The sequence below is a fragment of the Taudactylus pleione genome, unplaced genomic scaffold (assembly GCF_031769625.1).
Source record: "Taudactylus pleione unplaced genomic scaffold, aTauple2 ptg000861l, whole genome shotgun sequence".
NCBI lineage: Eukaryota > Metazoa > Chordata > Amphibia > Anura > Myobatrachidae > Taudactylus > Taudactylus pleione.
In genome coordinates, this window is record NW_028285263.1 from 455,001 (window position 1) to 722,500 (window position 267,500).

Sequence of the window (267,500 nt, forward strand, 5' to 3'; positions counted from 1 at the left end):
CATTTCATTCTGCCACAGGCCACGCCCCTAGTCTGACTCACCCTGACCTCATTTCATTCTGCCACAGGCCACGCCCCTAATCTGACTCACCCTGACCTCATGTCATTCTCCCACAGACCACGCCCCTAATCTGACTCACCCTGACTTCATTTCATTCTGCCACAGGCCACGCCCCTAATCTGACTCACCCTGACCTCATTTCATTCAGCCACAGACCACGCCCCTAGTCTGACTCACCCTGACCTCATTTCATTCTGCCACAGGCCACGACCCTAGTCTGACTCACCCTGACCTCATTTCATTCTGCCACAGACCACGCCCCTAGTCTGACTCACCCTGACCTCATTTCATTCTGCCACAGACCACGCCCCTAGTCTGACTCACCCTGACTTCATTTCATTCTGCCACAGGCCACGCCCCTATTCTGACTCACCCTGACCTCATTTAATTCTGCCACAGGCCATGCCCCTAGTCTGACTCACCCTGACCTCATTTGATTCTGCCACAGGCCACGCCCCTAATCTGACTCCCCTTAACCTCATTTCATTCTGCCACAGGCCACGCCCCTAGTCTGACTCACCCTGACTTCATTTCATTCTGCCGCAGGCCACGCCCCCTAGACTGACTCCCCCTGACCTCATGTCATTCTGCCACAGGCCACGCCCTTAGTCTGACTCACCCTGACCTCATTTCATTCTGCCACAGGCCACGCCCCTAGTCTGACTCACCCTGACCTCATGTCATTCTGCCGCAGGTCACGCCCCTAGTCTGACTCCCCCTGACCTCATGTCATTCTGCCGCAGGTCACGCCCCTAGTCTGACTCCCCCTGACCTCATGTCATTCTACCACAGACCACGCCCCTAGTCTGACTACCCCTGACCTCATTTCATTCTGCCACAGGCCATGCCCCCTAGTCTGACTCCCCCTGACCTCATGTCATTCTGCCACAGGCCACGCCCCTAGTCTGACTCAACCTGACCTCATTTCATTCTGCCACAGACCACGCCCCTAGTCTGACTCACCCTGACTTCATTTCATTCTGCCACAGACCACGCCCCTATTCTGACTCACCCTGACCTCATTTCATTCTGCCACAGGCCACGCCCCTAATCTGACTCACCCTGACCTCATTTCATTCTGCCACAGGCCACGCCCCTAATCTGACTCCCCCTAACCTCATTTCATTCTGTCACAGGCCACGCCCCTAGTCTGACTCACCCTGACCTTATGTCATTCTGACACAGGCCACGCCCCTATTCTGACTCACCTGACCTCATTTCATTCTGCCACAGGCCACGCCCCCTAGTCTAACTCCCCCTGACCTCATGTCGTTCTCCCACAGACCACGCCCCTTGTCTGACTCACCCTGACCTCATTTCATTCTGCCACAGGCCACGCCCCTAGTCTGACTCACCCTGACCTCATTTCATTCTGCCACAGGCCACGCCCCTAATCTGACTCACCCTGACCTCATGTCATTCTCCCACAGACCACGCCCCTAATCTGACTCACCCTGACCTCATTTCATTCTGCCACAGGCCACGCCCCTAATCTGACTCACCCTGACCTCATTTCATTCAGCCACAGACCACGCCCCTAGTCTGACTCACCCTGACCTCATTTCATTCTGCCACAGGCCACGCCCCTAGTCTGACTCACCCTGACCTCATTTCATTCTGCCACAGACCACGCCCCTAGTCTGACTCACCCTGACCTCATTTCATTCTGCCACAGACCACGCCCCTAGTCTGACTCACCCTGACTTCATTTCATTCTGCCACAGGCCACGCCCCTATTCTGACTCACCCTGACCTCATTTAATTCTGCCACAGGCCATGCCCCTAGTCTGACTCACCCTGACCTCATTTGATTCTGCCACAGGCCACGCCCCTAATCTGACTCCCCTTAACCTCATTTAATTCTGCCACAGGCCACGCCCCTAGTCTGATTCACCCTGACTTCATTTCATTCTGCCACAGACCATGCCCCTTGTCTGACTCACCCTGACCTCATTTCATTCTGCCACAGGCCACACCCCTAGTCTGACTCACCCTAACCTCATTTCATTCTCCCACAGGCCACGCCCCTAATCTGACTCACCCTGACCTCATTTCATTCTGCCACAGGCCACGCCCCTAGTCTGACTCACCCTGACCTCATTTCATTCTGCCACAGACCACGCCCCTAGTCTGACTCACCCTGACTTCATTTCATTCTGCCACAGGTCACGCCCCTATTCTGACTCACCCTGACCTCATTTCATTCTGCCACAGGCCACGCCCCTAGTCTGACTCACCCTGACCTCATTTGATTCTGCCACAGGCCACGCCCCTAATCTGACTCCCCCTAACCTCATTTAATTCTGCCACAGGCCACGCCCCTAGTCTGATTCACCCTGACCTCATTTCATTCTGCCACAGACCATGCCCCTTGTCTGACTCACCCTGACCTCATTTAATTCTGCCACAGGCCATGCCCCTAGTCTGACTCACCCTAACCTCATTTCATTCTGCCACAGGCCACGCCCCTAATCTGACTCACCCTGACCTCATGTCATTCTCCCACAGACCACGCCCCTAATCTGACTCACCCTGACCTCATTTCATTCTGCCACAGGCCACGCCCCTAGTCTGACTCACCCTGACCTCATTTCATTCTGCCACAGGCCACGCCCCTAGTCTGACTCACCCTGACCTCATTTCATTCTGCCACAGACCACGCCCCTAGTCTGACTCACCCTGACCTCATTTCATTCTGCCACAGACCACGCCCCTAGTCTGACTCACCCTGACTTCATTTCATTCTGCCACAGGCCACGCCCCTAATCTGACTCCCCCTAACCTCATTTCATTCTATCACAGGCCACACCCCTAGTCTGACTCACCCTGACCTCATTTCATTCTGCCACAGGCCACGCCCCTAGTCTGACTCACCCTGACCTCATGTCATTCTGCCACAGGCCACGCCCCTAGTCTGACTCACCCTGACCTCATGTCATTCTGCCACAGGCCACGCCCCTAGTCTGACTCACCCTGACCTCATGTCATTCTGCCACAGGCCATGACCCATTTTCCTGGTGTATTAGATATTGGAAAATTAGCAGAGTAGCCGCAGTAACATTGGCGTAAATATTTGTGGTTAACCCCCAAAAACTGATGTTTTCGGGGATTATAACTCAAATATACATTGATATACTTATCCTTGCCTTTATTACTGTTAATTATCACTACTTTACATTCAAACAATCCACCATCATTAGAATCAATACCACTCTCACTACCATTTACCTTAACACACTAATTATTATCTATTTATTTTTGCTATGTTATCTATATATTAGTTTTCTCTGTTGTTTACTACTACGTAGCGCCTCTGACCTCAGTGTTACATCTACCTATATATATATACACACACATATATATTAGGGATGTGCGCCGGACCATTTTTGCCGGATTTGGATTTGGATTTGGTTCTAATTCGTCGTCCGGCTTTGGATTTGGATTTGCCAAACTGCGGTGACTGGTTTTGGATTTGGATTTGGATTTGGATTTGGATTTTTTTACAAAAATTGACAAAAAAAGCTAAAATCACATAAATTGGTCTTTTTTTTCTTCCTAGAGTATTATTAACCTCAATAACATTAATTTCCAGTCAATTTAGACCATATCACAGCTTATAATATTGTTTTCAACATTATTGGCCAAAGGTTGCAGTGAGCTGACTGGTTACTAAGCGACAAAGCAGCGGCACAACGACACAGACACCACAGTATAAAGCACATCTATGACACATTGCCACACAGCAGTGGCAGAAATGAAAAGTAGTACACCCACCCAGTGGGGTACGGCCAGCAGAGTCACAGTACTTGTTTACAAAGTGGGCTACGGCCCTAGGAGTCACAGTGCACAATCTTATTAGCATTACACCGCACATAGGGCCTGATTCACATTACACCATAAAGTAGTGTCTCTTATTTATGTTACGACACACAGTAGTGCCCCTTTTACACAATGCCCACAGTAGTGACCCTTTTACACAATGCCCACAGTAGCGGTGTCCCTTACACAATGTCCCCCAGCAGTGGTGCCCCCTATGCAGTCCCCTTAGTAGTAGGGTCCACTATGCAGTGCCCCCAGTAGAATGCCCCCCAGTAGTATGCCCCCCATTAGCAGGCCCCCCCCAGTAGTATGCCCCCCATTAGCAGGCCCCCCCAGTAGTATGCCCCCCATTAGCATGCCACCCAGTAGTATGCCCCCCCAGTAGTATGGCTCCCCCAGTAGTAGGCTGCCCCAGTAGCAGGCCCCCCCAGTAGTAGGCTGCCCCAGTAATAGCCCCCCTGTAGTATGGGCCCCCCTGTAGTATGGCCCCCCCTGCAGTAGGCTGCCCCAGTAGCAGCCCCCCCCCAGTAGTAGTAAGCCCCCCCAGTAGTATGGCCCCCCCCAGTAGCAGGCCCCTCAGTAGTATGGCCCCCCCAGTAGCAGACCCCCCCCAGTAGTATAGGCCCCCCCCAGTAGCAGGCCCCTCTGTAGTATGGCCCCCCCAGTAGTATAGCCCCGCCCAGTAGCAGACCCCCCCCAGTAGTGCAGACCCCCCCAGTAGTATAGCCCCCCCCCCAGTAGCAGGCCCCTCTGTAGTATGGCCCCCCAATAGTGCAGATCCCCCCCAGTAGTATGGCCCCCCCAGTAGCAGACCCCCCCCCAGTAGTATAGCCCCCCCCAATAGCAGGCCCCTCTGTAGTATGGCCCCCCCAGTAGTATAGCCCCCCCCAGTAGCAGACCCCCCCAGTAGTGCAGACCCCCCCCAGTAGCGCCCCCAGACCTTTGACAAGTAAAAAAATAAAAAAAATAAAACTTACCTGTATCCCCGCTCCCGCGCCGTCCGCTCTGTCACACGCTGAGGAGGGAGCCGGAAGACGGAGCTCATGTGTGAGCTCCAGCCGGCTCCCTCCGTGCAGCAGCCAATGAGAGTCTGTGTGACTCTCATTGGCTGCTGTAACAAACACACAGCTGGCGGCTGTGTGTCTGTGTAGGGCAGAGCGCTATCACTGCGCTCTGCCCTACACGCGAGGAGACCTGATGTCGGATTCTCTAGTGAGAATCCGACATCAGGCGGCCGGCGTTCGGCCCCGAACGGGGATCCGAGTCAGGCGGTGAACACCCGAACAGGGTTCGGGTGGACTCGGATCCCCAATGTTCGGAGCGGTTCGGATTCCACAGAATCCGAACCGCTCATCTCTAATATATATACACACACACATATATATACACACACATGCCCTCTTTGTTAGTAATTCCAATCCCAATTTATCTATATACACACGACTATAACCAGCAGATTCCCCATCCCCCCCCTTCTTAAATCCTGATTATTACCTTATCACTCAGACTTTTTCTCTACAATTAATTTTCAACGTTTACGTCTCTTCCATACCAGTCTTAGGGCCTGATTGTGACTGTCACGTTATGGAGATGTTCACATAAACTGGTGATTTTTCGCTACAACGCCAGCGCAAAAAATTCCTAAAATTTCACACAGCGCACGCAATCCCTGGTGTAATCCCTGGTGCAATCCCTGGTGCAATCCCTGGTGCAATCCCTGGTGTAATCCCTGGTGCAATCCCTGGTGCAATCCCTGGTGTGCGCGCACAGCGTTGCAGGACCGATAGAGACGTATTGGGCATTCCTGGGCGCTGGCTGGGAGGCGGCTATTCAGATGCACAGATATGTAGTCAGGGCTGGCGCTAAGCTTTTCAGAGCCCAGCGCCCGACCTGTGCTGCTGCCCTTTCCCTCCCCCGCTCCCTCCTCTGTGCGTATATGAATAACGCCAGCGGGTGGGAGGCGGCCCTGGTTTTCAGGAGCCGACCGGCCACGGTGGTGAGTAATGTTCAGGCACCATGCAGCAGGGCTACACCTATCAGGGTATAGTGCTCCGGGTGACGGCCCTGCTAGCCGGTGCCTTGAGCCGCCGCTGTGTACAGTCTTATGGGCGGGTTATGAGAGTGTCGCGAGCGCGAGTGAGTGAGAACTCAGGGGGTCATGTATCAAGTAGTGGAAAGAGTGGGAAGTGAACCAGTGGAGAAGTTGCCCGTAGCAACCAATCAGGATCTACCTATTATTTTATAGAATGTACTTGATAAATGCTTCCTAAGCTGATTGGTTGCTATGGGCAACTTCTCCAATCTTTTCACTGCTTGATACATAAACCCATCAGACACTTAATAGCTCATCATTGGGGGCCACACTCTGACGGAGAAGCTGCCCCTAGCACGGGGCGGGTGCATGTGTGATGGTGCCTCCATGGTTGCGACTGCAGGAACTCAGAGTGGGCGTCCCAGCCCGTACGCATTCATACGCCCAGCTGTGCACCAAAGGAAGGGCCTATACTAGTATTAGCATAAAGTCTCAGGAACGCCTATGGCAACAGGCGCTAATGTAGTCGCAACTTACAATCGGAGCCTTTGTGGTTGTATCTGGTCTTCTCACGGCTCCAGCTCACCGTGTCTGCCCACACATCATATTATTTCTCCTATAGATTGTAAGCTTGCGAGCAGGGCCTTCCTACCTATATATCTGTCTGTTATGACCCAGTTTTGTTCTATTAATGTTTACAATTGTAAAGCGCAACGGAATATGTTGCGCTATATAAGAAACTGTTAATAAATAATAAATAAATAAATTTATGTTACACCGCAGCTCTCTCCTTATCTCCCATCACGTGACTCATCCAAATTCCAGCCTCCCCTGGGCTACTACTGGAGAAGAGGCCTGACCTCCTTCAGGGACTAGCTAAGTCTGTAGAGTGAGTGAGTGTGTGTGAGTGCGTGCGGGTGAGTGAGTGTGGGTGAGTGAGTGTGGGTTTGTGAGTGAGGTGGGTGAGTGAGTAATAAAGAGATACAATATTCGGTGTATGAGTCCTGTGATTTGTTTAATATTTGTTTTCACAGTAGGGATACAGGTGCCAATGGTCTGCCAAAGGGCAGGCTGGCTGGTACCTGTAGTTCCACTATGAATAACAATATTATTAGATGGAATTACTTATTACCTCTGCATCCACCACCACCAGGGGTGCACTAGAGGGACTGGGTTGACCAGTTTGGGGCTGGTTAATGCTAAGCTGTGTGTCCTCCTGCCAAATTATTACCACCCCACCTGAACCAGCCACCCCTGGTTCAGCCTGGTGTTATAGGGTTTTTCCCCCCCATTTTCCAGGACCAAACCAGGATAAAAGTACCAGGGCTGTATGGAATTAGGGGGAGAACCCTACACCGTTTTTTTTTTCTTTTGTTTAACCCTTCTCAACCCTTAAGAAGCCTGCACAGATCATAGTTATCATGGTGATCTGTGCATGCTTCTTTTAACATGATTTAACCTCTGTTTCTTTAGTTCTATTTGTATTCGATTTGGAATGGAACTCAAAACCGAATGTCTGTACGTGAGTGTTTTGGAGAGTGCATTATAGAGTCTATTTTGAGCCGATTTAAATAGACACAAAAATCGACCCAAAATCTACACTCTTGTAAATTTACCCCTGAATCTCCGTAAATGGGCTATAGAATATGGTTGTAGTTTAATGGAAGATGGAAGTGTGCCCAGCTAGGGAGAGAGAAGTGATGTGAGCTCCGCCAGGACGGGCGGCTGGTGTGTAGGCACGGTGGTGTTACCTGGGAGGACTCTGCGGCCATCTGTTTCTGTTTCTCCTCGATCTTCTGTCTTAGTGTATGGAGCACCAGCTCCACCACCCCCGGGGAGCACTGGATAATCTTACGGATCACATCGTCCGGAACAGAGAAGTTAATTTTGCTCAGAACTTTCCTAAGAAGAATAAAACACCTGTGTCATTCAGAGAAGGCACCAGCCTGGCAGAAATACATGCTGTAATTACTAGATCCTTTCTAATGTCACAACCCCAGATTCAGCCAGGAGACCGTCTGTCTACACGTCATTATATCTACGTGGATAAGTATAAAGCTGCACATGCCGGGTGTGTATGATGTCACAGCCAGGGAGGCCAATCAATGACTTGATCAATGAATAAACAGAGGGGAATAAAATCAAAGTGACCCGTTTGTCCGCAGAGTGCAGGGAGAGCTGCGGCTGATCGCTGGCGAGGTCCGGAGGAGGGCTGGCACACATGACAGCAGCTGTAGCTGCCGGGTGACAGTGTGACGTCACTACTGTGCGTCCTGCCACTGGAGACCAACGGACTGGGCGTTCGGTTGAGCTTATTTCCCCTTCAAGCTAGCTGACTTGGAAGTGACGTGAGTGAGGGCGGAAGTGCAGTTCCATGCCCATTAAGGCCACCTAAAGAAGAAAATTGTCCCCTCGCAGGCTCACTGCGCTCACCACAAGGTTATATTCCCCCTCTATGCCCACTTGGATGGCAGGGAATGACGTTGGACAATAACTGATGATGTCAGGGTCCTCTCCGTGAAGGGGATTTAGACATTACCCTGGGCGTTCGGGTGGATAAATTTTTGCTGCCTGGCTGATGGATTGAACATGCGCGTCGTGATCCCAGAAATCCCGGGATTGGAGGCACCAATCACAGGATTCAAATCCCGGCATTTTTGGGCCAGAATCCCGACACCCCGCCCCGGATTAGCCTCCCCAGTCACAGGGCAGTGCCACACTCCAAGCCCGTCACTGACACTGGGGAGCAGAGGTGCCGACATCCTCTTTCTCCTTCTCTCTTGCTAGCTGAACCGGGGAGAAGAGAGCAGCACACGTGGGGAGGGGTTCTGCGGGTGGCACAGTGGGCACCTTATAACTGGCCCTAGGTGAGCTTGCACAAACTGAGGTGTACAAAGAGGATGATGGATCCTGGGGCAAAGGGATCAGTCAGAGGTGGAGAATCGATGCAGAGTCCTTTATTCAGAGAGCAGTTTTTGCATCTAACAGCGTGAACCTGTAAGGAATAATTTAGCCAGTCCCTTCTGAAGGGGATCTTCCACAATTTAGGATTCTGATTTGAGTTTGGGGCAACCAGCCACCCCAGTGTTACCTCCCAAGAACGCCCACCAAAATTGTGTCTCTCTCTGCGACAAAATTCATTCTGCTTCCCCCAGGCGGGAACCATCGGGGACGCATGCGTAGAGCTACTCGGACACACGCGTGCTACCAAAACATCAGCACTGCGCCCAGCTCTGATGAAGGTCCTGTGTCACTTGTTGTTCTGCTGCCCAGGGTGGCACCTCGGGAATACAATCTAATAATAATATCCACTGAGTACAGACCACCCGTCCATTATAACAAGGACGGGAGGGGGACTTTCCCTACACGCAGATCATATATGTGCAGTGCATGTGTGCTTGGATCTCCGCGTACTGGAAGAGAAGGAAACGATTTTGTCTTTCAGTGATTCTAAGCCAGAGATTGACTCTAATTTTAGAAGCAGCAATATTTAGCCGAATCCCAGCTGGCGCGACACATCATTTCCTCACCTGGTGACAGACGTGACATCAGCTTATGTGGGAGACAAACTGTCACAAGACAGGACTAAAGAAAGCCGTCATTATTATTACCTTAGTAACAGACACAGGCAGGTCTCAATGTGATCTCTCCGCGGCTACACTAACACGCACAGACCCCCTGCTTCTGACTGCCATGGGCTCGCAGTTCACAATAGTGGTGACCATCAATGACTCCGCCTTCAGTGATCGATGTTTGTAAACCATCGGTATTACCCATCGATGGTGAGCCATGGATGGTTTGTGTTTTGCGCATGGGCAGTTGGTGCTCATGCATGCACAGAACATATTTTTGTTTCACCATCAGGTGCAGCCATCGATATACCATTGGTAATGGTTGATGACCAACCCTAGTTTACAAATCTTTGCAAATTAGGGCAATCCACCAGTCCACATGGATAAATGAGCCATTCCTCTGGGTCAAACACCCAAAACTAGGCCTTGCCTCGTATGGTCATGGGTCCTAATTCAGAGGTGTACCCTATTGCCCAGTAGCTGTGTCTTTAAACGCAGCTACTGTGCAATAATGTGGCAATGCGGCAGGAGGCATTAGATGCCCCTTGTGAACCACAGCTGCGTCCGAGGATGTAGCATCAGATCACTCTGCGTGACCATCGGTCATCTGGTATTTACCGGTCAGTCTAGTCCACTTACTGAACTTCTGGAAGAGGAAAAAAGACTACATTTGGGATAGAGGTTGAGTGAAGGATGGGGAGGTATTTACCAGTTAGTATGGTCCACTTACTGAACTTGTGCTGTGTGAGAAACAGGATTAGTGTGGAGGTAGAGGTTGAGTAAAGGGGAGGAGGGGGGCTCGGAACTCCTCGATTCAGTATGGTCCAGTTACTGAACTTGTGCTGGGTGAGAAGGATGAGGGTTGGTGAGAAGGATGACAGTGGGAGAAAGGGTTTGAGAGAAGTACACAGTGGTGGGGGGGGGGTACTTACCGATTCAGTATGGTCCAGTTACTGAACTTCTGCTGGGTGGAATTTGCTGGTACATAGTTGTGCATCTCCACCAGTTTTGGAAAATGAAATTTGACGAGTTCGGCGGTCAGCACTGGACGGGCAGAGAAAGGTTACATGGTTAGAAGTGTTACCTCTCATTTATCATCACCACAACTGATCACCTTCTATATGCACTACCCAGAATCCTCAGCACTGACACGCTGGGGGTGGACTTCATACTGTGAATGCCCCCCATAAATTCACACCCCCTACACTCCCTTTATCTCTCTAACTTAGCCTTCTCCCAAATGAAGATGTCTCATTTTTGCGGATGAGTAAGCAACTCCCCAGGCGCACACTCAGCAAGAAAAATCCCAATCCGTTGTACTAAAAGGATGATCACAGATAGGAATGATCAGGATGATTGCATGCAGTTCACCTCCAAGACACTAGATGGCAGTGGGCCTGATTCACCAAGGATCACAACTGCTAATATGCACGCAATCGGCCGATTGTTGCGTACTGCGCGTGCGTATTCCTGAGTAAGGTCAGAGCTTGTACAAATGTGCGTGAGGCTGCGATGGTACTCGATGTTACCGATGGTTTTGCAGTCTTGCCAAACTTTACGGATGTGTGTAAGGTAAAGTGGGCGTCCTTATGTTGTGCTGTGGCGGCATAGCGATCGCAATGGATTTGCATACTAACGCAGTGAGACTGTGTGCGTAATCGCTATTGCGATTGTTAGTGAATCAGGCCCAGTATTTTTAACTTAATTCCAAGTTTTACAAACTAAAAAAACACATTGAACATCAAATTATATGTAAGTGACACCCCCTAAGTAACTTATAATATCCTTATAGTTTGCAGTAAAAAGTGCATTATCCCATATTTATTATATATCAAACTATGGGTCTGATTCAGACCCACTCGCGAGCGGCTGTCCGCTCGCAAGTGGGTCGATGTTCTGGACTGAGCATGCGCACGACGGAGGGAGCTCCGTCGTGCGCATGCGCCAGACGCGACGAGCGAAGGAAAGTCCTTCGCTCGTTGTGTCTGATCAAAGGGGGCGTGCTGTCGATGTTGATTGACAGCACGCCCCCTTTGGTAGGCGTGCCGGGGGCGTGCCTCCCTGACGGGGGCGTTCCCACGGGAACGCCTCCCGTCAAAAGCCGGCCCACTGACATCACTAGTGATGTCAGTGGGAGTGATTTTGGCTCTGATAGAGCCAAAATCACTCCGGAGCTTGCGGTTGAAAACCTCAACCGCAGGCTCCGGCTCGCAGTTTCGATGGTCGCGATGGTCACGACCATCGCGGCCATCAAAATGCACGCTCGTATAGCCTGTGGGTGGTGACCCACAGCTATACGAGCGTCCAGGAGGACGCTCCATTTTCATGGAGACCGGCCCTCATTCAGAGCGTGCGCTCTGCTCAGAGCGTACGGCTCTGAATGAGGGCCTATATGCACATATAACATTGCATAGGGTGTACATTGTAGTAATCTATTCTGTTTTGTAAATTGTATAAAAATCAATTTAAATTTATGTGGGATGATCACGTTTTAAACGCATATGTGTATACCTGGGACTGTGTTCTATATGTTACCTGTAGGAAGATGGTTATATCTTTTTTTTATGAGGGAAAAACAGTATGCTACACTGGAATATGGGACCACGATAAGTGTCCATCACCCCGCAGCCTGGGAATCGTGTCAGTGGCTGGAAGAGATGGCGTTTGGGTCATTGAATTGCATGGAGCGCCCCTTGTCTTAAGGTGGTTTTATTCTGAAAGGCATAATAAAGGCTGCAGCCATATTCTCTCCCCTGCAGGTAGAGAGGTGTATGTGTGTGTGTGTGCGTGCATGTGTGTATGTATGTGTGTGTGTATGTGTATATGTGTATGTGTGTGTGTCTGTATGTATGTGTGTGTGTCTATATGTGTATGTGTATGTGTGTGTGTATATGTGTGTGTATGTGTGTATGGGTATGTGTGTGTGTGTGTGTATATGTGTGTGCATGTATGTGTGTGTGTGTGTGCATGTATGTGTGTGTGTTGGGGGGGCCTTGGACAAAGAGGGGCAGGAAATTCCTCTATATATGATCATATATCCTTTATGTACGATATTAAAATGCACATGGGCCTATTATATGCACTGTGTGGGGACGGTGAGAGAAGTATGCCCCCCCGGAAAGTACAATCAGGGGGGTGTAGTGAGCAGTATAACATAGAATAATTGATGCCTCTTGCACAGAAGGAACCAGCAGCCTTAGGCTTTCTGTTTAGATCCTGTATAAACCTGTGTAGTAATTCATCGGCATAAGCTCCAGCCTTCTACACCTACTATAGAACTGGTAATTAGAGTGTGCAGCACTAATTACAGGAATAACAGCTATATTACAGACACCGCTCATCCTGCCATCAGACCGCAGACTGAGGGGGCAGAGCACAGCCCACTATCAGAGGGTAATCACAGAGCTGCTCCTTCTGACATGAGATGTGCCCCATACAGACTGGAGCTGATCTCAGGCAGAGGGAAGCTGTCTCCTGTCCATGTATTGTGCCGGAATCACCTTCTCCCTCTGTATAATATCCCTCAGACATGAGATGTGCCCCATACAGACTGGAGCTGATCACAGGCAGAGGGAAGCTGTCTCCTGTCCATGTATTGTGCCGGAATCACCTTCTCCCTCTGTATAATATCCCTCAGACATGAGATGTGCCCCATACAGACTGCAGCTGATCACAGGCAGAGGGAAGCTGTCTCCTGTCCATGTATTGTGCCGGAATCACCTTCTCCCTCTGTATAATATCCCTCAGACATGAGATGTGCCCCATACAGGCTGCAGCTGATCACAGGCAGAGGGAAGCTGTCTCCTGTCCATGTATTGTGCCGGAATCACCTTCTCCCTCTGTATAATATCCCTCAGACATGAGATGTGCCCCATACAGACTGGAGCTGATCACAGGCAGAGGGAAGCTGTCTCCTGTCCATGTATTGTGCCGGAATCACCTTCTCCCTCTGTATAATATCCCTCAGACATGAGATGTGCCACATACAGGCTGGAGCTGATCTCAGGCAGAGGGAAGCTGCCTCCTATCCATGTATTGTGCCGGAATCACCTTCTCCCTCTGTATACTATCCCTCAGAAATGAGATGTGCCCCATACAGACTGGAGCTGATCACAGGCAGGGGGAAGCTGTCTCCTGTCCATGTATTGTGCCGGAATCACCTTCTCCCTCTGTATAATATCCCTCAGACATGAGATGTGCCCCATACAGGCTGGAGCTGATCACAGGCAGAGGGAAGCTGTCTCCTGTCCATGTATTGTGCCGGAATCACCTTCTCCCTCTATATAATATCCCTCAGACATGAGATGTGCCCCATACAGACTGGAGCTGATCTCAGGCAGAGGGAAGCTGCCTCCTGTCCATGTATTGTGCCGGAATCACTTTCTCCCTCTGTATAATATCCCTCAGACATGAGATGTGCCCCATACAGGCTGGAGCTGATCACAGGCAGAGGGAAGCTGTCTCCTGTCCATGTATTGTGCCGGAATCACCTTCTCCCTCTATATAATATCCCTCAGACATGAGATGTGCTCCATACAGACTGGAGCTGATCTCAGGCAGAGGGAAGCTGCCTCCTGTCCATGTATTGTGCCGGAATCACCTTCTCCCTCTGTATAATATCCCTCAGACATGAGATGTGCCACATACAGACTGGAGCTGATCACAGGCAGAGGGAAGCTGCCTCTTGTCCATGTATTGTGCCGGAATCACCTTCTCTGTATAATATCCCTCAGACATGAGATGTGCCCCATACAGGCTGGAGCTAATCACAGGCAGAGGGAAGCTGTCTCCTATCCATGTATTGTGCCGAAATCACCTTCTCCCTCTGTATAATATCCCTCAGACATGAGATGTGCCCCATACAGGCTGGAGCTAATCACAGGCAGAGGGAAGCTGTCTCCTATCCATGTATTGTGCCGAAATCACCTTCTCCCTCTGTATAATATCCCTCAGACATGAGATGTGCCCCATACAGACTGGAGCTGATCACAGGCAGAGGGAAGCTGTCTCCTGTCCATGTATTGTGCCGGAATCACCTTCTTCCTCTGTATAATATCCCTCAGACATGATATGTGCCCCATACAGACTGGAGCTGATCACAGGCAGAGGGAAGCCGTCTCCTATCCATGTATTGTGCCGGAATCACCTTCTCCCTCTGTATAATATCCCTCAGACATGAGATGTGCCCCATACAGACTGGAGCTGATCACAGGCAGAGGGAAGCTGTCTCCTGTCCATGTATTGTGCCGGAATCACCTTCTTCCTCTGTATAATATCCCTCAGACATGAGATGTGCCCCATACAGACTGGAGCTGATCACAGGCAGAGGGAAGCTGCCTCTTGTCCATGTATTGTGCCGGAATCACCTTCTCTGTATAATATCCCTCAGACATGAGATGTGCCCCATACAGACTGGAGCTGATCACAGGCAGAGGGAAGCTGTCTCCTGTCCATGTATTGTGCCGGAATCACCTTCTCCCTCTGTATAATATCCCTCAGACATGAGATGTGCCCCATACAGGCTGGAGCTGATCACAGGCAGAGGGGAAGCTGTCTCCTGTCCATGTATTGTGCCGGAATCACCTTCTCCCTCTGTATAATATCCCTCAGACATGAGATGTGCCCCAGACAGGCTGGAGCTGATCACAGGCAGAGGGAAGCTGTCTCCTGTCCATGTATTGTGCCGGAATCACCTTCTCCCTCTGTATAATATCCCTCAGACATGAGATGTGCCCCATACAGGCTGGAGCTGATCACAGGCAGAGGGAAGCTGTCTCCTGTCCATGTATTGTGCCGGAATCACCTTCTCCCTCTGTATAATATCCCTCAGACATGAGATGTGCCCCATACAGACTGGAGCCGATCACAGGCAGAGGGAAGCTGCCTCCTATCCATGTATTGTGCCGGAATCACCTCCCTCTGTATAATATCCCTCAGACATGAGATGTGCCCCATACAGACTGGAGCTGATCACAGGCAGAGGGAAGCTGTCTCCTATCCATGTATTGTGCCGGAATCACCTTCTCCCTCTGTATAATATCCCTCAGACATGAGATGTGCCCCATACAGACTGGAGCTGATCACAGGCAGAAAGAAGCTGTCTCCTGTCCATGTATTGTGCCGGAATCACCTTCTCCCTCTGTATAATATCCCTCAGACATGAGATGTGCCCCATACAGACTGGAGCTGATCACAGGCAGGGGGAAGCTGTCTCCTGTCCATGTATTGTGCCGGAATCACCTTCTCCCTCTGTATAATATCCCTCAGACATAAGATGTGCCCCATACAGACTGGATCTGATCACAGGCAGAGGGAAGCTGTCTCCTGTCCATGTATTGTGCCGGAATCACCTTCTCCCTCTGTATACTATCCCTCAGAAATGAGATGTGCCCCATACAGACTGGAGCTGATCACAGGCAGGGGGAAGCTGTCTCCTGTCCATGTATTGTGCCGGAATCACCTTCTCCCTCTGTATAATATCCCTCAGACATGAGATGTGCCCCATACAGGCTGGAGCTGATCACAGGCAGAGGGAAGCTGTCTCCTGTCCATGTATTGTGCCGGAATCACCTTCTCCCTCTATATAATATCCCTCAGACATGAGATGTGCCCCATACAGACTGGAGCTGATCTCAGGCAGAGGGAAGCTGCCTCCTGTCCATGTATTGTGCCGGAATCACCTTCTCCCTCTGTATAATATCCCTCAGACATGAGATGTGCCCCATACAGGCTGGAGCTGATCACAGGCAGAGGGAAGCTGTCTCCTGTCCATGTATTGTGCCGGAATCACCTTCTCCCTCTATATAATATCCCTCAGACATGAGATGTGCTCCATACAGACTGGAGCTGATCTCAGGCAGAGGGAAGCTGCCTCCTGTCCATGTATTGTGCCGGAATCACCTTCTCCCTCTGTATAATATCCCTCAGACATGAGATGTGCCCCATACAGACTGGAGCTGATCACAGGCAGAGGGAAGCTGCCTCTTGTCCATGTATTGTGCCGGAATCACCTTCTCTGTATAATATCCCTCAGACATGAGATGTGCCCCATACAGGCTGGAGCTAATCACAGGCAGAGGGAAGCTGTCTCCTATCCATGTATTGTGCCGAAATCACCTTCTCCCTCTGTATAATATCCCTCAGACATGAGATGTGCCCCATACAGACTGGAGCTGATCACAGGCAGAGGGAAGCTGTCTCCTGTCCATGTATTGTGCCGGAATCACCTTCTTCCTCTGTATAATATCCCTCAGACATGATATGTGCCCCATACAGACTGGAGCTGATCACAGGCAGAGGGAAGCCGTCTCCTATCCATGTATTGTGCCGGAATCACCTTCTCCCTCTGTATAATATCCCTCAGACATGAGATGTGCCCCATACAGACTGGAGCTGATCACAGGCAGAGGGAAGCTGCCTCTTGTCCATGTATTGTGCCGGAATCACCTTCTCTGTATAATATCCCTCAGACATGAGATGTGCCCCATACAGGCTGGAGCTAATCACAGGCAGAGGGAAGCTGTCTCCTATCCCTGTATTGTGCCGAAATCACCTTCTCCCTCTGTATAATATCCCTCAGACATGAGATGTGCCCCATACAGACTGGAGCTGATCACAGGCAGAGGGAAGCTGTCTCCTGTCCATGTATTGTGCCGGAATCACCTTCTTCCTCTGTATAATATCCCTCAGACATGAGATGTGCCCCATACAGACTGGAGCTGATCACAGGCAGAGGGAAGCTGTCTCCTGTCCATGTATTGTGCCGGAATCACCTTCTTCCTCTGTATAATATCCCTCAGACATGAGATGTGCCCCATACAGACTGGAGCTGATCACAGGCAGAGGGAAGCTGTCTCCTGTCCATGTATTGTGCCGGAATCACATTCTCTCTCTGTATAATATCCCTCAGACATGAGATGTGCCCCATACAGACTGGAGCTGATCACAGGCAGAGGGAATCTGCCTCCTGTCCATGTACTGTGCTGGAATCACCTGCTCCCTCTGTATAATAGCCCTCTTTCCTGTCTGATGTACAGTATACATCTGTATGGCTATAGAAAGTGTCTGCTTAGCCCCTTTAGTTATAATTCCAGTCACCATGTATATTATATTTAGAGTCTATTGCACCTATTTATCACATACACAGTCACACCACTTTTTGCAATGAGAATTGGCCCCAGTAAATACTCTGCATGAACATTTGCACTGCATTGTGGGTCAAGGCTCCTGTATAATATACGTTATACTGTAGGAGTAATGTCATTGGTGTCACATGACTCTGTGTTCCACGATGTCACTGGTGTCACATGACTCTGTTACACGATGTCACTGGTGTCACATGACTCAGCATTCCGTGATGTCACTGGTGTCACATAACTCGGTGTTCCACGATGTTACTGGTGTCACATGGCTCAGCATTCCGTGATGTCACTGGTGTCACATAACTCTGAGTTCTGCGATGTCACTGGTATCACATGACTCTGTGTTGCGCGATGTCACTGGTATCACATGACTGTTCCGCGATGTCACTAGTATCACATAACTCTGTGTACCTCGATGTCACTGGTATCACATGACTGTGTTCCGCGATGTCTCTGGTGTCGCATGGCTCAGCATTCCGTGATGTCACTGGTGTCACATAACTCTGAGTTCTGCAGTGTCACATGACTCTGTGTTCCGCAATGTCACTGGTATCACATGACTGTGTTCCGCGATGTCACTGGTGTCCCATGGCTCAGCATTCCGTGATGTCACTGGTGTCACATAACTCTGAGTTCTGCAGTGTCACATGACTCTGTGTTCCGCAATGCCACTGGTATCACATGACTGTGTTCCGCGATGTCACTGGTGTCCCATGGCTCAGCATTCCGTGATGTCACTGGTGTCACATAACTCTGAGTTCTGCAGTGTCACATGACTCTGTGTTCCGCAATGTCACTGGTATCACATGACTGTGTTCCGCGATGTCACTGGTGTCCCATGGCTCAGCATTCCGTGATGTCACTGGTGTCACATAACTCTGAGTTCTGCAGTGTCACATGACTCTGTGTTCCGCAATGTCACTGGTATCACATGACTGTGTTCCGCGATGTCACTGGTGTCCCATGGCTCAGCATTCCGTGATGTCACTGGTGTCACATAACTCTGAGTTCTGCAGTGTCACATGACTCTGTGTTCCGCAATGTCACTGGTATCACATGACTGTGTTCCGCGATGTCACTGTCACATGACTCAGCATTCCCCAATAGCTCGTATAACTCAAAACACTCCAGCCTCATATAAGCTTCTCATGGACATAACTACCATAGGGGTGCAGCTGCTATAGGGCCCAGAGCTGACTGGGGCTCATCTTCCTTGTCACAGGTACATGCGTTATATAAATTTTTCACCATTGGGTGGTACATAGGGGCTCTTACCCACTTTTGCTATGGGGCCTTCAAATACCTGGTTACGCCCCTGAAGCTTCTTGTTTTATTTCATATTGTAACAATCATATTCTAGCTTAGTAACTGGTAAGTTATGGACCCTTTGTATGCCAGGTCCGCTCCTGGCCGGGCTGTTACTCTGTGTAATCTGCTATGGTCTGTCACGTCCCTCCACCCAACACGACAATGTGAGCCTTTGGTAGGAGTGCGCATTACCGCACCCGCTGTGATTGTCAGTCCCAGGGCAGACCATGGCGCATTAATACAATATATAGATAATGAGTGTTTATTGTAAGATAAAAAGGACACGTTCTGTGTGACCTGTATGAAAGTACTCCGCCTGCAGAATTGTGCTTTATTTGGTGAGAAAATGCTTGGTTGCTTCTAATAGCCTTATACAGTTGCAGGTACATTAATACCATTACCCACATATGTCCTTTATTTTCTGCATAGGTGCTGGAGTGACCCCTGGTGGTGGACTAAGGAGAAGGAAGAAATTACATCCTCTCTCCAATAAAAAACACGTTATATTGCCATCTGCCAGGTTACAGGTGCCCTTTTCATGTAGTGGCAGCGGAGACTAGTAAGGATGTTCCAAATATACCGTATATATATGAAAACAAATGTCCTGACTAACTCACTCACTGACACATCAATGTCCAGCCCAAACCCTTGGACCCAGAAACATGAAAATCGGGGAGTATATTCCTTCCATGACGTAGGTGCCCGCTAAGAAGGGATTGTTTGGAATTCAACTCCTAATGGGGTGAAAAGGGCTAAAATGTTTCCTGTGCAATGTCCTGCCTGACTGACTCATCATAGCTGCAGCGCAGTCCAATATTCATATAGGGGAGCCACACCAACTGTCACCCATAAATGCTGCCAAACCTCACTGGCAGTTGGTGTGACTCCCCTATTTGAATATTGGACTGCGCTGCAGCCACACCTCCGGAGCCTCCACTAGCCGTGTGATCCTGACGTGGCTTATGGGGCAGACAGCACTGCAGAGGGGTAAAATGTGCACTGATTCCTCAATAGCTCTTAGGCCACAGGTGAGGGAGGGGAATGTGTTACTACAGAGGTGAGAGAGGAAAATATGTTACAGCAGTGAGAGGTGAATGTGTTACTATAGAGGTGAGGGAGTGGAATGTGTTACCACACAGATAAGGGAAGGGAAATGTGTTACTACACAGGTGAGGGAGGAGAATGTGCTACTACACAGGTATGAGAGGTGAATGTGTTACAACACGGGTGAGGAAAGGGAATGTGTTACTATGTACGTGAGCCGGGTAATGTGTTACTACGGTGGTGAGGGAGGGGAATGTGTTACTCCAGAGGTGAGGGAGCAAAATAAGTTACTACAGGGGTGAATGAGGTTAATGTGTTACTACAAGTGCGAGGGAGGGATTGTATTTCTACATAGGTGAGGTAGGGTAATGTCTTACTATAGCAGTGAGGAAGGGGATGCATTACTATAGAAGTGAAGGATTAATGTGTTACTGGAGTTGCGAAATGGAAACAGTAAATATCTACCCTGGTGACACTGGGCACATCAACTAGTGTATGTATGTACTGTATATACACTGGTGGCCAAAATTGCCGACACATTTTGACATTTGAATGTTCTTCAACTTTGAATGCTTTTAAAAACTGTTTCACTTCACGCAGTGCAATGATTCATATATCAAATGAAAGGAAATTTAATGCTGAATTCAACACAATAAACAGAGGTGAAATATTTGCATTACAAGGGAAGTTATGCTCCTTTCAGTCAGACAAAGAAGCACAGATGCGTTAGATTCAAGAAGAGGATTGGAGTAACAGCTACTACCAGCCAATCGGAATCGTCGTTCTGAGGACTAATCAGCTGTCGTTTATGAGCAGATGCAAGGTCATGTTCAAAGGTGGGAAAGGTCAGTTTGGCTGTTTCATTTTGCAGAATAAAGTTGGTTACTGAAGTGCAATTACGGTTGGATGTTTGTGTGTATTGTTTAACGACGGTGTAAAAAATAAACACAACAATGTCGTCCAGGCAAAGTGGTGACCGGTCACCCAGGAAGAGATCCAGGATTGTGGTGTTACGTGAAAATGGTCTTTCGTATGCAGCAATTGCGAGAGAAGTTGGTGGGAATGTGACAACATCAGGAGTACGAAAGTTTTGTTTACACTATCAGGAAACACAATCTATACAAAACAAAGAAGGAAATGGTCAGAAAAAGTGCACAACAGCTGCTGATGATAGGAGAATAAAACGAATTTGCGTCAGGGACAGATGGATGTCATCTGCGGCCATTAGCAGTGACCTGAGTGCAACTGGTGTTTTGTCAGTGCAAGAACGGTACGGAGAAGACTAACGGAGGTTGGCCTAAAAGGTAGGATTCCCCGAAAAAAGCCATTGCTGAATAAAAAGCAGCGGCAGAAATGAATACAGTGGGCAAAAGAACACATTGCATGGACAGAAGGTCAGTGGAAACAAGTGATATGGAGTGACGAAACTAAGATATCTATATCAGGCAGTGATGGAAGAAAATATCGGAGACGTCGCATCGGGGAAGAGGTACATCCAGATTGCATTCAAGCGACAACAAAGTATCCTACAAGTGTTATGATCTGGGCATGTATGACAGCAGATGCTGTAGGCCGCCTTTATGTCATAGATGGCACACTGAACAGCAGAAAGTACATTGACACCATCCTACAACCAAAACTTCTACCTTTTATCAGGGTTCTTTTTACAGATAATGCCCCATTTTTTTCCCATCAGGATTCAGCTCCCTGCCACACTGCATGGCTATGCAAACAGTGGTTCACGGAGAATGACATACAGGTGCTGGGATGGCCAGGAAACAGCCCAGACCTGAACCTCATAGAACATTTGTGGTTCAGTTTGAAAAAACTGGTACATCTGAGGCATCCATCCAATAAAAGACAATTAATTGAGGCTATAATTGTCTCATGGCACCACATAATAAAGAAAGAATAGGTCCAAACACTGGTTGGCTCAATGCCACGTCGCTGTGCTGCTGTCTTGAAAAATAAAGGATACCCAACGAAATACTGATAGGACAGTAACATCATACGTACACAGGGATTTTCACCCTAAGTGTTGTTTTCACTGCATAACTTCCCTTGTAATGCAAATATTTGACCTCTGTTTATTGTGTTGAATTCAGCATAAAATTTCCTTTAATTTGATATATGAATTATTGCACTGCATGAAGTGTAACAGTTTTTATAAGCATTCGAAGTTGAAAAACATTAAATTTTCAAATAGTATCCGCAATTTTGGCCACCACTGTATATATCACAAAAATAAATATATAAATAAACATAATTAAAAGTTGACCGTTTAGGGGTCTGTCTGTTCATTTGGGCCAATCTCTTGAACCACTTGACAAATTTTGAGGGGGTTTTCACTATTCTATATAGCATTGGTCTAGAAAAATTTAGGTGTATGAACCATTCATGACAAAAGGGAGCCAAGCAGTGACAATTATAGTGAATCAGTCACAGAAAAAAAATCTTGCACCAAATTGCTGCAGAGGAGCTGCCCATTGTGCTGAAACAGCAAGACAGCATCTGAAACTGAGGTTTGGATTGAAGAAAGTCACAGAAAAAACTATTGTGCTTTGTGAGTGACTGACTTCTGCTGCAGGGGTGAGGGCTGCACTCTGATTGGCTCTCTGAGATAGTGAGAACCAATCAGAGCAAGCAGTCTGCCCAGTTGCTTAGTAACAGCCTAGAGAGGGGAGGGAGTCAGGTACTGATCAGGGTCACATCTGAGGCAGAGTGACAGATAGCTTCCAATGAACCTATGAAGTTGCCCTGATGCAGACACAGTAGCCAGGGAAGGCATAACTATCAGGAATTAATAAAAACAAACAGCCATCGAACCAGATCAAAAACGTTGATGGTTAGTCACCGTTGGATTACGATGTCCATCCTTACGCTAAACCTGCAGACGGACTCTGACCACCACTCCTCCACCATGAAGTGCTCCCTCTCCAACGTGATGTTCCCACACAGCCACACGTCCACGGTGAACAGAAGTCGCCTCCCATGGAAGTCATTGCTGTTCTCGGACAGGGGCACCATGGCGTGGAAGCCCAGGAATTGCAGGGTACATTGTGTTCATCGCCATGTTCAGTAACTAAGGAGGGGTGCGCCGGGAGGCTGCAGAAATATGCACAGGTGCCCCAGCCCAGGGACATGCTGCTGATAATGCTTACGGTAGCTGCAATACAAGGCTCTCATCCATGATCCTTCAGCCCTTCCCAGCACATCCCAGTGGCCGGGCCCCAGCCAGCTGCAGGGCAGCAGCAGTAGGGGTTGTGGTGACACCGGTGAGATGCAGGGAGCAGGAGTGAGAAGCAGGGGCCTGAGGTGAGATGCAATGAATGGTGATGAAATATAGCATAATGTGGTGAGATGCAGGGGGCAGGAGTAAGATGCAGGAGGCTGTTGCGGGATGCAGGGGGCAGGAGTAAGATGCAGAAGGCTGTGGTGAAATGCAGGGGGCAGTAGTAAGACGCAGGAGGCTGTGGTGAGATGCAGGGGGCAGTAGTAAGACGCAGGAGGCTGTGGTGAAATGCAGGGGGCAGTAGTAAGACGCAGGAGGCTGTGGTGAAATGCAGGGGGCAGGAGTAAGACGCAGGAGGCTGTGGTGAAATACAGGGGGCAGAAGTAAGAGGCAGGAGGCTGTTGTGTGATGCAGGGGGCAGGAGTGAGATGTAGGGGGCTGTGGTGACATGGTGTAGGTTATTATGAGATGCAGGGGCTGTGGTGATGGTGTAGGATGGTATGAGATGCAGGGGGCTGTGGTGATATGGTGTAGGATGGTATGAGATGCAGGGGACTGTGGTGACATGGTGTAGGATGGTATGAGATGCAGGGGACTGTGGTGACATGGTGTAGGTTGGTATGAGATGCAGGGACTGTGGTGACATGGTGTAGGTTGTTATGAGATGCAGGGGACTGTGGTGACATGGTGTAGGTTAGTTATAAGATGTAGGGGGCTGTGGTGACATGGTGTAGGATGTTATGAGATGCAGGGGGCTGTGGTGACATGGTGTAGGATGTTATGAGATGCAGGGGGCTGTGGTGACATGGTGTAGGTTGGTATGAGATGCAGGGGGCTGTGGTGACATGGTGTAGGTTGTAGGTTGTTATGAGATGCAGGGGACTGTGGTGACATGGTGTAGGTTAGTTATAAGATGTAGGGGGCTGTGGTGACATGGTGTAGGATGTTATGAGATGCAGGGGGCTGTGGTGACATGGTGTAGGTTGGTATGAGATGTAGGGGGCTGTGGTGACATGGTGTAGGTTGTTATGAGATGCAGGGGCTGTGGTGACATGGTGTAGGTTGGTATGAGATGTAGGGGGCTGTGGTGACATGGTGTAGGTTGGTATGAGATGCAGGGGGCTGTGGTGACATGGTGTAGGTTGTAGGTTGTTATGAGATGCAGGGGCTGTGGTGACATGGTGTAGGTTGGTATGAGATGTAGGGGGCTGTGGTGACATGGTGTAGGTTGGTATGAGATGCAGGGGGCTGTGGTGACATGGTGTAGGTTGTTATGAGATGCAAGGGCTGTGGTGACATGGTGTAGGTTGGTATGAGATGTAGGGGGCTGTGGTGACATGGTGTAGGTTGGTATGAGATGTAGGGGGCTGTGGTGACATGGTGTAGGATGTTATGAGATGCAGGGGGCTGTGGTGACATGGTGTAGGTTGGTATGAGATGCAGGGGGCTGTGGTGATGGTGTAGGATGGTATGAGATGCAGGGGGCTGTGGTGACATAGTGTAGGTTGGTATGAGATGCAGGGGACTGTGGTGATATGGTGTAGGTTGGTATGAGATGCAGGAGACTGTGGTGACATGGTGTAGGATGGTATGAGATGCAGGGGACTGTGGTGACATGGTGTAGGTTGGTATGAGATGCAGGAGACTGTGGTGACATGGTGTAGGATGGTATGAGATGTAGGGGGCTGTGGTGACATGGTGTAGGATGGTATGAGATGTAGGGGGCTGTGGTGACATGGTGTAGGTTGGTATGAGATGCAGGGACTGTGGTGACATGGTGTAGGTTGTTATGAGATGCAGGGGGCTGTGGTGACATGGTGTAGGTTGGTATGAGATGTAGGGGGCTGTGGTGACATGGTGTAGGTTGGTATGAGATGCAGGGACTGTGGTGACATGGTGTAGGTTGTTATGAGATGTAGGGGACTGTTGTGACATGGTGTAGTATGGTATGAGATGTAGGGGGCTGTGGTGACATGGTGTAGGATGTTATGAGATGCAGGGGGCTGTGGTGACATGGTGTAGGTTGGTATGAGATGCAGGGGGCTGTGGTGATGGTGTAGGATGGTATGAGATGCAGGGGGCTGTGGTGACATAGTGTAGGTTGGTATGAGATGCAGGGGACTGTGGTGATATGGTGTAGGTTGGTATGAGATGCAGGAGACTGTGGTGACATGGTGTAGGATGGTATGAGATGCAGGGGACTGTGGTGACATGGTGTAGGTTGGTATGAGATGCAGGAGACTGTGGTGACATGGTGTAGGATGGTATGAGATGTAGGGGGCTGTGGTGACATGGTGTAGGATGGTATGAGATGTAGGGGGCTGTGGTGACATGGTGTAGGTTGGTATGAGATGCAGGGACTGTGGTGACATGGTGTAGGTTGTTATGAGATGCAGGGGGCTGTGGTGACATGGTGTAGGTTGGTATGAGATGTAGGGGGCTGTGGTGACATGGTGTAGGTTGGTATGAGATGCAGGGACTGTGGTGACATGGTGTAGGTTGTTATGAGATGTAGGGGACTGTTGTGACATGGTGTAGTATGGTATGAGATGTAGGGGGCTGTGGTGAGATGTAGAGGACTGTGGGGACATGGTGTACTGTAGGTTGTTATGAGATGCACATATATCAGAAACATAACTTTATAACCATGGAGATACATACAGCTGTAGTCACCGTGCTTATCATCATGGCCATAATAACAAATTAACAGAAATTGGCCTAGATACAAAGTTGCATCTGAGAAATCTAAACTCACCTCCATCACTGAAGTCCCGGGTGATATTCTTCTTAGGTCTGGACAAAGGGATTTTATCCACCCAGGTGTACAAGTCATGTAAATTCTGCTCATCAAACTCTACAGCCATCGTGAGAGGCCCACAAGCTCCGCGTCCTGCTATAAATGCTGAATATCCCTCAGTGTCCTGCATTAAACGTGGTATATTCCTCAGTGTCCTGCATTGTACAATGTAAATTCCATGTCACACTAGCTCTCTGCCCTGGAACGTATATTCCACCATAGGTGTGTAAGCTCTCCACTCCCTGCTATGCACCTGCTCATCCAGGTATGCCGCCTGCATCCATATTGTTTACTGTAGCCATAGCAACAGCTGTAACAGGAGACCAGGAAGTCCCATGTGTGTCTGGGAGACTTGAGCTTACCAGCTGCACTTTTTCCACAACCAGCTTTATTGGCACATTGCTCGGCTGCTGTGCACGATACAGCGGAATGTGTGTGTGTGTGTGTGTGTGTGTGTGTGTGTGTGTGTGTGTGTGTGTGTGTGTGTGTGTGTGTGTGTGTGTGTGTGTTATGGGCAATATAGACTGTAAGCTCCACTGGTGCAGGGACTTATGTGAATGACCAAATATTCTGTAAAAGGCTGCGGAATATGTGTGCGCTATATAAATAACTGTAAATAAATAAAAATACTGAAATGTTATCTTTATAGTTGTCAGCATTTTACCACAGCTCCTGTCTGCTGGGCAGTGGCATCTATCATGGAACCCCCTATGTGTCAGCATCACTAATAATAGGAAAAATAAAATAATAATCTATCGCTAATAACCAATAAAAAGGGTGGTGGAATTATAAAAGCTTTTTTTCTGGCAAACTGCTGCTCCAAATAGGAGTTTATGGAAATTCCCCAAATGTAAGGAAAATGAAGCGCTATTTGTGAAAAAAAAAAAAAATGCATTTATTCACATACAAAAATAGCCCCAGGTTGAGTGACCCGGGAATCCGACCCTGGTAGCTTGCAGGATCGAAGCCGGGTAGATGCTTGGTGTGAACAGCATGACCCGGGTCACGATGACCCAGGTCTTGCCTCAGATCGGCTCTCATCTGTCTCTGCAGCCAGCCCCCACTGTCTCTCCAGCCACCCTCCTTCTATTTCTCCAGTCGGACTCCACTGTCTCTCCAGCCACCCCTCTTCTATTTCTCCAGTCAGCCCCCACTGTCTCTCCAGCCACTCCCCTTCTATTTCTCCAGTCAGCCTCCACTGTTTCTCCTGCCAGCCTTGCAATGTCTCTCCAGCTCCTGTGCCTGCATCCCTCCTTCTCCACTTACCTTCTCCTGGGTCTTCTGGCTGCACCTGCCTGCTCCTTTACATGCCGGAGTCCTCTGAACTGCCACGCCGCACATCTTCAGGCATCACCGGTGATTAGTGCAATAAAGTTTTTTTTTTGTTTATTGAGACATGCAATAAACAAAAGAAAACATTATTGCACCAGCTGGCCCGATGGTGCCTGAAGACAAAACTGTGGCTCCCCAGACCCCACAAATAGATCCACCTATAACCACCGCCTTCGCCGCTGGCAGAGGTTGTACAGTAGATGGATTTGTCTGTGTGCCCCTGGTGTCCCCCTGACAGCAAGAGCCCTGGTGGCCAGTGACTCCACTGCCTCCGAAGGTTCCGCCTCTGACTGTGCCAGCATAACGTAACCAAGTAGAGGCCAATGACATGTCTGTATAACATTTTAATGAATATAACATCTTTGTATGGTGCATTCAACTTTTTTACTCAATCTTCTAATTTAGCTGCTCATCTATTAAATATTCAGGCTGTAATGCAATAAGATCAGTGGCCTCAAATGCACTGCATGCTGGACAGTCTGGACTTCAATGTGAGGGATCCACCACCGGCTAGCCCACCAGCCCATGGGAATCCTTAATATTTGCAGCTATCCAGTAGTGTATCTATAATGGGTGCAGGGTGTGCGGTGCAGAGGGGTCCACACCGCACACCCTGCACCCATTTCTTCAATACTTACCTCTCCAGAGTCCCACATTGGCAGCGCCATAACTGCCCAAATCACAGGAAAAATGGAGAGGCATCCATTCTTCTGGTGTTTTGCACATATGCAGCAGAACAATCGCTGGGAAAATGGCCACCGTGCTGTTTACCCGAAGACCTGAGAATGGGCTGTAGACTCTGGCACAGCGCAAAAGTCTACTAGTGCTAATAAGTGCGCTGCAAGAGGCTGCAGTGTAGTGCCAGCCGCCAGATAGAGAGGAGGGGGGCTTACAGAAAGACTGCACACAGGTCCCCTCCTCTCTTAATACCCCTCTGCAGGTACCCCCCTGAAAACAGGTGTTTGGGGATATCCTGCAATTATTGTTAAATAAATATGCCGCTATATCACAGTGTTGTACAGTGTTATTAATATTTAGGGACTATTTATCTATGGATGAAGGGTCACAGATGATAGGGCTCATTATTGCATTGCTCTATAGATAAAAGAGGCTACCTACGGCAGTAACCAATAGCTGGTATTTTCTCATGCTGTCTGATTTTATCTGGATTCAAAAGTGCTCAATTTAATCCTGTGGGGGTCATTAATGCAATCTATAGTATATGGCGGTAACTTATGCTGTCTGTACCATATGCTGGTCACTGATGCTGACTGTATTATATGGTGGTCACTGATGCTGTCTGTATTAAATGGTGGTCACTGAAAACTGGCTGGAGTAGAAATTGGCTGCAGAGAAGGGTCAGTGTACTTACCTGTCACTGGCAGCCAGTCAGGCATGGAGAAAACCAGGCAAGGATGTCAGCCGTATATACTGCACCAGCAGCCAGGGAAAAGAAACCATGCTGATGGCATATTGAATATGGTTCGTCCGCGAGCCAATCACAGCTTGCGAACCGACAGCCAATCAGGAGCAGCCGCTGCTGATTGGCTGCTCGCAGACCGACAGCCAATCAGGTGCAGTCGCTGCAGATTGGCTGTCAATCTGCGAGTAGCCAATTAGGAGTGGCCGCTCCAGATTGGCAGCCGTTATGGGAGCTCTAATTGGCTCGTGGCTGGCAACTTATTTGGAATGCTGCTTCGCCGAGTCTTCTACCTGGCTGCCAGTATAATGATTTAGCCACACAGCTGACATATGGGCCCCCTCTCTCTCTGGGCCTGGGACTCCAGGCCCGGCAGTCCCTCCTTGATGGTGGCCCTGGTGGTCACTAGTGCTCTCTATAGTATATGGCATCACTAATGCTGTCTTTAGTAAAAAGTGGTCACTGATGCTGTCTGTAGTATATGGCAGTCACTGATGCTATGTTTAGTATATGGCAGTCACTAGTGTCTGTATTATATGGCTGTCACTGATGCTCTCTGTATTATATGGTGGTCGCAGTAGTTGTCTGTATTATATGGTGGTCACTGGTGCTCTCTATAGTATATGGTGGTCACTAATGCTGTCTATAATATATGATGGTCACTATTGCTGTCTGTAGTCTATGGGGTCACTGATGCTGTTTGTATTATATGATGGTCATTAATGTTATCTGTATTATATGGTGGTCATGAATGCCATATGTAGTGTGTGGTGGTCACTAATGCTGTCTGTAGTATATGGCGGTCACTGATGGTGTGTATAGTATATGGCGATCACTGCTGCTGTCTGTATTATATGGTGGTCACTAATGATATCTTTAGTAAATGGGTTCATTGATTCTATTTGTAGTATATGGTGGTGACAGATGCTGTCTATAACATATTGTGGTCACTATTGCTGTCTGTAGTATATGGGGGTTACTGATGCTGTTTGTAGTATATGGTAGTCATTAATGTTCTGTATAGTATATGGCGATCACTGCTGCTGTCCTTATTACAATGCGGTCACTAATGATATCTTTAGTAAATGGGTTCATTGATACTGTCTCTAGTATATGGCGGTCACTGCTGCTGTCTGTATTATATGGTGGTCACTAATGCTGTCTGTATTATATAGAGGTGACTAATGCTGTCTGTATTATATAGAGGTGACTAATGCTGTCTGTATTATATGGTGTCACTGTTGCTGTCTGTAGTATATGGTGGTCACTAATGCTGTCTAAAGTATATGGAAGTCATTGATGCTGCCTGGAGTATATGGCAGTCACCAAGGCTATCTATAATATATAGCAGTCACTAATGCTCTTTATAGGGAATCAGTATGAAATACCGACAACCGGGATCCTGGCGGTCAGAATCCTGATGCCGGCATCCCGGCAGGCTTAACATACTGAAACTTGTTGGTCAGTATGCTAACCCTCCCCCTCTCGCTACCCTAACCCTCCCTATTTGGTGCCTAATCCTAACCTCCCCTCTAGTGACTGAACCTAACCTCCCCCTCCCAGCACCCTAAACCTAACCCTCCCCCCTTAGTGCCTAACCCTAACCCTCATCCTAGTGCCTAACCCTAACCCTTAAACCTAACCCTTCCCCCAATCCTGTTAGGTACCAGGCTCCTATGTCTGCACCTGGAACCGCTTACTTCTGGGTATGAGTGTGGACATGCTGCTTCAGGACTTCCCGGATAGTGTCGGCTAACTTCCACTGGTCCATTACCATGGACCGATCTCTGCTGGTTAGCTGGCAGAGGGCTTTAGTTTGGAGACACTGGGCTCAAACCAGCCGGAGAACAGAATAGTGTTTTGCGCTATTCTAGTGGTCACAGGATACAAGCAGATGCGTCGCCCTAAGGCCAGATATTTATTGCTCAACATCTTAAAAAGACAATTTCCCTTGCTGAAAGTGCTCGGGGTAAATCACAGCATTCTGATGTCACAGAAGTACAGACCTCTCTGAGAGTCAGAGGATATCTACCTTCAGAGCTCACAGGCCCTATATTTATAGCAAGAGCACACACTACAAAACACTACAGCCCTGCCCCCCACCCCAACCTCTAGGGCACCTATATATAATAAATACATAAATCTTACATTTCACAGGAACTAATAAATTGCATTAATCCTTTCAAATATCTATGCATCAAACCAGTTTGGCTTTCCAAAACACCATCTGATTTATTTTACACCTTAAGGGGCACATCCACTAGGTGATATTAATGAGCGATTGAACGATAACGTCATCGTTATCGTTCAATCGCTCATTAAACGTGCACAGATCGTTTCCGACATCAAGCATCGCCTGAACATGCCGGTCAATCTGACGATAACGACAGATTGACCATGTTCATGGATGAGGGAGGGTGCCTACACTGAATGATATATCGTTCAGTGTTGGCACTGCACTGTTTAATGAATGACTGAACGATAACGATATCATTATCGTTCAACCCTTCACTAGTCGCCTAGTGGATGTGCTCCTTTAGAGATCTTTCGACAGCACAGGAATACCCCCTGGGGCACATTTTAAAAAAAGTTTGTTTACACAAAGGTTTGCTCATTTCATGTAACGCTAGACCTTTTCTAGGTCAGAATAATTACCATCTCATTTCCTAGAAGATGGCAATTCCTTATACATTCCTGTAAGAGCATTGGGCCTGATTCAGAGCCGCTCGTAAGCGGCCGCTCGTTCGTTCTGACCGATGTTCGCTCATCTGCGCATGCGTACGGATTGTAATACGCATGCGCGAACCAGTCAGTGCGGCGAAAATCGTTTGTTCGCTATATAGCGAATGCCTGCTACTTTGAGTGACAGGAGGAGGCGTATGTGGGTGGTAACAGGGGAAGGTGCTTGAAAACGGGGAGTGGAGATCAGAACGCAGGCGTGCTTAAAGGTCAAAACGGGCGTTTTATGGGTGTGCATAATTAATACATGTTAATATACATTATTAAACACATGGCGCCTGGCGTCGGTAAAACATTTTAAATTAGTGCTCCTCGGGAGTGTACATGCGGACACTCTCCATAGGAATGAATGGGGCCACGCTGATTGGTCAGAGGGAGCTGCCCCCTTAGCAGAAGCAACTTTACTCATAGAAACACAGAATGTGACGGCAGATAAGAACCACTTGGCCCATCTAGTCTGCCCTGTTTTACCTTATGGTTACCTCAACCCTATGTGATCCTCGGTTCTTTGTAAGGATATTCTTATGTCTATCCCTGACCCGGAAAACTCCAAAACAGACAAGAGAACAAATGTCCCTGGTGAAAGCCACCCGAAAAGCATCAGAGGCAACCTGATCCATAGGCGCCACCAAACAGCCCAAGACATGGTGATCAGTGGGTCGATGACCATCCACTCCTGTGGTGTGCTCCTATGCTGCCTAGCCTCACAAAATGAATGCATATGCACTCCCCACAGTGCCTCATCTCATAGTTCCAGTCTGTGCCTCTGCACTCTCCACAGTGCCTCATCTCACAGTTCCAGTCTGTGCCTCTGCACTCTCCACAGTGCCTCATCTCATAGTTCCAGTCTGTGCCTCTGCACTTTCCACAGTGCCTCATCTCACAGTTCTAGCCTGTGCCTCTGCACTCTCCACAGTGCCTCACCTCACAGTTCCAGTCTCACTACACACTCCCTGCAGTGCCTCACCTCACAGTTCCAGTCTCGTCTCACTACACACTCCCTGCAGTGTATCACCTCACTATTCCAGTCTGTGCCTCCACACTCTCCACAGTGCCTCATCTCATAGTTTCAGTCAGTGTCTCTGTACTCCCTGCAGTGCTCACCTCACAGTTCCAGTCTGTGCCACAGCACTTTCCGTAATGCCTTACCTCACAGTCCTGGTCAATGGAAAGTTACTCCCTGTGGTGCATCACCCCTCAGGTCCAGTCTGTACCTACACACTACCTGTGGTGCCTCACACCTCAAGCCTCACTTAGCCTCAAAACCAGTTAGTGAATTGCCATTCAGCAGCTCGTGTCATTCCGTGCTCATACATACTTTTGGAGCACCCATCTACTCTGTTTCCCACTTTGAGCTCACCCCCCCTCACTAGAGGATTGTAACCAGCCGGCTCCTGGCAGCAAAATCCAACCCACCTTCAGGTGGTTCTTAAAGAAGACCGGGGAGTCCAATAGACTTTGCACTGTTTAGCTATCAGTGCCAAACTGGAGTAGATTGGTTCATGATCACTAGCCCTAGTGCAACCATGACACAAAGAAGGCGCACGAAACAGCACAGGCCTTGGGCAAGCAGCAGCTAATATAGAAACCACTGTCCATGTGACCCTCCATGTAATTAAAGGAATCCGGGTGATGCAGCTACAAGCGAAAAACTTTGTTATGAGCCAGACCCAAAACCCCGAACCAACCGAAGGGCAGCACTGAGCGACTGGCGAACAACGCTACAAAATGCAGAGTTACAATGGTATCAATAGCCCACGTCACGGTGAGGTAATATAAGTGCTGTATCAGCTGATGCCTACCAGGCACCGAGAAATGAAAGGGCAGTATATACACCCCAGGCCATATATATACACCCCAGGCCATATATACACCCCAGGTCATGGGAAATCCCGGGCGGACTTGAGGTTGTCTTGCGAGAATAAACCAACACCTCCTACATAACGGGTAAATGAAACCTATCAGAGAACTCCTGAAGCAAAAATGCAGCATCCTCATGGAAGGAGTACACGCCCAACCAATGCCAGGGTCCTCTACTGAACCTCCTCAGGATGAGACAACAAATGGCACGATGCCCCCTGCAGAAACCGGCATCTATTGAAGGCCTGAGGCAATGTTAGGACAGCCGTGGCCGTGTGACTGCCAGGAGAAGCATCACCCACCACCCCACATTGCTGAGTCACTGGAAGCCCAACCGTCACGTCCCCAAAACCAAATTACATGAAGGGCCGACCATCCAGCTCGCATCAATTCTTCTCATTGTAGGCTCTCTACAAGCAGTGCCCCTATACAAAGAATTAATCAAATGCAAGTACTTCAATAAAGACCGAATGGGTCAAGATAGCCACCCAAACAAATGTACAAGCTGCTCAACCAGTAGGGGTAGCTAAGGAACGTCTCCTTCTCCATGCCCCCCTAAGGCTTAATCTCCGCCAATGCCATTTTCTGTGGTCTCAGTAATCACAGAGACATCAGTGAAGCCGGCCTTGATGAATACGTTCACAAATTCAAGGGTGTAACCCTGGGTAGATGCAAGAGCGGCAAGGAGTGGTTGCTAATGGTTCCAGCAGCCTCTGCTATTTATTTTGTGCAACCGCCAAAAGCCTAATGATGGTGCGTCTCGTGGCTCTATTGTCGCATTAATGCTATTATTTTGTGGTGTGTGTTTATTATATAAGATAAAAATGTGCGTCTTTCACCCAGTTATTGCTGAGGTGATTTATTTACCCAACGTAGCGGTACTGGGAAGGCCAGGGGCGACACATAAGGTTGGACTACGGATGGATCAGTCGTGTGGCATTAGATAAGCATCACACAGGTCTCCTCTCAGGTGTGAGGGACAGGTAACAAGTTGCACATTCGTCCTACAGGGCTGCTTTTTTTATATTTCAGCTGCAGATAGTGTCAATGTCTCTCTATCAGTAATATCTTTCCTCTGTAAAATGTGTAATTCAGCCATGTGAGGTGGGGATTTCTAGTTCACATTAAGGCATAAAGGTAAAGCACAAGTGAATTAAACCGTATAAAGATCTCCGGAGCCTCTGAAGAACTGGAGGCCCTGGGGACAAGTTTCAGAATCCTTTAGTGCCCAGGGGATGAGGTGCTGGGAGCTCATAATACTCTGTTGGTCATAACTTGTCTGTACCTGTCCCCTACTATGCTCATTCACAAAGCAACTACTGTACTTATACAGTCCATTCCCATCCCCGTGACACTGCAAACTCATCTGCCATCCCAGGGACAGTGCACACTCCTCTACCATCCCCAGGACAGTGCACACTCCTCCTCCATCCCAAGGACACTGCACACTCCTCTTCCATCCCTAGGACACTGCACACTCCTCTTCCATCCCTAGGACACTGCACACTCCTCTTCCATCCCTAGGACACTGCACACTCCTCTCCTCCATCCCCAGGACAGTGCACACTCCTCTACCATCCCCAGGACAGTGCACACTCCTCTACCATCCCTAGGACAGTGCACACTCCAGGACACTGCAAACTCTTCTGCCATTCCCAGGACAGTGCACATTGCTCTCCCATCCCTAGGACACCGCAAACTCCAGGACAGTGCAAACTCATCTGCCATCCCCAGGACAGTGCACACTCCTCTCCTCCATCCCCAGGACAGTGCACACTCCTCTACTCAATCCCCAGGACAGTGCACACTCCTCTCCTCCATCCCCAGGACAGTGCACACTCCTCTCCTCCATCCCCAGGACAGTGCACACTCCTCTCCTCCATCCCCAGGACAGTGCACACTCCTCTCCTCCATCCCCAGGACAGTGCACACTCCTCTCCTCCATCCCCAGGACAGTGCACACTCCTCTACCATCCCCAGGACAGTGCACACTGCTCTCCCCCATCCCCAGGACAGTGCACACTCCTCTCCCAACCCTAGGACACTGCACACTCCAGGACACTGCTAACTCATCTACCATCCCCAGGACAGTGCACACTCCTCTACCATCCCCAGGACAGTGCACACTCCTCTCCTCCACCCCCAGGACAGTGCACACTCCTCTCCTCCACCCCCAGGACAGTGCACACTCCTCTCCTCCATCCCCAGGACAGTGCACACTCCTCTCCTCCATCCCCAGGACAGTGCACACTCCTCTCCTCCATCCCCAGGACAGTGCACACTCCTCTCCTCCACCCCCAGGACAGTGCACACTCCTCTCCTCCATCCCCAGGACAGTGCACACTCCTCTCCTCCATCCCCAGGACAGTGCACACTCCTCTCCTCTATCCCCAGGACAGTGCACACTCCTCCATCTCTAGGACTGTCCACACTTCTTGTACAGGACATTGTCTGGATATAATGAGAATTATTCTGCAAACTCTGCTCCTCGTTTTGCTGCAGTATTTCTCTCCTGGGACGGACGGTAAGAGACAAGTGTCAGTGTTTGTGTTTGCAGTGGGGAGCGATTGTAACCTGTTCTCTGTGTATAGGAATAACCCCATTCAGGCAGTGAGTGGGGGTCACTGACAGCCCATTACCATATAACAGATGTCTAAGGCCGGGTACACATCAGATCAAAGGGCAATTGGCAATTGACCCAATTTCCCTTGAGCTCAGCACAAACGATATTGAGTGTATAACCTGTACAATCCTTCAAGCGAGGGATCGATTTAATGTATCAGTTGATCTTATACGATTTATCGTTGCTCCTGTACACATTAGAACAACTATCTTTAAAGAGGTGGCATCTTCAGAGACCAAATCGGAACCATATATCGCCTGGTCGACCGGTTGGCTATACACACTAGAGTACACAATGCGAGCCACATCGTTCACGATATCTTCTGTTTAACTGTGCAACATGGCCAACCAGAGGATGTCATATATAACATGCAGAAGTGCGCAATTGTGCATACACACTACACGATATACACGATCCGTCATTCCAATTTGACAAATCGTGCCAATATCATTCTAGTGTGTACCTGGCCTAACCGATCTGTCTTACATGAGGGATCCACAAACAACTAACAATTCATTCTGACGGGAGCTTCAGGTTACAAATTGTTCATAGTGTCGCCAAAGTATCTCATTCATATATTATTAGTTGCTTCCAAAATATATTCTTATTTCTTTCATTAATGTGACTCTGTGGACCTCATTCAGAGGCGGTCATTAGATGCAAGCGGTCTCTCTGAATGAGGGCGGCCGCTTGCATCTTGTAGTGCCGCCTCTTGGTCGAACGCTAAGCTGTGGGTTCCCACCCACAGCTCTAGCGACCGACCAGGGTGACGGTCGCGATGGTCAAGACCATCGCGACCATCGGGCTTGCGACAAGACCCTAAGGTTGGGCCTTGGTACTCGCAAGCCCCAGGGAGCTTCCTGCTCTGATCGAGCAGGAAGCTCCCCACTGACATCACTGCTGATGTCAGTGGGGCTGCCCCCAAACGGCAGGCGTTCCTTCGGGAACGCCTCCGTTTGGCCGGCCACGTCCCCTGTCCGCCTCCCAAACGGGGCGAGCTGTCACTCACCATCGACAGTTCGCCCCCTTTGGTGCGATACCCCTAGCGACAGAGCGCCCGTCGCTAGCCGGGTCTTGCGTATGCGCATGTCGGAGCCAGCTCCGACGTGCGCATGCCCAGTGGGGGAACATCGACCTGGTTGTGAGCTATCAACGCTTGCGACCGGGTCTGAATGACCCCCTGTATGTGCTGCATGCTGTTGTTGTTTGCAAGCTTTACCAGTCCTAAAATATATCATATTTACTTAACAGTTATTTCTCTGTAATACTTTGATACAAATAGAATAACATTTTTATGTCACTCTGTAAATAAGTTTGTTAAATCCCATTCATTAGATTTTATGAAGACATTTGCGTCTAATGGCTGCTCTATCCGGCAATCGGCTTTCTCTCGCTTAGCCCAATACAGCAAAGGGCTATCACCCGATTATACTTATTTTATTTACTTATTTATTTTGTTTTATAATAGTGGAACTAAAAACCCAACAGGTGTATTTACCACATGAGAAGATAACGCAGATTGTCTTGTGACAGGGATAGAAAATCTGTCTCAGCTATTTACCATTAATGTTCAGTGATATTCACAGTGGTAATAGGAGTCTTTAGGCCTCACCAGGCCGGCGTTGGGGCACATGCTCAGGCAGTGCCCGGGTGTGCCAGCTCACGTGTGCACAGATGGAATTAGAGGATGTGGATTGGGCTTCCAGTTCCACTGTGGGGGGAGGGGGCTATTGAAAGATTTATATTAAAAAAAAAACTAAGTGGTCTATGTACTAAGCCTTGGAGAGAGATAAAGTGGACGAAGATAAAGTACCAACCAATCAGCTCCTTACTGTCATTTTTCAAACACAGCCTGTGACATAACAGTTAGGAGCTGATTGGTTGGTACTTTATCTCCGTTCACTTTCTCTCTCTCCAAGGCTTGGTAGACAGACCCCTAACAATGAAAATGCTTTTGATATCTTTCACTTTTGGAAAAAAAAATTTATTTAAATACTACAGATGCTTCTCTCCTTATCCTTGTTAAAAAAAAAAAAATCTTCCCCATGCTTTGGCTTTGGCCATGGCCATGGGCATTGTCCACCCTGCCAGCACTTTCCTCTTACAGGGCAGGCCACAGGTGTAATGTGTCATTGGCATAGACAGGAGGTAAAGATACCCTCTCCCCTCCCCCAAAGCACGGACTAAGCAGTGTCCACTATCCATGGACTAGCACCGACCCCTGTGTAACGTTTCCTACACAGTCACATGGTATAGGGGCCCTGATTCAGAGCTGGACGCTCTGACCAGAGCGCTCGCTCTGAATCAGGGCCCTCCTCCATTAAAATGGAGCGTCCTCCTGGACGCTCTTATAGCTGTGGGTCACCACCCACAGCATATACGAGCGTCTAAAAAGATGGTCGCGATAGTCTTGCTCATCCATAACATGATAACACTGCCAATGTCTTTCAGCAATACATTATCATTGCATAGCATGACAGAATGGCTAATGTCTTTCAACAATCCACACTCATCCATAGCAAAACTTCCAATGTCTTTCAGCAAGTCTGTGCTCATCCATAGCACGAAAACACTGCCAATGTCATTCAGCAATGCCATGGTCATCCATAGCATGATAACATGGCAAATGTATTTCAGCAATGCTGTGTTCATCCATAGCATGATAACAATTGTCAATATCTTTCAGTAATGTATACTCATTTATAACATAATAACACGGACAAATTATTTAAGCATTTCTGTGCAATGCCTTTCAGCAATGCCGTCCTCATCCATAGCATGAGAACAACACCAATGTCTTTCAGTAATGCCCTGCTCATGCACAGCATGAGAACACCACCAATGTCTTTTAGCAATGCCCTGCTCATCCACAGCATGAGAACACTGCCAATGTCTTTCAGCGATTCCGTGATCACCCACAGCATGATAACATGGCCAATGTCCTTCAGCAAATCTGTGCTCATCCATAACATGATAACACTGCCAATGTCTTCAGCAATGCATGATCATCCATAGCATGACAGAATGGCTAATGTCTTTCAGCAATCCACACTCATCCATAGCAAAACTTCCAATGTCTTTTAGCAAGTCTGTGCTCATCCATAGCAGGAAAACACTGCCAATGTCATTCAGCAATGCCATGGCCATCCATAGCACGACAACACTGCAATGTTATTCAGCAATGCCATGGCCATCCATAGCACGACAACACTGCAATGTTATTCAGCAATACCATGGTCATCCATAGCACGACAACACTGCAATGTTATTCAGCAATGCCATGGTCATCCATAGCATGATAACACTTGTCAATAGCTTTCAGTAATGTATACTCATTTATAACATAATAACACGGACAAATTCTTTAAGCAATACTGTGCAATGCCTTTCAGCAATGCCCTGTTCATCCCCAGTATCATAACAATACAAATGTCTTTCAGTAATACCGTACACCATGGGTCAGCAGATGACAGCCAGCGCATCTGCCCATCGGAGGAATGGACCATCCAACACAGACACATACCAGGTGAGCATTTCATCAGCAATCTGAAGAAACAATGTAAATCTGTCCATCTTACGATGAATGTTGTAGTGTTTGTAGATGGAATAGTGCCCGGGCATGTTAGTGTACAGTGATACAGTACAGGGCATGTTAGTGTACAGTGATACAGTACAGGGCATGTTAGTGTACAGTGATAGCGTACAGGGCATGTTAGTGTACAGTGATAGCGTGCAGGGCATGTTAGTGTACAGTGATACAGTACAGTGCATGTTAGTGTACAGTGATACAGTACAGGGCATGTTAGTGTACAGTGATAGCGTACAGGGCATGTTAGTGTACAGTGATAGCGTACGGGGCATGTTAATGTACAGTGATACAGTACAGGGCATGTTAGTGTACAGTGATACAGTACAGGGCATGTTAGTGTACACAGTGATACAGTACAGGGCATGTTAGTGTACAGTGATACAGTACAGGGCATGTTAGTGTACAGTGATAGCGTACAGGGCATGTTAGTGTACAGTGATACAGTACAGTGCATGTTAGTGTACAGTGATACAGTACAGGGCATGTTAGTGTACAGTGATAGCGTACAGGGCATGTTAGTGTACAGTGATAGCGTACGGGGCATGTTAATGTACAGTGATACAGTACAGGGCATGTTAGTGTACAGTGATACAGTACAGGGCATGTTAGTGTACAGTGATACAGTACAGGGCATGTTAGTGTACAGTGATAGCATACAGGACATGTTAGTGTACAGTGATACAGTACAGGGCATGTTAGTGTACACAGTGATACAGTACAGGGCATGTTAGTGTACAGTGATACAGTACAGGGCATGTTAGTGTACAGTGATAGCGTACAGGGCATGTTAGTGTACAGTGATAGCGTACAGGGCATGTTAGTGTACAGTGATACAGTACAGTGCATGTTAGTGTACAGTGATACAGTACAGGGCATGTTAGTGTACAGTGATAGCGTACAGGGCATGTTAGTGTACAGTGATAGCGTACGGGGCATGTTAATGTACAGTGATACAGTACAGGGCATGTTAGTGTACAGTGATACAGTACAGTGCATGTTAGTGTACAGTGATACAGTACAGGGCATGTTAGTGTACAGTGATAGCGTACAGGGCATGTTAGTGTACAGTGATAGCGTACAGGGCATGTTAGTGTACAGTGATACAGTACAGGGCATGTTAGTGTACAATGATACAGTACAGGGCATGTTAGTGAACAGTGATACAGTACAGGGCATGTTAGTGTACAGTGATAGCGTACAGGGCATGTTAGTGTACAGTGATACAGTACAGGGCATGTTAGTGTACAGTGATATAGTAAAGGGCATGTTAGTGTACAGTGATAGCGTACAGGGCATGTTAGTGTACAGCGATACAGTACAGGGCATGTTAGTGTACAGTGATAGCGTACAGGGCATGTTAGTGTACAGTGATACAGTACACGGGGTGTGCGCTGCATTTACCAGGCGGTACCCACAAGGGAAGCGTTTTGTGTGCCAATCACATATAGTAAAAGATTGCACAATGGTGAGGGAGGAATCAGCGGTTTCTGGGTCATTTCAACTTTATAACGCAAAATCTAGATAAAAATACGTCTCTCCTTGGAACACTGAAACCTTTCCTAGCTCCACCCAGACCTGGGCCAGGTCTACCCAATCATATTCCAGCAAAGCCATTCCTGCTTTGTAATAGGCCACACCCCTTTCAGGGTCTGAGAATTGGGGAGTTCCACCAAAAAATAGTTCTGTTGTGAGGCAGGAAGTGAGTATAGAGGAGGAGAAGTGAGGATCAGAGGTGCCGCTTTCTATTATGTGTTCTACTAAACTGCTGACACCTGAGAGAAGTATAACAGGGCAGCACGGGAACAGCTGGCATGACCAATGGGCACAAGTACAAACAAAAACAATTGGTGAAGATGGGGGAGAGCGCTAAGCGTTAGCTCACTGCTTAGCCAGTCTCTGTAGTTTGGCACATACATGAGCCATCACAATAACATTTTTAAACTTTTTTTGAACTTATATTCTGACCATGTGTAACAAAGCGCATTTCTAGAAAGATGCCATCTGTGAGGTATGGGTGCCCGGGAAGGTGTCATCTCCCCTGGCATAAAACCACTGTCAATAATAAATGGATTATGTGTCTGGCATGATCACTAATTATCCTAATATCCCACCTCCATCCCTACCATTGTCCCACTGCCATCCTGTACATTATCCCAATATCCCACCTCCATCCTGCCCATTATCCCACCTCCATCCCGCCCATTATCCCAATATCCCACCTCCATCCAGCCCATTATCCCACACCCATCCTGCCCATTATCCCAATATCCCACCTCCATCCCACCCATTATCCCAATATCCCACCTCCATCCTGCCCATTATCCCACATCCATCCTGCCCATTATCCCAATATCCCACCTCCATCCCACCCATTATCCCAATATCCCACCTCCATCCCACCCATTATCCCACCTCCATCCCACCCCTTATCCCACCTCCATCCTGCCCATTATCCCAGTCACCTCCATCCTGCCCATTATCCCAATATCCCACATCCATCCCGCCCATTATCCCACCCATTATCCCACCTCCATCCCGCCCATTATCCCACCTCCATCCTGCCCATTATCCCACCTCCATCCCGCCCATTATCCCACCCACTATCCCACCTCCATCCCGCCCATTATCCCATATCCATCCTGCCCATTATCCCACCTCCATCCTGCCCATTATCCCAGTCACCTCCATCCTGCCCATTATCCCAATATCCCACCTCCATCCCCCCCATTATCCCACCTCCATCCTGCCCATTATCCCAGTCACCTCCATCCTGCCCATTATCCCAATATCCCACCTCCATCCCGCCCATTATCCCACCCATTATCCCACCTCCATCCCTCCCATTATCCCATTATCCCACCTCCATCCCACCCATTATCCCACATCCATCCTGCCCATTATCCCACCTCCATCCTGCCCATTATCCCAGTCACCTTCATCCTGCCCATTATCCCAGTCACCTTCATGCTGCCCATTATCTCACTGCTATCCCACCCATTATCCCATCTCCATCCTACCCATTATCCCAATATCCTGCCCATTATCCCATTATCCCACTGCTATCCCGCCCATTATCCCAATATACCACCTCCATCCCACCCATTATCCCACCTCCATCCTGCCCATTATCCCAGTCACCTCCATCCTGCCCATTATCCCAATATCCCACCTCCATCCCCCCCATTATCCCACCCATTATCCCACCTCCATCCCTCCCATTATCCCACCTCCATCCCGCCCATTATCCCACATCCATCCTGCCCATTATCCCACCTCCATCCTGCCCATTATCCCAGTCACCTCCATCCTGCCCATTATCCCAGCCACCTCCATCCCACCCATTATCCCACCTCCATGCTGCCCATTATCCCAATATCCCACCTCCATCCCGCCCATTATCCCAATATCCCACCTCCATCCCACCCATTATCCCAATATCCCACCTCCATCCCACCCATTATCCCACATCCATCCTGCCCATTATCCCACATCCATCCTGCCCATTATCCCAATATCCCACATCCATCCTGCCCATTATCCCAATATCCCACCTCCATCCTGCCCATTATCCCACCACCATCCTGCCCATTATCCCAATATCCCACCTCCATCCTGCCATTATCCCAATAGCCCACCTCCATCCCGCCCATTATCCCACCTCCATCCTGCCCATTATCCCAATATCCCACCTCCATCCCGCCCATTATCCCACATCCATCCTGCCCATTATCCCATTATCCCACCTCCATCCCGCCCATTATCCCAATATCCCACCTCCATCCCGCCCATTATCCCACATCCATCCTGCCCATTATCCCAATATCCCACCTCCATCCCACCCATTATCCCAATATCCCACCTCCATCCCGCCCATTATCCCAATATCCCACCTCCATCCCGCCCATTATCCCACATCCATCCTGCCCATTATCCCAATATCCCACTTCCATCCCACCCATTATCCCAATATCCCACCTCCATCCCGCCCATTATCCCAGTCACCTCCATGCTGCCCATTATCCCACTGCCACCGTACCCATTATCCCACTGCCATCCCACTCATTATCCCAATATCTCACCCATTATCCCACTGCCATCCTGCCCATTATCCCAGTCACCTCCATCCTGCCCATTATACCAGCCGCCTTCATCCTGCCATTATCCCAGGATCCCATCTCCATCCTGCCCATAATTTCTCTGCCATCCTGTCCAGTATCCCACCCATTGTCCTATACGATTCCCCTCATTATCCCACTTCCATCCTGAGATATATACCACTGCCATCACACTGCCATCCCACCCATTGTGCCACTGCCATCCTGCCTTTTGTCCCATGCGATTCCGCCCATTGTCCCACTGCCACCCCACCCATTGTCCCAATCCTATCCCGCCCATTGTCCCATGCGAATCCGCCCACTATCCCAATCCTATCCCACCCATTGTCCCATGCGATTCCGCCCACTATCCTACTACCACCAATGGTGACTTAATTTGAAAATAAGCAGCGACAACTGACACTCCTCAAAGTTACACTGCAATCTAGAGAATACTTTATTGGGTGACATCTACACACTGTCTACCACAACATTCATGGTGCAGGCATGTCCATGAACAGGAACCCTGCGTTTACATTTCCATGCCGGGAGTAAGATCAGGCTCCTGTAGCTGATAGTTAAAGTTCCAGTGTGACACTACTATTAGAGATTCCGTATAGAGATACACGTGTCTGCCCTGGAAGGCGGGATCCCTATGGCTCTATTGCTATTAGTGTAGCTATATGGTATATCCTTATGCCCTAGCAGCAGTACAGTCACTATGTATCATGTGCGTGCATACCCTAGTAACCGAGGCCTCTTATTATGTTATTTTCCCAGACACAGTATGAGAACCAGGTTCAGTACTCAGTACGGATCCGAGGGAAAGATCATATACTCCACCTCCACAAGGCGCAGTGAGTACGGTCTCTGGTGACATCCAACGTATGCTAACTCCTGGGGAGGCAACAGCGCAACCAGGGCGATCGCCCAGGGGCCCCCACTCACTGGGGGCCCTTACAGATAGCTACATCACCAATGTGGTGGTTTCTGTGTGGTCTTGGGGCACTACAGTGTGTCTAATACATTGTTGGTGCTGGGAGTATTCTACATATTATACTATTTAATAACATCACCAGCATATCTTATTAGCAATTTTCTCACAGACCCCTCGCAGAGTGATTGACAGGAAGTGAGCGTTTGGAGAGGGGGGAGGGGCTAGCAAAACACAAGCGTGACAGTGCATTACATGGGCAGGCATAAATTAGCCATTGCGATGGAATACGCAGCCTGAGCTCTCACTGCGTACCAGAAGGTTAGCCATTTCTGAGTAATGTCTGACCTTGTGCAAGAGTCTGCGAGGCTCCGATGTTACATGATGTTACCGATGTTTTCGCAGACTTGCAAGGTATTACGGATGTGCGTATGGGGAAGTGGGCGTCCTTATGTTGTGCTGCAACGGCATAGCGATCGCAGACATTAGCATATTTTCGCAGCAGGTCTGCGTGCGTAATCGCAGCCGCGATCTCAGTTGTGTTCCGTAATGAATCAGGCCCAGAGTCAGGTAGAGATTTAGGACCTCATTCAGAGTTGGTCGTAAGCGGCCGCTTGGTCGTATACAGCGATGTTCGCTAAACTGCGCATGCGTAAGATTCGCAATGCACGTGCGCAAACTAGCTGTTGTGATCGGAAATTTCTCTCTCCTTGAACTTGGCCAGGTCGTTAGTGTGAGTGACAGGATGAGGCGTTTGTTGGTGGTAACAGGGGAAGGTGCTTGTGAACGGGGGTGTGGAGATCCGAACGCAGGCGTGCCTGACTAGTGCATAATGAACTAAGGGCCTGATTCAGAGCCGCTCGTAAGCAGCCGCTCGTTCGTTCCGAGCGATGTTTGCGTTCGGATCGTAATACGCATGCGCGAACCAGTCAGTACGCCCGAAAATCGTTTGTTCGCAAAATAGCGAATGCTTGCTATTATGAGTGACAGGAGGAGGCGTATGTGGGTGGTAACAGGGGAAGGTGCTTGAAAACGGGGAGTGGAGATCAGAACACAGGCGTGCTTAAAGGTCAAAACGGGCGTTTTATGGGTGTGCATAATTAAAACAGCAGCGTCACTGACCACGTCACTGGGTTATTTTATAGTCAAAATTGCTTGCAAATTTGTGGTAGGAAAAACCAACCACAAGAATAGCGAGCAGTTCATAAGCTGGTCGATGTACTCGATTAATCTAATAAATAGCGGACATGACGTATGATGCGAGCGGCCAGGGGGCGTTTTTATAAAAGAAACGACCGCATGTTCTGTTCGCTCGTTCAGACATAGAGGCGGGAACAGACCGCAAAGAGCGAACGGTTCATTTGAATAGCCACCCCCTTTTTCTGAACGAGCGAGCGCTAATAGCGACCGGCTCTGAATCAGGCCCTAAGTAGTGTCATGGCACACGTGACATGGGAGGTTTTACACTGACCTGATCGTAGTGCTTGAGAGAGGGTATGGTCAGCCTTAAGCTCTGCGATCAGCTCTGATGGTCGCGATTAATCCTTATATCCCCGGAGATGACGTGTGTTGCGATCGAGAAGGGGGCGTGTTTTTAGTCTTACGACCGCTTCTTACCCTCGCTCGTCCAGCTAACGATCCCATCTTAGCAACGCAACTTGCGGGCGCTTCATTTGCATAGCCGGCCCCTTTTCCCTTACGAGAGAGTGGACCTAACGACCGACTCTGAATGAGGTCCTTAATTCCCCTATTATAAGATCTCACCAATCGTTAATGAAAGTCACTTCCAAAGAAGCGGCGGAACAGTCATTGCTCCATCCCCGTGGCCCAGCCATCCCTGAGATGCTCAGCCTGATACTGTACAGAGTGGACGTAATGGGGGGGTCTCATGCAGGCATCAGACACCGACATGGTTACATTAGTTGGAAAAGGGAAAATGATTATATTATTTTTTTTAAAGCATCATGGATTATCATTTATTGGGGGCAATTCCCCTCACCCGGAAATTTCTTCCTTCTGTCACTGTCCAAAAATAAGGCCTTTTCTTTTGCCGTATAATTACCCTATACCGAGAGTAGGGCGGCATGTACCTGCATTGCACACGTAGGTCTTTAACATGGGCAATGAATTGCCATCTGGGAAATGTGCTCACCCCACAAAGGGCAGCCAAGGTACTCAGGGAGCCGGGGGCTGCCCACTGATCCCCAGCTGCTGGGGGGAGGGTTAGGTTTAGGCATTAGGGGGAGGGTTAGGTTCAGGCACTAAGGGGAGGTTAGCTTTAGGCTGCGGGGAGGGATGGTTAGGGGTAGGGAGAAGGGGAGGGTTAGGGGCAGGGAGTAGGGAAGGGATAGGTTTAGACACTAGGGGGGAGGGAGTTTAACTTTAGGCTGTGGGGAGGGATGGTTAGGGGCAAGGAGAAAGTTAGGGTTAGGCACTAGGGGGAGGATTAGGGTTAGGCACTAGAGAGAGGGTTAGGGTTAGGGTTAGGCACTAGAGAGAGGGTTAGGGTTAGGAACTAGGGGGAGGGTTAAGGTTAGGCACTAGGGGGAGGGTTAGGGTTAGGCACTAGGGGGAGGCTTAGGGTTAGGCACTAGAGAGAGGGTTAGGGTTAGGAACTAGGGGAAGGGTTAGGGTTATGCACTAGAGAGAGGGTTAGGATTAGGCACTAGGGGGAGGGTTAGGGTTAGGCACTAGAGAGAGGGTTAGGGGTAGACACTAGGGGGAGGGTTAGGGTTAGGCACTAGGGGGGAGGATTAGGGTTAGGAACTAGGGGGAGGGTTAAGGTTAGGCACTAGGAGGAGGGTTAGGGCTAGGCACTAGGGGGAGGGTTAAGGTTAGGCACTAGAGAGAGGGTTAGGGTTAGGCACTAGGGGGAGGATTAAGGTTAGGCACTAGGGGGAGGATTAGGGTTAGGCACTAGAAGGAGGGTTAGGGTTAGGCACTAGGGGGAGGGTTAGGGTTAGGCACTAGGGGGAGGGTTAGGCACTAGAGAGAGGGTTAGGGTTAGGCACTAGGGGGAGGGTTAAGGTTAGGCACTAGGGGGAGGGTTAGGCACTAGGGGGAGGGTTAGGCACTAGGAGGAGGGTTAGGGTTAAGCACTAGGGGGAGGGTTAGGGTTAGGCACTAGGGGGAGGGTTAGGGTTAGGCACTAGAGAGAGGGTTAGGGTTAGGAACTAGGGGGAGGGTAGAGGTTAGGCACTAGGGGGAGGGTTAGGGTTAGGCACTAGGAGGAGGGTTAGGGCTAGGCACTAGGGGGAGGGTTAAGGTTAGGCACTAGGGGGAGGGTTAGGGTTAGGCACTAGAGAGAGGGTTAGGGTTAGGCACTAGGGGGAGAGTTAGGGTTAGGCACTAGAGAGAGGGTTAGGGTTAGGCATTGGGGGAGGGTTAAGGTTAGGCACTAGGGGGAGGGTTAGGGTTAGGCACTAGGGGGAGGATTAGGGTTAGGCACTAGGGGGAGGGTTAGGGTTAGGCACTAGAGAGAGGGTTAGGGTTAGGCACTAGAGAGAGGGTTAGGGTTAGGAACTAGGGGGAGGGTTAAGGTTAGGCACTAGGAGGAGGGTTAGGGCTAGGCACTAGGGGGAGGGTTAAGGTTAGGCACTAGAGAGAGGGTTAGGGTTAGGCACTAGGGCATGGGTTAAGGTTAGGCACTAGGGGGAGGATTAGGGTTAGGCACTAGGAGGAGGGTTAGGCACTAGGGGGAGGGTTAGGGTTAGGCACTAGGGGGAGGGTTAGGGTTAGGAACTAGGGGGAGGGTTAGGGTTAGGCACTAGAGAGAGGGTTAGGGTTAGGCACTAGGGGGAGGGTTAGGGTTAGGCACTAGAGAGAGGGTTAGGGTTAGGAACTAGGGGGAGGGTTAAGGTTAGGCACTAGGGGGAGGGTTAGGGTTAGGCACTAGGGGGAGGGTTAAGGTTAGGCACTAGAGATAGGGTTAGGGTTAGGCACTAGGGGGAGGATTAAGGTTAGGCACTAGGGGGAGGATTAGGGTTAGGCACTAGAAGGAGGGTTAGGGTTAGGCACTAGGGGGAGGGTTAGGGTTAGGCACTAGGGGGAGGGTTAAGGTTAGGCACTAGGGGGAGGATTAGGGTTAGGCACTAGGAGGAGGGTTAGGGTTAAGCACTAGGGGGAGGGTTAGGGTTAGGCTCTAGGGGGAGGGTTAGTGTTAGGCACTAGAGAGAGGGTTAGGGTTAGGAACTAGGGGGAGGGTTAAGGTTAGGCACTAGGGGGAGGGTTAGGGTTAGGCACTAGGAGGAGGGTTAGGGCTAGGCACTAGGGGGAGGGTTAAGGTTAGGCACTAGGGGGAGGGTTAGGGTTAGGCACTAGAGAGAGGGTTAGGGTTAGGCACTAGGGGAGAGTTAGGGTTAGGCACTAGAGAGAGGGTTAGGGTTAGGCATTGGGGGAGGGTTAAGGTTAGGCACTAGGGGGAGGGTTAGGGTTAGGCACTAGGGGGAGGATTAGGGTTAGGCACTAGGGGGAGGGTTAGGGTTAGGCACTAGAGAGAGGGTTAGGGTTAGGCACTAGAGAGAGGGTTAGGGTTAGGAACTAGGGGGAGGGTTAAGGTTAGGCACTAGGAGGAGGGTTAGGGCTAGGCACTAGGGGGAGGGTTAAGGTTAGGCACTAGAGAGAGGGTTAGGGTTAGGCACTAGGGCAAGGGTTAAGGTTAGGCACTAGGGGGAGGATTAGGGTTAGGCACTAGGAGGAGGGTTAGGCACTAGGGGGAGGGTTAGGGTTAGGCGCTAGGGGGGGGTTAGGCACTAGAGAGAGGGTTAGGGTTAGGAACTAGGGGGAGGGTTAGGGTTAGGCACTAGAGAGAGGGTTAAGGTTAGGCACTAGGGAGAGGGTTAGGGTTAGGCACTAGGAGGAGGGTTAGGGCTAGGCACTAGGGGGAGGGTTAAGGTTAGGCACTAGGGGGAGGGTTAGGGTTAGGCACTAGGGGGAGGGTTAAGGTTAGGCACTAGAGGGATGGTTAGGGTTAGGCACTAGGAGGAGGGTTAGGGTTAGGCACTAGGGGGAGGGTTATGGTTAGGCACTAGGGGAGGGTTAGGGTTAGGGACTAGAGGGAGGGTTAGGGTTAGGCACTAGGGGGAGGGTTAGGGTTAGGCACTGGGGAGGGATAGGGTTAGGCACTAAGGGGAGGGTTAAGGTTAGGCACTAGGTGGAGGGTTAGGGCTAGGCACTAGGGGGAGGGTTAGGGTTAGGCACTAGAGGGATGGTTATGGTTAGGCACTAGGGGGAGGGTTAGGGTTAGGCACTAGGGGGAGGGTTAGGGTTAGGCACTAGGAGGAGGGTTAGGGTTAGGCACTAGGGGGAGGGTTAGGCACTAGGGGGAGGGTTAGGGTTAGGCACTAGGACGAGGGTTAGGGTTAGGCACTAGGACGAGGGTTAGGGTTAGGCACTAGGGGGAGGGTTAAGGTTAGGCTCTAGAGGGATGGTTAGGGTTAGGCACTAGGGGGAGGGTTAGGGTTAGGCACTAGGGGGAGGGTTAGGGTTAGGCACTAGGGCGAGGGTTAGGGTTAGGCACTAGGGCGAGGGTTAGGGTTAGGCACTAGGGGAAGGGTTAGGGTTAGGCACTAGGGGGAGGGTTGAGGTTGGGCACTAGGGGGACGGTTAGGGTTAGGCACTAGGGGGAGGGTTAGGGTTAGGCACTAGGGCGAGGGTTAGGGTTAGGCACTAGAGGGATGGTTAAGGTTAGGCACTAGGGGGAGGGTTAGGATTAGGCACTAGGGGAGGTTTAGGATTAGGCACTAGGGGGAGGGTTAGGGTTAGGCACTAGGGGGAGGATTAAGTTTAGGCACTAGGGGGAGGGTTAGGATTAGGCACTAGGGGGAGGGTTAAGGTTAGGTGCTAGAGGGATGGTAAGGGTTAGGCACTAGGGGGAGGGTTAAGGTTGGGCATTAGGGGGAGGGTTAGGTTTAGGCACATGGGGGGATGTTAGCTTTAGGCTGCGGGGAGGGAGGGTTAGGGATAGGAGGTAGAAGAGGAGGGTTAGGATACCGACACCTGATAATGTGTCAGCGTTTCCTGGTGACCTGATATCGATGTCATTTTATCCTGGTATTCTAACCTTATTGGGATGCCTGCGTCAGGATTCTGAGCTCTGGAACCCTAAGCGCCGGCCTCCAGTACCCATCCCCATATCCTTAGTGCCCTCTACATAGACGTGGCACAGGACAGGGGCATATGCCTTACCTGGTGAGATGACATTCGCCCAGCATTGCAGACAAGCACACTTATAGGTAACAGCATAAAACATCATACTGTACTTCGTGCTGAGTTGAATAGGCCCCTAAAGGTGAGATGTAACCTCTCTGCCTGTCCATCCTAAACCTGGGGATCTGATAACCCGATGTCTCATGGGAGAGTCTTTTCCCTGTAAGAACAAGAACTGCTAGGACACCCATCCACTCACAACGGAAGAAGCTCGTTTGTGGCACCACTGTTATTCATGTATCGTAACCAGTGATGTCACCTTATCCTGGTGACCTGATAGTGTGTCAGCGTTTCCTGGTGTCCTGATAGTGTGTCAGCGTTTCCAGGTGACCTGATAGCGATGTCAGCTTATCCTGGTGACCTGATAGCGATGTCAGCTTATCCTGGTGACCTGATAGTGTGTCAGCGTTTCCTGGTGACCTGATAGCGATGTCAGCTTATCCTGGTGACCTAGAGGGATAGTGTGTCAGCTTATCCTGGTGACCTGATAGTGTGTCAGCTTATCCTGGTGACCTGATAGTGTGTCAGCGTTTCCTGGTGACCTGATAGCGATGTCAGCTTATCCTGGTGACCTGATAGCAATGTCAGCTTATCCTGGTGACCTGATAGTGTGTCAGCGTTTCCTGGTGACCTGATAGTGTGTCAGCTTATCCTAGTGACCTGATAGTGTGTCAGCTTATCCTGGTGACCTGATAATGTGTCAGCTTATCCTGGTGACCTGATAGTGTGTCAGCGTTTCCTGGTGACCTGATAGTGTGTCAGCTTATCCTGGTGACCTGATAGTGTGTCAGCTAATCCTGGTGACCTGATAGTGTGTCAGCATTTCCTGGTGACCTGATAGTGTGTCAGCATTTCCTGGTGACCTGATAGTGTGTCAGCGTTTCCTGGTGACCTGATGTCAGCTTATCCTGGTGACCTGATAGTGTGTCAGCGTTTCCTGGTGACCTGATAGTGTGTCAGCGTTTCCTGGTGACCTGATAGCGATGTCAGCATTTCCTGGTGACCTGATAGTGTGTCAGCTTATCCTGGTGACCTGATAGTGTGTCAGCGTTTCCTGGTGACCTGATAGCGATGTCAGCTTATCCTGGTGACCTGATAGCGATGTCAGCTTATCCTGCTGACCTGATAGTGTGTCAGCGTTTCCTGGTGACCTGATAGTGTGTCAGCTTATCCTAGTGACCTGATAGTGTGTCATCTTATCCTGGTGACCTGATAGTGTGTTAGCGTTTTCTGGTGACCTGATAGTGTGTCAGCGTTTCCTGGTGACCTGATAGTGTGTCAGCATTTCCTGGTGACCTGATAGTGTGTCAGTGTTTCCTGGTGACCTGATAATGTGTCAGCGTTTCCTGGTGACCTGATAGTGTGTCAGCATTTCCTGGTGACCTGATAGTGTGTCAGTGTTTCCTGGTGACCTGATAATGTGTCAGCGTTTCCTGGTGACCTGATAGTGTGTCAGCATTTCCTGGTGACCTGATAGTGTGTCAGTGTTTCCTGGTGACCTGATAATGTGTCAGCGTTTCCTGGTGACCTGATAGTGTGTCAGCATTTCCTGGTGACCTGATAGTGTGTCAGTGTTTCCTGGTGACCTGATAATGTGTCAGCGTTTCCTGGTGACCTGATATCGATGTCATTTTATCCTGGTGACCTGATAGTATGTCAGCGTTTCCTGGTGACCTGATAGTATGTCAGCATTTCCTGGTGACCTGATAGTGTGTCAGCATTTCCTGGTGACCTGATAGTGTGTCAGCGTTTCCTGGTGACCTGATGTCAGCTTATCCTGGTGACCTGATAGTGTGTCAGCGTTTCCTGGTGACCTGATAGTGTGTCAGCATTTCCTGGTGACCTGTTAGTGATGTCAGCATTTCCTGATGACCTGATAGTGATGTCAGCGTTTCCTGGTGACCTGATAGTGTGTCATCTTATCCTGGTGACCTGATAGTGTGTCAGCGTTTTCTGGTGACCTGATAGTGTGTCAGCGTTTCCTGGTGACCTGATAGTGTATCAGCATTTCCTGGTGACCTGATAGTGTGTCAGCGTTTCCTGGTGACCTGATAGTGTGTCAGCGTTTCCTGGTGACCTGATAGTGTGTCAGCATTTCCTGGTGACCTGTTAGTGATGTCAGCATTTCCTGATGACCTGATAGTGATGTCAGCGTTTCCTGGTGACCTGATAGTGTGTCATCTTATCCTGGTGACCTGATAGTGTGTCAGCGTTTTCTGGTGACCTGATAGTGTGTCAGCGTTTCCTGGTGACCTGATAGTGTATCAGCATTTCCTGGTGACCTGATAGTGTGTCAGTGTTTCCTGGTGACCTGATAATGTGCCAGCGTTTCCTGGTGACCTGATAGTGTGTCAGCGTTTCCTGGTGACCTGATAGTGTGTCAGCTTTTCCTGGTGACCCGATAGTGTGTCAGCGTTTCCTGGTGACCTGATAGTGTGTCAGTGGTGAATTGAGTGAGGGGAAAAATATAGATTCACTGTGTAATGATCAGGAGCACTCTGGGTATCCCCTCCACCTTATCTCCTATAACCGGCCCGCTTGGTTCTCCTTAGGGCCTGATTTAGCTTGGGTCGCACGGCTCTCAGGCCCTCAGCTCACTTGTCCCTCTCAGGATGCCTCCTGCAGGTTTTGATGTGGGCGTGATATTAGCGCCCATGATAACATTGCAGGATGCGATCATGCCAGGATGTATGAAGAAGCACATGCAGGGACAGGGGCAGTGACTGCGTCAGCGTCAGAGACATCTGCTGCAATCCCTCCATAATACACTCAGTGGATACTAAATATAATACCTGCAGGTACAGTATCACCTGAAATCGCCTGTTTTCGGGGAATAAGCCGCAAATATTTAATGATAGGTGGGCCCCAGTGTGAGAATCAGAAGTCACGTGTTATATTAATCATGTTACTAGTCCAGGCCTTAAAGAACTTTGGGCTTTATGTATGAAAATGCCGCGTCCAGACTATCGCCGCAGTTTGCCGTTTATACCTTGCCGATACTACCCCGGAGTGGTAAGGGTTAACTTACCTCTTCACCAGGCCAATCTGTAAGCGGTAGGTGTACGCATTACCTGGCTAGCCAGTCCATGCTTCTACAGAAGGACTGACAGCCCCGAGTTGGGCACTTAGGAGCTCATTCAGACCCGCTCACTAGATGCGTTTGCTTGCACCCAGCGTATGCAAATCCGGCACAGACCCAGCAAGGCAGGCGATCTCACAGCAAGGCATAAGCATACCTACTATGTCTTGGCGTGCGATCACTTTGTGATTGTAGACGCCCACCAGCCTGTCTTAAGACGCCCACTTGTGCACATCATCTCCAGGAAGTGTATGAAACCATCGGTACATCGAGCACCATCGGATGCGATCGCAGCACTTGAGGTTGACTATACCCTGCCGCAAGCACTGCGATTACTTCAGTGTGAAATACAACCAGGTGACGTGTACAATGACGCTGCCTGTTAATTATGCACGCCTCTGAAACGGCGTTAAGACGCTCAGGCACGCCTGCGTTCTCACCTCCACTCCCCCGTTTATAATGGCCAGCCCCTGTCACCACTCACACATGGCTTCTCCTGTCACTCACTCTGCTGGGATGTCTATGCACAGCGAGCGCATGCTTCCCGATCTCTCGCACTGGTTCGCGCACGCGCATTGCGATGCGTATGCGCGTGCAGAAAGCGACAATCAGCCAGCTACGAGCAAACGCATCCTAATGAGCGGGTCTGAATCAGCTCCTCAGTTCAATGTAGATAAAATAATAAATAAATACCTAAATAATGTCAGTATATCTATACAACAAATAATAATGACAACAAACGTGCGTGGAGGAGGTGGAGGGTGGCGAGCATTCGTGAACCCCACATGACATTGACTTAGGACAGGGGGTGCTTTGGCCTTTATGGTTTTATTAGTCGGCGCAACATATAATTTTGTCGGATGCTCTCTCCCTGCTTTAGCCTGACCCCTGTAACAGCTGCATGTGTATGGGACAGACCCCAGCACAGAATACACAACTGATACTAGCTGTAAGGAATCAGCAGATGGACGTCTCTCGCTAGTAATGCCGCTCTCAGCATTTCACAGATTCCGGAGAGGAGTCACATTCCCGGCGTGTCTGAGCGCTGCAGACGTTATACGGTTAATTGATGTTACTACCCTGACTCTCTAACCTCTCATACCTCCCTCACTAATCACTTTCTACCTCAGGGTATATTATTCCTTTATTATCCTGTTGTTATATAGCGCTTTACAGGGCTCTGACCTTACTCAGGAATTACTAACCTCATCACACACAGTGATTACACAAGACTGAGAAACCATCAGTAACATGGAGTACCATCACAGCTTCACACACACTTACACAGGCTCTGACCTTACTCAGGAATTACTAACCTCATCATACACAGTGACTACACAAGACTGAGATACCATCAGTAACATGGAGTACCATCACATCCTCACACACACTTACACAGGCTCTGACCTTACTCAGGAATTACTAACCTCATCACACGCAGTGACTACACTAGACTGAGATCCCATCAGTAACATGGAGTACCATCACAGCCTCACGCACACTTACACAGGCTCTGACCTTACTCAGGAATTACTAACCTCATCACATGCAGTGACTACACAAGACTGAGACACCATCAGTAACATGGAGTACCATCACAGCCTCACACACACTTACACAGGCTCTGACCTTACTCAGGAATTACTAACCTCATCACACACAGTGACTACACTAGACTGAGATCCCATCAGTAACATGGAGTACCATCACATCATCACACACACTTACACAGGCTCTGACCTTACTCAGGAATTACTAACCTCATCACACACAGTGATTACACAAGACTGAGAAACCATCAGTAACATGGAGTACCATCACATCCTCACACACACTTACACAGGCTCTGACCTTACTCAGGAATTACTAACCTCATCACACACAGTGATTACACAAGACTGAGAAACCATCAGTAACATGGAGTACCATCACATCCTCACACACTTACACAGGCTCTGACCTTACTCAGGAATTACTAACCTCATCACACACAGTGATTACACAAGACTGAGAGACCATCAGTAACATGGAGTACCATCACAGCCTCACACACACTTACACAGGCTCTGACCTTACTCAGGAATTACTAACCTCATTGCATGCAGTGACAGCCCAAGCTGCATATGGCATTGCAGTGGCTAATTTATGCACGCCCCCACAACAGCGTTCAAACGCACTGGCATGTCTGCATTTTGCCGACCACCCCCCATCACCACCCCCAAATGGTACTTCCTATCAATCACTCTGCGATGGGTCTGTGCAGTCACTGTGCTTGCAGTCCTGACCGCAGTGGAGTTTTCGCGCACACCCTCACTGCAATGCATACGCTTACGCAGAACGCAATAATTGTCCGATTGCGTGCGTAATCACAGTTGTGATCGCTGCTGGATCAAGCCCTAGTCCTCTGCATTTTATTATTATGTAGGATGCAGGTCTCTGTTGCTGGCTCATTGTAGAGTGTTTTGTGTTTCTTGTCTAGATGAACCCCCCCCCCTTAAGGACCTTATACACCTGAGCCACGATTCCCCGTTCTCCTGACGCCATCCCGATCGGCGATCCACTGGCAGATCAGGGAAATTCAACATGTTAAAAATCCCCGACTCACAGATTCCGGACATTTTTGGGTCGGGATCGGGAAGCGATATTTTTCATCATGTTGATTATCCCCCGATACCCAGGTGTCGGCAGAATGGGGAATTGCGGAAATCTATCGCAGATGTATGGGTCCGTTTGCACGCATCCGTGACGGGCCAATACATTGATTGAGGAACTTCCATTTTGTGTATCAATGTCGACATAATGTGATCCTTATGGTGCTCCTATCGGTTATTTAAAGGACTTGTGTCCAATCTAATTATGTGCACCTGCGCTCAGGTAATTGGTATACATAAGAATTGTCTCTTCTCATTTGGGAAACCTCCCATTATGAAAAGATGTCTAAGCACATCTCTATCTGGAATAACCAAAAGACAGTTCATATAATAAAACATATATAAAATACATGAAACTCAATCTCTGACCAATGGCATCATTAGAAACTAGTGATCTCAGGACCTTCATTTGAAGATCCATTTCATGGTTTTATATCATAAGTAAACTAAAATGTTCTCCATTAAATCAATGAGCTTCTGTGGCTCACCGGCCGCTAAACCAACATGCTAGATCTTATGAGATACCCGGTTCTAGTCCCAGATTGGGGAGGAATTTGTTATTTTCATTTTAGTATTGTTTTTAATCTATTTATAACATTTTATTATTGTTTTTAGTGATGTTAATTGATTAGATATTTAATATTCAGCTTTCATTACCATATAATCAATCATCTTAAGATAATCCTGGCGGATAACTACAGATCATGTTTCCCCTTTAGTTCTGTCTACCTTCCATTGCACAATAATGATACCATTTGATTTCAAATATGTAACAAGGATGATATATACTAGCAAAAAGTGTATATATATATACATAATTTCTAGACAAGTAAAAAAAACAACACATATCTAATCATATTTGACCTATTTTCCTAAGTTCATTAATCAGGCAATGTAATACTCAAAGGTGAGTCCTAATGTCAAAATGCAAACAAATTTCCAGAATTTATATAAAGTACAGCAGTTCTCCTATGTTGTTTAGTTCCATACATTCGTTCAGACCTAGAGGCGACAATGTTCCTAGAGAGTAGACCCAGTATGTTTCTTTTTTACAAAGAGCAACAAACCTATCTCCTCCTCTCTCTGTACGTTTAATCGCCTCAATACCTTGAATTCTAAGCATCTTTACATCACCATTATGACAATTTTTAACATGTCTGGACACACTATGTTTTAAATTTGCCTTTGATGACATTTCTCCTGTGTTCCAGGAATCTTGTGTTTAATGTTCTAATAGTGCGGCCTACATATTGTAGATCACACTTACAGGTGAGTAGGTATGACCACATACTGTAGGTTGATTGGCAGTTGATCAAACTTTTAATAGAAAAAAATGTTTTTAAAAAAGTTGATACAAAGTCTTTACTTCTAATTCTAATGTGTTCACATGTCAAACAATAATCTCTACCACATTTGATACATCCTACAGCTTTGTCATAAGTCTTTGCCGTCCCCACATTAGTGTTTCTAAAGTGGCTTGGTGCTATATGTTCTTTAAGACTAGTCGCCCTTTTAAATATGATCTTAGGCTCTTCACCTAGATAATCAGAAAAGGTTTTATCCAGTTTTAACAAAGGAAAGTTCTTTTATAATATGTTTGATCTCTTTAGACCTAGAGTTACATTTTGAATAAAAGAGTGGAGCCTCTTGTGGATATTTGTTTCCCCCCTTATTTACAGGGTTTAGAAGAGAATCTCTATCTCTGTTCTCTACTTCATGAAATGCTGATTCAAGAAGTTCCATAGGGTAACCTTGATCTAGGAGACTGTTTGTTAATTCTTTTGCTTGTAGGGTGAATTGAAAGTTGTCTGAGCAATTTCTTTTTTGTCTTAAGTATTGCACCTCGGGGATGTTATTCAGCCAAGGTTTATAATGGCAGTTTTTATAGTTCACATAATTATTACAATCCACTTCTTTTTTATATGCAGTTGTAGAGATGTGACCATCTTTATTACAAAGTGCTAGGTCTAGAAACGTAATATATGAAGAATGACAGTTGCTAGTGAATTTCAAACCATAAACATTATTATTAAGAAGTGATAGAAAAAGTTGGATAGAATCTAAATCCCCTTCCCAGACTATAAATAGGTCATCTATATATCTGCCATATAGCACCAAGTTCACCCCAAATGGACCGCTCCTCAAATGAGCCCATATAGAGGTTAGCGAGGCTCGGGGCGAACTTGGTGCCCATTGCAGTCCCATGTGTCTGTAAATAATATTGTTTATTAAATATAAAGTAATTGTGGGTCAAAATAAAATTCACCAGCTCTAGAATAAAACTAATATGTTTCCCCAAAATAAGCTGTCCTTTTCGCTATATTCGCCATTCGCTGCATTTGCGCATCTGCGTTTTTGCCTGTTTTGGAATTGAATAGGGTGAAAAGCGGGTACACGCATTGTGAAAGTACGCGATAACTTTGCGTACAAACAGGCGAATGAGGCGAAAAGATTGCAGCGGCGAATGCATTTTTGCCGGCTGCGACTTTTTGCCTCTAATTGAATTCGGCCCTATGTTTGATAATAATACGAGCTCTGTTATTGGTGAGTCACAGTATGACAGTTATAAGGCTGTGTGTTATAATAATACAAGCTCTCTCATTGGTCAGTAAGCTACAGTATGACAGTTATAGGGCTGTGTGTGACAATAATACAAGCTCTCTCATTGGTCAGTAAGCCACAGTATGACTGTTTTAAGGCTGAGTGATGATAATAATATGAGCTCTGTAATTGGTCAGTGAGTCACAGTATGAGTGACTGATATAAGGCTGTGTATAGATAAAACAAGCTCTGTCATTGGTTAGTAATGTACAGAATGTTATAAAATGTATAGTACTTTATGTGCGTTTCTCCAGTAGCGTTCCATTTCTATTAAGGATCGGGGAGCCAGTGCTTTCTTATGTATTTTAGGGGGGGCCTATTTATCAAGCTCTTCCGTCCCAGTACACTTATATGGATACTGCAGTGTCTGCATGATTACCATTAAGTTAAGTAAAAAGGCTATTTATTCATTCTGTAACGCACAGAACAGTCCCCATCACCTGTACAGGGACATTGCAATTGTGCAATTTATTACTGATGACCCCGGCAGCTAACGCCATTATCAGACGGCATTAGCTGACACTCTTCAATGGACAAAGCTCCCGGAGAAGGAAGAGGGATCCGTGCAGGCCCCTCCGCCTCCTCCGCTCCCTTAGCGTGTGCGTGTACTAAGGTCACGCATGTGCAGTAACACTGCTGGGCCGTGGCAGAACCAGTCCATGGGAACATTTGCCACTATTATAAGTATAGCTTTTGGGCTTCGCTGGGACCGTTGTTTATAAGAAATGATGTGTTTGAGGCATTTATGTCTCTTTTTATGAATAGGACACTAAGGAGCCCATTTATTAATGTATATTTGAGGTATAATCCCTGAAAACAGCCCGTTTTGGGAGGTTAACCACAAATATTAAGTTTCCGCCAGATGTATAATGGAGGGACCACAGCAGGGATCCCTCCCTTCCCGCAGGCAGCCATATTCCCTATTTTCTATGGGGGATGCAATGCTGCCAGATTTGCCAACATTTGGAATGCGATGCTTTCCGCATATTATCCCCCGCAGCTATCGCCATCTAAAGATGGCGTTCGCCGCTGTAACCTATGGGCTACACCGCGCATAATTAGCCGACAGAGGGTTCCCCCGGATCCCTCCCTGGCAATGGCGTCCGCGCATGTACAATCAGCCCTGGCAGCTCTCTGGGCACATCGCAGGGACGGGCTCCTTTTGGAGACCATGTCAATGCATGTGCCAGATGATACATCCGGGCGCCATCTTAATATAACGTTACCTTGTCTCGGAGATCCTCGCTTTCTGCTCTTTAATAAATTGTGCATACACTACAGTCCCCTACAGCAGGCTATGGGGGCGCGGTATCTAACGGCAATAGAGTGACCAATAGAGGATCAGTGATTTATCCGCAGTAGCCCTCATGTAATATAGGAGGCAGCTGCAATATCCTCTTTCTCCAGCAAAAAAAAGGGGTTATATCGCTGCTTCATAGATAGACCCCTAATAAATGTAGTCAGACAATTGTAGTAACATTTCTCCTGTCTCTCCAGCAATCTCAGATTGTGATTTGGGATGGAAAGAGATTTTCCAGAATAAAGGTTTGATATGAAGGAAACTATCACAGCAGTGATATATATTTGGGGCTCACACGTCTTTTCTAGGAATACAGTGAATGAGTAAATAGTTCCTTAGGAATGTAACCTGCCAGGGGGGAGCTGAGAGTTACCTTACAGCCTGTAACAGCTTCTTCATGTCAGAGAGTTACAAGCTGGAGAACCCTCGGTGTGATAAATACAGAGCCCGGAGCTGAGAGAGCCGATCTCTTCCTACGCTCAGTGTAACCTGCCAGGACTAGAAGCTGCCGCTGTAATTTGTAATACTGATAAATGAGCTTAAATTGTTTTATTCCTGGTGTGACCACATGACCTTGCTCCTCCAGGTGATAACAGATTTCTGCCACTGATAGTATAGAGAGTGGATACTCGGCCCTGAGTAAAGGCCCCCATACATTTGCGACGGATCATTGCGATGTAGCGATGGGATCGGAAACGCTGATCTGCTGGTCAGAAATGCCGACCGGCGGCCATCGATGTTCCGCGATCCGTCGCAGAATCGTCGAAATTCTACATGTTAAATTTTACCACTCTGCCAATCACGATAATTTTTTGATTGTGATCGGCATATCTGTGAAATCCAACATTTTGGATTTCAGCGATCCTGCGATGCTGGGTTGCAGGATCTCTACATCGCGACAATCCATCGCAGATGTATGGGGGCCTATACCTGAGTGGGCTTACTTCACCACTCCTAGAGATTCCCCCTCACCGGCAGTAACCACCTGTTACTGACTCCTCCCACTGCGTAGTGGGTGGGTAACCCGCTGCCACAACACCTCCTGGGTAATATCGGCTAATTCCCGCTGGTCACTCACTATGGAGCAGTCTGCACTGAGTAGCTGACAGAGGGTTTCAGCTTGGAGACACTGGGCTCAATCCAGGACAGCCGGAGGATGTGTAGCGTTTGGCGCTGTTCTAGTGTGGTCACAGGATACAGGCAGTTGCAGTCATCTGAAGGCAAGATGTTTATTGCTCATAAGTCTTTAGAAAGGCCATTCTTTCGCTTAAGGTGATTGGGACAAATCACAGCATAAAATCTTTCCTGGTGAGCAGGGGATACACATTATACAGAGCTGCTTTGGCATAGTAGCAACAGGGCCGAAACTAGGATATCTGTCACCCAGTGCAAGGCAGAAATTTTGCGCCCCCTCCCTTCCCGTACCTGGATTTTGTCCTTGCTCCTCCATAAGGCAGTGCACTACTCTGACGTCCCTGGTATAGTGACTTACATTATTCCACACACCATAATGCCATTATATATTATGCCACACACTGTAATGCCTATTACCAAAGTGCCACTTACATATTTGCCTAGCACCATTTTATGCCCCACAGTAAGGCTTCTAATTGCTTTAAAATTACCTGCTCATTGTCAGGTGTTTTATGCTCATTACCAGGGGTTCCATGCTCATTGCCAGGGGGTTTCATGCTCGTTGTCAGGGGGTTTCATGCTTGTTGCCAGGGGGTTTCATGCTCGTTGCCAGGGGGTTTCATGCTCGTTGCTAGGGGGTTTCATGCTCATTGCTATGGGCTTTCATGCTCCTTGCCTGGGCTTACATGCTCCTTGTCTGGGCTTTCATGCTCAGGAGGTTTCATGCTGCTTGCCAGGGGGTTTCATGCTCGTTGCCAGGGGGTTTCATGCTCGTTGCCATGGGGTTTATGCTCGTTGCCAGGGGGTTTCACGGGAGAAGATGCAGCTTTCAGCATCTTCTCCTGGCACTTGCGCTGGCCTAACAGACACTAGAGGTCCAGTAGGACCTCTAGTGTCTGTCCCCTCCTCGGCGGCGGCCACTTTTGGATGGCCGTTTTCAGCAGAGTCCATGCGGATGGCTAGTCTGCATGGAATCTGCTGAAAATGGCCATCCAAAAATGGCCACCACCAAGGAGGAGACAGACACTAAGGTCCAGTAAGGACCTCTAGCATCTATCTCCTCCTTAGCGGCGGCCATTTTTGGATGGCCGTTTTTTGAATCTGCAGCCCCCAAGCCACTGTGAGTCAGCTCTTTTTCACCCCCTGCATTCCGGCACCCAGTGCACGTGCATCTCTAGGCCCCCCCTAGTTGCGGCCCTGGTAGCAAATAATCGCTCAATTTCCGTAAACAAGGGCACTGCATCCACTACTGAATCAGGCCCACAGGCATTAACATTAATGTGTCACGACCTGGGTTTCTCGGCATAGGGGACGACGGGTATTACCTGTGAGGGCGCTGTGGCGTGATCCTTCCGGCGAAGGGGCTGGTGTCTGGCAGTGGGCGTTGGCTGTGCAAAATGTTCCGCGGGCACTGTGTCATTCTGGCCAGGGTAGACCTGGTGGTGTTTCCATTCCACTCTGGTATGGGCGCCGCCATCTTGCCTTAGGTCATGTCACTTAGCTGCTCCAGTCCTGGCATGTCACATGCTCTCTCTGACCTATCACGATTGTGCACTGGGTACTTAAGGGAGTTCAGAGCTTCCCATAGCTGCCAGTGCAACGTGTTTCACAGCGTATGCTGTGAGAGAGTTCCTGTGCTCCTGAGATCTGTCTGTTTGAGTGCTCACCTGTGCTCTTGCTGGATCCCAGCTTCCCAGCAGCCTACATCGTCCTGCCTGCTCCCAGTCTCCTGCTGGAACCATCCCACACCTTCTATCTACCCTTTCCCTGCCAAAGGACCTGAGTGCAGTTAACCCTGTACCTACACTGCCTCCATTTACCTAGCTCTCTGATTCTACACTGAGCCGTCTCAGTACAACTCTCCATTCAATTCATCAGCTGCTGCTAATCCAATTACTATAACCTCTCTGGATTTCATCTCACCAGTGTCAATCAGTAACTGTTATCCTGTCTGCAGCCTTGCAGTGACCTTTTGGATTACAAAGACTTTTTATTAGTTCTGCCACTACCCGGACATTATTTATTCTTACTTCACTACAGTTTCTAATCATCACCATCCTCTTAATATTCTGGACTTTATTTTATCCGTGTACATGTCTGCAAGTTCACCCATTAAAAACCCACTTTTCAATTTAAGGGGTCTATTTACTAAGCAGTGTTAGGAGAAGTGAAAAATGAAGAGTGAAAAGTGATAAGGTGCCAGCCAATCAGCTCCTAACTGTCATCTCATAGGCTGTGTGTGCTTAGTAAATAGACCCCTTAATCTATTCAGGTGTCTTCTCCTACTACCACCCCGGGTCCACAACAACACCAGATCCTAACATAATGTTTCTGTAAAATAACTGTGACATAGATTTATATTTTTCCCAAGCCAATCTACACCGCTAACTGTGACCTCATATACACAACCCCCCATCCCCAGCCATCAGACCCAGTGTCCTCCTCACTCGCTTAGTTCAAAGTTTCCCATCTTATCCCCTTAACGTGCGTCTTTGTGTTCTGCCCCTTCACATCCCAGGGCACTTCCTCTGGACCTCTGCCCTCTAGGTTCTGACCTTTAACCCCCGATGCACCCCCCCACACACATACACACGCATATATATGTCAGCAATGCAGGGACTTGTATTTGCCTGCCAGATTGCTCAGTTATCCTCTATTTGATCTTCATGTTTTTTATTTCTATTTGGAGCGTGTTAGATTATCTGGGTTATGTCTGATTTAGTTGTATTCGAATAAAAAAAAAGTCAAATGAAAAATAAAAAAAGATTTTGCATCCAACTATTTTGTCTACGGGACTCCAATCCCCTCAGGGTACTGGGTGTACGTGTACCAGGCTGACACATAGGGCTGAGATTTCTGCTATCTGCTAGGAGAAAGAGCTGACACTTATCTGGTGTCTTCGTAACAAGAGAGAGTTTTGCCCCCACAGCCTAGAGGATGCGATGCAGCGTTCCTGGGCCCTACCCCTGGCAGAACACAACAACGCTGCAATTGGTGAAGGATAGCTGCCTCACCGCTTGCTGGACCAAGGCAGGGCTGCGTGTTCTTTTGGGGCCCTTTTGCTTATCTTGCAAATCCCCCTGAGCAGTAAATATGTCAGTAGATATACAAATCTCGTCTCTTCTGTGTGGAACCACCTCAGTTGCCCTTTAGGGTTTGTTAACATCCTTTGGAATATCTCACAGCTTTTGTCAATGGCCCAACATGAAATCACAGTGTCAAATTCATCCTGCACAATTCAGTGTGTTCCTGAGGTTTCAAGGGGCGATTTCAGGCAGAAGTCCTATGTCAGGGGTTACCTCACTGAGTTGTAGTATCCGTGATTTTAACAAAGCAATACCTGTTTTCCAGCGTTGTTACACTTTACACATGCAGTCCTCGGGGTTAGTTAAAGGAAGAAGGGTCCCTCCATATGCAGCTAAAGTTACTGCTCTCATTTATATCTGTTTTGTTCTAATATAATGTCTTATTCTCATTTTTCAGAGATCTCCTGTCACTGAACTTTACAGCATCCCATTACCGTGACGATGGAGCGCTGGTAACTGAGTCACCGGGACATCTGGTATTTATATATAGCTATAGGCTGATCTTTAGGCCACTTTCACAAAGTATATATAATATTGTCCCACCGCTGATATACCAGTGCATGAACAAACAGCGTGCATCCTCCACTGTATATACAGGTACAGGTGTGTGCTCTCACCTGTCACACACCACCTGCGCTCCCTTATATCATCCTGGCTAAATAATCTACCGTGCGGACTGACCTCCATCACACACCGCTGCCACCTATAGAGGCTGCGGATACTAAGGGCTGGCATTCTGTAGCCGGTGTGACACCTGGTTACTGGCGTTCTGCAGGTGCTGTACTGTGGGGCTTGTCCTCTGGGTGTAATGAATGTACATTCGGGGATCTCCCACACACAAAACATTTCATACAGCAAATAAACCGTATGGGCTCAGGAAGCGGATTTATAAATGTAACAGAAACTTATTATTATTTTATTAACCGAAGGGGAGGTAAAGGAGCGTGAAAATGACACCCACATCCATCTATAGATTAATGTGCACAAAACAGAGGCAGCAGAAGATGTTTCATTAATACATTATGACTTATCTTGTCCTACACTCCATTAGGATAAAGGGCGCCATCCAGCACAGATCGCAGGTCTGTGGCGAAAGTATGCTAATGGATGCAATCGCAAAGCCCTCGCAGGCCAGCATAGAGACGCCCACTTCCCCTATCTCACATCCGCAATACCGCGCAAGTCTGCAAAACCATCGGTACCATCAAGTAACATCGGAGCCTCCCGCACAATTGGGGTCCGGACTATAGATAGACAGTAAAAAGGATGACAATGTCAAGCCAGACACCAGATGTTAGACAGTCAATAGGTCGACTGGGACAAAAGGTCGAAAGGGACAAAAGGTCGACACACTAAAGGTCGGCTTGTAAGAAGGTCGACAGGTACAAATGGTTGACAGGGTCAAAAGGTCGACATGAACATGGTCGACCAAACAAAATGGTTGAAACATGGTTTTATTTTATTTTTAGGGTTAGGCACTTACTGGAGGGTTAGGGTTAGGCACTTACTGGAGGGTTAGGTACTTACTGCAGGGTTTGGGTTAGGCACTTACCTCCACGGTCAGGGTTAGGCACCAGGAGGGAGGGTTAGGGTTAGACAGTTACCGAACGGTTAGGGTTAGACACTAGAAGGGACAATTAGGGTCAGGCACCTACCCTGATGGTTAGGGTTAGGCACCAGGAGAGAGGGTTAGGGTTAGGCACCAGGAGGGAGGGTTAGGCACCAGGAGGGAGGGTTAGGGTTAGGCACCAGGAGAGAGGGTTAGGGTTAGGCACCAGGAGGGAGGGTTAGGCACCAGGAGGGAGGGTTAGGGTTAGGCACCAGGAGGGAGGGTTAGGGTTAGGCACCAGGAGGGAGGGTTAGGCACCAGGAGGGAGGGTTAGGCACCAGGAGATAGGGTTAGGCACCAGGAGGGAGGGTTAGGGTTAGGCACCAGGAGGGAGGGTTAGACACCAGGAGGGAGAGTTAGGGTTATGCACCAGGAGGGAGGGTTAGGGTTAGGCACCAGGAGGGAGGGTTAGGCACCAGGAGGGAGGGTTATGGTTCGGCACCAAGGGGAGATTTAGAGAGAAGACTAGGGCTAAAAAACAAAAAAACATGTGTCGACCATTTGTTTTGTGTCAACCATTGTTCCCCTGTTGACCTTTTGTCCATGTTGACTATTTGAATAACGGAGGGCTCGTATGAGCCAGGAGTGACATAAACCAGGAGGCTGGGCTTTGGCCTGGGTGGCAATCATTGTGTTGGTCCCAACCTATGAAAGCCTTAGTGGAAGGAGTAGGGACAGAGCTTATGTAAGGCCAGGCTTACAAGCCTGAGGCCTCTTTCCTGGGAATCATTTGCCCCCCCTCCCGTACCCTAGGTTTCATTGTTTGTTAGCTATAATTTTGTGTGGCGGGAAGTACGGTTTATCATCAGCCCGGGTGTAGTGGGTGTGCATTGGGTGTGCTCACCTTCTATTATGTGTAGAGAAGTACTGTACCACCTCTACGGGGGCAGTACAGCCATCTAAGGATGGGATTTTGTTTGATAGAAGGTCTATGCTTAATACCCAAGTGCAGAGTTTGACATCCACAGGGTGGACTCCGCCCGCAATGCCGTGTTTTGTTGTTGAGTTTGCATTGTTGGGCTGCTCTGTGTAAGTGCCGTCCTTCCAGCCACCATACAATATTTAAAATAATTGAATTAATTTCTTAAATAAATAGCTGACCTGTTTTAAATCCATTACTGTCTCTGTGTGTTTTATTCTTAGATAAGTTTGAAGTGTTTATATTGTTATGGTATAATGATCACACACACTGGGCACACATCAGCCGTTACTAGGTTTAGTACCTGTCGACCTTCTTACATGTAGATATTTAGTGTGTTGACATTTTGGACCTGTCGATCTTTTGTCCCAGTCAACCTATTGATTGTCTAACATCTGGTGTCTATCTAGACAATGTCGACCTTTTTACTGTCTATCTTGTAATCCTCACCCCACACAGTCACAACAGACCAGACCTTACTCAGGAATTGCTAACCTCGTAGCTGCGTATGCCGTTGCAGTGGCTAATTTATGTACGCCCATGGCGGTAATGGCCCATGGCGTTCAAGCGGCGTTTTTACCACCACTCCCCCCATCACCACCCCCAAATGCAGACTACCTGTCACTCACTCTGCGATGGGTTTCCGTTCTCTGCGATCACAATTCTGTGATCACGCCCGCACACAGCGATGCATGCGCAGTATGCAACAATCGGCCATCTGCGTTCGCTATCGCAGCAACGCTCCATGCTGAATCAGGCCCATAGTGCAGACGTATTACAGATCCACAAGTCCTCTCTGTTACGGAGCTCGCCGTATGGCGTTTCCTGGTGTATTTTATATCTGTTCTGTACAAATGTTATATCAGTGAGAGAACCATAACTGAGCTCTCAGATTCACAGCGCGTGCGCGTGCCGGAGAGCCACCTCACATATGCGCATTCCTACAGAGATTGGTCCGACAAAGCAGCAAGGTAACCCTTTCAGCTGTGGGTCAGTACCCGCAGTCAGCTGCTCCGGTGATGTCTATTAATTACTTGAGATAAAATATCAAAAATAAAAAAATGTATTTATTTTAAAAAAAAAAAAAATCTCAGAAATTTATTCAACTACATTTTTGGAGATTTTATCATTTTTTAGGGGAATTTTATTTCTCGCTGTTATTTTTTTTCTTTACGACTGGATCGGTTAGCCCAAGATAGGGCCTCCATTTCCACTGCGCATGCACGCCGGGACAGGGTTGCACATAAGCGCTGAAACCACGACATCCAGCCAGCTGAGATATATTCCTGGTAAATTGCGGTGATAATAGATTTTCTATCCTTACAGTAGGAGGCAGTAGAGAGATCTGTGTTATCGTCACAGATTCATAAATAGCGTCCTCTATCTTCCAATGAAAATACTGCACCCACACAGTCACTGGCAGAGCCATATAATATAATATAATACAGCCCTTGTACTGTCCGGTGCGGCCGCCATGCAGCATGCAATCTGTATGATCACAGCTGTCACTCACCACCCAGTACATACATATACCCAGGAGCGCGGGTCAGGAATGCAGGACAGGCAGATCAGATAACATACTACACGTGTTGCCTCACGGCTACAAAAGAGAGGGATAATACCTGTCATGCTTTGTTAGGTCACACAATCAATTGTTTTGTTACATTGTTACCTACGGTAAGAGAAATGTCAATCAAATCTCAACATAATAAATAGTATCAGTGTCGGGTTACGCAGTTCCTTCGTCACATGGTATAGGCTCCAAGTAGTCACCTATAGTATAGGGTAACACAGCCAGTCACAGTATGCGCTGCCACAATGTATCTCAGCCTTCATTCTGGGCTGAATCGAAATGTATAACAACAATGCAGTCTACTGATACCCCAAGACTGAATGACTGTGACTCAGTGACAGCAGTGTAACTCTCAGTGACAGCAGTGTGACTCTCAGTGACAGCATAGTGACTCTCAGTGACAACAGTGTAACTCTCAGTGACAGCAGTGTGACTCTCAGTGACAGCAGTGTGACTCTCAGTGACAGCATAGTGACTCTCAGTGACAACAGTGTAACTCTCAGTGACAGCAGTGTAACTCTCAGTGACAGCAGTGTGACTCTCAGTGACAGCATAGTGACTCTCCGTGACAGCAGTGTGACTCTCAGTGACAGCAGTGTGACTCTCAGTGACAGCATAGTGACTCTCAGTGACAGTAGTGTGACTCTCAGTGACAGCAGTGTAACTCTCAGTGACAGCAGTGTGACTCTCAGTGACAGCATAGTGACTCTCAGTGACAGCAGTGTGACTCTCAGTGACAGCAGTGTAACTCTCAGTGACAGCAGTGTGACTCTCAGTGACAGCATAGTGACTCTCAGTGACAGCAGTGTGACTCTCAGTGACAGCAGTGTAACTCTCAGTGACAAAAGTGTAACTCTCAGTGACAGCAGTGTAACTCTCAGTGACAAAAGTGTAACTCTCAGTGACAGCAGTGTAACTCTCAGTGACAGCGGCGTGACTCTCAGAGACAGTAGTGTAACTCTCAGTGACAGCAGTGTGACTCTCAGTGACAGCATAGTGACTCTCAGTGACAGCAGTGTGACTCTCAGTGACAGCAGTGTAACTCTCAGTGACAGCAGTGTGACTCTCAGTGACAGCATAGTGACTCTCAGTGACAGCAGTGTGACTCTCAGTGACAGCAGTGTAACTCTCAGTGACAAAAGTGTAACTCTCAGTGACAGCAGTGTAACTCTCAGTGACAAAAGTGTAACTCTCAGTGACAGCAGTGTAACTCTCAGTGACAGCGGCGTGACTCTCAGAGACAGTAGTGTAACTCTCAGTGACAGCAGTGTAACTCTCAGTGACAGCAGTGCTAAGGTGCGTACACACTAGGCGATCAGGAAAGACAGTACAATTAGGACATCGTAACCGTACCGTCGTTCCTGATCCCCTGTAGTGTCTGCACTGAACGATCAGTCGTTCAGTGCAGGCACCCTCCATCATTCCTGAACATGCCAATCTGTCGTTATCGTCAGATTGCGCTGCATGTTCAGGCGATGGACAATGTCGGAAACGACCAGCGGGAGTGCGCATCGCTGGTCGTTTCCAACATAAAAGTGCACGAATTGTGCACGATTACTGAGCAATTGCACGATTACGACGTCGTAATCGTGCAGTTGCTCAGTAATATCGCCCAGTGTGTACCCACCATAACTCCCAGTGACAGCAGTGTAACTCTCAGTGACAGCTGTGTAACTCTCAGTGACAGCAGTGTGACTCTCAGTGACAGCTGTGTAACTCTCAGTGACAGCTGTGTAACTCTCAGTGACAGCAGTGTGACTCTCTGTGACAGCAGTGTGACTTTCAGTGAGAGCAGTGTGACTCTCAGTGACAGCATAATGACTCTTAGTGACAGCAGTATGACTCTCTGTGACAGCAGTGTGATTCTCAGTGACAGTAGTGTGACTCTCAGTGACAGCATAATGACTCTTAGTGACAGCAGTATGACTCTCTGTGACAGCAGTGTGATTCTCAGTGACAGTAGTGTGACTCTCAGTGACAGCAGTGTGACTCTCAGTGACAGCGGTGTGACTCTCTGTGACAGCAGTGTGATTCTCAGTGACAGTAGTGTGACTCTCAGTGACAGCATAATGACTCTTAGTGACAGCAGTATGACTCTCTGTGACAGCAGTGTGATTCTCAGTGACAGTAGTGTGACTCGCAGTGACAGCAATGTGATTCTCAGTGACAGCAGTGTGAGTCTCAGTGACAGTAATGTGACTCTCAGTGACAGTAGTGTGACTCTCAGTGACAGCGGCGTGACTCTCAGTGACAGCGGTGTGATTCTCTGTGACAGTAGTGTGACTCTCAGTGACAGCGGTGTGATTCTCTGTGACAGTAGTGTGATTCTCAGTGACAGCAGTGTGACTCTCAGTGACAGCAGTGTGACTCTCAGTGACAGCGGTGTGATTCTCTGTGACAGTAGTGTGAGTCTCAGTGACAGCAGTGCGACTCTCAGTGACAGCGGTGTGATTCTCTGTGACAGCGGTGTGACTCTCAGTGACAACGGTGTGATTCTCTGTGACAGCGGTGTGATTCTCTGTGACAGCTGTGTGATTCTCTGTGACAGCGGTGTGATTCTCAGTGACAGCGGTGTGACTCTCAGTGACAGCGGTGTGATTCTCTGTGACAGCAGTGTGACTCTCAGTGACAGCAGTGTGACTCTCAGTGACAGCGGTGTGATTCTCTGTGACAGCAGTGTGACTCTCAGTGACAACGGTGTGACTCTCAGTGACAGCAGTGCGACTCTCAGTGACAGCGGTGTGATTCTCTGTGACAGCAGTGTGACTCTCAGTGACAGCGGTGTGACTCTCTGTGACAGCAGTGTGATTCTCAGTGACAGTAGTGTGACTCTCAGTGACAGCATAATGACTCTTAGTGACAGCAGTATGACTCTCTGTGACAGCAGTGTGATTCTCAGTGACAGTAGTGTGACTCGCAGTGACAGCAATGTGATTCTCAGTGACAACAGTGTGAGTCTCAGTGACAGTAATGTGACTCTCAGTGACAGTAGGGCAACTCTCTGTGACAGTAGTGTGACTCTCAGTGACAGCGGCGTGACTCTCAGTGACAGCAGTGTGACTCTCAGTGACAGCGGTGTGATTCTCTGTGACAGCTGTGTAACTCAGTGACAGCAGTGTGACTCTCAGTGACAGCGGTGTGATTCTCTGTGACAGCGGTGTGACTCTCAGTGACAGCAGTGTGACTCTCAGTGACAGCGGTGTGACTCTCAGTGACAGCAGTGTGACTCTCAGTGACAGCGGTGTGACTCTCAGTGACAGCAGTGTGACTCTCAGTGACAGCGGTGTGATTCTCTGTGACAGTAGTGTGACTCTCAGTGACAGCAGTGTGACTCTCAGTGACAGCGGTGTGATTCTCAGTGACAGCAGTCTGACTCTCAGTGACAGCAGTGTGATTCTCAGTGACAGCAGTGTGACTCTCAGTGACAGCAGTGTGATTCTCAGTGACAGCAGTGTGACTCTCAGTGACAGCGGTGTGATTCTCTGTGACAGCGGTGTGATTCTCTGTGACAGCAGTGTGACTCTCAGTGACAGCGGTGTGACTCTCAGTGACAGCAGCATTATTCTCAGTGACAGCAGTGTGACTCTCAGTGACAGCAGCATTATTCTCAGTGACAGCAGTGTGACTCTCTGTGACAGCGGTGTGATTCTCTGTGACAGCGGTGTGATTCTCAGTGACAGCAGTGTGACTGTCAGTGACAGCGGTGTGATTCTCTGTGACAGCGGTGTGATTCTCAGTGACAGCAGTGTGACTGTCAGTGACAGCAGTGTGACTCTCAGTGACAGCGGTGTGATTCTCTGTGACAGCGGTGTGATTCTCTGTGACAGTAGTGTGACTCTCAGTGACAGCAGTGTGACTCTCAGTGACAGCGGTATGATTCTCAGTGACAGCAGTGTGACTTTCAGTGACAGCTGTGTGATTCTCTGTGACAGCGGTGTGATTCTCAGTGACAGCGGTGTGACTCTCAGTGACAGCAGTGTAATTCTCGGTGACAGCATAGTGACTCTCAGTGACAGCGGTGTGATTCTCTGTGACAGCGGTGTGATTCTCAGTGACAGCGGTGTGACTCTCAGTGACAGCGGTGTGATTCTCTGTGACAGCGGTGTGATTCTCAGTGACAGCGGTGTGACTCTCAGTGACAGCGGTGTGATTCTCTGTGACAGCTGTGTAACTCAGTGACAGCAGTGTGACTCTCAGTGACAGCGGTGTGATTCTCTGTGACAGCAGTGTGACTCTCAGTGACAGCAGTGTGACTCTCAGTGACAACGGTATGATTCTCTGTGACAGCAGTGTGACTCTCAGTGACAGCCAGCAGTGTGACTCTCAGTGACAGCCAGCAGTGTGACTCTCAGTGACAGCGGTGTGACTCTCAGTGACAGCAGCATTATTCTCAGTGACAGCAGTGTGACTCTCAGTGACAGCGGTGTGATTCTCTGTGACAGCGGTGTGATTCTCTGTGACAGCAGTGTGACTCTCAGTGACAGCGGTGTGACTCTCAGTGACAGCAGCATTATTCTCAGTGACAGCAGTGTGACTCTCAGTGACAGCAGCATTATTCTCAGTGACAGCGGTGTGACTCTCTGTGACAGCGGTGTGATTCTCTGTGACAGCGGTGTGATTCTCAGTGACAGCAGTGTGACTGTCAGTGACAGCGGTGTGATTCTCAGTGACAGCAGTGTGACTCTCAGTGACAGCAGTGTGATTCTCAGTGACAGCAGTGTGACTCTCAGTGACAGCGGTGTGATTCTCTGTGACAGCGGTGTGATTCTCTGTGACAGCAGTGTGACTCTCAGTGACAGCGGTGTGACTCTCAGTGACAGCAGCATTATTCTCAGTGACAGCAGTGTGACTCTCAGTGACAGCAGCATTATTCTCAGTGACAGCAGTGTGACTCTCTGTGACAGCGGTGTGATTCTCTGTGACAGCGGTGTGATTCTCAGTGACAGCAGTGTGACTGTCAGTGACAGCGGTGTGATTCTCAGTGACAGCAGTGTGACTGTCAGTGACAGCAGTGTGACTCTCAGTGACAGCGGTGTGATTCTCTGTGACAGTGGTGTGATTCTCTGTGACAGTAGTGTGACTCTCAGTGACAGCAGTGTGACTCTCAGTGACAGCGGTATGATTCTCAGTGACAGCAGTGTGACTTTCAGTGACAGCTGTGTGATTCTCTGTGACAGCGGTGTGATTCTCAGTGACAGCGGTGTGACTCTCAGTGACAGCGGTGTGATTCTCTGTGACAGCGGTGTGATTCTCTGTGACAGCGGTGTGATTCTCAGTGACAGCGGTGTGACTCTCAGTGACAGCGGTGTGATTCTCTGTGACAGCTGTGTAACTCAGTGACAGCAGTGTGACTCTCAGTGACAGCGGTGTGATTCTCTGTGACAGCAGTGTGACTCTCAGTGACAGCAGTGTGACTCTCAGTGACAACGGTATGATTCTCTGTGACAGCAGTGTGACTCTCAGTGACAGCCAGCAGTGTGACTCTCAGTGACAGCCAGCAGTGTGACTCTCAGTGACAGCGGTGTGACTCTCAGTGACAGCAGCATTATTCTCAGTGACAGCAGTGTGACTCTCAGTGACAGCGGTGTGATTCTCTGTGACAGCGGTGTGATTCTCTGTGACAGCAGTGTGACTCTCAGTGACAGCGGTGTGACTCTCAGTGACAGCAGCATTATTCTCAGTGACAGCAGTGTGACTCTCAGTGACAGCAGCATTATTCTCAGTGACAGCGGTGTGACTCTCTGTGACAGCGGTGTGATTCTCTGTGACAGCGGTGTGATTCTCAGTGACAGCAGTGTGACTGTCAGTGACAGCGGTGTGATTCTCTGTGACAGCGGTGTGATTCTCAGTGACAGCAGTGTGACTCTCAGTGACAGCGGTGTGATTCTCAGTGACAGCAGTGTGACTCTCAGTGACAGCGGTGTGATTCTCTGTGACAGCGGTGTGATTCTCTGTGACAGTAGTGTGACTCTCAGTGACTGCAGTGTGACTCTCAGTGACAGCGGTATGATTCTCAGTGACAGCAGTGTGACTTTCAGTGACAGCGGTGTGATTCTCTGTGACAGCGGTGTGATTCTCAGTGACAGCAGTGTGACTCTCAGTGACAGCAGTGTAATTCTCAGTGACAGCATAGTGACTCTCAGTGACAGCGGTGTGATTCTCTGTGACAGCGGTGTGATTCTCTGTGACTGCGGTGTGATTCTCAGTGACAGCGGTGTGACTCTCAGTGACAGCAGTGTGATTCTCTGTGACAGCTGTGTAACTCAGTGACAGCAGTGTGACTCTCAGTGACAGCGGTGTGATTCTCTGTGACAGCAGTGTGACTCTCAGTGACAGCAGTGTGACTCTGTGACTCTCAGTGACAACGGTGTGATTCTCTGTGACAGCGGTGTGACTCTCAGTGACAGCAGTGTGACTCTCAGTGACAGCGGTGTGATTCTCAGTGACAGCGGTGTGACTCTCAGTGACAGCGGTGTGATTCATAGTGACAGCGGTGTGATTCTCAGTGACAGCAGTGTGATTCTCTGTGACAGCAGTGTGACTCTCAGTGACAGCAGTGTGACTCTCAGTGACAGCAGTGTGATTCTCAGTGACAGCAGTGTGACTCTCAGTGACAGCGGTGTGACTCTCTGTGACAACGGTGTGATTCTCAGTGACAGCGGTGTGACTCTCAGTGACAGCTGCATTATTCTCAGTGACAGCAGTGTGACTCTCAGTTACAGCAGCATTATTCTCAGTGACAGCAGTGTGACTCTCAGTGACAGCGGTGTGACTCTCAGTGACAGCAGTGTGACTGTCAGTGACAGCGGTGTGATTCTCTGTGACAGCGGTGTGATTCTCAGTGACAGCAGTGTGACTCTCAGTGACAGCAGTGTGACTCTCAGTGACAGCAGTGTGACTCTCAGTGACAGCGGTGTGATTCTCTGTGACAGCAGTGTGACTCTCAGTGACAGCAGTGTGACTCTGTGACTCTCAGTGACAACGGTGTGATTCTCTGTGACAGCGGTGTGACTCTCAGTGACAGCAGTGTGACTCTCAGTGACAGCGGTGTGATTCTCAGTGACAGCGGTGTGACTCTCAGTGACAGCGGTGTGATTCATAGTGACAGCGGTGTGATTCTCAGTGACAGCGGTGTGATTCTCTGTGACAGCAGTGTGACTCTCAGTGACAGCAGTGTGACTCTCAGTGACAGCAGTGTGATTCTCAGTGACAGCAGTGTGACTCTCAGTGACAGCGGTGTGACTCTCTGTGACAACGGTGTGATTCTCAGTGACAGCGGTGTGACTCTCAGTGACAGCGGTGTGACTCTCAGTGACAGCAGCATTATTCTCAGTGACAGCAGTGTGACTCTCAGTGACAGCAGCATTATTCTCAGTGACAGCAGTGTGACTCTCAGTGACAGCGGTGTGATTCTCTGTGACAGCAGTGTGACTCTCAGTGACAGCAGTGTGACTCTCAGTGACAACGGTGTGATTCTCTGTGACAGCAGTGTGATTCTCAGTGACAGCAGTGTGACTCTCAGTGACAGCGGTGTGATTCTCTGTGACAGCGGTGTGATTCTCAGTGACAGCAGTGTGACTCTCAGTGACAGCGGTGTGATTCTCTGTGACAGCGGTGTGATTCTCAGTGACAGCGGTGTGACTCTCAGTGACAGCGGTGTGATTCTCAGTGACAGCGATGTGACTCTCAGTGACAGCAGCATTATTCTCAGTGACAGCAGTGTGATTCTCTGTGACAGCGGTGTGATTCTCAGTGACAGCAGTGTGACTCTCAGTGACAGCGGTGTGATTCTCTGTGACAGCGGTGTGATTCTCAGTGACAGCGGTGTGACTCTCAGTGACAGCGGTGTGATTCTCTGTGACAGCGGTGTGACTCTCAGTGACAGCAGTGTGACTCTCAGTGACAACGGTGTGATTCTCTGTGACAGCGGTGTGACTCTCAGTGACAGCGGTGTGACTCTCAGTGACAGCGGTGTGATTCTCAGTGACAGCGGTGTGACTCTCAGTGACAGCGGTGTGATTCTCAGTGACAGCGGTGTGACTCTCAGTGACAGCGGTGTGATTCATAGTGACAGCGGTGTGATTCTCAGTGACAGCAGTGTGACTCTCAGTGACAGCGGTGTGATTCTCTGTGACAGCGGTGTGATTCTCAGTGACAGCGGTGTGACTCTCAGTGACAGCGGTGTGATTCTCAGTGACAGCGATGTGACTCTCAGTGACAGCAGCATTATTCTCAGTGACAGCAGTGTGATTCTCTGTGACAGCGGTGTGATTCTCAGTGACAGCAGTGTGACTCTCAGTGACAGCGGTGTGATTCTCTGTGACAGCGGTGTGATTCTCAGTGACAGCGGTGTGACTCTCAGTGACAGCGGTGTGATTCTCTGTGACAGCGGTGTGACTCTCAGTGACAGCAGTGTGACTCTCAGTGACAACGGTGTGATTCTCTGTGACAGCGGTGTGACTCTCAGTGACAGCGGTGTGACTCTCAGTGACAGCGGTGTGATTCTCAGTGACAGCGGTGTGACTCTCAGTGACAGCGGTGTGATTCTCAGTGACAGCGGTGTGACTCTCAGTGACAGCGGTGTGATTCATAGTGACAGCGGTGTGATTCTCAGTGACAGCGGTGTGACTCTCAGTGACAGCAGTGTGATTCTCAGTGACAGCAGTGTGACTCTCAGTGACAGCGGTGTGACTCTCTGTGACAACGGTGTGATTCTCAGTGACAGCGGTGTGACTCTCAGTGACAGCGGTGTGACTCTCAGTGACAGCAGTGTGACTCTCAGTGACAGCAGTGTGACTCTCAGTGACAGCAGCATTATTCTCAGTGACAGCAGTGTGACTCTCAGTGACAGCGGTGTGATTCTCTGTGACAGCAGTGTGACTCTCAGTGACAGCAGTGTGACTCTCAGTGACAACGGTGTGATTCTCAGTGACAGCGGTGTGATTCTCAGTGACAGCGGTGTGACTCTCAGTGACAGCGGTGTGATTCTCTGTGACAGCGGTGTGATTCTCAGTGACAGCAGTGTGACTCTCAGTGACAGCGGTGTGATTCTCTGTGACAGCGGTGTGATTCTCAGTGACAGCGGTGTGACTCTCAGTGACAGCGGTGTGATTCTCAGTGACAGCGATGTGACTCTCAGTGACAGCAGCATTATTCTCAGTGACAGCAGTGTGATTCTCTGTGACAGCAGTGTGACTCTCAGTGACAGCGGTGTGATTCTCAGTGACAGCGGTGTGACTCTCAGTGACAGCAGTGTGACTCTCAGTGACAGCGGTGTGATTCTCAGTGACAGCGGTGTGACTCTCAGTGACAGCGGTGTGATTCATAGTGACAGCGGTGTGATTCTCAGTGACAGCGGTGTGACTCTCAGTGACAGCAGTGTGATTCTCAGTGACAGCAGTGTGACTCTCAGTGACAGCGGTGTGACTCTGTGACAACGGTGTGATTCTCAGTGACAGCGGTGTGACTCTCAGTGACAGCGGTGTGACTCTCAGTGACAGCAGCATTATTCTCAGTGACAGCAGTGTGACTCTCAGTGACAGCGGTGTGATTCTCAGTGACAGCGGTGTGACTCTCAGTGACAGCGGTGTGATTCATAGTGACAGCGGTGTGATTCTCAGTGACAGCGGTGTGACTCTCAGTGACAGCAGTGTGATTCTCAGTGACAGCAGTGTGACTCTCAGTGACAGCGGTGTGACTCTGTGACAACGGTGTGATTCTCAGTGACAGCGGTGTGACTCTCAGTGACAGCGGTGTGACTCTCAGTGACAGCAGCATTATTCTCAGTGACAGCAGTGTGACTCTCAGTGACAGCGGTGTGATTCTCTGTGACAGCAGTGTGACTCTCAGTGACAGCAGTGTGACTCTCAGTGACAGCAGTGTGACTCTCAGTGACAGCGGTGTGATTCTCAGTGACAGCGGTGTGACTCTCAGTGACAGCGGTGTGATTCATAGTGACAGCGGTGTGATTCTCAGTGACAGCGGTGTGACTCTCAGTTACAGCAGTGTGATTCTCAGTGACAGCAGTGTGACTCTCAGTGACAGCGGTGTGACTCTGTGACAACGGTGTGATTCTCAGTGACAGCGGTGTGACTCTCAGTGACAGCGGTGTGACTCTCAGTGACAGCAGCATTATTCTCAGTGACAGCAGTGTGACTCTCAGTGACAGCGGTGTGATTCTCTGTGACAGCAGTGTGACTCTCAGTGACAGCAGTGTGACTCTCAGTGACAACGGTGTGATTCTCTGTGACAGCGGTGTGATTCTCAGTGACAGCAGTGTGACTCTCAGTGACAGCGGTGTGATTCTCTGTGACAGCGGTGTGACTCTCAGTGACAGCAGTGTGACTCTCAGTGACAGCGGTGTGATTCTCTGTGACAGCGGTGTGATTCTCAGTGACAGCGGTGTGACTCTCAGTGACAGCGGTGTGATTCTCAGTGACAGCGATGTGACTCTCAGTGACAGCAGCATTATTCTCAGTGACAGCAGTGTGACTCTCAGTGACAGCGGTGTGATTCTCTGTGACAGCGGTGTGATTCTCAGTGACAGCGGTGTGACTTTCAGTGACAGCGGTGTGATTCTCTGTGACAGCGGTGTGATTCTCAGTGACAGCGGTGTGATTCTCAGTGACAGCGGTGTGACTCTCAGTGACAGCAACAACAAAAAAGTGTGTCCACGAATTAACCCCCCTTTAACCCTTTCTGCACTGGTTGCTCCAATTCAAAGATGACAATACATGTAAATTCAAAAATCTTATATTCAATTAAATGTATAGAATGTAATTGTCTTATAGATCATCAGAATTATTATCATAGGAAGTGGACATAAAAAAACATAATGTGACTCTCAGTGACAGTAGTGTAACTCTCAGAGACAGCAACGTGATTCTCAGTTACAGTAGTGTGACTCTCTGTGACATCATTGTGATTTTATTATATTTATTGTGTGGAGAAAACCCTCCTGTAGTGTATTACACTACAATGTGTTCCCCCAGGGGCCCCTCTCCCCAGCTGCTATATAAAGGGCCCCTCTTCCCAGCAGCTATATCAAGGGACCCTCTTCCCAGCTGCTATATCAAGGGCCCCTCTTCCCAGCTGCTATATCAAGGGCCCCTCTTCCCAGCTGCTATATCAAGGGCCCCTTTTCCCAGCTGCTATATCAAGGGCCCCTCTTCCCAGCTGCTATATCAAGGGCCCCTCTTCCCAGCTGCTATATCAAGGGCCCCTCTTCCCAGCTGCTATATCAAGGGCCCCTCTTCCCAGCTGCTATATCAAGGGCCCCTCTTCCCAGCTGCTATATCAAGGGCCCCTCTTCCCAGCTGCTATATAAAGGGCCACAGTATTCTGCCCAGGAAATACCATACATGCTGTGACAGCTCCTGCACATATTACCCTTTACCCAAACTTGCCAACTCTCCCTCATTGTCAGGGAGACTCCCTGAAATAGCAGAAATCTCGCTGTCTCCCTGAAGAGTCTACCAATCTCCCTCATTTTACCATACCCCCTATATGACACTGTTATATAAAAGAAAAAACAGAGATATATACATTCAAATGGGATCATTAGTATAATTTCCCTGCTTTGGTTATAAGGCACAATGATCCCTATGGTTACATGTATTTTCTGAGAAGTATCAGTGTGTTTTCATCAACAAGTAGATCTTACTAACTGCTTTGGGGCTCGTTTACATTTGGATGTAAGTCAGTTTTATGACACGCCCCTCAGATGTATGACACGCCCCTCAGATGTAGCAGTACACGCCCACTTTACTGCCGCGCTCATAGGTGCTGCTTTCACAATCTCCCTGAAATGCTTTTTCAAAAGTAGGCAAGTATGCCTTTACCTCCCCAGGGACTGACAGCAGCAGCAGCCTCATATACCATATCTGTCATGTTCCTCAGCGTGTTGTCACTTTCCCTATAATGAACACTGTCCCTAACTCTCTGTGTCTCTGCTCAGGGTCACTGCTGCTACACGGGGACGGTGGATGGCGTGCCGGAATCGTCGCTCTCTGTGTGCACTTGTCACGGTCTCAGGTGAGCCTTTCTCATACACATGTGGTAGTGGAACCATCCCATGCATGACTGTCTGCCCCTAGTGCTATCGGGTGTAAACCAGACGCAATTAGACACACATTGCGGGCATGGAGCTGAATGCCAGTGCTGTAGGGAGGGGTGTGGAAGTGGTGCCATCGTCCAGGACGCAGAGCCTGGGGACGGCACAGTCGCTGCCCCACGGCTCCTACATCTGGCTGGAATGGCACACTGTGGCCAGAAGCTCTGCTGCAGTGCTGCCCGGAGCGTCCAAAGGACCCTGCAGTGCGTAGAGCCGGCCGAGACATCTGGGCAGCTCAGTCTCTCATATTACTTAAATAATGTGAAAGCAATAACAATAATGTTGTCACACCCTTTTCACATTATTTTAGTATCACTTAGATGTATGAAAGGGCAATTGGAGCAGTTTTCGTAAAACAAAAAAAAACTCTCCAAGCCCATAAATTCGCACATTTTTATACTTGTAAATACGATCTGTATTATATACTAAAGAGGATTATGGAAAAAGAAACAGGAGGGGAGGGGATAATAACAGCACCTGCAGATGGCGACAAGCAGGGTTCCCCGTCTTACATAACTCAGGGAAAGCAGAGCCCAGAGACGGCTTCAGTCATCATCCCACATGTCCCATAGACCACAGCGCTGATCACATTGAGAAATAGAGAAAACACTTACCTGCACCCAGAATGGTAATCGGTGATCCATCCGGTGAGCGGCTCGGTAACCCGGTCATTAGATCTGAATGCATCAGATGACCGGGGAAAAGTAATCAGATGACCGGATCACTGTGGAGCTCACCGGGTCACTGATCATCTGAAGGAGGTAAGTGTAAGCTCTGGGGGGGAGCCGGCGGTGGCACATGCACAGAACCGCTCTTAAGGTACTTTTTGCAAAAAATACCCTGAAAAGTGTGCGGAGAGGATTCTGTCTCTGAAGCTCTGTCCCTGTAAGCGATATTTAATAAGTCCTTGCGATGTATATAAATATTGCATTGCAAATCCTGGCGCTATTATCACATCTAATTCGCATCTGAGATAAATAGGGCCCTTAATATGTAATCAGACGCATGAACTAAGGAAGACAAGACCACAATATAGAAGCGCTTGTAATAAAGAACATGTATCTATTTAAGCTGAAATGATAAACTGTATCAATGAAATGAAATATACACAAATGGTACCCAAATAAAACGCCTGTTTGAATTAGACCGGTAATATCTGACACAAAGTGCGCTACATATAAAAACATGAATAGTAAGATGTTTATAACTCTTTTAGTGGAGTATATGTTGGTTGGGAGTCCCGTATAATAAAAATGGATCCGGAGCACCGGTGGACTTACCCTACCTTTCCCTGCCGGCAGCAAGGGCGGCAGTGAGCGGCTAGCAGAATGAAATGTAAAAACTGCTGCATGCTGTGCGCCTCCTGGTTGTGCTTGTCCGGGGTGAGCTTTCTCCCTGGCTTCTTGTTGAAACGCCGATAACGGGAGTGTTTTGAGTCGTGTGCTTGAGCTTCCTCTGAACGAAGTGACGTCAGTCCGGGGGTCCCGCTAACACCAACGCGTTTCATCACGATAGTGACTTTTTCAAGGTGTCTGTAGTGCTGTGTTCGCCCCTGTTATATCCTACAGGAATTGTTCTGATTGGTTCCTTTCTTGCTTCCATAATTGGAAGCTGAATCCATGAATACGGTTTTTAAAAGGATTGGTGGTTAAAAGGTATAATCTTTATTAGTGTCTTAGAGGTAAAAAAATTATTAAAATATGTAGCGCAATGTTTCTTAATAAAATAAACGAACATTATAAAAGAAGCTATAATGACATTTCTTTCATTTCATGTTTTTCAATTAAACGCAGCAGTGTGTACAAACTAAGTAATGCCTGGTCTTAAAATAAATAAAAATAATAATAATATAAATATGAATATAAATAAAGATAAATGAATAAATAGATATATGTGGGTGTGTACATATTTAAATAGGGATGTGTCGCAATGATATGATTTAACTGGAATAACTGATATTTTATGTTACATGGTATAATGAAGTATATAGATATTATTACTAATATTTCAGGTTTTAAGAAAGGCTCCCAGATCAAAATCTATGTTCAGTCCTCTAGGGTGGAGGGTATCCATATTATAGATCCATTTGGTTTCTTGTTTAGAGATTTTTTCTGTGAAATTTCCTCCTCTCCAATCTTTCTCTATTTTCCTGATTGCTAGGAATTTAAGTCCTTTTGGGTTCTTCTGATGGTGTGATAAGAAATGATTGGACACACTATGTGATGTGTAGCCTTTTTTGATGTTGTTGATGTGTTCCCCTATTCTTACTTTGAGTTTTCTGATGGTACGGCCAATATACTGGAGACCGCAGGGACATTCTAGTAGGTAGACTACACCCTCTGTGTTGCAGCAAAGGTACTGTTTGATTTCAAATTCTGTGTTCCGAGAGTGGGACTGAAATCTTGTGATCCCTTTAGTGCTGTTAGTTCCAGTATCTTTACATGTTTTACAGTTCAAACAAAAATGAAATCCTTTCTGACATACAGTGGAAGGTGGTTTTTCCGGAGGGATGCAACTAGCTGTAAGCATATTTTGAAGTATTTCAGCTCTTTTGTAAACTATTTTTGGTCTGGTTGGGATTAGGTTCTTTGTTTCAGAGTCTAGGTGTAGAAGATGCCAATGTTTTTTTATACTCTGCTCCAATGCTTCAGTGTAACTGTTATAACGTGTGATAAATAATACATTTTCTGGATTTTCCTTTCTTTTGTTGTTGTATTGTAATAAATCTTCTCTATTTATTTTCTCAATTTTCTTAAGACTGATGTCAATCTGATTCTCCGAATATTCCCTTTCTATGAACCTCTGTTTTAGAACTTCACTCTGTGCTTTGAATTCTTCATTTTTAGTACAGTTCCTTTTGATCCTCTGGAACTGTCCTCCTGGAATATTTCCAATCCACTTCGGGTGATGGTTACTTGATGAAAGTAAATAATTGTCGTAGTCAACTTTTTTGAAAAAAGTTCGTGTGTGTATGGTGTTCCTTTCTATATATATTTCTAGGTCCAGGAATTGTATAGACTCTTTGCTGAAATTATATGTGAACTCTAGGTTCAAATCATTGTGATTCAGATATCCCAAGAATTTAGTCAGACTGTCCTCATTTCCTTCCCAAATAAATATGATGTCATCTATAAACCTTTTCCAATGTTTCACATGTTCTTGATACGGGTTGTTATGCCAAATTTTATCATCTTCCCATTTAGCGACAAAGAGATTCGCGTAACTCGGTGCGAATCGACTGCCCATCGCTGTACCGGTTATTTGTTTAAAAAACTGGTTTTGATACCAAAAATAATTGTGGTTCAGTATAAACTCTATACTGCTCATAATAAAATTTATTTGTGAATTCAAAAGGTCTGATCTATGGTTCAGATAATGATACGTATGGGCACAACCATCAGCGTGGCGTATGCAGGTATATAGTGACTTGACATCACAAGTTACTAAATAAAAGGAGTCCTTCCAGGTGATGCTTTTGAGGTCTTGTAGTACCGTTGTGGTGTCCTTAATATAGCTTTTTTGTTGGGTCACTAGTGGCTGTAAAAATATGTCCACATAACCTGAAAGGTTTGAAGTCAAAGATTGAATTCCGGATACTATTGGTCGACCTGGAGGGTTGAGTGGATCTTTATGTAGTTTAGGCAATTGATAAAATACTGGTATTCTTGGAGCGTCGTTGTTTAAAACTTCAAATTCTTTTTTGTTTAAGATGCCCAACCTAAGTCCTTCTTCTAAATGTTCATTTAGTTCTCTTTTAAACATTTCCGTGGGATCATTTTCTAATATTTTGTAAGTGGTGTTGTCTGATAGAAGTCTCTCTGTTTCTGTTAAATATCTGGATCTGTCCATAATTACAATGCCTCCACCTTTGTCAGCTCCTTTTATGATAATTTCTTTGTTATTCTTCAATGTTTCTAGAGCTTCCTTCTCCCCTTTATTTAAATTCATCTTGATCTTTGGTATGGATGGTATTTTCTCTAAGTCTTTTTCAACAAGTCTTTGGAACGTTTCCAGTACTGGTCCTTTTATGTAGCTGGGAAAAAAGTTGCTTTGTGGTTTCAAATTTGTATGTTGTATTTCCTGTTCTCCTTCTGTTCTTTCTGTGTCATTTCTAATGATTGGGTTTCTTTGGAAGTACTTCTTCAAACAGAGTTTTCTTATGAATTTGTGTAGATCTATATACATCTCAAACTTATTCGGGTCGTCGAATGTCTCCAGAAATTCTAAAAAATCTTCTGTTGAAGATAATCTTGTTCTTTTTTTCATGCTTGTGCTACCAGGTGGACTATTACTTAGCTCTTGGTTCGCAATTTTCTGTCTTAACTGGTATGCTTCTTTTATATTTTGTCTTATGGCTTCTTTTCTCCCTATTTCATATGCTGTCTTTGATCGATTGATTTGTAGGTTCTCTCTCCCACATGGACTTCTATTATAGCTGAAATTTTTCTGATTAAATGGTAGATAGGTCCTATTTCTCTGGGGTTGGACTGGAGTCTTCAATAGGTATTTATTATTCCTTCTTCGCGGTACGTTTTCCTTTCTTATTGTTGGAAATTGGTTCAGCCCTGTGTCTTTCCCGGTTGTTTTTCTGCATACTGCGGGATCATATGTTTTCTTGTCCTCTAAATCTCATCATTACCGGTCTAATTCAAACAGGCGTTTTATTTGGGTACCATTTGTGTACATTTCATTTCATTGATACAGTTTATCATTTCAGTTATTGCCTGGCCATACTGTATCAAAGTCTATCCATTTAGGACTGTTCATAACACGCTTAATAGATACATGTTCTTTATTACAAGCGCTTCTATATTGTGGTCTTGCAACATTGGTATCAGTTCATTCTGATCTTACTAAATAGATAGCTGCTTATACAGATATTAAGAGCGCATGATTTCCTTTTACCGCATGAACTAAGGGCCTGATTCAGAGCCGCTCGTAAGCGGCTGCTCGTTCGCTCCGAGCGATGTTCGCACAACTGCGCATGTGTATGGGTCGTAAAGCGCATACGCCAACCAGTCATTGCGGTCAGAAATCGAGCACTCGCAAAATAGCGAATGCCTGCTAATTTGAGTGACAGAATGAGGCGTTTGTGGGTGGTAACAGGGGAAGGTGCTTGAAAACGGGGAGTGGAGATCCAAACGCAGGTGCGCCAAACGGTCAAAACGGGCGTTTTAAGGGTGTGCATAATTAATACAGCAGCGTCATCGACCACGTCACTTGGTTGTTTCTTAGCCTGAACTGTTCGCATGATTGCGGTAGGAAAATCCAACCACAAGCACTGCGAGCAGTTCAGACGCCTTTCGATGTACTCGATTAATCCAATAAATAGCGGAGATGACGTAGGATGCGAGCGGCCAGGGGGCGTCTTTACAAAATAGCGAGCGCATGTTTCGTTTGCTCGCTCAGACATAGAGGCGTCAACAGACTGCAAAGAGCGAGCGCTCAATTTAAATAGCCGGCCCCTTTTTCTGAACGAGCGAGCGCAAATAGCGTCCGGCTCTGAATCAGGCCCTAAGTGACTAACAACAGTAATTATTTGAATATTATTGAGCAGAGGCCCTGATTCAGAGCCGGACGCTCTGACAGAGCGCTCGCTCTGAATCAGGGCCGTTCCTCTTACTGTTTGGAGCAGCCTCCTGGCCGTTCGCAGAACTGTGGGTGACCACCCACAGCTATAGCGAGCGGCCAAAATGATGGTCGCGATTGTCTCCCATAGGAACGCCTCCGTCTGGGCAGCCACGCCCCCGGCACGCCCACCAAAAGGGGCGTGCTGTCACTCACCATCGACATCGACATGATGCGAGACCCATAACGACGGCTTGGCCGCTGTTATTCGGGTCTCGCGCATGCGCACGACGGAGCCACCTCCGTCGTGTGCATGCGCACTTGGGCAGCATCGACCCGCTTGCGAGCGCTCAGCGCTAGCGAGCGGGTCTGAATCAGGCCCAGAATTTGTTACTATGATGCGTTGGAGTAATTAAAACGTTCCTCTTCCTAATAATCGGTAACAGACATATCCTGAGCCCCATTTAGGGGTCTATTTATTAACTGGAGGAAAAAGAAGAACCCCGACACAAAGCGATAGCAGGGCCCTCTCGCAGGGACGGATGTACAGTAGCACGCGCGTCCGTTCTGCGGTCTTTAGCACTGTGCATGACCGTATGGATAATAGGGGCGAATCTGGGTGCATCTCAATCTCGTCACCATTTGCGCTGAATGGGCGTAACTGGGCAGTAATGGGGCATTCGCATTTAAGTAATATGATGATAAATAGGGCCCGAAATGCGATCACTGGGAAATTACATTTTGAGATTTTTTTTTTCTCTTTATATAAAATAAATTAAATTGTGCAATTATATATAACGGCGCCTCGGAGTAATCCCAGTGACTTCACTAATGTATTAATGAATTACAAACGCTAAGTTCATCATTATTGTGATACATATCTCCGCCTGGAGTAACAGGTACTTGTGCCTTTCAGTGGACATATAACTATCGCAGATGAAACCTACAGCATTGACCCCATTGCCCATCCTGGGTCACAGGACTATGTGATTACCAGTCTCGGCAAGAGACGCCCAGCACCCGGCTCACACTCCCGGCATCGTCGCTTCCTCGGCTTCACCAACAGAGAGGTAAATCTATTACGTGACTTCTGTAGGATAAGCAAGCAGCTCACTAGCTCTAATAATAAGAATATTACACCAAAATATTATACAACAAGAGCTTTCAATTTAATAAAGGGTAATTTATCACCTGCGCAGCGATGTGGCCATACCCTCTCTCAGTGGGGGAGATGTATCAAACCTTCGGGAGAGATAAAGTAGAGACGTTGGCTCCAGCACCCAATCAGCTTCTGTCATGTATCCAGCACAGTCTATAAAATGACTTTTAGAAGCTGATTAGTTGCTTTGGGCGACCTCGCCACTCTCTCTCTCTCCAAGGTTTGGTACATCTCCCCTCTTGTCCCTCATGCATCAGTTTCTGCCAGTTTTCGGGGAACGCGCGTAGGGATGGTAGTTGATGTGTGGGGGGCGATGTTGTTATTGGGGCACATAGATTTAATTTCTTGCATTTCTGGAAACACATTGGCCAGTACTTCCATACGGTGTGTTTTACGCCATCTAGAGGCAAAATGTTCAGAAAAGTGCATTATTATTATCCACAATATAAAGTCACTGACATATAATGTACAGATGTCATCATGCTTTGGTCAACTCGAACTATCACCCCAGACAACAGTCCCACCAATAGATACGCAGGAGTTGGAACATCAACTTTGCTGGAAATTGCTGCATAATGTCAGTGACTTTACACTCAGTGGCAGATGTACTGTACAGTAATAGAAGGTGATTTACACTCAGTGTCAGATGTACTGTACAGTAATAGAAGGTGACTTTACACTCAGTGGCAGATGTACTGTACAGTAATAGAAGGTGATTTACACTCAGTGGCAGATGTACTGTACAGTAATAGAAGGTGATTTACACTCAGTGTCAGATGTACTGTACAGTAATAGAAGGTGATTTACACTCAGTGGCAGATGTACTGTACAGTAATAGAAGGTGATTTACACTCAGTGGCAGATGTACTGTACAGTAATAGAAGGTGACTTTACACTCAGTGGCAGATGTACTGTACAGTAATAGAAGGTGATTTACACTCAGTGGCAGATGTACTGTACAGTAATAGAAGGTGACTTTACACTCAGTGGCAGATGTACTGTACAGTAATAGAAGGTGATTTACACTCAGTGTCAGATGTACTGTACAGTAATAGAAGGTGATTTACACTCAGTGGCAGATGTACTGTACAGTAATAGAAGGTGATTTACACTCAGTGGCAGATGTACTGTACAGTAATGGAAGGTGACTTTACACTCAGTGTCAGATGTACTGTACAGTAATAGAAGGTGATTTACACTCAGTGGCAGATGTACTGTACAGTAATGGAAGGTGATTTACACTCAGTGGCAGATGTACTGTACAGTAATAGGTGACTTTACACTCAGTGGCAGATGTACTGTACAGTAATAGAAGGTGATTTACACTCAGTGGCAGATGTACTGTACAGTAATAGAAGGTGATTTACACTCAGTGGCAGATGTACTGTACAGTAATAGAAGGTGATTTACACTCAGTGGCAGATGTACTGTACAGTAATAGAAGGTGATTTACACTCAGTGGCAGATGTACTGTACCGTAATAGAAGGTGATTTTACACTCAGTGGCAGATGTACTGTACAGTAATAGAAGGTGATTTACACTCAGTGGCAGATGTACTGTACAGTAATAGAAGGTGACTTTACACTCAGTGGCAGATGTACTGTACAGTAATAGAAGGTGATTTACACTCAGTGGCAGATGTACTGTACAGTAATAGAAGGTGATTTACACTCAGTGGCAGATGTACTGTACAGTAATAGAAGGTGATTTACACTCAGTGGCAGATGTACTGTACAGTAATAGAAGGTGATTTACACTCAGTGGCAGATGTACCGTACAGTAATAGAAGGTGATTTACACTCAGTGGCAGATGTACCGTACAGTAATAGAAGGTGATTTACACTCAGTGGCAGATGTACCGTACAGTAATAGAAGGTGATTTACACTCAGTGTCAGATGTACTGTACAGTAATAGAAGGTGATTTACACTCAGTGGCAGATGTACTGTACAGTAATAGAAGGTGACTTTACACTCAGTGGCAGATGTACTGTACAGTAATAGAAGGTGATTTACACTCAGTGGCAGATGTACTGTACAGTAATAGAAGGTGATTTTACACTCAGTGGCAGATGTACTGTACAGTAATAGAAGGTGATTTACACTCAGTGGCAGATGTACTGTACAGTAATAGAAGGTGATTTTACACTCAGTGGCAGATGTACTGTACAGTAATAGAAGGTGATTTACACTCAGTGGCAGATGTACTGTACAGTAATAGAAGGTGACTTTACACTCAGTGGCAGATGTACTGTACAGTAATAGAAGGTGATTTTACACTCAGTGAAAGATGTACTGTACAGTAATAGAAGGTGATTTACACTCAGTGGCAGATGTACTGTACAGTAATAGAAGGTGATTTACACTCAGTGGCAGATGTACTGTACAGTAATAGAAGGTGATTTTACACTCAGTGAAAGATGTACTGTACAGTAATAGAAGGTGATTTACTCTCAGTGGCAGATGTACTGTACAGTAATAGAAGGTGATTTACACTCAGTGGCAGATGTACTGTACAGTAATAGAAGGTGATTTACACTCAGTGACAGATGTACTGTACAGTAATAGAAGGTGACTTTACACTCAGTGGCAGATGTACTGTACAGTAATAGAAGGCGATTTACACTCAGTGGCAGATGTACTGTACAGTAATAGAAGGTGACTTTACACTCAGTGGCAGATGTACTGTACAGTAATAGAAGGTGACTTTACACTCAGTGGCAAATGTACTGTACAGTAATAGAAGGTGATTTACACTCAGTGGCAGATGTACTGTACAGTAATAGAAGGTGACTTTACACTCAATGGCAGATGTACTGTACAGTAATAGAAGGTGACTTTACACTCAGTGGCAGATGTACTGTACAGTAATAGAAGGTGATTTACACTCAGTGGCAGATGTACTGTACAGTAATGGAAGGTGACTTTACACTCAGTGTCAGATGTACTGTACAGTAATAGAAGGTGATTTACACTCAGTGGCAGATGTACTGTACAGTAATGGAAGGTGATTTACACTCAGTGGCAGATGTACTGTACAGTAATAGGTGACTTTACACTCAGTGGCAGATGTACTGTACAGTAATAGAAGGTGATTTACACTCAGTGGCAGATGTACTGTACAGTAATAGAAGGTGATTTACACTCAGTGGCAGATGTACTGTACAGTAATAGAAGGTGATTTACACTCAGTGGCAGATGTACTGTACAGTAATAGAAGGTGATTTACACTCAGTGGCAGATGTACTGTACCGTAATAGAAGGTGATTTTACACTCAGTGGCAGATGTACTGTACAGTAATAGAAGGTGATTTACACTCAGTGGCAGATGTACTGTACAGTAATAGAAGGTGACTTTACACTCAGTGGCAGATGTACTGTACAGTAATAGAAGGTGATTTACACTCAGTGGCAGATGTACTGTACAGTAATAGAAGGTGATTTACACTCAGTGGCAGATGTACTGTACAGTAATAGAAGGTGATTTACACTCAGTGGCAGATGTACTGTACAGTAATAGAAGGTGATTTACACTCAGTGGCAGATGTACCGTACAGTAATAGAAGGTGATTTACACTCAGTGGCAGATGTACCGTACAGTAATAGAAGGTGATTTACACTCAGTGGCAGATGTACTGTACAGTAATAGAAGGTGATTTACACTCAGTGTCAGATGTACTGTACAGTAATAGAAGGTGATTTACACTCAGTGGCAGATGTACTGTACAGTAATAGAAGGTGACTTTACACTCAGTGGCAGATGTACTGTACAGTAATAGAAGGTGATTTACACTCAGTGGCAGATGTACTGTACAGTAATAGAAGGTGATTTTACACTCAGTGGCAGATGTACTGTACAGTAATAGAAGGTGATTTACACTCAGTGGCAGATGTACTGTACAGTAATAGAAGGTGATTTTACACTCAGTGGCAGATGTACTGTACAGTAATAGAAGGTGATTTACACTCAGTGGCAGATGTACTGTACAGTAATAGAAGGTGACTTTACACTCAGTGGCAGATGTACTGTACAGTAATAGAAGGTGATTTTACACTCAGTGGCAGATGTACTGTACAGTAATAGAAGGTGATTTTACACTCAGTGGCAGATGTACTGTACAGTAATAGAAGGTGATTTACACTCAGTGGCAGATATACTGTACAGTAATAGAAGGTGATTTACACTCAGTGGCAGATGTACTGTACAGTAATAGAAGGTGATTTTACACTCAGTGAAAGATGTACTGTACAGTAATAGAAGGTGATTTACACTCAGTGGCAGATGTACTGTACAGTAATAGAAGGTGATTTACACTCAGTGGCAGATGTACTGTACAGTAATAGAAGGTGATTTTACACTCAGTGAAAGATGTACTGTACAGTAATAGAAGGTGATTTACTCTCAGTGGCAGATGTACTGTACAGTAATAGAAGGTGATTTACACTCAGTGGCAGATGTACTGTACAGTAATAGAAGGTGATTTACACTCAGTGACAGATGTACTGTACAGTAATAGAAGGTGACTTTACACTCAGTGGCAGATGTACTGTACAGTAATAGAAGGCGATTTACACTCAGTGGCAGATGTACTGTACAGTATTGGAAGGTGACTTTACACTCAGTGGCAGATGTACTGTACAGTAATAGAAGGTGACTTTACACTCAGTGGCAAATGTACTGTACAGTAATAGAAGGTGATTTACACTCAGTGGCAGATGTACTGTACAGTAATAGAAGGTGACTTTACACTCAATGGCAGATGTACTGTACAGTAATAGAAGGTGACTTTACACTCAGTGGCAGATGTACTGTACAGTAATAGAAGGTGATTTACACTCAGTGGCAGATGTACTGTACAGTAATAGAAGGTGATTTTACACTCAGTGAAAGATGTACTGTACAGTAATAGAAGGTGACTTTACACTCAGTGGCAGATGTACTGTACAGTAATAGAAGGTGACTTTACACTCAGTGGCAGATGTACTGTACAGTAATAGAAGGTGACTTTACACTCAGTGGCAGATGTACTGTACAGTAATAGAAGGTGACTTTACACTCAGTGGCAGATGTACTGTACAGTAATAGAAGGTGATTTACACTCAGTGGCAGATGTACTGTACAGTAATAGAAGGTGACTTTACACTCAATGGCAGATGTACTGTACAGTAATAGAAGGTGACTTTACACTCAGTGGCAGATGTACTGTACAGTAATAGAAGGTGATTTACACTCAGTGGCAGATGTACTGTACAGTAATAGAAGGTGATTTTACACTCAGTGAAAGATGTACTGTACAGTAATAGAAGGTGACTTTACACTCAGTGGCAGATGTACTGTACAGTAATAGAAGGTGACTTTACACTCAGTGGCAGATGTACTGTACAGTAATAGAAGGTGACTTTACACTCAGTGGCAGATGTACTGTACAGTAATAGAAGGTGACTTTACACTCAGTGGCAGATGTACTGTACAGTAATAGAAGGTGATTTACACTCAGTGGCAGATGTACTGTACAGTAATAGAAGGTGATTTTACACTCAGTGAAAGATGTACTGTACAGTAATAGAAGGTGACTTTACACTCAGTGGCAGATGTACTGTACAGTAATAGAAGGTGATTTACACTCAGTGGCAGATGTACTGTACAGTAATAGAAGGTGATTTACGCTCAGTGGCAGATGTACTGTACAGTAATAGAAGGTGATTTACACTCAGTGGCAGATGTACTGTACAGTAATAGAAGGTGACTTTACACTCAGTGGCAGATGTACTGTACAGTAATAGAAGGTGATTTTTAGGCATGAAAATTGACAAACGTGCCAGAAACTCACCAAACAATGGCCCTCATTCAGAGGCGGTCGCTAGAAGCGAGCGCTCTCTCTGAATGAGGGTGGCCACTTTTCAAGTGTGGCCTCCTGGTCGATAGCTAAGCTGTGGGTTACCACCCACAGCTTTAGCGACCGACCAAGTTGATGGTCGCGATGGTCAGGACCATCGGGGCTTGCGACGAGACCCTAAGATTGGGTCTCGGCAGCCGCAAGCCCCAGGGAGCTTCCTGCTCTGATCGAGCAGGAAGCTCCCCACTGACATCACTGCTGATGTCAGTGCGGCCGCCCACAAGACGGTAAGCGTTCCATAAGGAACACCTACGTTTGTGTAGCCACCCCCCCGCCACGCCTACAAAATGAGGCGAGCTGTCGATCAACATCGACAGCCGCCCCTTTTGTAGTGAGTTCCGGAGCGAGAGAGTTTCTCTCTCACCCTGGGGCTTGCGCACACGTAGTGCAAGAGCTCAGCACTTGCGACCGGGTCTGAATGAGACCCAATGTCTCTGGCCCATGTGTGTAACTACCATAGGTATAAGGGGTGCAGTCGCTATGGGGCTCAGAGCTTAGGTGGGGCCATCTTCATTGTCAGAGTGACATGTGTTATATACAGTTTCCCCATTGGGTGGCACATAGGGGCCCTTACACACTTTTGCTATGGGGCCTATAAATACCTGGTTACACCCCTGCAGTCTGGCCGGTGAGATTCCTGTCCGAGCAGAATAAAAGCCACATTAAACATATTTATTACTAAGTCACTACTTAATGCTCAATATAAGGCCTCTCAAAATAATGCAGAAGAGACATAATTTATTTTTGGGGGCCATATAGTGTTTAAAATAAAAGCATTTAGAACTATACAGACAATGATATTATTATGTTTATTTGGCGCATATTAATTGACTAATAAATGAACGACAGAAGCACCAACTATATTACAAGCTTGTGGTACCACATAAGTCATCATTTAAAATTGCCCCAATAATAAAATGAATTATAAAATATTATGGCCCATCAAGGTGTTTATTATATTTTTTGGTGGGCCCTTAATTGAGTGTTAAATAGTGACACCTGCGCCTAATGTGGCTCTTTGTTATGTGATGCCTGGACAGACAGTGTGAAACGCGCGCGGTTAGAGCCACTTCGCCGTGTATTGTTACTGTGGGCAGGAGAATATGACCAGAGCCTGACGTGTGTTCTCCCCCTGTATCAGGACCGCAGACAGCCCTACAACATCGAGCTCTTCCTGGTGGCAGACATGAAGGAGGTAGGAGCGGCCCGTTGTGTGTATGGTGTTATTCCTTCTCTAGACTCCGATAGCTGAGATTTCACATCGTTCACAGATATTGTTAGTGGGGAGAAAATCCCGACTTTAAACCTAAAGGAAAGATCCTGTATAAAATGGGGGAAAGCCGGTATCTTATAAATATATATAGATGAGACCTATTGTCCGGAGAAATCAGATCATAACAAAATAAGCTAAAAATATAAGGTAACATCTTTGCATTTTCTCTTATATATTTCTTTATGTACTTAGTGCCTGATTCAGACCCGCTCGTGAACGCATAGCGCTCGCAAGCGGATCGATAGCCGGACAATGTGCACGTGCGTGAGCCCCGTAGCGAGTGAATTTTCACTCGCTGTGGGGCTCGCTACAAACGGGGCAGCTGTTGATGTTGATTGACAGCTCGACCCGTTTTGTAGGCGCGCAGGGGGAGTGGCTGGACAAACGGAGGCGTTCCTGAAGGAACGTCTGCCGTTTGTGGGCGGCCCTACTGACATCACCAGTGATGTCAGTAGTGAACTTCCTGCTCTATTAGAGCAGCAAGTTCACTGGGGATTGCGGTGGACGAGACCTACCACAAGGGTCTCGTCGCAAGCCCGATGGTCGCGAGGCCGCCCGCTACAGCTGTGGGTGGTCACCCACAGCTTAGCGAGTGGCCTGGAGACCAGTGAAAAAAGAAAACAGCCCGCCCTGATTCAGAGCGAGCGCTCGCAAATAGCGAGCATCCTCTGAACCAGAGAGACATCTACCTGTAATGATGTATCAGCCGACACATAAGGGCTGCGAGCTATAACAAACGCATCTCACATCTCTGAGCCTCAGGCGATGCTGATGTTCTGGGAGCTGAGCTAATTTTTACTACAGCGCATGCGCGAAAGTCTCTAAAATCTCCACCAACGCCTGCGTTACACAGAGCCTATGCACCAAGGCGCACTGGCGATTACACGTATCAGAAATGTCTTGGACATGCACTGGGCACTGCTGGGCAATGACTGGGCGGAGGCTAAACAGGCGCGCGGGGATTGTCCGTCTTATCGGCGTGTTAGGAGAGTGACGCAGACATGTCGGTGACAGTGGTCGCATACACAGACGCTCCATAGTTCACATAATAGGCCGTACTCAGGCTGACAATCTGCTCCTGCCATAGGGCTGGTGCAGCTCCGACGGTGTAACCGTGATGTCTAAGGACGCACCAATCGGTATTACTGCGTGTACAGATGCTCAGAGTGGTCGTATCGGTCCTTGCACAATCACACGCATGGATGTGCACCCGGGAAGGGATTTGTAGCATAAATTTGCAGAGGGGTGACCACCAAAAAAGCGCAGCCGTGGCTACCACAGAATCAGGCCCTCTGTGTGATGGAACATACGGCTGAGAAGCAGGAATAAAGACGGCAATAGCCGCGGTGCCGCAGGTGAAGCCTCATAGGGCCCCATGTGGCCCCTAGGGCCGTGTGTTCCTCATCATTCACTTTTCTTCAATTAATTGTAGTACAACTTGCTGTAAGTTTATTTATATTGTGCACAGTAATTGCTTTTGTTACAACGCATTTTACTGGGGCCGCACTGCAGGGTTTTTTTGTAAAGAAATCAAAAGGTAAGTACGTTTATTTCCAGGAATTGACCAATGTACTAAAGACAATAAATCACACAGCAGCGCCACATATTAATACATACAGTAATAAATCACAATCAATCACACAGCAGCGCCACATATTAATACATACAGTAATAAATCACAATCAGACAGCAGCGCCACATATTAATACATACAGTAATAAATCACAATCACACAGCAGCGCCACATATTAATACATTCAATAATAAATCACAATCACACAGTAGCGCCACATATTTATACATACAGTAATAAATCACAATCACACAGCAGCGCCACATATTAATACATACAGTAATAAATCACAATCACACAGTAGCGCCACATATTTATACATACAGTAATAAATCACAATCAGACAGCAGCGCCACATATTAATACATACAGTAATAAATCACAATCACACAGTAGCGCCACATATTTATACATACAGTAATAAATCACAATCACACAGCAGCGCCACATATTAATACATACAGTAATTAATCACAATCACACAGCAGCGCCACATATTAATACATACAGTAATAAATCACAATCACACAGCAGCGCCACATATTAATACATACAGTAATAAATCACAATCACACAGCAGCGCCACATATTAATACATTCAATAATAAATCACAATCAATCACACAGCAGCACCACATATTAATAAATACAGTAATAAATCACAATCACACAGCAGCGCCACATATTAATATATACAGTAATAAATCACAATCAATCACACAGCAGCGCCACATATTAATACATACAGTAATAAATCACAATCACACAGCAGCGCCACATATTATTAAATACAGTAATACATCACAATCACACAGCAGCGCCACATATTAATACATACAGTAATAAATCACAATCAGACAGCAGCGCCACATATTAATACATACAGTAATAAATCACAGTCACACAGCAGCGCCACACATTAATACATACAGTAATAAATCACAATCACACAGCAGCGCCACATATTAATACATACAGTAATAAATCACAATCAGACAGCAGCGCCACATATTAATACATACAGTAATAAATCACAATCACACAGCAACGCCACATATTAATATATACAGTAATAAATCACAATCACACAGCAGCGCCACATATTAATACATACAGTAATAAATCACAATCAATCACACAGCAGCGCCACATATTAATACATACAGTAATAAATCACAATCACACAGTAGCGCCACAAATTTATACATACAGTAATAAATCACAATCACACAGCAGCACCACATATTAATACATATAGTAATAAATCACAATCACACAGCAGCGCCACTTATTAATACCTACAGTAATTAATCACAATCACACAGCAGCGCCACATATTAATACATACAGTAATAAATCACAATCAGACAGCAGCGCCACATATTAATACATACAGTAATAAATCACAATCACACAGCAGCGCCACATATTAATACATTCAATAATAAATCACAATCAATCAAACAGCAGCACCACATATTAATACATACAGTAATAAATCACAATCACACAGCAGCGCCACATATTAATATATACAGTAATAAATCACAATCAATCACACAGCAGCGCCACATATTAATACATACAGTAATAAATCACAATCACACAGCAGCGCCACATATTATTAAATACAGTAATACATCACAATCACACAGCAGCGCCACATATTAATACATACAGTAATAAATCACAATCAGACAGCAGCGCCACATATTAATACATACAGTAATAAATCACAGTCACACAGCAGCGCCACACATTAATACATACAGTAATAAATCACAATCACACAGCAGCGCCACATATTAATACATACAGTAATAAATCACAATCAGACAGCAGCGCCACATATTAATACATACAGTAATAAATCACAATCACACAGCAACGCCACATATTAATATATACAGTAATAAATCACAATCACACAGCAGCGCCACATATTAATACATACAGTAATAAATCACAATCAATCACACAGCAGCGCCACATATTAATACATACAGTAATAAATCACAATCACACAGTAGCGCCACATATTTATACATACAGTAATAAATCACAATCACACAGCAGCACCACATATTAATACATATAGTAATAAATCACAATCACACAGCAGCGCCACATATTAATACCTACAGTAATTAATCACAATCACACAGCAGCGCCACATATTAATACATACAGTAATAAATCACAATCAGACAGCAGCGCCACATATTAATACATACAGTAATAAATCACAATCACACAGCAGCGCCACATATTAATACATTCAATAATAAATCACAATCAATCACACAGCAGCACCACATATTAATACATACAGTAATAAATCACAATCACACAGCAGCGCCACATATTAATATATACAGTAATAAATCACAATCGATCACACAGCAGCGCCACATATTAATACATACAGTAATAAATCACAATCACACAGCAGCGCCACATATTATTAAATACAGTAATACATCACAATCACACAGCAGCGCCACATATTAATACATACAGTAATAAATCACAATCAGACAGCAGCGCCACATATTAATACATACAGTAATAAATCACAGTCACACAGCAGCGCCACACATTAATACATACAGTAATAAATCACAATCACACAGCAGCGCCACATATTAATACATACAGTAATAAATCACAATCAATCACACAGCAGCGCCACATATTAATACATACAGTAATAAATCACAATCACACAGCAACGCCACATATTAATATATACAGTAATAAATCACAATCACACAGCAGCGCCACATATTAATACATACAGTAATAAATCACAATCACACAGCAGCGCCGCATATTAATACATACAGTAATAAATTACAATCACACAGCAGCGCCACATATTAATACATACAGTAATAAATCACAATCACACAGCAGCGCCACATATTAATACATACAGTAATAAATCACAATCAGACAGCAGCGCCACATATTAATACATACAGTAATAAATCACAATCACACAGCAACGCCACATATTAATATATACAGTAATAAATCACAATCACACAGCAGCGCCACATATTAATACATACAGTAATAAATCACAATCAATCACACAGCAGCGCCACATATTAATACATACAGTAATAAATCACAATCACACAGTAGCGCCACATATTTATACATACAGTAATAAATCACAATCACACAGCAGCACCACATATTAATACATATAGTAATAAATCACAATCACACAGCAGCGCCACATATTAATACCTACAGTAATTAATCACAATCACACAGCAGCGCCACATATTAATACATACAGTAATAAATCACAATCAGACAGCAGCGCCACATATTAATACATACAGTAATAAATCACAATCACACAGCAGCGCCACATATTAATACATTCAATAATAAATCACAATCAATCACACAGCAGCACCACATATTAATACATACAGTAATAAATCACAATCACACAGCAGCGCCACATATTAATATATACAGTAATAAATCACAATCAATCACACAGCAGCGCCACATATTAATACATACAGTAATAAATCACAATCACACAGCAGCGCCACATATTATTAAATACAGTAATACATCACAATCACACAGCAGCGCCACATATTAATACATACAGTAATAAATCACAATCAGACAGCAGCGCCACATATTAATACATACAGTAATAAATCACAGTCACACAGCAGCGCCACACATTAATACATACAGTAATAAATCACAATCACACAGCAGCGCCACATATTAATACATACAGTAATAAATCACAATCAATCACACAGCAGCGCCACATATTAATACATACAGTAATAAATCACAATCACACAGCAACGCCACATATTAATATATACAGTAATAAATCACAATCACACAGCAGCGCCACATATTAATACATACAGTAATAAATCACAATCACACAGCAGCGCCACATATTAATACATACAGTAATAAATCACAATCACACAGCAGCGCCACATATTAATACATACAGTAATAAATTACAATCACACAGCAGCGCCACATTTTAATACATACAGTAATAAATCACAATCACACAGCAGCGCCACATATTAATACATACAGTAATAAATCACAATCAATCACACAGCAGCGCCACATATTAATACATACAGTAATAAATCACAATCACACAGTAGCGCCACATATTTATACATACAGTAATAAATCACAATCACACAGCAGCACCACATATTAATACATATAGTAATAAATCACAATCACACAGCAGCGCCACATATTAATACCTACAGTAATTAATCACAATCACACAGCAGCGCCACATATTAATACATACAGTAATAAATCACAATCAGACAGCAGAGCCACATATTAATACATACAGTAATAAATCACAATCACACAGCAGCGCCACATATTAATACATTCAATAATAAATCACAATCAATCACACAGCAGCACCACATATTAATACATACAGTAATAAATCACAATCACACAGCAGCGCCACATATTAATATATACAGTAATAAATCACAATCAATCACACAGCAGCGCCACATATTAATACATAAAGTAATAAATCACAATCACACAGCAGCGCCACATATTATTAAATACAGTAATACATCACAATCACACAGCAGCGCCACATATTAATACATACAGTAATAAATCACAATCAGACAGCAGCGCCACATATTAATACATACAGTAATAAATCACAGTCACACAGCAGCGCCACACATTAATACATACAGTAATAAATCACAATCACACAGCAGCGCCACATATTAATACATACAGTAATAAATCACAATCACACAGCAGCACCACATTAATACATACAGTAATAAATTACAATCAATCACACAGCAGCACCACATATTAATACATACAGTAATAAATCACAATCACACAGCAGCGCCACATATTAATATATACAGTAATAAATCCCAATCACACAGCAGCACCACATATTAATACATACAGTAATAAATCACAATCACACAGCAGCGCCACCTTTTACTACATACAGTAATAAATCACACAGCAGCACCACATATTAATACATACAGTAATAAATCACAATCAATCACACAGCAGCGCCACATATTAATACATACAGTAATAAATCACAATCACAGCAGCGCCACATCTTTATACATACAGTAATAAATCACAATCACACAGCAGCACCACATATTAATACATACAGTAATAAATCACAATCACACAGCAGCGTCACATATTAATACATACAGTAATTAATCAGAATCACACAGCAGCACCACATATTAATACATACAGTAATTAATCACAATCACACAGCAGCGCCACATATTAATACATACAGTAATAAATCACAATCACACTGCAGTGCCACATATTAATACATACAGTAATAAATCACTATCAATCACACAGCAGCGCCACATATTAATACATACAGTAATAAATCACAATCACACAGCAGCGCCACATATTAGTACATACAGTAATAAATCACAATCACACAGCTGCGCCACATATTAATACATACAGTAATAAATCACAATCACACAGCAGCGCCACATATTAGTACATACAGTAATAAATCACAATCACACAGCAGCGCCACATATTAATACATACAGTAATAAATCACCATCACACAGCAGCGCCACATATACAGTAATAAATCACAATCACACAGCAGCGCCACATATTAATACATACAGTAATAAATCTCACAGCAGCGCCACATATTAATACATACAGTAATAAATCACAATCACACAGCAGCGCCACATATTAATACATACAGTAATAAATCACAATCACACAGCAGCGCCACATATTAATACATGCAGTAATAAATCACAATCACACAGCAGCGCCACATATTAATACATACAGTAATAAATCACAATCACACAGCAGCGCCACATATTAATACATACAGTAATAAATCACAATCAGTCACACAGCAGCGCCACATATTAGTACATACAGTACAGAAGTTGAGACATAAATGGGGATAAAGGAGCAGTAATTTAGGAATTGAGAGGAGAAATTAATGACGGAGTTGTTGGGCTCAGAAGTCCCGTTTCACTCTCTCTGCCCTGCGGAATTCCAGTGAGACCCCCAGGAGCAGATTGATTTTTGGGGGGCACCAGAATGTGAGCGTCACCTATAGATGCGTCAGGTATATTTGTACAGATAGAGAAGCCTTGGCCATTTACATGTCTGCAAATGACTTGTACAGGGTCAGGACGAGCAGCGAGGAAGCGATGCTTTATAGTAAGATGGAAACATACATCAGGAGGACATGAAGCTATGGGTTAGGTGTGAAAGAAGATTAGTGCCTGAAGATCTCATTGTTCTACTTCTGCAGTTTCAGCGCCATGGACAGGACCCCCAGAGGACCAGGCACCACCTCATTTCTGTGGCTCATCACCTAAACAGGGTACAGACACGTTGCCCAGGAGAAACGCCAGCACTTACCTGTTCCTGTCTGACCGCAGGGCGTGTGTACAATTTTATTTTTCTAGATATTTTCAAAGATCAACTTCCAGGTCTTCCTGGTGGGGGTAGAAATCTGGACGCAGAGGAACCAGGCGGTCGTGTCAGAGGCGGCTTCCACCACCCTGCAGCGGTTTCTGAGGTGGAGGACAGAGGACTTACTGCCACGGAAACATCACGATAACGTCCAGCTGATTAGGTGCGCCATCGGCTGCCTCCCATCACTTTCCTTCCTAGCTAATTGGGACCATGATAGTAGAGCAGGGTTTCCCAATCTCAGTGCTCAGGGCACCCTAACAGTCCAGGTTTTAAGGATATCAATGCTTGTGCGCAGATGGTATAATCAAACTGACTGAGGTCCTGAGTTACGCTCCCCCCCCACAGGCATAGGAGACTGCTGTGGCTGATGCTTTTCAGCCACGAGCAGTCTCCCACTGCAGCTCAGCACACGGTTTGTGTTGGGCTGCTGTGAGGGAGGGGGGGAGACGCCGGGCCTCTCAGGAAGCCCAGGCCCGGGTAACTAGTACCCACTCCCCCACCCTCGGCGCTCCGGCCTATGGGCCTGATTCAGAGCCGCTCATACGCGGCCTCTCGTTCACTCCGAGCGATGTTTGCATAACTGCGCATGCGTACGGATCGTTATACGCATGCGCGAACCAGTCAGTGCGGTCGAAATTCATGTGCTCACAAAATAGCGAATGCCTGATAATTTGAGTGACAGGAGGAGGCGTATGTGGGTGGTAACAGGGGAAGGTGCTTGAAAACGGGGAGTGGAGATCAGAACGCAGGCGTGCTTAAAGGTCAAAACGGGCGTTTTATGGGTGTGCATAATTAAAACAGCAGCGTCATTGACCACGTCACTGGGTTATTTTATAGCCAGAACTGCTCGCAAGATTGTGGTAGCAAAAACCAACCACAAGAATAGCGAGCAGTTCATACGCTGGTCGATGTACTCGATTAATCTAATAAATAGCGGACATGACGTAGGATGCGAGCGGCCAGGGGGCGTAGTTTCCAAAAAACGACCGCAAGTTTTGTTCGCTCGTTCAGACCTAGAGGCGTGAACAGACCGCAAAAAGCGAACGGTTCATTTGAATAGCCACCCCTATTTTCTGGACGAGCGAGAGCTAATTGCGTCCGGCTCTGAATCAGGCCCTATGTCTGTATAGAATGTATTACACATAGTGTAACGCAATTATATGCCAATCAGTGACCATATGTTCTTACCTCACACAGCGGTGACCACTTCAGGAACCACGCTATCGGGGAGGCATTTGTGGCCAAGATGTGTACAAGGTCTCAGAGCGGCGGAATCATTAAGGTAATATATAATGTTCTTTTTCCTGACAACAACAGTATATCTGATTGCAGGGAATTCCCACTTACCCAGGATATACACATATAGGTATGTACACACATGGGTGGCCATCACAGGCGGTGGCTGATAGCGCTCGGGAATTCTGGGCTTCCCCAAAAATGATTTTACAGTCTCCAGCTGATTTGTTATGGAATCACCTTTGCTTTGCGCTGCAGTCTTCCACAAGCGATGATTAATGGTGATTACAATGCTCATCTTAGAAGATTATATGTTATATTATTATCATTGTATGGCAGCGTAAAATGATGGCGTGTAGACACTTCCCAGTGGGCTGTGACATCACAGCTTCCCGCAGACCTGACTGATGACTATAAGAGCACATTGGCCATTATGGTCCCCTCCAGCTTCTGTCTGTGCTCACTGTTTGTCCTCAGGATACAGGGCTCAGTGCCAGAGAGCTCGCCAAGTATGTCGCACATGAGATGGGCCACAACCTGGGGATGAAGCACGATACAGAGAACTGCTACTGCCCAGCAACCAGAGGGAAGTGTCTGCTATCTGGACGCACTGGGTAAGCACCAGCTGTAGCACTGGGGTATTGGGGTAGTTGGGTATCTAAGGTGTCTTTTCTGAGGAGGAACAGTGCTCACAACTACTTATTATTCATATAACCTGTTATTTATAGCGCTAATATATTCCACATCACTGTACAATGGATTTTTATTGTGGAGCAAATTCACTCAGTCTGTGGCTTCCTGTTGCCTCCATTCCCCTCCTCACATCATGTCACTGCCCCTGTCACATGCAGCCCTGTCTTCACTGACACATCACTCATCTCCTGATACTCTGTGCTGCTGGGGGACCCTGCTCCTCCCACTATATAACTCTCAGTCTGTGGCTTCCTGCTGCCTCCATTCCCCTCCTCACATCATGTCACTGCCCCTGTCACATGCAGCCCTGTCTTCACTGACACATCACTCATCTCCTGACATACTCTGTGCTGCTGGGGGACCCTGCTCCTCCCACTATATAACTCTCAGTCTGTGGCTTCCTGCTGCCTCCATTCCCCTCCTCACATCATGTCACTGCCCCTGTCACATGCAGCCCTGTCTTCACTGACACATCACTCATCTCCTGACATACTCTGTGCTGCTGGGGGACCCTGCTCCTCCCACTATATAACTCTCAGTCTGTGGCTTCCTGCTGCCTCCATTCCCCTCCTCACATCATGTCACTGCCCCTGTCACATGCAGCCCTGTCTTCACTGACACATCACTCATCTCCTGATATACTCTGTGCTGCTGGGGCCCCTGCTCCTCCCACTATATACCTCTCAGTCTGTGACTTCCTGCTGCCTCCATTCCCCTCCTCACATCATGTCACTGCCCCCTGTCACATGCAGCCCTGTCCTCACTGACACATCACTCATCTCCTGATATACTCTGTGCTGCTGGGGGCCCTGCTCCTCCCACTATGCAACTCTCAGTCTGTGGTTTCCTGCTGCCTCCATTCCCCTCCTCACATCATGTCACTGCCCCTGTCACATGCAGCCCTGTCTTCACTGACACATCACTCATCTCCTGACATACTCTGTGCTGCTGGGGGACCCTGCTCCTCCCACTATATAACTCTCAGTCTGTGGCTTCCTGCTGCCTCCATTCCCCTCCTCACATCATGTCACTGCCCCTGTCACATGCAGCCCTGTCTTCACTGACACATCACTCATCTCCTGACATACTCTGTGCTGCTGGGGGACCCTGCTCCTCCCACTATATAACTCTCAGTCTGTGGCTTCCTGCTGCCTCCATTCCCCTCCTCACATCATGTCACTGCCCCTGTCACATGCAGCCCTGTCTTCACTGACACATCACTCATCTCCTGATATACTCTGTGCTGCTGGGGCCCCTGCTCCTCCCACTATATACCTCTCAGTCTGTGACTTCCTGCTGCCTCCATTCCCCTCCTCACATCATGTCACTGCCCCCTGTCACATGCAGCCCTGTCCTCACTGACACATCACTCATCTCCTGATATACTCTGTGCTGCTGGGGGCCCTGCTCCTCCCACTATGCAACTCTCAGTCTGTGGTTTCCTGCTGCCTCCATTCCCCTCCTCACATCATGTCACTGCCCCTGTCACATGCAGCCCTGTCTTCACTGACACATCACTCATCTCCTGACATACTCTGTGCTGCTGGGGGACCCTGCTCCTCCCACTATATAACTCTCAGTCTGTGGCTTCCTGCTGCCTCCATTCCCCTCCTCACATCATGTCACTGCCCCTGTCACATGCAGCCCTATCTTCACTGACACATCACTCATCTCCTGACATACTCTGTGCTGCTGGGGGACCCTGCTCCTCCCACTATATAACTCTCAGTCTGTGGATTCCTGCTGCCTCCATTCCCCTCCTCACATCATGTCACTGCCCCTGTCACATGCAGCCCTATCTTCACTGACACATCACTCATCTCCTGACATACTCTGTGCTGCTGGGGGACCCTGCTCCTCCCACTATATAACTCTCAGTCTGTGGCTTCCTGCTGCCTCCATTCCCCTCCTCACATCATGTCACTGCCCCTGTCACATGCAGCCCTGTCTTCACTGACACATCACTCATCTCCTGATATACTCTGTGCTGCTGGGGCCCCTGCTCCTCCCACTATATACCTCTCAGTCTGTGACTTCCTGCTGCCTCCATTCCCCTCCTCACATCATGTCACTGCCCCGTCACATGCAGCCCTGTCCTCACTGACACATCACTCATCTCCTGATATACTCTGTGCTGCTGGGGGCCCTGCTCATCCCACTATGCAACTCTCAGTCTGTGGTTTCCTGCTGCCTCCATTCCCCTCCTCACATCATGTCACTGCCCCTGTCACATGCAGCCCTGTCTTCACTGACACATCACTCATCTCCTGACATACTCTGTGCTGCTGGGGGACCCTGCTCCTCCCACTATATAACTCTCAGTCTGTGGCTTCCTGCTGCCTCCATTCCCCTCCTCACATCATGTCACTGCCCCTGTCACATGCAGCCCTGTCTTCACTGACACATCACTCATCTCCTGATATACTCTGTGCTGCTGGGGCCCCTGCTCCTCCCACTATATACCTCTCAGTCTGTGACTTCCTGCTGCCTCCATTCCCCTCCTCACATCATGTCACTGCCCCATGTCACATGCAGCCCTGTCCTCACTGACACATCACTCATCTCCTGATATACTCTGTGCTGCTGGGGGCCCTGCTCCTCCCACTATGCAACTCTCAGTCTGTGGTTTCCTGCTGCCTCCATTCCCCTCCTCACATCATGTCACTGCCCCTGTCACATGCAGCCCTGTCCTCACTGACACATCACTCATCTCCTGATATACTCTGTGCTGCTGGGGGCCCTGCTCCTCCCACTATATAACTCTCAGTCTGTGGCTTCCTGCTGCCTCCATTCCCCTCCTCACATCATGTCACTGCCCCCTGTCACATGCAGCCCTGTCCTCACTGACACATCACTCATCTCCTGATATACTCTGTGCTGCTGGGGACCCTGCTCCTCCCACTATGCAACTCTCAGTCTGTGGTTTCCTGCTGCCTCCATTCTGTCAGACAGACTCTCATCGGCTGCAGCTCCCACTCCCGGAGCCGGGCTCTCCCATAATGCAAAGCGGCCCAGCCTGGGAGGACGGACGGAGGAGCTGATAACGGCAGTGGGACCAGGAGCGGGGTTTCAGGTAAGTGGGTTTTATTACAGGTAAGTGTATTATTATTACGTCTCTACTGCGGGGGCGGGGGGGATTACTACGGGGGGCACTACAAGAAGGGTGACTACTACTAGGGGCACTACAAGGGAGGGACCACTACTGGGGGCACTATATAAAGGGCAATACCGGGGGTACTGCATAGGGGGGGGGAACTACAACTGGGGCCACTGTTTAAAAGGCACTGCATAAAGGGTACCACTATTGGGGGCACTGCATGGGGGACTACTACTGGGGGCACTATATAAGGGGCTTACTACTGGGGACACAAGGGGCACTGCACAGTGAAGTGGGCGATTCGGGCAGCCAATTACACAATTTGCAATGAATCGCATTGATGCGGTCCTGTCTCCAGCTGCACAATGTAGGTAATTGAGTCATTGTTTAACAGCGAGCGGGGCCACAAACGTGCTTACACCCTAGCTCCGCCCGCTACTGTCGCTCCATGCCGCCCCACATTGCTGACCTGGCTGCCCCATGCCGAAGGCAACAGACCAGAAGTCAGCAGCCATGTTCATACCCAGCCGTAGCGTACAAGATTCTGCCTAACATGATAGTTATACATGATACAGTCACATTACCCCTGTTATGCTGCCAGATGTACCAAGATCTACAATGCGAAGCCAGCACAGTGCCAACTAGCTACAGACCTGTGTGACACATTCCTGTACCTGGCCCTTGGCCCTGACACCATCTGATGGTGGCATTAGCCCATGCTATACCCTGGAATGGCCGGGAGGCTCTCAAAAATTGGCTGGTGCTCCCGGCCGTCCTCAAGAGAGCGCAGGTCTCCTGGACCAGCTGCCACCCGCGCAATTCACCCTTACCAACCGCAGCCGCCCACTTACTGAGTTAAATTGATGGGCGGTCTGGGGTCTGGAGGAATTAAGCTATTTGCGCTGAATCGCGTCATCGTAGCACTGCCCCCGATGTCGGTAATCGTGTGCCAATGCCGTGCTGAGGGAGAGCACCCTGCGTGGCTTGTTTGCTACTGCGCCTCTGCTGCCATACCACAGGACGTGCCCCTGTGCTGCCATACCACAGGACGTGCCCCTGAGAGTCTCTGCATAACGTAGAGATGGCATTACAGCGGCCAGTGATCCAGCAAGTCCCACTACACCACCAGCACCATACCTCACAACATTCTCAGGATGCTGAGTCGGGAAGGGCGCGTGCCAGAAATGTGGCATGGCCTCGTGGGAAGGGTGCGTGGCTTTGCGGAACTCTCTCGTTTTCTTTACTCTGCCTGCCCCCAGGCTCTCATTGCACTGTGAACAGCTGCTCTGCTGCTAAGCAGATGACAGGAATATATAGGGAATATATAGGGAAGCCTATATCGTTGCAGTTACAATATTCTGTTATATTTGAAGCCACGTTTTGCATTTACATTTTATTTCCGGATTTATTCCGCTTTTATTTCCTCCTTCTGTAACTGGGGACTCAGCAAACTGCAAAACAAAAGCCATGCAGTGCTTGGGATACAGCGCCACCCTGTGGTTGTTTCATGTGAGACAGGCATTGGTCAGGAAACCAGTTAAATAGTCCCCTATTATTAAATAATACTGAGCGGGTTGTGGACGGGATCCCGGCGGTTCCAGCAGCAACGGAAGAGGAGACAGCGCAGAGCTTTCTCCTCCAACATCATAATAATAGGGGTGATAATATAATGTGTAATAGAGCATAGAGGTGATAATAAAATGTGTAACAGGGGTGATAATATAATGTGTAATAGAAGTGATAATATAATGTATAATAGAGGTGATAATAAAATGTGTAATAGAAGTGATAATATAATGTATAATATGGGTGATAATATAATGTATAATAGAGGTGATAACAGAGCCGTAACTAGACTTTTTGGTGCCCTGTGCCAGAAAGAGCATTTGCGCCCCCCTCATTTTTCAAAGGGACATAATGCACCCAAAAAAGGGCCATGGCTTCCTGAGGAAGAGCCAGGGAAGACATAGGAGAGGCCAGGAGATGCTGGGGATGAAATAAGAGGAAGCTACAATCAAGAATGATAATAAACAGAAATTTGACAGGCCCAAACAGCGCCCCCTGACCTGTGGTGCCCTGTGCGATGGCACCGGCCGCACTACCCTATCTACGGCCCTGGGTGATAATATAATGTGTAATAGAGGTGATAATATAATGTGTAACAGGGGTGATAATATAATGTATAATAGGAGTGATAATATAATGTATAATAGAGGTGATAATAAAATGTGTAATAGAAGTGATAATATATTGTATAATAGGGGTGATAATATAATGTGTAATAGAGGTGATAATATAATGTGTAACGGGTGATATTATAATGTATAATATGGGTGATAATATAATGTATAATAGGGGTGATAATAAAATGTGTAAGTGATAATATAATGTATAATAGGGGTGATAATAAAATGTGTAATAGAGGTGATAATATAATGTGTAATAGGGGTGATAATACTGTATAATGTGTAATAGGGGTGATAATATAATGTATAATAGAGGTGATAATATAATGTGTAATAGGGATGATAATATAATGTATAATAGAGGTGATAATATAATGTGTAATAGGGGTGATAATATAATGTATAATAGAGGTAATAATATAATGTATAATAGTGGTGATAATATAATGTATAAATGAGGTGATTTTATAATGTATAATATGGGTGATAATATAATGTATAATAGGGGTGATAATAAAATGTGTAAGTGATAATATAATGTATAATAGGGGTGATAATAAAATGTGTAATAGAGGTGATAATATAATGTGTAATAGGGGTGATAATACTGTATAATGTGTAATAGGGGTGATAATATAATGTATAATAGAGGTGATAATATAATGTGTAATAGGGATGATAATATAATGTATAATAGAGGTGATAATATAATGTGTAATAGGGGTGATAATATAATGTATAATAGAGGTAATAATATAATGTATAATAGTGGTGATAATATAATGTATAAATGAGGTGATTTTATAATGTATAATATGGGTGATAATATAATGTATAATAGGGGTGATAATAAAATGTGTAAGTGATAATATAATGTATAATAGGGGTGATAATAAGATGTGTAATAGAGGTGATAATATAATGTGTAATAGGGGTGATAATACTGTATAATGTGTAATAGGGGTGATAATATAATGTATAATAGAGGTGATAATATAATGTGTAATAGGGATGATAATATAATGTATAATAGAGGTGATAATATAATGTGTAATAGGGGTGATAATATAATGTATAATAGAGGTAATAATATAATGTATAATAGTGGTGATAATATAATGTATAAATGAGGTGATTTTATAATGTATAATAGGGGTGATAATATAATCTGTAATAGAGGGGATAATATAATGTGTAATAGGGGTGATAATATAATGTATAATTGGGGTGATAATATAATGTATAATTGGGGTGATAATATCATGTATAATAGGGATGATAATATAATGTGTAATAGGGGTGATAATCTAATGTATAATAGAGGTGATAATATAATGTGTAATAGGGGTGATAATCTAATGTATAATTGGGGTGATAATATAATGTGTAATAAGGGTGATCATATTATCACCTCTATTACACATTATATTATCACCCTTATACATTATATTATGTGTAATAGAAGTGATAATATAATGTATAATTGGGGTGATAAGGTTTGTCATGGCCATTTATATTTATATTATCACCCCAATTATACATTATATTATCACCTCTATTACACATAATATAATGTATAAGTGTGATAATATAATGTGTAATAGGGGTGATAATATAATGTATAATAATGGTGATAATATAATCTATAATAATGGTGATAATATAATCTATGATAATGGTGATAATATAATGTATAATAATGGTGATAATATAATGTATAATAGGGGTGATCATTTCCCCATCTTTCCCTATTATTATACGATATCCTTTTCTCCTCAGTTCCAACATGAATGACATGTTCAGTGACTGCAGCCATCGCTCCCTGAATCGCTTCCTGGAAGATAGGGACATCGCCTGCTTACAAGACAGGCCGCACACCTACATAGTGAGTCTTCTGGGCAGCCCCTCCATTGTCACTGTGCTTTGTGTGTGGTAACAAGTGCCTCATGCCTCAGTCTAGTCTCTAGCTCCTCCTTGTGAATATTGGATCCATGATATGGGGTCAGTCTGCAAAATGGCCGCCTCCATAGTCTGTCCGATAAAATGGGAACACAAAGCAATATGATTGGTCAGTGATTAGCTTGATAGGGAGGATGAAGGTCCCATTTCTGACATACTGAGCACTTACATATAACTGAGGAGAATCATTCTCTAATGTTTTTTTATTATTATCATTATTAATATTATTATTGACACCTTACCTATATAGCACTAGAATATTCCGTTGCACTTTACAATTGGAAACAAATAGTAATAAAACAAGACTGGGTAATAACGGACAGACGAGGGCCCTGCTCACTGTGTAGGGCTGTATATGCCCCGGAGAGAATAGCAGTGCACGTATGTGCCTGTTATGTATACACATATTGCAGTAACACTGCCATGCAACTGGTACCATGTGCAGTATGGGTTAGTTCACACACGGGCATATTTATTTTCTGTATTGCTGTAATATTATCATAAGTGGAAGGGAGTCTGGTGCATCCAACCAATCAGAAACACTCACCTATAAGATCTGCATTGGATTACTGCTTCAAATATACCTTAACACCTTGATATCTCACTTAACCAATATATAAATAAATAAAGACACGGACACCAGAGCTTGGCTAAAAAGGTCACAGCTTTTTATTTATAAATTAATCAATCAACCTAACCAGGGTGGCTAAGAGACGCTGCAAACTCAGTTCTAGCTTTCACGCTGATCAAAATACTCGGAGAACTACTTAAAAGTCCCCCCTCTAGACGTACTAACGATGTGAGAGTCTCACTTCCCTCTAGGGCCAATCCGAGGTGCTATCGTACAGCCAGCACCAGGGTCCCCCCGTGCAGAGCAGGACAAATTCGCCAGGGGCAACGAGGGTCAGTGCCCCCACAAAGTTGTCTTACGCCCTCTAAAGCCACTGAGTTGCAGCATACTCCCGCCAAAGCCAGGCCCTAAAAGAGACTGGCCCGCCACCCAAAAACCAAACCACTAACCCAAGAACGAGAACAAGTCCTTAACAAACAAAGTTGTGCCCACAGCGTTCAGATGCACTCCATCATTCCGAAAAAACTTCCCAAGCTCACCAACAAGAAAAACATGTCTAATCGCCATTCCACCCATAGACTCAACATGCCTCGTAATCGCCACATTCACCTTTTTCCGCGTCCTATCCAACGCACCATGCTTACGCACCCCTCTATAATTCAAACGAGGCATCATATCCGACCAAACAATCCGAACTGACGGCCATCTGACACGAATCTCCTCCAAAACTTCACGCAGCCTCACAATCAATTCAACTCCTTTCAACTGACCAAGATCATTCCCTCCGACATGCAGCACCAAGAATTTTGGAATTCCCCATTTAGAAACAGATGAAACAATCAATGCTAGAACTGACTCCACCCGCAAACCTCTCACACCAATCCAGCGAACACTAACACCACTCGGCCATAAGTTCTGACCCTGTGACAAGACATGTTTTTCCGCCCAAAAAATATAAGAGTGGCCCACAAGCCACACTGTCCCATCTTCATTTGCCAATTCTGTGGAAAAAGAGAAAAACCCTAACCTTAAGAACCGCACCATACCCAAAAACAAAACACAACTTTACCAACACATAGCAACTAACTAGCAGGGATGCATATGTGGGGAAACTGGAACCCGAGTGAAGAAGATAACCCAAAAAACCTTCCCGTGAATCAAATATGGGCCAAATCATGGCTAACGGGAGGAAAAATAAAAAAAAAATCCCTTCACACCCCCAATTGCTCAACGCTAGTCGTTGAACAATTGGCAGGTAAGCAACGCTTTCGGGTTGACGCCAGGAGCGCATCTATACCTTGACGCAGCGCACATACTTCTTAAAAGCAGCCGACTTCCAGCGCCCTACTTGCTGAATGGAGTCTGCCGAAGCTCCAGCTAGAGCAGCGCAAGTAGCAGCTCCAATGCGGAAGGAATGTGTACCATATTCTGACGGATCTGCCCCTAATTCCAATAAGCCTTTCCTAAATACTGCTGCGAACTGGTATTTAGTGAGGGGTGAATTGTACGCATGTAGCAACCATTGTGGCCCCCCCCGAAGGTCGTATTACCATGTAATTTGAAGCTAATTGAACCGGACAAATATTCTTGTCCTGCTGTTGCTGTAGTAACCCACTTGCCCCTGCCTGTTTGATCGGTTTTAGAGAAACAAAGTCTACAAAGTACAGACGAATCTCTAAAAACGATATCCCCCAACAAGAGTCCGGAGGAATTGCATGACCTGTTGGAAGCTACCAGCTCACTAACTCTAAATGCTCCAAAAAATGCCGCTGCAATTGCAATACGAAAAAGACACGTCTCAAAACTATCAGAGGCCACCCTCCCCATAATTGACAACAAACCTGCCAACATCTGTAAGTCCACAGGCCGCCGTGAATCCGAATGAATGGGAAAAACTTTAGCCCACCCTTCATAGCCTTCAATAACACAAACGACTTGGTGGGGTCATGTAAACCCTTTAGCTTACAAAAAAAAGAAATCCTGGCATGTGCGGATCCCATGGAGGCCCTGGACCTACCCTGTTGATATCTTTCCCAAACGAAGGAAGAAATCAACTCCTCCGACGACTTACCCTCCTTCTCAAGGAGTGCACCATGAGCGCACCAATCCCGCCAAGCGGCCGAGTAAGCCTTGAAAGTCGATGGGGCAAGCGATTGTAATGCCAAACCTTCTAAGCCGGCCTGATGATCTGCCACACAAAAGGGGGGCACACCAAACCAACATCAGAAGCCGACGGGACAAGAGCTCTAAAGCGCGCAAATTGAAAGCGAGACAAAGCATCAGCAATCTCGTTACAGACACCCGGTACATGTCTAGCTCTGAATCTTATATTGCCCTCGAGGCAGTGCAAAACTAAATGCCGAAGCAAACGCAAAACAAAAGGTGAGGACGAACGTTGGTTGTTGATGGCGTGAACCACCCCCAGATTGTCGCACCAAAAAACTACATGGCAGTTACTCAGTCGTACGGACCAGAGTTCCACCCCTACGACAATTGGGAACAGCTCCAACAACATGTTATTCATCAGTCCCTCCTTGCGCCAATCAAGAGGCCATGGAGCAGCATACCATTCCCCATTGAAAAAGACCCCAAAACCGGACGACCCAGCCGCATCAGTAAAAAGTTGAAGCATGCTATTCGCCAACGGGGGTGAAGGCCAAATACGTTCACCATTGAAGTGCAACAAGAACCTCTTCCAATTCCTAAGATCCTCTTTAATCTCTACTGACAGGCGAATATACTAATGCGGCCGAGTCGCACCGACTGTGGCCCTCTCCAATTTTCTGCAAAAAACTCTACCCATGGGAATGATCCGACAGGCAAAGTTTAAGGAACCCAGGAGCGATTGAACCCTGCGTAACCTAACTGATTCCGCTGCTAAACACACTTCAGTAAGTTCCTGCAGTTTCTCCACTTTGGGCCTGACTCAGAGCCACTCGCTAGCGGCAGTACGCTCGTTCCGAGCGATGTTCGCACATCTGCGCATGCGTACGGTTTTTAGTACGCATGCGCGAACCAGTCAGTGCGGCCGAAAATCGTTGGTACGCAATATAGCGAGGGCCTGCTATTTTGAGTGACAGAATGAGGCATATGTGGGTGGTAACAGGGGAAGGTGCTTGAAAACGGGGAGTGGAGATCCGAACGCAGGCGTGCTTAAAGGTCAAAACGGGCGTTTTAAGGGAGTGCATAATTAATACAGCAGCGTCATTGACCACGTCACTTGTTTTTTTTTAACTCAGAACTGCTCGCAAAATAGCGGTTGAAAAAACCAACCACAAGAATAGCGAGCAGTTCATACGCTGTACGATGTACTCGATTAATCTAATAAATAGCGGACATGACGTATGGTGCGTGCGGCCAGGGGGCGTTTTTATCAAAAAAACGAGCGTATGTTTTGCTCGCTCGTTCAGACTTAGAGGTGGGAACAGACTGCAATTTGCGAACGGATCATTTGAATAGCCACCCCTTGTTTTTGAACGAACGACCACAAATAGCGAACGGCTCTGAATCAGGCCCTTTATCCCTAGGTAGACTACAACAAGCCACCGGACCCTCCGTCTTATCACGGGCAATGGGAACACCTAAAACTTTGAACAACGCCTGCGCAGAAAAAAGAAGATCAGAACAAACCTCGCTCTCTCCTGGGCCTATAAAGTGAAAATCATCCAAATAGTGCGCTATGCTCGTCTGACCTGTACCGGCATGCAGACACCACTGAAGAAAAGAGCTGAATTTCTCAAAATAGGCACAGGAAACCGCGCAACCCATGGGCAAACATTTGTCTACAAAATAACCTGAATCCAATCAAAAACCCATGAATTGCATGGCCTCCGGATGCATCGGTAACAAACGAAATGCAGCTTCTATGTCTAGCTTCGCCATTAAAGCGCCACGTCCAAAACTGCGAACTAAGTTTAAAGTATCATCAAAAGATTGATACACTACCCTGCAATAGCTCTCAGGTATGGCATCATTTACTGAACCGCCCTGAGGATGAGAGAGATGTTGAATCAAGCGGAACTTACCCGGCACTTTCTTGGGAACCACCCCCACCGGGGATATACAGAGGTTGTGCAAAGGAGGACAGGGAAAGGGACCCTCCATCCTCCCAAGCAAAACCTCCGCATTCATATTATCCCTCAATTCCCCTGGACGCCCTAATAAGCAACGGCCCCATTATAGGTAAACGAAAACCAACTATAAAACCTTCTAACAAAAACAAAGCATCTTCCCTACATGGATAATACCTTAGTCATCTGGTAAGAGAAGCCAAGCAAACTGGAGAAACGGCTTTAACCAACTCCTTTGTGACCTTCGCCTCTACCCTGTGAAACACTTCCTGTACCGCGTCAACAATCCTTGGCTGGATGCTCCCCCCCGCAGAGACGACAGGGGTGGCGAAAACGACAGCCTGCACCCCACGTACACTTGGAGTCATTATAGGCGAAACATTTCCCTCTCCCCCCTCCTGTCGCTCCTTGTCTGTTGATTGAAAATTCTTACGAGGAGGCGCACCATCCAAGGGGGGGCGACGCTGTTGCGACACTTCCAGCCATACCTCTACGTCTTTAACCCCAAACGGAATGAGGAGAGCACCGTCATGCTTCTTGCGGAATTGCGAGTCATATTCGCGCCATGCCAAATTACGAGACCTGACGAACATGTCGAGAACCAAGAATAAATATCTTATAATGTTAACATGCTCTTCCGCCCTGGTCTCCAAGTAACATGTCGCGAAAATGAGCATGCCTTTCAACCATGTGTTAAAGCTGCAAAATGCATCTTCGCCAATGCCGCCCGACTTCTTCGCCTGAGTGAAACCTTTTTTCATATCATCCGTGAGCGAAAAAAGGTCCACGAATTTTCCTTTACGAATCCTACTTCTAACACTTTTACGCAAGCCACGGAGCACCGCAGTATTTGCACAGTGGACCGTGTCTGCGCCTGCTTCCTGCGCCTTAGCCCCTATCTCATCATCCTTCTTAGCATTGTTACTAGACTTTTTAGATAAACGCCGCACCACCATTCTAGCAATTTCCGGGGGCGTGCAGGGGAACCAGAAGAGTTTGAAGAGGAAGAATAAGAAGAAGACATGGCAGTTTCATACTCACCGGAACCTGATGGGCCCGGAACCTCTTCGCCCACTTTTTCTCTTGCTTCCGCCACTGTCCCGGTCACCAGGGTAGATGGGTCTTGCGCCGGATCAGACAACTAAGGCACTACTGACACAGCGGTACCTTGTCCACTAACCGCATCTGTAACTGAAACTGACAGAGACGTGTGAGGCACCGGCAACGTGGACAAGGTAGCAGTTGTGGGTGGGGGTGTTGGGTCCACCATCGGAGGGGAAATGTGGTGGCCTCGAGTAGGAGCTGCCTGACTGATCCTATCAACAGGGGGGCTCAAAGGAAACGCATGTGAAATGGGAGGATAAAGCACCGGCCGAAGCGGAGGTGCGGCCGGACCAGGGGGGTAAGCTTGCCAAGGCGGCATGTAGGGGTAATAAAATTGATGCTGTGGTAAAGCTGAAGGGTAAAAAATAGACGTTGTCGTGAAGTGACCCGTACATGGAAGTGGGAGGGGCCACCGCAGGGGAGGCTAAAACAGGTGGAGCAACACCTGAGCTCCATGACGCTTGGCTCCAGGTAGGACCGGCCATGGTAAGGGGCATTGGTGAAGCGCTCGCCACTGCCTGACTACCTGTTTGCGTGAACTACGGGGGCTGATATGCCGCCTGCGAAACTACACTAATTGGCACCACCCCACCATGAGTGGGGAGCCAGCTGGGAGCTGTTATGCGCGGTGCAATGCTGCTTGGGAGCTGACTGGCAGTGCCAGCAAAATATGGGGAGCTCATCCCCAAAATGGCGCCCGGCTGCAAGATGGCCGCCGGACCTGCCGTATGAGCCAGGCCGACATGACCACCCTGGGCTAGCGAGGCAGGGGCGGAGGTATGCAGGGAAACAAGCCTGGCGCCCGGGCCCGCATAAGGCCATGCAGAAGGTCCTGACATGTGACTGCCATGAGCGGAGGAAATGGCCGCCGGCGGGTGACTCGCGGAAGGAGCTCCCGCAACAAAAGGTAAGAGGGGAGTGCTAAGAGGGGGAGAAAGGCTGGCTGTGACCGGCAAACCTGGGAGCGGGGCAGGTGCGGAGGCGCCGGGTGATGCACGCGGCGATGGAGCGGGGGTGCCGTCAGTCACAGAGGGAGGTCGTTCCGCCATGAGGCCTGCCGCGTGTACAGGCAGGTAAGGAAGAGGTGCTGGGGAAGCCTGCCTGATGGAGGGCTGGACAAGCGAGGGTAGGGGCGCGGCTAAAGAGGGAGAGCTGGTGTATGCTAGGGGACTGCCGGGGGTATGATAGATCCACCCGGCGACAACATTATGAGGGCAGGCTGAGGAATGGGGGATGAACCGCGGGAGGGAGCGGAGCGAATGGGGCAGGCAAAATCAGCCAGCCGGCTGGGAGGGGGAGCAGAGCGGCGGGGCCGTGACATGAAGGATGGAATAAGGGGAAAAGCTGTGAGCAAGTACCAGAAAAGTGGACACAATGAGCAGACTAGCAACATAGATAGCTTATAAGAAGATCAACTACAAGAGACTGAGCTGAGTTCTGCAGCCCTTTAAATAGACAACACCCAGCTCCTCCTACTAACAATCCTATAGGATAATCCCCTCAAACTGACACACACACTTTAACCCAGCAACAAGACATCAACACCCACACGCAGCAGAAAACCAGCAATCTTACCTTTCCTCAATTCTATTCAAATTTCGTCTTCCATGGTCACCATCAGTATGTATTTTACACCAATGGGTCCGAGCACCTGCAGGTGTCCGCTCCCAGGCAGACGCAGAGGCGCGTGCTTTGTGGTCATACGGGATGCATTCTGCGTGACCGCGCCAATATTGTACATCGTCCCCTCCAGCTCCGACTCCCTCAGCACAGTGAGAGGAAAGCACAACGTGCATCTTATTCAGCGTCAGTAAGGTTGTGTATAAGGAACCATCGCTAAATAAAGACAATGCATTTACTTCTAACTGTACTTGAGCCCCTTAATGGCACCAATATACTATATTACACAATACATGCTTTACAATATACTATATTATACAATACATGCTGTACAATATACTGTTTTACACAATACATGCTGTACAATATACTATATTACACAATACATGCTTTACAATATACTATATTATACAATACATGCTGTACAATATACTGTATTACACAATACATGCTGTACAATATACTATAATACACAATACATGCTGTACAATATACTATATTACACAATGCATGCTGTACAATATACTATATTACACAATACATGCTGTACAATATACGGTATTACACAATACATGTTGTACAATATACTGTATTACACAATACATGCCGTACAATATACTATATTACACAATACATGCTGTACAATATACTATATTACACAATACATGCTGTACAATATACGGTATTACACAATACATGTTGTACAATATACTGTATTACACAATACATGCCGTACAATATACTATATTACACAATATATGTATTACACAATACATGCTATACAATATATTATATTACACAATGCATGCTGTACAATATACTATATTACACAATACATGCTGTACAATATACTATATTACACAATACATGCTGTACAATATACTATATTACACAATACATGCTGTACAATATACGGTATTACACAATACATGTTGTACAATATACTGTATTACACAATACATGCTGTACAATATACTGTATTACACAATGCATGCTGTACAATATACTATATTACACAATACATGCTGTACAATATACTATATTACACAATACATGCTGTACAATATACGGTATTACACAATACATGTTGTACAATATACTGTATTACACAATACATGCCGTACAATATACTGTATTACACAATATATGTATTACACAATACATGCTATACAATATATTATATTACACAATACATGCTGTACAATATACTATATTATACAATGCATGCTGTACAATATACTGTATTACACAATACATGCCGTACAATATACTGTATTACACAATACATGCTGTACAATATACTATATTACACAATACATGCTTTACAATATACTATATTATACAATACATGCTGTACAATATACTGTATTACACAATACATGCTGTACAATATACTATAATACACAATACATGCTGTACAATATACTATATTACACAATGCATGCTGTACAATATACTATATTACACAATACATGCTGTACAATATACGGTATTACACAATACATGTTGTACAATATACTGTATTACACAATACATGCTGTACAATATACTATATTACACAATACATGCTTTACAATATACTATATTATACAATACATGCTGTACAATATACTGTTTTACACAATACATGCTGTACAATATACTATATTACACAATGCATGCTGTACAATATACGGTATTACACAATACATGTTGTACAATATACTGTATTACACAATACATGCCGTACAATATACTATATTACACAATACATGCTGTACAATATACGGTATTACACAATACATGTTGTACAATATACTGTATTACACAATACATGCCGTACAATATACTATATTACACAATACATGCTGTACAATATACTATATTACACAATACATGCCGTACAATATACTATATTACACAATACATGCTATACAATATACTATATTACACAATACATGCTGTACAATATACTATATTACACAATACATGCTGTACAATATACTATATTACACAATACATGCTGTACAATATACGGTATTACACAATACATGCCGTACAATATACTATATTACACAATACATGCTATACAATATACTATATTACACAATACATGCTGTACAATATACTATATTACACAATACATGCTGTACAATATACTATATTACACAATACATGCTGTACAATATACTGTATTACACAATACATGCTGTACAATATACTATATTACACAATACATGCTGTACAATATACTATATTACACAATACATGCTGTACAATATACTATATTACACAATACATGCTGTACAATATACGGTATTACACAATACATGTTGTACAATATACTGTATTACACAATACATGCTGTACAATATACTATATTACACAATGCATGCTGTACAATATACTATATTACACAATACATGCTGTACAATATACTATATTACACAATACATGTTGTACAATATACTGTATTACACAATACATGCCGTACAATATACTGTATTACACAATATATGTATTACACAATACATGCTATACAATATATTATATTACACAATACATGCTGTACAATATACTATATTATACAATGCATGCTGTACAATATACTGTATTACACAATACATGCCGTACAATATACTGTATTACACAATATATGTATTACACAATACATGCTATACAATATATTATATTACACAATACATGCTGTACAATATACTATATTACACAATACATGCTGTACAATATACTGTATTACACAATACATGCCGTACAATATACTGTATTACACAATATATGTATTACACAATACATGCTATACAATATATTATATTACACAATACATGCTGTACAATATATTATATTACACAATACATGCTGTACAATATACTATATTACACAATACATGCTGTACAATATACAATATTACACAGTACATGCTGTACAATATACTGTATTACACAATACATGCTGTACAATATACTATATTACACAATACATGCTGTACAATATACTGTATTACACAATACATGTTGTACAATATACTATATTACACAATACATGCCGTACAATATGCTGTATTACACAATACATGCTGTACAATATACTATATTACACAATACATGCTGTACAATATACTGTATTACACAATACATACTGTACAATATACTATATTACACAATACATGCTGTACAATATACGGTATTACACAATACATGCTATACAATATATTATATTACACAATACATGCTGTACAATATACTGTATTACCCAATACATGCTGTACAATATACTGTATTACACAATACATGCCTTACAATATACTGTATTACACAATATATGTATTACACAATACATGCTATACAATATATTATATTACACAATGCATGCTGTACAATATATTATATTACACAATACATGCTGTACAATATACAATATTACACAGTACATGCTGTACAATATACAATATTACACAGTACATGCTGTACAATATACTGTATTACATAATACATGCTGTACAATATACTATATTACACAATACATGCTGTACAATATACTATATTACACAATACATGCTGTACAATATACTGTATTACACAATACATGCTGTACAATATACTATATTACACAATACATGCCATACAATATACTGTATTACACAATACATGCCATACAGTATACTATATTACACAATACATGCCATACAATATACTGTATTACCCAATACATGCCGTACAATATACTGTATTACACAATACATGCCGTACAATATGCTGTACAATATACTATATTACACAATACATGCTGTACAATATACTATATTACACAATACATGCTGTACAATATACTATATTACACAATACATGCTGTACAATATACAATATTACACAATATATGTATTACACAATACATGCTATACAATATATTATATTACACAATACATACTGTACAATATATTATATTACACAATACATGCTGTACAATATACTATATTACACAGTACATGCTGTACAATATACAATATTACACAGTACATGCTGTACAATATACTGTATTACACAATACATGCTGTACAATATACTATATTACACAATACATGCCGTACAATATACTGTATTACACAATACATGCTGTACAATATACTATATTACACAATACATGCCGTACAATATACTATATTACACAATACATGCTATACAATATACTATATTACACAATACATGCCGTACAATATACTGTATTACACAATACATGCTGTACAATATACTATATTACACAATACATGCCGTACAATATACTATATTACACAATACATGCTGTACAATATACTGTATTACACAATACATACTGTACAATATACTATATTACACAATACATGCTGTACAATATACGGTATTACACAATACATGCCGTACAATATACTGTAGTACACAATATATGTATTACACAATACATGCTGTACAATAAATTATATTACACAATACATGCTGTACAATATACAATATTACACAATACATGCTGTACAATATACTGTATTACACAGTACATGCTGTACAATATACTATATTACACAATACATGCTGTACAATATGCTGTACAATATACTATATTACACAATACATGCTGTACAATATGCTGTACAATATACTATATTACACAATACATGCTGTACAATATACTATATTACACAATATATGTATTACACAATACATGCTATACAATATATTATATTACACAATACATGCTGTACAATATACTATATTACACAATGCATGCTGTACAATATACTGTATTACACAATACATGCTGTACAATATACTATTTCTACTTCAGGGTCCATAGGGTATCCACAGGATACCTTGGGGTATTGGTGTGACGTCAGTCGCAGGGCACCAAAGAGTTAAGCTTTCAGCCTCCCAGGATGCACTAGGTCCCCCTCCTATACCCCGCCCCCGAGCCAAGGCACCTCAGTTTAGTTTGGTGCCCGGCCGGAGTCGGGTGCACCTGTTGGAGTGGGGGCTAGAAGAGCCCCTGAAGCTTTTTCTTCATGTAGCTGTGGCTGCACATCTGGATGAACAGCATGGACAGTCAGTCCTGACGTCCATGCTGTCTTCCCTACACCCCGCCGGTACCAGAACGCCGGTACTGATCCGGGGATGCTGGTGGGCATCTGGGGTCACAGCTAGCGGTGACCCCAGATGTTCCGGACCATGGCCGGATTCAAGGGGGACAGAGGTAAGCAGCGGGGTCCCGCGGTGGGTCCCCGCTGATCACATGGCCCTAAGTCCCCAGGCAGGGGGCTCCCTGGGGACTGGCTGCAGCGTGGAGCCAGGCGACCAACCTGCGCTTCCACTACCCCCTGGGACAGCGGACCGCAGCAGAGCGGTAGCGCTGCGGCGTCCCAGGGGTTAAATGCATGCCAGGGGAGCGCGCCTTCCCTGTCTCACAGCCGGCGCCTCCCCCGCTGCACACAGCCCTCTCTGCACTGTGCTGACTGGCCCTGTGTCAGCGCTCCTCCCCCAGGCCAGCCTTCTCTCTGCTCCTCGGCGGCCATCTTTTCAGAAGCATGGTGAACGCTGCTGGAAGCCTGCATTGGAAGCATCGTGGTCTGGGTCCCCCCGCATACCTCTCCTCCGCTGTGGTCAGGTCTGTGTATGCAGCGCTGTGTCCTACCAGGCCCTGTGTCTGTGTAGTTGAGTGATCAGCGCTGTTAGTGCAGGAATTGATTTTCTTTGCATTGTATGTGACTGTGCTAGCGCTGCTGCCTGTAACTTTTCTTCTCAAGACTGTCAGCTTTATTACTGTCCCTGTTCTTTCTGCTAAGCCCTTGCGGTGCGGTGCTGCAGGGTGGTCTCTCGCCTATTTAATATATAATTGGTGAGAGGGGTCACATACGTGGTGCCATCATGTCTGAAAGTGATTTTCCCCTCCGGCTACAGTGTACCACGTGTAAAGTACCGTTAGCGGAGGGGGAGGGTAGCACGGAGGGCCTTTGCCGGCAGTGTTTGTCCATGGCGCGGCCTCTTACGGTTACAGCACCGGTACAGGAGCCGCCCTGGGCTTGTTTCGCTCAGGCGCTAACAGCTTTAGTGGGCCAGTTAGCTCCGCAGCCCGCGTTTACTCCGATGGGTTTGTCCCAGCAGTCTGTGGTGTCGTCACCCATGCAGGGTTTCCCACGACAATTGGTGGTACCCCACAGTCTCCCTATTTCCCCGCTCCCGGTTTCTCAGGAGCCAGCGTGGGTTAACTCCCTGACGAGTTCTGTACAGCACTTGTCGGATGTGTTGCAAGGGGAGTCTGTGATGCGGCCTCATAAACGGCCGGTGGCGTCTCTGTCCGCTCCTTATGAGGATGACGAAGGGACGTCTGATGATGGGGAGATTCTGGATCCTTACGATCAGGAACCTCTTCATACTAAGGACGCTGATGCTAAGTCCAAAGTATATATTCCTGGACTTATTCGGGCGGTCCGCACAGCCTTGGTGATTGAGGACGAAGTTCCCCCAGCGGCTAAGTCTAAGTATGCCTTTTTCAAAGACGTGAAGGGCGATGCCACAGTCTTTCCTCTTTCGGGTCAGTTGGTGGACCATTTAGAGGAGGCGTGGAAACAGCCTGGCAAAAGATACCAGCCGCAGCGACGTCTGGTGGTGGCTTATCCGTTCGCGGATAATTATTTTGCTAAGTGGGAATCCCCCCCACAGGTGGATTCTCACGTGACCCGTCTTGTCCGTAGTGCCACATTGCCGATGCCATCCATGTCCTCCCTTAAGGATGCTACGGACCGCAAGGTGGAAATCTGCCTGAAGTCCACTTATTCCCTTGCGGGGGGGGCAGCACGGCCGGCTATGGCCATTTGCTGGGTTGCCAGAGCGATGGAGCGCTGGGCGGATTCATTAGAGGCTTCTTTTGATTCCGACTGTCCGGCCGAACAGGCGGAGTTGATTGGCAATCTCCGTGATTCGGCCACCTACATCAACGAGGCGGCTCTAGACATTAGTACTCTGGTGTCTAGAATTTCTTCAGCAGCGGTAGCTGCTCGTCGCACCTTGTGGCTGCGATCCTGGAAGGCGGACGCAGATTCCAAGAAGGGTCTGGAAGCGTTGCCGTTTACCGGAGAAGTTCTCTTCGGTCGGATCTGGATAAGATTGTGGCCACGCTGGCGGCAGCCAAATCGGCTTGTCTCCCGTCGGCCGCTGCTCCTTCTGGTTCTGGACCATCGTCCTTTCGGTCATCTAGGGCCCAGGGCAGGCCCAAACCACAGTCGTTTCCTCGTCAGGCTGGCCCTAAGAAATCGGTCAAGCCCCGGAAGCAGGCATGGAGTACCAGACGTCCGGCCCCCAAGCCAGATGACAAGCCTGCGGCCTGACGGTCCGGGCCTCCCTTTGGGGGATCCCAGGGTGGGAGGCCGCCTGCTGCAGTTCCCCCAGTGTTGGTCGGTCACTACGACAGACACTTGGGTTCTGGAGGTGGTCTCCCACGGGTACGCCCTCTCCTTCCGGCACAGACCCCCGGCTCGATTCTTCACCACGGGTCTACCATCAGACCGGAACAAGGCTACGGAGCTGCGGAAGGTATTGCACACTATGCTCCAGGCTGGAGTTATAGTGCCTGTTCCATTCTCCCAGAGGGGCCAGGGTTTCTATTCAAATCTTTTTTTGGTACAGAAACCCAATGGGTCGTATCGTCCGATTCTCAACCTCAAAGCACTCAACAAGTCTTTGCGGGTACCGAAGTTTCGGATGGAGACCCTACGGTCCATCATTCTGGCGCTGGAACCTGGGGACTACATGGTGTCATTGGACATACAGGACGCTTACCTGCATGTCCCTATTCTTTTGCGCCATCAACAGTTCCTCAGGTTTGCAATCCGCAGCGACCACTTCCAGTTTCGGGCGTTACCTTTTGGCCTGGCGACAGCACCACGTGTTTTCACCAAGGTGATGGCGGTCATGGCGGCTTCTCTGCAGCTGCAGGGAGTCCGCATGTTGCCATACTTGGACGACCTGTTATTGGTGGCGGGATCTCCAGAGCTCCTGTTACGCCACTTGGACCTGACCATTGCCCTGCTGCAACGGCACGGCTGGCTAATCAACTGGCAGAAGTCCACTCTAATCCCGTCTCGGAGGATTCTGCATCTTGGAGCCTTATTGGACTCGGGACAGCAAAAGATCTTCGTGACGGAGGAAAAGATCTCTGCTTTACAGTCAAGGGTGTGCAGTTGTCTGCACAGCCGCCGGGTGTCTCTACACTCGGCGATGAGGTTACTGGGCTCCATGGTGTCGGTGTTCGACATGGTGGAATATGCCCAGTTTCACTCCAGACCTCTGCAGCACCTGATCCTGTCAAAATGGAACGGGCTGCCTCAGTCTCTGAAGTCCCAGACGATTGTATTCACCCTGGAGGTTCGCCTGTCCCTTGCTTGGTGGTTACAGACGACCCACCTCAGCGAGGGACGTCCGTTCTGGGTTCCAAGTTGGGTCCTGTTGACAACGGACGCCAGTCTTCGGGGCTGGGGAGCAGTTTCGGGTCCACATCTGTTCCAGGGCAGGTGGACGCCGACAGAAGCGGAGCTTCCAATCAATATCTTGGAACTCCGTGCGGTCTTCAATGCTCTCCAGCAGGCACATCGGTTTCTCCAGGGTCACCCGGTACAGGTCCAGTCGGACAACGCTACCACCATGGCCTACATAAACAGGCAAGGAGGAACCCGAAGCCGGGCGGCTCTCATAGAGGTGTCTCGGATCCTGGTTTGGGCGGAGCGCAATCTTCCGGCCATATCAGCGGTCTTCATCCCGGGAGTGCTCAATTGGGAGGCGGACTTTCTAAGTCGCCAGGACGTTCATCCGGGGGAATGGTCCCTGCACCCGGACGTTTTTCAACTACTGGTGGACAGATGGGGTCTTCCAGAGATCGACCTCATGGCGTCCCGGCACAACAACAAGTTGCCGGTGTACGGGTCTCGCACAAGAGACGAAGGGGCGTCTCTGGTGGATGCTCTGTCCGTCCGGTGGACGTTCCGGTTCGCATACCTGTTCCCTCCGGTCTCCCTTCTTCCACGGGTAATCCGGAAATTCAAACAGGAAGGAGGGACACTCCTGTTGATAGCTCCCGCGTGGCCCAGACGGCACTGGTTCTCAGACCTTCAGGGTCTGTCCGTGGACAGTCCTCTGCGGTTGCCGCTACGACCGGACCTCCTGTCTCAGGGTCCTTGTCGTCACCTGGACCAGACTCGGCTGTCTTTGACGGCGTGGCTGTTGAGACGGCCATGCTGAGGTCCCGGGGGTTTTTCAGCTCTGTGGTGCGTACCATGTTGCGAGCTTGGAAACCGTCTTCCGCGAGGATATACCATCGCGTGTGGCATACGTTCTTCCAGTGGTGTCGACCGAGAGGTTATGCACCGCGGGAGTTTCGTCTGTCTCGGATTCTCGCCTTCCTGCAAGCGGGACTAGATCATGGGCTTCGCCTTGCTTCTTTGAAGGTACAGGTTTCGGCCCTGTCTGTCTGGTTTCACTGTAGGATTGCTACAATCCCGGATGTGCGCACCTTTATGCAAGGTGTTGTCCGCATTCAGCCGCCCTTTGTTCCACCTGTGGCGCCTTGGGATTTGGCTGTGGTCCTGAGGGCTCTCCAAGGACCGCCGTTTGAACCACTGGGATCAGTGGATCTTAAATGGCTAACAGCTAAGACTGTTTTCCTTCTGGCTATTGCTTCGGCCAGACGTGTTTCTGAGTTAGGGGCTCTTTCTTGTAGACCCCCTTTCTTGGTTTTTCATGGGAACAGGGCAGTACTCCGCACTCGGCCCAAGTTTCTTCCCAAAGTTGTTTCCCAGTTTCATGTTAACGAGGAAATCGTTGTTCCGGCCTTTAACTCACCAGGTCTTTCCGTGGGTGAGGCCTCTTTGGATGTTGTGCGGGCCTTAAGGACTTATGTTGACCGCACTTCTTCGTTTAGGAAGTCGGACGCTTTGTTTGTCCTCTATGGCTTCCGTAAAAAGGGTTGGCCTGCTTCAAAGCAAACTTTGGCAGCCTGGATCCGTATGGCTATTTCTGAAGCTTATCTTCATGAAGGCCTACCGGTTCCTCCTTCTCTGAAGGCTCATTCCACAAGGTCTGTGGGTCCTTCATGGGCAGCTCAACGTGGTGCCTCTGCAGTCCAGATCTGCAAGGCTGCTACGTGGTCCTCTGTCCATACCTTCGTGAGGTATTACAGGTTTGACACCTTCGCCTCTCAGGATGCTTCCTTCGGGCGGCGGATTCTCCTTTCTGCACAGGAGCGTCCCCACCCTTAAAGGATACTGCTTTGGGACATCCCCAAGGTATCCTGTGGATACCCTATGGACCCTGAAGTAGAAAATATGAGATATGGTAAGAACTTACCCTTGTTATCTCTATTTCTACGAAGTCCATAGGGTTCCACAGGACTACCGCCCTGTCGCACCTGTGCTGCAGATGGGCTTTGCTCTGGTCACCGGTTTTCCGTCTCCCTCTGGTGAGAATGTGATTCTTGTATGTGTCCAGATCTTTGTTCTCTCTCTTCCTTCTCCTCCTCCGGCCTATGGCTTGGTTAACTGAGGTGCCTTGGCTCGGGGGCGGGGTATAGGAGGGGGACCTAGTGCATCCTGGGAGGCTGAAAGCTTATCTCTTTGGTGCCCTGCGACTGACGTCACACCTATACCCCAAGGTATCCTGTGGATACCCTATGGACCCTGAAGTAGAAAATATGAGATATGGTAAGAACTTACCCTTGTTATCTCTATTTCTACGAAGTCCATAGGGTTCCACAGGACTACCGCCCTGTCGCACCTGTGCTGCAGATGGGCTTTGCTCTGGTCACCGGTTTTCCGTCTCCCTCTGGTGAGAATGTGATTCTTGTATGTGTCCAGATCTTTGTTCTCTCTCTTCCTTCTCCTCCTCCGGCCTATGGCTTGGTTAACTGAGGTGCCTTGGCTCGGGGGCGGGGTATAGGAGGGGGACCTAGTGCATCCTGGGAGGCTGAAAGCTTATCTCTTTGGTGCCCTGCGACTGACGTCACACCTATACCCCAAGGTATCCTGTGGATACCCTATGGACCCTGAAGTAGAAATAGAGATAACAAGGGTAAGTTCTTACCATATCTCATATTATTACACAATACATGCCGTACAATATGCTGTACAAAATACTATATTACACAATACATGCCGTACAATATGCTGTACAATATACTATATTACACAATACATGCCGTACAATATGCTGTACAATATACTGTATTACACAATGCATGCTGTACAATATACTGTATTACACAATACATGCCATACAATATGCTGTACAATATACTATATTACACAATACATGCCATAAAATATACTGTATTACCCAATACATGCCGTACAATATACTGTATTTCACAATACATGCTGTACAATATACTGTATTACCGAATACATGCAACAATATACATTGCACAATACATGCTGTACAATAATACAATATTACACAGTACATGCTGTACAATATACAATATTACACAGTACATGCTGTACAATATACTGTATTACACAATACATGCTGTACAATATACAATGTTACACAGTACATGCCGTACAATATACTATATTACACAATATTACACAATACATGCTGTACAATATACTGTATTACACAATACATTCCGTACAATATGCTGTATTACACAATACTTGCCATAAAATATACTGTATTACCCAATACATGCCGTACAATATACTGTATTTCACAATACATGCTGTACAATATACTGTATTACACAATACATGCCGTACAATATACTGTATTACCCAATACATGCCGTACAATATACATTACACAATACATGCTGTACAATATACTGTATTACACAATACATGCTGTACAATATACTGTATTACCCAATACATGCCGTGCAATATACATTACACAATACATGCTGTACAATATACAATATTACACAGTACATGCTGTACAATATACTGTATTACATAATACATGCTGTACAATATACTATATTACACAGTACATGCTGTACAATATACTATATTACACAATACATGCCGTACAATATACTGTATTACACAATACATGCCATACAGTATACTGTATAACCCAGTACATGCCGTACAATATACTACATTACACAGTACATGCTGTACAATATACTGTATTACACAATACATGCCGTACAGTATACAATATTACACAGTACATGCTGTACAATATACTATATTACACAATACATGCCGTACAATATACTGTATTACACAATACATGCCGTACAATATACTACATTACACAATACATTCTGTACAATATACTGTATTACACAATACATGCTGTACAATATACTGTATTACACAATACATGCCATACAATATACTGTATTACACAATACATGCTGTACAATATACTGTATTACACAATACATGCTGTACAATATACTATATTACACAATACATGCTGTACAATATTACACAATACATGCTGTACAATATACTGTATTAAACAATCACAGACTAAAACTACTTTTTTACTAGGATGAGCCTGGGCCACCGAATCACACAGACCCATATGAGATTCTTGAAATCAGTAAGTTTCTTTCATCAATTTCCCAGCTCTCCAGCATGTTATTGTGTGACTGACAGACCATTATCTGTGTGCTCTCCAGCATGTTATTGTGTGACTGACAGACCATTATCTGTGCTCTCCAGCATGTTATTGTGTGACTGACAGACCATTATCTGTGCTCTCCAGCATGTTATTGTGTGACTGACAGACCATTATCTGTGTGCTCTCCAGCATGTTATTGTGTGACTGACAGACCATTATCTGTGTGCTCTCCAGCATGTTATTGTGTGACTGACAGACCATTATCTGTGTGCTCTCCAGCATGTTAATGTGTGACTCACTGACCATTATCTGTGTGCTCTCCAGCATGTTATTGTGTGACTGACAGACCATTATCTGTATGCTCTCCAGCATGTTATTGTGTGACTGACAGAACATTATCTGTGCTCTCCAGCATGTTATTGTGTGACTGACAGAACTAATTCTGTGCTCTCTCCAGCATGTTATTGTGTGACTGACAGACCATTATCTGTGTGCTCTCCAGCATGTTATTGTGTGACTGACAGAACTAATTCTGTGCTCTCTCCAGCATGTTATTGTGTGACTGACAGAACTAATTCTGTGCTCTCTCCAGCATGTTATTGTGTGACTGACAGATCATTATCTGTGCTCTCTCCAGCATGTTATTGTGTGACTGACAGACCATTATCTGTGTGTTCTCCAGCATGTTATTGTGTGACTGACAGACCATTATCTGTATGCTCTCCAGCATGTTATTGTGTGACTGACAGAACTAATTCTGTGCTCTCTCCAGCATGTTATTGTGTGACTGACAGACCATTATCTGTGCTCTCTCCAGCATGTTATTGTGTGACTGACAGACCATTATCTGTGTGCTCTCCAGCATGTTATTGTGTGACTGACAGACCATTATCTGTGCTCTCCAGCATGTTATTTTGTGACTAACAGACCATTATTTGTGTGCTCTCCAGCATGTTATTGTGTGACTAACAGACCATTATCTGTGTGCTCTCCAGCATGTTATTGTGTGACTGACAGACCATTATCTGTGCTCTCCAGCATGTTATTGTGTGACTGACAGACCATTATCTGTGCTCTCCAGCATGTTATTGTGTGACTGACAGACCATTATCTGTGTGCTCTCCAGCATGTTATTGTGTGACTGACAGACCATTATCTGTGCTCTCTCCAGCATGTTATTGTGTGACTGACAGACCATTATCTGTGTGCTCTCCAGCATGTTATTGTGTGACTGACAGACCATTATCTGTGTGCTCTCCAGCATGTTATTGTGTGACTGACAGACCATTATCTGTGTGCTCTCCAGCATGTTATTGTGTGACTGACAGACCATTATCTGTGCTCTCCAGCATGTTATTGTGTGACTGACAGACCATTATCTGTGCTCTCTCCAGCATGTTATTGTGTGACTGACAGACCATTATCTGTGTGCTCTCCAGCATGTTATTGTGTGACTGACAGACCATTATCTGTGTGCTCTCCAGCATGTTATTATGTGACTGACAGATCATTATCTGTGCTCTCTCCAGCATGTTATTGTGTGACTGACAGACCATTATCTGTGTGCTCTCCAGCATGTTATTGTGTGACTAACAGACCATTATCTGTGTGCTCTCCAGCATGTTATTGTGTGACTGACAGACCATTATCTGTGCTCTCCAGCATGTTATTGTGTGACTGACAGACCATTATCTGTGCGCTCTCCAGCATGTTATTGTGTGACTGACAGACCATTATCTGTGTGCTCTCCAGCATGTTATTGTGTGACTGACAGACCATTATCTGTGCTCTCTCCAGCATGTTATTGTGTGACTGACAGACCATTATCTGTGTGCTCTCCAGCATGTTATTGTGTGACTGACAGACCATTATCTGTGTGCTCTCCAGCATGTTATTGTGTGACTGACAGACCATTATCTGTGCTCTCCAGCATGTTATTGTGTGACTGACAGACCATTATCTGTGTGCTCTCCAGCATGTTATTGTGTGACTGACAGACCATTATCTGTGTGCTCTCTGCAGCATGTTATTGTGTGACTGACAGACCATTATCTGTGCTCTCCAGCATGTTATTGTGTGACTGACAGACCATTATCTGTGTGCTCTCCAGCATGTTATTGTGTGACTGACAGACCATTATCTGTGTGCTCTCCAGCATGTTATTGTGTGACTGACAGACCATTATCTGTGTGCTCTCCAGCATGTTATTGTGTGACTGACAGACCATTATCTGTGCTCTCCAGCATGTTATTGTGTGACTGACAGACCATTATCTGTGCGCTCTCCAGCATGTTATTGTGTGACTGACAGACCATTATCTGTGTGCTCTCCAGCATGTTATTGTGTGACTGACAGACCATTATCTGTGCTCTCTCCAGCATGTTATTGTGTGACTGACAGACCATTATCTGTGTGCTCTCCAGCATGTTATTGTGTGACTGACAGACCATTATCTGTGTGCTCTCCAGCATGTTATTGTGTGACTGACAGACCATTATCTGTGTGCTCTCCAGCATGTTATTGTGTGACTGACAGACCATTATCTGTGTGCTCTCCAGCATGTTATTGTGTAACTGACAGACCATTATCTGTGTGCTCTCCAGCATGTTATTATGTGACTGACAGATCATTATCTGTGCTCTCTCCAGCATGTTATTGTGTGACTGACAGACCATTATCTGTGTGCTCTCCAGCATGTTATTGTGTGACTGACAGACCATTATCTGTGTGCTCTCCAGCATGTTATTGTGTGACTGACAGACCATTATCTGTGTGCTCTCCAGCATGTTAATGTGTGACTCACTGACCATTATCTGTGTGCTCTCCAGCATGTTATTGTGTGACTGACAGACCATTATCTGTATGCTCTCCAGCATGTTATTGTGTGACTGACAGAACATTATCTGTGCTCTCCAGCATGTTATTGTGTGACTGACAGAACTAATTCTGTGCTCTCTCCAGCATGTTATTGTGTGACTGACAGAACTAATTCTGTGCTCTCTCCAGCATGTTATTGTGTGACTGACAGATCATTATCTGTGCTCTCTCCAGCATGTTATTGTGTGACTGACAGACCATTATCTGTGTGTTCTCCAGCATGTTATTGTGTGACTGACAGACCATTATCTGTATGCTCTCCAGCATGTTATTGTGTGACTGACAGAACTAATTCTGTGCTCTCTCCAGCATGTTATTGTGTGACTGACAGACCATTATCTGTGCTCTCTCCAGCATGTTATTGTGTGACTGACAGACCATTATCTGTGTGCTCTCCAGCATGTTATTGTGTGACTGACAGACCATTATCTGTGCTCTCCAGCATGTTATTTTGTGACTAACAGACCATTATCTGTGTGCTCTCCAGCATGTTATTGTGTGACTAACAGACCATTATCTGTGTGCTCTCCAGCATGTTATTGTGTGACTGACAGACCATTATCTGTGCTCTCCAGCATGTTATTGTGTGACTGACAGACCATTATCTGTGCTCTCCAGCATGTTATTGTGTGACTGACAGACCATTATCTGTGTGCTCTCCAGCATGTTATTGTGTGACTGACAGACCATTATCTGTGCTCTCTCCAGCATGTTATTGTGTGACTGACAGACCATTATCTGTGTGCTCTCCAGCATGTTATTGTGTGACTGACAGACCATTATCTGTGTGCTCTCCAGCATGTTATTGTGTGACTGACAGACCATTATCTGTGTGCTCTCCAGCATGTTATTGTGTGACTGACAGACCATTATCTGTGCTCTCCAGCATGTTATTGTGTGACTGACAGACCATTATCTGTGCTCTCTCCAGCATGTTATTGTGTGACTGACAGACCATTATCTGTGTGCTCTCCAGCATGTTATTATGTGACTAACAGACCATTATCTGTGTGCTCTCCAGCATGTTATTGTGTGACTGACAGACCATTATCTGTGTGCTCTCCAGCATGTTATTATGTGACTGACAGATCATTATCTGTGCTCTCTCCAGCATGTTATTGTGTGACTGACAGACCATTATCTGTGTGCTCTCCAGCATGTTATTGTGTGACTAACAGACCATTATCTGTGTGCTCTCCAGCATGTTATTGTGTGACTGACAGACCATTATCTGTGCTCTCCAGCATGTTATTGTGTGACTGACAGACCATTATCTGTGCGCTCTCCAGCATGTTATTGTGTGACTGACAGACCATTATCTGTGTGCTCTCCAGCATGTTATTGTGTGACTGACAGACCATTATCTGTGCTCTCTCCAGCATGTTATTGTGTGACTGACAGACCATTATCTGTGTGCTCTCCAGCATGTTATTGTGTGACTGACAGACCATTATCTGTGTGCTCTCCAGCATGTTATTGTGTGACTGACAGACGATTATCTGTGCTCTCCAGCATGTTATTGTGTGACTGACAGACCATTATCTGTGTGCTCTCCAGCATGTTATTGTGTGACTGACAGACCATTATCTGTGTGCTCTCTGCCGCATGTTATTGTGTGACTGACAGACCATTATCTGTGCTCTCCAGCATGTTATTGTGTGACTGACAGACCATTATCTGTGTGCTCTCCAGCATGTTATTGTGTGACTGACAGACCATTATCTGTGTGCTCTCCAGCATGTTATTGTGTGACTGACAGACCATATCTGTGCTCTCCAGCATGTTATTGTGTGACTGACAGACCATTATCTGTGTGCTCTCCAGCATGTTATTGTGTGACTGACAGACCATTATCTGTGTGCTCTCCAGCATGTTATTGTGTGACTGACAGACCATTATCTGTGTTCTCCAGCATGTTATTGTGTGACTGACAGACCATTATCTGTGTGCTCTCCAGCATGTTATTGTGTGACTGACAGACCATTATCTGTGTGCTCTCCAGCATGTTATTGTGTGACTGACAGACCATTATCTGTGCTCTCTGCAGCATGTTATTGTGTGACTGACAGACCATTATCTGTGTGCTCTCCAGCATGTTATTGTGTGACTGACAGACCATTATCTGTGTGCTCTCCAGCATGTTATTGTGTGACTGACAGACCGTTATCTGTGTGCTCTCCAGCATGTTATTGTGTGACTGACTGACCATTATCTGTGTGCTCTCCAGCATGTTATTATGTGACTGACAGACCATTATCTGTGTGCTCTCCAGCATGTTATTGTGTGACTGACAGACCATTATCTGTGCTCTCTCCAGCATGTTATTGTGTGACTGACAGACCATTATCTGTGCTCTCTCCAGCATGTTATTGTGTGACTGACAGACCATTATCTGTGTGCTCTCTCCAGCATGTTATTGTGTGACTGACAGACCATTATCTGTGTGCTCTCCAGCATGTTATTGTGTGACTGACAGAACTATTTCTGTGCTCTCTCCAGCATGTTATTGTGTGACTGACAGACCATTATCTGTGTGCATTCCAGCATGTTATTGTGTGACTGACAGACCATTATCTGTGTGCTCTCTCCAGCATGTTATTGTGTGACTGACAGACCATTATCTGTGTGCTCTCCAGCATGTTATTGTGTGACTGACCATTATCTGTGTCCTCTCCAGCATGTTATTGTGTGACTGACAGACCATTATCTGTGTGTTCTCCAGCATGTTATTGTGTGACTGACAGACCATTATCTGTGTGCTCTCCAGCATGTTATTGTGTGACTGATAGACCATTATCTGTGCTCTCTCCAGCATGTTATTGTGTGACTGACATCATTTTCTGTGTGCTCTTCAGCATGTTATTGTGTGACTGACAGACTATTATCTGTGCGCTCTCCAGCATGTTATTGTGTGACTGACAGACCATTATCTGTGTGCTCTCCAGCATGTTATTGTGTGACTGACAGAACTAATTCTGTGCTCTCTCTCCAGCATGTTATTGTGTGACTGACAGACCATTATCTGTGTGCTCTCCAGCATGTTATTGTGTGACTGACAGACCATTATCTGTGCTCTCCAGCATGTTATTGTGTGACTGACAGACCATTATCTGTATGCTCTCCAGCATGTTATTGTGTGACTAACAGACCATTATCTGTGTGCTCTCCAGCATGTTATTGTGTGACTGACAGACCATTATCTGTGTGCTCTCCAGCATGTTACTGTGTGACTGACAGACCATTATCTGTATGCTCTCCAGCATGTTATTGTGTGACTGACAGATCATTATGTGTGTGCTCTCCAGCATGTTATTGTGTGACTGACAGACCATTATCTGTGCTCTCTCCAGCATGTTATTGTGTGACTGACAGACCATTATCTGTGTGCTCTCCAGCATGTTATTGTGTGACTGACAGACCATTATCTGTGTGCTCTCCAGCATGTTATTGTGTGACTGACAGACCATTATCTGTGCTCTCCAGCATGTTATTGTGTGACTGACAGACCATTATCTGTGTGCTCTCCAGCATGTTATTGTGTGACTGACAGACCATTATCTGTGTGCTCTCTGCAGCATGTTATTGTGTGACTGACAGACCATTATCTGTGCTCTCCAGCATGTTATTGTGTGACTGACAGACCATTATCTGTGTGCTCTCCAGCATGTTATTGTGTGACTGACAGACCATTATCTGTGTGCTCTCCAGCATGTTATTGTGTGACTGACAGACCATTATCTGTGCTCTCCAGCATGTTATTGTGTGACTGACAGACCATTATCTGTGTGCTCTCCAGCATGTTATTGTGTGACTGACAGACCATTATCTGTGTGCTCTCCAGCATGTTATTGTGTGACTGACAGACCATTATCTGTGTTCTCCAGCATGTTATTGTGTGACTGACAGACCATTATCTGTGTGCTCTCCAGCATGTTATTGTGTGACTGACAGACCATTATCTGTGTGCTCTCCAGCATGTTATTGTGTGACTGACAGACCATTATCTGTGTGCTCTCCAGCATGTTATTGTGTGACTGACAGACCATTATCTGTGTGCTCTCCAGCATGTTATTGTGTGACTGACAGACCATTATCTGTGTGCTCTCCAGCATGTTATTGTGTAACTGACAGACCATTATCTGTGTGCTCTCCAGCATGTTATTATGTGACTGACAGATCATTATCTGTGCTCTCTCCAGCATGTTATTGTGTGACTGACAGACCATTATCTGTGTGCTCTCCAGCATGTTATTGTGTGACTGACAGACCATTATCTGTGTGCTCTCCAGCATGTTATTGTGTGACTGACAGACCATTATCTGTGTGCTCTCCAGCATGTTAATGTGTGACTCACTGACCATTATCTGTGTGCTCTCCAGCATGTTATTGTGTGACTGACAGACCATTATCTGTATGCTCTCCAGCATGTTATTGTGTGACTGACAGAACATTATCTGTGCTCTCCAGCATGTTATTGTGTGACTGACAGAACTAATTCTGTGCTCTCTCCAGCATGTTATTGTGTGACTGACAGAACTAATTCTGTGCTCTCTCCAGCATGTTATTGTGTGACTGACAGATCATTATCTGTGCTCTCTCCAGCATGTTATTGTGTGACTGACAGACCATTATCTGTGTGTTCTCCAGCATGTTATTGTGTGACTGACAGACCATTATCTGTATGCTCTCCAGCATGTTATTGTGTGACTGACAGAACTAATTCTGTGCTCTCTCCAGCATGTTATTGTGTGACTGACAGACCATTATCTGTGCTCTCTCCAGCATGTTATTGTGTGACTGACAGACCATTATCTGTGTGCTCTCCAGCATGTTATTGTGTGACTGACAGACCATTATCTGTGCTCTCCAGCATGTTATTTTGTGACTAACAGACCATTATCTGTGTGCTCTCCAGCATGTTATTGTGTGACTAACAGACCATTATCTGTGTGCTCTCCAGCATGTTATTGTGTGACTGACAGACCATTATCTGTGCTCTCCAGCATGTTATTGTGTGACTGACAGACCATTATCTGTGCTCTCCAGCATGTTATTGTGTGACTGACAGACCATTATCTGTGTGCTCTCCAGCATGTTATTGTGTGACTGACAGACCATTATCTGTGCTCTCTCCAGCATGTTATTGTGTGACTGACAGACCATTATCTGTGTGCTCTCCAGCATGTTATTGTGTGACTGACAGACCATTATCTGTGTGCTCTCCAGCATGTTATTGTGTGACTGACAGACCATTATCTGTGTGCTCTCCAGCATGTTATTGTGTGACTGACAGACCATTATCTGTGCTCTCCAGCATGTTATTGTGTGACTGACAGACCATTATCTGTGCTCTCTCCAGCATGTTATTGTGTGACTGACAGACCATTATCTGTGTGCTCTCCAGCATGTTATTATGTGACTAACAGACCATTATCTGTGTGCTCTCCAGCATGTTATTGTGTGACTGACAGACCATTATCTGTTTGCTCTCCAGCATGTTATTATGTGACTGACAGATCATTATCTGTGCTCTCTCCAGCATGTTATTGTGTGACTGACAGACCATTATCTGTGTGCTCTCCAGCATGTTATTGTGTGACTAACAGACCATTATCTGTGTGCTCTCCAGCATGTTATTGTGTGACTGACAGACCATTATCTGTGCTCTCCAGCATGTTATTGTGTGACTGACAGACCATTATCTGTGCGCTCTCCAGCATGTTATTGTGTGACTGACAGACCATTATCTGTGTGCTCTCCAGCATGTTATTGTGTGACTGACAGACCATTATCTGTGCTCTCTCCAGCATGTTATTGTGTGACTGACAGACCATTATCTGTGTGCTCTCCAGCATGTTATTGTGTGACTGACAGACCATTATCTGTGTGCTCTCCAGCATGTTATTGTGTGACTGACAGACCATTATCTGTGCTCTCCAGCATGTTATTGTGTGACTGACAGACCATTATCTGTGTGCTCTCCAGCATGTTATTGTGTGACTGACAGACCATTATCTGTGTGCTCTCTGCAGCATGTTATTGTGTGACTGACAGACCATTATCTGTGCTCTCCAGCATGTTATTGTGTGACTGACAGACCATTATCTGTGTGCTCTCCAGCATGTTATTGTGTGACTGACAGACCATTATCTGTGTGCTCTCCAGCATGTTATTGTGTGACTGACAGACCATTATCTGTGTGCTCTCCAGCATGTTATTGTGTGACTGACAGACCATTATCTGTGCTCTCCAGCATGTTATTGTGTGACTGACAGACCATTATCTGTGCTCTCTCCAGCATGTTATTGTGTGACTGACAGACCATTATCTGTGTGCTCTCCAGCATGTTATTATGTGACTAACAGACCATTATCTGTGTGCTCTCCAGCATGTTATTGTGTGACTGACAGACCATTATCTGTGTGCTCTCCAGCATGTTATTATGTGACTGACAGATCATTATCTGTGCTCTCTCCAGCATGTTATTGTGTGACTGACAGACCATTATCTGTGTGCTCTCCAGCATGTTATTGTGTGACTAACAGACCATTATCTGTGTGCTCTCCAGCATGTTATTGTGTGACTGACAGACCATTATCTGTGCTCTCCAGCATGTTATTGTGTGACTGACAGACCATTATCTGTGCGCTCTCCAGCATGTTATTGTGTGACTGACAGACCATTATCTGTGTGCTCTCCAGCATGTTATTGTGTGACTGACAGACCATTATCTGTGCTCTCTCCAGCATGTTATTGTGTGACTGACAGACCATTATCTGTGTGCTCTCCAGCATGTTATTGTGTGACTGACAGACCATTATCTGTGTGCTCTCCAGCATGTTATTGTGTGACTGACAGACGATTATCTGTGCTCTCCAGCATGTTATTGTGTGACTGACAGACCATTATCTGTGTGCTCTCCAGCATGTTATTGTGTGACTGACAGACCATTATCTGTGTGCTCTCTGCCGCATGTTATTGTGTGACTGACAGACCATTATCTGTGCTCTCCAGCATGTTATTGTGTGACTGACAGACCATTATCTGTGTGCTCTCCAGCATGTTATTGTGTGACTGACAGACCATTATCTGTGTGCTCTCCAGCATGTTATTGTGTGACTGACAGACCATATCTGTGCTCTCCAGCATGTTATTGTGTGACTGACAGACCATTATCTGTGTGCTCTCCAGCATGTTATTGTGTGACTGACAGACCATTATCTGTGTGCTCTCCAGCATGTTATTGTGTGACTGACAGACCATTATCTGTGTTCTCCAGCATGTTATTGTGTGACTGACAGACCATTATCTGTGTGCTCTCCAGCATGTTATTGTGTGACTGACAGACCATTATCTGTGTGCTCTCCAGCATGTTATTGTGTGACTGACAGACCATTATCTGTGCTCTCTGCAGCATGTTATTGTGTGACTGACAGACCATTATCTGTGTGCTCTCCAGCATGTTATTGTGTGACTGACAGACCATTATCTGTGTGCTCTCCAGCATGTTATTGTGTGACTGACAGACCGTTATCTGTGTGCTCTCCAGCATGTTATTGTGTGACTGACTGACCATTATCTGTGTGCTCTCCAGCATGTTATTATGTGACTGACAGACCATTATCTGTGTGCTCTCCAGCATGTTATTGTGTGACTGACAGACCATTATCTGTGCTCTCTCCAGCATGTTATTGTGTGACTGACAGACCATTATCTGTGCTCTCTCCAGCATGTTATTGTGTGACTGACAGACCATTATCTGTGTGCTCTCTCCAGCATGTTATTGTGTGACTGACAGACCATTATCTGTGTGCTCTCCAGCATGTTATTGTGTGACTGACAGAACTATTTCTGTGCTCTCTCCAGCATGTTATTGTGTGACTGACAGACCATTATCTGTGTGCATTCCAGCATGTTATTGTGTGACTGACAGACCATTATCTGTGTGCTCTCTCCAGCATGTTATTGTGTGACTGACAGACCATTATCTGTGTGCTCTCCAGCATGTTATTGTGTGACTGACCATTATCTGTGTCCTCTCCAGCATGTTATTGTGTGACTGACAGACCATTATCTGTGTGTTCTCCAGCATGTTATTGTGTGACTGACAGACCATTATCTGTGTGCTCTCCAGCATGTTATTGTGTGACTGATAGACCATTATCTGTGCTCTCTCCAGCATGTTATTGTGTGACTGACATCATTTTCTGTGTGCTCTTCAGCATGTTATTGTGTGACTGACAGACTATTATCTGTGCGCTCTCCAGCATGTTATTGTGTGACTGACAGACCATTATCTGTGTGCTCTCCAGCATGTTATTGTGTGACTGACAGAACTAATTCTGTGCTCTCTCTCCAGCATGTTATTGTGTGACTGACAGACCATTATCTGTGTGCTCTCCAGCATGTTATTGTGTGACTGACAGACCATTATCTGTGCTCTCCAGCATGTTATTGTGTGACTGACAGACCATTATCTGTATGCTCTCCAGCATGTTATTGTGTGACTAACAGACCATTATCTGTGTGCTCTCCAGCATGTTATTGTGTGACTGACAGACCATTATCTGTGTGCTCTCCAGCATGTTACTGTGTGACTGACAGACCATTATCTGTATGCTCTCCAGCATGTTATTGTGTGACTGACAGATCATTATGTGTGTGCTCTCCAGCATGTTATTGTGTGACTGACAGACCATTATCTGTGCTCTCTCCAGCATGTTATTGTGTGACTGACAGACCATTATCTGTGTGCTCTCCAGCATGTTATTGTGTGACTGACAGACCATTATCTGTGTGCTCTCCAGCATGTTATTGTGTGACTGACAGACCATTATCTGTGCTCTCCAGCATGTTATTGTGTGACTGACAGACCATTATCTGTGTGCTCTCCAGCATGTTATTGTGTGACTGACAGACCATTATCTGTGTGCTCTCTGCAGCATGTTATTGTGTGACTGACAGACCATTATCTGTGCTCTCCAGCATGTTATTGTGTGACTGACAGACCATTATCTGTGTGCTCTCCAGCATGTTATTGTGTGACTGACAGACCATTATCTGTGTGCTCTCCAGCATGTTATTGTGTGACTGACAGACCATTATCTGTGCTCTCCAGCATGTTATTGTGTGACTGACAGACCATTATCTGTGTGCTCTCCAGCATGTTATTGTGTGACTGACAGACCATTATCTGTGTGCTCTCCAGCATGTTATTGTGTGACTGACAGACCATTATCTGTGTTCTCCAGCATGTTATTGTGTGACTGACAGACCATTATCTGTGTGCTCTCCAGCATGTTATTGTGTGACTGACAGACCATTATCTGTGTGCTCTCCAGCATGTTATTGTGTGACTGACAGACCATTATCTGTGTGCTCTCCAGCATGTTATTGTGTGACTGACAGACCATTATCTGTGTGCTCTCCAGCATGTTATTGTGTGACTGACAGACCATTATCTGTGTGCTCTCCAGCATGTTATTGTGTAACTGACAGACCATTATCTGTGTGCTCTCCAGCATGTTATTATGTGACTGACAGATCATTATCTGTGCTCTCTCCAGCATGTTATTGTGTGACTGACAGACCATTATCTGTGTGCTCTCCAGCATGTTATTGTGTGACTGACAGACCATTATCTGTGTGCTCTCCAGCATGTTATTGTGTGACTGACAGACCATTATCTGTGTGCTCTCCAGCATGTTAATGTGTGACTCACTGACCATTATCTGTGTGCTCTCCAGCATGTTATTGTGTGACTGACAGACCATTATCTGTATGCTCTCCAGCATGTTATTGTGTGACTGACAGAACATTATCTGTGCTCTCCAGCATGTTATTGTGTGACTGACAGAACTAATTCTGTGCTCTCTCCAGCATGTTATTGTGTGACTGACAGAACTAATTCTGTGCTCTCTCCAGCATGTTATTGTGTGACTGACAGATCATTATCTGTGCTCTCTCCAGCATGTTATTGTGTGACTGACAGACCATTATCTGTGTGTTCTCCAGCATGTTATTGTGTGACTGACAGACCATTATCTGTATGCTCTCCAGCATGTTATTGTGTGACTGACAGAACTAATTCTGTGCTCTCTCCAGCATGTTATTGTGTGACTGACAGACCATTATCTGTGCTCTCTCCAGCATGTTATTGTGTGACTGACAGACCATTATCTGTGTGCTCTCCAGCATGTTATTGTGTGACTGACAGACCATTATCTGTGCTCTCCAGCATGTTATTTTGTGACTAACAGACCATTATCTGTGTGCTCTCCAGCATGTTATTGTGTGACTAACAGACCATTATCTGTGTGCTCTCCAGCATGTTATTGTGTGACTGACAGACCATTATCTGTGCTCTCCAGCATGTTATTGTGTGACTGACAGACCATTATCTGTGCTCTCCAGCATGTTATTGTGTGACTGACAGACCATTATCTGTGTGCTCTCCAGCATGTTATTGTGTGACTGACAGACCATTATCTGTGCTCTCTCCAGCATGTTATTGTGTGACTGACAGACCATTATCTGTGTGCTCTCCAGCATGTTATTGTGTGACTGACAGACCATTATCTGTGTGCTCTCCAGCATGTTATTGTGTGACTGACAGACCATTATCTGTGTGCTCTCCAGCATGTTATTGTGTGACTGACAGACCATTATCTGTGCTCTCCAGCATGTTATTGTGTGACTGACAGACCATTATCTGTGCTCTCTCCAGCATGTTATTGTGTGACTGACAGACCATTATCTGTGTGCTCTCCAGCATGTTATTATGTGACTAACAGACCATTATCTGTGTGCTCTCCAGCATGTTATTGTGTGACTGACAGACCATTATCTGTGTGCTCTCCAGCATGTTATTATGTGACTGACAGATCATTATCTGTGCTCTCTCCAGCATGTTATTGTGTGACTGACAGACCATTATCTGTGTGCTCTCCAGCATGTTATTGTGTGACTAACAGACCATTATCTGTGTGCTCTCCAGCATGTTATTGTGTGACTGACAGACCATTATCTGTGCTCTCCAGCATGTTATTGTGTGACTGACAGACCATTATCTGTGCGCTCTCCAGCATGTTATTGTGTGACTGACAGACCATTATCTGTGTGCTCTCCAGCATGTTATTGTGTGACTGACAGACCATTATCTGTGCTCTCTCCAGCATGTTATTGTGTGACTGACAGACCATTATCTGTGTGCTCTCCAGCATGTTATTGTGTGACTGACAGACCATTATCTGTGTGCTCTCCAGCATGTTATTGTGTGACTGACAGACCATTATCTGTGCTCTCCAGCATGTTATTGTGTGACTGACAGACCATTATCTGTGTGCTCTCCAGCATGTTATTGTGTGACTGACAGACCATTATCTGTGTGCTCTCTGCAGCATGTTATTGTGTGACTGACAGACCATTATCTGTGCTCTCCAGCATGTTATTGTGTGACTGACAGACCATTATCTGTGTGCTCTCCAGCATGTTATTGTGTGACTGACAGACCATTATCTGTGTGCTCTCCAGCATGTTATTGTGTGACTGACAGACCATTATCTGTGCTCTCCAGCATGTTATTGTGTGACTGACAGACCATTATCTGTGTGCTCTCCAGCATGTTATTGTGTGACTGACAGACCATTATCTGTGTGCTCTCCAGCATGTTATTGTGTGACTGACAGACCATTATCTGTGTTCTCCAGCATGTTATTGTGTGACTGACAGACCATTATCTGTGTGCTCTCCAGCATGTTATTGTGTGACTGACAGACCATTATCTGTGTGCTCTCCAGCATGTTATTGTGTGACTGACAGACCATTATCTGTGCTCTCTGCAGCATGTTATTGTGTGACTGACAGACCATTATCTGTGTGCTCTCCAGCATGTTATTGTGTGACTGACAGACCATTATCTGTGTGCTCTCCAGCATGTTATTGTGTGACTGACAGACCATTATCTGTGTGCTCTCCAGCATGTTATTGTGTGACTGACTGACCATTATCTGTGTGCTCTCCAGCATGTTATTATGTGACTGACAGACCATTATCTGTGTGCTCTCCAGCATGTTATTGTGTGACTGACAGACCATTATCTGTGCTCTCTCCAGCATGTTATTGTGTGACTGACAGACCATTATCTGTGCTCTCTCCAGCATGTTATTGTGTGACTGACAGACCATTATCTGTGTGCTCTCTCCAGCATGTTATTGTGTGACTGACAGACCATTATCTGTGTGCTCTCCAGCATGTTATTGTGTGACTGACAGAACTATTTCTGTGCTCTCTCCAGCATGTTATTGTGTGACTGACAGACCATTATCTGTGTGCATTCCAGCATGTTATTGTGTGACTGACAGACCATTATCTGTGTGCTCTCTCCAGCATGTTATTGTGTGACTGACAGACCATTATCTGTGTGCTCTCCAGCATGTTATTGTGTGACTGACCATTATCTGTGTCCTCTCCAGCATGTTATTGTGTGACTGACAGACCATTATCTGTGTGTTCTCCAGCATGTTATTGTGTGACTGACAGACCATTATCTGTGTGCTCTCCAGCATGTTATTGTGTGACTGATAGACCATTATCTGTGCTCTCTCCAGCATGTTATTGTGTGACTGACATCATTTTCTGTGTGCTCTCCAGCATGTTATTGTGTGACTGACAGACTATTATCTGTGCGCTCTCCAGCATGTTATTGTGTGACTGACAGACCATTATCTGTGTGCTCTCCAGCATGTTATTGTGTGACTAACAGAACTAATTCTGTGCTCTCTCTCCAGCATGTTATTGTGTGACTGACAGACCATTATCTGTGTGCTCTCCAGCATGTTATTGTGTGACTGACAGACCATTATCTGTGCTCTCCAGCATGTTATTGTGTGACTGACAGACCATTATCTGTATGCTCTCCAGCATGTTATTGTGTGACTAACAGACCATTATCTGTGTGCTCTCCAGCATGTTATTGTGTGACTGACAGACCATTATCTGTGTGCTCTCCAGCATGTTACTGTGTGACTGACAGACCATTATCTGTATGCTCTCCAGCATGTTATTGTGTGACTGACAGATCATTATGTGTGTGCTCTCCAGCATGTTATTGTGTGACTGACAGACCATTATCTGCGTCCTCTCCAGCATGTTACTGTGTGACTGACAGACCATTATCTGTGTGCTCTCCAGCATGTTATTGTGCGACTGACAGACCATTATCTGTATGCTCTCCAGCATGTTACTGTGTGACTGACAGACCATTATCTGTGCTCTCTCCAGCATGTTATTGTGTGACTGACAGACCATTATCTGTGTGCTCTCCAGCATGTTATTGTGTGACTGACAGACCATTATCTGTGTGCTCTCCAGCATGTTATTGTGTGACTGACAGACCATTATCTGTGTGCTCTCCAGCATGTTATTGTGTGACTAACAGACCATTATCTGTGCTCTCTCCAACATGTTATTGTGTGACTGACAGACCATTATCTGTGTGCTCTCCAGCATGTTATTGTGTGACTGACAGACCATTATCTGTGTGCTCTCCAGCATGTTATTGTGTGACTAACAGACCATTATCTGTGCTCTCTCCAGCATGTTATTGTGTGACTGACAGACCATTATCTGTGCTCTCTCCAGCATGTTATTGTGTGACTGACAGACCATTCTCTGAGCTCTCTCCAGCATGTTACTGTGTGACTGACAGACCATTATCTGTGCTCTCTCCAGCATGTTATTGTGTGACTAACAGACCATTATCTGTGCTCTCTCCAGCATGTTATTGTGTGACTGACAGACTATTATCTGTGTGCTCTCCAGCATGTTATTGTGTGACTGACAGACCATTATATGAGCTCTCTCCAGCATGTTACTGTGTGACTGACAGACCATTATCTGTGCTCTCTCCAGCATGTTATTGTGTGACTGACAGACCATTATCTGTGTGCTCTCCAGCATGTTATTGTGTGACTGACAGACCATTATCTGTGTGCTCTCCAGCATGTTATTGTGTGATTAACAGACCATTATCTGTGCTCTCTCCAGCATGTTATTGTGTGACTGACAGACCATTATCTGAGCTCTCTCCAGCATGTTACTGTGTGACTGACAGACCATTATCTGTGCTCTCTCCAGCATGTTATTGTGTGACTGACAGACCATTATCTGAGCTCTCTCCAGCATGTTATTGTGTGACTGACAGACCATTATCTGTGCTCTCTCCAGCATGTTACTGTGTGACTGACAGACCATTATCTGTGTGCTCTCCAGCATGTTATTGTGTGACTGACAGACCATTATCTGTGTGCTCTCCAGCATGTGATTGTGTGACTGACAGACCATTATCTGTGTGCTCTCCAGCATGTTATTGTGTGACTGACAGATCATTATCTGTGTGCTCTCCAGCATGTTATTGTGTGACTGACAGACCATTATCTGTGCTCTCTCCAGCATGTTATTGTGTGACTGACAGACCATTTTCTGTGTGCTCTCCAGCATGTTAATATGTGACTAACAGACCATTAGCTGTGTGCTCTCCAGCATGTTATTGTGTGACTGACAGACCATTATCTGTGTGCTCTCCAGCATGTGATTGTGTGACTGATAGACCATTATCTGTGCTCTCTCCAGCATGTTATTGTGTGACTGACAGACCATTATCTGTGTGCTCTCCAGCATGTTATTGTGTGACTGACAGACCATTATCTGTGTGCTCTCCAGCATGTTATTGTGTGACTGACAGACCATTATCTGTGCTCTCCAGCATGTTATTGTGTGACTGACAGACCATTATCTGTGCTCTCTCCAGCATGTTATTGTGTGACTGACAGACCATTATCTGTGTGCTCTCCAGCATGTTATTATGTGACTAACAGACCATTATCTGTGTGCTCTCCAGCATGTTATTGTGTGACTGACAGACCATTATCTGTGTGCTCTCCAGCATGTTATTGTGTGACTGACAGACCATTATCTGTGTGATCTCCAGCATGTTATTGTGTGACCGACAGACCATTATCTGTGTGCTCTCCAGCATGTTATTGTGTGACCGACAGACCATTATCTGTGTGCTCTCCAGCATGTTATTGCGTGACCGACAGACCATTATCTGTGTGCTGTCCAGCATGTTATTGTGTGACTGACAGACCATTATCTGTATGCTCTCCAGCATGTTATTGTGTGACTGACAGACCATTATCTGTGTGCTCTCCAGCATGTTATTGTGTGACTGACAGACCATTATCTGTGTGCTCTCCAGCATGTTATTGTGTGACTGACAGACCATTATCTGTGCTCTCCAGCATGTTATTGTGTGACTGACAGACCATTATCTGTATGCTCTCCAGCATGTTATTGTGTGATTGACAGACCATTATGTGTGTGCTCTCCAGCGTGTTATTGTGTGACTGACAGACCATTATCTGTGCTCTCCAGCATGTTTTTGTGTGACTGACAGACCATTATCTGTGTGCTCTCCAACATGTTATTGTGTGACTAACAGACCATTATCTGTGTGCTCTCCAGCATGTTACTGTGTGACTGACAGACCATTATCTGTATGCTCTCCAGCATGTTATTGTGTGACTGACAGACCATTATCTGTGTGCTCTCCAGCATGTTATTGTGTGACTGACAGACTATTATCTGTGTGCTCTCCAGCATGTTATTGTGTGACTGACAGACCATTATCTGTGTGCTCTCCAGCATGTTACTGTGTGACTGACAGACCATTATCTGTGTGCTCTCCAGCATGTTATTGTGTGACTGACAGACCATTATCTGTGTGCTCTCCAGCATGTTATTGTGTGACTGACAGACCATTATCTGTGTGCTCTCCAGCATGTTATTGTGTGACTGACAGAACTAATTCTGTGCTCTCTCCAGCATGTTATTGTGTGACTGACAGAACTAATTCTGTGCTCTCTCCAGCATGTTATTGTGTGACTGACAGACCATTATCTGTGTGCTCTCCAGCATGTTATTGTGTGACTGACAGACCATTATCTGTGTGCTCTCCAGCATGTTATTGTGTGACTGACAGACCATTATCTGTGTGCTCTCCAGCATGTTATTGTGTGACTGACAGACCATTATCTGTGCTCTCCAGGATGTTATTGTGTGACTGACAGACCATTATCTGTGCTCTCTCCAGCATGTTATTGTGTGACTGACAGACCATTATCTGTGTGCTCTCCAGCATGTTATTATGTGACTAACAGACCATTATCTGTGTGCTCTCCAGCATGTTATTGTGTGACTGACAGACCATTATCTGTGTGCTCTCCAGCATGTTATTGTGTGACTAACAGATCATTATCTGTGTGCTCTCCAGCATGTTATTATGTGACTGACAGATCATTATCTGTGCTCTCTCCAGCATGTTATTATGTGACTGACAGACCATTATCTGTGTGCTCTCCAGCATGTTATTGTGTGACTAACAGACCATTATCTGTGTGCTCTCCAGCATGTTATTGTGTGACTGACAGACCATTATCTGTGCTCTCCAGCATGTTATTGTGTGACTGACAGACCATTATCTGTGCGCTCTCCAGCATGTTATTGTGTGACTGACAGACCATTATCTGTGTGCTCTCCAGCATATTATTGTGTGACTGACAGACCATTATCTGTGCTCTCTCCAGCATGTTATTGTGTGACTGACAGACCATTATCTGTGTGCTCTCCAGCATGTTATTGTGTGACTGACAGACCATTATCTGTGTGCTCTCCAGCATGTTATTGTGTGACTGACAGACCATTATCTGTGTGCTCTCTGCAGCATGTTATTGTGTGACTGACAGACCATTATCTGTGCTCTCCAGCATGTTATTGTGTGACTGACAGACCATTATCTGTGTGCTCTCCAGCATGTTATTGTGTGACTGACAGACCATTATCTGTGTGCTCTCCAGCATGTTACTGTGTGACTGACAGACCATTATCTGTGCTCTCCAGCATGTTATTGTGTGACTGACAGACCATTATCTGTGTGCTCTCCAGCATGTTATTGTGTGACTGACAGACCATTATCTGTGTGCTCTCCAGCATGTTATTGTGTGACTGACAGACCATTATCTGTGTGCTCTCCAGCATGTTATTGTGTGACTAACAGACCATTATCTGTGCTCTCTCCAACATGTTATTGTGTGACTGACAGACCATTATCTGTGTGCTCTCCAGCATGTTATTGTGTGACTGACAGACCATTATCTGTGTGCTCTCCAGCATGTTATTGTGTGACTAACAGACCATTATCTGTGCTCTCTCCAGCATGTTATTGTGTGACTGACAGACCATTATCTGTGCTCTCTCCAGCATGTTATTGTGTGACTGACAGACCATTCTCTGAGCTCTCTCCAGCATGTTACTGTGTGACTGACAGACCATTATCTGTGCTCTCTCCAGCATGTTATTGTGTGACTAACAGACCATTATCTGTGCTCTCTCCAGCATGTTATTGTGTGACTGACAGACTATTATCTGTGTGCTCTCCAGCATGTTATTGTGTGACTGACAGACCATTATATGAGCTCTCTCCAGCATGTTACTGTGTGACTGACAGACCATTATCTGTGCTCTCTCCAGCATGTTATTGTGTGACTGACAGACCATTATCTGTGTGCTCTCCAGCATGTTATTGTGTGACTGACAGACCATTATCTGTGTGCTCTCCAGCATGTTATTGTGTGATTAACAGACCATTATCTGTGCTCTCTCCAGCATGTTATTGTGTGACTGACAGACCATTATCTGAGCTCTCTCCAGCATGTTACAGTGTGACTGACAGACCATTATCTGTGCTCTCTCCAGCATGTTATTGTGTGACTGACAGACCATTATCTGAGCTCTCTCCAGCATGTTATTGTGTGACTGACAGACCATTATCTGTGCTCTCTCCAGCATGTTACTGTGTGACTGACAGACCATTATCTGTGTGCTCTCCAGCATGTTATTGTGTGACTGACAGACCATTATCTGTGTGCTCTCCAGCATGTGATTGTGTGACTGACAGACCATTATCTGTGTGCTCTCCAGCATGTTATTGTGTGACTGACAGATCATTATCTGTGTGCTCTCCAGCATGTTATTGTGTGACTGACAGACCATTATCTGTGCTCTCTCCAGCATGTTATTGTGTGACTGACAGACCATTTTCTGTGTGCTCTCCAGCATGTTAATATGTGACTAACAGACCATTATCTGTGTGCTCTCCAGCATGTTATTGTGTGACTGACAGACCATTATCTGTGTGCTCTCCAGCATGTGATTGTGTGACTGATAGACCATTATCTGTGCTCTCTCCAGCATGTTATTGTGTGACTGACAGACCATTATCTGTGTGCTCTCCAGCATGTTATTGTGTGACTGACAGACCATTATCTGTGTGCTCTCCAGCATGTTATTGTGTGACTGACAGACCATTATCTGTGCTCTCCAGCATGTTATTGTGTGACTGACAGACCATTATCTGTGCTCTCTCCAGCATGTTATTGTGTGACTGACAGACCATTATCTGTGTGCTCTCCAGCATGTTATTATGTGACTAACAGACCATTATCTGTGTGCTCTCCAGCATGTTATTGTGTGACTGACAGACCATTATCTGTGTGCTCTCCAGCATGTTATTGTGTGACTGACAGACCATTATCTGTGTGATCTCCAGCATGTTATTGTGTGACCGACAGACCATTATCTGTGTGCTCTCCAGCATGTTATTGTGTGACCGACAGACCATTATCTGTGTGCTGTCCAGCATGTTATTGTGTGACTGACAGACCATTATCTGTATGCTCTCCAGCATGTTATTGTGTGACTGACAGACCATTATCTGTGTGCTCTCCAGCATGTTATTGTGTGACTGACAGACCATTATCTGTGTGCTCTCCAGCATGTTATTGTGTGACTGACAGACCATTATCTGTGCTCTCCAGCATGTTATTGTGTGACTGACAGACCATTATCTGTATGCTCTCCAGCATGTTATTGTGTGATTGACAGACCATTATGTGTGTGCTCTCCAGCGTGTTATTGTGTGACTGACAGACCATTATCTGTGCTCTCCAGCATGTTTTTGTGTGACTGACAGACCATTATCTGTGTGCTCTCCAGCATGTTACTGTGTGACTGACAGACCATTATCTGTATGCTCTTCAGCATGTTATTGTGTGACTGACAGACCATTATCTGTGTGCTCTCCAGCATGTTATTGTGTGACTGACAGACTATTATCTGTGTGCTCTCCAGCATGTTATTGTGTGACTGACAGACCATTATCTGTGTGCTCTCCAGCATGTTATTGTGTGACTGACAGACCATTATCTGTGCTCTCCAGGATGTTATTGTGTGACTGACAGACCATTATCTGTGCTCTCTCCAGCATGTTATTGTGTGACTGACAGACCATTATCTGTGTGCTCTCCAGCATGTTATTATGTGACTAACAGACCATTATCTGTGTGCTCTCCAGCATGTTATTGTGTGACTGACAGACCATTATCTGTGTGCTCTCCAGCATGTTATTGTGTGACTGACAGACCATTATCTGTGTGCTCTCCAGCATGTTATTATGTGACTGACAGATCATTATCTGTGCGCTCTCCAGCATGTTATTGTGTGACTGACAGACCATTATCTGTGTGCTCTCCAGCATGTTATTGTGTGACTGACAGACCATTATCTGTGTGCTCTCCAGCATGTTATTATGTGACTGACAGATCATTATCTGTGCTCTCTCCAGCATGTTATTATGTGACTGACAGACCATTATCTGTGTGCTCTCCAGCATGTTATTGTGTGACTAACAGACCATTATCTGTGTGCTCTCCAGCATGTTATTGTGTGACTGACAGACCATTATCTGTGCTCTCCAGCATGTTATTGTGTGACTGACAGACCATTATCTGTGCGCTCTCCAGCATGTTATTGTGTGACTGACAGACCATTATCTGTGTGCTCTCCAGCATATTATTGTGTGACTGACAGACCATTATCTGTGCTCTCTCCAGCATGTTATTGTGTGACTGACAGACCATTATCTGTGTGCTCTCCAGCATGTTATTGTGTGACTGACAGACCATTATCTGTGTGCTCTCCAGCATTTTATTGTGTGACTGACAGACCATTATCTGTGTGCTCTCTGCAGCATGTTATTGTGTGACTGACAGACCATTATCTGTGCTCTCCAGCATGTTATTATGTGACTGACAGACCATTATCTGTGTGCTCTCCAGCATGTTATTGTGTGACTGACAGACCATTATCTGTGTGCTCTCCAGCATGTTATTGTGTGACTGACAGACCATTATCTGTGCTCTCCAGCATGTTATTGTGTGACTGACAGACCATTATCTGTGTGCTCTCCAGCATGTTATTGTGTGACTGACAGACCATTATCTGTGTGCTCTCCACCATGTTATTGTGTGACTGACAGACCATTATCTGTGTTCTCCAGCATGTTATTGTGTGACTGACAGACCATTATCTGTGTGCTCTCCAGCATGTTATTGTGTGACTGACAGACCATTATCTGTGTGCTCTCCAGCATGTTATTGTGTGACTGACAGACCATTATCTGTGTGCTCTCTGCAGCATGTTATTGTGTGACTGACAGACCATTATCTGTGTGCTCTCCAGCATGTTATTGTGTGACTGACAGACCATTATCTGTGTGCTCTCCAGCATGTTATTGTGTGACTGACAGACCATTACCTGTGTGCTCTCCAGCATGTTATTGTGTGACTGACTGACCATTATCTGTGTGCTCTCCAGCATGTTATTATGTGACTGACAGACCATTATCTGTGTGCTCTCCAGCATGTTATTGTGTGACTGACAGACCATTATCTGTGCTCTCTCCAGCATGTTATTGTGTGACTGACAGACCATTATCTGTGCTCTCTCCAGCATGTTATTGTGTGACTGACAGACCATTATCTGTGTGCTCTCTCCAGCATGTTATTGTGTGACTGACAGACCATTATCTGTGTGCTCTCTAGCATGTTATTGTGTGACTGACAGAACTAATTCTGTGCTCTCTCCAGCATGTTATTGTGTGACTGACAGACCATTATCTGTGTGCATTCCAGCATGTTATTGTGTGACTGACAGACCATTATCTGTGTGCTCTCTCCAGCATGTTATTGTGTGACTGACAGACCATTATCTGTGTGCTCTCCAGCATGTTATTGTGTGACTGACCATTATCTGTGTGCTCTCCAGCATGTTATTGTGTGACTGACAGACCATTATCTGTGTGTTCTCCAGCATGTTATTGTGTGACTGACAGACCATTATCTGTGTGCTCTCCAGCTGGTTATTGTGTGACTGATAGACCATTATCTGTGCTCTCTCCAGCATGTTATTGTGTGACTGACAGAACTAATTCTGTGCTCTCTCCAGCATGTTATTGTGTGACTGACAGACCATTATCTGTGTGCTCTCCAGCATGTTATTGTGTGACTGACAGACCATTATCTGTGTGCTCTCCAGCATGTTATTGTGTTACTGACAGACCATTATCTGTGTGCTCTCTCCAGCATGTTATTGTGTGACTGACAGACCATTATCTGTGTGCTCTCCAGCATGTTATTGTGTTACTGACAGACCATTATCTGTGCTCTCTCCAGCATGTTATTGTGTGACTGACAGACCATTATCTGTGTGCTCTCCAGCATGTTAATTTGTGACTGACAGACTATTATCTGTGCGCTCTCCAGCATGTTATTGTGTGACTGACAGACCATTATCTGTGTGCTCTCCAGCATGTTATTGTGTGACTGACAAAAATAATTCTGTGCTCTCTCTCCAGCATGTTATTGTGTGACTGACAGACCATTATCTGTGTGCTCTCCAGCATGTTATTGTGTGACTGACAGACCATTATCTGTGCTCTCCAGCATGTTATTGTGTGACTGACAGACCATTATCTGTATGCTCTCCAGCATGTTATTGTGTGACTAACAGACCATTATCTGTGTGCTCTCCAGCATGTTATTGTGTGACTGACAGACCATTATCTGTGTGCTCTCCAGCATGTTACTGTGTGACTGACAGACCATTATCTGTATGCTCTCCAGCATGTTATTGTGTGACTGACAGATCATTATCTGTGTGCTCTCCAGCATGTTATTGTGTGACTGACAGACCATTATCTGCGTCCTCTCCAGCATGTTACTGTGTGACTGACAGACCATTATCTGTGTGCTCTCCAGCATGTTATTGTGTGACTGACAGACCATTATCTGTGTGCTCTCCAGCATGTTATTGTGTGACTGACAGACCATTATCTGTGTGCTCTCCAGCATGTTATTGTGTGACTGACAGACCATTATCTGTGTGCTCTCCAGCATGTTATTGTGTGACTGACAGACCATTATCTGTGTTCTCCAGCATGTTATTGTGTGACTGACAGACCATTATCTGTGTGCTCTCCAGCATGTTATTGTGTGACTGACAGACCATTATCTGTGTGCTCTCCAGCATGTTATTGTGTGACTGACAGACCATTATCTGTGTGCTCTCTGCAGCATGTTATTGTGTGACTGACAGACCATTATCTGTGTGCTCTCCAGCATGTTATTGTGTGACTGACAGACCATTATCTGTGTGCTCTCCAGCATGTTATTGTGTGACTGACAGACCATTATCTGTGTGCTCTCCAGCATGTTATTGTGTGACTGACAGACCATTACCTGTGTGCTCTCCAGCATGTTATTGTGTGACTGACTGACCATTATCTGTGTGCTCTCCAGCATGTTATTATGTGACTGACAGACCATTATCTGTGTGCTCTCCAGCATGTTATTGTGTGACTGACAGACCATTATCTGTGTGCTCTCCAGCATGTTATTGTGTGACTGACAGACCATTATCTGTGTGCTCTCCAGCATGTTATTGTGTGACTGACAGACCATTATCTGTGCTCTCCAGCATGTTATTGTGTGACTGACAGACCATTTTCTGTGTGCTCTCCAGCATGTTATTGTGTGACTGACAGACCATTATCTGTGTGCTCTCCAGCATGTTATTGTGTGACTGACAGACCACTATCTGTGTTCTCCAGCATGTTATTGTGTGACTGACAGACCATTATCTGTGTGCTCTCCAGCATGTTATTGTGTGACTGACAGACCATTATCTGTGTGCTCTCCAGCATGTTATTGTGTGACTGACAGACCATTATCTGTGTGCTCTCTGCAGCATGTTATTGTGTGACTGACAGACCATTATCTGTGTGCTCTCCAGCATGTTATTGTGTGACTGACAGACCATTATCTGTGTGCTCTCCAGCATGTTATTGTGTGACTGACAGACCATTACCTGTGTGCTCTCCAGCATGTTATTGTGTGACTGACTGACCATTATCTGTGTGCTCTCCAGCATGTTATTATGTGACTGACAGACCATTATCTGTGTGCTCTCCAGCATGTTATTGTGTGACTGACAGACCATTATCTGTGCTCTCTCCAGCATGTTATTGTGTGACTGACAGACCATTATCTGTGCTCTCTCCAGCATGTTATTGTGTGACTGACAGACCATTATCTGTGTGCTCTCTCCAGCATGTTATTGTGTGACTGACAGACCATTATCTGTGTGCTCTCTAGCATGTTATTGTGTGACTGACAGACCATTATCTGTGTTCTCCAGCATGTTATTGTGTGACTGACAGACCATTATCTGTGCTCTCTCCAGCATGTTATTGTGTGACTGACAGACCATTATCTGTGTGCATTCCAGCATGTTATTGTGTGACTGACAGACCATTATCTGTGTGCTCTCTCCAGCATGTTATTGTGTGACTGACAGACCATTATCTGTGTGCTCTCCAGCATGTTATTGTGTGACTGACCATTATCTGTGTGCTCTCCAGCATGTTATTGTGTGACTGACAGACCATTATCTGTGTGTTCTCCAGCATGTTATTGTGTGACTGACAGACCATTATCTGTGCTCTCTCCAGCATGTTATTGTGTGACTGACATCATTTTCTGTGTGCTCTCCAGCATGTTAATTTGTGACTGACAGACTATTATCTGTGCGCTCTCCAGCATGTTATTGTGTGACTGACAGACCATTATCTGTGTGCTCTCCAGCATGTTATTGCGTGACTGACAGAAATAATTCTGTGCTCTCTCTCCAGCATGTTATTGTGTGACTGACAGACCATTATCTGTGTGCTCTCCAGCATGTTATTGTGTGACTGACAGACCATTATCTGTGCTCTCCAGCATGTTATTGTGTGACTGACAGACCATTATCTGTATGCTCTCCAGCATGTTATTGTGTGACTAACAGACCATTATCTGTGTGCTCTCCAGCATGTTATTGTGTGACTGACAGACCATTATCTGTGTGCTCTCCAGCATGTTACTGTGTGACTGACAGACCATTATCTGTATGCTCTCCAGCATGTTATTGTGTGACTGACAGATCATTATCTGTGTGCTCTCCAGCATGTTATTGTGTGACTGACAGACCATTATCTGCGTCCTCTCCAGCATGTTACTGTGTGACTGACAGACCATTATCTGTGTGCTCTCCAGCATGTTATTGTGTGACTGACAGACCATTATCTGTGTGCTCTCCAGCATGTTATTGTGTGACTGACAGACCATTATCTGTGTGCTCTCCAGCATGTTATTGTGTGACTGACAGACCATTATCTGTGTGCTCTCCAGCATGTTATTGTGTGACTGACAGACCATTATCTGTGTTCTCCAGCATGTTATTGTGTGACTGACAGACCATTATCTGTGTGCTCTCCAGCATGTTATTGTGTGACTTACAGACCATTATCTGTGTGCTCTCCAGCATGTTATTGTGTGACTGACAGACCATTATCTGTGTGCTCTCTGCAGCATGTTATTGAGTGACTGACAGACCATTATCTGTGTGCTCTCCAGCATGTTATTGTGTGACTGACAGACCATTATCTGTGTGCTCTCCAGCATGTTATTGTGTGACTGACAGACCATTATCTGTGTGCTCTCCAGCATGTTATTGTGTGACTGACAGACCATTACCTGTGTGCTCTCCAGCATGTTATTGTGTGACTGACTGACCATTATCTGTGTGCTCTCCAGCATGTTATTATGTGACTGACAGACCATTATCTGTGCTCTCTCCAGCATGTTATTGTGTGACTGACAGACCATTATCTGTGCTCTCTCCAGCATGTTATTGTGTGACTGACAGACCATTATCTGTGTGCTCTCTCCAGCATGTTATTGTGTGACTGACAGACCATTATCTGTGTGCTCTCCAGCATGTTATTGTGTGACTGACAGAACTAATTCTGTGCTCTCTCCAGCATGTTATTGTGTGACTGACAGACCATTATCTGTGTGCATTCCAGCATGTTATTGTGTGACTGACAGACCATTATCTGTGTGCTCTCTCCAGCATGTTATTGTGTGACTGACAGACCATTATCTGTGTGCTCTCCAGCATGTTATTGTGTGACTGACCATTATCTGTGTGCTCTCCAGCATGTTATTGTGTGACTGACAGACCATTATCTGTGTGTTCTCCAGCATGTTATTGTGTGACTGACAGACCATTATCTGTGTGCTCTCCAGCTGGTTATTGTGTGACTCATAGACCATTATCTGTGCTCTCTCCAGCATGTTATTGTGTGACTGACATCATTTTCTGTGTGCTCTCCAGCATGTTAATTTGTGACTGACAGACTATTATCTGTGCGCTCTCCAGCATGTTATTGTGTGACTGACAGACCAATATCTGTGTGCTCTCCAGCATGTTATTGTGTGACTGACAGAAATAATTCTGTGCTCTCTCTCCAGCATGTTATTGTGTGACTGACAGACCATTATCTGTGTGCTCTCCAGCATGTTATTGTGTGACTGACAGACCATTATCTGTGCTCTCCAGCATGTTATTGTGTGACTGACAGACCATTATCTGTATGCTCTCCAGCATGTTATTGTGTGACTAACAGACCATTATCTGTGTGCTCTCCAGCATGTTATTGTGTGACTGACAGACCATTATCTGTGTGCTCTCCAGCATGTTACTGTGTGACTGACAGACCATTATCTGTATGCTCTCCAGCATGTTATTGTATGACTGACAGATCATTATCTGTGTGCTCTCCAGCATGTTATTGTGTGACTGACAGACCATTATCTGCGTCCTCTCCAGCATGTTACTGTGTGACTGACAGACCATTATCTGTGTGCTCTCCAGCATGTTTTTGTGCGACTGACTGACCATTATCTGTATGCTCTCCAGCATGTTACTGTGTGACTGACAGACCATTATCTGTGCTCTCTCCAGCATGTTATTGTGTGACTGACAGACCATTATCTGTGTGCTCTCCAGCATGTTATTGTGTGACTGACAGACCATTATCTGTGTGCTCTCCAGCATGTTATTGTGTGACTGACAGACCATTATCTGTGTGCTCTCCAGCATGTTATTGTGTGACTAACAGACCATTATCTGTGCTCTCTCCAGCATGTTATTGTGTGACTGACAGACCATTATCTGTGTGCTCTCCAGCATGTTATTGTGTGACTGACAGACCATTATCTGTGTGCTCTCCAGCATGTTATTGTGTGACTAACAGACCATTATCTGTGCTCTCTCCAGCATGTTACTGTGTGACTGACAGACCATTATCTGTGCTCTCTCCAGCATGTTATTGTGTGACTAACAGACCATTATCTGTGCTCTCTCCAGCATGTTATTGTGTGACTGACAGACTATTATCTGTGTGCTCTCCAGCATGTTATTGTGTGACTAACAGACCATTATATGAGCTCTCTCCAGCATGTTACTGTGTGACTGACAGACCATTATCTGTGCTCTCTCCAGCATGTTATTGTGTGACTGACAGACCATTATCTGTGTGCTCTCCAGCATGTTATTGTGTGACTGACAGACCATTATCTGTGTGCTCTCCAGCATGTTATTGTGTGATTAACAGACCATTATCTGTGCTCTCTCCAGCATGTTATTGTGTGACTGACAGACCATTATCTGAGCTCTCTCCAGCATGTTACTGTGTGACTGACAGACCATTATCTGTGCTCTCTCCAGCATGTTATTGTGTGACTGACAGACCATTATCTGAGCTCTCTCCAGCATGTTACTGTGTGACTGACAGACCATTATCTGTGTGCTCTCCAGCATGTTACTGTGTGACTGACAGACCATTATCTGTGTGCTCTCCAGCATGTTATTGTGTGACTGACAGACCATTATCTGTGTGCTCTCCAGCATGTTATTGTGTGACTGACAGATCATTATCTGTGTGCTCTCCAGCATGTGATTGTGTGACTGACAGACCATTATCTGTGCTCTCTCCAGCATGTTATTGTGTGACTGACAGACCATTATCTGTGTGCTCTCCAGCATGTTAATATGTGACTAACAGACCATTATCTGTGTGCTCTCCAGCATGTTATTGTGTGACTGACAGACCATTATCTGTGTGCTCTCCAGCATGTTATTGTGTGACTGACAGACCATTATCTGTGCTCTCCAGCATGTTATTGTGTGACTGACAGACCATTATCTGTGCTCTCTCCAGCATGTTATTGTGTGACTGACAGACCATTATCTGTGTGCTCTCCAGCATGTTATTATGTGACTAACAGACCATTATCTGTGTGCTCTCCAGCATGTTATTGTGTGACTGACAGACCATTATCTGTGTGCTCTCCAGCATGTTATTGTGTGACTGACAGACCATTATCTGTGTGCTCTCCAGCATGTTATTGTGTGAACGACAGACCATTATCTGTGTGCTCTCCAGCATGTTATTGTGTGAACGACAGACCATTATCTGTGTGCTCTCCAGCATGTTATTGTGTGACCGACAGACCATTATCTGTGTGCTCTCCAGCATGTTATTGTGTGACCGACAGACCATTATCTGTGTGCTGTCCAGCATGTTATTGTGTGACTGACAGACCATTATCTGTGTGCTCTCCAGCATGTTATTGTGTGACTGACAGACCATTATCTGTGCTCTCTCCAGCATGTTATTGTGTGACTGACAGACCATTATCTGTGTGCTCTCCAGCATGTTATTGTGTGACTAACAGACCATTATCTGTGCTCTCTCCAGCATGTTATTGTGTGACTGACAGACCATTATCTGAGCTCTCACCAGCATGTTACTGTGTGACTGACAGACCATTATCTGTGCTCTCTCCAGCATGTTATTGTGTGACTGACAGACCATTATCTGAGCTCTCTCCAGCATGTTACTGTGTGACTGACAGATCATTATCTGTGTGCTCTCCAGCATGTTATTGTGTGACTGACAGACCATTATCTGTGTGCTCTCCAGCATGTTATTGTGTGACTGACAGACCATTATCTGTGTGCTCTCCAGCATGTTATTGTGTGACTGACAGATCATTATCTGTGTGCTCTCCAGCATGTGATTGTGTGACTGACAGACCATTATCTGTGCTCTCTCCAGCATGTTATTGTGTGACTGACAGACCATTATCTGTGTGCTCTCCAGCATGTTAATATGTGACTAACAGACCATTATCTGTGTGCTCTCCAGCATGTTATTGTGTGACTGACAGACCATTATCTGTGTGCTCTCCAGCATGTTATTGTGTGACTGACAGACCATTATCTGTGCTCTCCAGCATGTTATTGTGTGACTGACAGACCATTATCTGTGCTCTCTCCAGCATGTTATTTTGTGACTGACAGACCATTATCTGTGTGCTCTCCAGCATGTTATTATGTGACTAACAGACCATTATCTGTGTGCTCTCCAGCATGTTATTGTGTGACTGACAGACCATTATCTGTGTGCTCTCCAGCATGTTATTGTGTGACTGACAGACCATTATCTGTGTGCTCTCCAGCATGTTATTGTGTGACCGACAGACCATTATCTGTGTGCTCTCCAGCATGTTATTGTGTGACCGACAGACCATTATCTGTGTGCTGTCCAGCATGTTATTGTGTGACTGACAGACCATTATCTGTATGCTCTCCAGCATGTTATTGTGTGACTGACAGACCATTATCTGTGTGCTCTCCAGCATGTTATTGTGTGACTGACAGACCATTATCTGTGTGCTCTCCAGAAAGTTATTGTGTGACTGACAGACCATTATCTGTGCTCTCCAGCATGTTATTGTGTGACTGACAGACCATTATCTGTATGCTCTCCAGCATGTTATTGTGTGATTGACAGACCATTATGTGTGTGCTCTCCAGCGTGTTATTGTGTGACTGACAGACCATTATCTGTGCTCTCCAGCATGTTATTGTGTGACTGACAGACCGTTATCTGTGTGCTCTCCAGCATGTTATTGTGTGACTGACAGACCATTATCTGTGTGCTCTCCAGCATGTTATTGTGTGACTGACAGACCATTATCTGTGTGCTCTCCAGCATGTTACTGTGTGACTGACAGACCATTATCTGTGCTCTCTCCAGCATGTTATTGTGTGACTGACAGACCATTATCTGTGTGCTCTCCAGCATGTTATTGTGTGACTGACAGACCATTATCTGTGTGCTCTCCAGCATGTTATTGTGTGACTAACAGACCATTATCTGTGCTCTCTCCAGCATGTTACTGTGTGACTGACAGACCATTATCTGTGCTCTCTCCAGCATGTTATTGTGTTACTGACAGACCATTATCTGTGTGCTCTCCAGCATGTTATTGTGTGACTGACAGACCATTATCTGTGTGCTCTCCAGCATGTTATTGTGTGACTGACAGACCATTATCTGTGTGCTCTCCAGCATGTTATTGTGTGACTGACAGACCATTATCTGTGTGCTCTCCAGCATGTTATTGTGTGACTGACAGACCATTATCTGTGTGCTCTCCAGCATGTTATTGTGTGACTGACAGACCATTATCTGTGTGCTCTCCAGCATGTTATTGTGTGACTGACAGACCATTATCTGTGTGCTCTCCAGCATGTTATTGTGTGACTGACAGACCATTATCTGTGTGCTCTACAGCATGTTATTGTGTGACTGACAGACCATTATCTGTGTGCTCTCCAGCATGTTATTGTGTGACTGACAGACCATTATCTGTGTGCTCTCCAGCATGTTATTGTGTGACTGACAGACCATTATCTGTGTGCTCTCCAGCATGTTATTATGTGACTGACAGACCATTATCTGTGTGCTCTCCAGCATGTTATTGTGTGACTGACAGAACTAATTCTGTGCTCTCTCCAGCATGTTATTGTGTGACTGACAGAACTAATTCTGTGCTCTCTCCAGCATGTTATTGTGTGACTGACAGACCATTATCTGTGCTCTCCAGCATGTTATTGTGTGACTGACAGACCATTATCTGTATGCACTCCAGCATGTTATTGTGTGACTAACAGACCATTATCTGTGTGCTCTCCAGCATGTTACTGTGTGACTGACAGACCATTATCTGTGCTCTCCAGCATGTTATTGTGTGACTGACAGACCATTATCTGTGTGCTCTACAGCATGTTATTGTGTGACTGACAGACCATTATCTGTGTGCTCTCCAGCATGTTATTATGTGACTGACAGACCATTATCTGTGTGCTCTCCAGCATGTTATTGTGTGACTGACAGAACTAATTCTGTGCTCTCTCCAGCATGTTATTGTGTGACTGACAGACCATTATCTGTGTGCTCTCCAGCTTGTTATTGTGTGACTGACAGACCATTATCTGTGCTCTCCAGCATGTTATAGTGTGACTGACAGACCATTATCTGTGTGCTCTACAGCATGTTATTGTGTGACTGACAGACCATTATCTGTGTGCTCTCCAGCATGTTATTATGTGACTGACAGACCATTATCTGTGTGCTCTCCAGCATGTTATTGTGTGACTGACAGAACTAATTCTGTGCTCTCTCCAGCATGTTATTGTGTGACTGACAGACCATTATCTGTGTGCTCTCCAGCTTGTTATTGTGTGACTAACAGACCATTATCTGTGTGCTCTCCAGCATGTTATTGTGTGACTGACAGACTATTATATGTGTGCTCTCCAGCATGTTACTGTGTGACTGACAGACCATTATCTGTGTGCTCTCCAGCATGTTATTGTGTGACTGACAGACCATTATCTGTGTGCTCTCCAGCATGTTATTGTGTGACTGACAGACCATTATCTGTGTGCTCTCCAGCATGTTATTGTGTGACTGACAGAACTAATTCTGTGCTCTCTCCAGCATGTTATTGTGTGGCTGGCAGACCATTATCTGTGTGCTCTCCAGCATGTTATTGTGTGACTGACAGACCATTATCTGTGTGCTCTCCTGCATGTTATTGTGTGACTGACAGAACTAATTCTGTGCTCTCTCCAGCATGTTATTGTGAGACTGACAGACCATTATCTGTGCTCTCTCCAGCATGTTATTGTGTGACTGACAGACCATTATCTGTGCGCTCTCCAGCATGTTATTGTGTTACTGACAGACCATTATCTGTGTGCTCTCTCCAGCATGTTATTGTGTGACTGACAGACCATTATCTGTGTGCTCTCCAGCATGTTATTGTGTTACTGACAGACCATTATCTGTGCTCTCTCCAGCATGTTATTGTGTGACTGACAGACCATTATCTGTGTGCTCTCCAGCATGTTATTGTGTTACTGACAGACCATTATCTGAGCTCTCTCCAGCATGTTATTGTGTGACTGACAGATCATTATCTGTGTGCTCTCCAGCATGTTATTGTGTGACTAACAGACCATTATCTGTGTGCTCTCCAGCATGTTATTGTGTTACTGACAGACCATTATCTGTGTGCTCTCCAGCATGTTATTGTGTGACTGACAGACCATTATCTGTGCTCTCCAACATGTTATTGTGTGACTGACAGACCATTATCTGTATGCACTCCAGCATGTTATTGTGTGACTAACAGACCATTATCTGTGTGCTCTCCAGCATGTTACTGTGTGACTGACAGACCATTATCTGTGTGCTCTCCAGCATGTTATTGTGTGACTGACAGACCATTATCTGTGCTCTCCAGCATGTTATTGTGTGACTGACAGACCATTATCTGTGTGCTCTACAGCATGTTATTGTGTGACTGACAGACCATTATCTGTGTGCTCTCCAGCATGTTATTATGTGACTGACAGACCATTATCTGTGTGCTCTCCAGCATGTTATTGTGTGACTGACAGAACTAATTCTGTGCTCTCTCCAGCATGTTATTGTGTGACTGACAGACCATTATCTGTGTGCTCTCCAGCATGTTATTGTGTGACTAACAGACCATTATCTGTGTGCTCTCCAGCATGTTACTGTGTGACTGACAGACCATTATCTGTGTGCTCTCCAGCATGTTATTGTGTGACTGACAGACCATTATCTGTGCTCTCCAGCATGTTATTGTGTGACTGACAGACCATTATCTGTGTGCTCTACAGCATGTTATTGTGTGACTGACAGACCATTATCTGTGTGCTCTCCAGCATGTTATTATGTGACTGACAGACCATTATCTGTGTGCTCTCCAGCATGTTATTGTGTGACTGACAGAACTAATTCTGTGCTCTCTCCAGCATGTTATTGTGTGGCTGGCAGACCATTATCTGTGTGCTCTCCAGCATGTTATTGTGTGACTGACAGACCATTATCTGTGTGCTCTCCAGCATGTTATTGTGTGACTGACAGAACTAATTCTGTGCTCTCTCCAGCATGTTATTGTGAGACTGACAGACCATTATCTGTGCTCTCTCCAGCATGTTATTGTGTGACTGACAGACCATTATCTGTGTGCTCTCCAGCATGTTATTGTGTTACTGACAGACCATTATCTGTGTGCTCTCTCCAGCATGTTATTGTGTGACTGACAGACCATTATCTGTGCTCTCTCCAGCATGTTATTGTGTGACTGACAGACCATTATCTGTGTGCTCTCCAGCATGTAATTGTGTGACTGACAGATCATTATCTGTGCTCTCTCCAGCATGTTATTGTGTTACTGACAGACCATTATCTGTGTGCTCTCCAGCATGTTATTGTGTGACTGACAGATCATTATCTGTGTGCTCTCTCCAGCATGTTATTGTGTGACTGACAGACCATTATCTGTGTGCTCTCCTGCATGTTATTGTGTGACTGACAGAACTAATTCTGTGCTCTCTCCAGCATGTTATTGTGTGACTGACAGACCATTATCTGTGCGCTCTCCAGCATGTTATTGTGTGACTGACAGACCATTATCTGTGCGCTCTCCAGCATGTTATTGTGTGACTGACAGACCATTATCTGTGTGCTCTCTCCAGCATGTTATTGTGTGACTGACAGACCATTATCTGTGTGCTCTCCAGCATGTTATTGTGTTACTGACAGACCATTATCTGTGCTCTCTCCAGCATGTTATTGTGTGACTGACAGACCATTATCTGTGTGCTCTCCAGCATGTTATTGTGTTACTGACAGACCATTATCTGTGCTCTCTCCAGCATGTTATTGTGTGACTGACAGACCATTATCTGTGTGCTCTCTCCAGCATGTTATTGTGTGACTGACAGATCATTATCTGTGTGCTCTCCAGCATGTTATTGTGTGACTAACAGACCATTATCTGTGTGCTCTCCAGCATGTTATTGTGTTACTGACAGACCATTATCTGTGTGCACTCCAGCATGTTATTGTGTGACTGACAGACCATTATCTGTGCTCTCCAGCATGTTATTGTGTGACTGACAGACCATTATCTGTATGCACTCCAGCATGTTATTGTGTGACTAACAGACCATTATCTGTGTGCTCTCCAGCATGTTACTGTGTGACTGACAGACCATTATCTGTGTGCTCTCCAGCATGTTATTGTGTGACTGACAGACCATTATCTGTGCTCTCCAGCATGTTATTGTGTGACTGACAGACCATTATCTGTATGCTCTCCAGCATGTTATTATGTGACTGACAGACCATTATCTGTGTGCTCTCCAGCATGTTATTGTGTGACTGACAGAACTAATTCTGTGCTCTCTCCAGCATGTTATTGTGTGACTGACAGACCATTATCTGTGTGCTCTCCAGCATGTTATTGTGTGACTAACAGACCATTATCTGTGTGCTCTCCAGCATGTTACTGTGTGACTGACAGACCATTATCTGTGTGCTCTCCAGCATGTTATTGTGTGACTGACAGACCATTATCTGTGCTCTCCAGCATGTTATTGTGTGACTGACAGACCATTATCTGTGTGCTCTACAGCATGTTATTGTGTGACTGACAGACCATTATCTGTGTGCTCTCCAGCATGTTATTATGTGACTGACAGACCATTATCTGTGTGCTCTCCAGCATGTTATTGTGTGACTGACAGAACTAATTCTGTGCTCTCTCCAGCATGTTATTGTGTGGCTGGCAGACCATTATCTGTGTGCTCTCCAGCATGTTATTGTGTGACTGACAGAACTAATTCTGTGCTCTCTCCAGCATGTTATTGTGTGACTGACAGAACTAATTCTGTGCTCTCTCCAGCATGTTATTGTGAGACTGACAGACCATTATCTGTGCTCTCTCCAGCATGTTATTGTGTGGCTGGCAGACCATTATCTGTGTGCTCTCCAGCATGTTATTGTGTGACTGACAGAACTAATTCTGTGCTCTCTCCAGCATGTTATTGTGAGACTGACAGACCATTATCTGTGTGCTCTCCAGCATGTTATTGTGTTACTGACAGACCATTATCTGTGTGCTCTCTCCAGCATGTTATTGTGTGAATGACAGACCATTATCTGTGCTCTCTCCAGCATGTTATTGTGTGACTGACAGACCATTATCTGTGCTCTCTCCAGCATGTTATTGTGTTACTGACAGACCATTATCTGTGTGCTCTCCAGCATGTTATTGTGTGACTGACAGATCATTATCTGTGTGCTCTCCAGCATGTTATTGTGTGACTGACAGACCATTATCTGTGTGCTCTCCAGCATGTTATTGTGTTACTGACAGACCATTATCTGTGCTCTCCAGCATGTTATTGTGTGACTGACAGACCATTATCTGTGTGCTCTCCAGCATGTTATTGTGTGACTGACAGACCATTATCTGTGTGCTCTCCAGCATGTTATTGTGTGACCGACAGACCATTATCTGTGCTCTCCAGCATGTTATTGTGTGACTGACAGACCATTATCTGTGTGCTCTCCAGCATGTTATTGTGTGACTGACAGACCATTATCTGTGTGCTCTCCAGCATGTTATTGTGTGACTGACAGAACTAATTATGTGCTCTCTCCAGCATGTAATTGTGTGACTGACATAACATATCCTGTGTCTTCTACAGTTGGAAAGGTCTCGATGATCCTCTGCCTGGTGGTCATCTTCTTGGCAGTGATCATTATCTGGAGGACAAAGATTTGCCACTCATTGAGGCCCGTTTTCCCTGTGCCCACGTGAAGTGGACTTGACAGTTTTGTAGTTGAATCTAGTGGAGAAGGTGACACTGATGTTATATTATACCTCTCACTTCAGCCACTTAATCGTCCAGAGATTTCATCTCAAGACATCTGCTGCTAATGTTTGGTTATTGCCAGTAACACATTGGATCTGTGATCAGTATCTGGGAGTGCACCAGGGGTGGGATGGACATTGTCAGCGATGGTATGGACAGTTCCTGCTGAAGAGGACCAACCTGTATGACGTCCTCAGCAATTGTACAGACACTTTCCAGGGATTAATGATGTTTCACTGTATTGGAGGAAGACTTTTGTCTTTAGGGATATAGCGTCTCAGTAAGTAATTGGTCAGAGACGTCAGAATTTGTTTATGGTTATATGCTTCCGGAATAAAGCATCTACCTCACCTGCCGATATAGTAATATATAACATGCACGCATCTCTTACACAATATCATACCAATCCGTAAACCTCAGTATGTTTAATCAAGATACAAACAACAAAGCACCACTAATATGTAGCAAAAAGATTGATTTGTATAATTAAAGGAAAACTGTTACCTTATTATATACATTATGTATTTTTCTTTATATGAGCAGTAAAATGGAAATCATTCATAGGAAGAGTTAATATATTGTACTGTAATGTAACAGCATCCTAATGGTACATACACACGGTCAGATTTTCTTTCAGATTTGAACGATAACGATTTTAAAAATCGTTCAATCTTTCATATCTGAAAGAAGATCTGACCTGTGTGCCTATAACGATGAGCGTTCCCATTTGTCAGATAGCGATATCTGACATCTGATGTGTTTGCAGTCAGATTTGGTTGATTTTCATTCATTTTAATACTGTCAAAAATTGTTAGTAGTTCGTTGTTCAAATCGATCATCTGACAAATTGTTCATAGGGCCTGATTCAGACCCGGTCGCAAGCGCTATGCGCATGCGCACGACGGAGCCGGCTCCGTCGTGCGCATGTGCGAGACCCGGATAGCGACGGGCAATCTGTCGCTCCAGGTCTCGTACCAAAGGGGGCGTGCTGTCGATGTTGAGTGACAGCACGCCCCCTTTGGTGGGCGGACCGGGGGAGTGGCTGCCCAAACGGAGGCGTTCCCATGTGAATGCCTCCTTTTGGGGGTGGCCCCACTGACATCACAAGTGATGTCAGTGGGAGAGATTTCGGCTCTGTTAGAGCCGAAATCTCTCTGGGGCTTGCGGCAACGACACCCTACCACAAGGGTCTCGTCGCAAGCCCGATGGTTGCGATGGTCTTGACCATAGCGACCATCTTCCTGGCCGCTCGCTATAGCTGTGCTCTCTCCAGAACGGCCCTGATTCAGAGCGAACGCTCTGTCAGAGCGTCCGGCTCTGAATCAGGGCCATAGGGCCTGATTCAGAGCCGCTCGTAAGCGGCCTCTCGTTCGCTCCGAGCGATGTTTGCCCAACTGCGCATGCGTACGGATCGTTATACGCATGCGCGAACCAGTCAGTGCGGTCGAAATTCATGTGCTCGCAAAATAGCGAATGCCTGATAATTTGAGTGACAGAATGAGGCGTATGTGGGTGGTAACAGGGGAAGGTGCTTGAAAACGGGGAGTGGAGATCCGAACGCAGGCGTGCTTGAAGGTCAAAACGGGCATTTTATGGGTGTGCATAATTAAAACAGCAGCGTCATTAACGACGTCACTGGGTTATTTAATATCCAGAACTGCTCGCAAAATTGTGGTAGCAAAAACCAACCACAAGAATAGCGAGCAGTACATACCCTGGTCGATGTACTCGATTAATCTAATAAATAGCGGACATGACGTAGGATGCGAGCGGCCAGGTGGCGTAGTTTCTCAAAAAACGAGCGCAAGTTTTGTTCGCTCGTTCAGACCTAGAGGCGTGAACAGACCGCAAAGAGCGAACGGGTCATTGGAATAGCCACCCCTATTTTCTGGACGAGCGAGCGCTAATTGCGTCCGGCTCTGAATCAGGCCCATAGTTCATCTGACAAATCTGACCATGTGTATGCACCATAACATTGGTCCAGGCCAGTAGCAACAGCCCCACCTGCTGGATGTTCTATATAATGCATATATATATATATATATATATATATATATATATATATATATATATATTGTATATATATATATATATATATATATATATATACAGTTTATTACACAGGTTGAGTCTCCCATATCAAAATATTCCAAAATACTGAATATTCCGAAATACAGAATATTTTTAGCATGACTGAGATAGTGAAACCTTTGCTTTCTAATGGTTCAATGTACACAAACTTTGTTTAAGGCACACAATTATTAAAAATAGAGTATAAAATAACCTTCAGGCTGTGTGTATAAGGTGTATATGAAACATAAATGAATTTCATGTATGCACACAAACTTTTTTTGATGCACATTTTTTAAAATATTGTATAAAACTACCTGCAGGCTGTGTGTATAAAGTGTATATAATACATAAATGCATTCTGTGTTTAGATTTGGGTCCCATTCCCAAGATATTTAATTATGGTTTGCAAATATTCCTAAATATGGAATATTCCGATATCCAAAATACCCCTGGTCCCAAGCATTTTGGATATGGGAAACTCGACCCATAAATATATATATATATGTTTTCACCTGAGGACGAGGTTCCGCACCTCGAAACGTTGTGGAAATAAAAGTTTATTATATGCTTCAAAGTCCTGTAGGGCCGTGCAGGGCTCTAACCCCTTGTTGACGAACACATCACTAAGTATATTGCCTGACGGCAAAAGCACACAGGTAATTAGACATCTACAAGGAGTGTCGGTCCAACAACTCCGTGTGTGTGTGTTGTGTGTGTGTATATATATATATTGTCAAATGGGTACTTGAAGTGAGGATTCCAGACAGGTAGGTATTTATAGTAAAGCAGTGGCTTTTTAATAGCAGCAAACACTGCCTTAGCATACGTGAGGTTAGGCCGCACACATTCAGGCACAGAACATAAAATAAGCAAGCATACATAAAAGTCTCAGCACTCCTTGTGCTAATCAGGCAGCCACAATTTGGGCATGCTCTTCCAGCATAGCCCTTGTACCCTGGCACTACAACACTGTGTCCCTACTTCCTGGCTGCTACTCAGCTTCAGAGCAACGAGCACCAGGTGTGTGAGAGTTTTGAACCCTTCCTGGGCTCCAGTGATTATTCCTTCTGGGTCTGTGTAAATGTGAAAAACTGGAATTCCACACCTCCACTGCTAATGCAAAACACACAGGTTTCAGTGGCAAACGCAGGATTTCTAGAGGGGGGTTTCCAAATGCTTGATTTTAGAGTGAGTGTGGCCAGTCCATGAAGAGGGCAGAATTAGCACTTATCCAGCTTTAATATGCATCATACAAAGTATATTGTGTGTCATAATTCCAGCATATACAGGACCAGTGATCACAGTAAGCCATTAGATGCGGCAGTAGGGCCATCCATTCAGATGTGGGCACCATTCCAGAGCATTGGAGCAAGTCCGGGAGTCTGGGAGCAGCAGAAGAACCTAGCACTGCCCAGGACATATATGTACATATTGGGTTCTATAGCAACACATCCCTAACAGTGCATGGTTTCCAGATCTCCTAATTGGTGCACAGGTTATTTATTACTGGCTGTTTAAAGATCTACAGGTTGTGCTAATTATTTCATTTGTGATACTGAGAAGAACATGCAGCACTAGTAAAATTCTATTACATTACTTTTTCTATTGTGGTCATGGGGTGGGCTGGGAAGGAGGGTTTCCAGGCAGACGGAACCCCCCCCCCTGCGTTTGCCTATGGGTTTCACTCCAGCCTCCCTTGGAGGCAGCTGATTCCACTTGAATGTGGGCAATTCAGGTTAGAGACAACCCTTCTCACCACACATCCCCCCCCCCCTTCGCTTTTCCAAGCTTGGGGTAGCGCACATATTCCTTGGTGACAGCCGACACCCTTCAGTCTTCCTCTTGCAGACACTGGGTTGTACTGTTCCCGGCCACTCCATGGACAACGTATCTCTCAAAGAGCCAGTGCGACATCCGAGTGGTCTAGCGAGATGTACAGGGTCCAGACTTTCTTCTTGCCAGGGTTTGAGCAAGTTGACATGGCATATCTGCTCTGCATGTCTCCTTCCTGGCTTCCTGACATGGTAATTTATAGGTCCTACAGGTTCCACCACTCCGTAGGGCCCGTGCCAATGGGCAAACAACTTACTTTCTTGTGTCAGCACCAACACTAGAACTTTGTCCTCTGCATGAAACTTTCTGACCTGAGCTGTGGCCTCATAGGCTCGTTTCTGACGAGCTTGGGCCTCTATAAAGTTTTCTTGAACAATGGGCCCTATGTTATACAACCATTCATATAATTTTATAACGAACTCTACAACGTTCAGTTCCACTATTTTCTGCTGTTCCCAGCCTTTCTTCAAGATGTCTAGGACGCCTCTTGGTTGCCTTCCAAAGAGAAGCACAAAAAGACTAAACCCAGTTGAGGATTGGGGTACCTTACGTATGACAAACATGAGGTAAGGGAGTACTTCATCCCATTCCCATTTATTATCCAGGACAGCCCGGTGTATAATAAACTTTAAGGTCCTGTTAAATCTTTCCACCAACCCATCCGTCTGTTTGCATCCCAATATGATAGGATAAGGAAGCTTAGGACCAACCGTGGCGGCCACCTCATAAGCGCGCCCTTTTATGGTGAGGCTCACTCTTACTTGGGAAAAGTTTTCTGTGGATCCATGAACGCAGAGTACTTCAACTAACCCTGGCACCTTTTCCACTGCCCTGGACAGGACAACCTCTGAGATCAGGGTAAGCTCACTCCGAGTCTATAATAGCTGGGAATTCTCGGCTATTCAGTAACACAGTTTCCAACATTAAGGGGGTCTGGAATCCAGGGGTACCATCGTGCAAAAAGCAGGATAGTTAGGCCCATACTAGCAACCCCACACTCCATAGGCTCTGTTTTTCTTGGACAGTCCCGTCTTATTTGACCTGGCTCTCTGCACTCATAGCAAATGACCCTGGCATCTCCACTGGCGACTCCTTGAGGAGGGGTGACAGTCGGGGTCACTGTCATGGTGATAACCCCGCCTCTGTATGTATGTTACGGTACCTCTGGTGATAACTGTGCTGTCATGGATATAACCCCGCCTCTACATATATGTTACCTCTGGTGTTAACTGTGCTGTCATGGTAATAACTCCGCCTCTACATATATGTTACCTCTGGTGATAACAGTGCTGTCATGGTGATAACCCCGCCTCTGTATGTATGTTACCTCTGGTGATAACTGTGCTGTCATGGTAATAACCTCCCCTCTGTATGTATGTTACCTCTGGTAAGAACAGTGCTGTTATGGTGATAACCCCGCCTCTGTATGTATGTTACCTCTTTGTGATAACAGTGCTATCATGGTGATAACCCCACCTCTGCATGTATGTTACCTCTGGTGATAACAGTACTGTAATGGTGATAACCCCGCCTCTGTATGTATGTTACCTCTTTGTGATAACAGTGCTATCATGGTGATAACCCCACCTCTGCATGTATGTTACCTCTGGTGATAACAGCGCTGTCATGGTGATAACCCCGCCTCTGTATGTATGTTACCTCTGGTGATAACTGTGCTGTCATGGTGATAACCCCGCCTCTGTATGTATGTTACCTCTGGTGATAACAGTGCTATCATGGTGATAACTCCGCCTCTGTATGTATGTTACCTCTTTGTGATAACAGTGCCATCATGGTGATAACCCCGCCTCTGTATGTATGGTACCTCTGGTGATAACTGTGCTGTCATGGTGATAACCTCCCCTCTGTATGTATGTTACCTCTGGTGATAACAGTGCTGTCATGGTGATAACCCCGCATCTGTATGTATGTTACCTCTGGTGATAACAGTGCTGTCATGGAGATAACCCCGCCTCTGTATGTATGTTACCTCTGGTGATAACTGTGCTGTCATGGTGATAACCCCACCTCAGTATGTATGTTACCTCTGGTGATAACTGTGCTGTCATGGTGATAACCTCCCCTCTGTATGTATGTTACCTCTGGTGATAACAGTGCTGTCATGGTGATAACCCCGCCTCTGTATGTATGTTACCACTGGTGAAAACAGTGCTGTCATGGTGATAACCCCGCCTCTGTATGTATGTTACCTCTGGTGATAACTGTGCTGTCATGGTGATAACCTCCCCTCTGTATGTATGTTACCTCTGGTGATAACTGTGCTGTCATGGTGATAACGCCGCCTCTGTATGTATGTTACCTCTGGTGATAACTGTGCTGTCATGGTGATAACCCCGCCTCTGTATGTATGTTACCTCTGGTGATAACTGCTGTCATGGTGATAACCTCCCCTCTGTATGTATGTTACCTCTGGTGATAACAGTGCTGTCATGGTGATAACCCCGCCTCTGTATGTATGTTACCTCTGGTGATAACAGCGCTGTCATGGTGATAACCCCGCCTCTGTATGTATGTTACCTCTGGTGATAACTGTGCTGTCATGGTGATAACCTCCCCCCTGTATGTATGTTACCTCTGGTGATAACAGTGCTGTCATGGTGATAACCCCGCCTCTGTATGTATGTTACCTCTGGTGATAACTGTGCTGTCATGGTGATAACCTCCCCTCTGTATGTATGTTACCTCTGGTGATAACTGTGCTGTCATGGTGATAACCCCGCCTCTGAATGTATGTTACCTCTGGTGATAACTGTGTTGCCATGGAGATAACCTCCCCTCTGTATGTATGTTACCTCTGGTCGTAACAGTGCTGTCATGGTGATAACCCCACCTCTGTATGTATTTTAGCCCTGGTGATAACTGTGCTGCCATGGAGATAACCTCCCCTCTGTATGTATGTTACCTCTGGTGATAACTGTGCTGTAAAGGTGATAACCCCGCCTCTGTATGTATGTTACCTCTGGTCGTAACAGTGCTGTCATGGTGATAACCCCGCCTCTGTATGTATGTTACCCCTGGTGATAACTGTGCTGCCATGGAGATGTATTTTACCCCTGGTGATAACTGTGCTGTCATGGTGATAACCCCGCCTCTGTATGTATGTTACCCCTGGTGATAACTGTGCTGCCATGGAGATAACCCTGCCTCTGTATGTATGTTACCCCTGGTGATATCTGTGCTGTCATGGTGATAACCCCGCCTCTGTATGTATGTTACCTCTGGTGATAACTGTGCTGCCATGGAGATAACCCCGCCTCTGTATGTATGTTACCTCTGGTGATAACTGTGCTGTCATGGTGATAACCCTGTCTCTGTATGTATGTTACCTCTGGTGATAACAGTGTTGTCATGGTGATAACCCCACCTCTGTATGTATTTTACCCCTGGTGATAACTGTGCTGCCATGGAGATAACCCCGCCTCTGTATGTATGTTACCTGTGGTGATAACTGTGTTGCCATGGAGATAACCCCACCTCTGTATGTATGTTACCGCTGGTGATATCTGTGCTGTCATGGTGATAACCCCGCCTCTGTATGTATGTTACCTCTGGTGATAACTGTGCTGTCATGGTGATAACCCCGCCTCTGTATGTATGTTACCCCTGGTGATAACTGTGCTGCCATGGAGATAACCCCGCCTCTGTATGTATGTTACCTCTGGTGATAACAGTGTTTTCATGGTGATAACCCCACCTCTGTATGTATTTTACCCCTGGAGATAACTGTGCTGCCATGGAGATAACCCCGCCTCTGTATGTATGTTACCTGTGGTGATAACTGTGCTGCCATGGAGATAACCCCGCCTCTGTATGTATGTTACCTCTGGTGATAACTGTGCTGCCATGGTGATAACCTCCCACTGTATCTATGTTACCTCTGGTGATAACTGTGCTGTCATGGAGATAACCCCGCCTCTGTATGTATGTATTTTACCCCTGGTGATAACTGTGCTGTCATGGTAATAACCCCGCCTCTGTATGTATTTTACCACTGGTGATAACTGTGCTGTTATGGTGATAACCCCGCCTCTGTATGTATGTTACCTCTTTGTGATAACAGTGCTATCATGGTGATAACCCCGCCTCTGCATGTATGTTACCTCTGGTGATAACAGTACTGTAATGGTGATAACCCCGCCTCTGTAAGTATGTTACCTCTTTGTGATAACAGTGCTATCATGGTGATAACCCCGCCTCTGTATGTATGGTACCTCTGGTGATAACTGTGCTGTCATGGTGATAACCTCCCCTCTGTATGTATGTTACCTCTGGTGATAACAGTGCTGTCATGGTGATAACCCCGCCTCTGTATGTATGTTACCTCTGGTGATAACAGTGCTGTCATGGTGATAACCCCGCCTCTGTATGTATGTTACCTCTGGTGATAACTGTGCTGTCATGGTGATAACCCCGCCTCAGTATGTATGTTACCTCTGGTGATAACTGTGCTGTCATGGTGATAACCTCCCCTCTGTATGTATGTTACCTCTGGTGATAACTGTGCTGTCATGGTGATAACCCCGCCTCTGTATGTATGTTACCTCTGGTGATAACAGTGCTGTCATGGTGATAACCCCGCCTCTGTATGTATGTTACCTCTGGTGATAACTGTGCTGTCATGGCGATAACCTCCCCTCTGTATGTATGTTACCTCTGGTGATAACTGTGCTGTCATGGTGATAACCCCGCCTCTGTATGTATGTTACCTCTGTTGATAACTGTGCTGTCATGGTGATAACCCCGCCTATGTATGTATGTTACCTCTGGTGATAACTGTGCTGTCATGGTGATAACCTCCCCTCTGTATGTATGTTACCTCTGGTGATAACAGTGCTGTCATGGTGATAACCCCGCCTCTGTATGTATGTTACCTCTGGTGATAACTGTGCTGTCATGGTGATAACCCCGCCTCTGTATGAATGTTACCTCTGGTGATAACCCCGCCTCTGTATGAATGTTACCTCTGGTGATAACTGTGCTGTCATGGTGATAACCCCGCCTCTGTATGTATGTTACCTCTGGTGATAACTGTGCTGTCATGGTGATAACCTCCCCTCTGTATGTATGTTACCTCTGGTGACAACTGTGCTGTCATGGTGATAACCCCGCCTCTGAATGTATGTTACCTCTGGTGATAACTGTGCTGTCATGGTGATAACCCCACCTCTGTATGTATGTTACCTCTGGTGATAACAGTGCTGTCATGGTAATAACCCCGCCTCTGTATGTATGTTACCTCTGGTGATAACTGTGCTGCCATGGAGATAACCTCCCCTCTGTATGTATGTTACCTCTGGTCGTAACAGTGCTGTCATGGTGATAACCCCACCTCTGTATGTATTTTAGCCCTGGTGATAACTGTGCTGCCATGGAGATAACCTCCCCTCTGTATGTATGTTACCTCTGGTGATAACTGTGCTGCCATGGTGATAACCTCCCTCTGTATGTATGTTAACTCTGGTGATAACTGTGCTGTAAAGGTGATAACCCCGCCTCTGTATGTATGTTACCTCTGGTCGTAACAGTGCTGTCATGGTGATAACCCCGCCACTGTATGTATGTTACCCCTGGTGATAACTGTGCTGCCATGGAGATGTATTTTACCCCTGGTGATAACTGTGCTGTCATGGTGATAACCCCACCTCTGTATGTATGTTACCCCTGGTGATAACTGTGCTGCCATGGAGATAACCCCGCCTCTGTATGTATGTTACCCCTGGTGATATCTGTGCTGTCATGGTGATAACCCCGCCTCTGTATGTATGTTACCTCTGGTGATAACTGTGCTGCCATGGATGTAACCCCGCCTCTGTATGTATGTTACCCCTGGTGATAACTGTGCTGCCATGGAGATAACCCCGCCTCTGTATGTATGTTACCTCTGGTGATAACTGTGCTGTCATGGTGATAACCCCGCGTCTGTATGTATGGTACCTCTGGTGATAACTGTGCTGTCATGGTGATAACCTCCCCTCTGTATGTATGTTACCTCTGGTGATAACTGTGCTGTCATGGTGATAACCCCGCCTCTGAATGTATGTTACCTCTGGTGATAACTGTGCTGTCATGGTGATAACCCCACCTCTGTATGTATGTTACCTCTGGTGATAACAGTGCTGTCATGGTAATAACCCCGCCTATGTATGTATGTTACCTCTGGTGATAACTGTGCTGCCATGGAGATAACCTCCCCTCTGTATGTATGTTACCTCTGGTGATAACTGTGCTGTCATGGTGATAACCTCCCCTCTGTATGTATGTTACCTCTGGTGATAACAGTGCTGTCATGGTGATAACCCCGCCTCTGTATGTATGTTACCTCTGGTGATAACAGTGCTGTCATGGTGATAACCCCGCCTCTGTATGTATGTTACCTCTGGTGATAACTGTGCTGTCATGGTGATAACCTCCCCTCTGTATGTATGTTACCTCTGGTGATAACTGTACTGTCATGGTGACAACCCCCGCCTCTGTATGTATGTTACCTCTGGTGATAACTGTGCTGTCATGGTGATAACCCCGCCTCTGTATGTATGTTACCTCTGGTGATAACAGTGCTGTCATGGTAATAACCCCGCCTCTGTATGTATGTTACCTCTGGTGATAACTGTGCTGCCATGGAGATAACCTCCCCTCTGTATGTATGTTACCTCTGGTCGTAACAGTGCTGTCATGGTGATAACCCCACCTCTGTATGTATTTTACCCCTGGTGATAACTGTGCTGCCATGGAGATAACCTCCCTTCTGTATGTATGTTACCTCTGGTGATAACTGTGCTGCCATGGTGATAACCTCCCTCTGTATGTATGTTACCTCTGATGATAACTGTGCTGTAATGGTGATAACCCCGCCTCTGTATGTATGTTATCTCTGGTCGTAACAGTGCTGTCATGGTGATAACCCCGCCTCTGTATGTATGTTACCCCTGGTGATAACTGTGCTGCCATGGAGATGTATTTTACCCCTGGTGATAACTGTGCTGTCATGGTGATAACCCCGCCTCTGTATGTATGTTACCCATGGTGATAAATGTGCTGCCATGGAGATAACCCTGCCTCTGTATGTAGTTTACCCCTGGTGATAACTGTGCTGCCATGGAGATAACCCCGCCTCTGTATGTATGTTACCCCTGGTGATATCTGTGCTGTCATGGTGATAACCCCGCCACTGTATGTATGTTACCTCTGGTGATAACTGTGCTGCCATGGAGATAACCCCGCCTCTGTATGTATGTTACCTCTGGTGATAACTGTGCTGTCATGGTGATAACCCTGTCTCTGTATGTATGTTACCTCTGGTGATAACTGTGCTGCCATGGAGGTAACCCCTCCTATGTATGTATGTTACCTGTGGTGATAACTGTGCTGCCATGGTGATAACCCCGCCTCTGTATGTATGTTACCTCTGGTGATAACTGTGCTGTCATGGTGATAACCCCGCCTCTGTATGTATGTTACCTCTGGTGATAACTGTGCTGTCATGGTGATAACCTCCCTCTGTATGTATGTTACCTCTGGTGATAACTGTGCTGTCGTGGTAATAACCCTGCCTCTGTATGTATGTTACCTCTGGTGATAACTGTGCTGTCATGGTGATAACCTCCCCTCTGTATGTATGTTACCTCTGGTGATAACTGTGCTGTCATGGTGATAACCCCGCCTCTGTATGTATGTTACCTATGGTGATAACTGTGCTGTCATGGTGATAACCCCGCCTTTGTATGTATGTTACCTCTGGTGATAACTGTGCTGTCATGGTAATAAACCCGCCTCTGTATGTATGTTACCTCTGGTGATAACTGTGCTGTCATGGTGATAACCCCGCCACTGTATGTATGTTACCTCTGGTGATAACTGTGCTGTCATGGTGATAACCCTGCCTCTGTATGTATGTTACCTTTGGTGATAACTGTGCTGTCATGGTGATAACCCCGCCTCTGTATGTATTTTACCCCTGGTGATAACTGTGCTGCCATGGAGATAACCTCCCCTCTGTATGTATGTTACCTCTGGTGATAACTGTGCTGCCATGGTGATAACCTCCCTCTGTATGTATGTTACCTCTGGTGATAACTGTGCTGTAATGGTGATAACCCCGCCTCTGTATGTATGTTACCTCTGGTCGTAACAGTGCTGTCATGGTGATAACCCCGCCTCTGTATGTATGTTACCCATGGTGATAAATGTGCTGCCATGGAGATAACCCTGCCTCTGTATTTAGTTTAACCCTGGTGATAACTGTGCTGCCATGGAGATAACCCCGCCTCTGTATGTATGTTACCCCTGGTGATAACTGTGCTGTCATGGTGATAACCCCGCCTCTGTATGTATGTTACCTCTGGTGATAACTGTGCTGCCATGGAGATAACCCCGCCTCTGTATGTATGTTACCTCTGGTGATAACTGTGCTGTCATGGTGATAACCCCGTCTCTGTATGTATGTTACCTCTGGTGATAACAGTGTTGTCATGGTGATAACCCCGCCTCTGTATGTATTTTACCCCTAGTTATAACTGTGCTGCCATGGAGATAACCCCGCCTCTGTATGTATGTTACCTGTGGTGATAACTGTGTTGCCATGGAGATAACCCCACCTCTGTATGTATGTTACCCCTGGTGATATCTGTGCTGTCATGGTGATAACCCCGCCTCTGTATGTATGTTACCTCTGGTGATAACTGTGCTGTCATGGTGATAACCCCGCCTCTGTATGTATGTTACCCCTGGTGATAACTGTGCTGCCATGGAGATAACCCCGCCTCTGTATGTATGTTACCTCTGGTGATAACAGTGTTTTCATGGTGATAACCCCACCTCTGTATGTATTTTACCCCTGGTGATAACTGTGCTGCCATGGAGATAACCCCGCCTCTGTATGTATGTTACCTGTGGTGATAACTGTGCTGCCATGGAGATAACCCCGCCTCTGTATGTATGTTACCTCTGGTGATAACTGTGCTGCCATGGTGATAACCTCCCTCTGTATGTATGTTACCTCTGGTGATAACTGTGCTGCCATGGTGATAACCTCCCTCTGTATGTATGTTACCTCTGGTGATAACTGTGCAGTAAAGGTGATAACCCCGCCTCTGTATGTATGTTACCTCTGGTCGTAACAGTGCTGTCATGGTGATAACCCCACCTCTGTATGTATGTTACCCCTGGTGATAACTGTGCTGCCATGGAGATGTATTTTACCCCTGGTGATAACTGTGCTGTCATGGTGATAACCCCGCCTCTGTATGTATGTTACCCCTGGTGATATCTGTGCTGTCATGGTGATAACCCCGCCTCTGTATGTATGTTACCTCTGGTGATAACTGTGCTGCCATGGAGATAACCCCGCCTCTGTATGTATGTTACATCTGGTGATAACTGTGCTGTCATGGTGATAACCCTGTCTCTGTATGTATGTTACCTCTGGTGATAACAGTGTTGTCATGGTGATAACCCTGCCTCTGTATGTATTTTACCCATGGTTATAACTGTGCTGCCATGGAGATAACCCCGCCTCTGTATGTATGTTACCTGTGGTGATAACTGTGTTGCCATGGAGATAACCCCACCTCTGTATGTATGTTACCCCTGGTGATATCTGTGCTGTCATGGTGATAACCCCGCCTCTGTATGTATGTTACCTCTGGTGATAACTGTGCTGTCATGGTGATAACCCCGCCTCTGTATGTATGTTACCCCTGGTGATAACTGTGCTGCCATGGAGATAACCCCGCCTCTGTATGTATGTTACCTCTGGTTATAACAGTGTTTTCATGGTGATAACCCCACCTCAGTATGTATGTTACCTCTGGTGATAACTGTGCTGTCATGGTGATAACCTCCCCTCTGTATGTATGTTACCTCTGGTGATAACAGTGCTGTCATGGTGATAACCCCGCCTCTGTATGTATGTTACCACTGGTGAAAACAGTGCTGTCATGGTGATAACCCCGCATCTGTATGTATGTTACCTCTGGTGATAACAGTGCTGTCATGGAGATAACCCCGCCTCTGTATGTATGTTACCTCTGGTGATAACTGTGCTGTCATGGTGATAACCTCCCCTCTGTATGTATGTTACCTCTGGTGATAACAGTGCTGTAATGGTGATAACCCCGCCTCTGTATGTATGTTACCACTGGTGAAAACAGTGCTGTCATGGTGATAACCCCGCCTCTGTATGTATGTTACCTCTGGTGATAACTGTGCTGTCATGGTGATAACCTCCCCTCTGTATGTATGTTACCTCTGGTGATAACTGTGCTGTCATGGTGATAACGCCGCCTCTGTATGTATGTTACCTCTGGTGATAACTGTGCTGTCATGGTGATAACCCCGCCTCTGTATGTATGTTACCTCTGGTGATAACTGTGCTGTCATGGTGATAACCTCCCCTCTGTATGTATGTTACCTCTGGTGATAACAGTGCTGTCATGGTGATAACCCCGCCTCTGTATGTATGTTACCTCTGGTGATAACAGCGCTGTCATGGTGATAACCCCGCCTCTGTATGTATGTTACCTCTGGTGATAACTGTGCTGTCATGGTGATAACCCCGCCTCTGTATGTATGTTACCTCTGGTGATAACTGTGCTGTCATGGTGATAACCCCGCCTCTGTATGTATGTTACCTCTGGTGATAACTGTGCTGTCATGGTGATAACCTCCCCCCTGTATGTATGTTACCTCTGGTGATAACAGTGCTGTCATGGTGATAACCCCGCCTCTGTATGTATGTTACCTCTGGTGATAACTGTGCTGTCATGGTGATAACCTCCCCTCTGTATGTATGTTACCTCTGGTGATAACTGTGCTGTCATGGTGATAACCCCGCCTCTGAATGTATGTTACCTCTGGTGATAACTGTGCTGTCATGGTGATAACCCCACCTCTGTATGTATGTTACCTCTAGTGATAACAGTGCTGTCATGGTAATAACCCCGCCTCTGTATGTATGTTACCTCTGGTGATAACTGTGTTGCCATGGAGATAACCTCCCCTCTGTATGTATGTTACCTCTGGTCGTAACAGTGCTGTCATGGTGATAACCCCACCTCTGTATGTATTTTAGCCCTGGTGATAACTGTGCTGCCATGGAGATAACCTCCCCTCTGTATGTATGTTACCTCTGGTGATAACTGTGCTGTAAAGGTGATAACCCCGCCTCTGTATGTATGTTACCTCTGGTCGTAACAGTGCTGTCATGGTGATAACCCCGCCTCTGTATGTATGTTACCCCTGGTGATAACTGTGCTGCCATGGAGATGTATTTTACCCCTGGTGATAACTGTGCTGTCATGGTGATAACCCCGCCTCTGTATGTATGTTACCCCTGGTGATAACTGTGCTGCCATGGAGATAACCCTGCCTCTGTATGTATGTTACCCTTGGTGATATCTGTGCTGTCATGGTGATAACCCCGCCTCTGTATGTATGTTACCTCTGGTGATAACTGTGCTGCCATGGAGATAACCCCGCCTCTGTATGTATGTTACCTCTGGTGATAACTGTGCTGTCATGGTGATAACCCTGTCTCTGTATGTATGTTACCTCTGGTGATAACAGTGTTGTCATGGTGATAACCCCACCTCTGTATGTATTTTACCCCTGGTGATAACTGTGCTGCCATGGAGATAACCCCGCCTCTGTATGTATGTTACCTGTGGTGATAACTGTGTTGCCATGGAGATAACCCCACCTCTGTATGTATGTTACCGCTGGTGATATCTGTGCTGTCATGGTGATAACCCCGCCTCTGTATGTATGTTACCTCTGGTGATAACTGTGCTGTCATGGTGATAACCCCGCCTCTGTATGTATGTTACCCCTGGTGATAACTGTGCTGCCATGGAGATAACCCCGCCTCTGTATGTATGTTACCTCTGGTGATAACAGTGTTTTCATGGTGATAACCCCACCTCTGTATGTATTTTACCCCTGGAGATAACTGTGCTGCCATGGAGATAACCCCGCCTCTGTATGTATGTTACCTGTGGTGATAACTGTGCTGCCATGGAGATAACCCCGCCTCTGTATGTATGTTACCTCTGGTGATAACTGTGCTGCCATGGTGATAACCTCCCACTGTATCTATGTTACCTCTGGTGATAACTGTGCTGTCATGGAGATAACCCCGCCTCTGTATGTATGTATTTTACCCCTGGTGATAACTGTGCTGTCATGGTAATAACCCCGCCTCTGTATGTATTTTACCACTGGTGATAACTGTGCTGTTATGGTGATAACCCCGCCTCTGTATGTATGTTACCTCTTTGTGATAACAGTGCTATCATGGTGATAACCCCGCCTCTGCATGTATGTTACCTCTGGTGATAACAGTACTGTAATGGTGATAACCCCGCCTCTGTATGTATGTTACCTCTTTGTGATAACAGTGCTATCATGGTGATAACCCCGCCTCTGTATGTATGGTACCTCTGGTGATAACTGTGCTGTCATGGTGATAACCTCCCCTCTGTATGTATGTTACCTCTGGTGATAACAGTGCTGTCATGGTGATAACCCCGCCTCTGTATGTATGTTACCTCTGGTGATAACAGTGCTGTCATGGTGATAACCCCGCCTCTGTATGTATGTTACCTCTGGTGATAACTGTGCTGTCATGGTGATAACCCCGCCTCAGTATGTATGTTACCTCTGGTGATAACTGTGCTGTCATGGTGATAACCTCCCCTCTGTATGTATGTTACCTCTGGTGATAACTGTGCTGTCATGGTGATAACCCCGCCTCTGTATGTATGTTACCTCTGGTGATAACAGTGCTGTCATGGTGATAACCCCGCCTCTGTATGTATGTTACCTCTGGTGATAACTGTGCTGTCATGGCGATAACCTCCCCTCTGTATGTATGTTACCTCTGGTGATAACTGTGCTGTCATGGTGATAACCCCGCCTCTGTATGTATGTTACCTCTGTTGATAACTGTGCTGTCATGGTGATAACCCCGCCTATGTATGTATGTTACCTCTGGTGATAACTGTGCTGTCATGGTGATAACCTCCCCTCTGTATGTATGTTACCTCTGGTGATAACAGTGCTGTCATGGTGATAACCCCGCCTCTGTATGTATGTTACCTCTGGTGATAACTGTGCTGTCATGGTGATAACCCCGCCTCTGTATGAATGTTACCTCTGGTGATAACCCCGCCTCTGTATGAATGTTACCTCTGGTGATAACTGTGCTGTCATGGTGATAACCCCGCCTCTGTATGTATGTTACCTCTGGTGATAACTGTGCTGTCATGGTGATAACCTCCCCTCTGTATGTATGTTACCTCTGGTGACAACTGTGCTGTCATGGTGATAACCCCGCCTCTGAATGTATGTTACCTCTGGTCGTAACAGTGCTGTCATGGTGATAACCCCACCCCTGTATGTATTTTAGCCCTGGTGATAACTGTGCTGCCATGGAGATAACCTCCCCTCTGTATGTATGTTACCTCTGGTGATAACTGTGCTGCCATGGTGATAACCTCCCTCTGTATGTATGTTAACTCTGGTGATAACTGTGCTGTAAAGGTGATAACCCCGCCTCTGTATGTATGTTACCTCTGGTCGTAACAGTGCTGTCATGGTGATAACCCCGCCACTGTATGTATGTTACCCCTGGTGATAACTGTGCTGCCATGGAGATGTATTTTACCCCTGGTGATAACTGTGCTGTCATGGTGATAACCCCACCTCTGTATGTATGTTACCCCTGGTGATAACTGTGCTTCCATGGAGATAACCCCGCCTCTGTATGTATGTTACCCCTGGTGATATCTGTGCTGTCATGGTGATAACCCCGCCTCTGTATGTATGTTACCTCTGGTGATAACTGTGCTGCCATGGATGTAACCCCGCCTCTGTATGTATGTTACCCCTGGTGATAACTGTGCTGCCATGGAGATAACCCCGCCTCTGTATGTATGTTACCTCTGGTGATAACTGTGCTGTCATGGTGATAACCCCGCCTCTGTATGTATGGTACCTCTGGTGATAACTGTGCTGTCATGGTGATAACCTCCCCTCTGTATGTATGTTACCTCTGGTGATAACTGTGCTGTCATGGTGATAACCCCGCCTCTGAATGTATGTTACCTCTGGTGATAACTGTGCTGTCATGGTGATAACCCCACCTCTGTATGTATGTTACCTCTGGTGATAACAGTGCTGTCATGGTAATAACCCCGCCTATGTATGTATGTTACCTCTGGTGATAACTGTGCTGCCATGGAGATAACCTCCCCTCTGTATGTATGTTACCTCTGGTGATAACTGTGCTGTCATGGTGATAACCTCCCCTCTGTATGTATGTTACCTCTGGTGATAACAGTGCTGTCATGGTGATAACCCCGCCTCTGTATGTATGTTACCTCTGGTGATAACAGTGCTGTCATGGTGATAACCCCGCCTCTGTATGTATGTTACCTCTGGTGATAACTGTGCTGTCATGGTGATAACCTCCCCTCTGTATGTATGTTACCTCTGGTGATAACTGTACTGTCATGGTGACAACCCCCGCCTCTGTATGTATGTTACCTCTGGTAATAACTGTGCTGTCATGGTGATAACCCCGCCTCTGTATGTATGTTACCTCTGGTGATAACAGTGCTGTCATGGTAATAACCCCGCCTCTGTATGTATGTTACCTCTGGTGATAACTGTGCTGCCATGGAGATAACCTCCCCTCTGTATGTATGTTACCTCTGGTCGTAACAGTGCTGTCATGGTGATAACCCCACCTCTGTATGTATTTTACCCCTGGTGATAACTGTGCTGCCATGGAGATAACCTCCCTTCTGTATGTATGTTACCTCTGGTGATAACTGTGCTGCCATGGTGATAACCTCCCTCTGTATGTATGTTACCTCTGATGATAACTGTGCTGTAATGGTGATAACCCCGCCTCTGTATGTATGTTATCTCTGGTCGTAACAGTGCTGTCATGGTGATAACCCCGCCTCTGTATGTATGTTACCCCTGGTGATAACTGTGCTGCCATGGAGATGTATTTTACCCCTGGTGATAACTGTGCTGTCATGGTGATAACCCCGCCTCTGTATGTATGTTACCCATGGTGATAAATGTGCTGCCATGGAGATAACCCTGCCTCTGTATGTAGTTTACCCCTGGTGATAACTGTGCTGCCATGGAGATAACCCCGCCTCTGTATGTATGTTACCCCTGGTGATATCTGTGCTGTCATGGTGATAACCCCGCCACTGTATGTATGTTACCTCTGGTGATAACTGTGCTGCCATGGAGATAACCCCGCCTCTGTATGTATGTTACCTCTGGTGATAACTGTGCTGTCATGGTGATAACCCTGTCTCTGTATGTATGTTACCTCTGGTGATAACTGTGCTGCCATGGAGGTAACCCCTCCTATGTATGTATGTTACCTGTGGTGATAACTGTGCTGCCATGGTGATAACCCCGCCTCTGTATGTATGTTACCTCTGGTGATAACTGTGCTGTCATGGTGATAACCCCGCCTCTGTATGTATGTTACCTCTGGTGATAACTGTGCTGTCATGGTGATAACCTCCCTCTGTATGTATGTTACCTCTGGTGATAACTGTGCTGTCGTGGTAATAACCCCGCCTCTGTATGTATGTTACCTCTGGTGATAACTGTGCTGTCATGGTGATAACCTCCCCTCTGTATGTATGTTACCTCTGGTGATAACTGTGCTGTCATGGTGATAACCCCGCCTCTGTATGTATGTTACCTATGGTGATAACTGTGCTGTCATGGTGATAACCCCGCCTTTGTATGTATGTTACCTCTGGTGATAACTGTGCTGTCATGGTAATAAACCCGACTCTGTATGTATGTTACCTCTGGTGATAACTGTGCTGTCATGGTGATAACCCCGCCACTGTATGTATGTTACCTCTGGTGATAACTGTGCTGTCATGGTGATAACCCTGCCTCTGTATGTATGTTACCTTTGGTGATAACTGTGCTGTCATGGTGATAACCCCGCCTCTGTATGTATGTTACCTCTGGTGATAACTGTGCTGCCATGGAGGTAACCCCGCCTCTCTGTATGTATGTTACCTGTGGTGATAACTGTGCTGTCATGGTGATAACCCTGCCTCTGTATGTATGTTACCTCTGGTGATAACTGTGCTGTCATGGTGATAACCCCGCCTCTGTATGTATGTTACCTCTGGTGATAACTGTGCTGTCATGGTGATAACCCCGCCTCTGTATGTATGTTACCTCTGGTGATAACTGTGCTGTCATGGTGATAACCCCGCCTCTGTATGTATGTTACCTCTGGTGATAACTGTGCTGTCATGGAGATAACCCCGCCTCTGTATGTATTTTACCCCTGGTGATAACTGTGCTGTCATGGTAATAACCCCGCCACTGTATGTATGTTACCTCTGGTGATAACTGTGTTGTCATGGAGATAACCCTGCCTCTGTATGTATGTTACCTCTGGTGATAACTGTGCTGCCATGGAGATAACCCTGTCTCTGTATGTATGTTACCTCTGGTGATAACTGTGCAGTCATGGTGATAACCCTGTCTCTGTATGTATGTTACCTCTGATGATAACAGTGTTGTCATGGTGATAACCCCACCTCTGTATGTATGTTACCTCTGGTTGTAACAGTGCTGTCATGGTGATAACCCCGCCTCTGTATGTATTTTACCCCTGGTTATAACTGTGCTGTCATGGTGATAACCCCGCCTCTGTATGTATGTTACCTCTGGTGATAACTGTGCTGTCATGGTGATAACCCCACCTCTGTATGTATGTTACCTGTGGTGATAACTGTGCTGTCATGGTGATAACCCCGCCTCTGTATGTATGTTACCTCTGGTGATAACTGTGCTGTCATGGTGATAACCCCGCCTATGTATGTATGTTACCTCTGGTGATAACTGTGCTGTCATGGAGATAACCCTGTCTCTGTATGTATGTTACCTCTGATGATAACAGTGTTGTCATGGTGATAACCCCGCCTCTGTATGTATGTTACCTCTGGTGAAAACAGCGCTGTCATGGTGATAACCCCGCCTCTGTATGTATGTTACCTCTGGTGATAACTGTGCTGTCATGGTGATAACCCCGCCTCTATGAATGTTACCTCTGGTGATAACCCCGCCTCTGTATGAATGTTACCTCTGGTGATAACTGTGCTGTCATGGTGATAACCCCGCCTCTGTATGTATGTTACCTCTGGTGATAACTGTACTGTCATGGTGATAACCCCCGCCTCTGTATGTATGTTACCTCTGGTGATAACTGTGCTGTCATGGTGATAACCCCACCTCTGTATGTATGTTACCTCTGGTGATAACTGTGCTGCCATGGAGATAACCTCCCCTCTGTATGTATGTTACCTCTGGTGATAACTGTGCTGTCATGGTGATAACCCCGCCTCTGTATGTATGTTACCCCTGGTGATAACTGTGCTGCCATGGAGATAACCCCGCCTCTGTATGTATGTTACCTCTGGTGATAACTGTGCTGCCATGGAGATAACCTCCCCTCTGTATGTATGTTACCTCTGGTCTTAACAGTGCTGTCATGGTGATAACCCCACCTCTGTATGTATTTTACCCCTGGTGATAACTGTGCTGCCATGGAGATAACCTCCCCTCTGTATGTATGTTACCTCTGGTGATAACTGTGCTGTCATGGTGATAACCCCACCTCTGAATGTATGTTACCTCTGGTGATAACTGTGCTGTCATGGTGATAACCCCACCTCTGTATGTATGTTACCTCTAGTGATAACAGTGCTGTCATGGTAATAACCCCGCCTCTGTATGTATGTTACCTCTGGTGATAACTGTGTTGCCATGGAGATAACCTCCCCTCTGTATGTATGTTACCTCTGGTCGTAACAGTGCTGTCATGGTGATAACCCCACCTCTGTATGTATTTTAGCCCTGGTGATAACTGTGCTGCCATGGAGATAACCTCCCCTCTGTATGTATGTTACCTCTGGTGATAACTGTGCTGTAAAGGTGATAACCCCGCCTCTGTATGTATGTTACCTCTGGTCGTAACAGTGCTGTCATGGTGATAACCCCGCCTCTGTATGTATGTTACCCCTGGTGATAACTGTGCTGCCATGGAGATGTATTTTACCCCTGGTGATAACTGTGCTGTCATGGTGATAACCCCGCCTCTGTATGTATGTTACCCCTGGTGATAACTGTGCTGCCATGGAGATAACCCTGCCTCTGTATGTATGTTACCCCTGGTGATATCTGTGCTGTCATGGTGATAACCCCGCCTCTGTATGTATGTTACCTCTGGTGATAACTGTGCTGCCATGGAGATAACCCCGCCTCTGTATGTATGTTACCTCTGGTGATAACTGTGCTGTCATGGTGATAACCCTGTCTCTGTATGTATGTTACCTCTGGTGATAACAGTGTTGTCATGGTGATAACCCCACCTCTGTATGTATTTTACCCCTGGTGATAACTGTGCTGCCATGGAGATAACCCCGCCTCTGTATGTATGTTACCTGTGGTGATAACTGTGTTGCCATGGAGATAACCCCACCTCTGTATGTATGTTACCGCTGGTGATATCTGTGCTGTCATGGTGATAACCCCGCCTCTGTATGTATGTTACCTCTGGTGATAACTGTGCTGTCATGGTGATAACCCCGCCTCTGTATGTATGTTACCCCTGGTGATAACTGTGCTGCCATGGAGATAACCCCGCCTCTGTATGTATGTTACCTCTGGTGATAACAGTGTTTTCATGGTGATAACCCCACCTCTGTATGTATTTTACCCCTGGAGATAACTGTGCTGCCATGGAGATAACCCCGCCTCTGTATGTATGTTACCTGTGGTGATAACTGTGCTGCCATGGAGATAACCCCGCCTCTGTATGTATGTTACCTCTGGTGATAACTGTGCTGCCATGGTGATAACCTCCCACTGTATCTATGTTACCTCTGGTGATAACTGTGCTGTCATGGAGATAACCCCGCCTCTGTATGTATGTATTTTACCCCTGGTGATAACTGTGCTGTCATGGTAATAACCCCGCCTCTGTATGTATTTTACCACTGGTGAACTGTGCTGTTATGGTGATAACCCCGCCTCTGTATGTATGTTACCTCTTTGTGATAACAGTGCTATCATGGTGATAACCCCGCCTCTGCATGTATGTTACCTCTGGTGATAACAGTACTGTAATGGTGATAACCCCGCCTCTGTATGTATGTTACCTCTTTGTGATAACAGTGCTATCATGGTGATAACCCCGCCTCTGTATGTATGGTACCTCTGGTGATAACTGTGCTGTCATGGTGATAACCTCCCCTCTGTATGTATGTTACCTCTGGTGATAACAGTGCTGTCATGGTGATAACCCCGCCTCTGTATGTATGTTACCTCTGGTGATAACAGTGCTGTCATGGTGATAACCCCGCCTCTGTATGTATGTTACCTCTGGTGATAACTGTGCTGTCATGGTGATAACCCCGCCTCAGTATGTATGTTACCTCTGGTGATAACTGTGCTGTCATGGTGATAACCTCCCCTCTGTATGTATGTTACCTCTGGTGATAACTGTGCTGTCATGGTGATAACCCCGCCTCTGTATGTATGTTACCTCTGGTGATAACAGTGCTGTCATGGTGATAACCCCGCCTCTGTATGTATGTTACCTCTGGTGATAACTGTGCTGTCATGGCGATAACCTCCCCTCTGTATGTATGTTACCTCTGGTGATAACTGTGCTGTCATGGTGATAACCCCGCCTCTGTATGTATGTTACCTCTGTTGATAACTGTGCTGTCATGGTGATAACCCCGCCTATGTATGTATGTTACCTCTGGTGATAACTGTGCTGTCATGGTGATAACCTCCCCTCTGTATGTATGTTACCTCTGGTGATAACAGTGCTGTCATGGTGATAACCCCGCCTCTGTATGTATGTTACCTCTGGTGATAACTGTGCTGTCATGGTGATAACCCCGCCTCTGTATGAATGTTACCTCTGGTGATAACCCCGCCTCTGTATGAATGTTACCTCTGGTGATAACTGTGCTGTCATGGTGATAACCCCGCCTCTGTATGTATGTTACCTCTGGTGATAACTGTGCTGTCATGGTGATAACCTCCCCTCTGTATGTATGTTACCTCTGGTGACAACTGTGCTGTCATGGTGATAACCCCGCCTCTGAATGTATGTTACCTCTGGTGATAACTGTGCTGTCATGGTGATAACCCCACCTCTGTATGTATGTTACCTCTGGTGATAACAGTGCTGTCATGGTAATAACCCCGCCTCTGTATGTATGTTACCTCTGGTGATAACTGTGCTGCCATGGAGATAACCTCCCCTCTGTATGTATGTTACCTCTGGTCGTAACAGTGCTGTCATGGTGATAACCCCACCTCTGTATGTATTTTAGCCCTGGTGATAACTGTGCTGCCATGGAGATAACCTCCCCTCTGTATGTATGTTACCTCTGGTGATAACTGTGCTGCCATGGTGATAACCTCCCTCTGTATGTATGTTAACTCTGGTGATAACTGTGCTGTAAAGGTGATAACCCCGCCTCTGTATGTATGTTACCTCTGGTCGTAACAGTGCTGTCATGGTGATAACCCCGCCACTGTATGTATGTTACCCCTGGTGATAACTGTGCTGCCATGGAGATGTATTTTACCCCTGGTGATAACTGTGCTGTCATGGTGATAACCCCACCTCTGTATGTATGTTACCCCTGGTGATAACTGTGCTTCCATGGAGATAACCCCGCCTCTGTATGTATGTTACCCCTGGTGATATCTGTGCTGTCATGGTGATAACCCCGCCTCTGTATGTATGTTACCTCTGGTGATAACTGTGCTGCCATGGATGTAACCCCGCCTCTGTATGTATGTTACCCCTGGTGATAACTGTGCTGCCATGGAGATAACCCCGCCTCTGTATGTATGTTACCTCTGGTGATAACTGTGCTGTCATGGTGATAACCCCGCCTCTGTATGTATGGTACCTCTGGTGATAACTGTGCTGTCATGGTGATAACCTCCCCTCTGTATGTATGTTACCTCTGGTGATAACTGTGCTGTCATGGTGATAACCCCGCCTCTGAATGTATGTTACCTCTGGTGATAACTGTGCTGTCATGGTGATAACCCCACCTCTGTATGTATGTTACCTCTGGTGATAACAGTGCTGTCATGGTAATAACCCCGCCTATGTATGTATGTTACCTCTTGTGATAACTCTGCTGCTATGGAGATAACCTCCCCTCTGTATGTATGTTACCTCTGGTGATAACTGTGCTGTCATGGTGATAACCTCCCCTCTGTATGTATGTTACCTCTGGTGATAACAGTGCTGTCATGGTGATAACCCCGCCTCTGTATGTATGTTACCTCTGGTGATAACAGTGCTGTCATGGTGATAACCCCGCCTCTGTATGTATGTTACCTCTGGTGATAACTGTGCTGTCATGGTGATAACCTCCCCTCTGTATGTATGTTACCTCTGGTGATAACTGTACTGTCATGGTGACAACCCCCGCCTCTGTATGTATGTTACCTCTGGTAATAACTGTGCTGTCATGGTGATAACCCCGCCTCTGTATGTATGTTACCTCTGGTGATAACAGTGCTGTCATGGTAATAACCCCGCCTCTGTATGTATGTTACCTCTGGTGATAACTGTGCTGCCATGGAGATAACCTCCCCTCTGTATGTATGTTACCTCTGGTCGTAACAGTGCTGTCATGGTGATAACCCCACCTCTGTATGTATTTTACCCCTGGTGATAACTGTGCTGCCATGGAGATAACCTCCCTTCTGTATGTATGTTACCTCTGGTGATAACTGTGCTGCCATGGTGATAACCTCCCTCTGTATGTATGTTACCTCTGATGATAACTGTGCTGTAATGGTGATAACCCCGCCTCTGTATGTATGTTATCTCTGGTCGTAACAGTGCTGTCATGGTGATAACCCCGCCTCTGTATGTATGTTACCCCTGGTGATAACTGTGCTGCCATGGAGATGTATTTTACCCCTGGTGATAACTGTGCTGTCATGGTGATAACCCCGCCTCTGTATGTATGTTACCCATGGTGATAAATGTGCTGCCATGGAGATAACCCTGCCTCTGTATGTAGTTTACCCCTGGTGATAACTGTGCTGCCATGGAGATAACCCCGCCTCTGTATGTATGTTACCCCTGGTGATATCTGTGCTGTCATGGTGATAACCCCGCCACTGTATGTATGTTACCTCTGGTGATAACTGTGCTGCCATGGAGATAACCCCGCCTCTGTGTGTATGTTACCTCTGGTGATAACTGTGCTGTCATGGTGATAACCCTGTCTCTGTATGTATGTTACCTCTGGTGATAACTGTGCTGCCATGGAGGTAACCCCTCCTATGTATGTATGTTACCTGTGGTGATAACTGTGCTGCCATGGTGATAACCCCGCCTCTGTATGTATGTTACCTCTGGTGATAACTGTGCTGTCATGGTGATAACCCCGCCTCTGTATGTATGTTACCTCTGGTGATAACTGTGCTGTCATGGTGATAACCTCCCTCTGTATGTATGTTACCTCTGGTGATAACTGTGCTGTCATGGTGATAACCCCGCCTCTGTATGTATGTTACCTATGGTGATAACTGTGCTGTCATGGTGATAACCCCGCCTCTGTATGTATGTTACCTATGGTGATAACTGTGCTGTCATGGTGATAACCCCGCCTTTGTATGTATGTTACCTCTGGTGATAACTGTGCTGTCATGGTAATAAACCCGCCTCTGTATGTATGTTACCTCTGGTGATAACTGTGCTGTCATGGTGATAACCCCGCCACTGTATGTATGTTACCTCTGGTGATAACTGTGCTGTCATGGTGATAACCCTGCCTCTGTATGTATGTTACCTTTGGTGATAACTGTGCTGTCATGGTGATAACCCCGCCTCTGTATGTATGTTACCTCTGGTGATAACTGTGCTGCCATGGAGGTAACCCCGCCTCTCTGTATGTATGTTACCTGTGGTGATAACTGTGCTGTCATGGTGATAACCCTGCCTCTGTATGTATGTTACCTCTGGTGATAACTGTGCTGTCATGGTGATAACCCCGCCTCTGTATGTATGTTACCTCTGGTGATAACTGTGCTGTCATGGTGATAACCCCGCCTCTGTATGTATGTTACCTCTGGTGATAACTGTGCTGTCATGGTGATAACCCCGCCTCTGTATGTATGTTACCTCTGGTGATAACTGTGCTGTCATGGAGATAACCCCGCCTCTGTATGTATTTTACCCCTGGTGATAACTGTGCTGTCATGGTAATAACCCCGCCACTGTATGTATGTTACCTCTGGTGATAACTGTGTTGTCATGGAGATAACCCTGCCTCTGTATGTATGTTACCTCTGGTGATAACTGTGCTGCCATGGAGATAACCCTGTCTCTGTATGTATGTTACCTCTGGTGATAACTGTGCAGTCATGGTGATAACCCTGTCTCTGTATGTATGTTACCTCTGATGATAACAGTGTTGTCATGGTGATAACCCCACCTCTGTATGTATGTTACCTCTGGTCGTAACAGTGCTGTCATGGTGATAACCCCGCCTCTGTATGTATTTTACCCCTGGTTATAACTGTGCTGTCATGGTGATAACCCCGCCTCTGTATGTATGTTACCTCTGGTGATAACTGTGCTGTCATGGTGATAACCCCACCTCTGTATGTATGTTACCTGTGGTGATAACTGTGCTGTCATGGTGATAACCCCGCCTCTGTATGTATGTTACCTCTGGTGATAACTGTGCTGTCATGGTGATAACCCCGCCTATGTATGTATGTTACCTCTGGTGATAACTGTGCTGTCATGGAGATAACCCTGTCTCTGTATGTATGTTACCTCTGATGATAACAGTGTTGTCATGGTGATAACCCCGCCTCTGTATGTATGTTACCTCTGGTGAAAACAGCGCTGTCATGGTGATAACCCCGCCTCTGTATGTATGTTACCTCTGGTGATAACTGTGCTGTCATGGTGATAACCCCGCCTCTATGAATGTTACCTCTGGTGATAACCCCGCCTCTGTATGAATGTTACCTCTGGTGATAACTGTGCTGTCATGGTGATAACCCCGCCTCTGTATGTATGTTACCTCTGGTGATAACTGTACTGTCATGGTGATAACCCCCGCCTCTGTATGTATGTTACCTCTGGTGATAACTGTGCTGTCATGGTGATAACCCCACCTCTGTATGTATGTTACCTCTGGTGATAACTGTGCTGCCATGGAGATAACCTCCCCTCTGTATGTATGTTACCTCTGGTGATAACTGTGCTGTCATGGTGATAACCCCGCCTCTGTATGTATGTTACCCCTGGTGATAACTGTGCTGCCATGGAGATAACCCCGCCTCTGTATGTATGTTACCTCTGGTGATAACTGTGCTGCCATGGAGATAACCTCCCCTCTGTATGTATGTTACCTCTGGTCTTAACAGTGCTGTCATGGTGATAACCCCACCTCTGTATGTATTTTACCCCTGGTGATAACTGTGCTGCCATGGAGATAACCTCCCCTCTGTATGTATGTTACCTCTGGTGATAACTGTGCTGCCATGGTGATAACCTCCCTCTGTATGTATGTTACCTCTGGTGATAACTGTGCTGTAATGGTGATAACCCCGCCTCTGTATGTATGTTACCTCTGGTCGTAACAGTGCTGTCATGGTGATAACCCCGCCTCTGTATGTATGTTACCCATGGTGATAAATGTGCTGCCATGGAGATAACCCTGCCTCTGTATTTAGTTTAACCCTGGTGATAACTGTGCTGCCATGGAGATAACCCCGCCTCTGTATGTATGTTACCCCTGGTGATAACTGTGCTGTCATGGTGATAACCCCGCCTCTGTATGTATGTTACCTCTGGTGATAACTGTGCTGCCATGGAGATAACCCCGCCTCTGTATGTATGTTACCTCTGGTGATAACTGTGCTGTCATGGTGATAACCCCGTCTCTGTATGTATGTTACCTCTGGTGATAACAGTGTTGTCATGGTGATAACCCCGCCTCTGTATGTATTTTACCCCTAGTTATAACTGTGCTGCCATGGAGATAACCCCGCCTCTGTATGTATGTTACCTGTGGTGATAACTGTGTTGCCATGGAGATAACCCCACCTCTGTATGTATGTTACCCCTGGTGATATCTGTGCTGTCATGGTGATAACCCCGCCTCTGTATGTATGTTACCTCTGGTGATAACTGTGCTGTCATGGTGATAACCCCGCCTCTGTATGTATGTTACCCCTGGTGATAACTGTGCTGCCATGGAGATAACCCCGCCTCTGTATGTATGTTACCTCTGGTGATAACAGTGTTTTCATGGTGATAACCCCACCTCTGTATGTATTTTACCCCTGGTGATAACTGTGCTGCCATGGAGATAACCCCGCCTCTGTATGTATGTTACCTGTGGTGATAACTGTGCTGCCATGGAGATAACCCCGCCTCTGTATGTATGTTACCTCTGGTGATAACTGTGCTGCCATGGTGATAACCTCCCTCTGTATGTATGTTACCTCTGGTGATAACTGTGCTGCCATGGTGATAACCTCCCTCTGTATGTATGTTACCTCTGGTGATAACTGTGCAGTAAAGGTGATAACCCCGCCTCTGTATGTATGTTACCTCTGGTCGTAACAGTGCTGTCATGGTGATAACCCCACCTCTGTATGTATGTTACCCCTGGTGATAACTGTGCTGCCATGGAGATGTATTTTACCCCTGGTGATAACTGTGCTGTCATGGTGATAACCCCGCCTCTGTATGTATGTTACCCCTGGTGATAACTGTGCTGCCATGGAGATAACCCCGCCTCTGTATGTATGTTACCCCTGGTGATATCTGTGCTGTCATGGTGATAACCCCGCCTCTGTATGTATGTTACCTCTGGTGATAACTGTGCTGCCATGGAGATAACCCCGCCTCTGTATGTATGTTACATCTGGTGATAACTGTGCTGTCATGGTGATAACCCTGTCTCTGTATGTATGTTACCTCTGGTGATAACAGTGTTGTCATGGTGATAACCCTGCCTCTGTATGTATTTTACCCCTGGTTATAACTGTGCTGCCATGGAGATAACCCCGCCTCTGTATGTATGTTACCTGTGGTGATAACTGTGTTGCCATGGAGATAACCCCACCTCTGTATGTATGTTACCCCTGGTGATATCTGTGCTGTCATGGTGATAACCCCGCCTCTGTATGTATGTTACCTCTGGTGATAACTGTGCTGTCATGGTGATAACCCCGCCTCTGTATGTATGTTACCCCTGGTGATAACTGTGCTGCCATGGAGATAACCCCGCCTCTGTATGTATGTTACCTCTGGTTATAACAGTGTTTTCATGGTGATAACCCCACCTCTGTATGTATTTTACCCCTGGAGATAACTGTGCTGCCATGGAGATAACCCCGCCTCTGTATGTATGTTACCTCTGGTGATAACTGTGCTGCCATGGAGATAACCCCGCCTCTGTATGTATGTTACCTCTGGTGATAACTGTGCTGCCATGGTGATAACCTCCCTCTGTATCTATGTTACCCCTGGTGATAACTGTGCTGTCATGGTAATAACCCCGCCTCTGTATGTATGTTACCTCTGGTGATAACAGTGCTGTCATGGTGATAACCCCGCCTCTGTATGTATGTTACCTCTGGTGATAACAGTGCTGTCATGGTGATAACCCCGCCTCTGTATGTATGTTACCTCTGGTGATAACTGTGCTGTCATGGTGATAACCTCCCCTCTGTATGTATGTTACCTCTGGTGATAACTGTACTGTCATGGTGATAACCCCCGCCTCTGTATGTATGTTACCTCTGGTGATAACTGTGCTGTCATGGTGATAACCCCGCCTCTGTATGTATGTTACCTCTGGTGATAACAGTGCTGTCATGGTAATAACCCCGCCTCTGTATGTATGTTACCTCTGGTGATAACTGTGCTGCCATGGAGATAACCTCCCCTCTGTATGTATGTTACCTCTGGTCGTAACAGTGCTGTCATGGTGATAACCCCACCTCTGTATGTATTTTACCCCTGGTGATAACTGTGCTGCCATGGAGATAACCTCCCTTCTGTATGTATGTTACCTCTGGTGATAACTGTGCTGCCAAGGTGATAACCTCCCTCTGTATGTATGTTACCTCTGGTGATAACTGTGCTGTAATGGTGATAACCCCGCCTCTGTATGTATGTTATCTCTGGTCGTAACAGTACTGTCATGGTGATAACCCCGCCTCTGTATGTATGTTACCCCTGGTGATAACTGTGCTGCCATGGAGATGTATTTTACCCCTGGTGATAACTGTGCTGTCATGGTGATAACCCCGCCTCTGTATGTATGTTACCCATGGTGATAAATGTGCTGCCATGGAGATAACCCTGCCTCTGTATGTAGTTTACCCCTGGTGATAACTGTGCTGCCATGGAGATAACCCCGCCTCTGTATGTATGTTACCCCTGGTGATATCTGTGCTGTCATGGTGATAACCCCGCCACTGTATGTATGTTACCTCTGGTGATAACTGTGCTGCCAAGGAGATAACACCGCCTCTGTATGTATGTTACCTCTGGTGATAACTGTGCTGTCATGGTGATAACCCTGTCTCTGTATGTATGTTACCTCTGGTGATAACTGTGCTGCCATGGAGGTAACCCCTCCTATGTATGTATGTTACCTGTGGTGATAACTGTGCTGCCATGGTGATAACCCCGCCTCTGTATGTATGTTACCTCTGGTGATAACTGTGCTGTCATGGTGATAACCCCGCCTCTGTATGTATGTTACCTCTGGTGATAACTGTGCTGTCATGGTGATAACCTCCCTCTGTATGTATGTTACCTCTGGTGATAACTGTGCTGTCGTGGTAATAACCCTGCCTCTGTATTTATGTTACCTCTGGTGATAACTGTGCTGTCATGGCGATAACCTCCCCTCTGTATGTATGTTACCTCTGGTGATAACTGTGCTGTCATGGTGATAACCCCACCTCTGTATGTATGTTACCTCTGGTGATAACTGTGCTGTCATGGTGATAACCCCGCCTCTGTATGTATGTTACCTCTGGTGATAACTGTGCTGTCATGGTAATAAACCCGCCTCTGTATGTATGTTACCTCTGGTGATAACTGTGCTGTCATGGTGATAACCCCGCCACTGTATGTATGTTACCTCTGGTGATAACTGTGCTGTCATGGTGATAACCCTGCCTCTGTATGTATGTTACCTCTGGTGATAACTGTGCTGTCATGGTGATAACCCCGCCTCTGTATGTATGTTACCTCTGGTGATAACTGTGCTGCCATGGAGGTAACCCCGCCTCTGTATGTATGTTACCTGTGGTGATAACTGTGCTGTCATGGTGATAACCCCGCCTCTGTATGTATGTTACCTCTGGTGATAACTGTGCTGTCATGGTGATAACCCCGCCTCTGTATGTATGTTACCTCTGGTGATAACTGTGCTGTCATGGTGATAACCCCGCCTCTGTATGTATGTTACCTCTGGTAATAACTGTGCTGTCATGGTGATAACCCCGCCTCTGTATGTATGTTACCTCTGGTGATAACTGTGCTGTCATGGAGATAACCCCGCCTCTGTATGTATTTTACCCCTGGTGATAACTGTGCTGTCATGGTAATAACCCCGCCACTGTATGTATGTTACCTCTGGTGATAACTGTGTTGTCATGGAGATAACCCCGCCTCTGTATGTATGTTACCTCTGGTGATAACTGTGCTGCCATGGAGATAACCCTGTCTCTGTATGTATGTTACCTCTGGTGATAACTGTGCAGTCATGGTGATAACCCCACCTCTGTATGTATGTTACCTCTGGTCGTAACAGTGCTGTCATGGTGATAACCCCGCCTCTGTATGTATTTTACCCCTGGTTATAACTGTGCTGTCATGGTGATAACCCCGCCTCTGTATGTATGTTACCTCTGGTGATAACTGTGCTGTCATGGTGATAACCCCACCTCTGTATGTATGTTACCTCTGGTGATAACTGTGCTGTCATGGTGATAATCTCCCCTCTGTATGTATGTTACCTCTGGTGATAACTGTGCTGTCATGGTGATAACCCCGCCTCTGTATTTATGTTACCTCTGGTGATAACTGTGCTGTCATGGTGATAACCTCCCCTCTGTATGTATTTTACCCCTGGTGATAACTGTGCTGCCATGGAGATAACCCCGCCTCTGTATGTATGTTACCTGTGGTGATAACTGTGCTGCCATGGAGATAACCCCGCCTCTGTATGTATGTTACCTCTGGTGATAACTGTGCTGCCATGGTGATAACCTCCCTCTGTATGTATGTTACCTCTGGTGATAACTGTGCTGTCATGGAGATAACCCTGCCTCTGTATGTATGTATTTTACCCCTGGTGATAACTGTGCTGTCATGGTGATAACCTCCCTCTGTATGTATGTTACCTCTGGTGATAACTGTGCTGCCATGGTGATAACCTCCCTCTGTATGTATGTTACCTCTGGTGATAACTGTGCTGTAAAGGTGATAACCCCGCCTCTGTATGTATGTTACCTCTGGTCGTAACAGTGCTGTCATGGTGATAACCCCACCTCTGTATGTATGTTACCCCTGGTGATAACTGTGCCGCCATGGAGATGTATTTTACCCCTGGTGATAACTGTGCTGTCATGGTGATAACCCCGCCTCTGTATGTATGTTACCCCTGGTGATAACTGTGCTGCCATGGAGATAACCCCGCCTCTGTATGTATGTTACCCCTGGTGATATCTGTGCTGTCATGGTGATAACCCCGCCTCTGTATGTATGTTACCTCTGGTGATAACTGTGCTGCCATGGAGATAACCCCGCCTCTGTATGTATGTTACATCTGGTGATAACTGTGCTGTCATGGTGATAACCCCGTCTCTGTATGTATGTTACCTCTGGTGATAACAGTGTTGTCATGGTGATAACCCTGCCTCTGTATGTATTTTACCCCTGGTTATAACTGTGCTGCCATGGAGATAACCCCGTCTCTGTATGTATGTTACCTGTGGTGATAACTGTGTTGCCATGGAGATAACCCCACCTCTGTATGTATGTTACCCCTGGTGATATCTGTGCTGTCATGGTGATAACCCCGCCTCTGTATGTATGTTACCTCTGGTGATAACTGTGCTGTCATGGTGATAACCCCGCCTCTGTATGTATGTTACCCCTGGTGATAACTGTGCTGCCATGGAGATAACCCCGCCTCTGTATGTATGTTACCTCTGGTTATAACAGTGTTTTCATGGTGATAACCCCACCTCTGTATGTATTTTACCCCTGGAGATAACTGTGCTGCCATGGAGATAACCCCGCCTCTGTATGTATGTTACCTCTGGTGATAACTGTGCTGCCATGGAGATAACCCCGCCTCTGTATGTATGTTACCTCTGGTGATAACTGTGCTGCCATGGTGATAACCTCCCTCTGTATCTATGTTACCTCTGGTGATAACTGTGCTGTCATGGAGATAACCCCGCCTCTGTATGTATGTATTTTACCCCTGTTGATAACTGTGCTGTCATGGTAATAACCCCGCCTCTGTATGTATGTTACCTCTGGTGATAACAGTGCTGTCATGGTGATAACCCCGCCTCTGTATGTATGTTACCTCTAGTGATAACAGTGCTGTCATGGTGATAACCCCGCCTCTGTATGTATGTTACCTCTGGTGATAACTGTGCTGTCATGGTGATAACCCCACCTCTGTATGTATGTTACCTCTGATGATAACTGTGCTGTAATGGTGATAACCCCGCCTCTGTATGTATGTTACCTCTGGTGATAACAGTGCTGTCATGGTGATAACCCCGCCTCTGTATGTATGTTACCTCTGGTGATAACAGTGCTGTCATGGTGATAACCCCGCCTCTGTATGTATGTTACCTCTGGTGATAACTGTGCTGTCATGGTGATAACCTCCCCTCTGTATGTATGTTACCTCTGGTGATAACTGTACTGTCATGGTGATAACCCCCGCCTCTGTATGTATGTTACCTCTGGTGATAACTGTGCTGTCATGGTGATAACCCCGCCTCTGTATGTATGTTACCTCTGGTGATAACAGTGCTGTCATGGTAATAACCCCGCCTCTGTATGTATGTTACCTCTGGTGATAACTGTGCTGCCATGGAGATAACCTCCCCTCTGTATGTATGTTACCTCTGGTCGTAACAGTGCTGTCATGGTGATAACCCCACCTCTGTATGTATTTTACCCCTGGTGATAACTGTGCTGCCATGGAGATAACCTCCCTTCTGTATGTATGTTACCTCTGGTGATAACTGTGCTGCCATGGTGATAACCTCCCTCTGTATGTATGTTACCTCTGATGATAACTGTGCTGTAATGGTGATAACCCCGCCTCTGTATGTATGTTATCTCTGGTCGTAACAGTGCTGTCATGGTGATAACCCCGCCTCTGTATGTATGTTACCCCTGGTGATAACTGTGCTGCCATGGAGATAACCCCGCCTCTGTATGTATGTTACCTCTGGTGATAACTGTGCTGTAATGGTGATAACCCCGCCTCTGTATGTATGTTATCTCTGGTCGTAACAGTACTGTCATGGTGATAACCCCGCCTCTGTATGTATGTTACCCCTGGTGATAACTGTGCTGCCATGGAGATGTATTTTACCCCTGGTGATAACTGTGCTGTCATGGTGATAACCCCGCCTCTGTATGTATGTTACCCATGGTGATAAATGTGCTGCCATGGAGATAACCCTGCCTCTGTATGTAGTTTACCCCTGGTGATAACTGTGCTGCCATGGAGATAACCCCGCCTCTGTATGTATGTTACCCCTGGTGATATCTGTGCTGTCATGGTGATAACCCCGCCACTGTATGTATGTTACCTCTGGTGATAACTGTGCTGCCAAGGAGATAACACCGCCTCTGTATGTATGTTACCTCTGGTGATAACTGTGCTGTCATGGTGATAACCCTGTCTCTGTATGTATGTTACCTCTGGTGATAACTGTGCTGCCATGGAGGTAACCCCTCCTATGTATGTATGTTACCTGTGGTGATAACTGTGCTGTCATGGTGATAACCCTGCCTCTGTATGTATGTTACCTCTGGTGATAACTGTGCTGTCATGGTGATAACCCCGCCTCTGTATGTATGTTACCTCTGGTGATAACTGTGCTGCCATGGAGGTAACCCCGCCTCTGTATGTATGTTACCTGTGGTGATAACTGTGCTGTCATGGTGATAACCCCGCCTCTGTATGTATGTTACCTCTGGTGATAACTGTGCTGTCATGGTGATAACCCCGCCTCTGTATGTATGTTACCTCTGGTGATAACTGTGCTGTCATGGTGATAACCCCGCCTCTGTATGTATGTTACCTCTGGTGATAACTGTGCTGTCATGGTGATAACCCCGCCTCTGTATGTATGTTACCTCTGGTGATAACTGTGCTGTCATGGAGATAACCCCGCCTCTGTATGTATTTTACCCCTGGTGATAACTGTGCTGTCATGGTAATAACCCCGCCACTGTATGTATGTTACCTCTGGTGATAACTGTGTTGTCATGGAGATAACCCCGCCTCTGTATGTATGTTACCTCTGGTGATAACTGTGCTGCCATGGAGATAACCCTGTCTCTGTATGTATGTTACCTCTGGTGATAACTGTGCAGTCATGGTGATAACCCTGTCTCTGTATGTATGTTACCTCTGATGATAACAGTGTTGTCATGGTGATAACCCCACCTCTGTATGTATGTTACCTCTGGTCATAACAGTGCTGTCATGGTGATAACCCCGCCTCTGTATGTATTTTACCCCTGGTTATAACTGTGCTGTCATGGTGATAACCCCGCCTCTGTATGTATGTTACCTCTGGTGATAACTGTGCTGTCATGGTGATAACCCCACCTCTGTATGTATGTTACCTCTGGTGATAACTGTGCTGTCATGGTGATAACCCCGCCTCTGTATTTATGTTACCTCTGGTGATAACTGTGCTGTCATGGTGATAACCTCCCCTCTGTATGTATTTTACCCCTGGTGATAACTGTGCTGCCATGGAGATAACCCCGCCTCTGTATGTATGTTACCTGTGGTGATAACTGTGCTGCCATGGAGATAACCCCGCCTCTGTATGTATGTTACCTCTGGTGATAACTGTGCTGCCATGGTGATAACCTCCCTCTGTATGTATGTTACCTCTGGTGATAACTGTGCTGTCATGGAGATAACCCCGCCTCTGTATGTATGTATTTTACCCCTGGTGATAACTGTGCTGTCATGGTGATAACCTCCCTCTGTATGTATGTTACCTCTGGTGATAACTGTGCTGCCATGGTGATAACCTCCCTCTGTATGTATGTTACCTCTGGTGATAACTGTGCTGTAAAGGTGATAACCCCGCCTCTGTATGTATGTTACCTCTGGTCGTAACAGTGCTGTCATGGTGATAACCCCACCTCTGTATGTATATTACCCCTGGTGATAACTGTGCCGCCATGGAGATGTATTTTACCCCTGGTGATAACTGTGCTGTCATGGTGATAACCCCGCCTCTGTATGTATGTTACCCCTGGTGATAACTGTGCTGCCATGGAGATAACCCCGCCTCTGTATGTATGTTACCCCTGGTGATATCTGTGCTGTCATGGTGATAACCCCGCCTCTGTATGTATGTTACCCCTGGTGATAACTGTGCTGCCATGGAGATAACCCCGCCTCTGTATGTATGTTACCCCTGGTGATAACTGTGCTGCCATGGAGATAACCCCGCCTCTGTATGTATGTTACCCCTGGTGATATCTGTGCTGTCATGGTGATAACCCCGTCTCTGTATGTATGTTACCTCTGGTGATAACAGTGTTGTCATGGTGATAACCCTGCCTCTGTATGTATTTTACCCCTGGTTATAACTGTGCTGCCATGGAGATAACCCCGTCTCTGTATGTATGTTACCTGTGGTGATAACTGTGTTGCCATGGAGATAACCCCACCTCTGTATGTATGTTACCCCTGGTGATATCTGTGCTGTCATGGTGATAACCCCGCCTCTGTATGTATGTTACCTCTGGTCGTAACAGTGCTGTCATGGTGATAACCCCACCTCTGTATGTATGTTACCCCTGGTGATAACTGTGCCGCCATGGAGATGTATTTTACCCCTGGTGATAACTGTGCTGTCATGGTGATAACCCCGCCTCTGTATGTATGTTACCCCTGGTGATAACTGTGCTGCCATGGAGATAACCCCGCCTCTGTATGTATGTTACCCCTGGTGATATCTGTGCTGTCATGGTGATAACCCCGCCTCTGTATGTATGTTACCTCTGGTGATAACTGTGCTGCCATGGAGATAACCCCGCCTCTGTATGTATGTTACATCTGGTGATAACTGTGCTGTCATGGTGATAACCCCGTCTCTGTATGTATGTTACCTCTGGTGATAACAGTGTTGTCATGGTGATAACCCTGCCTCTGTATGTATTTTACCCCTGGTTATAACTGTGCTGCCATGGAGATAACCCCGTCTCTGTATGTATGTTACCTGTGGTGATAACTGTGTTGCCATGGAGATAACCCCACCTCTGTATGTATGTTACCCCTGGTGATATCTGTGCTGTCATGGTGATAACCCCGCCTCTGTATGTATGTTACCTCTGGTGATAACTGTGCTGTCATGGTGATAACCCCGCCTCTGTATGTATGTTACCCCTGGTGATAACTGTGCTGCCATGGAGATAACCCCGCCTCTGTATGTATGTTACCTCTGGTTATAACAGTGTTTTCATGGTGATAACCCCACCTCTGTATGTATTTTACCCCTGGAGATAACTGTGCTGCCATGGAGATAACCCCGCCTCTGTATGTATGTTACCTCTGGTGATAACTGTGCTGCCATGGAGATAACCCCGCCTCTGTATGTATGTTACCTCTGGTGATAACTGTGCTGCCATGGTGATAACCTCCCTCTGTATCTATGTTACCTCTGGTGATAACTGTGCTGTCATGGAGATAACCCCGCCTCTGTATGTATGTATTTTACCCCTGTTGATAACTGTGCTGTCATGGTAATAACCCCGCCTCTGTATGTATGTTACCTCTGGTGATAACAGTGCTGTCATGGTGATAACCCCGCCTCTGTATGTATGTTACCTCTAGTGATAACAGTGCTGTCATGGTGATAACCCCGCCTCTGTATGTATGTTACCTCTGGTGATAACTGTGCTGTCATGGTGATAACCCCACCTCTGTATGTATGTTACCTCTGATGATAACTGTGCTGTAATGGTGATAACCCCGCCTCTGTATGTATGTTACCTCTGGTGATAACAGTGCTGTCATGGTGATAACCCCGCCTCTGTATGTATGTTACCTCTGGTGATAACAGTGCTGTCATGGTGATAACCCCGCCTCTGTATGTATGTTACCTCTGGTGATAACTGTGCTGTCATGGTGATAACCTCCCCTCTGTATGTATGTTACCTCTGGTGATAACTGTACTGTCATGGTGATAACCCCCGCCTCTGTATGTATGTTACCTCTGGTGATAACTGTGCTGTCATGGTGATAACCCCGCCTCTGTATGTATGTTACCTCTGGTGATAACAGTGCTGTCATGGTAATAACCCCGCCTCTGTATGTATGTTACCTCTGGTGATAACTGTGCTGCCATGGAGATAACCTCCCCTCTGTATGTATGTTACCTCTGGTCGTAACAGTGCTGTCATGGTGATAACCCCACCTCTGTATGTATTTTACCCCTGGTGATAACTGTGCTGCCATGGAGATAACCTCCCTTCTGTATGTATGTTACCTCTGGTGATAACTGTGCTGCCATGGTGATAACCTCCCTCTGTATGTATGTTACCTCTGATGATAACTGTGCTGTAATGGTGATAACCCCGCCTCTGTATGTATGTTATCTCTGGTCGTAACAGTGCTGTCATGGTGATAACCCCGCCTCTGTATGTATGTTACCCCTGGTGATAACTGTGCTGCCATGGAGATAACCCCGCCTCTGTATGTATGTTACCTCTGGTGATAACTGTGCTGTAATGGTGATAACCCCGCCTCTGTATGTATGTTATCTCTGGTCGTAACAGTACTGTCATGGTGATAACCCCGCCTCTGTATGTATGTTACCCCTGGTGATAACTGTGCTGCCATGGAGATGTATTTTACCCCTGGTGATAACTGTGCTGTCATGGTGATAACCCCGCCTCTGTATGTATGTTACCCATGGTGATAAATGTGCTGCCATGGAGATAACCCTGCCTCTGTATGTAGTTTACCCCTGGTGATAACTGTGCTGCCATGGAGATAACCCCGCCTCTGTATGTATGTTACCCCTGGTGATATCTGTGCTGTCATGGTGATAACCCCGCCACTGTATGTATGTTACCTCTGGTGATAACTGTGCTGCCAAGGAGATAACACCGCCTCTGTATGTATGTTACCTCTGGTGATAACTGTGCTGTCATGGTGATAACCCTGTCTCTGTATGTATGTTACCTCTGGTGATAACTGTGCTGCCATGGAGGTAACCCCTCCTATGTATGTATGTTACCTGTGGTGATAACTGTGCTGTCATGGTGATAACCCTGCCTCTGTATGTATGTTACCTCTGGTGATAACTGTGCTGTCATGGTGATAACCCCGCCTCTGTATGTATGTTACCTCTGGTGATAACTGTGCTGCCATGGAGGTAACCCCGCCTCTGTATGTATGTTACCTGTGGTGATAACTGTGCTGTCATGGTGATAACCCCGCCTCTGTATGTATGTTACCTCTGGTGATAACTGTGCTGTCATGGTGATAACCCCGCCTCTGTATGTATGTTACCTCTGGTGATAACTGTGCTGTCATGGTGATAACCCCGCCTCTGTATGTATGTTACCTCTGGTGATAACTGTGCTGTCATGGTGATAACCCCGCCTCTGTATGTATGTTACCTCTGGTGATAACTGTGCTGTCATGGAGATAACCCCGCCTCTGTATGTATTTTACCCCTGGTGATAACTGTGCTGTCATGGTAATAACCCCGCCACTGTATGTATGTTACCTCTGGTGATAACTGTGTTGTCATGGAGATAACCCCGCCTCTGTATGTATGTTACCTCTGGTGATAACTGTGCTGCCATGGAGATAACCCTGTCTCTGTATGTATGTTACCTCTGGTGATAACTGTGCAGTCATGGTGATAACCCTGTCTCTGTATGTATGTTACCTCTGATGATAACAGTGTTGTCATGGTGATAACCCCACCTCTGTATGTATGTTACCTCTGGTCATAACAGTGCTGTCATGGTGATAACCCCGCCTCTGTATGTATTTTACCCCTGGTTATAACTGTGCTGTCATGGTGATAACCCCGCCTCTGTATGTATGTTACCTCTGGTGATAACTGTGCTGTCATGGTGATAACCCCACCTCTGTATGTATGTTACCTCTGGTGATAACTGTGCTGTCATGGTGATAACCCCGCCTCTGTATTTATGTTACCTCTGGTGATAACTGTGCTGTCATGGTGATAACCTCCCCTCTGTATGTATTTTACCCCTGGTGATAACTGTGCTGCCATGGAGATAACCCCGCCTCTGTATGTATGTTACCTGTGGTGATAACTGTGCTGCCATGGAGATAACCCCGCCTCTGTATGTATGTTACCTCTGGTGATAACTGTGCTGCCATGGTGATAACCTCCCTCTGTATGTATGTTACCTCTGGTGATAACTGTGCTGTCATGGAGATAACCCCGCCTCTGTATGTATGTATTTTACCCCTGGTGATAACTGTGCTGTCATGGTGATAACCTCCCTCTGTATGTATGTTACCTCTGGTGATAACTGTGCTGCCATGGTGATAACCTCCCTCTGTATGTATGTTACCTCTGGTGATAACTGTGCTGTAAAGGTGATAACCCCGCCTCTGTATGTATGTTACCTCTGGTCGTAACAGTGCTGTCATGGTGATAACCCCACCTCTGTATGTATATTACCCCTGGTGATAACTGTGCCGCCATGGAGATGTATTTTACCCCTGGTGATAACTGTGCTGTCATGGTGATAACCCCGCCTCTGTATGTATGTTACCCCTGGTGATAACTGTGCTGCCATGGAGATAACCCCGCCTCTGTATGTATGTTACCCCTGGTGATATCTGTGCTGTCATGGTGATAACCCCGCCTCTGTATGTATGTTACCCCTGGTGATAACTGTGCTGCCATGGAGATAACCCCGCCTCTGTATGTATGTTACCCCTGGTGATAACTGTGCTGCCATGGAGATAACCCCGCCTCTGTATGTATGTTACCCCTGGTGATATCTGTGCTGTCATGGTGATAACCCCGTCTCTGTATGTATGTTACCTCTGGTGATAACAGTGTTGTCATGGTGATAACCCTGCCTCTGTATGTATTTTACCCCTGGTTATAACTGTGCTGCCATGGAGATAACCCCGTCTCTGTATGTATGTTACCTGTGGTGATAACTGTGTTGCCATGGAGATAACCCCACCTCTGTATGTATGTTACCCCTGGTGATATCTGTGCTGTCATGGTGATAACCCCGCCTCTGTATGTATGTTACCTCTGGTGATAACTGTGCTGTCATGGTGATAACCCCGCCTCTGTATGTATGTTACCCCTGGTGATAACTGTGCTGCCATGGAGATAACCCCGCCTCTGTATGTATGTTACCTCTGGTTATAACAGTGTTTTCATGGTGATAACCCCACCTCTGTATGTATTTTACCCCTGGAGATAACTGTGCTGCCATGGAGATAACCCCGCCTCTGTATGTATGTTACCTCTGGTGATAACTGTGCTGCCATGGAGATAACCCCGCCTCTGTATGTATGTTACCTCTGGTGATAACTGTGCTGCCATGGTGATAACCTCCCTCTGTATCTATGTTACCTCTGGTGATAACTGTGCTGTCATGGAGATAACCCCGCCTCTGTATGTATGTATTTTACCCCTGGTGATAACTGTGCTGTCATGGTAATAACCCCGCCTCTGTATGTATGTTACCTCTGGTGATAACAGTGCTGTCATGGTGATAACCCCGCCTCTGTATGTATGTTACCTCTAGTGATAACAGTGCTGTCATGGTGATAACCCCGCCTCTGTATGTATGTTACCTCTGGTGATAACTGTGCTGTCATGGTGATAACCCCACCTCTGTATGTATGTTACCTCTGGTGATAACTGTGCTGTCATGGTGATAACCTCCCCTCTGTATGTATGTTACCTCTGGTGATAACAGTGCTGTCATGGTGATAACCCCGCCTCTGTATGTATGTTACCTCTGGTGATAACAGTGCTGTCATGGTGATAACCCCGCCTCTGTATGTATGTTACCTCTGGTGATAACTGTGCTGTCATGGTGATAACCTCCCCTCTGTATGTATGTTACCTCTGGTGATAACTGTACTGTCATGGTGATAACCCCCGCCTCTGTATGTATGTTACCTCTGGTGATAACTGTGCTGTCATGGTGATAACCCCGCCTCTGTATGTATGTTACCTCTGGTGATAACAGTGCTGTCATGGTAATAACCCCGCCTCTGTATGTATGTTACCTCTGGTGATAACTGTGCTGCCATGGAGATAACCTCCCCTCTGTATGTATGTTACCTCTGGTCGTAACAGTGCTGTCATGGTGATAACCCCACCTCTGTATGTATTTTACCCCTGGTGATAACTGTGCTGCCATGGAGATAACCTCCCTTCTGTATGTATGTTACCTCTGGTGATAACTGTGCTGCCATGGTGATAACCTCCCTCTGTATGTATGTTACCTCTGATGATAACTGTGCTGTAATGGTGATAACCCCGCCTCTGTATGTATGTTATCTCTGGTCGTAACAGTGCTGTCATGGTGATAACCCCGCCTCTGTATGTATGTTACCCCTGGTGATAACTGTGCTGCCATGGAGATGTATTTTACCCCTGGTGATAACTGTGCTGTCATGGTGATAACCCCGCCTCTGTATGTATGTTACCCTTGGTGATAAATGTGCTGCCATGGAGATAACCCTGCCTCTGTATGTAGTTTACCCCTGGTGATAACTGTGCTGCCATGGAGATAACCCCGCCTCTGTATGTATGTTACCCCTGGTGATATCTGTGCTGTCATGGTGATAACCCCGCCACTGTATGTATGTTACCTCTGGTGATAACTGTGCTGTCGTGGTAATAACCCCGCCTCTGTATGTATGTTACCTCTGGTGATAACTGTGCTGTCATGGTGATAACCTCCCCTCTGTATGTATGTTACCTCTGGTGATAACTGTGCTGTCATGGTGATAACCCCGCCTCTGTATGTATGTTACCTCTGGTGATAACTGTACTGTCATGGTGATAACCCCGCCTCTGTATGTATGTTACCTCTGGTGATAACTGTGCTGTCATGGTAATAAACCCGCCTCTGTATGTATGTTACCTCTGGTGATAACTGTGCTGTCATGGTGATAACCCCGCCACTGTATGTATGTTACCTCTGGTGATAACTGTGCTGTCATGGTGATAACCCCGCCTCTGTATGTATGTTACCTTTGGTGATAACTGTGCTGTCATGGTGATAACCCCGCCTCTGTATGTATGTTACCTCTGGTGATAACTGTGCTGCCATGGAGGTAACCCCGCCTCTGTATGTATGTTACCTGTGGTGATAACTGTGCTGTCATGGTGATAACCCCGCCTCTGTATGTATGTTACCTCTGGTGATAACTGTGCTGTCATGGTGATAACCCCGCCTCTGTATGTATGTTACCTCTGGTGATAACTGTGCTGTCATGGTGATAACCCCGCCTCTGTATGTATGTTACCTCTGGTGATAACTGTGCTGTCATGGTGATAACCCCGCCTCTGTATGTATGTTACCTCTGGTGATAACTGTGCTGTCATGGAGATAACCCCGCCTCTGTATGTATTTTACCCCTGGTGATAACTGTGCTGTCATGGTAATAACCCCGCCACTGTATGTATGTTACCTCTGGTGATAACTGTGTTGTCATGGAGATAACCCCGCCTCTGTATGTATGTTACCTCTGGTGATAACTGTGCTGCCATGGAGATAACCCTGTCTCTGTATGTATGTTACCTCTGATGATAACAGTGTTGTCATGGTGATAACCCCACCTCTGTATGTATGTTACCTCTGGTCGTAACAGTGCTGTCATGGTGATAACCCCGCCTCTGTATGTATTTTACCCCTGGTTATAACTGTGCTGTCATGGTGATAACCCCGCCTCTGTATGTATGTTACCTCTGGTGATAACTGTGCTGTCATGGTGATAACCCCACCTCTGTATGTATGTTACCTCTGGTGATAACTGTGCTGTCATGATGATAACCCCGCCTCTGTATTTATGTTACCTCTGGTGATAACTGTGCTGTCATGGTGATAACCTCCCCTCTGTATGTATGTTACCTCTGGTGATAACTGTGCTGTCATGGTGATAACCCCGCCTCTGTATTTATGTTACCTCTGGTGATAACTGTGCTGTCATGGTGATAACCTCCCCTCTGTATGTATGTTACCTCTGGTGATAACTGTGCTGTCATGGTGATAACCCCGCCTCTGTATGTATGTTACCTCTGGTGATAACAGTGCTGTCATGGTGATAACCCCGCCTCTGTATGTATGTTACCTCTGGTGATAACAGTGCTGTCATGGTAATAACCCCGCCTCTGTATGTATGTTACCTCTGGTGATAACTGTGCTGTCATGGTGATAACCCCGCCTCTGTATGTATGTTACCTCTGGTGATAACTGTGCTGTCATGGTGATAACCCCGCCTCTGTATGCATGTTACCTCTGGTGATAACTGTGCTGTCATGGTGATAACCCCGCCTCTGTATGTATGTTACCTCTGGTGATAACTGTGCTTTCATGGAGATAACCCCGCCTCTGTATTATTATTATTATTATTTATTTATTTGGTGCCACAAGTATTTTGCAGCACCTTACAAAGTACATAACCAAAAAAGTGAGTTACAGAATAATACAATACAATGCTGGACAAGGGGCTCTATTTATTAACATTATTTAAAAAAAAAATAAAGTGAAAAAGGCTGTTTTGTGTTTTCACACGCTTTTAACATTCTGGGGCCTATTCAGTAAACGCAAAACTTCTCTGGAGATAATTAGCTTTAGAACTCTCATGGAGTTCTAGCTAATTATAGGTGGAATTCATCATTCCACCTCTCCATAAGTATCTATTCCGGTACCTGTCATTTTTGTGATGACAGCTTTTCGGGAAATAGATACTTTTCCTGCCTACACTACCTTATCGCATCTGGAAACAGTGCTGCGCATGCGCTGTTACATCTGTAAAACCAGCGCATGCGCAGCACTGCCTACAGATGCGTTAAGTTTCGTACCCCCCCTCCCCCCTCCGCTCACCTTCCCCCCCCCCCCGACTTACCTGTCCGCGCAGCAGCCTCCGGCTCCGTCCTGCTGGTCTGTCATGTGGTTTCCCAGCAGACCACATGACAGATTAGAAAAAAAAAATTTTTTTTTTTCTTTTTCTAAACTTTCTTGTGCTCTGCTGGGGAGCACACATGACAGACCAGCCTCCGGAGCCTGAGGACGGAGCAGAGCGCCGGAGGGACTCGTCGGGGGACCTGCACACGCGGATACAGGTAAGTGGATTCTGCTATTCGCCACCTCACAGTGGCGAATAGTAACTGCATCAAATTCCGAAAATTGATAATTTTCGGAATTTGATGAATACCATAATTTCCACATTTCCATACTAATGTACTAATATACTAATACTAATGTACTAATGTACTAATGTATGGGGAGTGTGGAAATTAACGCAGGGGAACTTAGCAAGGAGATATCTGTGATATCTCCTGTGCTAAGTCTGTTCATGAATACCAAAATAACGTTATTTAAGGAAAATGTCCTTAAAAACGTTATTTTAGTGTTGATGAATAGGCCCCTCTGTTAGTATCACCTGTAGTTATTACAGGGCAATTAGAGTAGAATTCGTAAAATTCTACTCCAACCCCTAAGTATCACTTATTTTTAGTAATCAGATCGCATTTCCCATAATTGTAATGGGAAATGTGATCCCACCAAAGTTACTAAAAATAAATTGTAAATAAATACCGGGGAAAGCCCTGTGATAATAACGCCACCTGGAGGTGGCATTATCCAGGGTCTCCCCCGGTTACCGGCCCCCTACTCTGCTGTAACGGGGAGAGCAGAGCCGGGAGTCGGTCCCAGTAATCAGCTGTGTGGCCTAAACAGACCGCAAGCTGATTACTGTAAAAAAAACAAAGAAAAATTGCCAAAACATTTTTTTTCTTACCTGACTCCAGGGACCGGTGATCAGGGCTCCGGTGATGTCTCCCCTCCGGTCATCTGGTCTCCCATAGTGCACGGCTGCCCAGTCGACAGGTGATCGGGTCCCAGTGCAGTATGGGAGATCACCTGACTGGAGGCATGGAGAACATCACCGGAAGCCCGAAGCAGGTAAGTGTAATTAAGGGAAGGGGGGTCGCGGGGGGTCCGCAATCGCGGGGGCGGAGCTTATCGCCGGAGGGGGTAGCAACGGCGGCCGGTCGGCGCATGTGCGGGCACTTTGTCGCGGTATTTTTTGCAAAAATACCGTGATAAGGCTCCGAAGGGGATTCACAGGGACAGAGCTTTATCGCAAGCTCTGTCCCTGCTAGGGATTTGTAGTAAATCCCTGTGATATTGCCTGAATTCGCAATGTGAATTCACTCGGTAATATCACACTACAATCTGCATTCAATATGCGGATTGTAGTAAATAGAGCCCTATGTATGTTACCTCTGGTGATAACAGTGTTGTCATGGTGATAACCCTGCCTCTGTATGTATGCTTTATGTGGTGATAAGCAATTTATTTTATCACCACAACCAGATACTCTATCCTCACAATTGGGGCTTAGTTGATCAATAGCTCCCAAGTTTGCTCACCTGGTTAATTTATGTACACTGTATTTCCTTAATTACTTTAATGTTATAAACAAATTAGTATTTAACAAGCAAGTATGTAACTGTTAAGCAAATTGATAGCTAACGATTAGGGATATAGGGACCCATTTATCAATGAGTTTTATCACATGCCACGAGTTTTAAAATAAGTGGTGCTCCAGCCAATCAGCTCGCAGCTGTCATTTTTTAAACGGATGACAGTTGGGAGCTGATTGGCTGAAGCACCATTCACATACGCAATGAGTTTTAAAACTCATTGCATATGATAAAACTCATTGATAAATCGGCACCCAAAAATATTTATGCTGATAAATCGTAAAATATAGAGATTAAATAGTTTATATTTTGGTAAAGTTTAGGGGCTTTACAAAAACACCAAAGTGTCACAGCCTGAACGACATGGCGGCCATTGTAACATCTATGGGCTCAACGCAATTTTGTTATTTAGCATTGAGCCCATAGATGTGAAAACAATGGTTTCCTAAGCGCCTTCACAGCCTATGTAACTCTCATCTCTCACCTCTAGGTGGCACCAACGTGCAGCAACCAGTTGTCTTTGTTACATTATGGTGCCATATGCCACTACAATGCTAAATATAGGAGGAGATCCCACCCGGCTACTGACCACTTAATACATCTATTAACCTCCCACTTCCTACTTCAGCTGTCAGAATTCACCCCCTGTAGCCCTTTGTCACGTCCTATGTGCTTCAATAACCCTTTTGTCTGGGGCAGCATTCAGGAGACCTAATAGAGCTCACTAGATGGAGCGGAATAATAGATTGCTCCATGTTAGGCTATTGATATTTCCACGCCTAAAGCACCCTAGTCACCTAAAACTGAGGACAGGGGACTTTGCCCGCCCCATGTAAGACGGATGCTGCGCTAGTTTGGCGCCCAGTGTATAGTTCTGGGTATTCTAGTCGACCAATGTGTTATGAAATAAGCCTAATAATATAAAACATACCAGACACAATAGTGAAATGTCTGTAAAGAGTAATAAGCAGATATAGATGGTTCCTGGGGACAGGACGGGGACAGAACGTGACCCGGGGAAGAGTCAGCTGAGATGCAAATGATGGATGAAGCTGGGACTTTGCCGCCCCCAGGGACTGGTCTGTTATTAACAGGAATATAAGCTCTGCCCGAGCACACTGTGCCTAAGCCCACCATTGTGTCTACCACGTGCCGCACAGTGATAAGCCCCCAATATATAAGACGGTGGGGCCTATTTTTCAGTAGCCTTTGTTTGCCGGTGATAAGACTGATTTTTTATTTATTTTTATATCGTCTGCGGTGGCAATAAAAAAAATATATCTCTCATTGCTGCAATTTACCAAAAAACTATCACCATGACTGCGGAGAGGTACTGGTGGTAAGTGGTAACGCCCTGCTCCGCCAGGCCCATCTCTGCAGATATAAACCTCTTTATATTCACTTGTTAAATTGTGCCAATTTTCTATCAATACGCAAACTCCCCTTTACCAGCATTCAGCGGCGATTGGAACAGCGACTGATAGGCGTGCGCTCAGCTACAGGTCTGTTTTTTAATTATTTATTTTACAGTAGTAAAACTCATCGGCTGAGACTGGCCTGGCGAAGCGATGATTAAGCCCTTACCACTCCGGGCCTGTATGGCTGGGCATGTGACTGGCGCTCAGCTGAGGCTATAAGGGATTTTTTATCGCTGCAATAAAATCAAACTGATCGCCGCAATTGGGAACCTGTTGATAAATAGGCCCCATGATATATAAGAATACACACGTTTTACAGGACAACCAGCCCTGTTTGCAAAGAGCATTTGGACGTCTTATTTGCATGGTTGTTAATGTTAATAAGCCTTTGATGAAATTTGCAGGCAGACTAATCTGCTCTCTGTGACAAGGTAAACGACAGCTGTACAGGGGGAACTCCCGGGAACAGATAATAGCGGAACCAGCACATTCCAGTCAGCAACCTCCGAAGGACAGATGGTGGATTAGCTGAGGAAACAAAAGGCCATAACCGGGGAGGGTACATACTGTAGGTTCCTCTGTCACTACGCCAGTGGCTTAATTATAAATTTTGCGCCCCCATGCCAAAAAAGTTTCAGGGGCCCCCACCCGCAAAGAAAAACAAACACACCAAAAGACGAGATTTTAGGTGTGTGGTTTCATGATACAGTAATGTGCCTTACACATTATGACACTTATAACACATTATGCCACACCGGAATGCCCCTATAACACATTATGCCACACTGTAATGCCCCTTACAAGTAGTAACACTGTAGTTGTGCCCCTTCAAGTAGTGCCCACTGTAGTTGTGCCCCTTCAATGAGTACCCCTGTAGTTGTGCCCCTTCAAGTTGTGCCCCCTGTAGTTGTGCCTCTTCAAGTAGTGCCCCTGTAGTTGTGCCCTTTCAAGTTGTGCCCCTGTAGTTGTGCCCCTTCAAGTAGTGCCCCTGTAGTTGTGCCCCTTCTAGTGCCCCTGTAGTTGTGCCCCTTCAAGTAGTGCCCTCTGTACTTGTGCCCCTTCAATGAGTACCCCTGTAGTTGTGCCTCCTTCAAGTAGTGCCCCCTGTAGTTGTGCCCCTTCAAGTAGTGCCCCTGTAGTTGTGCCCCTGTAGTTGTGCCCCTTCAAGTAGTGCCCCCTGTAGTTGTGCCCCTTCAATGAGTACCCCTGTAGTTGTGCCCCTTCAAGTAGTGCCCCTGTAGTTGTGCCCCTTCAAGTAGTGCCCCCTATTGTTGTGCCCTCTCCTGTAGTCGTGCCCCCCCAAACCTATCCCCCCCCCCGTACCTACTTGACTCCGCGCAGCTGTCATCCGGCTGTCTCTCCACTTGCACCTGCACGACGTCACCCGCGCACTGCATTACCGGGAACGCTGGCCTCTGAGGTGATCGGGGGCTTCCTTAGCCTCCGATCACTTCAGAGGCCAGAGCTCACAGTTGCAGTGGCGAAGCTACGGCCCTCTGCGCCCCTGCGGGGGCAGTAGTTACGCCCCTGCACTACACATCAGCCATGTGTCTCTGACGTTATAGATATGTCTATAAGGGGCCCATTTATTAATAATCCCATTTGCAATGCGATCTGGGCACGTTACTAGCGCCCGTGATTGCACTGCAGCATGTGATCTGAGCGCCGGCCTGTATCATAGAGGGGTCTATTCAGCATTGACAACTATGATTTCCGTATTTTTTATGTAGCTCCTCTATTCAGCAATGGGATAAGGGAGAGGATAACGCAATTATCTTCTCCATTGGTTCCCATCTCGCTGAGTACCGCACTGTAGGGATCAGTACCGCACTGTAGGGATCAGCCATTGCTATACAGCAAAGCAAAAAGTGTTAAATCACTCGATAAAGCATCTCAGAATAGCTTTATATGAGGAAAATGCTGAAATATCCCGAAAACTGCAGGGACAGAGGGAAAGTTTCCCATAAGTCCCTGCAGCGTCTTGTAACCCCGCCCAGTCTCCGTCCCTACTTCCCGGTGATCGGCGGCAGGAAAGTCACTCTAGAAGCTTTTAAACCCCCCGAAATTGTTTATTCTGTGTTATGTGCGATTATATTTAACATTTATATATAAATGCTAAATATAAAAGCACATAAATATACATGTATCCAAGCTAGTATATAGTCTGTATACACATATCAATCAATTTCAGGAGGCTAAAGCTGTACTTAACCCTCCGCGGTCACCGGGGATCCGCTGTCCCTGCACAAAATATTGCTGAATAGCTTCCATATTTTATCATAATTGATAAAATCTTGTGACGATGTTGCCCGATAATATTCTGGCCAACATCGTCACTGTTGCTGAATAGACCCCAGAGTCCTAACCCTCCCGCCTGCAGCCTAACCCTAACCTCCCCTCCCCCCCGCAGCCTAACCCTCCCGCCTGCAGCCTAACCCTAACCTCCCCTCCCCCCCGCAGCCTAACACTCCCGCCTGCAGCCTAACATTAACCTCCCCTCCCCCCGCAGCCTAACCCTCCCGCCTGCAGCCTAACCCTAACCTCCCCTCCCCCCCGCAGCCTAACACTCCCCGCCTGCAGCCTAACATTAACCTCCCCCTCCCCCCCGCAGCCTAACCCTCCCGCCTGCAGCCTAACCTCCCCTCCCCCCCGCAGCCTAACCCTCCCGTTTGCAGACTAACTCTAACCTCCCCTCCCCCCCCCCGCAGCCTAAACCTCCGCTTGCAGCTTAACTCTAACCTCCCCTCCCCAACAGCCTAACTCTAACCTCCCCTCCCCCCCGCAGCCTAACCCTCCCGCCTGCAGCCTAACCTAACCTCCCCTCCCCCCGCAAGCCTAACACTCCCGCCTGCAGCCTAACATTAACCTCCCCTCCCCCCCGCAGCCTAACCCTCCCGCCTGCAGCCTAACCCTAACCTCCCCTCCCCCCCGCAGCCTAACACTCCCGCCTGCAGCCTAACATTAACCTCCCCTCCCCCCCGCAGCCTAACCCTCCCGCCTGCAGCCTAACCTCCCCTCCCTCCGCAGCCTAACCCTCCCGTTTGCAGACTAACTCTAACCTCCCCTCCCCCCCCCCCGCAGCCTAAACCTCCCGCTTGCAGCTTAACTCTAACCTCCCCTCCCCAACAGCCTAACTCTAACCTCCCCTCCCCCGCAGCTTAACCCTCCTGCATGCAGCCTAACTCCAACCTCCCCTCCCCCGCAGCCTAACCCACCCACCTGCAGCCTAAAGCTGGCCACACACTAGAACAACTTACATCCAACCAGCCAACTTGTGATTGGTTGGAATGAAAATCTGGTAAGGAATGGGAGTAAATGATGATCAGAAATTTACTCCTAAATGCCAGAAAACAGATGAAAATGGTCGTCAGACAAGTTTGTTAAATGTTTGATTTAAACTATTTGTTTATACAACAGTTTTGGTCCATTTTTCAGCGTCTGGGAGCAAGTTGCTGATTGTATTCCTTACCAGATTTTCATTCCAACCAATCTACTAGTTGGCTGGTTGGACAGATAATCTTTAGATGTGTGGCCAGCTTAACTTTAACCTCCCCTCCCCCGCCTAACCGAAACTCTAACCCCCTCTCCCCCGCAGCCTAAACCTCCCACCTGCAGCCTAACTCTAACCCCCTCTCCCCCGCAGCCTAACCCCCTCTCCCCCGCAGCCTAACTCTAACCTCCCCTCCCCCGCAGCCTAACCCTCCCACCTGCAGCCTAACTCTAACCTCCCCTCCCCCGCAGCCTAACCCCCTCTCCCCCGCAGTCTAACTCTAACCTCCCCTCCCCCGCAGCCTAACCCTCCCGCCTGCAGCCTAACTCTAACCTTCCCTCCCCCGCAGCCTAATCCTCCACCTGCAGCCTAACTCTAACCTCCCCCTCCCCCGCAGCCTAACCCTCCCGCCTGCAGCCTAACTCTAACCTTCCCTCCCCGCAGCCTAATCCTCCCACCTGCAGCCTAACTCTAACCTCCCCTCCCCCGCAGCCTAACCCTCCCGCCTGTAGCCTAACTCTAAGCCCCTCCCCCCCGCAGCCTAACCCTCCCGTATGCAGACTAACTCTAACCCCCTCTCCCCCGCAGCCTATCCCTCCCACCTGCAGCCTAACTCTAACCCCCTCTCCCCCGCAGCGTAACCCTCCCCGCCTGCAGCATAACTCTAACCCCCTCTCCCCGCAGCCTAACCCACCCATCTGCAGCCTAACTCTAACCTCCCCTCCCCCGCAGCCTAACACTCCCATCTGCAGACTAACTCTAACTTCCCCTCCCCCGCAGCCTAACACTCCCGTCTGCAGACTAACTCTAACCTTCCCTCCCCCGCAGCCTAACCCTCCCGCCTGCAGCCTAACTCTAACCTCCCCTCCCCCGCAGCCTAACCCTGCTTCCTGCAGCCTAACTCTAACCTCCCCTCCCCCGCAGCCTAACCCTCCCGTCTGCAGCCTAACCCTCCCACCTGCAGCCTAACTCTAACCTCCCCTCCCCCCCGCAGCCTAACCCTCCCGCCTGCAGCCTAACTCCAACCTCCCCTGCAGCCTAACTCTCCCGCCTGCAGCCTAACTCTAACCTTCCCTCCCCTGCAGCCTCACCCACCCACTTGCAGCCTAACTCTAACCTCCCCTCCCCCGCCGCCTAGCCCTCCCGCCTGCAGCCTACCCCTCCCGCCTGCAGCCTAACTCCAACCTCCCCTCCCCATCCTGTACCTAACCCCTCTTCCCCTGCAGCCTAACCCTCCCGTCTGCAGACTAATCCCCCCCCTCCCCCGCAGCCTAACCCGATAGTCGCACTCTGAGAATTACATGTCTACATTCTGGCACCTTACACCTGGCTCTATGGCTGATGTCAGAGATACAGAGAATGCAAATGAGGCCCATCTGCTTTATTACACATGTAATGTCTCCAGCAGGAGGCGGCAGGGGGGGGGGGTTGCTCTCTTCTTATTTATCTGACTGAGAGGTGTCCCTCCGACTCCTTCTTACCCAGTGATCGCCAAGATCTGCCCCTCTGAGACAGAGCTGTTCTGATGCTGCTCCAATGCATGAGTAGAGATCTCTGCATTTTAAATATAAAATCGGGGCCTAAATTTTGCACAGAGCACAAAAAGCCAAGCCAGGCCTGTTAGCACTTATCCAGATAATTCAGCAGAATTGGGAGCCAGCATTATGTAACATAATGGCTTCTTATACAGCAAACAAGAGCGCAATCGCAGAGAGATATTTTGCAAGTCCGGTTTTGCATTGGGACAGATGACTTGTATATATGTGATGCCGCACTGTATTGTGGGACCCTGTGGACATGATCCTGAGGTGGGCGCTGTCGTACGCAGGGAGAGAGAATTTCAGTGATCCTTTCTGGGTGGTAACGGGGTGGCTAGCCAGACGCAGGTGTGTCGCGGTCGCACAGACCCCAGCAGCCATGTTCTGTTAGAGAAATAGCATCTGTCTTGGGCCTGGTGCAATCTCCGATTTGATGACATACCTGACATATAGAAAGTGATGTATGAGACAAATTACAGGGAAAAGCCCCGTCTGCCATATACAGTATATGGGTGTTCAGTGCTGTGTGTTTAGCTGTGGATAGAAGGGACTATGGGCCTGATTCAGACCCACTCGCGAGCGGCTGTACGCTCGCAAGTGGGTCGATGGTCTGCACTGAGCATGCGCACGACGGAGGGAGCTCCGTCGTGCGCATGCGCCAGACACGACGAGCGAAGGACTTTCCTTCGCTCGTTGTGTCCGATCAAAGGGGGCGTGCTGTCAATGTTGATTGACAGCACGCCCCCTTTGGTGGGCGTGCCGGGGGCGTGCCTCCCTGACGGGGGCGTTCCCACGGGAACGCCTCCCGTCAGAAGCCGGCCCACTGACATCACTAGTGATGTCAGTGGGAGTGATTTTGGCTCTGATAGAGCCAAAATCACTCCGGAGCTTGCGGTTGAAAACCTCAACCGCAGGCTCCGGCTCGCAATTTCGATGGTCGCGATGGTCACGACCATCGCGGCCATCAAAATGCACGCTCGTATAGCCTGTGGGTGGTGACCCACAGCTATACGAGCGTCCAGGAGGACGCTCCATGAAAAAGGAGCCCGGCCCTCATGCAGAGCGTGCGCTCTGCTCAGAGCGTACGGCTCTGAATGAGGGCCTATGGGCTCTACTTATTAACATTATTTTTACTAAAATAAAGTGAAAAATGACTGTTTTGTGTTGTCACACCCTTTTCACATTATTTTAGTATCACCTAATGTTGCTAAAGGGCAATTGGAGTAGAATTCGTAAAATTCTACTCCAAGCCCTAATTGGCGGGGCTCAGTGGTGGGGGTGGGGCTTTGCGACGGTTGGTCGGCACATGCGTTGGCACTTGTCACAGTATTTTTTGCGAAAATACTGTGATAAGGCTGCGGAGGGGATTCGCAGGGACAGAGCTTTATCGCTCCGAGATGCTGGGCAGCCCCCGGGCTTCCCCCCCGTACGCTGGATAGATGCTGTGCGCATGCGCACAGCGCCTATTCTAGCTCTGCATACACGCTGCTCTGTCCCATAAAAGCAGGACTGTCCCGCTAAATGCGGGACAGTTGGGAGGTATGCGCAATGCCAATTCAGTCGGTAATATCACACTACAATCTGCATTACAAATGCGGATTGTAGTAAATAGAGCCCTATATATTGTATGTATATAAATACATTGTTGTATAGGTTTGTGTCTGTATTTCTATATGAGTATGCGCCACAATGAGGAAGCAGTACCAGACGGGAAGTTACTCCGCTGCCGAGCAGGTGCTGTGCATCTGAATAAACTAGGGGTGAGCGGGTTCGGATTTCTGAAATCCGAACCCCCCGAGCCCCCCCGATCCGAGTCCGATCCGAGTCAGGCTCGACTTTTCCCACCTGACTCGGATCTGAAATCGAGGCAAAACGTCATCATCCCGCCTTCCGAGTCTCGCGGGTTTTGGATCCTATATAAGGTACCCGCGTCGGCGCCATTTTCTCACTCGGCTGTGGACAGTGAAGAGGGAGGGTGGGAGTTAGGGCTGTGTAGTGTAGTGTAGTGTAGTGCTGCTGTTGTCCACTACTTCAAAGTCCATAGGGGCTGGCTGTGTTGTGCTGTGCTGCTGTTGTTAATAGGGGCTGTGTCCACTACTTCAAAGTCCATAGGGGCTGGCTGGACTGTGTTGTGCAGTCAGTTCTCCATAGGGGCTGTGTCCACTCCAAAGTCCTGTGCAGTGTCCCAGTCCTAAAGGAGTGCTGTAGTGTTGTCCAGGGGGTGCTCTGTCCATCAGGGGTGCTCCCCCCAAGTGCTAAAAAAATAATATATTTTCTGTGTTTGTGAATTGTGTGCGCAGTAGCCGCACGTGCATCAACAAAGTAGTGCCAAGCGTGCGCCTGTGTCATAAGTAAAGGGCCGGCTGGCTTGACCGTTAAAGGGTGCTGTAACCCCCGAAAGTACACTCCAGTCCAAACCAAAAAAAAATTATTTTCTGTGTTTGTGAATTGTGTGCGCAGTAGCCGCACGTGCATCAACAAAGTAGTGCCAAGCGTGCGCCTGTGTCATAAGTAAAGGGCCGGCTGGCTTGACCGTTAAGGGTGCTGTAACCCCCGAAAGTACACTCCAGTCCAAACCAAAAAAAAAATTATTTTCTGTGTTTGTGAATTGTGTGCGCAGTAGCCGCACGTGCATCAACAAAGTAGTGCCAAGCGTGCGCCTGTGTCATAAGTAAAGGGCCGGCTGGCTTGACCGTTAAAGGGTGCTGTAACCCCCGAAAGTACACTCCAGTCCAAACCAAAAAAAAATTATTTTCTGTGTTTGTGAATTGTGTGCGCAGTAGCCGCATGTGCATCAACAAAGTAGTGCCAAGCGTGCGCCTGTGTCATAAGTAAAGGGCCGGCTGGCTTGACCGTTAAAGGGTGCTGTAACCCCCAAAGTACACTCCAGTCCAAACCAAAAAAAAAATTATTTTCTGTGTTTGTGAATTGTGTGCGCAGTAGCCGCACGTGCATCAACAAAGTAGTGCCAAGCGTGCGCCTGTGTCATAAGTAAAGGGCCGGCTGGCTTGACCGTTAAAGGGTGCTGTAACCCCCAAAGTACACTCCAGTCCAAACCAAAAAAAAAATTATTTTCTGTGTTTGTGAATTGTGTGCGCAGTAGCCGCACGTGCATCAACAAAGTAGTGCCAAGCGTGCGCCTGTGTCATAAGTAAAGGGCCGGCTGGCTTGACCGTTAAAGGGTGCTGTAACCCCCAAAGTACACTCCAGTCCAAACCAAAAAAAAAATTATTTTCTGTGTTTGTGAATTGTGTGCGCAGTAGCCGCACGTGCATCAACAAAGTAGTGCCAAGCGTGCGCCTGTGTCATAAGTAAAGGGCCGGCTGGCTTGACCGTTAAAGGGTGCTGTAACCCCCAAAGTACACTCCAGTCCAAACCAAAAAAAAAATTATTTTCTGTGTTTGTGAATTGTGTGCGCAGTAGCCGCACGTGCATCAACAAAGTAGTGCCAAGCGTGCGCCTGTGTCATAAGTAAAGGGCCGGCTGGCTTGACCGTTAAAGGGTGCTCTAACCCCCAAAGTACACTCCAGTCCAAACCAAAAAAAAAATTATTTTCTGTGTTTGTGAATTGTGTGCGCAGTAGCCGCACGTGCATCAACAAAGTAGTGCCAAGCGTGCGCCTGTGTCATAAGTAAAGGGCCGGCTGGCTTGACCGTTAAAGGGTGCTGTAACCCCCAAAGTACACTCCAGTCCAAACCAAAAAAAAAATTATTTTCTGTGTTTGTGAATTGTGTGCGCAGTAGCCGCACGTGCATCAACAAAGTAGTGCCAAGCGTGCGCCTGTGTCATAAGTAAAGGGCCGGCTGGCTTGACCGTTAAAGGGTGCTGTAACCCCCGAAAGTACACTCCAGTCCAAACCAAAAAAAAATTATTTTCTGTGTTTGTGAATTGTGTGCGCTGTAGCAGCACGTGCATCAACAAAGTAGTGCCAAGCGTGCGCCTGTGTCATAAGTAAAGGGCCGGCTGGCTTGACCGTTAAGGGTGCTGTAACCCCCGAAAGTACACTCCAGTCCAAACCAAAAAAAAAATTATTTTCTGTGTTTGTGAATTGTGTGCGCAGTAGCCGCACGTGCATCAACAAAGTAGTGCCAAGCGTGCGCCTGTGTCATAAGTAAAGGGCCGGCTGGCTTGACCGTTAAGGGTGCTGTAACCCCCGAAAGTACACTCCAGTCCAAACCAAAAAAAAAATTATTTTCTGTGTTTGTGAATTGTGTGCGCAGTAGCCGCACGTGCATCAACAAAGTAGTGCCAAGCGTGCACCTGTGTCATAAGTAAAGGGCCGGCTGGCTTGACCGTTAAGGGTGCTGTAACCCCCGAAAGTACACTCCAGTCCAAACCAAAAAAAAAATTATTTTCTGTGTTTGTGAATTGTGTGCGCAGTAGCCGCACGTGCATCAACAAAGTAGTGCCAAGCGTGCGCCTGTGTCATAAGTAAAGGGCCGGCTGGCTTGACCGTTAAAGGGTGCTGTAACCCCCGAAAGTACACTCCAGTCCAAACCAAAAAAAAATTATTTTCTGTGTTTGTGAATTGTGTGCGCAGTAGCCGCACGTGCATCAACAAAGTAGTGCCAAGCGTGCGCCTGTGTCATAAGTAAAGGGCCGGCTGGCTTGACCGTTAAAGGGTGCTGTAACCCCCAAAGTACACTCCAGTCCAAACCAAAAAAAAAATTATTTTCTGTGTTTGTGAATTGTGTGCGCAGTAGCCGCACGTGCATCAACAAAGTAGTGCCAAGCGTGCGCCTGTGTCATAAGTAAAGGGCCGGCTGGCTTGACCGTTAAAGGGTGCTGTAACCCCCAAAGTACACTCCAGTCCAAACCAAAAAAAAAATTATTTTCTGTGTTTGTGAATTGTGTGCGCAGTAGCCGCACGTGCATCAACAAAGTAGTGCCAAGCGTGCGCCTGTGTCATAAGTAAAGGGCCGGCTGGCTTGACCGTTAAAGGGTGCTGTAACCCCCAAAGTACACTCCAGTCCAAACCAAAAAAAAAATTATTTTCTGTGTTTGTGAATTGTGTGCGCAGTAGCCGCACGTGCATCAACAAAGTAGTGCCAAGCGTGCGCCTGTGTCATAAGTAAAGGGCCGGCTGGCTTGACCGTTAAAGGGTGCTGTAACCCCCAAAGTACACTCCAGTCCAAACCAAAAAAAAAATTATTTTCTGTGTTTGTGAATTGTGTGCGCAGTAGCCGCACGTGCATCAACAAAGTAGTGCCAAGCGTGCGCCTGTGTCATAAGTAAAGGGCCGGCTGGCTTGACCGTTAAAGGGTGCTGTAACCCCCAAAGTACACTCCAGTCCAAACCAAAAAAAAAATTATTTTCTGTGTTTGTGAATTGTGTGCGCAGTAGCCGCACGTGCATCAACAAAGTAGTGCCAAGCGTGCGCCTGTGTCATAAGTAAAGGGCCGGCTGGCTTGACCGTTAAAGGGTGCTGTAACCCCCAAAGTACACTCCAGTCCAAACCAAAAAAAAAATTATTTTCTGTGTTTGTGAATTGTGTGCGCAGTAGCCGCACGTGCATCAACAAAGTAGTGCCAAGCGTGCGCCTGTGTCATAAGTAAAGGGCCGGCTGGCTTGACCGTTAAAGGGTGCTGTAACCCCCGAAAGTACACTCCAGTCCAAACCAAAAAAAAATTATTTTCTGTGTTTGTGAATTGTGTGCGCTGTAGCAGCACGTGCATCAACAAAGTAGTGCCAAGCGTGCGCCTGTGTCATAAGTAAAGGGCCGGCTGGCTTGACCGTTAAGGGTGCTGTAACCCCCGAAAGTACACTCCAGTCCAAACCAAAAAAAAAAATATTTTCTGTGTTTGTGAATTGTGTGCGCAGTAGCCGCACGTGCATCAACAAAGTAGTGCCAAGCGTGCGCCTGTGTCATAAGTAAAGGGCCGGCTGGCTTGACCGTTAAGGGTGCTGTAACCCCCGAAAGTACACTCCAGTCCAAACCAAAAAAAAAATTATTTTCTGTGTTTGTGAATTGTGTGCGCAGTAGCCGCACGTGCATCAACAAAGTAGTGCCAAGCGTGCACCTGTGTCATAAGTAAAGGGCCGGCTGGCTTGACCGTTAAGGGTGCTGTAACCCCCAAAGTACACTCCAGTCCAAACCAAAAAAAAAAATATTTTCTGTGTTTGTGAATTGTGTACGCAGTAGCCGCACGTGCATCAACAAAGTAGTGCCAAGCGTGCGCCTGTGTCATAAGTAAAGGGCCGGCTGGCTTGACCGTTAAAGGGTGCTGTAACCCCCAAAGTACACTCCAGTCCAAACCAAAAAAAAAATTATTTTCTGTGTTTGTGAATTGTGTGCGCAGTAGCCGCACGTGCATCAACAAAGTAGTGCCAAGCGTGCGCCTGTGTCATAAGTAAAGGGCCGGCTGGCTTGACCGTTAAAGGGTGCTGTAACCCCCGAAAGTACACTCCAGTCCAAACCAAAAAAAAATTATTTTCTGTGTTTGTGAATTGTGTGCGCAGTAGCCGCACGTGCATCAACAAAGTAGTGCCAAGCGTGCGCCTGTGTCATAAGTAAAGGGCCGGCTGGCTTGACCGTTAAAGGGTGCTGTAACCCCCAAAGTACACTCCAGTCCAAACCAAAAAAAAATTATTTTCTGTGTTTGTGAATTGTGTGCGCAGTAGCCGCACGTGCATCAACAAAGTAGTGCCAAGCGTGCGCCTGTGTCATAAGTAAAGGGCCGGCTGGCTTGACCGTTAAAGGGTGCTGTAACCCCCGAAAGTACACTCCAGTCCAAACCAAAAAAAAATTATTTTCTGTGTTTGTGAATTGTGTGCGCAGTAGCCGCACGTGCATCAACAAAGTAGTGCCAAGCGTGCGCCTGTGTCATAAGTAAAGGGCCGGCTGGCTTGACCGTTAAGGGTGCTGTAACCCCCGAAAGTACACTCCAGTCCAAACCAAAAAAAAAATTATTTTCTGTGTTTGTGAATTGTGTGCGCAGTAGCCGCACGTGCATCAACAAAGTAGTGCCAAGCGTGCGCCTGTGTCATAAGTAAAGGGCCGGCTGGCTTGACCGTTAAAGGGTGCTGTAACCCCCGAAAGTACACTCCAGTCCAAACCAAAAAAAAATTATTTTCTGTGTTTGTGAATTGTGTGCGCAGTAGCCGCACGTGCATCAACAAAGTAGTGCCAAGCGTGCGCCTGTGTCATAAGTAAAGGGCCGGCTGGCTTGACCGTTAAAGGGTGCTGTAACCCCCAAAGTACACTCCAGTCCAAACCAAAAAAAAAATTATTTTCTGTGTTTGTGAATTGTGTGCGCAGTAGCCGCACGTGCATCAACAAAGTAGTGCCAAGCGTGCGCCTGTGTCATAAGTAAAGGGCCGGCTGGCTTGACCGTTAAAGGGTGCTGTAACCCCCAAAGTACACTCCAGTCCAAACCAAAAAAAAAATTATTTTCTGTGTTTGTGAATTGTGTGCGCAGTAGCCGCACGTGCATCAACAAAGTAGTGCCAAGCGTGCGCCTGTGTCATAAGTAAAGGGCCGGCTGGCTTGACCGTTAAAGGGTGCTGTAACCCCCAAAGTACACTCCAGTCCAAACCAAAAAAAAAATTATTTTCTGTGTTTGTGAATTGTGTGCGCAGTAGCCGCACGTGCATCAACAAAGTAGTGCCAAGCGTGCGCCTGTGTCATAAGTAAAGGGCCGGCTGGCTTGACCGTTAAAGGGTGCTGTAACCCACAAAGTACACTCCAGTCCAAACCAAAAAAAAAATTATTTTCTGTGTTTGTGAATTGTGTGCGCAGTAGCCGCACGTGCATCAACAAAGTAGTGCCAAGCGTGCGCCTGTGTCATAAGTAAAGGGCCGGCTGGCTTGACTGTTAAAGGGTGCTGTAACCCCCAAAGTACACTCCAGTCCAAACCAAAAAAAAAATTATTTTCTGTGTTTGTGAATTGTGTGCGCAGTAGCCGCACGTGCATCAACAAAGTAGTGCCAAGCGTGCGCCTGTGTCATAAGTAAAGGGCCGGCTGGCTTGACCGTTAAAGGGTGCTGTAACCCCCAAAGTACACTCCAGTCCAAACCAAAAAAAAAATTATTTTCTGTGTTTGTGAATTGTGTGCGCAGTAGCCGCACGTGCATCAACAAAGTAGTGCCAAGCGTGCGCCTGTGTCATAAGTAAAGGGCCGGCTGGCTTGACCGTTAAAGGGTGCTGTAACCCCCGAAAGTACACTCCAGTCCAAACCAAAAAAAAATTATTTTCTGTGTTTGTGAATTGTGTGCGCTGTAGCAGCACGTGCATCAACAAAGTAGTGCCAAGCGTGCGCCTGTGTCATAAGTAAAGGGCCGGCTGGCTTGACCGTTAAGGGTGCTGTAACCCCCGAAAGTACACTCCAGTCCAAACCAAAAAAAAAAATATTTTCTGTGTTTGTGAATTGTGTGCGCAGTAGCCGCACGTGCATCAACAAAGTAGTGCCAAGCGTGCGCCTGTGTCATAAGTAAAGGGCCGGCTGGCTTGACCGTTAAGGGTGCTGTAACCCCCGAAAGTACACTCCAGTCCAAACCAAAAAAAAAATTATTTTCTGTGTTTGTGAATTGTGTGCGCAGTAGCCGCACGTGCATCAACAAAGTAGTGCCAAGCGTGCACCTGTGTCATAAGTAAAGGGCCGGCTGGCTTGACCGTTAAGGGTGCTGTAACCCCCAAAGTACACTCCAGTCCAAACCAAAAAAAAAAATATTTTCTGTGTTTGTGAATTGTGTACGCAGTAGCCGCACGTGCATCAACAAAGTAGTGCCAAGCGTGCGCCTGTGTCATAAGTAAAGGGCCGGCTGGCTTGACCGTTAAAGGGTGCTGTAACCCCCAAAGTACACTCCAGTCCAAACCAAAAAAAAAATTATTTTCTGTGTTTGTGAATTGTGTGCGCAGTAGCCGCACGTGCATCAACAAAGTAGTGCCAAGCGTGCGCCTGTGTCATAAGTAAAGGGCCGGCTGGCTTGACCGTTAAAGGGTGCTGTAACCCCCGAAAGTACACTCCAGTCCAAACCAAAAAAAAATTATTTTCTGTGTTTGTGAATTGTGTGCGCAGTAGCCGCACGTGCATCAACAAAGTAGTGCCAAGCGTGCGCCTGTGTCATAAGTAAAGGGCCGGCTGGCTTGACCGTTAAAGGGTGCTGTAACCCCCAAAGTACACTCCAGTCCAAACCAAAAAAAAAATTATTTTCTGTGTTTGTGAATTGTGTGCGCAGTAGCCGCACGTGCATCAACAAAGTAGTGCCAAGCGTGCGCCTGTGTCATAAGTAAAGGGCCGGCTGGCTTGACCGTTAAAGGGTGCTGTAACCCCCAAAGTACACTCCAGTCCAAACCAAAAAAAAAATTATTTTCTGTGTTTGTGAATTGTGTGCGCAGTAGCCGCACGTGCATCAACAAAGTAGTGCCAAGCGTGCGCCTGTGTCATAAGTAAAGGGCCGGCTGGCTTGACCGTTAAAGGGTGCTGTAACCCCCGAAAGTACACTCCAGTCCAAACCAAAAAAAAAATATTTTCTGTGTTTGTGAATTGTGTGCGCAGTAGCCGCACGTGCATCAACAAAGTAGTGCCAAGCGTGCGCCTGTGTCATAAGTAAAGGGCCGGCTGGCTTGACCGTTAAAGGGTTCTGTAACCCCCAAAGTACACTCCAGTCCAAACCAAAAAAAAAATTATTTTCTGTGTTTGTGAATTGTGTGCGCAGTAGCCGCACGTGCATCAACAAAGTAGTGCCAAGCGTGCGCCTGTGTCATAAGTAAAGGGCCGGCTGGCTTGACCGTTAAAGGGTGCTGTAACCCCCGAAAGTACACTCCAGTCCAAACCAAAAAAAAATTATTTTCTGTGTTTGTGAATTGTGTGCGCAGTAGCCGCACGTGCATCAACAAAGTAGTGCCAAGCGTGCGCCTGTGTCATAAGTAAAGGGCCGGCTGGCTTGACCGTTAAAGGGTGCTGTAACCCCCAAAGTACACTCCAGTCCAAACCAAAAAAAAAATTATTTTCTGTGTTTGTGAATTGTGTGCGCAGTAGCCGCACGTGCATCAACAAAGTAGTGCCAAGCGTGCGCCTGTGTCATAAGTAAAGGGCCGGCTGGCTTGACCGTTAAAGGGTGCTGTAACCCCCGAAAGTACACTCCAGTCCAAACCAAAAAAAAATTATTTTCTGTGTTTGTGAATTGTGTGCGCAGTAGCCGCACGTGCATCAACAAAGTAGTGCCAAGCGTGCGCCTGTGTCATAAGTAAAGGGCCGGCTGGCTTGACCGTTAAGGGTGCTGTAACCCCCGAAAGTACACTCCAGTCCAAACCAAAAAAAAATTATTTTCTGTGTTTGTGAATTGTGTGCGCAGTAGCCGCACGTGCATCAACAAAGTAGTGCCAAGAGTGCGCCTGTGTCATAAGTAAAGGGCCGGCTGGCTTGACCGTTAAAGGGTGCTGTAACCCACAAAGTACACTCCAGTCCAAACCAAAAAAAAAATTATTTTCTGTGTTTAGCCGCACGTATATATCAAATCGATATAACATAAATGGAGGACCAAACTTTCTCCGATAAAAATAAAATAGAGAAAGATCAAGAACCACTTCCTCCTAGTGCTGAAGCTGCTGCCACTAGTCATGACATAGACGATAACATGCCATCAACGTCGTCTGCCAAGGCCGATGCCCAATGTCATAGTAGAGGGCACATACAATCCCAAATGGCAAAGTTCAGGAAAATGACCTTGAAAAAGACATTTAAATCAGCTGAAGAGAAACGTAAACTTGCCAATATGCCATTTACGACACGGAGTGGCAAGGAACGGCTAAGGTCGATCCCTAGTATGTTCATGACTAGTGGTTCAGCTTCACATGACGATGGAAGCCCTCCTCCCACTAAAAAAATCAAAAGAGTTAAGCTGGCAAAAGCACAGCGAAGAACTGTGCTTTCTAAGAAGATATCACAAATCCCCAAGGAGAGTCCAAGTGTGGTGGTGGTTGCGATGCCTGACCTTCCCAGCACTGGACGGGATGAGGTGGCTCTTTCCACCATTTGCACGCCCCCTGCAAGTGCTGAAAGGAGCACCCACAGTCCACTTGCTGATATGCAAATTGAAGATGTCACTGTTGAAGTACAACAGGATGAGGATACTGGTGTAGCTGGCGCTGAGGAGGAAGTTGGCGAGGAGGATTCTGATGGTGATGTGGTTTGTTTAAATCAGGCTCCGGGGGAGACAGTTGTTGTCCGTGGGATGAAAAAGCCCATCACGGTCATGCCTGGGCAGAAGACCAAACATTCCACCTCTTTGGTCTGGCAATATTTCTATCCAAATCCGGACAACAACTGTCTTGCCATATGTACCATATGTAAAGGTGAAATAAGTAGGGGTAGGGACGTCAACCACCTAGGAACATCCTCCCTTATACGGCACCTGCAGCGCGTTCATAAAAAGTTACTGTCAAGTTCAGAAACTTTGGCTAAGACCGTAAGCAGTCCAGGGACACCTAAATCCCGTTGTCCTGTTGTATCCAAGCGCCTGCAAACCACACCGTCAACTCCCTCCTCGTCAATTTCCTCCTTAGTCAGGATCGGAAGTAGTCCTGCAGGCCATGTCACTGGCATGACTGACTCTCCTATCCGGGATTCCTCTGGAGGATCCTGCATTGCTACGCCTACTGCTGCCGCTGCTGCTGTTGCTGCTGCTGGGAGTCGTTCATCATCCCAGAGAGGAAGTAGGAACACCACTACTTTTACTAAACAATTGACCCTCCAACAGTCCTTAGCGAGGAGGATGAAGTACGACAGCAGTCATCCTGAAGCAAAACGTATAACTGAGGCCTTGACTGCTATGTTGGTGTTAGACGTGCGTCCGGTATCCGCCATTAGTGCAGTGGGATTTAGACAATTGATGGAGGTAGTGTGTCCCCGGTTCCAAATCCCGTCTAGATTCCACTTCACTAGGCAGGCGATACCGAGACTGTACAGAAACGTCAGAAAAAGTGTCCTCAGTGTCCTGAAAAATGCCGTTGTACACAATGTCCACTTAACCACGGACATGTGGACAAGTGGAACAGGGCAGACTAAGGACTATATGACTGTGACAGCCCACTGGGTAGATGTATCACCTTACGCAGCAACAGCAGCAGCGTCACCAGTAGCAGCATCTCAGAAACGCCAGCTCGTTACAAGGCAGGCTACGCTGTGTATCACCGGTTTCAGTAAGAGGCACACCGCCGACAACCTCTTAGAGAAACTGAGGGAAATCATCGCCCAGTGGCTTACCCCACTTAGACTCTCCTGGGGATTTGTGATATCTGACAACGCCACCAATATTGTGCGGGCATTACATCTGGGCAAATTCCAGCACGTCCCATGTTTTGCTCACACAATAAACTTGGTGGTGCAGAATTTTCTGAAAAGCGACAGGGGCGTGCAGGAGACGCTTTGGGTGGCCCGAAAAATTTCTGGCCACTTTCGCCATTCAGCGACTGCGTGCCGAAGACTGGAGCGCCAGCAAACACTCTTGAACCTGCCCCGCCATCACCTGAAGCAAGAGGTTGTTACGCGGTGGAACTCAACCCTCTATATGCTTCAGAGGATGGAGGAGCAGCAAAAGGCCATACAAGCCTATACATCCACCTATGACATAGGCAAAGGAGGGGGTATGCACCTGACTCAAGCGCAGTGGAGAATGATTTCCGTGTTGTGCAAGGTTCTCCAGCCCTTCGAACTTGCCACACGTGAAGTCAGTTCAGACACAGCCAGCTTGAGTCAGGTCATTCCCCTCATCAGGCTTTTGCAGAAGCAGCTGGAGAAAGTGAAGGAGGAGCTAAGACGGAGCGATTCCGCTCGGCATGTGGGACTTGTGGATGAAGCCCTTCATTCGCTTTGCCAGGATTCCAGGGTGGTCAATCTGTTGAAATCAGACCACTACATTTTGGCCACCGTGCTTGATCCTAGGTTTAAAGCCTATGTGGTGTCTCTCTTTCCGGCTGACACAAGCCTGCAGAGGTGCAAAGACCTGCTGGTGAACACACTGTCAGCTGAAGCGGAACGTGACACGTCAACGGCTCCTTCTTCATTTTCTCCCGCAACTGGGGCTGCCAGGAAAAAACTTAGGTATCCTAAGCAACCCGCTGGCGGTGATGCAGGGCAGGCAGGACCAAGTTTGGACATCTGGTCCGGACTGAAGGACCTGGCAACAATTTCTGACATGTCTACTGTCACTGCATATGATACTGTCACCATTGACAGAATGGTGGAGGATTACATCGGTGACAGCATCCAAGTAGGCATGTCAGACAGTCCATACCTGTACTGGCAGGAAAAAGAGGCAATTTGGAGGCCCCTGTACAAGCTGGCTCTATTTTACCTGAGTTGCCCCCCCTCCAGTGTGTACTCCGAAAGAGTGTTTAGTGCAGCCGGGAACCTTGTCAGCGAAAGGCGTAGGAGGTTGCTTCCACAGAATGTGGAGAAGATGATGTTCATCAAAATGAATTATCAGCTCTTCCAGGGAGACCAGCCTCCAGAAGGTACAGAGGGACCTGTGGTGGTGGATTCAAGTGGGGACGAGTTAATACTTTGTGAGGATGAGGATGTACACACTGAAGAGGGTGAGGAATCGGTGGATGAGGAGGATGAGGATGACATCTTGCCTCCGTAGAGCCAGTTTGTGCAGGGACACATTAATTGCCAGCTTGTTTTGTGGGGGCCCAAACGAACCAATCATTTCAGCCACAGTTGTGTGGCAGACCCTGGCGCTGAAATGATTGATTTGTTAAAGTGTGCATGTCCTGTTTATACAACATAAGGGTGGGTGGGAGGGCCCAAGGACAATTCCATCTTGCACTTCTTTTTTTTCTTTGCATTATGTACAGTTTGGGGCCTAGTTTTTCTAACTGCCATCCTGTCTGCCACTGCAGTGTCACTCCTAGATGGGTCACGTGTTTGTGCCGCCCACTCGTGTCGCTTAGCATAGTCATCCAGCTACCTCGGTGCAACCTTTTGGACATGAAAACACTATTGTGAGGTGTGAGGTGTTCAGAATAGACTGGAAATTAGTGGAAATTAAGGTTATTGAGGTTAATAATAGCATAGGAGCAGAGAAACCAACAAATTCTGTGATTTTAGCTGTTTTTATGCTTTTTAAAAAAAAAATACAGATCCAAAACACAAAACCCAGAACCCAAAACACGGAAGGGTGGTTTTGGCAAAACCAATCCAGATCCAAACACGAAGAAAGATCCAGATCCAAAACCAAAACACAAAACACGAAAAGTGGCCGGTGCACACCCCTAGAATAAACACAACCCTTGTACAAATGTGACATTATCATATAGTTCCTGGCCGATTGGTTCCAGCTCCCTCTTGTTTGCATTCAGCAGTGTCTCACATTGTGATTTCAGGTAGATTAAAGGTTAGTTTTACCTCACACTAAAAATTGTAGTGTTGAGTTAGGTCATATAAATAAAGTGAGAAAATGTATTTGCTACTGAAAGAGGAGTGCGCTACTGCACAGACACCAGTCTTCCTGTTCTCCAGGGTGACTTCATGCCCTGTCCCAAGATGGTCACCAAGCTCACTATTTGCCATCTTGTCTCTACTGTGTAAAGTGACACGGTGGGAGACAGAAGGCTCCGACTTGGCTCCTATGAGAGACCCAGTTAATTACCTGCTATAAAGCTCTTCCAGCATCTTTGCACCACTACCCAGCTTTTGCTCACTGGCCGGTGAGCTGTATACTAGAACCCTGCTCCACTCCATTACCAGTGTACATATAACAGTGAGTACGGCTGTACCTGCTATAATTCAAAAAGCCAACACCACTGGTTAGGTAGCTGGACTGTTTATAGTGTGAGTTGTCTGCTGGTGTATGCCTATATAACTCTGCAATATCAACATCTGCATACACATCATTTCTGACTTTGCCTCCGCTCTTTTTGGTTTTAGGTGGTATCACATCATACATGCTATCCACTATCCCAAATGAGGTGGGAAAATGTCCTGCCGACCTGACAATCAGCACTTTATAGGAATGATAGTCACAACTCGTACTGGGAAAATATATATATATTTTTTTTTTACGAGCAATAAACTTTCTTTATCTGGTGGAGGCGTCTTATTAGGGAACCTCATCTGCTCGCTCCCCATTAACCAGTTGTCTCCGCTGTTTATTAGTCACTTAGTTTGTAACGATGAATTAGCTGTTTTCAGGTCAGAGACACCTATGACAGCGTCGTCCTTTCATCTGGCAAGGTGTCAGGCCGAGGGAGTACATCAACAGGAAACCCCCCACTGAGGTGTGAGATGCACCTGATCCTCCATCACAGCAGCATGTTATACTGGGGGTAAGGAGGCATCCAGACAATGCTGTCATGTGCGCTACTGTGCCTCACCCATCCCACGCACGTGTGAAAGTGAGACACGTGCAATTTCGATAGACATTTCCGGGTGGTAACGAGGTGGGAGGCTAGAAGTCCCGGGCCTGTTGGTGTCAGCAACTGCGTCTGAAGAAGCCGTTCCGCTGACACTGGCTGCCATAGTGAGTCGGCACCCTAGGCAGGTGCAATGGCCGATGTCCATGACGATGGTGGCAGTGGAACGGCTTCTTCACATCACATCAGCGGAATCTCGCCAAAGCTGGTGGCAACTCGATAGGGCGCCCATCGGCAATGGCATTACCATAAAGATGTTGTAGCGGCTGCGCCAAAAGACCCAGCGGCTACTGCAACTGTGTACGACGCAGAAGCTCCTCCTCGGTGCTATTTACAGGGATTTTACAGATTTTTTCCTCACCTTGCTTTGAATTTTGTAAAATTTTACTAAATTTCACTAAATATATCATGTAATCTTTCCTCCGTGCTTTTCAGCCATACATTTATATCATCAAGCAGAGATATTCCTTTCTAGATATGACACAAAGTTTTGTATGATCACAGCAGCTCTGTATCTCAGGAAACAGACAACTCTGATGATATAAAGACATGACTGAAAACTAGTGCGCAGACCCCCCCGTGTTTTCTTTCTAAATCATTGTCGTGTTTTAGTTCACTTTGGGTTTTGGTTGTCTTTAAAAATGTATAAACTTTATAAAAACAGCTAAAATCATGTAACTTGTTTTTGTTCCTATAGTATTATGGGGCCTATTCATCATTACTAAACTTTCCCTGGAGATAATTAGGTATAGAACTGGCATGGAGTTCTACCTAATTACCATAACTATCTATTCCGAAAAGCTGTAATTTTTGCGATGTTATCCCTGTCTACACTAACTTACCGCAGCTGGAAACAGTGCCTGGGGCATGCGCTGTTACATTCGTTAACCCAGTGCATGCGCAGCACTGCCTACACATGCGGTAAGTTTGTGTCCCCCCTCCGCTCACCTCCCCCCCTTCAGCACTTACCTGCCCGCGCAGCAGCCTCCGGCTCCGTCCTGCTGGTCTATCACATGGTCTCCCAGCAGACCACAGTACAGATTAGATAAAAAACAAAAAGTTTTTTTTATTTCTAATCTTTATTGTGTTCTGCTGGGAGAACACAGTGTCCGACCAGCCTCCGGAGCCAGAGGACGCACCAGACCGCCGGAGGAAGACGTCGGGGGACCTGTCCAGCTGGCAGCAGGTAAGTTTCACCTGCTATTCGCCACCGCACAGTGCGGTTAGTACCTCCATCAAATTCCGAAAAGTCATAATTTTCGGAATTTGATGAATACCATAATTTCCACATCCCCAAACTAATGTACCCATACTAATGTACTAATGTATGGGGAGTGTGGAAATTAACGCAGGGGGACTTAGCAAGGAGATATCAGTGATGTCTCCTTTGCTAAGTGGCTTCATGAATACTAAAATAACGTTATTTAAGGAAAATGTCCTTAAAAACGTTAATTTAGTGTTGATGAATAGGCCCCTCTGTCCTACTCAAAACCCCAGAGTGATCCCAACCGGGACTCGGTTCAACTTGGTACCCCAAAGTTCAGCTGTGTACGGTTTTCAGCCAAACCGAATCACTCATCTGTACTGAAAACCACATTTATAATCAGTATAGCTGCATACACACACAACGATTTTTTGAACGATTATCATTTAACGATAATCGTTTGAAAAAATCGTTCACTTTCTGAGTCAAACAATGAACGATTATTGTTCATGCGCGTTCACGTTTGTAGTTTGTAGTTCAGTCAGACTTGTCAACTCAACGATTTTCATTAAGTTAATATGCAAAAATCATTTGTAGTTCATAAAAATCGTTCTTTACATTTAAATGAACATAGTAAATGAACAACTTTAGTAAACGATTTTAGTTCATTTTTTCAAGGTAGAAAATCGTTTACTAAAATCGTTCATTAACTCAATCGTTGGGTGTGTATGCAATGCAGCTTATGGAGCGTACACACGGTCAGATTTGTCAGACTTGTCAGATTTGTCAGATGAACGATTGAACGATTAAACGATCTGAACGATTTTACCAAAGTTTTGAACGATTTGAACGATTGAACGATTTTTGACTACATTAAAATGAATGGAATCGTCCAAGTCTGACTGCAAACCCATCAGATGTCAGATATCGTTATCTGACAAACGGGAACGCGCATCGTTGATCGTCCATCGTTCAGGCATGTCAGATATGAACGATTTTCCATCAGATATGAACGACTGAACGATTTTTAAATCGTTATTGTTCATATCTGAAGGAAAAATCTGATCGTGTGTATGCACCATTAAGCTGCATACACACACAACGATTTTGTTACCAACGATTTTATGAACGATTTTATGAACGATTTTCTGTCAGATTATCTGTCAGATTTTTTAAAGTGTAATGAATGATTTTTATGAACTACAAATGATTTTTGCATATTCCCTTAATGAAAATCGTTCAGTTGACAAGTCTGACTGAACTACAAACTACAAAAGTGAACGCGCATGAACGATAATCGCTCATCATTTGACTCAGAAAGTGAATGATTTTTTCAAACGATTATCGTTAAACGATATCGTTTAACGATAATCGTTCAAAAATCGTTGTGTGTGTATGCACCTTTAGTACTAGTAGACGCAGCGGAAGGACAGATGCAGAGCAATACATTCACGTCGCACTAATGCTGGGTACACACTTATCTATATCACGTTTATTCGAGCTTTGAACGATGTAACACAAGTGCTCCGGCGGGTGTGTGTGCTCCCAATATGTCTGGTCTGCCCTGCAGCACAGCTGATGCCAATATATCTGGCAGTGTGCGGACGACCCTCTGACAGGCCGTACACTTACTGCAGGGAACACCAACACTGACATCTCAACTGGCCGGGCAAATTTACATGCCCGTCCAGTCGTGATGTCAGGCCAGACGTATCGAGCAGCCGATTGGTAAATGTATATAGCTTACCAATCGGACGGCGGATCGGTCTGCTCTGCTGACCAATCAGTCGTTGTAGTGTGTACCCAGCTGAAGTCTGATTGCAATTTGTCTTGTAAATCTCTTTGCCTGCATAGACTGTAAGCTCTTTGGGTCAGTTTTCCTGCTACATGAGACTGGTAGTGCTATTTTTGTAGTAGTTGCTGTTATTTCTGCTGTAGTGCTGCCCTGTAAATGAAGATCACCTCACCTATAGTAATGGAGGAATAATTAGGAGCTGTGTGTGTGAGATACACTATCTGCACTGTCAGCTGTAACTGAGGAACCGTTATCCAAATGTCAATAGCTAAATAAGCCAATGGCCTCTAATTGTCACTTAGCAAACTGATTGGGGATGTGTGAGATGTGTTATCTGCTGGGAGAGGGAAATCTTTCATTAGCGGCTGACACAGTGCAGCAGCATACAGTGTACAGAGTGCAGGAGAGCAGCGTACAGAGTGCAGGAGAGCAGCATACAGTGTACAGAGTGCAGGAGAGCAGCGTACAGAGTGCAGGAGAGCAGCATACAGTGTACAGAGTGCAGGAGAGCAGCGTACAGAGTGCAGGAGAGCAGCATACAGTGTACAGAGTGCAGGAGAGCAGCATACAGTGTACAGAGTGCAGAAGAGCAGCATACAGTGTACAGAGTGCAGGAGAGCAGCATACAGTGTACAGAGTGCAGGAGAGCAGCATACAGAGTGCAGGAGAGCAGCATACAGTGTACAGAGTGCAGAAGAGCAGCATACAGTGTACAGAGTGCAGGAGAGCAGCATACAGTGTACAGAGTGCATCAGCATACAGTGTAGACTGCAGGAGAGCAGCATACAGTATACAGAGTGCAGAAGAGCAGCATACAGTGTACAGAGGGTCTGATTCTGATAAAGGTGGTGGCTATTTAAAAGAACCGTTCGCTCTTTGTGGTCTGTTGACGCCTCTATGTCTGAACGAGCGAACAAAACTTGCGGTCGTTTTTTTAAAAAATACGCCCCCTGGCCGCTCGCATCCTACGTCATGTCCGCTATTTATTAGATTAATCGAGTACATCGAACAGCGTATGAACTGCTCGCTATTCTTGTGGTTGGTTTTTGCTACCACAATCTTGCGAGCAGTTCTGGCTATAAAATAACCCAGTGACGTGGTCAATGACGCTCCAGTATTAATTATGCACACCCATAAAACACCCGTTTTGACCTTTAAGCACGCCTGCGTTCTGAATTCCACTCCCCGTTTTCAAGCACCTTCCCCTGTTACCACCCACATACGCCTCCTCCTGTCACTCAAATTAGCAGGCATTCGCTATTTAGCGAACAAGCGATTTTCGGCCGCACTCACTGGTTCGCGCATGCGTATTAGAAACCGTACACATGCGCAGATGTGCGAACATCGCTCGGAATGAGCGAACGGCCGCTTACGAGCGGCTCTGAATGAAACCCAGAGTGCAGGAACCTCTGCTGGCGGGCTGGCTATACATGGAAATCCCCTCCATGTAGCCCAAGGAGATGACACTAGGATTAAGTTTTTTTTATCAAACGTTAAATACCTAGTACCAGTATGTATTTAGAGGGTGGGAGGAAATTGGAGCACAGGGAGGAAGCCCAAAAAGATGGAGAGAACATACAAACCCTACACAGATGCTGTGTAGTTGCCTTTATAACTGTGTCACCAGAGACCCCAGGCTGCCAGCCCTGATAACCTGAGGGTAGCATTGTGTGGTCTCTGGGCCGTGTCTGCTAGAAAATAACATACTGGGGGGGGGGAGGAAATCTTCAGCGACAAGGCCTCTCCCCATTACATCTCATACCACTGCTGACCGCCCAGTTTAAGCTCTTCCAGCGTCTTCTGTCGTCTTTGTCCTTCAATCTTCAGGAGCTCTCTGCTCCTTCACCACCTGACGGATGGCTCATATCAGCCAGCTCCAGTGGGCATGACGATGACGTGCCGTGATTGGCTTGCCAGTCATGGCTCGTGGTGCCATTTTTTAAATGGGTCATGCCGACATTGTGTTGGAAACCCACCACTGCTGAACCCACTGCCAAACGCTGCGGTAATGTCAGGGACTGGATCCTCCAGGATACAAGGTCCGCCGCCATTCACACAGCCTCTGCCAGGGCCCGCCGCGTCGGCAGAAGTTACCAGGATCCCTCCAGATCCTGCCCCACTGCCATGCCCGTTACCTGGTGTTAATTAGACGGCGAGTGCTGCTGATCCGGAGATCCGGTGCCAGCTCTGGCAGCATACACACCTCCATATCGGTTGCCTGATCGGCGGTCGGGTCTCCTGAGATTTAAGCATGTTTAATAATCATTGGACCCGACCAGGATGGGCTGAACGCTTCGGTCGGGGGAGGGTACACACTTGTCCAACGTCGGACCAACTGGTCTGTCGTGTGTTCTAGAGTGACCGCAGATTGGACAAGTGTGTAGTTGTGTACCCATCTGTACACTCACACTTACTGCACATGGCACATCTTCCAGGGGGCACAGGGTCTGATTCTGAGTCACTTACAAGTCCGAAGGGACAGAGTCTGCGTCTAAGCCACCATCTGCAATTGCTCCAGCGGAAGCGCAGGTTGGTAGTACCATTGCCGGCTAAGACACTGCGGTCTACATCGCGCACCATGCACCCACGGCCCTACCCCTCACCCTAGTAACAATCATCTGTGAGGACCAGTCCTGTGACTGTAGAATCCCCTCTGGAAGTATATACGCTATATATTATATACTACTTGTTTTGGGGGGAGGGGGATAAAGTGTCTGTTAGTGCAGTAATTTGGGGTCTCGTTGAGGGAACACTGCTGCCCCTGTGAAGGTTGTCCCCCCCCCTTCCCCAGCTATCAGTGTCAGGGGTCTGCTCCTTCTCTCTCAGTAGAGTAATATTGTTCTTCCTGTTTAAACAAGAAGCATTTCATCCCCAGCTCTATAGGGAGGGGGGGGGGGGGGGACCAGCCCGGCTTCTCTATATCATAAATACAGACCAGGAGACCTCAGCAGAGGAAGGGTCTCTCCGCACACCCCACCCACACACACATCTTCATCTTCCAAAATTCAGTTCCGATCCCTTGGCTGCCCAGCTCGGTACTGGCATGATGGCATGTTACCAGGCTACCCCAGGGTAGGGTGAAGAGGCTGAGAGCACCAGCATTGCCAGTACCTCTATAACTCATACATCAGCTCACACAATGTCTCATCACATTGTGCCACATTCTGCATGAGCGCACCCAGGGCCACCTGGAGCAATGTCTGGTCCTGACGCTTCCACCTTCCATGTAGTGTCAGTGCACATTACCTTCCCCCCTGCTTCCAGAGCACCCCATGTACTGTCAGTGCACACTACCTCTCCGCTTCCCAGAGCACCCCATGTACTGTCAGTGCACACTACCTCTCCGCTTCCCAGAGCACCCCATGTACTGTCAGTGTACACTACTTCCCCGCTTCCTGGGGCCCCCCATGTACTGCCAGTGCACACTATCTCCCCGCTTCCAGAGCCCCCCATGTACTGCCAGTGCACACTACCTCCCCGCTCCCTGTGGCCCCCATGTACTGCCAGTGCACACTACCTCCCCGCTCCCTGTGGCCCCCATCTACTGTTAGTGCACACTACCTCTCCGCTTCCCAGAGCCCCCCATGTACTGCCAGTGCACACTACCTCTCCGCTTCCCAGAGCACCCCATGTACTGTCAGTGCACACTACCTCTCCGCTTCCCAGAGCCCCCCATGTACTTCCAGTGCACACTACCTCTCCGCTTCCCAGAGCACCCCATGTACTGTCAGTGCACACTACCTCTCCGCTTCCCAGAGCACCCCATGTACTGTCAGTGTACACTACTTCCCCGCTTCCTGGGGCCCCCCATGTACTGCTAGTGCACACTATCTCCCCGCTTCCAGAGCCCCCCATGTACTGCCAGTGCACACTACCTCCCCGCTCCCTGTGGCCCCCATGTACTGCCAGTGCACACTACCTCCCCGCTCCCTGTGGCCCCCATCTACTGTTAGTGCACACTACCTCTCCGCTTCCCAGAGCCCCCCATGTACTGCCAGTGCACACTACCTCTCCGCTTCCCAGAGCACCCCATGTACTGTCAGTGCACACTACCTCTCCGCTTCCCAGAGCCCCCCCATGTACTTCCAGTGCACACTACCTCTCCGCTTCCCAGAGCACCCCATGTACTGCCAGTGCACACTACCTCCCCGGGGCCCCCCATGTACTGCCAGTGCACGCTACCTCCCCGCTTCCCAGAGCACCCCATGTACTGCCAGTGCACACTACCTCCCCGCTCCCCGGGGCCCCCATGTACTGCCAGTGCACACTACCTCCCCGCTCCCTGTGGCCCCCATCTACTGTTAGTGCACACTACCTCTCCGCTTCCCAGAGCCCCCCATGTACTGCCAGTGCATACTACCTCTCCGCTTCCCAGAGCACCCCATGTACTGTCAGTGCACACTACCTCTCCGCTTCCCAGAGCCCCCCATGTACTTCCAGTGCACACTACCTCTCCGCTTCCCAGAGCACCCCATGTACTGCCAGTGCACACTACCTCCCCGGGGCCCCCCATGTACTGCCAGTGCACGCTACCTCCCCGCTTCCCAGAGCACCCCATGTACTGCCAGTGCACACTACCTCCCCGCTCCCCGGGGCCCCCATGTACTGCAAGTGCACACTACTCCCTGCTTCCTTGGGCCCTCCATGTACTGATGTGCACACTACCTTCACACTTCCTGGGGCCCCCCATGTACTGCCAGTGCACACTACGTCCCCGCTTCCTGGGGCCCCCCATGTACTGCCAATGTATGCTATCACCCTGCTTCCTTGGGCTCTCCATATACTGATGTGCACACTACATCCCCGCTTCCTGGGGCCCCCCATGTACTGCCAGTGCCCACTACCTCCCCGCTCCCTGTGGCCCCCTATGTACTGCCAGTGCACACTACCTCCCCGCTGCCTGGGGCCCCCCATGTACTGTCTGTGCACACTACCTCCCTGCTTCCTGTGGCCCCCATGTACTGCCAGTGCACGCTACCTCCCCGCTTCCCAGAGCACCCCATGTACTGCCAGTGCACACTACCTCCCCGGGGCCCCCCATGTACTGCCAGTGCACGCTACCTCCCCGCTTCCCAGAGCACCCCATGTACTGCCAGTGCACACTACCTCCCCGCTCCCCGGGGCCCCCATGTACTGCAAGTGCACACTACTCCCTGCTTCCTTGGGCCCTCCATGTACTGATGTGCACACTACCTTCACACTTCCTGGGGCCCCCCATGTACTGCCAGTACACACTACGTCCCCGCTTCCCAGACTGACCCATGTACTCCCAGTGCACACTACCTCCCACTTGCTGGGGCCCCCCATGTACTGCCAGTGCACACTACGTCCCCGCTTCCTGGGGCCCCCCATGTACTGCCAGTGTATGCTATCACCCTGCTTCCTTGGGCTCTCCATATACTGATGTGCACACTACATCCCCGCTTCCTGGGGCCCCCCATGTACTGCCAGTGCCCACTACCTCCCCGCTCCCTGTGGCCCCCTATGTACTGCCAGTGCACACTACCTCCCCGCTGCCTGGGGCCCCCCATGTACTGTCTGTGCACACTACCTCCCTGCTTCCTGTGGCCCCCATGTACTGCCAGTGCACGCTACCTCCCCGCTTCCCAGAGCACCCCATGTACTGCCAGTGCACACTACCTCCCTGCTCCCCGGGGCCCCCATGTACTGCAAGTGCACACTACTCCCTGCTTCCTTGGGCCCTCCATGTACTGATGTGCACACTACCTTCCCACTTCCTGGGGCCCCCCATGTACTGCCAGTACACACTACGTCCCCGCTTCCCAGACTGACCCATGTACTCCCAGTGCACACTACCTCCCACTTGCTGGGGCCCCCCATGTACTGCCAGTGCACACTACATCCCCGCTTCCTGGGGCCCCCCATGTACTGCCAGTGTATGCTACCACCCTGCTTCCTTGGGCTCTCCATATACTGATGTGCACACTACATCCCCGCTTCCTGGGGCCCCCCATGTACTGCCAGTGCACACTACGTCCCCACTTCCCAGAGCGCCCCATGTACTCCCAGTACACACTACCCCCCTGCCGCCAGTGGCACCCCATGTACTGCCAGTGCACACTACGTCCCTGCTTCCTGGGGCCCCCCATGTACTGCCAGTGTATGCTACCTGCCTACTTCCTGGGGCACCCCATGTCATGCCAGTGCACACTACGTCCCTGCTTCCTGGGGCCCCCCATGTACTGCCAGTGTATGCTACCTCCCTGCTTCCTGGGGTGTCTAAATCTACTGCACATGCGTGGGTCTCTGAGAAAATGGTGCCCACACCTTATTCTCGGGGACATCAGTACATACCTACTCGCCTGATTTGGCCGGGAGTCTCCCGAAAATCCCCTCATCCCACAATTCCCAGACAAAACCCACCCAGAGCGGGGGTACCAAATATACGCGATTCATGCTGAATCACATCATCATGTCCCCACCCCGTGCCTCACAATGGCGATAATCTCGGCATTGTGTAGCGGGGGTGGGGCCAAAATGATGTGATTGCGTGAAGCCTCCATTACCGGGTAATATGCCCGTCCACGCCCCCCTATGCAGTGCAATGCCCCCCCTGGAGGGGGCTGGCAGAATGTCTGCATCAGTACTGCACACGCACAAGTCACCGGGAAAATTGGCGCCGCCATTTTCTCAGTGATTTTTGCTGAACTGTGGCACTGTCCCAGCACTGTCCCGGCGCTGCTGAGCAGCATTCTGGAGACTTTGGAACGGTAAGTATAACAATATATTGGCCCAAGGGGTGGGTTGAGTGCACGCCTTGCACCATGCTTGCCAACAATCTGGCTGTCCCTTCTGGGAGGGAGCAGCCAGGTCAGCATAGCAGGGGACGGGGTCATGCTGGCTCGATTCAGCGTGAATCATGTCATCGGCCAGAGGGCCGGGAGCAGCATCCGATTTTCGGGAGGCTCCCGGCTGAACGGGAGGGTAGACAAGTATGCCTTGCGCCCCTTATATATATACGAATTGGTAACGTGGAGCTCGCACGTAAATTCAGAGTGTCATTGCAACTATAGGATAAGCAGCGCTGTACGTAATTACAGCATGGGCCTGGGCTAACTGTGCATAGGGGAAAATGTTCCCTCCTCTGCGCACATAGTAGTTTTAATTGTTTTCGGTTTTTTTTATTGTTTTATTGTTTTCGGGGGTTATGGGGGCCACACTCCCAAGATTTAGCCACATCTCTCACTGCATCCGGGCCCACCATTGCTCTCTACAGCCCTGGGTGCAAGCGCACGCTGTAAAAGCAAGCCTATGGATAGGGGTGGTCCTGCTGGAGAGATGTGTAGAACCCTGCCTACAGGTGAATATCTGCATTTAGAGCCTGATTCAGCATGGCTAGCAGCAGCATACGGAGATGGGAAATTGTTGCGAACTGCACATGTACCACACAGGGCATGCGCGACCGCAGCCTTGCAATCACACTGCGATCACGCAGACTACGGAAAGCCATCGCAGAGTAAGTGACAGGTAGTCAGCGTCTGTGGGTGGTGACGAGGGAGTGGTTGGAGAAACGCAGGCGTGCCAATCCGTTTGAACGCCGTTACGTGGGTGTGCAAAAATTAGCCACTGTGGCGGCATACGCAGCTTGTGTACATACTGCGTGCGTCGAGACTTGCAATTACTGAGATAGGTCAGGGCTGCTGTAATTGTGCGTGAGGGTCCGATGTTACTCCATGTTACTGGTGTGTACACAGAACAGTGAGGTATTACGGATGTGAGAAAGCGGTAGTTGGCGTTTCTATGCCAGGTGAGCGGTTGCAAACATTAGCATATTTTCGCAGCAGCCCTGCAAGCAATTACGCAGCCGCGATGGTAATATCGATCCGTGCTGAATCTGGCCTGGTTCCGTGCATGCAATGAGGAAGCAGTTACGCCCGACTAGCGCACAAAACTGCGTCAGCACCGAAGTGATCAGGCCTTTGCATTCATTTATATTTTCCACGCTCACATTCCACAAAGGGTTGTGAGGTGAGAGGCACTATAGGCGTTATATACTCTCACATCATGAAGTGCTCGCTGCACCACTGTGTTCTGTGTCAGTAAATGAGCCCTTGCTGACTGGCAGAACACAGCAAAGATTCCGTCCCATTTGTTACACGTCAGCGGGGGAGGCGCAGGTGGTCTGTGGGTTCGCTGTGCACTCAGCAAAAGGCCCAATAACCGCAGTGTAAACGCGCAGTCGTCTCTGCCCTGATAACGCACACAAAACGCGAGGACGCTACAATGTCGTCTGACTGATTAATATAATGTATAACAAAGCTCATTGATCCGAAGCAGTGAATGTAATCATCCCCGCATTATTGTATAAGCCATACTTATCTGGCGATAGGTACATTGTGTTTGCACCTGCAGCTGACATTCAGGGCTGTAGATGTTTTGACATTTGTTGCTACTAATCTGTGACATGTCACACCGTACTGTGGTGAGAGCGGCTTCCACAAGACGACAATGTTTATTCTATCAACAAACACGTTGTTATGACAGGAGCCTGACGGACATTACTACCCTGTGACGCGGTTAATGGTTAGATGCTCAGATTGTCTGCTTGTTGACCAGCCCTCCTATACAGGCTATCTGAACTGAAATACTCTGTGCTGCTGTTATGTTCATAATGATTAGAGGTTGTCCTAGCCCTTCCCACTTACTCTCCTGCATGCCCGCCCTTGTGTGCCCAGCGATGAAGGATGAATACAATGGTCGGCCTAATCCTGGCTGAATGCACACACCCACAGGAGGAAGGAAGCTGTAAATGAGTCTAATACACTATATATTAGCTGTTCCCGTGCCCTGGACGCTGTCATTGTGGAAACAGTCCCCATTACCACCAGCCCCCTTGCTGCCAGTGTACTCTCATTACTGTACTACTAGTGTCCATTATATCATATATAAATCATTGTGCACACACCGCCCATCTCTACCAGATGCAAGGCCCAGTCCCAGATGAATAGTGACCCCAACTACAACCTCCTGCCTCTCTGCAAACACCTCGTACCTCCCTTTGCAGCCAGATAACGGCTCCACCCTCACTTTTCCTCCCTCAGCCTTGGGCGGCGTCTCCCACCAGTATCTCTGTAGCCATCTAATGCTTCCCAATGCCTCTTATCCCGTCCGGAAAATGTCTGTAACCCACATAAATAAATTGTATATAAAGTGGAATATGTTCACCCTGATTAGCGCCTGAGTCGCAGAAAGAAGCAGCATGAAACGCCAGCGCCATTAGTCAGGGGACCCGTGGCTTTTAGTCACGTTGGAATAGGTGTATGCATACAAATCTGTATGTGGGGTCACCTAAGGCACCCAGGAATATTATCCCCAGGCTGTAGCTTAATGAGAGTTTCCCGGTAAAACACGTAGTACATAACTGTGTCAGTCCCCCTGCGGGGATTAGATTACAGACCACCTCAGCTCCCGCTCTTTTCTGCCACAGAATAGGCCGCCTGGCACTTAGAGGGTCTGCAGACAGCTGGCAGCTGCCCCCCCCATAAGCCTGTGACACCCAGCGTACAAAGACCTGAGACAGCTGAGCTAATTAGGCATCTGTCCACAAGGGTCTCCCTCCATTCAGCTCCAAGCACTCACTCCCCAGCTATAATAGATGTAACGTTTCCAGCATTAGGCACTGAGCCCCCCCCCCCCCAAGTGACACAAATCTATGAGGACACCATCCGGGCGGGAGAGGGCTACATTCATGTGCAATGCCACATTCACCCCAGTACTGTAGGGAAGTCAATTCTTCAGCAATTCTTCACCCATTTCCAACCTATTTAAGAAGCATCCATGTGCTGCTTAATGACTGCCCACATCAGACATGACTCATTGCTTTCTATGGTAAATACTATTATTAAAGAAATAGAGCCATTACTTTCCATGGGGAGACTACTATAATTTATATAATAGTGCCATTCTTTTGCATGGGAGAACTACTGCAAATGAAGTAATGGAACTATTACATCCTATGGGAGTATTACTGTCACTGAAGTAATAGAGCCATTACATCCTATGGGAGTATTACTGTCACTGAAGTAATAGAGCCATTACACCCTATGGGAGTATTACTGTCACTGAAGTAATAGAGCCATTACATCCTATAGGAGTATTACTGTCATTTAAGTAATAGAGCCATTACACCCTATGGGAGTATTACTGTCACTGAAGTAACGGAACCCTATGGGAGTATTACTGTCACTGAAGTAATAGAGCCATTACATCCTATGGGAGTATTACTGTCACTGAAGTAATAGAGCCATTACATCCTATGGGAGTATTACTGTCACTGAAGTAATAGAGCCATTACATCCTATGGGATTATTACTGTCACTGAAGTAATAGAGCCATTACACCCTATGGGAGTATTACTGTCACTGAAGTAATAGAGCCATTACATCCTATGGGAGTACTACTGTCACTGAAGTAATAGAGCCATTACACCCTCTGGGAGTGTTACTGTCACTGAAGTAATAGAGCAATTACATCCTATGGGAGTATTACTGTCAATGAAGTAATAGAGCCATTACATCCTATGGGAGTACTACTGTCACTGAAGTAATAGAGCCATTACATCCTATGGGAGTATTACTGTCACTGAAGTAATAGATCCATTACATCCTATGGGAGTATTACTGTCACTGAAGTAATAGAGCCATTACATCCTATGGGAGTATTACTGTCAATGAAGTAATAGAGCCATTACATTCTATGGGATTATTACTGTCACTGAAGTAATAGAGCCATTACATTCTATGGGATTATTACTGTCACTGAAGTAATAGAGCCATTACATTCTATGGGATTATTACTGTCACTGAAGTAATAGAGCCATTACATCCTATGGGAGCATTACTGTCACTGAAGTAATAGAGCCATTACATCCTATGGGAGTACTACTGTCACTGAAGTAATAGAGCCATTACTTTCTATGGGATTATTACTGTCACTGAAGTAATAGAGCCATTACCTCCTATGGGAGAATTACTGTCACCGAAGTAATAGAGCCATTACATCCTATGGGAGTATTACTGTCACTGAAGTAATAAATCCATTACACCCTATGGGAGTATTACTGTCACTGAAGTAATAGAGCCATTACATCCTATGGGAGTATTACTGTCACTGAAGTAATAGAGCCATTACATCCTATGGGAGTATTACTGTCACTGAAGTAATAGAGCCATTACATCCTATAGGAGTATTACTGTCATTTAAGTAATAGAGCCATTACACCCTATGGGAGTATTACTGTCACTGAAGTAACGGAACCCTATGGGAGTATTACTGTCACTGAAGTAATAGAGCCATTACATCCTATGGGAGTATTACTGTCACTGAAGTAATAGAGCCATTACACCCTATGAGAGTATTACTGTCACTGAAGTAATAGAGCCATTACATCCTATGGGAGTATTACTGTCACTGAAGTAATAGAGCCATTACATCCTATGGGAGTATTACTGTCACTGAAGTAATAGAGCCATTACATCCTATGGGAGTATTACTGTCACTGAAGTAATAGAGCCATTACATCCTATGGGATTATTACTGTCACTGAAGTAATAGAGCCATTACACCCTATGGGAGTATTACTGTCACTGAAGTAATAGAGCCATTACATCCTATGGGAGTACTACTGTCACTGAAGTAATAGAGCCATTACACCCTCTGGGAGTGTTACTGTCACTGAAGTAATAGAGCAATTACATCCTATGGGAGTATTACTGTCAATGAAGTAATAGAGCCATTACATCCTATGGGAGTACTACTGTCACTGAAGTAATAGAGCCATTACATCCTATGGGAGTATTACTGTCACTGAAGTAATAGATCCATTACATCCTATGGGAGTATTACTGTCACTGAAGTAATAGAGCCATTACATCCTATGGGAGTATTACTGTCAATGAAGTAATAGAGCCATTACATCCTATGGGAGTACTACTGTCACTGAAGTAATAGATCCATTACATCCTATGGGATTATTACTGTCACTGAAGTAATAGAGCCATTACATCCTATGAGAGTACTACTGTCACCGAAGTAATAGAGCCATTACATCCTATGGGAGTACTACTGTCACTGAAGTAATAGATCCATTACATCCTATGGGAGTATTACTGTCACTGAATAGAGCCATTACCTCCTATGGGAGTATTACTGTCACTGAATAGAGCCATTACCTCCTATGGGAGTATTACTGTCACTGAATAGAGCCATTACCTCCTATGGGAGTATTACTGTCACTGAAGTAATAGAGCCATTACCTCCTATGGGAGTATTACTGTCACTGAAGTAATAGAGCCATTACATCCTATGGGAGTATTACTGTCACTGAAGTAATAGAGCCATTACATCCTATAGGAGTATTACTATCACTGAAGTAATAGAGCCATTACATCCTATGGGAGTATTACTGTCACTGAAGTAATAGAGCCATTACATCCTATGGGAGTACTACTGTCACTGAAGTAATAGATCCATTACATCCTATGGGATTATTACAGTCACTGAAGTAATAGAGCCATTACATCCTATGAGAGTACTACTGTCACTGAAGTAATAGAGCCATTACATCCTATGGGAGTACTACTGGCACTGAAGTAATAGATCCATTACATCCTATGGGAGTATTACTGTCACTGAATAGAGCCATTACCTCCTATGGGAATATTACTGTCACTGAAGTAATAGAGCCATTACATCCTATGAGAGTACTACTGTCAATGAAGTAATAGAGCCATTACATCCTATGGGAGTATTACTGTCACTGAAGTAATAGATCCATTACATCCTATGGGATTATTACTGTCACTGAAGTAATAGAGCCATTACATCCTATGAGAGTACTACTGTCACTGAAGTAATAGAGCCATTACATCCTATGAGAGTACTACTGTCACTGAAGTAATAGAGCCATTACATCCTATGGGAGTATTACTGTCACTGAATAGAGCCATTACCTCCTATGGGAATATTACTGTCACTGAAGTAATAGAGCCATTACACCCTATGGGAGTATTACTGTCACTGAAGTAATAGAGCCATTACACCCTATGGGAGTATTACTGTCACTGAAGTAATAGAGCCAATTACACCCTATTGGAGTATTACTGTCACTGAAGTAATAGAGCCATTACATCCTATGGGAGTATTACTGTCACTGAAGATCCTTTTGCTAATTCTTTTTTTTTTTAAGTAGCCTGTAGGCTACAATGGATAACATGTAAAGATAGCGTTGGCTATCAGATGTTCAAACTGAAACACAAGCTTGGTAAATTGGAGAAGACTGCAGTCTCCACTGAAATAAATGGGAAATGCGGTATCCTGTGTTGAATGCAGGGCATATATCTGATGTCCGCATAATTTAATGGTGACAAGTTTAATAAATGTACTATGTAAGGCGCTGCCGAACACTTGTGGCATCATATAAATAAAGGATAATAATAATTTTAATAATAAATAGGCAGTCAGCTTACTTCCTGCATTTGGGACAGGACTGTTGGAACCGACCATAAAGATCTATCCTGACTGTATACTACACACAGAAAGGAGAAGGAGCCCTCATACGCCATTCCCCTAGATTGTCAGCTCCTGTGCATTGGTGTCAGGCTGCCTGTGCCCGCTGCCTCTGTTATCTTATAGCAGCGGGGGCTACCAGGGAGCTATATAAATACACTGACAGAGTCGCTGGCAGCAGCAAAATAGTTCAGTGATGAAAACAAAACCGGGCAGAGCAGCTTTGCATAGACGAGTGACATCCAGTGTTTGCTGTACACAGCCCCAGACATGGCCCCCGAGGCTGATCTTATCGCATGTGCTGCAAACGAGCTGTCCGGCCATCTACTCTGTACTCAGCAGGCGGCACAGAGAAGGAATACCGCTAGGAAAATGATTGGGCGCTGACATCATAAACAAGCGGCCATTGTCTGCAGACCTCTCTGTATGCACAGTGCTATACACATTACAGTCATTATATCTCCTTGTTCATATTAATTAACGCATCTTAAGCTGGGTACACACCATACAATATATAGTACAATATATTGGTCCAGCGCGGATCGGAACGATATATCGTACACACGGTATAGTGTGTACGCCATATTCATTATTTACGACGGCTGTTCACATCGCATTATCCCGTATGCTGTTCTGCACAGAAGATGGGATGATGCAATAAATGACGCTGCAGCAGGTAACACAGAGGTTCCCAAACGCGGTCCTCAAGGCTCCCCAACAGCTCAGGTTTTAGAGCTATCCATGGTTGAGCACAGGTAATTAAATCAAATTGACTGCAGTACTAATTAAGTCACCTGTGTTCAACCATGGATAGCTCTAAAACATGAACTGTTGGGGAGCCTTGAGGACCGTGATTGGGAACCTCTGAGGTAACACACACTTGCCTACTTTTGAAAAAGCATTTCAGGGAGAGTGTGACAGCACCACTTACTCTATGAGCATGGCGGTAAAGTGGGCGTGTACTGCTACATCTGAGAGGCGTGTCATACATGTAATGGGCGTGTACTGCTACATCTAAGAGGTGTGTCATAAAATTGATTTACATCCAAATGTAAATGAGCCCCAAAGCAGTCAGTAAGAGCTATTTATGGATGAAAACACACTGTTACTTTTTTTAAAATGCATGTAGCCATAGGGATCACAGGGCCTGATTCAGACCCGGTCGCAAGCGCTGAGCGCTCACAACCGGGTCGATGGTGGCCCAGAGCGCATGCGCACGACGGAGCCGGCTCCGTCGTGCGCATGCACGAGACCCGGATAGCGATGGGCAAATCGTCGCTCTCGTACCAAAGGGGGCGTGCTGTCAATGTTGAGTGACAGTACGCCCCCTTTGGTGGGCAGGCCGGGGGGGGTGGCTGCCCAACGGAGGCGTTCCCATGTGAATGCCTACCGTTTGGGGCCGGCCCCACTGACATCAATCTATACAGCTGAAATCTCTCTGGGGCTTGCGGCAACGAGACCCTACCACAAGGGTGTCGTCGCAAGCCCGATGGTCGCGATGGTCTTGACCATCGCGACCATCTTCCTGGCCGCTCGCTATAACTGTGGGTGGTCACCCACAGCTATGCGAGCGGCCAGGAGGCCGTTCTAAAAAAAAAAAAGACCGGCCCTGATTCAGAGCGAGCGCTCTGTCAGAGCGTCCGGCTCTGAATCAGGGCCACTGTGCCTTATAACCAATGCAGGCAAATTATACTAATGATCCCATTTGATTGTGTATATCTCTATATTTCCAAGTACATAACAGTTACATAATGGGGGTAAGGCGCAATCAGGGAGATTGGTAGACTCTTCAGGGAGTCGGGGAGATTGCTGCTATGTCAGGGAGTCAGGGAGATTGCTGCTATGTCAGAGAGTCAGGGAGATTGCTGCTATGTCAGGGAGACAGGGAGATTGCTGCTATGTCAGGGAGTCGGGGAGATTGCTGCTATGTCAGGGAGTCGGGGAGATTGCTGCTATGTCAGGGAGTCGGGGAGATTGCTGCTATGTCAGGGAGTCGGGGAGATTGCTGCTATGTCAGGGAGTCGGGGAGATTGCTGCTATGTCAGGGAGACGGGGAGATTGCTGCTATGTCAGGGAGACGGGGAGATTGCTGCTATGTCAGGGAGATTGCTGCTATGTCAGGGAGTCTCTCTGACAATCAGGGAGAGTTGGCCAGTATGATGTAACGTCACATTGCGGCACTGTACATCATATCATGCAGTGTGTACGGCGTGCGCAATGTATTGTGACATCGCAACGCACCGTCACTGGGTCGCGCTATCGCATGGTGTGTACCCAGCTTTAGCATTGTAATGTAGATAATTCGATTTTTTCCTAGATGGTGCACAGCTATGTCCCGATCTTCTGTGCAGAGGGGAAATGTGTTTGAACCGTGTGAACCAGTACAAACACTGTAACGCCACCCATGAATACAAACTAGCATGTTATTGGTATAGGGGCTATTTAACAAGAGCCTAATGTAAGAGATATCACAGATGCAGCCAACAGTCCCTATTATTCTCAGTGGGGACTGCCAGCCGGCCTTGTTTCGAAGCTGAGCGTCTCCGTCTTCTCTCTAGCCAGCGGCACACGCAGAGGACTCTGGCGCTGTGCGCATGATCAGGTCTCCGGGAGAATGGTGTAGCGTCTGTTTTCACTACTATTTTTCTACTGCGCATGAGCAAAACGATGAGAAGACGACCACTGGGCCATTTTCACGGTGATTTGTGCGGCTCTGCCGCTGCTGACGCCGGACTACGGCGAGGTAATAAAGAACATGGGTGCAGGGTGGTGGTGTGGGCCCTCCTGGAACCAGGGGCCCATGTGCACATCACACCGTGCAAACATTACAGATACGCCACTGCGAGCGGCCGCATTTCTGCTAGTATCACAGCTCTGTCACAGTCACAGTATAATACTGTAATAAAATGCTGCAGAGGATGCTGGAGTCTAGTAATAATTCAGGTTGCTCTGCAATATGAGCAACAGACAGGTATACACAACCATCCTCCTCTCAATGCAATACATTTTTAGTGAGAGATTTCACGCTGCTGTCAGTATAGGGGGCGCTGTGACTACATTTTTATTTGTATCTCAGGTGAGTAGAGATTTTTAAATGTATTTGTTGAATGTTCTCCAGACATTTATCCACTGGAATTTGGGCTCAGGGGTCTGACTCAGAGGGGCACGCAGTGTCCATGCCGCAAGCAGTTGGCCAATGTCGCGTCTGAGTTGCGACTGATCATGCGTCTGAGTTGCACAGCACACGCGTCCCAAGACGCAGGCGCAGCACAGGATCGGGCGCAGGGCCTGAGAATTTTAGAGGTCATTCCTGGGAGGTAACGGGTGCCGTAGCTGATGCGGGCGCGTCGATGAAAGCGACTGCGTCCAAACACGCACGGCCGCTCACACAGGAGACCATGGACAGACGAAGAGGCTGCACCTACCCAAGTTTTGATGGTGCGGTGAAGGTTCATGTAAAGACGCACCGAGGCAGGAATGCGCCATCCCAAGAGCTGCAAGTGGGCGCCCTAGTTAAGCGAAATCGTCAGCGACATTAGTGTAAGACGCATATGTCTCAGAATCAGGCCCCATTTACAATGCGATCTGGACACGATATTAGCGCCCATGGTGACATTGCAGGATGCGATCATATCGGCCAAATGGACAGGCGCTTCGAAAAAGAGCCCAACCCTGCAATGTGCTGAGAAGTGACCGCGTCAGCTGTCTGAGGAGAACTAAACACATATATACAGTAAGTTACCTGCTGAACATATAACAAATGTATCCCCCATATATATACGTTACCGTATGTCCAGGCGCAGGCTTCAACGAGTATATAATAAACCACTAACTGACCAACAGTGGACGGACTTTCATAGGATATCACACGAGACTTCACATGATAATGTCAGCTATTAGCTGGATACTGGTGCCCAGGCATTCGTGCTGTAACCCATAGCAACCATAAGGACACACAGGGGCCCATTAATCATTAAGTACTATTTGCAGGGGATGGGTGTTTTTGGGGGTACCCGCAGATAATTAGTATCTCCTGAATGTATTATGGAGGGATCGTAGCAGATCATAGCAGCTATCTCAGATTAGGTTTCTATAGGCGATGTCAGAATTACCAAGTTCCGGAATCCGAAGGTGTCGTAAGCCGCTGTAGCCTATAGCCTGGAGAGAATTCCATAGGACTCCTCCCCGGCAATGGACGCTGCGCATGTGTGGTCAGCAGATCGCGCATGCACAGGATCCCCGGCCCTGCGGGTTCTTATTCATACATCCTGGCACTATGATGGCATCCTGGCACTATGATGGCATCCTGCAATGTTATCATGGGTGCTAATATCACGCCCAGATAGCATTGCTAATGTGATTATTAATTAATGGGCCCCATGGTAACTGTAAGCAAAATGACAAACATCTCCAGTACTACCATGGTATAGAAACCTTTACATATATTTGTGTGACTGATGCACGATGATTTTTACATGTACACCTGGCCTGTGAGACTGGTGATTTGTAGCCGCAGTGAGTAGGGCTCCATTTAAGAACGAGTCATAAACCCTTTAACACTCGTTTTTTACGTTAAAAGGGGGAACGGGGGTTATTTATTTGTTTATGATTGTACCGCTTACTCTTACTATAGATGGCGTTAGCCGCATTGTCCCCATTGACGGCATTGGGGACCCAGGAAAGCCTTTCCAACTTCAGCAGAGCCTTCACGTATGCGCATTAATGACCAACATGTCGGCGGCAACATTAGGCTGCTGGGGGCAACTCAGCAGAGGACGATGTGGAGGATGAAGAAGACCGGTGAGCGATATTATATACCAGCGGCATATTCGGGAGTAAGTACTAGTGACTGGCATCCCCTAAAATTATTCTGTGCCCCCTGTAATACTGGGTCCTCAAATGTACAGTGCTGTGGGATTGCCTTACACTATATAAATGAATGTGAATAATAATAATGCCTCTGTTAGACCCATTGGATGAAGACTGTCCATGAAGGGGTTAAGCCCCTGCATTCCTCTGTGTCATCCCCCCCCCCCCCCCCCCAGAGCTGACTAGGCCTCCTAGGAGATGGTGGGAGATCCAGGCAGCAGGCGGGAGAGACCCTCCTCTGCATTATTCATTAGCCCAGGGGGCTCTGTGGGCAGCAGGTGGGAAAGGGAAGGTCACAGCTAAGGGCACAAATGTCATTGTCATTCACCTGTGGCTGTCTATGCACCCAGAAATACAAGTATGGTGACCTGAGGCAGGATGGACATAGCCCAGGCACCACGTGGCGTCCCATTTCTGTGTCACGTACCCGCCTGCGGGGGATAACTGCGGCCAGGTCACATTACTCACTACACCTACAGGTCACCTGCCACAATGTTTATGAGCATTAAAGGCTGCTGTTATGATATCATCAGCAGGAAAACAATCCAAATATGACCGAGGCAAGGGAGGGTTACCCAGCCGTCCTGGCGATACTGGCACGCAGTGGTGATATCACCTCACCGGTCTCCGTCATGCCATGTGTGAGCCGGCTTCCCACATTTGGGATTTCTCTTCAATTAGCTAAAGATAAAACAGGAAAAAATAATATTAAAATAAAGTGTTTAAAGAAAAGATAAGCACACATATATATGCAACAATGTATACAGCATATAATGTACAACAGTCAGACCTAGCGAAACGCTTGTGATTGGCCGCTTGGGAACGGCGAGCATTCCTGCATACACAGTTTCTGCTGTATGAGAGAGGTGTTAGCCTTTAAGACGATGCCAAAGGGGCCTATTTATCATTAATTATTTGCAGCATATTCCCGTAAATACCAACAAATATTAAGGATGCCCAGATGTAATATGGAGGGAGATATCGGCTGAGGCCCCTCCATGTCTATGGGGGATGCGGCGCTGTCATATTTACCAAGCTCCGGAATATTCCGCGTTCCGTAGTGTGGTCCCCGCAGCTTACACCATCTGAAGATGGCGTTGTGCTGCCGTCACCTATGGGCTACACTTCGCAGAAAGTAATGGGGGAGGACAATGGCCGTCGCGCATGATGCCCAGATGCGATTATTGATAAATGGGCCCCAAAGAGAGAATTAATTAATCCCACATAAGGGAAGCGGTCTGTGACGGGCGTCGGGCGGATTTCTGTTTACACTGTCTTCCTGCCTTTAAGCAGGAGCATATGCAGAACCTCAGAGGGGATTAGGGGCACGATGTGCTAACCGGAAAATGCGGTCAAAACTTTGGGTAGGATGTACTAAGCCTGAAATGTGGTCAGATCTCTGATAATCCCCATTTTCTGAGTGTTGCCCACATTCCCCATATGTACCAAGCTCCGTAATGTGATACATTCCGGAGCTTGGACCTGGTGGATGGCGCCTAGGGGGCTTCTTATCGCATTGTACAATCGCCAGCACCCCCAACGGTGCACGCATCATATGACGCAGACGCAGAGGGACTTCTATCACAAAGGACAGCTCTTATCTAATCGCATTTCTAGGTATATACTGGCGCTATTAACACCGGTATGTACCTGATAAGTAACAGGATGTATCTCATCCACAAAGAGATCCTTAGTACATACCGCCCTAGCTCTCACAGCTGCAACCAGGTGCATGGGCAGAAATACTGTCATTATGTGGGCGCTTTCCACAGGTATAACTTACACCCATTTGGCATCTTACTCAGCCCCGAATGAGACCATAGAAATCCATATGATCTTCATCAGGACAGAAGATGATCTATACTGACCGCCACTATAAGTCCCCAATGTACACTGGCCCGAGAACCACGTCCAGTGATCCAGTCGTTCGGCCCATGGACTTCCAATTTCTAGCTGCAATATCCCAATACATAAAACATTCTAACTCTGATTATTTATGTAGGGTGAGGTGGGTTCATGTGGACAGTAACTGCGGAATTTCAGTGCAGGAGCCATAAGGAATCAGTGAGGAAATCCCGTTATTTCCCAGTGTGGCTCACAATGCGTCACTGCCGGGAACAGTCAGCGTCTCTGTATGAAGCCGGTGTGGTTACTGAACTTGAGGGCAAATCAGTTTATACTAATTGAATAAAGATTGTTACTGTGTGTACTAACAAAGTGTCATATTGTTTATGTGCAGTAACCCCAGAGAATGTAATCAGTAATTAGCTATATACGGGCCGGCTGAGGAGAGACAATAGACGCCAATGGCTGCTGCTGTTTGTTACTGCGGCGTGTCACTAAATGATCCTCATTGTGTCGCAGTAACATAGGAATATCTCTGGAGGTAAACGCTGGGCCCTGATTAAATTGCAGCCGACATGGTAATATTCAAATTATTACGTAATAGGAAACATGCTAGGTATATTATTTACTAACATTCACTTCTATGGCGCCGGCACATTTGGTAGCGCTGCACTATATATCGCTCTACCAGCGGAAATATTACCTAATGATTGGGGAAAATACATTTCTACATCTGTAATCAGGGCCGGATTGAGGTTTGTGGGGGCCCTGGGGGAAAACAACCATGTGAGGGCTCCTATCAATATAATTATATTAAAAGTATATACTGTACATATGTATGTTTGTGCAGGGGAGCTGCATGTGGGGCACACAGGCAGGACAGGGAGTGAGTGTGCCAGGGCAGGTGCTCTGACACTGCCCCACCACGCGGGGATACGGGAGAGCACTGAGTGGCCGGGATCTCCATCTCAATGCATATATATATATATACACACCACACATTCACATATTTATATACGTACACACATACATATAGATATATACATACATACATATATTCACACAGAAAAACACATATATACACCACACATGCATGTGTCACACATACATAACACACACACACACATACATACATACCTACATACACACACACACACACACACACACACACACACACACACAAGTTACACGCGCACACACTTACGATGGGGACGAGACCTGGCAGGCTGGCATCATGTTATTAAGCTCCTCCCCTTTACAGCAACATATTCCTAGGTGGGTGTGGCTTAATAAAATGGTGCCTGCTCTGGTGCTGCTGTGTGGGGGCACCATAGGCGACTTTTTAATGTGTGCAAGGTGTGCGGTGCACACTGGCCCCTGGGCCCAGGGGGGCCCACACCGCACACCCTGCACCCATAGTTAATATATACTTACCTCTCCGCAGATTCCGATGTGCTGCTCCGCAGTGCCAGACCCTGGTGCTGCAGAGCAGCAGAAAAAAAATCACTGGGAAAATGGTGGCGGCCATTTTCCAGGTGCCCGGTGCATGTGCAGAAAAGATGTCCCCAGGAAAAACAGCGCGGGCGCCATTTTCCCGGAGAGCCGCGCATGCGCAGTAGATTCTGGTATGAAGCCAGAATCTACGTCGCTCAGTGCGCCGGCGGAGAGGAGGGGGCCCAAACAGAGGCTGTACACTCTTAAAACGCCCCCTAGGTCGCCCCCCTTTAATCCAGCCCTGTCTGTAATGCCATGAAATATGTGACAGTAATTTCCCCTACTACTGCTACCCTTATCAGCTGTCATTACCTCCCGACGGGAGGAGGCAGGAAAATGTCAGGATAGTTCTCAGCCCTAAATAATCCTCCGTGTTAGGAACAGTGGCAACAGGGAAAACAAAAAAAAGCTCTTTATTATACTGTAAACTATTATATATTGTTCCTTTATATCCCTATCTGATATGGTGCTTTGTGTCAGACCAGGGGGTAAATTTACTAAAGTGAGAGTTTTTAGAAGTGAGTTTTAGAAGAGATGTTGCCCATAGCAACCAATCAGATTCTAGCTATTATCTTCTAGAAGGTGCTAGTTAAATGTTAAGTAGAATCTGATTGGTTGCTATGGGCAACATATCTTCTAAAACTCACTTCTAAAAACTCTCACTTTAGTAAATTTACCCCCTACAGTATACTTCCAGGGCTATCATGGAAATTATCCCAACATGATGTTTACACTTTTGCGCCTTTTCAGATGTTTTCCCTTCCTGCACACGTAGAGGGGAAGAGTTGGACGAACACTTTAAAGTGCGCAGGGCGGAGCCTCCAGAAGCACGGCCATAACTGAGCCCGTCCTGCGCGTAATTAGGCCCTGGGTGGGAATAGGTGTTCTCTCATATATTGGTGTGCTATCGCTTTTATTTTTAGACATAGATTAATATCACTGAATAACTGCCGCACTTATCCGAATGTGTAATGTACCAATCTATTCATGTCCTCGCCCTAAAGCCAGACTTGCAGGTTATTAAGTCGTGCCGTGGTCACCGGGAAATAAAGAGGTGCCGTTTACATGGGTCACTTGCATTGAATTGAATTGAATTGTTTCCAGCCACTAAAGATCAGGATACAATCAGAGGGGGTGAGTGCAGTCTCTTTATAAAGGATAATGGCTGTCTGAGCAGAACAAAGGGAACGATGATCCAGTTAGTGTCCTTTATGACCCAGGATAATACGTGGTAGAATGTAGCTTATACGAATATCACATGACAAATGGAACATTATTATAACCGGGTAGACTTCGTTGCAATCTAACTTTATAATTGATGCATTCTCACTCCAGAACTCTCCCGTTATAAAGTTTTTCTGGATATTTACCCTTAGCGCCGAGTTCCGGCATGTATTAAAGGTGCGTACACACTAGACGATTTTTTTTTAACGATTTGCCCGATTCCGTTGGATCAGCAAATCGTTAAAATCATGCAGTGTGTATGCACTATGTCGTGTGGTGCGCGCTCCCGTGGTGTTTTCAGTCACATCGTCAGGTTGGCCCTACATGCTGGCCAATCTGACAATGCGACTGACGACCGCATGCTGCAGAATGCAGCAGGGGCCGACATATAAGGCGGTCGCCCACCAGATTGCAGTATAAGAATAAAGGTGTCTAGCATTTTTGGGCTACATGCAAAAGCAGCCAGTATTTACCCCACATGCAAAAATGTATGTATTTGCACCCCTTGCATTGTAACATGGTTTGTGCAGGTACACAGTTACTTGCTTTTTCTTACTATATTCCCAAATCTGAATCAGGCAAATAACCTACCAGTATGTTTTTGGAATGTGGGAGGAAACCGGAGTACCTTGAGAAAACCCAACCAAACACAGGGAGGACATACAAACTCCACACAGATAGGGCCTTGGTGGGGAACTGACTCATGATGTGAGGCAGTAATGCAATTCAATTTGACAGGGTCAGTGGCACCCAAACTTGTTGTGTTAGTGACAAGTGTTAACTGGTACTGTCTCATACCTCCCATTGGACTTGCCACCAGCGTGATGTCACGCAGTGGGGGCATGGTCTAGTGGGCATAGGGCCACACCCCCTTTTGCGTGCACATTCCACGATGCCCCGCCTGTAGAAATTGGCTTCGGTGGGGTATTCATCGATGGTCACCATTGATGGTTCCATTTGTGATTACCATCAATGGATGGCACAGAAACATCTATGGTGAACCATTGATGGATTACACCGCTCGATGACCATCGCTGCTAGGGGCACGGTAGGCCGAGGGTCACTCAGAATAAGGGCGGGACTTAGTGACTATGGGGGCGGGGCTAAGTTCTGTCCTAAAATAAACACACAACAGGTCCCACTAGGCCATCAATGACAGAACCATTGGCTCTCTGCCATCGATGGCAAAATCATCGGACATTGTGAGTTAACACTCGATAATTGTTAACTATCAATGGTCGATGGCCATCCCTACTCACAAAAGTTGGGAGGCATGCTATCTGGTAGTGGCATAACTAAGGGGAGTCGACCGGGGCACTTGCCCTGGGCACTGTTGGACCGGTGCGCAGGTGCGCGTACGTGGAGGAGGGGCGCTGCAGTCAACGTCAGTGGCTTTAGT

At 46.6% G+C, this 267,500-nt stretch overlaps 2 protein-coding genes across 2 annotated transcripts in view; one reads left to right on the forward strand and one right to left on the reverse strand.

The window, feature by feature from the left end:
- Positions 1 to 26,275, reverse strand: part of SPEF1 (sperm flagellar and cilia associated 1) — a 48,652-nt gene extending 22,377 nt beyond the window's left edge. Inside the window, exons 1-3 of the mRNA XM_088458861.1 lie at positions 25,964 to 26,275; positions 10,416 to 10,527; positions 7,663 to 7,813 (exon numbers count right to left, since the gene is read on the reverse strand). Of these exons, the coding sequence (XP_088314987.1) occupies positions 7,663 to 7,813; positions 10,416 to 10,527; positions 25,964 to 26,135 (435 nt within the window). The 5' untranslated portion in view covers positions 26,136 to 26,275. The remainder of the gene's footprint in view (positions 1 to 7,662; positions 7,814 to 10,415; positions 10,528 to 25,963) is intronic.
- Positions 26,276 to 34,730: 8,455 nt separating this feature from the next.
- ADAM33 (ADAM metallopeptidase domain 33) lies at positions 34,731 to 171,262 on the forward strand. Its single transcript, XM_088458860.1, has 14 exons — positions 34,731 to 35,880; positions 39,420 to 39,505; positions 44,443 to 44,519; positions 65,052 to 65,130; positions 80,712 to 80,788; positions 87,352 to 87,505; positions 94,632 to 94,685; positions 102,713 to 102,784; positions 102,870 to 103,039; positions 104,077 to 104,161; positions 104,593 to 104,729; positions 111,871 to 111,976; positions 131,927 to 131,978; positions 170,160 to 171,262. The coding sequence occupies exons 1-14, from the start codon at positions 35,817 to 35,819 to the stop codon at positions 170,270 to 170,272; spliced, it is 1,326 nt and encodes a 441-aa protein (XP_088314986.1). The 5' UTR covers positions 34,731 to 35,816; the 3' UTR covers positions 170,273 to 171,262.
- Positions 171,263 to 267,500: the final 96,238 nt, after the last annotated feature.

Excerpts from the sequence above, each read along its gene's own strand:
- ADAM33 (XM_088458860.1), top strand. The coding sequence starts at position 35,817 with ATGAGAATTATTCTGCAAACTCTGCTCCTCGTTTTGCTGCAGTATTTC. Across the intron at positions 94,686-102,712 it reads TGGTGGCAGACATGAAGGAG|TTTCAGCGCCATGGACAGGA; the intron begins GTAGGAGCGGCC and ends CTACTTCTGCAG. Across the intron at positions 111,977-131,926 it reads ACAGGCCGCACACCTACATA|GATGAGCCTGGGCCACCGAA; the intron begins GTGAGTCTTCTG and ends CTTTTTTACTAG.